The sequence below is a fragment of the Electrona antarctica genome (genome assembly GCF_951216825.1).
Source record: "Electrona antarctica genome assembly, chromosome: 7".
Lineage (NCBI taxonomy): Eukaryota > Metazoa > Chordata > Actinopteri > Myctophiformes > Myctophidae > Electrona > Electrona antarctica.
This window is the reverse complement of record NC_136812.1, coordinates 13301118-13549412: the sequence shown is the minus strand read 5'-3', so window position 1 is coordinate 13549412 and position 248295 is coordinate 13301118. Positions and strand designations below refer to the sequence as shown.

Here is a 248295-nt window from a genome sequence, read left to right as displayed (position 1 = left end):
AAATAAAGGCGAAAGCCACAAAAAAACCCTGCATTACTTAATCTACAAGTATAGACAGTAGTCTATATACAATTAGAGAATGGCGAAGAATGTTATTTTAATCAACATTTGCCTGTTATCTCTCCTATGGTACATCAATACAGCATGGAATTGTATCCAACGATAACAAAAGGTTTCTCATCATCAAATGGTGGTCCGTGGCTCAAATGCCGAATAAATAATGGCCAATCTTGATATGAAAAGGGTTGAAAACCACTTGTCTATACAGTTATACCTTATGAAACGGAGGGTCCTTGACTGTATATAAATACCAGGCAAAGAGGAAGAGCACACGCCCTACACCGCATCCTCATCTGCATCTCAATACTTCCTGTTTTCAGGACCGACTTTCGTAAAGTACCGCTGGGTGCTTATGAACACACACACACACACACACACACACCCACACACACCCACCCACACACACACACACACACACACACACACACACACACACACACACACACACACACACACACACACACACACACACACACACACACACACACACACACACACACACACTTGGGCGATTCTATGTACAGCAATGTGACGCTCCGAGAGCGCTGCGGAGGAAAGAGGGGCTTGGAGAGAGAACTGTTTAAACAAAAAGTCATTTTTAGAAGGTTCCTCCTGAGCGGGGAAACAAAGGGGGGAAGTGATGTGACGTTGCGACCGGGGAGGGAATCGGGGGGTCAATGGTGTCCCGATGGACACGCCTATGGAACAATCTCACACACACGCACACACACACACACAGACACACACGTCGGACACAGACACAAAAGCACGCACGCACACATTCACCGCATGGCTCGATGAGAGAGTTTGTGTGCGAATGAAACAAGTCATGACTTGTTTTATTCGCACACAAACTCTCTCATCGAGCCAAGGTCCAATTGCTCTGCTCTTGAAATAGCCATTTCCGTGTTGCCTGCTCTTTGTCTGGAACTTAACCCATTTAGGCCTGACGTCGAAATAAAATAAAAAAAATCTTCTAAATTCTGACAGTTTTCTGAAATACCTCATGATTCTGTATCAGTGGTGCTCAATATTTCATATCAAGGACCCCAAAAATTGTATGTAATTGGCCACCGACCCCCATCTGAAAGTATGTTGTTCCAGTGAGCAAAGATTTGAGTTAAAAACGTTCACTCTGAAATAATCTATTCAAAGCTTTGATACTTTTTCATACATTTATATATATATTATATACATTTTCACGATTTTTCAAAAATAGCAGACCTACAAGCTCATAGCGCGCCACTCGGTGGCGCGCTATGAGCTTGTAGATCTGCTATTTTTCAATAGCTAAATTATAACATAATGTTTAAATGTTTTGTTTTTGTGGCTTTCGCCTTTATTTTATAATGAAGGGACAGACAGTAGGCTGACAGGAAATGGGGAGAGAGATGGGGGGAAGACATGCAGTAAAGGCCGTCGGGATCGGGAGTCGAACCCGCGGCACACTGCCAGACTGGATTGCCAGCCAAGGTGCCTGGACCACTGAGCCATGGCCCAGACCATAACATAATGTTTAAAACACCAAAAGGGGTGCCCGCCCAAAATGGGTTAAGTACAATTTGGCTGATATTAGTGTCATAAGGATGTTTTGCATCCGTGTGTGTGTGCTTCCCTCCAACACTGGCCAGAAAAAAAACCTCATCACCGCCATATCAAAGATGTGCATCTGATTTGAATCCTCTCTTCTCGAACCACCTGTGATAAACTATGATGCAATAGGGGATGGGAGCGTTATGTAAATACATGCCCATGGTGGACTCTGAGCTTACAATGACACGGCGAACATAACATATTGTTTTCCTTCCTTTGGGTTGTTTACACGGGGCAGGATATTTTACACCAAGGAGGGAGCTCAAGAGGCTTGTTTACATGGTCTGTTTACAACACAACCAGTGTTCACTTCCTTCACATACAAACACATGCAGTACTAGTCCAGACCAACATTATCAGACAAGAATAGAACAGAACATAATAGAATAGAATAGCATGAATTGCTCATGTTATTATTGCTGTTGATGTAACGTTTGTTGCTAATGATATTACTGTTAATACTTTTCTTTCCCGTTACACATGAAAGTCTGTTCATCTTGATGATAATACTGGAAATTAATCTACGACATATCAATGTGTAAAAAACATGGACTTCCGATCATCTGAGAACTTTGTGAAGGACTGAAGCCACCTTAGTATATAGGACGTGGATGACTTGTATAACAAATAATAACAGAAATGTAACATATATATATATTGAACTGTGATGCCCGAGATAACCTGCCTATTCTTAAAAACAAAAGAATAAAAAATAAAGTATATAAAAAAAAAAAAAATAGAATAGCATGGACGAGAAGTGAAGAGACAGCTAAATATCATTCTTGCGCGGATGCATCCACATGCACACACGCGCATGCATTTTAACAATTTATTCATGTCCACATACAGGAGAGCACACAAGGACAAAATCATGGCATATGTCTTCATCATACAATAAGCACGCTGCACATCACTCAGTACTCTATACAGTATGTGGCGCATGTGGAAGTGGTTGTTATTTAATTCACTTAAAGGCTTCCTCCAGGCTATAGGCTAGGCTATAGGGTCAACGTAGTCTCTCAAGACAGACTGTTGACTCACGTCAATTTCGAGGACAAAACATGAAGGAGTGCTGTTATTACGTTATTTGCCGATGGGATTCTCAGATTGGGGTCAACGGTGCAGGCCTATCTCTAATACGGACACACACACACACACACACACACACACACACACACACACACACACACACACACACACACACACACACACACACGCACACGCACACGCACACTCTATTGGAAACAAATACATGGCCTAGAAATTCATTCAGAGTAGAGGGCCGTAGGTCAGATATGAACGCTAGATAGATATACTAGGCCTCAACATGGAGAAGACACACACACACACACACGCACACACACACGCACACGCACACGCACACACACGCGCACGCGCACGCACGCGCACACGCACACGCACACACACACACACATACATCGTACATCTGGTGTAGGTTATATCTGCTGTTAAAATATAAGAAAACTCTACATCTGAGCAAGCTGTTCCATTAATCATTCATCACTCTCCCCTGCACTGCATCTTTCTCAACCCGCCCCCCCACCCCACCCCCCCCCCCACACACCCCCCGAGGCGAGTATAGAGTGGACACGTTGTGTTGATGCGATAGGGAAGTTATGCCTGGGCTCCTTCCTGCGGTAACTCAGACCAGAAGGGAGGCCAAGATTTACACATGCGGACGAGGGCCTAGTTATTGGTAAATAAAGCCCCCTAAATCACGGCCAGGGGCCCCCGGCCTCACACGCGGGGTAACTTGGGGTAACCGGGGGTAAAACGCCGGCCGACGTCTGGCCCCCGAGGTAAATAAGGAGATTCGGTTACATGTGATTTGCACGGGGCAATAATCCTCGCTCCGTGCAAAGGATATGGATAACCGCCACCCTGCCGTGACACCAAATACACACACACACACGCACGCGCGCACGCACGCATGCACACACACACACACACACACACACACACACACACACACACACACACACACACACACACGCTGAAATGATGGAGAGCTAACGACGTTATCTCGTTGACTTGGATGAAAAGTATGTACTACTCATCCTAACTTAATATGAGGACAGCTACTCTTGTGTAATGTTAGACACAGCTTCAGTGAGATACAGAGCTGGCTTGGAGGCAAGGAGCTGGAGACAGGAAAGACAGGGGCCCGTAAATGTGATACAACGGTATACAACACATTCGGGGAAAAAATTCTCTGATTTACACTTGGACTAATGTAACCTTTTCAGGCTGCGAAATATAAGAAAACTCTGAAAGATCTGAGCGAGCTGACAAGCACTTGAAATTATAGGAGTTGAAGCATTACATTTGCCTCGGTTCCACCGCTAAATAATGTGAAATTAGCTAAATTTATAGTTTGTTGATTACGTTCGATCCAGTAATGGGCTTTGGTCATTTATTTTCTTCTTTCTATTTTTGAGGGGCTTGCTATAGCCCCTCCTCACAAGTTTAATGTTTGTCATTATTTCAATGTTTGTCATTTACGTCATATTGTCTCTTTATTGTTAATGGCGTTTAATGTTTGTGTTGGCACCGTTTGTTTTACATCACTATTACATCACCTAATCAACATGGGTGTGATTTATTAGGTATTAAAAAGGTCTTAAATGCCCTTAAATTGTCACTTTACAGTCATCTGCTGACCGCTCCAGAAGCATGTGGGGATCCGCCCACAGGTTGAGAACCACTGTTAATGTAATGTATGGGGGTGTCACATGGCCACCGACATGCACTTTGTTTCTCAGCCCATTGCCAGAGGCCTGGCTCCAACCGCACGCCCTGCACTCTGATGGGGCATGTAAACATGAAAGTTAAATATTGTCAGCCACTATATACTTACATCTGGACTCACATGAAGACTCCCCACTCGTACACGCATAGGGCAGTAGAGACCCCCGCTTGAACTCCAGGCTGAACCGATACATCTGGCCAACGTAGCCGGACCCAACACTAGTAACTCACACATAGGCCGGTCCCAACACTAGTGACTCACACATAGGCCGGACCCAACACTAGTGACTCACACATAGGCCGGTCCCAACACTAGTAACTCACACATAGGCCGGACCCAACACTAGTAACTCACACATAGGCCGGACCCAACACTAGTAACTCACACATAGGCCGGTCCCAACTCTAGTGACTCACACATAGGCCGGACCCAACACTAGTAACTCACACATAGGCCGGACCCAACACTAGTAACTCACACATAGGCCGGACCCAACACTAGTAACTCACACATAGGCCGGACCCAACACTAGTGACTCACACATAGGCCGGACCCAACACTAGTAACTCACACATAGGCCGGACCCAACACTAGTAACTCACACATGCAGGCCGGACCCAACACTAGTAACTCACACATAGGCCGGACCCAACACTAGTAACTCACACATAGGCCGGACCCAACACTAGTAACTCACACATAGGCCGGACCCAACACTAGTAACTCACACATAGGCCGGACCCAACACTAGTAACTCACACATGCAGGCCGGACCCAACACTAGTAACTCACACATAGGCCGGACCCAACTCTAGTAACTCACACATAGGCCGGACCCAACACTAGTAACTCACACATAGGCCGGACCCAACACTAGTAACTCACACATAGGCCGGACCCAACACTAGTAACTCACACATAGGCCGGACCCAACACTAGTAACTCACACATGCAGGCCGGACCCAACACTAGTAACTCACACATAGGCCGGACCCAACACTAGTAACTCACACATGCAGGCCGGACCCAACACTAGTAACTCACACATAGGCCGGACCCAACACTAGTAACTCACACATGCAGGCCGGACCCAACACTAGTAACTCACACATGCAGGCCGGACCCAACTCTAGTAACTCACACATGCAGGCCGGACCCAACTCTAGTGACTCACACATAGGCCGGTCCCAACTCTAGTAACTCACACATGCAGGCCGGACCCAACTCTAGTAACTCACACATGCAGGCCGGACCCAACACTAGTAACTCACACATAGGCCGGACCCAACACTAGTAACTCACACATAGGCCGGACCCAACACTAGTAACTCACACATAGGCCAGACCCAACTCTAGTAACTCACACATGCAGGCCGGACCCAACTCTAGTAACTCACACATAGGCCAGACCCAACTCTAGTAACTCACACATAGGCCAGACCCAACTCTAGTAACTCACACATGCAGGCCGGACCCAACTCTAGTAACTCACACATAGGATGGACCCAACTCTAGTAACTCACACATAGGCCGGACCCAACTCTAGTAACTCACACATAGGATGGACCCAACTCTAGTAACTCACACATGCAGGCCGGACCCAACTCTAGTAACTCACACATAGGCCGGACCCAACTCTAGTAACTCACACATAGGCCGGACCCAACTCTAGTAACTCACACATAGGCCGGACCCAACTCTAGTGACTGACACATAGGCCGGTCCCAACTCTAGTGACTCACACATAGGCCGGTCCCAACTCTAGTGACTCACACATAGGCCGGACCCAACACTAGTAACTCACACATAGGCGGGACCCAACTCTAGTGACTGACACATGGTCTATCATGCACTCTGAGAGGTTCAAAGCAGTGACACAGGAACATGGTATTTGGTTATTTTGTATCCACTAAAGTAGTTGCAGTGGTTCTCAAACCTTTTCATGTCAAGGACCCCCAAAATAATGTATGGTATTTGGATGCGGACCCCCATCCCTAAATATGTTGTGCCTAGGACCCCCCACCTCCAAAGGACCCCAGGGGGCCCCGGAAACCACTTTATTAACACTGCAATATTACACATCTGAAAAGCCAATAAATAATACATTGAGAAGGCCTGAGTCAGAAACCATGCAGCTACAGAGGAAGGCGGTCACCTGATAGCATTGGTAGACTGAAACGTTGACCCCACCATGACCCTCACATCGGACTACTGTATGCCTGCCAGCTCACTCACGGCTAACACCCACAACTCAGCTGGCCTGACCAGCTCGACCAGCTGAGCCATGCAGGTGCAGTCATGTTTATGTTCTCTGGATAATTATGGCAAATATTATTGCAGCCCATGGACCTGGACTGCTCTTCTGGTGTGCTTAGCTTGAAATGCCCATCGCTCATTCATGCAGACCGCGACCAGTCCTTAGTAGGGGAGAGGGAAGGAGTGGGAGAGACAGAGAGAGAGAGAGAGAGAGAGAGAGAGAGAGAGAGAGAGAGAGAGAGAGAGCGAGAGAGAGAGAGAGAGCAGAGGGTTTGCAGAGCAATCTCAGATGATTACGGACAAGGCCATTTAAACACCCTTGTTATGTTATTACAGATTAAGGCCCGAGCACTCAATGGATATTAATAGGTGCACTTTGCCTCTCGGCAGAGTTCAATTATGCAATCTAATGTGGATGATGTGATCCATTGCTCCTTCGTCGGATCATCTGCATTTTGGAGCTGGGGTTGTTCTCCCCCTGCCACCCTCCCCCCTGCTCCCCGTGGCAGCGGAGGCAAACTGAAAGCATGGCTAATTCAATGTTCTGTTGGCCTGGGCTCAAACACAAGCTCACATGCACTCCTATAGTCCTAGGGAACGTAACAGAACGTTCAGGGTTCCCTCAGATCCTCTGGAGGTCCTCTCCTCCGTGTTGATGTGTCACAGCGATAAGAGCTATAGCTTCTCATGCTTTGGCCAGTGTTGCACGACTTTTAGTGGTCGGTGCCTTTCGACACTTCCCGTGTAATCGCCGTGTCCCCATGCTCCAGAGCCTCCGTGTGGGGTTGTTTTAAGAGTTATTCCGCGGTTTCTGAATGTTTAGCTCATTCCGGGGGGAATATCCCACAGGGCTGTTTCACAAGGATGAGTCAGAACTCTGTCCTTCGATAGCTTCTGCACACAGATTGCTCATTTGTATGAGCTAATACGTGGACACATTCAGGCTCTCGTACATGGCACGGACAGGCTTACAGTACAGTATGCGCGTGCGTGCACACACACTCACACGCAAAACCCTTCTTTGAAAACCATGGGTAATTGCAAACTACTGGGAACATTTTTTGCCGGCTGCTGCATAGGATATGACATGGTAACAAAGACATGATCTGTATCCTCCTTCCCTCAAGCCTAATTATTTCTGACAAAGTCCTCTAGATGCTCCCATCACAATAATGATGTAATGGCTTATAGATACACTAGGGCTGTTGTTGTACTCAACCATGGCTGTTAGCCATGGCTGTTAGCCATATTATTAATGTGTTTGTAATGCTTACATATGTTCATAGAGAGCCTACTGGTGTCAGAACATGTGGCAATAGGTCTTGTGTAATTAGCTGGCATCTTTGAGGACTTCTTTACACATTTGTTAATTTAGTTGTGTGGGAAACGTCTGCCCACTCACAGAGCATTTCGTTGAAGCATTTGCTACACACAATGGCACAATCTCTCTCTCTCACACGCGCACACACGCACACACACACACGCGCACACACACACACACACACACACACACACACACACACACACACACACACACACACACACACACACACACACACACGCTTCGGTGCCAAAGAGTCTGAGTGAGAGTCTAATGGAGGTCTTAAGGTGATCTGGGTCCATTTAGACATGGTTCTGGCCTGCTGGGAACACTAGTGCACATGGAAGGAAGATTCTGCACTGATACATTGAGAACAGGAACAACATAAATGCATACAAATGTGCGCGCGCACACACACACACACACACACACACACACACACACACACACACACACACACACACACACACACACACACACACACACACACACACACACACACACACACACACACACACACACACACACACACACACACACACACACACACACACACACACACACACACACACACACACACGGTTAGACGGATGAAACTAATTTGAACCAATATCACACAAGATAGTTTTCAGGTGTTGCTGGTTATAACCTCCAGCGGAGACATGGTCCTCTGTTGTCTTTTCCAGCTCCAGGGAGCAGAGCTAGATTTGGGGCTGGAGCCAGATACGGACACCCCTGCCTTCCCTACCTGCTGAGAGTGGCTGAGATGCGTCTCACACGGACACGAAAACACCAGCCACTGTGTGTGGTTTGCACCACAAATGTCATCTGGTCTCGTTTGAGATTCCCAGCAATGGTACGTGCATGGGAGTTTTGGTTTGGGACATTTTTGAGTGGTGCAACCACTCAAATAGACAGCTATGATTGTCTCTGGATCCCTGCATGGCTGGCTGGCTGTGTCCGAGCAGGAACATAGCGTTTGGTTGGTTTTCACCACCAAGAGTCACTGTTGCGCAGCCTAACACACACACACACACACACACACACACACACACACACACACACACACACACACTGAATAGTGTATATATGATTTTGGGTGTGACAGTACAGTGACAGCACAGTAGACTACAGTAGAGGGACCCCCACGCGGTAACTCTGTCATTTCTCAACCATTTCGGATGCGGGGCGGTTCGCCTGAACCGGGCCGGTACCCTGGGCGCGTTCCTGTGGGTCTGGTACTTCCGGGGACCCCCCGGGGAACCCCACACGGAGTTTCACCACTCACTTCACACAGGTGTGATTTTTTTGATAATAATCATAATGGATTGTGCTCATACAGTGTTGTTGAACATGTTCAAAGAGGCCGTTTCTCTAATGAATACAGACTTTTCATCCTATGGGGTTTCAAAGGGGCCAGAAATAGAAATAGAAGTGACAAGTACGGTTGTGTGCGCAGGCTTGCACCCGGAGGATGTGACGGAGGTGTGAGCGGCATCGTGAATGAGTGAGGTGCCAGCCGCTTGACCTCGTGTGGCTTTTCATCCCTTTCCTGGAGAAGGTATTTGAAGTTTGAAACAGTCCCTCAGATCTCACATGTGGCTCGTATTTGCAGTGAAATACCTCAAAGATCTACAGGCCGCTTTGAAATCGATGTAACCATGTACCGTTGTGCCATTTCTCAGGCCATTTGCTCTGCTTTTAAACCGTCACTTGGGGGCAAGGGGTGGTATTTTGCCACGGCACGGGGGCCGGGGGGGCAGTTCTGGTGTGTGTTTTGTCCATCATGTGTGTGTCATGAGGGAATGAGATTTCACAATATCACAAGAAATTTGTTGACATTCTCACTTAAGTGGAATGTTCACTTTAAGCAGTTCTCGGGAAATAAAACAAATGTGGTTTGGACATTATTTTGTTAATGTTCTTATTCGTGAATACTAGTGAAATCTCCCACAAATCTTTGTGCCTGGTTGTCAATTACACAACAATGTGGTGTGGCATCCTGCCCTACTATTGTAAGTGGCCCTGGTTCTTGTGAGAACTTATGGAGAAAACTAGATCCTCTGGTGCTGCTGATGGACAGAATGCTTGATGGTTTCTCAATACCATTTATGGGCACCTTCTGCAGGCTGTCGAAACCAAACCAAACTGAGGCCGTAGCGTTGCAAATGGCCCGACTAGACATAATATTTGTGTGAGATTTCTTTGTATACTGTACAGACATACACAGTTTGACAAACCCATGTGCATGGTTTCAGTCATTCAAAACTATTTTGTATCATCTTTAATTCAACACCATGCTTGTGAAATTCTTATGCAACATTGTGTGCAATGTACGTTTAGACGGCTGTCATGCTCAGCCTATCTGTGTGCCTTTGTGTCGGTCCCCCAAATAAGCACCACAAGATAACATTTTCCGAATGACTAAAGACCTGTTGCCCTTAACTCAATTTTGACCTGAGATCAGATTCTAAAAATGTCTTCTAAATCCTGACAGTTTTCTGAAAAAGCTATGTTTCTGTCAGTCGTTCTTCGATTTTTCAAAAATAGCAGACCTACAATGAGCTTGTAGATCTGCTATTTTTCAATGGCTAAAGCATAACATAATGCTAACACCAAAAGGGGTTCCCACCCAAAATGCGTTAACTCAAATTGCAGTAAATGCTTTGAGAGGTTGGTGAGGGATTACACGTTGCCTGCCGTGTTGGATCCATGACAATTTGCTCTCCTCACTGCCCTTTCTCACCTGGAGGGAAGTAACTGTTGTGTGTGAATGGCAGTTTGTTGACTACAGCTCGGCATTCCACATAATAGTTCCTGCCAAGCTGGACACTAAGCTCAGTGATCTGGGCCTGGCCTGCACCCAGCCATTGGCAGCTGGATGCTGTACTTCCTGCGGGGCTGTTGCCAGGTGGTGAGACTGGGAGCACCACATCAGAATCACTGACCCTCAACACGCAGGGCCCTATAGCCCTGCAGGGCTGAGCCGGTGAGTCCCCCTCGCCTCTATTGCCTGTAGCCCTGTACACACGACCGTGTGGCTGGCTACGCACAGCTCCAACGGCATCATCAAGTATGCTGATGACACCATAAGGACTGATCCTCCCTATCCCTAAACTACTTTGACTTTTTTTTACTATTTTGCAAAAACATTTTTGAATAGCCATCAAAATAGCCAATCTACGTACATCGACACGTAGTGAGCTTGTAGATTGGCTATTTTAACTATTATATGAATCAAAACAGTAAAACAAGGCAAAGTAGTATAGGGATAACGGGTTTAGCATGGACGAAAATAGAGCCCTTTGTGTGTAATATGTTTTTTTAGATATTTTAGACATGATGCCATGGTCATGACCAAAGTCTGTCATGAAAATCATCGATATTAAAATAAAAATCACACCCGTGTGAACTGAGTGGTGTAAGGTCTTATATAGACTGATCAGCTGTGGTCTGACGTAATGTCTGACGTAATGAAATCACACCCATGTGAACTGGGTGACCGTAGCAACCATGCTCATTTTTTTAGCACAGACAGACAGACAGACAGACTAACAAAGCCAGTTGTAGGAGTGGTTTACACCACTCAAAAATATACATGCCTCATTGGTCGCTGCAGTTCGTTGGAGCGACCTGTCTGCAACAGGAGCTGGAAGTCAAGTGGAATCTTGAAGGCACACGCCTCTGATTGGCCTATCGTTCTTCCGTTTTGCTTCTGCTATATGCTTCGCAAGGAATCTCTGGAAACCTTGCCAATGCAATTATCGCCATCGCCTCCCGTTTCCTCAATGTTGCCTTCCATTGAGATACAGATGCCACAGAGCCGGAAGAGGCTACCTTTATATGTCTATGATGAAATTGAGGTCTCACTTCCTTCCTGGACTACAGGTCACACCTCCATGCAGCCTCCCCCCTCTCATTGTAGGAATCAGCAATCCAGTCAAACCCCAGTCAAACACACATAATTCATTATTGTTCTGGCCAAAGGGTTTTCTAATTGTGCTACTGTTATCCACTACAAATACTATTAACATTGAGTGACTGCAGTTTCTTCCAGCGGTGAAATGTCCCTTTAACTGGTTAACAGAAGTGTGTGTGTGTATAGTGTGCGTCACGGTACAAGTATGGGGGTTCTCAGCTTTTTTCAGATTTAAGAAGGGCGGCTCCAAGGACAACATGTAAAAGATTAAACTGCTCGCTCCTCTTGAATATCAAATAAACAATAAATGACACATAGGTACATGAAAAACAGGCTGTGGTTTCAGCATAACACTTTCCACAGCACGTTATCAAAGAGGAAAAGGGTTTCTGTGCCACTAGGATCCCTATTAAATCATTAATGTTTGTTTACTGCACGCACACGGCAAAGTTCCACTCACTCTGCACACACACACACACACACACACACACACACACACACACACACACACACACACACACACACACACACACACACACACACACACACACACACACACACACACACACACACACACACATCTCCCCTCGACCAAACCCCGATGCACGTGGGAACACTTTACTCATTAAAGTCTCAACTGGAAATAAATATCTGAAAAGAAGAGCAGGAAACACTGTTGTGAATGAAGCTCGTTCTCATCTCCATAGATTACTGCATAATGACTACAACACAATGACTGTGTTCTCTGACGCACATTGTTTGTATCAGTGTTTCCTTTGCTGTTGTAAAATATGCAATGCCTCACTGTCATGTTTCATAATCACCACATCTCCTCTGTATCTTAAGGGTGATTTGGGGGGATACCAACATTGAAACTCTTTTATTTAATACCGTACGCATGTCATATTTAACCCGTTAAAACCATGGAAAGCATCTGTCATTTTAGATTTTAGCTATATATATATATATAAGCATAAATTCTACAGAAAACTAACAGTGGTTCTCAGTAATAGCAGATAGCTTGTAATCTGTCATTTTAAATGACTTGAAAGTGATTTTGAATGTTTTAACACAAATGATCTCTTCTGGGGGTCCCTGGCAGAAATCATTTTCAGATGGGGGTGTCCGCGCACGGCCAACTGGGGTCCGTGGCACAAAATAACTACTGATTTAGAAGGCATTTGGCCCAGGTCTTGATGGGTTTTAAACCTCTTCACATATAATGTTGCAGCATTTCATATCTATACTTAGCTCCGTGCAGTACATTCATTGTGACTGTGTGAGCTGCAACTAATGCATTGGACCAGAGCTAATCTCTACCCTATGTCCCAGGCAGTCCCAAACATGTGCCTTCTGCTTTCCATCGTCCTTGTCTGGAAGCCACACAGGCCCAGCACACTTGTTGAACATACCGTTTTAAACACTGCACTTTTAGCTTTTGTACAAATACTTATACAGTACATCTCATGACTTTATTTGGTGATGGTTCAAAAACCCAGAAACCACAAATATGAGAGAAAAAAGATAAATCCATGACTACTCTGTCAGATATCCCTTTACACTTGACCGTTTGCCAGTACTCCCATTTAGCAGACAGAAAACAATACCAAATCCACTTACAGGGTTGATAGGGGGAGGCTATGAGAAAAGAGGGGTGGGGGGGGATTCTGCCCCAGGGCCTTAGTAGGGGGCGAGCTAGTGGGGAGAGGGACGGACAGATCACAGAGGTAGGGGGCGAGCTAGTGGGGAGAGGGACGGACAGATCACAGAGGTAGGGGGCGAGCTAGTGGGGAGAGGGACGGACAGATCACAGAGGTAGGGGGCGAGCTAGTGGGGAGAGGAGAGGGACGGACAGATCACAGAGCAGAGGTAGGGGGCGAGCTAGTGGGGAGAGGGACGGACAGATCACAGAGCAGAGGTAGGGGGCGAGCTAGTGGGGAGAGGGACGGACAGATCACAGAGCTAGTGGGGAGAGGGACGGACAGATCACAGAGCTAGTGGGGAGAGGGACGGACAGATCACAGAGCAGAGGTAGGGGGCGAGCTAGTGGGGAGAGGGACGGACAGATCACAGAGGTAGGGGGCGAGCTAGTGGGGAGAGGGACGGACAGATCACAGAGCAGAGGTAGGGGGCGAGCTAGTGGGGAGAGGGACGGACAGATCCAGGGCCTTAGTAAGAGGTAGGGGGCGAGCTAGTGGGGAGAGGGACGGACAGATCCAGGGCCTTAGTAAGAGGTAGGGGGCGAGCTAGTGGGGAGAGGGACGGACAGATCCAGGGCCTTAGTAAGAGGTAGGGGGCGAGCTGGTGGGGAGAGGGGGATGCTGCCCCAGGGTCTTAGTAAGAGGTAGGGGGCGAGCTAGTGGGGAGAGGGACGGACGGACAGATCACAGAGCAGAGGTAAATGTTACAGTATGAATAATGAGCTCCTTCTGCACAGGGGCCTCAAACTGGCCTAATGACAGAGAACTGTTTTAGATTAGGGTTCTCACAAACACACACGCAGGAGGTCCTATCGGTTCAGATCATCTTGTTGCCAGGAGCGAGGGGATTGAGGGGTGCTGCTCTGAGGCAGCTAGTGGACGATAGGGACAGAAAGAACAAGGCATCCCCACACAGACCTTTGCATCAGTCACCAAATCACTCTTTCTTATACAGGTTGTCAAATTTCAGTCCTTGGCTTCTCCAAGTAAGTTTCTGTTGTTCCCCAGAGTGTCTCTCTCACACACACACCATAGAATCTTTCAGTTATCCAAACCATGAAACCGCCCCAGATTCACCAGTTCATTCCCAACCATTAGCATGCTGGATGCTTTAGAGAAGTATCCCCTAGTCTCGCTCTCACACACACACACACACACACACACACACACACACACACACACACACACACACACACACACACACACACACACACACACACACACACACTCTCTCTCTCTCGGATTGCCCAATGAAAAGTAAAGTGACAGAGGCAAGGAAGCAACCAGGTGCTCAGGAGGTGTGCAGGTATAAAAAATGTAAAAAGGTGCTCCTGGGATCAATCGGGATAACACATCTATATAGAACAAAGCGGAGATCCGGGCACAATTAATGTTAAAAAAGGATGAAAACTTTATTCAACAGACATGTTTCGACCTATACAACCCTGATGAAGACCGTATAGGTCAAAACATGTTGGTTGAATAAAGTTTTCATCCTTTTTAACATTAAGTGTGCCCGGATCTCCGCTTTGTTCTATATGAAAAGTAAAGTGAGTTTACACTTTGACAGAAATAGTTAATAGTGTAAATACTAGTGGTTTTAACATGGTGCAGGTCTGCCCTCTGGTGGCAGTACACAAGGTTGTAGCACCACTTCACCTGAAAAGAATCATGCCTTAAGACCAATAAACTGAGTGTTTATTTAAAAACAAAAACAAATTACGTTTCAGGGTCATCATATCAATTGTAGACATAACAGACTTGCATACATCAGTAATCATTTTAAATAGGCCTATTATTCAAAAGAGTTTGCCTCGGAAATGGGAACTTCAAGCTCATTCCATTGAAATGGTGTGGTTTTCAGGTGCCTTTAACACAATAGCTACTAGAACAGTAAAGCAGAAGGAAGCAAAACCACCAACCAGGTACATTGTACTTGCTGAGAAATGGCCTACTAACCTTAACACACGCTTTCCCTACTGTACATGTGAAGCTACTGAACAAACATGCTTTTCATGGACATCATCATGAGGAGTGGACATTGTAAAACAATACCATATTCCAAATAGGACACAGAGAGCTTGATTAGGCAACACTACATTTGTGATTATACTAGCAAAAAGAAGGTGGTTGTGTGGATATTTTCTCATATGTTAATGGTAAATAAAGCAATTTACTTTATGCACGTCACTTATGTGGGTCACAAGATGCTCTGACAAAGTCTAGAGTAGACCAAGAACAAAATAAGCAAATGGCTTTTTAACGTTGTGTTCGACACAACATTTGGATTCTAGTGTAAAAACCAGTTGAGAACCACTGCCCTGGATGGAGAAACGGTATTGATCTTTTCACCTCACTTGTCTTACACCACTAGTGCCAGTAACACAGAATACTGACACAAATCAAACCCAAGCTGTGCCGCAGTTATAATTAATATGGCTGCAATTTCTTCCTTAATAGAGTCCAGGTGCTAAGGAGGGATTGTCCTTGTGTTATCTCAGTCTCAGTTCCCATCCACCCCACAGTTCCTGGCTCCATTGACAGGGGAGGGAAGGCAAGCAGGGTGAAAGAGGGTGAGAAAGGCACTTTTAGCCTCAATCCTCCTCCTCCTCTCATCATCGCTTCTCTAGTTTCTTGAACTTGGCTTCTGCAGAGATAGGGAGAGAAGGAGTTCACTCTTGGTGTAGGAGAGGGTAGAATAATAAAATGCACAATCATCTGTGGGTTGAGTGCGCCATCTGCTGCTGTACCTCGGAAGGACAATATGACCTGTCACCTGACACATGTGCTTAGGCTATTATTAGTCCACCAATAACAAATGCCAACAGCAAAACTCCACAGCTCCAAATGTCATAAAGGACCACTTGTCGTTCACTTGTCACTGCATTAAGATTAATTAATAAATTACAAACGGTAAGAAAATAAATTAATAGGAATGTTTGGTATATATATCAGCTCATCAGTATTGGCTAATAATGACTTAAAATGCATTATTGATAGCAGAATTCTGCACAATATATTGCACCAGAGTGATAATGCATTAATTATGTGCCAACAACAAAGATCACTCTAGCTGGCCTACAGCTTACACAGTAGAACATCCATTAATTGACTGCAGACACTTAAGTAATAAATCAGAAAAGGTAAAGCTGAACCAATCATCATTTGCATTATGGATCGGTAGAGGGCTACGGCGACTGCCGGATTGATTTTTCTTTTTAATCACATGACCATAGCCTTATTTAGACACTGAGAAAATAGCATCTGATCAATGCAGATACCATAGCAGCTACATTTGACATGCCGAGTTCTTTTGCGAGGTTGTTCGCAGTGACAGTTCAGCATGTGGTGGTGGCTCTTTAGCTTTCAAGGGCTGGTCACATTACTGCAGTACAGTAACAGCCCTAGGGATGATAACAGTTATCACACTGCTCATCCAGACCAACTATTAAGGCTGGTTATGTGATGAAATAACACACGCATGGTGGTATCGCAATGAAACCAATAACCTTGGCATCTGCCAAAATGACTAACTGATAGAAAGACCGAAAGTATCGGTTATGAGACAAAAATGTTATATTGTGCATTAAAAACGATCAGTTAAAAGTTAATGCAGCTTTACAATGCAATTCATCTCACTATATGCTGGTGTGTAGTGAGTGTACTTCTATATTTGCGTAGCCTACATGAAAATATGATTTACCCAGTTTCTTGGAATATGTGTCCAGTTTGTAGGCGGCCTGTTCCAGAGCAGACACCTGCTCCTCAATCTGATTGATTTGGTCCAGGTAGGGCTGCAGGCTGGCATCTACACACATGCATGTCAGTACAAACACAATGCGCACACACTGGTAAGCCTTTCACAATTATTACCGGTATATAATCACCTGATCGTGATTATTTTTGACTAATCTTTAGAATAGTTTCCATTCATCTGGATGGAATTAAACTATATTTCCAACATTAAGTTATTTTGTATTAACATACTATATCATACAGATTGGACAAAAGTACATAGTGTTGCTTTAACTGGTTCAAAATGGCAATCCTATTTAGAGCACAAAAATATAAAAAACATTTGTCACGGGTAGTTATTCATCAGATCATTTTGCGCTGGGACGTATACGACATCACCAGGGGCTCTTCCCCATATATGGGAATGTCAATATATGGTCATATTGTGACAGTCTCATGATAACCAGTGTGGTTGCCGCAACGCGAGTCACCCTTGCAAATGAACCAAGTTGGTACAACACATGGATCTCCATATGTGGAGCTGACTATCATCACCTGGATGAAGATCACAACCCTGGATACATGGTTTGACATACTAGATCTGCAGCCCTTTGGGGCGAGGTTGCTTCTCGCCCTCGGGCGTCTTACTGGTATATTAATTAGAATGGATCCTCCTGTGTGAATAGGATGAGATGTGTGAGAGGTGTACACTATACAGTAGGTTAGGTGTACGCTACTGAATTTTAACCTACGTCATAATGGTGGTGGACTGGTGGTATCCGAGAGCCAAATATTTTCTGAGGTGGTACTTGGTGAAAAAAGGTTGAGAACCACTGCACTAGACCCCTGGGAGACTCACTTTGGCACTCAATTTGCCGCACACTGTGCATACCCTCCCTCTATAGGGGGCCAACATCATTGGGTTCATATATGTGTCATATCATAAATGTCCATTCTTTAACTTTTTAGTGCAGATGGAGCAGATGTCACTCACATTTGTTGTTGAGGTCCTGCAAATTGCGGCTGATGTTAATGCTGATATCTTTCATCTCCATGTATTTCAGGCTGGTCAGCTTGTTCATGTTCTCCAACAGACGGTAATCCTCACAGGTGGCTGCAAAGAAAATAAGTTTTGATCGAATGTACGCAAATGACAGATGCTGGTGTAATTGTTGTTCTAGTGTAAAATAACATTGGTCATTACAACATTGGTCCTACTGTCAGTTATAATGGTCCTACTTTATGGAACGCTCTACTGCTTGAATTAAGGTCTGCTCCAACAGTGTCTTTAAAATAATAATAATACAAATATATATATATGTTTTTTATGTTCTTATCTAATTTTTTTGTTTTGTTTGCTTATTTTTAGCACAATAAAGCACATTGTGTCTACAAGATATACAGTAGCAGAACATGAATTAAGACTAAACTAGAGCAAGAGACCTGTGAGTTCTCCTTGCAGGAAGACAGACATCTTGTCAAACATATCGGTGCACAGCTCATTTATGTCTGGTTCTGCGGGCTCCACTGCCTCCTCTGCGGTCTCCACGCCTCCATCACCTAAAGCAACATAGAACATTGAGTGCTGAGGGGGTTCCTTCCAACCAAAATTTGTTATTTCATTCATTCATTGGCTAGAAGTTAGCCCAGTGTAAGGTATAAGTGTAGGTGTAAGTGTAAGGTATCAGAATGACTAGGAGACCCTGGGAGGGAATTCGGCCAAAATCAAGATTGTGCACTTGGTGACAAGTTTAGATTTTTTGGCATGGTGTTAGGTATGGGCATAAGGTTTTCAAAAACCACCGCAAACGAGTTGGGCTCGCCCCTAGTGGTCTGTTTGCAATGAATCCAATATTAGATAAATCAGTATATGGTTGAAACCCCAAATAATTGATTTTGTTATCGGTATGCTAAATAACATTAAAATAAATATGGAAATCTAACTGCAGGCAGGCATCCTCCAGTAAGGGCGCCCGGTCGGTCGGTAGTCCGACGCGGCGGTGGGTAAGTCTGACGGTCGGTAAGTCCGACGGTCGGTAGGGCCTGACGCGGCGGACCGCTGCGTCGGACTACCGACCGACCGGGTGAAATGGATTTCACCCTCCCTCATTTTCAAGATGGCTCCTAGCTTATAGGCATTTTAACATAAACATATATAGACGCCTCTTCCGGCTCTGGGGCGTGTGTTCTCGAGACTCGGGGACAACATTTTCCCGAGATTCCTTGTGAAGCATAGCAGAATCCGCGAGCGTAATGTAAGTCCCGGAAAAGATGCGTTGTGATTGGCCAGTAGTCACTTGAGTGACAGTGAGAGACATGGAGGAGTCGCATGAGTGACGTCACTTGGGCAGCGTGCCTTCAGCACTCTTCCTGCACACATCTTCCGCCCCCTCTTGTACACCCATGGCTCCAACGAACTGCAGCAGCCAATGAGGCATCTATTTTTGCGTGGTGCAAACCACTCCAACAACCAGCTTTGTTTGTATCCGTGTTTGTGTGTACCTGTACGTGGGGCCCAAAAGAATGAGCATGGTTACTATGGTCACTGACATTACGTCAGACCACAGCTGATCAGGCTATATAAGACCTTGCACCACTCAGTTCACACAGGTGTGAGTTTTTTAATATCTATGCATTGCGGTGCGGACGCAATCTTGAAAATGATGCTTTTCCAGAACTTAGATGTTCCTACTAGTCGAGGGGCCACAGGCCCAAAAGCTTGAGGAATAGAGTTTAACCTGTGATGTCAAATAAAAAGTAAGGCATGACATCACAGGTCCTCTCAAATTTTGGGTGACTGGCTCCCCGGCTATACATTTTAACATCATGTCTCAGACATCAAGACACAAGATCAGACATGAATTTATCCCCTGAGCAAGCAGGCTTTAAATTAGCTCAATGGTAAACGGCACTTGGCATTGCACAGGAAACCAGGTTCAAATACGGGGTAGAGAGACGATCATGAAATTAAAATACAGGTAAGAGCAAGCAGTGACATAATAGTGCCTGTGGCATGCACGCACGTGTAATGCCCGGAATTCGAACTCGGGTCTCCCGCATCTTAACCACTAGACCAAAGGGATATCCCTATGGATATTAGACTTTTTGAGGCCATCAGGCTGGAAGCTCTGAGCCACTCTGCCACACACACACACACACACACACACACACACACACACACACACACACACACACACACACACACACACTTATGTTAATACCAGAGGCAATATATCTTGTGTCTTTAATAGATTTATTCATAGTTTGATTGACACTGATGACAGCCATCTGTTTAATGGATGTGTGTAAGTATTCTAATAAGTCTCGAGAGAGCAACCACTAGCCTAATGTGTGTGTCTCCCTGTGAGTTTGTATCGTTTATTCCTCCACAGAATCAGTGCTATATGTTTTAACTGGGTGCTGAAAGGAACGGTTCCATATCGTATAGATATGCAAATGTCAAAATCAAAACACATCTATGATAGTATTGATCCAAGCCTTAACTTTCACTGTCACTTAAAGCCTTCACTTTCACTGAGTCTGACTGTCACTCAAAATGTCAAAGAAGGCTTCTCCGAAAGTAATGACAACATCTCTCATTGACATTACTCACAACCGTATTGGTTCTCATTCATATACACTGTACACTGTACAGTATAAGGCTAGATGATAAACTTGACCGAAGAAAGTACGTCTTCTTCGAGATGAAACAAGACAATAGACCCATGCAGTCCATGTCTGTTGTGGTTCTATTGCTAGATGCAGCTAAGGAAACATGGCTCACTCACTGTTGGTGCTGGTCTTCTTGGGTGGAGGAGGCACCACCACCCGACTCTCCACCGCACTGTCAGCTCCTTCTGCGTGGCTACCGGCGGTGCTTCCAGTAAGGTCCAGATCCGTTGGGTGTGCAGGCGGTACTCTGGAAATACTGTCCATTGCGGCGGCCTCGTCTCCCGTCGCGGCCATTTTCTTTTGCATTGTTGCCTAACACCTGTCACATGATTTTTTTCACGTGACACTTCCCTCCCCTCCCATCCCAGCTCCCACGCACCCCACCTCCTCCCTCCCTAGAGAGCCATGATGCCACACCCTGTTCTTTTGACAGGTGATTTAACTCTACATAGTTGACTACTACAAGATAAGACCGTTTAAATATAATGATTCACATTTTTGAAGAACCTTCTACTTTAAAGGTCCGCTGACATTCCTAGAATTCCTATTGCTGGTATTGTACATCACGTGGTCTGACTGAAAACAGTTTGAAACCCTTGAAACCACGCGCGACGCGCTACGGCGCTAGCAACAAGTGGCTACTAGGTCAGGCTAGCGTTTTTGACGGTACATTTAGCGTCATATTGGCTATAAATGTAATTGGAAAAAAATATTTTTTCGCTCGAATCTCTTAGTTAGAATGCAACTGAGGTTGGCGTGGGGTTTTTTAGGGGAACTGCAGCACAATCGCAAATTTCGGGCTCGAGTCCCACGTTCCCCCGGTCACCAACACCCCTGTCTGCCCGCTCTGAGACCCACAGCCCTGCAGCGTGACTACGGACTGTCTGCTGTTGCCTCTGCCCGCTCTGACAGCACTCATCGCCGCAGCGCCTGTCTAATGTACCGCTGTTCTCTTCCCTTCCTTTCGTCCCCTCTCAGCCACAGGACGAAATGTATACCCTCTGCAATACCGTCCTTAGTTACCACAACATTGTTCAAGTGAACTTGTGTGTTTGTTTATTCATTGTAAATAATAATCAATATCGCTATTATCGCCCTGGTTGTCCGAGCCGCTCCGCGGGTTTGAGGCAGTTTTGGCCCGGGGAGGCTGCGTTGCCTCTGGTCCCCGCAGTGAGACCTGATCATGCAGGCATACTGTAACACACACACACACATGGGGGCGCGGGACCTCTCTCTCTCACACACACACATACACATCGCATCTTGCAATGGAGGACGGACTCTGGCACCATTAGCGAAGCGTTATTTGAAGATGGGGACTTTAGTGGAGCAACCATCATTGCCCTACCAGTTTGAACCCCTGGCTTCTGGCTCAGCAGCTACGGAGGCAGTTGATGGAGCTGTCGGAGGTGTGAAGCCATGGCCGCTGATTATCGCATGGGTGACAAAGCTTGGTAAATAAACACAACTCTTCGCGTTCACAACGGCTACACTATACAGGCTAAAACATATCGATATAATCAACTTGGTAAATGAACGTCACCCCCACTTGATCTAGTAAGAGTATGTTCCAACGTGGGCTTTGTGAAATACTGTCCCCCAAAGAAAATGTGTGCTGTAGCCCTTACTTTTCTATGGAGAGCCAACACAAGCACAGGGGAGGCTTGTGATAACTGGCATAAGTGTTATAAGAGTTTTTATATACAAAACGTTTAGACATTTTAGTCCACTCACAGTGACTCACTCACAACATTTATACACAAAGTACACCCTGGCTTCTGTCTGGGAGATATGTGGGTTAGTGCTTTGATTCTAATTATCATTATACACCCTGAAGTGAAAGGAAATACATTTTGATTGATTGATTGAATCAATCAAAATGAAGTGAAAGGAAATAAATAAAACACAAAGGTCATGTATTGCCTTTAGACAATCAAAACCAGTTAGAAATATTACAATACAGCATTGAATGTGATATGTCACTTCATGTTGATATGACACTATCAGGAATAAAGCCAGAATTGGAGATGAGTAGCCTACCATGTTTTGTTGGAATGTAAGAATACTAGCATTATGAATTTCAGGCAAAAATACCTGCCAATTAATTGTATTACCCACCCATCTATGTTTAAATTAATTGCATTACTAAAATCTGAAGAACAAAAAGTCATCTATAAATTCGGTGCTTTTCTGAAAAATGTTCTTCCACTGTTAAAATAGTGAATCTGTGCTCCATACCATGTGATTGTGGTCGTGATAAAATGATGAGGAAATGAAAAAGGTTGCAGATCCATGCACTTGACTGCAGCAGGTCACCCCCATGACCTCAATGCTGTACTGTCAACATAATACATAAATGTTTTGAGTATAATAGACAAACTAATTTTGTATCATGATAGGAAATTGAAATGTAGTACTAGTATATGATGAATCTAAAAACATGTCTCTCCAAATACAGGTCATGCCGCTATTACAGGCACCTGGGATACAGCAAATTCGTCCGTTGGTGTTGGAGTTACCTGGGCTGCTTTGTCCTCCCATCCTGTGTTGATTCGTGTGAGACATGAAATCCCCAATGCTCATGATTCACCATAGAGGTTTTTTGGCCCCTCTTGGCTTCCAATAATAGTTTTATAAATTACTCTTCAGTATTGTTTACTTTCAATTAATTATCTAAAAGTATTCCTGTTTTTCATTCATTGGTAGAATGTTCCCACACTAGTGAAGTTTGTAAAGGAACTACAGCTAATATTTCATGTTGTTGCTGTCCACCTACCGTAATTCCTTTATTGATTGTATGTCGGTTATCTCTGCCCTACCAAGCTTATGTAGATTATATGTTGGTGTGTTGGTTATCTGCAGCCTACCAAGCTGTGGATTCTGAACATTTATTTGATTGAATATGTATTTGTTTCCCTGACACAAAAGGGGGAAATAACTAACTAAATAAACATATCAATATCAGCATTGGCTAAATTGTTATCGGTATCAGCCAAGAATTTCTTGCATCCCTAATCAAAAATCATTATTTATTCAGAATTTGACCCAGACTACCATTTGATATTTTAGCCTCTCAGAAGACCCAAGACATAGAATATTGTCGTTGTTGGATAAAATGTTGTTCACAGTTCCATGCTGTATTGATGTGTCATTGTAGGAGAGATGACAGGCAAACGTTGAACAAAATAACAATTCTACATCATACCCATTTAGGACTGAGACCAAAACCTGTTTCTATAAAAGTGGCTTTCAAACTATTTCATGTCAAATATGTATGTAATTGACCGTGGACCCCCATCTCAAAATGTTGTTTCAGGGACCTCCCAGAAATGTTCGCTGTGAATTAATATTATATTCAAAGATTGGCACTCATTTTCATGATTTTTCAAAAATGCCAGATCTACAAGCTTGTAGATCTGCTATTTTTAGTTTGTTTTATGAGCTTGTTGATCTATTCTATGCAGATCTGCTATTTTTCAATATTCTTCAAAGTATAACATAATGCACCAAACAGGGTTCCTGTCCTGAATCCTGAATTGTAATGCATGTGCAATAATTCTACTCTTGAGAGCATAAATCCATGGTTCCTTTATCGATAGGCTATATGTGAGACATGACAACAAAGGTGATATAAGTGAAAATTAAATAGTTTTGTTTGTAAGATGACTGTTAGTTTGTTCTATTGGAATAATGGCATGGTTCTGTGGCAAAATAAACAATAGCCTATGCGACAATTCTGAATCATTTACATTGTTCTGGGTTGTTCTGGTATGTGCTTACAGTCAAATATGTTCAAAATTGGAATAATGGCATGGTTCTGTTGTGAAGTTACACCACATAGTTGCAATGTGATTCACATGACGTTATACATCATTGATTGATTGACATTTTTATTCAGCTTGTAGAATGGGTAGGCCTACATTTCAAGCACAAGTGAATACAACAAGAAGATGAAACCAGAAAAGCACCAAGACTGGTTTGGTTGTAATCAGGGATGAAGTTTCATCCGAGTCACATTCAACATTAGCTCTGGTCCATAGCTGTAATGCCAGCAAAGGGCATTAGGGCTATTGACCAGAGATAATTCAACATGCACTATATATACTATACACGATTTCACGGAAATCACACGATGTGTTCATGATTTGCAGCATTTTGTTTGAAACGGAGAACTCCTGCGAACTTTGGAAGCCAATCTTAGCCAATCAGGATGGAGTCTGAAAAATCTGAAAGACCCGTTTCGTTGAATGGCTCTAGAGAGACTGTGTACCAATTTGCGTAATGTTTGGACAAAATCTGTAGGTGTACTGTCAAAACATTTGTTTTGCACAAAGCGGCCTCCTGGTGGCGCTATAACAGGCCAATGTGAAAACTTTGGGGCAGAGGTTCAGCTCTGGCATTCAGGGTGTGTGCAGAGTATGGCTGCGATCAAGCCAACGGTGCCAGAGATTAGCTGTTCACAGACGGACACACGGACGGACGGACGGACACACGGACGGACGGACGGAGTGCAAAACATACTCTCTCCCCATGCCTTCGGCCTGGTGGAGACAATAAAGGAATTACGAAGGTGGTTTCCTCGTAGACAGCAAGAACATGAAATATTATCTGTAGTAGTTGCTTTACAAACTTCACTAGTGTGGGAACATTCTACCAATGAATGAAAAACAAGAATACTTTTTGATAATTAATTGAAAGTAAACAATCATTGTGCATGTTGTGCGATGTGAAAATGAAGTGTGTGTGTGTGTGTGTGTGTGAGAGAGAGAGAGAGAGAGAGAGAGAGAGAGAGAGAGACCATATCGGTGTGTGTGTGTGTGTGTGTGTGAGTGAGAGAGGTCCCGCCCCCCCATATTGGGGTGTGTGTGTGTGTGTGTGTGTGTGTGTGTGTGTGTGTGTGTGTGTGTGTGTGTGTGTGTGTGTGTGTGTGTGTGTGTGAGTGAGAGAGAGAGAGAGAGAGAGCTCCCCCCCCCCATATCGGTGTCAGGTTACTTGTGCTCACGACACGATGAGCCCCAGTGCAAATGCCCCGGTGTGGCATGATCTGATTGCCGGGAGACTACATGCTTTCATCATAGCGATATTGACTATTACAATGAATAAACAAACACACAGTTCACAATGTTGTGGTAACTACGGCATTTGAAGAGAGAGAGAGAGAGAGAGAGTGTGTGTGTGTGAGTGTGAGAGAGAGAGAGAGAGAGAGAGTGTGTGTGTGTGTGTGTGTGTGTGTGTGTGTGTGTGTGAGTGTGAGAGAGAGAGAGAGTGTGTGTGTGTGTGTGTGTGTGTGTGTGTGTGTGTGTGTGAGAGAGAGAGAGAGAGAGAGAGAGAGAGAGAGAGAGAGAGTGTGTGTGTGTGTGTGTGCTATGAGCCTATGAGTACTGCAGCCTGCATGACGAGAAGAGGGCCGGCTCACGGGCTCAGTGCCCCGGCGGCCGGCGGTGAGAGGGGGCATCTGAGACGGGCTAGACTACATGCTGTCATGCGGAGCGGCGCGGCGATAAATCATCATAGCGATATTGATTATTACAATGAATAAGCATAAACACACAGTGCACTTGAACAATGTTGTGGTACATGAGATATTTGAATGACGGATATGCATTTTAGCCCGCTGCAGTGCTGCTCAACCTGTGAGCAAGGCTCCGACCGCAGCAGGCTGAACTTAGCCGTGGTTGAGGGCATGTCAGCGGGGGGGAGACAGAGCTAGATGGCCGGGGCATGGGACTCGAGTGCGAAATTGCGATTATGCAACAGTTACCAAAAAAATAAAACACGTCAACTCAATGTCATTGTAACTAACATTTACGAGCGAAAAAATAATTTTTTGAATGAGACTTTCACCCAGTATGAAGCTAAATGTGACACCAAAAGAGTAGCATAAGTTGCTATGCTACTTCTGCGAGCAAGCCCGCATAGAAGACGGGGAAAATGTTATTGCCTGGCTGACGTCATAATCACGTTAGCATGAAAAATAGCCGTTCTTATCTCCCGAGGGGAATGACATTCCCCCTTTAAGTAGCCTAAGGTTTGTGCATCAGCTGCATCTAGTCCCATTGCACGTAATCTGACTGTATACATTCCAAAACCAATTTATCTGGTCAAATCAAGTGGCCACGCCGCCATCCTATACATTATTATTATTATTATTATTATTATTATTATTATTATTATATACACAATATAAGGAAGTACTCATTTAAACGAAAGCAATTTCCCATTAATGGAAATACAGATCTACAAGGTAACAAGCCGTTGCCTCGCGACGCGTTGATAGCTTGTAGATCTGTTCTTTTTTGGCCAAGGGACACCGTCCGTCGCACGATGGGTGTGAGTCGTGTGACGCACTCCACACTACGCATCCACGGAAACGTCCAGACAGCGGCGGAGCGGCGCTGTTGTGGAGAATCCATCGTGTGACAGGAGAGAGGAGAGGCTAGCAGCAGCACATACACACACAGTGGACTGTAAACATGGCGGCGTGCACGGCAGCTCCAGGGCTGCGCTGTCCACCCCGTCAGTACTGAAGACTAGTGTCTGAATAAACGGAGACATTAAAGCCGGCGACATGGAGACCGAACAGCATATGACCACGCTGCTGTGCATGGGCTTCCCGGACCCGGCCGCCATACGCAAGGCTCTGCGCCTGGCAAAGAACGACATCAACGAGGCGGTTGCGCTGCTCACCAACGAAAGCCCCGGGCTCGGGTACGGCTACGAGCCGATGGAGAGCGGGCCCGCCCCGGGCGTGGGCTCGAGCGGGGACGGCAGTGGCGGTGGGGAAAGTAGCAGCAGTGGCGGCGGCGGCGGCGGTAGCGGCACCGGCGGGCGGACCGGGACTGGAGGGTTCGACCCCCCGCCCGCATACCACGACGTGGTGGATAGCGAGGTAAGCGAGAACGAGGGCCCGGCCCGGGCAGCTGATGTGTGTGTGTTGTGTAATTCCACGAGAGAGGTAGCCTCTCGTGGAATTACACAACACACACATCAGCTGCCTGATAACGGTACGAGGAGCTGGCAGGTTAACGTCGTTTAGTGTGGTCGTGGTGGGAGACATGGGAGAGGACACACACACACTGGGACTCGCCCACTTATAGCAGCCTCCATGCTACAGCCATGCATCCAGCCCTGGCTGTCAGAAAGTGGCGGCATGCTGGCTGCACCCTCCAGGCTCCAGCCAAGGGGAATGCATTTATTTGTATAATACATCACAGTTGCAAGGCAAAGCTGGATGTTTAACGCCGCGTGTTGAGTCTTTTCTTTTAACCGGGACACTGAGCTTGAAGCTTTTTTTTTAAATGCCACCTTCCTCCAGTCTCCACACACATCTAACGTAACCACCAGCTAACCGAGCTACTAGCGGACTAGCTTGCAAGTTAGCTTAATAATGCAACAACGTTAGCACGAGTAACCAGAGCCTCAAAGCAGCGCCGCAGCGGTGATAGCTCGTTTAGTGTAGCGGAGGGGAGGGGAGGGGAGGCCGTGATTTCAGCAAGGTACAGACAGTGGAGGAATGCACGATGCTGTGCCACTGTACTGATTGATAAAGGATCGATTTGCTCCGTTTGCACAATGCATTACACGGACGCACTACAAGCTAACGTTGCTATCGTGGTTAGCTTCCCCTTACAGTGTCAGCCAGGCAGCAACAGCGGTACTCTCCGGATCGCCGGGTTTCAGTGCTCTGGAACTCAGTGAAGCGGAGCAGCGATTTCGCAATTGCTGTTGTAGTGTACTAGCTAGCATCATGTGTGGCCATCTTGAGCATTTTGGTTGTCAGTTAAATGAAATCGACGGTCTTTATGATGACTCCAAAATAATCATAATCACTGATAACGTGATTGTGTTATTAACGGTGCTCAGAAAATCAGCATGGTATAACTAGACTAGTAGACTTGTAGGAGTAGATGCTTGTCGCCAGTAGTACACAGTGGGTCAGGTCAAGGTGTGGGACATGGAATCCGTGGGGACTGTGTCTTTGATGTCTGACAGTGTTTTGACACAATCCGTCCGGTGTCCATAAAACAGTCAGGGAGCCATATGACATTTGTCAATCATTGCCAGGTGTCAGTTTGAGCTGTGCACACTTCAACTGTCCTGTGTCCTGTGTGTGTGTGTGTGTGTGTGTGTGTTAAACTGGAGCATCAGAGTTTTTAGCCCTAGAATGTCTCTGTTGTTACATACATTGCAAGTATTTCACATACCAGAGCCATAGAACACTTCCATAGACTTACGGTTTCAGCGGCAGAACGGCGGCATAAATGTGGTCGGCACTCCGTGTGTACTCGCTCAATAAATAATTCCAAAGACTTGGGAGTCAGATATGGTCCTCAACTTTCATATCCATGTGAAAGTTCTGTCATAAAATGTTTGTTTAGTCAAATATCTCGACTTTTCCACCGCATCCGGGCAAAGGGGTCCGGAATGACAGCTGGACTGAATTGACCAAAACTTCCTCTGATCACCACAAACGTCATCACAAATTGACCAGGGAGGCACAGATGTTTGGGGCACACAATTGGCAGGTGCGTTGCAATAGGTGCTGGGTAATAATCACACCATCTGCCAATTGTGTGCCCCAAACCATTTCCCTGATGATGTTTGTGATGATCAAAGGAAGTTTTGATAAATGAAGTCCAGCTGTCAGCCGTTCCCCTTTGACCGGAGAGAAAGCTGTCCGGGTGCAGCTCGTGAAAAAGTGGAGATATTTGACTAAAACATTTTATGACAGAACTTTCACATGGATATGAAAGTTGAGGACCATATTTGACTTATCATGACCATGTCTTTGAAATTAGTGTGCTGACCACACTTATGCCACCATTCTGCCACTGAAACCGTAAGTCTATGGAAGTGTTCTGTGGCTCTGGTATGTGAAATACTTGCAATGTATGTAATAACAACAGAGACATTCTAGGGCTACAGAGTTTTAAAATAACTAACAGTTAATATGAGAAGGTTATGGCAACAGAAGAGGTTCAATTGATATAGTATATATGTATATACAATACATGTACTCTCTCTTCCATCTACTGTAACTATCACTTTCACTTTCTGTCCTTACCTCATATTCTCTGTCTCCTAGTGTGTTGTGATACAAGAGAGACAGACTAGGCTGTATAAATGATTACGAGTTTGTTTGCTGTTCCAATTAGAAGACTATTGCTATCTAGTATAGCATGCCAACAGCCTATGTTCACATTGTTCCTCATGTAGTTTGATCTGTTAACGTGTTGGCTTTAGTGCTGCACGATTAATCAAAAAATGATCTTAATCTAGATTCAGACACCTATGCGATCTCATTTCTAAATTTGAGCAAGGATCGTGCAGCACTAGTTGGCTGTCCAATTCATTTTAGTTACTCTTATGTTTTTGCTACAAGAGAGAGATTTTAAGAGAGGTTTAAACTTTAAAGCCTGAACTGCACCAATGATTCACCATGCAACTCCCTGCAACATGCAACCATGGTTGCAAGGAGTTGCATTGTTGCTGTTGACCTTAAAACTGTTTTGTTGCATAGTTAGTTGCATTGGTGCAGTTTGGCTTTTCTCTCCTAAATGGTAAATTGTGCATATATAATGTATACGGACCGTATATATATCCAAAGCTCTTTACAATGTGCATTACATTCATCAATTCAACTACACATTCACACACCACTGACAGCAGGAAACCATGCAAGGCACCAACCTGGTCATCAGTTGCATTTGGGGGTTCATTGTCTTGCTCAAGGGCACTTTGAACAATAACTCTGGGGAGCTGGGGATTGAACCAGGAACCTTCCCATTCCCAAGAGACCTCTCTACCAACTGAGCCACTAAGCCATTCTTTATATGTAACCTTCACAGAAACGTTACTGATCTTGGTAGTCAGTTTCAGTTAGGCTGTAAAAATAATTATGGGATTCCGATTGTACTTGACAGAGCGATTATGCTGGCAGAATTAGTATGCAGTGTGCAAGCTAACTGTTTTTGGCCCTCTAGCCTTTGTTAGCGGTGAAACGAATAATCTTGAAAGATTGACTTACCATTTTGATACCATTTTTTTGCTTTGTTACTGTTTTATCACCACTTTATGATCTACATTAATCACATAATCCAATAATACATTTTTCTTTTGAAAAAATGAAAATAATAGTTGCAGGCTTGCAGCCCTAGCCATCAGGGGTGATCCTGTTCTTGAACATATTTCTGCGTGAGGACTCACAACACCGACAACGGCCTAACAAATCTACGAATCAGTGCACCAGAAACACATTTTCTACTCCTTATCGACACATTCATCACTGAACAGAAGTCGTGTAAAATGTTTAATCTACATGTGAGAAAGGGACCTATCGCTCTCATCCTCTTCCATCAGAGTGCTGTGTTTGTGCTCAGAAGGCATGTCACAGGTCGCTGGCCCCATGTCACTCCTAAATTTAGCCTATGCAGTCTTTCCACAACACAAACACATTGCAGGCTTTTATTTTTTCTTCTGTCCCAGGAGGGTTGCGGGGTGCATAGTAACAGGCAGAGTGGGGGCTGATTTACCTCTCCACCCTGTGACAACTGTCGTCCCTCTTGTCCTCTTGAGAGGACAATGTTTTCTCCAAACAGTTGCAGATCTGAAAACATTGGGCTCTCTGCAGCTTGTCTGCATCTTTTGTTTCCGTTTGATGTGCCAAATGTTTAAATCAAAGAACTATTTACAAGGGATAAAGGCTCGGTTGTGGTTTGGGATTCAAGGACAAGGCCTTACATTAAAATTAGGGGGGGGGGGGGGGGGGGGGGGGCATTGACAAATGATTAAAGAGTTCTGATTGAAAAGGCGTCTGGGTGGCGCAGGGATCAAGTTCCTGGTCACACCCGTGGAGACTGGGGTTTGAATCCTCCACAGTGCCCCCCGGCTTGCCCGGTTTCACTAACAAAATCGTCAAGAAGCTGGTAAGGGAGGCCGATCTCTGATGCTGCACTAGTGAGTCCTGGTTGGGGTGCCTGTTCAGTAGGAAGTGGCACTGGGGAGGATTTCATGTTCCTCCGTGCGTTATGCCCAAGTTATGCTGTGGTAAAAAGAAGCGGCTGGAAACTCAATGTGTTTTGGAGGAGACACAGGTTGTCTACCGCGGTGGAACTTCTAGCCAAGGACCCCCATCTGAAAAGGTTTTGTGCCAGGGGCCGCCACAAGAGAAGATTCAGGCAAATTGTTTACCCAAATTATTCAAAAGATAAAAGAACAAATTATCAAATAAAAAATAACAGATGTAGCCTACAAGCTCGCAGTGCGGCACGAAATGACACGCTGTGAGCTTGTAGATCTGCCATTTTTAATAGCCAACATATAAATGGATTAAGTGTTTAAAAGTTCCTCGGGACCCCGGCCCCTGGAAACCCCCCATGGACAACTGGGGGTCTCTGGACCCCACTACTCTTGCTATCTCAGTAGGGTACAATACTACCGGTAAGCCCTTTAGGGTGTACATATATGTCCAGGGTTCGATGAGCCTGAGGTCAGCGTCATGATCTTCATATGGAGATGGCCATATATGGTAGCGTGATGTGTTACGAGGCGTGATGTCACAAGGTGTGACCATATAAAGGCGTGATGACACGAGGTGTGATGTCACGAGGTGTTATCATATATGGCGTGGGGTGACCGACGGACGGGAGATACAGGTTTTCATAGTAAATTCAACCTAAGGTCGCAGTAATGGCGTAAATGGGGAGAAAAACAAAAAAGATTTCCTATTGGGCAATCGCTGCCTGCAATGGAATGTCTCTTGCCAGTGTTAGATTTGACATTAGTGTTGTTCATCTATTCTACTCTCACCACCAGGTTGATCTCTGCCTCTCACTGTCCTGCACTCCCATTCATCTTTTCTCTCTTACATTTCTTTGACAAGGGAGGAGATGAAATCTGATGCCCCTCTCTCTCTTCAACTCTTCTTCCGCTTCCACACAGTCTCTCCTGCTGAAGTGCTCAGCCCATAACCATATTACAAACATATGTATTAAGATATTGCTGTTGTCGGGCAGAAACCGGTTATCTCCATAATATACTACTTTTTTTTGTAAAGTAATGCTCTTGCCCAGCTACTAGCACTAACATACTATAGCATCACACAAAAGTAGCAGATATACAAGCTTGAAACGCAGAGTTTGAATTTGAATCCTGAAAAGTAACAGTTTTGGACATTTGCGGGTTCCACCCGACAGAGACGATATCTTATCAAACGTATCGATAATATGCAGCGAAGTGACTGCAACAGGAGCTTAAAACATTTATGATTACTAGACTGGTGCCTGGCTGTAAAGCACATAGTCAGTAACAATGGGAGTTGGAGATCCATGCCCCACCTGGATATGCAATAATCGAATTTGAAGTCGGTGGGGCGAACGGTTCTCGAGTTATGTGGATTACAGACTCCTATGGAGGTCTGTATCAGGCATGCCCAAATATGAAGTGTTGTGATGTCAGAAAGGGACAGCTCCATATATGGAGCCTGGGCAGGGGGGCCCTGTCCAGAGCCCGGGCAGAGGCCTTTAGTGGCGGTTCTGGACAACCATGCGTCCGACCGACTCTACACCAGGCACTACACCGACTCTACACCAGGCACTGCCCGTGTGTCGAATTTGAAGTCAGTGGGGCGAACGGTTCTCGAGTTACGTGCATTAGCCGTACACACGTACAGATAGAGACGTGGTGCATTTATAGATGGAAGAATATATGCTAATATGTGGATATTTATTCCAAAACTAAACGCTACAATTTAACCTAACCATTATTGTCCTGACCTGGACAAATATTTATCCTTGTTAGGAGTATAGTAACTTAGTGGCACACTTAGTGGGCGGAATTATTCAGTTGTACAGTAGTTTCCTATTATACTGTCCTTTTGTAATGTAGTGGGGGGTGCTTTCTCAGGCTTTCTGACGCTCTCATCAAAGAAGTCAGTAGGCCCGCCGCCCAATGTGCCTAAATTGAATAAAGCCATTTTGTCCTCTAATGTAAGTCATCAGTTGATGTCAAAGGAAGCTTTGCCCGAGTATTGTCAATCTGCCCCGTGGGGATTTGGCTGAGAGCGTTGTACTCGTTCCACTGGGCAACATTACTTCAGAAAAGAGAGTTGGCAATCTTAATTTAACCATGAATATTCAACTCACTCATGAATATGTAAACAACGACGTGATCTAAATAATTCAATAATTCTTCTGTCCCTCCCTTCACACTGACTCGGACCCTAACAACTAGCCAGCTAGTTTGTTGTGCTGTGTTGTGGTGGAGCTTTCCATTTTCAGTGATGATTGATGAGTAGTACCTAGCCATGGAAAATGCAGAAGCTATAAAAGAAGATTTGACACTAAGCATTTCTTAGACTTATTAAGTACATGTCAGGTGCATGAAGCATTCATGGTGCAAACAGTGCAAACAGGACAATTCAAAACAGTTGTTGATCATCATTCATCATCGTGTTTTTGAGTTTTAACTATCACATTCTTCAGAAGGTGCTCTGTCACACGTGCAGCCAGCCAGACAGTTTGACAATAGCATTAAGTACAGTCACACAGAAAGGCACAGGAGAGACAAATGCTTGCCTAGACAGCGTTTGAGATTCAGGAGGAGAGACACGAAAAAGACATAAAGGGACGGAACGATCCGGTCAAGGGCAGATCAGGGAGGAGACGATGTGCCTTCTAAATGACTGCTATTACTCCTCCAGAGGGACAGGGTCAAGCGACATCCTCTGATCCGCATGATCAAATCTTAACCACCTTAAAGCCCTATTTTATACTTCATGGTATGATGGTGCTGTGTGAAAACGGACGATCTACAAGCTGACAAAGCATTGCACCGCAACAAGCTGTGAGTTTGTAGATTGGCTATTTTTTTAAACGCATGTTATGTGGGGGCTGCTTTCTTAAGCTTAGAATCTCTCATCAAAATCGCCAGTCAGTCTCTCTTCAGCATAATGCTAAATATAAATACCGTAATTTCCAGACTATAAAGCGCACCTGAATATAAGCCGCACCAGCTACATTTAGGGGAAAAAACAAATGTGTACGTATAGAAGCCGCACTGGACTATAAGCCGCAGGGGAGACGTGGACCGGCCATAGAGATAGATTTAGAAGGTCCCCTAGTGGCCGTTAGCTGTAAAAATCCATAGATTAGCCGCACCATTGTATAGGCCGCAGGGTTCAAAGCATGGGAAAAAAGTAGCAGCTTATAGTCCGGAAATTACGGTACATGTCACAGTAGTTAGTTGACCGATTATCTCCTAATTAGGTTTTCAGTATCGCAGAAAATGGAACCTGTGACCTTATGCTCATAGGATGTAATGCGCCACTAATGCCTAAACCAGCCGTTCCCTCTGAACCTTTTCTGGATCAGGGACCACTTGAAAATCTTGAAAACAATCCCAACCCGGAATGTCTTAACCAGACGAGATACACAAAGCTACTGCAGGTGCTCTTGGCAGCCAGCAAAAAGTCAATAACAAGAAGATGGCTAACCCCAATCACACCCACAATGGACGATTGGCACGGAATAGTCCTGGATATTTTCAAAATGGAAAAATTAACATACATCCTAAGAACTAGACTAGACAATTTCTACCAAATTTGGAACAACTGGATAGTACACATTGCCCCTCTGAGAGCTGACTTTGTGTGATCTCACTGGTCCTATTTGCCTGCTTTATGATCTTTGTAGAAAATGTTTAAGACACCCTTCCTCTTCTCATGGTCGAAGTTCAAAGCTGTTTTGTTTTTGTTCCCATCAGCAATATTGTAAATACTTTCGTTTCTTGGTTGTTGTTTTTTTTGTCTTTTCCTTTTTCTGCCCACTCTTTCTTCTTTTTCTCCTTCTGAAATGTACACTCTGAAGCGATATTGCCCTTTGCCCCTGTTAAGTGTTGACTTGATGCCATATGTAGTCCTGAAGAAAGCAGGGATGTTACAGAGACACTGGAGATGGAGTCACTTGGAGGGGGGAGGGAGGGGTGAAAAAAAAATCCTGGGAATTGCACTTGTGCCCTATGTATACATAGAAACGCTGTATATATTGTAATGCTTTTTACAAATAAAATAAATATTATAAAAAAGAGAAAACAATCCCAACCCATCTGACCACTTAACATGGCAGCCAAGAGCTTGTTTATTTTAATGATCGATACATGATTGTGTTTCGGCTTGGATCAGTGGAACTAGCATATGATAGTATACTTTAGTTTAAGTTCTTACTTATCAAAAACAAAAGTTTCAAGGTTTCAAAGAAAAAAACATAACATAACATTTTGGTTATATTGTTTTCGATACAGGGCACTCTTCCACAACATGTGAGTGATCCTAAAACCAAATTCCAATACCCCAAATCTGGGCCACTCGCTCTGTCATTCCAGCATGTGGTGTTACGGTGAAATTGGTGACCTGCTGAAATAGGTGACAATCATGATTGTGTAGAGTAGACAATCGCATATAAATGACAGTCCGAATCGTTGCAGTTTGTTTATTAGCAGAGTTCAATCTAGCAGTATATAGGCCACATATTTAAAGACCTCCATGTAAGTTGTGAAGTCCACACGATGGTCACATATTTCGGCAGGTCACAGATTTCACACTGCAATGCTGGAGTGACCGAGTGTGAATGAGCAAGTGGCCGAGATTTTTGGTATTGGAATTTGGCTTAAGACTTCTGAAGAAGAGTGCAGCCTAAGGTTTAGTCTGATGTTGTAGGATTCTTATAAAAATACTTTTTGCCAGGTGAAAACCTGCCTTATGATCGCTCATTTTCTTTTAGGGACCTTTTGAGGACCTAGTCATGATTTGCTGCCCCTAAGCCAATGGGAGTCTGAACCCATACTCCAGGGTTCCCCAATAGGCGGCCCGCGGGCCATTTGCGGCCCGCGGAGCGCCCCCTTGCGGCCCACGGAGGAATTTCCAAAAAAAATATATAAATAAATGGCATTAAATGGGGGTCAGTAGCCTATGCATGTCAAACTGGGCATCCTTTTCAAATGGGGTCTTGTCCTGAAAATGAATTTTCAGGGCAAGACCTCGACCTCACGCGTGCGGAATCGGCCCCCAGCCTGGTACCCTAGTCAAAATATGGCCCTTGAGGAAAATTAATTGGGGAACCCTGCCATACTCTGTTGCTGGCTGCCTCCTCCTGAAACGCTGCAATGCGGAAATCTGAACCCAGACTCCGAACGGCGCAACGCGGAGCGAGTGGCAACAGCAGCTAATGTTATGACTTATGAGCTAACTGGACCTACAGGAAAGCCATAACAAAACACAGTGATTGAACCAACAATGCATACAAGTTAAAATAATAAATAAAAAAAAAGAAAAGGGGGAAAAAAGGGGAACAGATGCACAACGGAGACAGCGCTTGTTTCACCTGGCAGTTAATGATACGTGTGTCTTATTGTTTCTCTGCTTCCCAGAGTGTTTCTGATAACAAGCTATATTCAACTGCCAATAAATAACTAAAGAATGGATCGCTGTGACAATTTACAATTTACAATTTAGGCATTTAGCAGACGCTCTTAATCCAGAGCGATTTACATTAAGCAATAACAAAAGCATGGCATACATCACATATATAAAAAGTAGTTATCATGAATCATGCGTAGACTAAGAACGTAACAGTGGAGTATCTATGTAAACTATACATACTATACTATATAATAGTAGTATATAATATATAGTATATAATGGTGTATATATAGTATATAATAGTATATAATAGTGACAAACTGCTTTCCCTCGATGAAAGTAGAGACTCCTAGAGATTATTTTGTGTTCATTAAGACTTTTCAGCAACGATTGACCAATAACCATTTATTGCAAAGCTATTGCATTTAGTATGGCAGTGTGGCTCTGCTCATTTGTTATCTCAGATTACCTGTACACCGAGACACAGCTCTGATTATATCAACAACGACCCCAGAGCATAGCATAAGATAAATATATTAAATGAACAACTTTCAATTGAATGCCATATACCACAGATAGTCAGATACATATCACAATAGAACAATCCATGAATCACATTATAATCACCCATTACAGAACTAGATATGTTATGATGGTACAACCCATAAATCACATATAATCACAGAATCACCCATTACAGAACTAAATGCCACAGGGAGGAGGCCGGGGAGGTGAAGGGAATTTGAACGCAGACATTGAACAACTACTGTGTCAGCTAGAATAGTGACTGCTTAAATGGACCACCTGTTTGGCACTGAGGACGTGAGTGAGATGGCTTGTAGTGAATGAGACTGAAGGGAGTTGATGTGGAGAGGACGCGGGTACATACTGTATACCTGGCAAGAAGACGCCTAGTCCAGGGCTCCAGGCGTCTCTTCCTGGTTTTTAAACAGCTCGTGTGCGGCTTCAACTTGCAGCGTCGGCAAAGCGCTTTCCGTTTTTGTGCAGAAGCGTCAAGTTCCAGCCGCGCACAATTTCCGTCCACCAGCCGTTTAAAAACCCGGCAGAGACGCCTGGGCTAGGCGTTTCTTGTGGCTTAAGTGTGCTTACAACCAGAGACAGACGCAGGAGCAGAATTAATTACTGTTAGAGAATGAATGAAGTGGTCTGGGGAAAATATAGTAAACCTTCTGACTTCCATGTCTCAATGAACTAACGCTGTGCTGGATTTGTGTGTGTGTGAACAATCAGCCAGTATATATAGAGTGACTAAAATGTCCTTTGCATAATATGTGTGTGTTGCAGAGGAGTAACGATGAGAATGGGAACTGCTCCGGGGGCAGCATGGAGTTCCCCACCACAAACCTGTACGAGCTGGAGAGCAGGGTCTTCACTGACCACTGGTCCATACCTTACAAGAGAGAGGAGTCCCTGGGAAAGTGTCTCATCGCGTCCACCTGCCTGGCCCGGCACGGTAAGGTTGCGTGTGTAATGGGTTGGTGTGTGCATGGCATACAGTGAGTTTGGATGTTTTGTTTGGGGGAGTTGGATGCCTTTCACCCAGTTATTTTGTGATAGCGGCATTATGCAGCTCAATCTGCTGCTGCTCTCCTACAGCCAAATTCTTCTTGTCAACCATAGGGTTTAAGTGGTTGACAAGAAGAATTTGGCTGTAGGAGAGCAGCAGCAGAGTCTCTCAGGGCTCTATACTAGGGTGTTTTCTGTTCACAAGCTCACATCGCTCTGCTGTTTTCTGCAAAAGCTGCTGGGGTTCAAGTGGTTAAGATTTTGAATAAAAGTGTGAGTCAGGTGTTTCACTTAATCCCTCTCTCTCTCACACTCTCGCTATCTCAGGTCTGGCAGATGCTGATGAGAACTGTAAGCGCTTCATGGATCGATGCATGCACGAGGCCTTCAAAAAGGTGAGAGATCACGACCATCATTCGCTTCCCTGCCCTTCTGTCAGCTTGTGTGTGGCATACCGCATGCACGGCTCTGTGGGAAGATTCTGTCTCACATGTCAGACCTCCTCCCCTCGTGTTTCCTGTTGCTCTTCACTCCTCTATATCTCATTAAAGCAGACAAATAGTCGTTTAGTACAGAGAAGGATGAGCGGTCATGTCAAACAGTTCCTAACTGATGTGGTCCGGCATGAATTTCAGTTATGAATCCAATCGATTAATGTACAAATTGCAACGATTCAAAATCGATTTACAATTTCCCAAAATCCATTAAAATAAATACCTGTGTATATACTGTATATCTTTTTGCTTGTGAAAGTTACAGAAGTTAAAATGATAATACATTTTGAATCGAATCGTGTCCGCTAAAATCGGAATCGAATCGTAAGAAGATTCACAGCCCTAATAATATATAATATTAAACTTGATGACAAGCCGCTGGTTCTCAGCAAACATCTGTCACTCATTTACAATGACAGCAAGAGAATGCATCACAGTGTCACAGCATCGCCTTGAAGTCCCTCTGGCAGATTTGTGGTCATAAATGAGTCATAAACGGGGTTGGTTTGCAGAACATGGCTTACCAATGTTCCACTAAGGGGTCATGTGATGGGCAGCCAGTAAGCGTAGCTCTAAGGGGTCATGTGATGGGCAGCCAGTAAACGTAGCTCTAAGGGGTCATGTGATGGGCAGCCAGTAAGCGTAGCTCTAAGGGGTCATGTGATGGGCAGCCAGTAAGCGTAGCTCTAAGGGGTCATGTGATGGGCAGCCAGTAAACGTAGCTCTAAGGGGTCATGTGATGGGCAGCCAGTAAGCGTAGCTCTAAGGGGTCATGTGATGGGCAGCCAGTAAGCGTAGCTCTAAGGGGTCATGTGATGGGCAGCCAGTAAGCGTAGCTCTAAGGGGTCATGTGATGGGCAGCCAGTAAGCGTAGCTCTAAGGGGTCATGTGATGGGCAGCCAGTAAGCGTAGCTCTAAGGGGTCATGTGATGGGCAGCCTGTAAGCGTAGCTCTAAGGGGTCATGTGATGGGCAGCCAGTAAGCGTAGCTCTAAGGGGGCATGTGATGGGCAGCCAGTAAGCGTAGCTCTAAGGGGTCATGTGATGGGCAGCCAGTAAGCGTAGCTCTAAGGGGTCATGTGATGGGCAGCCAGTAAGCGTAGCTCTAAGGGGTCATGTGATTGGCAGCCAGTAAGCGTAGCTCTGTATGTCCGTCCATCAGTAATGATAATGAGTGCTTATGTGCTATTCTGCTTACAGCAGAGCAGATGCCTTCACCTTGCACAAGTCAGCAATTCACATTCACGAGTTGTGTAGTTTCAAAGGAGCTAACATGTTTGGTGTGTTGCCAGCAGCATACCTGATCGCTACTGAGTTGACCAATATGCTAGCACGCTGCTTTCGTCTTATCTACTTTGTTGTTGTATTTCACTGTACTGAGAAACCGTGTTCCCAAACAGATGTATATAGTTCTGACTGCTGACATAATTTAAAGATTTTGAACATTTTGAACCTACGGTAATAATGGACAGAATTGATTATGAAAATAATTGTTAGTTCCAGCCTTGGTTCTCCTACATTAATTTTGATTAATTTACACAGATTTCTTGGTTCTTGGCAGGCTGCAGCTTGTAACTTGGAGACAAAAATCTAAATTATATTGTTAAAACATTTATTAGAAACCTGCATTGAGGCCCTTCCGCGATGACCTTTTTATTTGATAATAGTTTTTTAATTTATCGAAAAGCAATACTGCCGCAGCCGCTCGTCAGGCGACAATTTCGTTGTAGGTGTGCAAGAGGTCAAAATCTGCCAATGTGCAAGGGCTTTTAATGCGAGTCCATTGGCCCAGTCTTGCTGTATCCTCATTGATTTTCTCTCTCGTTCCTTGTCTCCTCTTCCACATCTCTGTGTGATAGCTGCTGACCAGCAGCGCTGTCCACAAATGGGGGACAGAGATCCACGAGGGCATCTACAACATGCTGATGTTGCTGGTGGAGCTGGTGGCAGAGAGGGTCAAACAGGACCCCACACCTGTCAACCTCATGGGCGTACTGACTATGGTGAGTGAGCTGTGCCTATCACTATTTTGCTTAACTTTTTGTGCAAAGGAAGCCCAAATTGATATATATTTGGCCGCGGACCCCACCATCTGAAAATGTTTTGTGCCAAGGACCCCCCCCCCCCCCAGAAAAGAACATTTGTGTTACAAACAATCTTTTCAAAAATGTTCAAAAATAGCAGATGTACATTGTACAAGCTTGTATATCTGCTATTTTTGAAGAGCCAATAGCCAAAGCTAAAATCTAAAATGACATCATGGATGCTTTCCTGGTTTTAATGGGTCAAGTTTTCGTCTGTCCCACTCCGAAAGTAGCCACACTCGAGTCACAACGCGTCGCAATGGGACACGTTTTGAGTTTGTACATGTGCTATTTTTGGCTTGCAACACCATTGTACGACAGAGTATAATCAAACTTTTGTCTCTTTTTTGCTTACTCTCACTCTCTACCCTGTCTCACTCTCTCTTAGACTCCCTCCCTTTCTTAGTCTCGCCCTCTTTCACAGTCCCTCTCATAACTCTCAGTACTTGTTTATATCCGACACAAACACATTATGAAACACGTCGTGAACACATTTTATACGTCAGAGTTTTGATACGTATCCTCTTCTTGCACCCTTGTAACTCGATGCGATGAAATGAATATGCTTTGAATGTTGTTTCATCATATATCATAGTTTAGATTTACCGTTTGGTTTATTTGTTCCTTGTGGTCGTGCTTTTCCAGGCCTTCAACCCTGACAACGAGTACCATTTTAAGAACCGGATGAAGAACTGCCAGAGGAACTGGGCCGAGGTGTTCGGAGAGGAGGCAAACATGTTCGCCGTCTCCCCCAGCAACACCTACCAGAAAGTAAGACACCCTTTGTTTAGTCTTACTTCTGAAGACGGTGGCTCTCAACCTTTTCTGGATCAGGGGCCCACTTGAAAACCTTTCAGTGGTCAGATGGGTGGGCTGCATGCATGTTTATAAGAGCATGGTTATTTTAATGATTTTAATTATGCACAGTATTTATCTGTATCACAATGAAAACTTATTTGTCAACGTTTTATAGGGGAAAAATGGCTTGCCATTTGTTTGCATATATATATATATATATATATATATATATATACTTATACTTTTGTGGAGATAAGATGTTTCTGCCTGACAGCGACGATATTTCTTTAAATAATAATAATGTTATATTATCGTCACAATCTTAGTGTTTTGCCCACATGCAATACTATCGTGGCCCACAGGTTGAGAATCACTGTTCTTAAAAAAAGAAAAGAAAACACACCTTTAGGTATGTGTGTGTGCATGTCAGGTGGCCAGTGATTAGTATCTACATGTGTTGGTGACTGGCGTGCACGCGTATATCTGTTTTGATATAGCATAGCATAGCTATATCCACCTCAGTTGAGGGGCAGTGTCGGTAGGCCAATCAGAGGCAGGCGGGGAGTTACCATGTCTATGCTCGGACGCAAAATAGATACACGCGGCGTGCACAGGGCCGGAGCTTCCTAGAAACTGGTTTGTGTACACATTTCCCTTGTCTGTGGCCTGTAGCCATGTCACAGGTCAGCCAAATGGGCTGCTCGCCTCCAGAGTTGTGTAACGGAACCGCAGGGACTGTGCAGGATGTGTGACTGACACAGCAGCTGTCAGGAAATCTAAGACCACTCCATGCGTGTGTGGGTTGGTTTATGTTTTGAGCACTGTGTCCTACAGTGTTAATGTTGACAGCAAATCTTGAATTAGTTTTAGGCACATTGTCACTGAAATGTTTTAGTACAGTTTTACTTGACTAAATTTAATATACAATTTTAGTCGACTTAATCTACAGTTGATTTTGTCTACAAAAATGTATTTTGGCAGGGTTGATGGCGCCGTAATGCCTGAATTACGCTTGGTTGCATATCGAATGTAGCCGATCTACAAACTCACAACGGGTCGTGCAGCACCCACACCCATGCGCAACCAAACATTTGTCTTGTCTTTTTATTCCATGGATCTCGTCTACAGTCGTCCCTCCCTAACATTTTAATCTAGTTTTATTTGTTGATAAAATTGTCAATATATTTAGTCTTAGTATTAATCATAGTTAGTTAGTTTTTATTTTGTTTTTGGCAGTGAAAAAAAAAGTAGTCGACAAAATTATTTTCTTGTAGTTTTAGTCAACTAAATTAACATTGTCTTGGTTTATGCAGCTGTGTGCAGTGTTAATTTAATGTAACCAAATGGACCTGTAAAGCCCAAACCGCACCAATGATTTGCTACATTACGTAACTGCTTGTTACATGCAACTACTTGCAAACATTATCCCCAATGGCAGTTGCAAGGAGTTGCAACTGGTGTGCTTTGGGCTTAAGGGTTGTACATACTTACTGAGTTAAAAGTGGATAAATGAAAACTGAGGATTCTATTATGATCATTTCATTATTATAGGACCCACCTGTCAACCTGATGGGCGTACTGACTATGGTGAGAGAGAGAGCTGTGCCTGTCGCTATTTTTGCTTTAACCTATTAAGACCTGGAGGCCGATTCTACAAATGCCAAGGACCCTGAACATGATGTATATTTGGCTGCTGCAGACCCCCCATCCGACCCCCAGAAGACATGATTTGTGTTCAACTAATTCAAAATGATTTTCGAACATTTTCCAAACACTTTCAAGATTTTTCGAAAATGTTTGAAAATAGCAGATGTACAAGCTCATCTTGTACGTCAGCAATAAATGTTGCCAAATGGTCAGGACCTGTAAGGGTTGTACATACTCCGTAAATTAACACTTAGAGTTTTATTATTATTATTTAATTATTAATAAAAAATAAATTCTGTTTGTATTGGGCCGTTTATGTGTGTGTGAGTGTGTGTGTGTGTGTGTGCATGTATGTGTGTGTGTGCGCGCATGTGTGTGCGTGTGTGCGTGCAAGGCTGCGCGCGTGCGTTCAGTCTTATAGATGTATAAATACACTGAACTCATTTGTTTTTTGCAGGAGCCCCATGGCTGGCTGGTTGACCTGGTTAATCGAGTGAGTATCACACACACAAACGCCAGAAATACGTAAATACTTCTGCAGGGATTCTCATTCTATTTCTCTCTCTGTCTCTCGCTCTCTCTCCTTTCTCTGTGAAGTTCGGGGAGATGGGAGGATTCACAGCCATCCAGAGCAAACTCAACCAGGATGAAATAGAGATTGCGGTAAGAATGTCCTCCTCTCCTCCCTCCTCCTCACAAACTGCCCATGGAACTCTTGAGACATTTGTTCTGCTGATGGAGGAATGAAGCTGAACATGAATGATAAAAAAAAAGTGACAAAAGTAGTATGATCACGTCGTAAGGCATTCCAAAAAAACCCACAAAAAGTTAACTTATGAAGATAAGTGGTTTCTGCCCGACAACAATGGTATTCTGGTCAGAGGTCATCCGACTCGCGCCTGGACCAGTGACACTGAAGGCTGGTGATTCTCATGTCAGTGTTGACTCATTGATATGCGCACACACACACACACACACACATATGCTCTCTGTCTCGCGCACTCTGTTTTTCCTTCCCTCTCCAGTCTCCAGGTGCATTCACACACGAGGTTGAGATATTTTATTCAGTCAGTTGCCAAGCCAACTTTGCGCAAGTTGAGATAAGGTTCAGTCAGTTCATGTTTTTGCATTGACTTTGTATATTATCTTCTCTGACACACACTTTTTCTCACATTCTCTCATTCTCTCTGTCACACTCGCTAACAACGACACACACACACACACACACACCACACACACACACCACACACACACACACACGCACGCACTCATCCCATCCGCCTGCTTTGCAGTGGTTGAACTGCTCTGTTGTGTGTGTGAAGTCTGAGGCTTCCTTGTGCTGAAGCTTCCTTTGGCCAGCCTGACCGGAACCGCAGTGGAGTAGCATCACACACACACACACACACACACACACACACCACACACACACACTTGCTGTCTTACACACACACACGCCACCCATTAGCATGTTAATAGAGCTGACACGGTCAATAGAGGCCGATTGTGGACTGGACTCTCCTGTTTCACTCTCCTGTGGCAAAGAGAGCTCGGCTAAGTGTGTAACCTGTCAGCTCCCTGACACGCTCTAAACATGAGACGGGGAGAGAGGGTGGGTGAGAGAGAAAGAGAAAAGATAAAGGGTTTTTTCAGCCCTCGTCTACTGGATCCCAAGGGGGTGACTCATTTGTTTTCTATAAGCAGGAAGTCAAGACCCGAGAGGGAACTGCCTGAGTGAAGCAGATAGAGGAGAAAGGGGGAGAGAGGAGAAGGACACTAGGGGAGGAAAGGAGATGAGCAGAGGAGAGAGCGAGAGACGGAGAGAGAGGAGAAGGAGACTAGGGGAGGAATTGGAAAGGAGATGAGCAGAGGAGAAAGACAGAGAGAGAGGAGAAGGACACTAGGGGAGGAAAGGAGATGAGCAGAGGAGAGAGCGAGAGACGGAGAGAGAGGAGAAGGAGACTAGGGGAGGAATTGGAAAGGAGATGAGCAGAGAAGAAAGACGGAGAGAGAGGAGAAGGAGACTAGGGGAGGAAAGGAGATGAGCAGAGGCGTTGCAGACTAGAGCGGAGTGCAGGGCAACCAAATGAGAAACACAGGAACCATTCAGCACACTCCTCTGATTTGGCACTGAATGACAAATGACAGCTGGGTTCCGCTGTTGGAAAGTCACCCACACATGTGCGTGCGTGCGTGCACACACACACACACACACACACACACACACACACACACACACACACACACACACACACACACACACACACACACACACCGTGAAAGGCTGTATTAATTTAGTTGCAACTTGACCTCTGGTATAAAGACTTATTTGGTAGGGTGACACGGTAGCATCGTTCCTCTTTCAGAGGCCTACACAAACACACCGAAAGACTTATCATTGGAAACCTTTTTTGTTGTTATTAATAAATAAAATAAATAAAGGAGGCACGGTGGCACAGTCGGTATTGCTGTCGCATCACAGATAGAAGGTCCTGCGTTCGATTCCCGCTGGGGACGCTGTGGGCGCTGGGGGCGTCTTCTCTCCTCTGCGTCATCAGTGCCCATCCCCGAGGCTGGGTTGACGAAAGGGCCTTTCTCTGTGGAGTTTGCATGTTCTCCCCGTGTCCCCTAGGGTAGGTACCCTAAAAAAACCATGCTGTAATCCTGGTCGCTAAACTACCTCCCCCTGGACAGCCGGGGCGCCTTATGGAGGGGAAAAGAACTGGTTGGAATAACGTGTTCCTTCCACGCGCTACGTCCAGCCGGGGAAACTGCCCTCCTGTCAGGTGAAAAGAAGGAGCTTGGACTCCTCATGCATAGAAGGAAGCATGAGGTCAGTCCGTTGCTCTGCCCAGGTTGGCAGAGGAAGTGTAGCTCCAAGGATTACATTAGATAATTGACACTGGGTGAAAAAATGGCTTGCAAAATCGTGGGATAAAATAAAATAAATGAACAATTTATAATAGCTGATATATAAGCTCAAAACGTGTCGCATTTTCTCTACTTTTGTGCGATACTCTTATATGATGAAGTAGGACTATGAAAGTAATGTATGAAAAATGTAAAGAAAATAAAAACACAAAAGTTGAAATATGGGGACTCGGGGTTACTGCCCGACAGTAGCGATATGCTGTTTAATTAATAAATAAACAAAGGGAAATAGCAGTTTTTATTTTATAATTATTCAGTATAATACCACTTTCAACCTGCATCCCTATTTTGGGCATATTATTACAGGCAAACATTTTCCAAACTAGCTGAGCTAAGCAGCTCACAACGTTTCACGATATGAGCTTGCGCTGCGGATCGGCTGTTTTTCAAACTAATGTTTGAAAGTATACAGCGTAATGGGGCTTTAGTGGTTCATCATACATATGAATTATTAATGGATTGTTATCTGTAACTATGTATAGTGGTTCTCAAAGTGGGGACGAGGGACTCTCAGGACAGGGTTCTAAATGGACCCTTACAGGTCTGTAACTCTGACCCTTACAGGTCTGAAACTCTGACCCTTACAGGTCTGTAACTCTGACCATTACAGGTCTGTAACTCTGACCATTACAGGTCTGTAACTCTGACCCTTACAGGTCTGTAACTCTGACCCTTACAGCTCTGTAACTCTGACCATTACAGGTCTGTAACTCTGACCCTTACAGGTCTGTAACTCTGACCCTTACAGCTCTGTAACTCTGACCATTACAGCTCTGTAACTCTGACCCTTACAGCTCTGTAACTCTGACCATTACAGCTCTGTAACTCTGACCCTTACAGGTCTGTAACTCTGACCATTACAGGTCTGTAACTCTGACTCTTACAGCTCTGTAACTCTGACCCTTAAAGGTCTGTAACTCTGACCCTTAAAGGTCTGTAACTCTGACTCTTACAGGTCTGTAACGCTGACCCTTACAGGTCTGTAGCTCTGACCATTACAGGTCTGTAGCTCTGACCATTACAGGTCTGTAACTCTGACCATTACAGGTCTGTAACTCTGACCCTTACAGGTCTGTAACTCTGACCCTTACAGGTCTGTAACTCTGACCATTACAGGTCTGTAACTCTGACCATTACATGTCTAACTCTGACCATTACAGGTCTGTAACTCTGACCATTACAGGTCTGTAACTCTGACCCTTACAGGTCTGTAACTCTGACCCTTACAGGTCTGTAACTCTGACCATTACAGGTCTGTAACTCTGAAGGGCAGTCCTTGAAATGTAAAAGTTTGAGAAGAACCACCGGGCTATAGTTGGTGTGTGACTCATGTGTTGTCTCTGTCTCTTCTTGCAGTGTGTGTCGGCCCTGGTCCAGCCGCTCGGCGTGTGTGCAGAATACCTCAACTCCAGCCTCGTGCACGTGAGCTACCCTCTGTCTCGTAGATCACTAGCTGCTTCCCAAAAGAGAAATTTGATGTCTCCCCGTGAAAATAACAAATCTACAAGCTTGTAGATCTGCTATTTTTACACGTTTTTCTTTCCAATTGATAAAATATCTTTGATTTATTTATTTTCTTTGCAAATCTTTTGAAATAATATAAAAAATGTAATGTAGGCAGAAAGAAAAAGGGATAGTAACTCACGACCCATAAAAATGGACCAGAGACCTAAACCTGCCCTATATACTCACTGTCACACAGACACACACATACAGCACACCTCTATCCAGACAGTGTATAGACCAGTGTTGGGTAACGTTACTTTCTAAAGTAACTTTGTTAGGTTACTGGATTACTTCCATTAAAATAATTCCATTACGTTACAATATTTCCTTCTGAGAAAACTGAAAAGTAACTTGTTAGATTATTTTTGCTTTATGTTATTTTGCATTACCGACCCTCGAGAAAAGAACATCCTACCAGTGTTGTGGAGCTGCTCTGCTTGTTGCTTCACCATGACTCATTTTCATTGACGTTGATCTCCTCTTTTTCCCAAAAATCCCAAAATAGTGTGAATACTTCCACAGCCTTACTAAAAGTTAGATTCTCCGCCTTTTCTCAATCTCTGTTATTTCACACACATGTTGACAATGGAATTTAAACAAGAGTGTCACACCAAAAGTGGTGACCGATTGAATCCAGTACATTATAATCATTACGCAATACGCAATAACCACAGACTGCAAAGCATAATGGGTCACTGATTTTCCGTGACACGACGGTGTTGCTTCCAGCTTTTCACACATTCATTCAGGAAACAGCCCAAATGTGTCAGATGGATTCTTTTTCCTTTGTGGCAACAGAAAAAAACAGATATAGGTCTTAAATGTAACTAGTAACGCCATTGTTTTTGGAAAAGGTAACTAGGTAACGGATAACTCTAATTGCAAACTAACTCGTTAGGTTACTCCCTTACCCAAGAAAGTATTCCCGTTAGTTAACGTTATTTATAACGGCGTTACCCCCAGTAACACTATCGTAATGACGATGTATGTGTGGGTGTTTGACTGTCTTCTCCCCAATAACACTATCATAATGACGATGTATGTGTGGGTGCTTGACTGTCTTCTCCCCAGTAACACTATGGTAATGACGATGTATGTGTGGGTGTTTGACTGTCTTCTCCCCAATAACACTATCGTAATGACGATGTCTGTGTGGGTGTTTGACTGTCTTCTCCCCAGCCCATGCTGGACCCAGTCATTCATAAGATGATCACCTATGTTCAAAACCTGGAGGAAAAGGACCTCAAAGACAAGGTAAGGTTCAGTGATTTAGTTTGTTTTACTCCAGAGTAAAAGCGGCCATGTTTTCCCGGCACCCCAGAGCTCCTATTTTGAAGGAATCCCGGGACTGATTGTGTTAATGGGTTAAAACAAAAATGACATAGGATGAAATGTCGACACAACACCATAATTCAATTTATTTTGTCACTGTGTGTAGCTTCATTGGTGTCACCTCCGCTGGTATTAACCATAATTAAACTTAATAGCTGATGTGATAAACAAAGCAAAAGCAATTTATAAATGTTCATACGATACAGTACATCACACTGAAGCTTGCTTGTTTTAACCCATTTTGGGCGGGAACCCCTTTTGGTGTTAGCATTATGTTATGCTTTAGCTATTGAAAAATCACACCCGTGTGAACTGAGTGGTGTAAGGTATTTTATAGCCTGATCAGCTGTGGTCTGACGTAATGTCTGACGTATTGAAATCACACCCGTGTGAACTGAGTGACCATAGCAACCATGCTCATTTTTTTGGTACGAACAAACACGTGGACACGTAAACTAACCAAGCCAGTTGTTGGAGTGGTTTACACCACTCAAAAATAGCAGATCTACAAGCTCATAGCGCGCCACCGAGTGGCGCGCTACGAGCTTGTAGGTCTGCTATTTTTGAAAAATCGAAGAACGACTGACATAGAAACATAGCTTTTTCAGAAAACTGTCAGGATGTAGAAGACATTTTTAGAATCTGATCTCAGGTCAGAATGGGTTAATATTTACTGTAGCCTTGAAAAGCAATCAAGGGCCCAAAACGTAACCTGATGAAGATCTAAGACCGAAACATTATTATATTCACTTTAAAATATTATTGTTTTTGCATTTGAAGACTGTGTGCAGTTTTTATTCCAACGAGGAGTTGGAGTTTTAATGAAAAATACATTGCCTCTGTCGGGTGGAAACTTCACATAACAAAACTGTTACTTTTAAGGATGCAAAAGTAGAAGACCTACAAGCTCAAAACGCAGCTTGCGAATCTGCTACTTTTGATACTTATGTGTACTTCTGTGTTACTTTACAAAAATAATAATAATAATCTGGGATTAGGAGTTTTCTGCCACACACCAACCAGTGTTGTTTTCGTCGACTAAAACTAAGACGAAAAATGTTCGTCGACTAACTTTTTTCACTGACAAAAACTAAACGGAAACCGAATGAAAACTAAGCTATGATGACTAAAACTAAGACTAAATATAGTGACAATTTCGTCAACAAATAAAAACTAGACTAAAATGTTAGGAAGGGACTAGTGGACGAGAGATACAGTACAAGTCCTTTTACACTTGGTTGCATGCTGAAAATAGCCGATCTACAAGCTCACAAAGTGTCGCGCTGCGACGCGTTGTGAGCTTGTAGATCGGCTATTTTCAGGAAGTGTAAAATCAGTCATTACGACGGCATCAAGGCCCACCAAAATACATTTTAGTCGACTAAATTAACTGTAGATTTAGTCGACTAAAATCTTATGATATTTAGTCGACTAAAACTAGACTAAACACTAAAACATTCCAGGTGACTAAAATGTGACTATAACTAAATGAAAGCTATTCAAGAGACTATGACTAAAACTAAAATCAATATTTGCTGCCAAAAACAACACTGACACCAACGATATACTGTATGCCTGAGCATGCCCACACATTATCACAATGTCCTTGGTTTGATACCGACTGAAAACCTGTTGTCCTTCCCCCCCTTCTGCCCTCAATTTACTGTCTCTCTGCTCTCCGCCTCTCTACTATCTAAAAAAGAAAGCGTAAAAACATGCATCTAATAGCATTTCTCCGTGTTGTCCTGAATGTCCTCCCCCGGCAGCGTCTGGTGAGCATCCCGGACATGCTGTCGGCCATCAAGCTGCTGTGCATGAGGTTCCAGAGGGAGCTGGTCACCGTGGTGGATGACCTGCGACTGGACACGCTGCTCCGCATGCTCAAAACGCCACACTTCTCCACCAAGATGAACTCCCTCAAAGAGGTCAGTGTTGTTTTAACACCATGCTCAAAACGCCACACTTCTAAAGATAAAAACACGATAAAAGATGGACTTAGGTTGTAAAGCTGGGTGCATAGCTGTGATTACAATTTACAATGTGATTACAATTTACAAATTAGGCATTTAGCGGACCGTCTTATCAGAGTAATTTCCAATAAGTGACAGGTAAACACATCAAATGCATAGAGACAGTATAGTGCCTCAGTAAAATAGGATCAGGTAAACCGAGAACCTAGCTTTGGTCTGAACAATATACTATCAACAAATAATATGTACATTGAAACTATTGTATGGTACTGTAGTTAATAAATTGACACTGTCTAAATTACATGTTATCTAAAGTTATCTAAATTACATTTTAACCTTGGTGTGAAGGAAAAAAAGTAAGTATGGGAGCGGATCTGCAGTTCTAACTGCAACTGTTGATTAGATGAGATACTGCCAGCTCCCGTTTCACCTGGAAATGCATCATGCTACGGTCATTAAATACTGTCAACCTTGTGTCCCCTGTTTTGGGCATGTTATAATAGTTTCAATTTGTTATTTATTTTAATTATCATAAGAATAATATAAGAATAGCAGATATACGAAGAGCTCATATCGCTTCGACATGACCGTGATGCACTGGTGAACTTGTAGATTGGCTGTTTTAGCTATTTGTTGTACGACAAAGGTTAATGGAATGGAGAGAATGTAGTTTTCTGTGGAGAGCAACAATTTATCGCCTCCTGTGTGTGTGTGGTTGTGTGTGTTTGTGTCTCTCTTAGGTAACCAAGCTTATAGAGGAGAGCACAGTGTCTAAGACGGTGAAGAACGCCATTGACACAGACAAGCTTTTGGACTGGCTGGTGGAGAACTCAGTCCTGTCAATAGCACTGGAGGGTATGGAGTCCTCGGGTCACCAAACCCCCTCTCACTTCCTCTACTGTTCACCCTTTAATTAAACCACATACAACATCTGCAGGCTCCTTTTTGCACGACATGCTTCATCATTCTCTCACTTCCTTGATTCATTTGACGATTATTTGAACTTTGTGACGACTTCGATATCTGCCAATCATGCCCGACGTGTGGAGACCCTATTTTGGACGTGAACATTTTCAAATGTTTTCTGGAATAAAAAATAAATAAATAGCCAACCTACAAGCTTAGTGCAAAGCGCTGAGATGTGACAAGTTATGTACTTGTACTGTAGATCGGCTATTGTAGAATTTTCTATTTTTGTGGAAAAAAAGGTCCTTTAGCAAACTTTAGGTTCGTAGGAGCAGGCAGCCAGTGCATGAGACGGGAACAAATAGAGATCCCTGCACACTCTACACTTGCAGCAGTAAGTATTTAATTGAGAGTAGGCTACAAAAGTTATTTTAGTACCACAATTCTTTTTTTTAATTTTTTATAATATTTATTTTATTTGGAAAAAGCAGTACAGTAACAGCAGGATACAAGTGCAGTTCCCAGGGGAAGGGTTTCACCCCTCTTCCCTCCCTCCCCCCTCCAAGTGACTCCATCTCCAGTGTCTCTGTAACATCCAGCTTTCTTCAGGACTACATATGGCATCAAGTCAACACTTAACAGGGGCAAAGGGCAATATCGCTTCAGAGTGTACATTTCAGAAAACAACCAAGAAACGAAAGTATTTACAATATTGCTGAGGGGAACAAAAACAAAACAGCTTTGGACTTCGACCATGAAAAGAGGAAGGGTGTCTTAAACATTTTCTACAAAGATCATAGGCTATTAGGACCAGTGAGATCACACAAAGTCAACTCTCAGAGGGGCAATGTGTACTATCCAGTTGTTCCAAATTTGGTAGAAATTGTCTAGTCTAGTTCTTAGGATGTATGTTAATTTTGAAAATATGAGACTATTAAGATGACCAATGTTATTTTCTATAGAGAACATACTTTTGTGACCCAGGGGGTGATCGAGTTAGGTCAGGACTTTGGTACCCTATTGATCCCTACTTCTTATTTGCCCTCTCCATTACTAAGTTATCATGAAACTAATGGAGAGAAAACCTCATTGTATTCTCTGGTGTTTTAGGTAACATTGACCAGGCCCAATACTGTGAGAGAATAAAGGGAATCATTGAGCTGCTGGGCAGTAAGCTGTCTCTGGACGAGCTCTCCAAGATCTGGAAAATACAGGTATCACTGCCTTACCCCTTTATACGTTTATGTTTGATGTGTGCATCAATGTCTGCATGGGTTAAAGTTCTCAGTCATTAACCCATTTTGACCTGAGATCAGATTCAAAAAATGTCTTCTACATCCTGACAGTTTTCTGAAAAAGCTATGTTTCTATGTCAGTCGTTCTTCGATTTTTCAAAAATAGCAGATCTACAAGCTCGTAGCGCGCCACTCGGTGGCGCGCGATGAGCTTGTAGATCTGCTATTTTTCAATAGATAAGCATAACATAATGCTAACACCAAAAGGGGTTCCCGCCCTAAATGGGTTCTGATTTCAGTCATTTGGATTCCATTCAAGGCAGAATGGCTTCTGTGCACACTGAAAATAGACGATCTACAAGCTCATAACGCGTCGTGCTGCGACATGTTGTGAGCTTGTAGACTAGCTATTTTCAGTCGTTTGCTATTTAGTATAACCGTGTCAATGGTATCTTAAATGAAAGCCTAATGGTCAGATATTTCATGAAAGCAAAGGTTAAAGCCTTGCTACTGTTGGGTAATATTAGGCACCTCTACTACGCGTCAATGCCTAATCATCCCGTCAGGTTTTATTTCTCAACAATGACCGTCAGCTGAAAACTTTGTTTTGATTAGGTGTTCCTTTGCGCTCGTTTAAGGAACGGCTAAAAGCTGTTTCAGCCAATCGGATTGCTTCCTCGAAATTACCTGTTGCATAATTTGCTTTAATCCCTGCTGTCTGTATACACTTTATTGACCTGTTTTGTGTGTGTGTGTGTGTGTGTGTGTGTGCGCGCGTGTGTGTGCGTGTGTGCATCCCTCAGGCAGGCCAGTCGTCAACGGTGATAGAGAACATCCACACGATCATCGCGGCAGCTGCTGTGAAGTTCAACTTTGATCAGCTCAGCCATCTCTTTGTGCTCATTCAGAAGGTCAGCACTACAGCCTGGCTGTCTGCTTTGGAACGAGCTTTGGAAAAATATTCTCCAAAGCTAGAAATATTATATAATAATATATGATTATTATAATGTATTTAATTATTGATCTATTAAATGAATGTGTGCTTAATTTGACCCAATTAATTATGGTAAAATATGCTATGAAAGTATGAGATATTGATACATGCTCCCCACCGCCACTATCTGAAACGAAGCATCTCATTAAGAGTCACATTTCCAGTAAGTTCCAGTAAAAGATATACATTTTCATTATGACAAAACAAAGAAAAGCCCTCACACTTTGACAAATTTATAAAAAGCACACATCAGAATTATTTTACACTGTGGTGATTTTATGATCATTAAACCGATTATGTCAATCAATTTATTGTTTATTGTAATTTATTGGATGGTTTTTTTGTGTATGTTTTCCAGAGTTGGGAGGTAGAGAGTGACCGTGTGAGGCAGAAGCTACTCAGTCTGATTGGAAGAATTGGCAGAGAGGCTCGTTCGGAAGCTACGACAGGAAAGGTCTGTGCGACAGGAAAGGTCCCGATTCCAAAAATACCCAACATGACCCGAGACCTGTGCGGGTCGGATCTGTGTTTTATCGTAATCACTCGGGGCCGGTCGGAATCGCATGTATTCCCGCGGAACTTGGGTCCATTATGTGTAATACCCGAGTAGATCCGAGAAGGCCCTATAGCGTGCTGTGACCGTGTGTGTGTGTGCCTGTGACGCGCTGCACTTGTGAAAGAGAAACGCAATGAAGTTCTGCGATGTTTTAAGGGCCTTGCAAACGTGAAGCGAGGAATGCAGGTGCCTGGATCAACACAGGTCTCCTCCAGGTCTGTTGAAGAGGCGCGCAACAACGCAAGCGTAAAAAAAAAAAGCTAAACAGAATCCAGGTCTGGTGAGTCGCGGGCGTGTGCACGTAACGAGGATGCGCGCAACACATGCACGGGACCGCACTCGCGTAAATACGCTTGCGTTGTCGCACCACGACTTCTCCGAGCAAAAACGCAGGTCTCATTTGAAAATGAACTATAGGCGTGTTTTATCGCTCCCCGTTTGCAAGGCCCTTTAGGCTGGTTTTACTTACAGGACTACACGATGCATGCGTGCCGTATTGCGTGGCGTACCTTACTGCAAGGCAAGCCAGCTGCCACTGCCTGCCGGGCTGATTTGAATTGAAAACACCGGCGTACAATCATGGATTCCTCGTTGGGTCCTCCCTCTGGAACCTCATCTCAGAAATAATCGGATCGTGGAAACCATAGGAAAACGGCTCGGGAATCGGACCAAATTTTCACGGGTCCACTCAGGCTCGGTGCCGTCATTTGAAAGAAATAGGAATCCGGGTAGGAATCTGATCAAATGTCATGGGTCTATTTCCGGTTTGGGTCCATTTTTTTGGACCCGTCTCTCTCTCTGTCTGTCTGTACCATTTACAATTAGCAATTAGCAGATGCTCCTATCCAGAACAACTTACAACATACAATTTTCTCATTTCTCGGGGCTACCCATAGTTACAGTATGTAGAATCTGTGGTTTGCAAGCATTAGTAATTAGCATTAGTAATAACTGTGTGTGCGTGTCTCTCCCTCTGTCTCTCTACATGTAGGTGCTGGAGGTGCTTTGGGAGCTGGCCCACCTCCCCACTCTGCCAACCAGTCTGGTCCAGCAGGCGTTGGAGGAGCACCTGGGCATCTTGAGCGACGCCTATGCCGTGAAAGAGACCGTCAAGCGCAGCTACATCATCAAGTGCATCGAAGACATCAAGAAGGTGAGACAGGCTGGGACGCCGATGGCCAAGTGGTTAAGTCGCGCACCACAATAATAGGCTCTGATGCCTGACAGCGGGGTTTGATTCCCGATCCCGTCAGATGGGCCGCATGCATTTTCAGAGCATGTTTATTTCAGTAATCAATAAATCCGGCTTGGATCAATTGGACTAACGTAGTATACTTTAAGTTACTATTTATCGGTATCACAATACTCAAGTTTTTTTTTTCTTCTTTTTTTTTACATTTGTTTTTTATATTTGTTATTTAAGCAATATTACACAAGAGGGGGTGGTTTAACGTCATTAATGCACGCCTGCGATGCTGTTCATTTTGCAAGTGGGCCCCTTGGGGCCCCTCATGGCTCACCAGTGGGCCCCATCCCACAGGTTGGGAGTCGCTGTTAGAGCAAACAGTTTTGATCCAAAATTAGAGTGTCCTTGTTAACGCTGCATAGGCGCTTCTGACTCTGGCGTCCGTGGAAGTCTTCATCACACGCACAGAGACTGTCTCTCTGTCAGGTTTATTATTCATGTCAAAGCTTTTATAGGACCGTCAAGGAAGGTCAATAGTTGCGTCTCATCCTCTCCTCTCCTTTCCTCTCTCCTGCTTCCTCCCGAGCATGCAAGCGAGTGACGCTGCAGAAGACAAGGTCACCTCTGCTCTCTGTTTTATTGGTCACTCCTTTCTTTCTCTCGTTTCCTTCTGCGCTGCGACCTCACTGCTCTGTTTTCAGTGTTTGTTGAGCCAGAATGTTGAATATTACACTCCTGTTCAAGCACACAGCCAGTAGCCGCATACCTCCCTTTTGCTTTCATTCTTGTTCTCTCATCGCTCTCTTTCTCAAGTGTACGTGTCTTGAAGTCTTACTGTCTCTTTGTCCCTCTCTCACTCTCTTTCTCTCTGTCTTTCACACACAAGCACATCATTCTCATCATTGACAAATACTGGGTGTGTACTGTGCACACAAACAATGTAGTGTACTAGACTAGATAAGAGGTGTGAATCTTCACTGGCCTCACAACTTGATGTGATTACTATTAGCCTGTTAATGATTTGACTCTAAAATGCATTTTGATGTCTCTCAATTTTACTGCACATCTGTACCCTTTTTTATTTATTTAGAAAGTACTTTAACATGATGTGATCACTCTCTTTCAAACATGTTCTGTTCTGTCAAAAACAAAACATGAATCCTTCTGCAGTGCATTACAACTTTACAAATGTGCTGCCTGTAATATAAAAAAGTAGGTCTTTCAAATAGCAGCTGTAAGACCAGGATACTAAACAACTATGAGTAGAAAACGAGTACACAGTAAAAACCTTAGTGTTATTTAACTCGGAGAGTAAATCAGTGAAACCAAATGGACCCGTTGAACCTTGTCGTGCAACTGTGTCGCTCACCAAAAATAGCACATCTATAAGCTCACACCGTTTGGCGAAGCGGTGTGAACTTCTACATCTGTTGAGCACTCGGAGATCTGCTGTTGTTCCTGTGAGATCGGAGTTGCACATTAAATCAGGATTTGACTGAAATGTGAGAAATGTGCCCAGATGTACATGTGAAAAGTGCAATTTTGTATGACTTGTTACTCAGTTATATCTCATGTAGTTAGTCTAGCAGGTAGCATGTTGTGCACACAGTTCAGTGAGACTTCTCCCGGAAGTAATTGCGAAATCATCAGTAAAGTTTAGTGGGCTATAATCGATTTACGTTTCATTTCATTTTATTTTCAACCATTTAGTTTTCGGAACATAGGACTAGGACCCTCTTTTCCAGTGGTGCTGAGATTACAAGTTTGGAGAAAACACAAACAATAGAGAGTATGCACATGCATCACTTTTCCACTGACACACGGCCCCTCATCTAGAGCATTGAGCAGCATGGAGCGTTGGAGTTTGGAAGTGCTTGTCGGAAATCACTCAACGGGTCGTTTGTACCACCTGTTTCACATAATGCAGGAGGCAGCAGGATGTTGCGTTGTTGAAAACGAGCGCTTCCAAACTCTTATACTTAGAAAAACAATCACCTGCCCAGAATTCGTGTCAGAAAGTAGCTCATAACATGTCTACTGTGGATTTTTCCACAGTAGACAATTACATAAATGCCCGACTGAAAATGACCTAGTCCTGACCTAGAGAAAAAAAGAAACCCTGAAGTTATTCCATAGTCTGAGTACACAATTTAGAAGTAGTATTTCCAATCCTGAGAGCATGTGTGATGGGCACTAGTTTTCCACTGCAAAAGAGAATTTACGTAAGGGGCTGAACTCCCACCTAAAACGGTATAGATAAATTAAAAACAGTGCTGATCTCTCCTAGTTACAAGGGAGGGCCTTTACCATCCCTATTATACCGTATGCTATGGTGGGTATCGTAGCGCCTGTTCTAAATCTGAGGAAGGCGTGATAATTTCGTAATGTCACTGCATCAGTGCAGAAGTGTCCACGTCCACATCATGATGCATCATGGAATGGTTACATTTCTACACCTCTATATACTGCACGCCTCTTCCCCCTCAAATGAAGTTTATGTTTCTAGACTGGGCGACTGTGGCTCAAGAGGTAGAGCAGGTCGTCCATGGGTCGGCGGTTCGAATCCCGGCTCCTCCTGTCTACATGTCGAAGTGTCGTTGGGCAAGACACTGAACCCCGAATTGCTCCCGATGTGCTGGCTGGTACCTTGCATGGCTTCCGCCGCAATCGGTGTATGAATGTGTGTGTGAATGGGTGAATGTAATGCACAATCTATGTAAAGCGCCTTGGATAAAGGCGCTATATAAATGCACCATTTACCATTTACCATTTAGACTCAGCCTCAGGAGGACAGCGACACTCAGAGTTCATTTCTCACTGGCACTTGGGGCAAGAAGAAAGCCAACACATTGGCCAAAGTAAGAAAAGCCCCCCCTTTCAAACACGCTACCGACCAATCAGCATCCATTCTCTCACTGCTTCACGTCAACCAACCAATCCTGGATGAGTGCTTGAACACACAGGGTTTTTCATTGGTCACTGGATGATTATATCACAGTTGATTTTTATTTAAAAAAAATTCACTCCAAGAGAATCTTGGGTTAATCATCTGCTTTCCTGACTTAGGGGCTTTGGGCGTTTGCTAATGATTTCACAGAGGATCTGTTAATCTTTGTTCTTTGGATGAGGGAATATCAATTAAATTGTGGAATGATTGAGGTGCTTTGATGAGAGTGTGTGGATAGGTTTTTAGAGACGGGAAATACACACACGGTGGGTGTCATGGAGGTCTGGAGTTTGGCAAATAGAGTTGACATTTGGAATTTAAAAAGCCCAAGGGCAGGAGGAGATTTTAATGCACACAATTTTCACTAAGACTAGTTTGTCAAACTCACTCCAACCATGGCCCTTATTGTGCGACTGGTTTTTAAGATAAAGACAAATTGTGGGTCTGAGATAGTCGAGAAAAATATATTATTGATATCAATTGGAGCCTGACCCATTATTTCAATATATTTTTAAGTCACTTTTTTATGATACTGGTATCGGCAAATATTCAGCCAATGTGACATGGTTTTATCCACGTTCAACTGTGTTTGCCAATGTCATTTTGAAACATTAAAAAGAAGATCAAACATTTTCAAAATTTGCAGAATCTACAAGTTCACAACACGTTAAGATCTTGGGGAGGTTAGGGGCTCCATTTTCGTCACCGCTAAACCCCTTATCCCTAAACTTCTTTGCTTTTTTTTTTTTTTACTATTTTGCAAAACCTTTTTCAATAGTTAAAATGGCCAGTCTACAAGCTCACAGCGTGTCAATGTAGATTGGCTAGTTAAACTATTCAAAAATGTTTTTCAAAATAGTAAAAAAAAAGGCAAAGAAGTTTAGGGATAAGGGGTTTAGCGGTGAGGAAAATGGAGGACTCTCCAAAATTGAGATTGCCATCGGATCCCAAAAACCTGACTAAAGTAATATTCGACGAATCCGTCTAATATAATAAACTGTCGCAGACCCCAGTGTGTCCTAGTGTGTGGTGTATGAATGGGTGGGATTGGGATTCATTCTATGCTTTATTGGCCCTCAAACCCATGTCGGCTGGAAACCTTGTATAGTACAATTATTAATTTAAAAAACGATTCAAAATAGTAAAAAATTGCCGATCTACAACCTCACAAAATCTGCTTTTTTTCGCTACTCTTTTGTGCCGACACTCATGTATGATGAATTAGGGTATTTAATGACGACAACGCATAAAAAGTAGACATTTTGACATACGAGGTTTCTTGCCCGACTGCAACGATATGTATGGGCAGGGCGTATAATACGTGCTTGTGTTTGTGTGCATGTAGGCCTCCGCTCAGCAGAGCAGCCCTCAGGCCGTCTGGGTGGTGCCTGCTCTACGTCAGCTGCATGAGATCACACGCTCCTTCATCAAGCAGACGTACCAGAAACAGGACAAGGTGACACACACACACACACACACACACACACACACACACACACACACACACACAAGCATATGGCACAGTCAGCCTGCTGTTGCCGTGGTAACTGATGGGACAATATGAAGACTTCATGTAACGATTATTGTTTCCAAAGCAATTCATTTTACGATAATATGCCTGTTTTGTTTTTACCACTTGCACCCCAACGTACATATTCTGGGCGAAACATTAGCCAAACATAGATTTGATTTTTTTTGCCGTAGAGTCTCAGTGGTCCCCAAACCTTTTTGGCCATGCACCCCCTGTTACCTCCTGACCTAGCTGACGCAGCCCAAATCTTGTTGTATTTGGCCTAATTTTTTTTATATGATTATGGCAAATAATCACAGAATGTCACTGCACTGAGAGACATGCAGCTGCTGTATACTCCCACAGCTGCACTATACATCTCCTATTGACGTTTGTGTTAAATAACACCTTCAAACCGCCATTACCCTTTTCATGTCACACACCCCCTAGAGGGCGTTTGTGCACCACAAGGGGTGCACGCGCCACAGTTTGGGAACCCCTGGCGTAGACGAAAGTGTACAGAGCCAACTTGTGTCCAGTCTATGACGGGACAATTTCACCATAAACAAAAATAAAGAGACATTTGTATTGGCCAATTTGCATTATCAAAATGGGGTGCATACTTAGTTTAGACTAGTCATTGGTTCGACATGGGTTAAGGTTAGGTTTAGGTGTGCTGCCCCGTAGGAGGTTAGGTTTAGGGTGAGGGTTTGAGATAGGTTGTAATTGTAGGACTAATGACTGGTCTAACCAATGACTAGTCTAAACCAAAAACTGTCTACATTTATTAAAATAACAATTCTGAGAGACACAACAATACAAAACTCTTAAACATTTATATATACACATGTGAAATAAACGATAATGACGATTTCCGTCCCCATCCCATCCTTTACTTTCCCCTCTCTCCTCCTCCTCATCAGAGCATCATCCAGGACCTGAAGAAGAACTTTGAGATCGTCAAGCTGATCACTGGATCTCTGGTGTGCTGCCATCGACTGGCTGTGACTGCTGCAGGGAACAACTGCCTCTCCGGCACCACCCTGGTGGACGGCAGATATAACTACCAGGAGGTCTGCATACTACTACTACTACTACTACTACTAATAATAATAATAATAATAGTAATAAAACTATTTGTTTTTTTATAATATTTATTTGGAAAAGGCAGTACAGTATAGACAGCATTTCTATGTATACAAAGGACACAAGTGCAATTCCCAGGATTATTTTTTTCACCCCTCTTCCCTCCCTCCCCCCTCATCCCCCCTCCAAGTGACTCCATCTCCAATGTCTCTGTATAATCCTTGCTTTCTTCAGATGGACTACATATGGCATCAAGTCAACACTTAACAGGGGCAAAGGGCAATATCGCTTGTGTACATTTCAGAATGAGAAAAAGGAGAGTGGGCAGAAAAAGACAAAAAACAACAACCAAGAAACGAAAGTATATACAATATTGCTGAGGGGAACAAAAACAAAACAGCTTTGGACTTCGACCATGAGAAGAGGAAGGGTGTCTTAAACATTTTCTACAAAGATCATAAAGCAGGCAATTAGGACCAGTGAGATCACACAAAGTCTGCTCTCAGAGGGGCAAATAAAACTGTATTTGTATAGCAAATATATAGCTTTCATGACATGAAATGCAGCTCAAAGTGCTTTACAGAGCAGTGGAGAAAAGAAAAGCAAAGGCATAAAACAACATTAAAATAATAGCAGTAATGCAATACAGCGAGGACATGACCTGTGTTGTCATGTCTGTCTTTATTCGTTCCATGTCTTTAAAACCACTTGAACCCTTTGAAAAGACAAAGCAAAGAGATGGTACACCGACTCCTATACATGATCCTCCAAATATATATATATATAATACAAATCATACAAAAGGATTATGCTGATTAAGCTTATTCTGGGCGGTAACATTGGGTAAGAAAATTAATTGGAGATTTTTGTTGAAGAGATTTGTTGTAGACCAGCAGTCTTCAACAGGGGATCCTGGACCACTAGAGGGTCCTACAGAGTTACTACAGGTCGACCGCCTAATCTGTGTGTGTGTGTGATAGGATATTCTTTTTTTTTTAGCCCCTCCTATGCCTGGCTTTGTGTGTGCCTGTGCATTTTAGCAATGATTTGATTGGCTGATCACCCCATAGCTACGATTTGATTGGCTGAGCAAAGTACATACAAGTGAGGGCGCTCTTATCATTGTACATCATCATTTGCTCAGACACATATGACGGAAATGAAATGTTTGTGTAGGACAAAAATATAGTTTTGCTCATCTATATATACAGTATGACGTAAATTCTCCATTCATTGTCAATGGGAATTCAATGTTTGTGTTAAGACAAAAATCACACCTGTGTGAAGTGAGGGGCGCTAATATATTAAAGTCTAACTCATGTTTATTAGGTGATGTAATGGTGATGTAAAACAAACGGTGCCAACACAAACATTAAACGCCATTAACAATAAAGAGACAATATGACTTAATGAGGCACATTATGACGTAGATTGTCCCTTCATTGTCAATGGCGTTTACAAAACAAACATTGAACTAAAGACAAACATTAAACCTGTGTATAGGAGGGGCTAGCGACCCTCAAAAATCTAAACTATAGCTGAATATTCACTCAAAAAGTGAGGGCAGAAAGTTAAGACGCGGCCTGGGCCATGGCTCAGTGGTCCAGGCACCTTGGCTGGTAATCCAGTCTGGCAGTGTGCCGCAGGTTCGACTCCCGATCCCGACGGCCTTTACTGCATGTCTTCCCCCCCATCTCTCTCCCCATTTCCTGTCAGCCTACTGTCTGTCCCTCCATAAAATATATAAAATAAAGGCGAAAGCCAAAAAAAAAAAACATTAAAAAAAAAAAAAGTTAAGACGCCAATAATGATTGGCTGGAATCTGACGATGTATGATAAGAGTACCCCTCACTTCACACAAGTGTGATTTTTACATTAACGAAGCCATAGCGTCCCTATTTTGAGGAGAACTTTAGCCAAATATAGCAGATCTACAAACTCGGCAAAGAGGTTTGGTGTAGATGGGACAAAGAGCAGACCAAGTACAGAGTGAAAGGTCCCTGCTTCATCTCTCTCAGCTAGGGGGAAAACGTTGAAGACCCCTGTAGATGGAACAAAGTGGTCAAAGTACAGTTGTAAGTTTCAACTCTAGTGCAGTTCTCTAAGACTACAGGGGGTTCAGTGCTTGAGAAGGGCCATTCAAACCAAGCATGATATCGAAGTATAAATATGTTGTCTTAAAAATCGTTCTAAATCAAACGGATAGCAGTGTCCATGCCACGACTAAAACAACTATTGGTCGTGGACGATATTGGCTGGATCACTTTCAGTGTGATTTTATCATGAACGACAGAAGCGAAGGCATTAGCCATTCAAAATCCATCAGGGCATCTGGGGTGCAATCTGTCTGATGTGGCCTAATGCCATAGACATGTGGCCTTAAGCTGTCTTGTGTTTGTCTCACACTGTGTGTTGCAGTATCTGGACCTAAGCTGTCTTGTGTTTGTCTCCCACTGTGTGTTGCAGTATCTGGACCTAAGCTGTCTTGTGTTTGTCTCACACTGTGTGTTGCAGTATCTGGACCTAAGCGGTCTTGTGTTTGTCTCCCACTGTGTGTTGCAGTATCTGGACCTAAGCTGTCTTGTGTTTGTCTCACACTGTGTGTTGCAGTATCTGGACCTAAGTGGTCTTGTGTTTGTCTCACACTGTGTGTTGCAGTATCTGGACCTAAGCGGTCTTGTGTTTGTCTCACACTGTGTGTTGCAGTATCTGGACCTAAGCGGTCTTGTGTTTGTCTCACACTGTGTGTTGCAGTATCTGGACCTAAGTGGTCTTGTGTTTGTCTCACACTGTGTGTTGCAGTATCTGGACCTAAGCGGTCTTGTGTTTGTCTCCCACTGTGTGTTGCAGTATCTGGACCTAAGCGGTCTTGTGTTTGTCTCACACTGTGTGTTGCAGTATCTGGACCTAAGCTGTCTTGTGTTTGTCTCACACTGTGTGTGTTGCAGTATCTGGACCTAAGCGGTCTTGTGTTTGTCTCCCACTGTGTGTTGCAGTATCTGGACCTAAGCTGTCTTGTGTTTGTCTCACACTGTGTGTTGCAGTATCTGGACCTAAGTGGTCTTGTGTTTGTCTCACACTGTGTGTTGCAGTATCTGGACCTAAGCGGTCTTGTGTTTGTCTCACACTGTGTGTTGCAGTATCTGGACCTAAGCGGTCTTGTGTTTGTCTCACACTGTGTGTTGCAGTATCTGGACCTAAGTGGTCTTGTGTTTGTCTCACACTGTGTGTTGCAGTATCTGGACCTAAGCGGTCTTGTGTTTGTCTCCCACTGTGTGTTGCAGTATCTGGACCTAAGCGGTCTTGTGTTTGTCTCCCACTGTGTGTTGCAGTATCTGGACCTAAGCGGTCTTGTGTTTGTCTCCCACTGTGTGTTGCAGTATCTGGACCTAAGCGGTCTTGTGTTTGTCTCCCACTGTGTGTTGCAGTATCTGGACAGCCACCTGCGCTTCCTGGCTTTCTTCTTGCAGGAGGCCAGCCTCTACCTGGTGTGGAACAGAGCCAAGGAGCTGTGGGAGTGCCTGGTGTCTGGACCCGATGTCTGTGAACTGGACCGAGAGGTGGCCAATATACCGTTATATTTATTTTGTAGTGATCAGAGTAATATACTGTAGTAAGAGAGTGATGACACGGGTGCCTATGGGCTATAGTTACAAACATTGCTCCTATGGCTGGAACTATTCCATTGAGATAGAATGAGCACTTCCGCATTCCATTGTTACAATGCGAGTCAACGGAAGTGTCATTACTCTCTTACTAGATTACTCTGGTAGTGATATGAGGCTATAGATATCGCCTGGGATTTAGGAAATGGCAATACCGTGATAGAAGTGTTGTATTTTTGTCTGGTTTTAATCACATAAGCCTTGTTTTATACTTAAAGAAATTGTCCAAAATAGCTTAGTTGTCATCTTGTAGACCGAAAAGAAAAAAGACAATTTATATTATTCTAACTATATGATATTACAGCCACAAATAAAATGTACTAATGTTGAAATACCGACTCTAAAATGTGGTAAAGTGAATTTGAATGGCTTTCTGGCGTGTGTGCAGTTGTGTTTCGAGTGGTTCACTAAAGGACAGCATGACCTGGAGAGTGACATCCAGCAGCAGCTCTTCAAGGAGAAGATCCTCAAGCTGGAGCCTTATGAGATTACCATGAACGGTGAGGAGAACATCCACTAGACTGAACACCATATTTTCAATTTCCAGTTCCTTTGCCCTCCATCAGGCCAGGCCTGCCTCCCCAGACCAGGGGGAGGCAGTATAGAGACCAGGCATGTTTTTGCCAACCCCACCTAGGGGTATGGGTGCTGATTTTTCAAAAAATAATCTATAAGCTCATAAAGTGACTTGTATATCTGCTATTTTGCTATTTGCTATTTTTTGTATTTAGCCAAATTTTAAAACATTGTTAAAGGGGCATTCCACTCATTTTCAACATTTTACCATGTCATTAACATACCTTAGAGCTGTTGTGTGGAAATAATAAAAAAGTACCCCCATGCTGTGTTTCCTAGTATGAAAAGTATGAAAACAATTATTAACATGGTGAGTGGAATGCCCCTTTAAAATGTTTAAATGATTGTAATGCTATATGAACTATTTTAGCTGTTTCTCGACTGGTGGGTCAGGGACCCAACGTTGGTTGTTGCCACAGGGTCACTCATTCCCAAAATGAACAAAGTTCTGAGGACAAAATGTGTTTTATACTCGCTGCGAGTTGTGAACGTTAAGGCTCAGTCATAGTCTGGATTTTCGGTGGTGAGGTGACCACCGGAGCTGAAATAACGTTGAGTGGTGGTGAGTAAAAACAGAGCGGTGGTTTGCTCTTCACCGCGGCTCGTGACGTCATGTTGTAGTTCAGTGGTCACCTCACCACTGAAAATCCAGACTATGAATGAGCCTTTAGACCCGCCCACTGTATGCAATGCTCGAACGGTGATTTTGTGTTTACCACAGATCTCCGCGGTTTGTTTACATGAGCCTCCAATGTGACAACATTTTATAAACGACGATTATCGTCCCATCCCATCTTTGGTACCGGAGAAAAAGTTCTCAATGACCTGCCGAAGACGGAAAAAACTTTGTTCGGATTATGCTGCAAGACTTAGCCTCCTTGCGATTGTGACAGCAGTTTAATTATTGTGGGTTATCTTTCTTTCTCTCAGGGTTCAATCTGTTCAAGACCTTCTTTGAGAATGTCAACCTGTGTGACCATCGCCTGAAACGACAAGGAACTCAGTTGGTCAGTTGGCTATTTTTTAATAAAATGGTGCCTTTATTTATTCAATGAAGTAATAATGGTATAATACTAATTTAAGGTATTATAATGTGCTGTTCCGCCGAGCTTATAATGCATTCTCACCAGAACTTATAATATTTCATGAACCTCCTTATAAGTTGTTGTTATGCATAATTATAAGTAAGGGATAATGTATGGCTGCGTGTTTTGGATAAATCACCAACAGGGTGATTTATATATAAACAATGACCACGCAGCCATGCATTATCCCGCTTATTACACGGCTACTTAATACACAAATTAATAAATTGACCCAAAAGTGACCACAAAACAAAGTATTTCCTTGCTTACGGTAATGAAAGTATTCCAAGTTGGCCCCAAACAAGGAAGTGAGTGTTGATCAATTGGAATACATTTCCGGGTAGACCATCGTCTAGTTCTCGCTTCAAATGTTTTCAAAAACATTATTGAAAGGATGTTGTTTAGTTAAATGACATTGGGCAGTATTATGCGTGTCTTAAGTACCAGGTCTTATTACTTAACTTAAGACCTGGAGGCGTGATCAATGCCATTTGGCTATTCTGAGTGGCCAAATAGCATTGACCACGCCTCCAGGTCTTAAGTTAAGTCATAAGACCTGGTACTTAAGACACGCATAATACTGCCCATTGTGTTTTAGTTTACATGGCTGTCATGTTGGGTACAGCATAAAATCCAAGCAGTGCAGCGGCTGCAGCCAGGTGCTCCGAGCCTTTGATTAGGCAGCGGCTGCAGCCAGGTGCTCCGGGCCTTTGATTAGGCAGCGGCTGCAGCCAGGTGCTCCGGGCCTTTGATTAGGCAGCGGCTGCAGCCAGGTGCTCCGGGCCTTTGATTAGGCAGCGGCTGCAGCCAGGTGCTCCGAGCCTTTGATTAGGCAGCGGCTGCAGCCAGGTGCTCCGGGCCTTTGATTAGGCAGCGGCTGCAGCCAGGTGCTCCGAGCCTTTGATTAGGCAGCGGCTGCAGCCAGGTGCTCCGGGCCTTTGATTAGGCAGCGGCTGCAGCCAGGTGCTCCGGGCCTTTGATTAGGCAGCGGCTGCAGCCAGGTGCTCCGGGCCTTTGATTAGGCAGCGGCTGCAGCCAGGTGCTCCGGGCCTTTGATTAGGCAGCGGCTGCAGCCAGGTGCTCCGAGCCTTTGATTAGGCAGCGGCTGCAGCCAGGTGCTCCGAGCCTTTGATTAGGCAGCGGCTGCAGCCAGGTGCTCCGGGCCTTTGATTAGGCTGCAGCGGTCTGTTATAGAGCGGAGCGGCCATTATCCAGAATTATTACATGGCTTGGTTGAATGCTTGATTCTGATTGGTCAATCGCTTAATTCAGCGGTGAGTTATCTCATGATAATGACCGCTCCGCTGTATAATGACCGCTGCCTAATCAAACCCTCTGAGCACCACCAGCTGCGCGGCTGCGCCCGCTTGATTTACTGCCGTTTCCAACATAACAGCCATGTAAACACACACACTACTGACACACAATGTAATTTACAGCTAAACATTGCTCTTAAAAATGTTTTTGAAAACATTTGAGCGAGAAATAGACGAAGCAGCTGGACCCGAAAATGGATTCTATTTGATCAACTCACTTCCTTGTTTTCCGACAGTGCTTCAGCCCTGCAGCTGGGCAGACGCAGCCAGCGCGAAGTTATGGAATACTTTTTTTGTTGTGTTTTGGATCAATGGATTAATTTAGTTAGTTAGCCATGTAATAAGCGGGATAATATCTGGCTAGGTGGTCATTGTCGGGAGATAATTCACCTTCAGGGAGTGTAACCACCTCGGCTTCGCCTCGGTGGTTAAACTCCCTGTCGGTGAATTATCTCCCGACAATGACCACCTAGCCAGATATTATCCCTTACATAACACACCACTGAATTCGGCGATTGACCAATCAGAATCAAGCATTCAACCAAGCCGTGTAATAAATATTCACAACACATTGTTGTGAAGCCTTATACATGCATTTATTTATTTATTATTATTATAATGCATTATAGACCCGACCTTTAACCCATTCTGGGCGGGAACCCCTTTTGGTGTTTTAACTAAGCATTATGTTATACTTTAGCTATTGAAAAATAGCAGATCTACAAGCTCATAGCGCGCCACCGAGTGGCGCGCTACGAGCTTGTAGGTCTGCTATTTTTGAAAAATCGTAAAAATGCGGCACAAATCCTTGAATATATATTCTTTCGGAAGACTTATTGTTTTTATTTCGACGTCCGGTCTAAATGGGTTAAGTAAAGTGTTTGCATACTTTGTGCCTGAGATCAGTGCTGAAACACACACAGTGCATCAAGTGAAAACATCCCATGCACTGTTGGTATTTCAGTGTGTGGAACGTCTGGACCTGGCAGGCATGGACTTCATCTGGCGCATCGCCATGGAGACCCCAGACGAAGAAATAGCCAACGAGGCCATCCTACTCATTATCACTTATAGCTACACCAACCTCAACCCCAAGATGAAGAAGGTATGTGTGCCCGTGTTTGTCTGTGCAGTGTGCACGTGTGTATGCATGAACTCATTCAATGCTACGAACATGTTTGGATATGTTTTTCTTTTTTCTTTTTTTAAGGCGCTTAGGGCTCCATGTTCCATGTCTATTTTGGTTAAATATTCTTGGCACTGAATGAATGGGCACCCATGAGTCAATGGTTTACCTATTTTCATGTGTGTGTGAGGGTGTGCCGGCGTGTGTTATTTTACACTTGCGTGTTTTAATGTGCACTTCTGCATGCATGTTTAATGTGTATCAGCTCTTGAATATGTGTGTGGGTCTGCAGTGAGCCAGTGTTAAAACTACACAAAATGTTTGTCGACTACCTTTTTTCACTGACAAAAACTAAGCTATGATGACATAAAGCTATGACTTAATATGTTGACAATTTCCTCAGGAAATAAAAACTAGACTAAAATGTTAGGGTGGGACTAGTGGAGAAGTGATTCAGTAGAACTAAGACAATATGTTCTGGATTTCATTCAGGTATAAACACACAAGCTTAACCCTTAGGCCGTGCAAAATAATACATTGGTCTCCGGTTGCCGACCGACTCTATTAAATATGCGCGACCCATTTGATTTTATTGGCATTTGGTGATCGCGGATGTTTACACCGTTGAACCGGAAATGACGACGGCCAGATTCGGTCACTTCGGTCAAAATCGGCATAATGGTGAAGTTACTGCCACCATCAGGACTGGGTGTCTAATGCTATATACTTGCCCCGTTAAAATGAGATATATTGTGTATATCACAGATTTTTCTACTGGCATTCAAATGATGAATTAAAATCATGAATAGAGCTGGCAGAAGGCACTGAAAAGCTGCTATTGCGGTGGCAGTCCAAGGTGGTAAGCTGGTGTGTTTATGCCAGAGTAATCTAGTAAGAGAGTGGTGACACGCTTTGATCTCGCCGCAAAGCAGGTGCCTATGGGCGATAGTTCCAAACATTGCTCCTATGGCTGGAACTATTCCATTGAGATAGAATGAGCACTTCCGCATTCCATTGTTACAATGAGTGTCATTACTCTCTTTTATACTACTCTGGTTTATGCTAAACTGCTAAACAATGCAATCTAAAGAACACCACCACTGACCAGAGAGGTGAATTACCCAGAGTTGCGCATCTTAGTTTGTAAATTATAACAGCCAGGTATTAAGTAATTATCTGCTTTACTGCCAGCGTTTCTATTCATCTTTCGAGATCCACTTTATTTTTTATTATTATTATTTTTAACGTGGATGTAAACAAAAGATGTCCCATGGTGAAGACGAGCCTCTCTTCTTTCCACCGGAATTCTTTTTAATCGCGACCTTCCATTTCGTTCTTTAGTTATTGGCAGTTAAAATGTGACTCAAGTGTGACTTCAAAAGACCATGACTGAAACTAAATCAAACATTGCTGTCAAATTGAACACTGCATTGAACCCATGCATATAATTTCACAAGCTATAAGGCTTTTGAACAGGCAGTGGCTACTCCTGTCCTGTATGTGACTGTGTTGACTTCATGTCCTTGCAGGATTCTGTGTCCTTGCACAAGAAGTTCATTGCTGATTGTTATAAAAGACTAGAGGTGAGTTGCTGCATACATCAGGTGACGTAGCCTGGTTTCCCAGGGGAGCTGGCTCTCATGCTGCCATTATACTTAGTTGGATAGTATATATTGTGTACTAAATGCCAACGTTGTATCATCTCTGTCGGGTGGAAACCTCATATGTCAAATTCAAAAGCATCAAAAGGTGTGTGTGTGTGTGTGTGTGTGTGTGTGTGTGTGTGTGTGTGTGTGTGTGTGTGTGTGTGTGTGTGTGTGTGTGTGTGTGTGTGTGTGTGTGTGTGTGTGTGTGTGTGTGTGTGTGTGTGTGTGTGTGTGTGTGTGTGTGTGTGTGTGTGTGTGTGTGTGTGTGTGTGTGTGTGTGTGTGTGTGTGTGTGTGTGTGTGTGTGTGTGTGTGTGTGTGTGTGTGTGTGTGTGTGTGTGTGTGTGTGTGTGTGTGTGTGTGTGTGTGTGTGTGTGTGTGTGTGTGTGTGTGTGCGCGCGCGCGCGCGCGTGCGTGCGCGCGCGCGCGCGCGCGCGCGCGTGCGTGCGTGCGCGCGCGCGTGCGCGCGCGCGCGTGCGTGCGCGCGCGCGTGCGTGCGCGCGTGCGTGCGTGCGTGCGCGCGTGCGCGCGCGCGCGCGCACAGAGCAAAGTTATACTATTACACAATACCTTAGTATATATACATAAGTTATGTATTTCTTCTCTTCTCCTCAGGCGGCCAGCTCTGCCCTAGGAGGGCCTACCTTGACTCATGCTGTTACTAGGGCGACCAAGATGCTGACAGCCACTGCCATGCCAACGGTGGCTACATCTGTCCAATCCCCCTCTAGGTACGCAGTAGGGAGCTGTTGGTGGGCAGGGATGGGCAATGCAATACATTGAAATATTGTCCTAATTGTGCCTTACTTCAGTAGTTCTCACCTTTTTCTTGAAAGTCTTGATAGCCATGATGGTCAGATGGGTGGATGTTTTGCCAATTATTTGGGGGCCCACTTACAATATTCTCACGACGACCCACCAGTGTGCCCCTGCCCCCCAGGTTGAGAACCGCTAGATTACTTTACTGTCAACAAGAAGGGGGATTACAGAGTAAAACCACAGTTGGGAACCACCAAAATGGAGTGTTTTAACCCATTTTGACCTGAGATCAGATTCTAAAAATGTCTGTTTGAAACAGACAGTTTTTTGAAAAAGCTATGTTTCTATGTCAGTCATTCTTCGATTTTTCAAAAATAGCAGACCTACAAGCTCGTAGCGCGCCACTCGGTGGCGCGCTACGAGCTTGTAGATCTGCTATTTTTCAATAGCTAAAGTATAACATAATGCTAACACCAAAAGGGATTCCCGCCCAAAATGGGTTAAGATAATCATGTACAACCGTATATCCTTTTTAAAAACCATAATACTAGAGACTATAGTTTGTGTGTTGCCTTTAGATCCACAAAGCTGGTAATCATCGAGAGACTGCTGCTATTGGCTGAGCGCTACGTCATCACAATCGAGGTATGTCCAGCTCCGGCTTCATCAAAGACTTTCTCACAGTGTATGTCTTTTCAGTTCAACAGGGAGTCTGGGACCCCTGGGGGGGAGGGGGGGGGGGGGGGTCCTCCAGAGTTACTACTGGGGAGCCGTCAAATCTTTGTATGATGAGAACTTTCTTTTTTCCCCCTAAACATTAACCACTCGAACCTAGCATCCCCATACTGTGGGGAATATTATATGAAAATAGCACATCTACAAGCTCACAATGCGTTGTGAGCTTGTAGATCTGCTATTTTTGGCTGAAAATTTGAATGTACAGAGCCAAATGTCATGTTTGGTAAGGATTGAGGGTTTGAGGTGAGTTAAAAGCTTAAACGTGTCTAACTTTTTTTGTAGGATCTTTACTCTGTTCCTCGCACCATTCTACCTCATGGGGCCTCGTACAACGGTCACCCCGTTGCTCTGCACGTCACCTATGAGTCAACCAAAGACACCTTCACCCTGGAGGTACCTTAGGAGCTTCTACCATTGACGTTGCTTGTCATATCTGCTTTGTTCAACTTTTGTTTATGTAGCCTAAAAGCCAAAAAGTGGTGGAATCTCTCGAGGAGCAAGGCACTTTGCAAAGGTGACAGAGCAGTCCGCATGTTCACTATTTATTCAGCACGAAGTACATTTTACAACATTGCTTCTAGGTCTAATCTAGAAAGCGCGAGAGCAGGCGGCGGAAGCAAGCTGCTTCTTTGAGTTTCAGGCGGCTCTCTTTCCCTATCAAGGCAGACAGAATCTATTCTTACCTACAGTAACAATCACAAGGTGTTTCAATCATATGAGCATCCTGCATCAGAATTCATGTTGCTGTCTTCCAGTAGCTGGTCAGTGTGACCCTGCCAGATATCATATGTGTCATCATGTTGCATTACTCTTAATTTAGCACTTCAAGCTAGGGATGTCAACGGGTAACCGGATAGCTGGTTAGCCGACCGTTAAGAAATATCCGATATCAGTGTTTCAATCATGAGCATCCTGCATCCATCATCAGAATTCATGTTGCTGTCTTCTCTTATCGTTATTCGAATCACAGACCTTTAGTGACCAGTACAAACAAGAGTCCAGTAGCTGGTCAGTGTGACCCTGCCAGATATCATATGTGTCGTCATGTTGCATTACTCTTAATTTAGCACTTCAAGCTAGGGATGTCAACGGGTAACCGGATAGCTGGTTAGCCGACCGTTAAGAAATATCCGATATCAGCTTTACGATTAATTTTCATAATAATAAATGCGTGTTCTGATCTTAAATCCCTTTATTTTAGATAGTTTGTAGTACAACATAAACATTACAGAGACTGTAGTTGTCACTGTACAATACTTTAAAACAGTTGTCATGTTGCACACATGCGTAAAATTGCTGTTATTTGCGCCGCCAAGCTTGTCACACTCCAGGCTGCATGAACAGTGCTCGGGCGCTGTTTTCTGCCCCTTCAATGTCCCAAAGTTCTCTGTTGTACTTCAATGGCTAGTTGGCTACAACGGTAGCTTTGCGGTAGTCAAAACTAAAAGCGATTGACAGCGAGACGAGATTAACACAACATGTCGACCGTATCAATGCAGAGACCTACTTGGCATTATTAAATCCATTATTGGCCTGGAGGGAGAACGCTTACAGCCGCCGCCATGATTTTGTGAATGTAACCGTGTGTGTGTGTCGCACGCTATCCAGGCACACAGTAATGAGACTATAGGAAGTATCCGATGGAAGATTTCTGAGCACCTCAGCTGTCCAGTGGACAATGTTCAGATCTTCGCCAATGACAGTGTGGTAGGTATTTTAATTATGCATTATAATGTGTTCATTTGTATATATTTATAGGCACGTCATTCATGTCTCTCTCACACACACACACACACACACACACACACACACACACACACACACACACACACACACACACACCCTCTTGTCTTTTCCTGTTGTTCATTGTCATTACATGGATTAAAGTTCTCAGTTGCCACAAATGATTTCAGTCATTTGGATTCCGCAGAAGCCAGAATTGTCTTCTGATGGAAGCATGTCACACACCCAAAATAGCCGATCTACAAGCTCAGTGAGCTTAGGTCGGCTATTTTTGGTTATTCGTTATGAGTATTTGAAGTGAATAGAATAAAGAGTGTTTTGAATTGGTTAAACTAGCAATAAAAGACATGTTCAGAAGCATCTTCCTTAAAACCCTCTGGTTTTAAGATATTTCATAAAAGCAAAGGTTAAACCCTCCATCTGCTTTTCTTCAACTGGTTGGCTCACTTGGCTGTATGTAGAACGACAAGAACAATTTTACATTGTTCAGGAAACTAGTGTGGGGCTACTTTCATGCTGTTTCACAAATCGCAGACTCAGACTTGGCCTGACAAATGTTATATTTTATCTTCTCACTGATGTCAGTATTTTGTATTCCATAGAAGCCAGCATATCTTCTATGAAAGCATGTTGTGAAAATAGTGTCTGTGATGCATTGAGAGCGTGTAGATCGGCTACTTTTGGTATTTTTTAATAGATTAGACTAGAGCATTTGAAGAGGTCAAACTAGCAGCGTTTAGAAGCATTTTTCATAAAACTTTTATGAACGTGGATATTTCATAAAAAGCAAAGAATATTCACCTAGTCGGCAGTGTGAAGAACAACTGGAATATTAGTATTTCATCATCATTTTACAATTCATGTTATTTGTTTATGAAACAGCGGTAGTGTGGGGGGGGGGATGGGGCTTTCACTCTGTCTCACAAATCGCATGATAGGACTTGGCCATGCATACAAATTATTTCCAGTCGGGAGATTGTGTTTAGCTTTAATCTGTGTTTATTCCATGCTGTCATGGTGGATGTGTAGCTGACAATGAATCGAGACCAGAAGCTGCTCTCTCAGCTGGGCTTCAGTGACGAGCAGAGCCTGACGGTGAAGAGCTCCGGCACAGGGACCCCCTCCGGCAGCTCAGAATCATCAGCCTCCGCCTCCAGCAGCTCTAGCTCCGCTGTCTTCAACTCCGCCTACGCACTGGAACAGGTTAACCCAAACGTACTGTCTACTATATTTAGACCTTCTTAGTGCAGTGGTTCTCAAACTTTCTTTTTTACATTTCAAGGACCTGACAGTGTGCAAATGTAACCAAAGGGACCATTCTGGGTGCATTTGGTTCCATTTGTACACTGTCAGAGTTATAGACTTATACGGGTCAATTTAGATCCCCCTCAAGGTATCCAGAGAATTTAGTTAAATTCGTACACTGTCAGTTACAGGTATACGGGTCGTTTTATATACCTTGAGAATGTGGTTATTACACACAGTTACACACTTTAAGGGTCAATTTAGAACCCAATCAAGGAATCCTGAGAGTCGCTGGACCCCACTTTGCGAACCAGTGGTTTACTATTTATTTTGGTACAGTGCTTCTCGCAAATATTTTCATGTCAAGGAGTAAGGACCCCCCAAATTGATTTGCATTTGGCTGTCGTACAGTACAATCGTACAATATTGTTATTTAGGTATACATGGAATGACAGCCTTTTATAACAATTCTGATTAACTTGCTTTGCCCACTCCCTTACATTTTCCATTTTTTAAACCCATACACAAAAGAACAACAGACATCAGAAAGTAATACAATAAAAAGTGCAAAAAGAACATGGTACAATATAATTTTTTTTTAAATGAATAAAATAAATACATATTAAAAACATGTAAAAAAAAAAAATAAGCACACATAGAAAGAAGAAAGTATAGAAGGAAGGGTAGAAAGAGGGGAGAGAGAGAGAAGAGGGGGGGGGGGGATCACTCAATGAGTAGGGATTAGTTGGCGATTAAAGAATAACAACAAAGGATCCCATTTCTCTTGGAATGTAGTGAGATTACCTCTGGTAGAATATCTGATTTTCTCCAATTTCAAAAAGGACATTACTTCTCTCAGCCATTGGGTACTAGAGGGTGGTCTAGTAGATTTCCACTGGAGAAGTAGATGGCGTCTTACTAACATTATTTACTTTTTAACATTTACTACTATAAGTAATTGTACATTGTGATCTTGTAGATCGGCTATTTTCACTATGAATACAGGTGTGCCGTGAGATTTCTTTTGACTTGGCCATTGGTGTACCTTGGGCACACAAAAAGTTTGAAAGCGACTGATCTGAAAGAGCTGATCATGTGCTGCTTGGCCCCCTGCTGACCTTGTGTTCTGTATACAGGAGAAGTCCCTGCCCGGTGTGGTGATGGCCTTGGTGTGCAATGTATTTGAAATGCTTTACCAGCTGGCCAACCTCGATGAACAAAGGTGAGACAGAATAAAACGGAACGTTTGTAAAAAATGAGTTCGAATATTTTCTGATATGCTGTATCTTAACACTTTGACTGCGTAATGAATTAATCTTAATCCACCCTTGGCTGCAGGTGTTTTTCCACTAACCTTTGAACATTGAGCCAATGTTGTACGTCGTTAATAAATTACTCGCATGACCTAGTGTCGGAAAATAATCCATGATCGATCGGTGAAAAACAGAGGCGGTCGTATCATCGCACAGGAATCCATTGGAGGGACTTTCCGCTGGCCCCCTACAGCCACGGGGAGAGTTGTTTTTTTCCGGTCACGTGATCCAAACGTGTGACGTGACAAAGAAGCCGCAAAAAACGTATGATGTCTCATAAGTTATCAAAAGCACCCTCCAGGCTCAATAAAACAAAACTCAGGAAAGTCGTGTTTAGCAAGGAAAGACCCAATCAATTATCTCTGGAAACTCGGGTTTAGCAGTCTTAGGTGTTAGTTCATTAGGCATTCTACACAAATTGATGCCAAAAGCACACCCCCACATACAGTACAATATGTGACTTAAAATTAAAAAATTGGTATATTTTAGTTTGGTTGGGCGAGATTTATCACAACTTTCCCCATGGTATCCGTTTCGCCAATTATTTCTAGCCTGGGATACAGTCTGATTGCTACGTTCTGTGTTATTCTTTTATTTTTTTCTCACTTTGCTTCACAGTCTGGCAAGCCTCCTATCTCTCCACGCACGTTTGTGTGTGTTGTCACTGCTGTTAAATCCTACTGAATTCACCTGCCAGTGAGGAGCCCCTACCAGGAGGACTCCCCGCTAACAGCCCCAGCCTTTAGGATTACATGCAGTGACTAATACTAACCCCCCCTCCCCCCCTCTGAGGCGGTGGGAAATATTTGTATGATAATATACTTTAATACAAATATATACTAATGTGTTCATTCATGCCCTCCAGGATTACTCTGCGTGTGCGGAAGCTGCTGCTGTTGATTCCTACAGATCCTGAGGTGCAGGATGCTCTGGACAACTTTGTCCCCAAAGAGTCCAGCGTGTGGAGCCACCAGGTACATCTGTCTGTATTGGCTCTGTGATTTGATTGATTGAATACTTTATTAAGTCAGAAAGGGAAACGGCACGTGGTACAGTCAGGCATTAATGCTACTAGTCCTTGTCCAGGGGTTGTACTTGTACATCAGGCTGCCTCACACTACAGAAACGGGAGATAGGCTCCTGCCCATTTTTTGTATTATGTATAAAAAGGACAAAAAGAACGGCGGTAGTGAATGTCATCTCCGTTCGGTGTGAAATTACATTTAAGGTGTTTGCACACCGGCCGTGTTTTTCGGAAAACCGATGGAGAAACGCTTAAAAATCCGAATTCGCGCTCGGTGTGTGGGGACCTTTACCTTCCCTTCCCTTGTCGTTTCCCAACAGATTTTTCAGGCCAATTTAGAAAGAAACCACCATCTTTAATGGATGGTGTCAGGAGAAGTAGAATTTTCGTTAGATTTGAGTGGTACCAGATCATAATATGTGTCTCTCTTCCTGTAGAAGACGTTGTTCACCCTGGGTCAGGGCTCGGGCTCTCGCTCTCCATCTATGTCCTCCAAGCAGCAGCACCAGCCCAGCGCCGCCTCCATCCTGGAGTCCCTGTTCAGGTCCTCAGCCCCGGGCATGTCTACCTTCAGAGTGCTTTACAACCTGGAGGTACACACACACACACACACACATGCACGCTTCTCCAGTATTCACACTTCTCAATTATTTATGTACTGTACTATTTGAGTTAATTATTCCACTCCTATCCTCTTCAACCCCCACTTCTGTCTGTTTTTCATCACTCTCTCCCACCTCTCCCTGTGTGTGTGTGTGTGTGTGTGTGTGTGTGTGTGTGTGTGTGTGTGTGTGTCTGTCTCTCTCTCTCTCTCTCTCTCTCTCTCTCTCTCTCTCAGGTATTGAGCTCCAAGCTGATGCCCACAACCGACGATGAGATGGCCAAAACCAGTGTCAAGTCTTTCTGTGAGAACTTCCTAAAAGCAGGAGGCCTGAGGTAAATGGCACTGGGAAAGGGGTGACATGCATGAGAGCAGCGCTAGCTCTGCTGTCTGTCTTTATGGTGTCCTTAATCTTCTCTGTTCTCTGCAGTCTGGTGGTGAATGTCATGCAGAGAGATTCCATCCCCTCAGAAGTGGACTATGAGACCAGACAAGGAGTCTACTCCATCTGTCTTCAACTGGCCAGGTAAGAAGATTTCTAATCCATTATTTTGGTGATTTTTGAACATGTGCATTTTCTGTTACAAAACATTTATTCCTTTAATAATTCCTTTTCTAAGTAGACTCTATAGACATTTGCTGGATAGCTATTAATAATAATAATAAAACTTTATTTGTATAGCACCTTTCATGACATGAAATGCAGCTCAAAGTGCTTTACACAAAAAAAGAAAAGAAAGGCAGGGCATAAACAATACAGTGAGGACATGAATAACATTTTTTAAAAAGACAAATAAATCAATTAAAAGCAAGGGTGTAGAAGTGGGTCTTGAGCTGAGCTTTAAAAATGTCTACTTTTAGTTACTATTAGTTACTTTATTTATCCCATAGGGACATTCAGGTATCACATAGCTCATAAGGTTAGTAAAAAAACACACAGTACTACAAAAGGGCACAGGTTAAAACAACTAAAAGAAAGCATTAAACAGGTGTCAAAGGGAATAATTCTTTGTTATTGAACATAGACCCATCTGTAACTGAGACTAGTAGTCCATTTCATGAGCCTAGCGTCTGGTCGTGGTGAATTGCTGTTGGGACAAAAGTTTTCTTAAACCGTTCATTCGTGCAGAGGAAGGAAATGATTCTCTTCTGTAGACGCTGACTACTCTAATGTCCCGCAGTTCTATTTCATGGTGTCAACACAGGGCACACTGAGCACCGTCTATAACACGTGCTTTGTCCGCTGGCGTGTCACAGGTTCCTCCTGGTCGGCCAGAGCATGCCGGCCATGTTGGATGACGACACCACCAGGGACGGCGAGGCGTTGTCCTCGCGTCCGTTCCGCAACGCCGGGCGCGCCGGTCGGCAGCTGTCCCTCTGCGGGACGCCGGAGAAGTCGTCCTACAGACAGATGTCCCTGTCGGAACGCACCTCCATTAGGGTGGAGGAGATCATCCCCGCTGCTCGCGTTGCTATCCAGGTACTGGTTATGAAGCACATGGAACTTGAACACACAGGGACGTTTTTGAAGCAGATGGTTTGTGTGCAGCACTGATTTGGTTGAGATGTCAAGGGTTTGAGGGTCTTTCTATCATGCCACACACACACACACACACACACACACACACACACACACACACACACACACACCCACCATTACTATCCATCTGCTTCAACAGTGAACCATTGTCTGTGCTAGTTAACTTGTACAAAGTAGAAGAATTCCACTGTTGTCCGTCAATTAATTCCCTGCTTTGTCATACTAGTGTCACACAAAAGCAGCAGATCTGCTTGTAGATCTGCTACTTTGAATTTGAATTATTTGAATTCTGAAAAGTTTGAGGTTTCCACCTGACAGAGACGATATGAGGTTCAGTCTCTCTCTCTCTCTCTCTCTCTCTCTCTCTCTCTCTCTCTCTCTCTCTCCCCCCCCCCCCTAGACTATGGAGGTGGGTGACTTCACCTCCACTGTGGCCTGTTTCATGCGTTTGACCTGGGCCGCTGCCGCGGGGAGACTGGATCTGGTGGGAAGCCCTCAGCCAATCAGAGAGAGCCACAGCTCACTTCAGCCCCAGGCTCCGGTTCGCACCCGAGTCAGCAGCACTGGTGAGAGTATACACACATTTACTGCTTTTGTGCTGGCTGCAATTATTAATGCTAATGCTTGGTGCATTTTTAGGCACATACATTCCTAGTGGCGTTGCAGTGGATTCCACTGCTGCGACAAGGGGTCATCAATAAGTCCATACACGGACAAATGTGTCTGTGGCAAAGACTTGGTCTTGTCCGTGCACATTTTTTGATTTTCCGTTTTACACACCATTATGATGTTCTTATTTTGATCATAGAACCGATTACTTAATGTCAAGTCTCCAGGTTTTCTTCAGAATATGTAAGACACTCGTACTCTTGAGAAACCTTATGTTCAGCTTTAAAAGCAGACTTGATGGGTCACATAATAAGGTGATTAAGGTGTTAGATACCGCTCTTTTATGTGGAAACATTGGTACGAGTGCCTTTAGAGTTTTATGAACTTTTAACAGTTTTGTATGTTTTTAATTGTTGTATGTCTTCTATTGGCTACGGCTGTGTAAATGCATACATTTTCAACTATTTAAAAGAATAGTAGAAATAACGGATCTGCAAGCTCACAATATGTTGCAATGCGACATGTTGACGTCTGCTATTTCCACTACAGTTTAAAAAAGATTTGGCCATAGTACATTATTTTGATTATTGGTATCAGTCACTGTCAGTCATTTCGTTGTAATTATTTGTCATATCTTTAGAAAGCCTAAAAGCCAGAAATGTCATAATGTTCAATGGAAAAACACAATTAAATCATTCATCGCAATTATTTGTATGACAATATGGTCATTAAAATGTCATGATCATGACAACCCTAACAACAGCATCAATATTAACAGCCAGTGTTACAGTTCTATGCGTCTCTGTCATCCAACAACAGGAAGCAACTGCAGCTCCAGCAGTGACGGCGAGGCCACGCCCACAGCATTGCATGCTGGGATATGTGTCCGGCAGCAGAGCGTCTCCATCAAAGACGCCATCATCGCCCGCGAGGCTCTGTCGCTGCTGGTCACGTGCCTGCAGCTCCGCTGTCAACAACTCTGTAAGCAACTAAGTGCATTTACTCAAGTTACTGTATTCAAGTAGTAAGAGTACAAGTTTTTTTTTTACCAGTTACAACTGGTCAATGTTCTCTCTGCGGTGCTTTCACGCCCACTTGCTGTAGTTGAGACCCATGTTTCTCATTGGCGTCCAGTATTTACTCTCACAATAAAAGTATGGTAAAAAACAAAATCCCACCTGTGTGAACTGGGCGGTGAGCCCAGTTCACACAGGTGGGATTTTGTTTTTTACTAGAGTACTTCATTTTCCAATAGTTTTACTGCTACTCCACTACATCTCAAAGGGAATAGATTTGGAGTTGAAGTGTTGGACCCCTGGGAGTCCACTAAGTCTCAGGATCAGACAGAATAGTAACAGTGCGTTCTCTCTGCTCTTCTGTCCACTAAGTCTCAGGATCAGACAGAATAGTAACAGTGCGTTCTCTCTGCTCCTCTGTCCACTAAGTCTCAGGATCAGACAGAATAGTAACAGTGCGTTCTCTCTGCTCTTCTGTCCACTAAGTCTCAGGATCAGACAGAATAGTAACAGTGCGTTCTCTCTGCTCTTCTGTCCAGCTTCCTTTTACAACCTTCCCTCTGTCCGGGACTTCATCATCGATATTCTGCTGGGATCGCCTAGCGGAGAGGTCAGTGTTGAACATAAACATAATATAAAAACCAGCAGCATATCATGGCTGTCGGGCGGAAACCTCATCACAAAAGTTACATCACAAAGTAGAAAATAGCTACAAGCTCACAACATCTTGCATCGCACAGCGTTGTGAGCCTGTAACCGGCAATCCGGCATTCTTTTCAGTCATTTTGGACTTACAAGGTTCCCACCCGTCCCGACACCAGCAATATATCTTTTTGGTTTAGATTGTACTTTTGCATGGTTGCATCCCGGCTCAGGCGTGTTCCCAACACATTAATGATTTCACCTTTAAGTTGATGTATACACACAATGTGAGAGATGAGTATAATAAGTGAGGAGAACAATGAGGGGATTTATTTTTCTGTTAAGTAAGTGGTCAGATGGGTGGGCCACATACTGTACAGTACATCTTCAAAGCATGTTTATTTGAATGATAAATCAATTGATTGTGTTCAGGCTTAGTTCAATGGAATTAACATACTTCAAGTTCCCATTTATTTTCTTTACTCATAAAATGAGTAGGTCTGCTATTTTTGAAAAATCGAAGAACGACTGATATAGAAACATAGCTTTTTCAGAAAACTGTCAGGATGTAGAAGACGTTTTTAGAATCTGATCTCAGGTCAGAATGGGTTCAGTCATTGAACACTGTGTGTTGTTGCGTTCAGATCCGCCGCGTGGCCTGCGACCAGCTGTATACCCTGAGTCAGTCGGACACGTCGGGTTTCCCCGACCTCCAGAAACCCAACCTCTTCCTGCTGTCGGTCATCCTCACGGCTCAGCTGCCGCTCTGGAGCCCGACGTCCGTCATGAGAGGAGTCAACCAGAGGTACTGTTGGAACCAAACACGTACTAGCCTGGAACTCACCTATGCTTTCTATGGCATAGGCAGCTCCCGGCAGGATCCGCCGGCAGAAACTGTGCGCAGCTGCTGGACATGAGACTAATTAATTAGAGCGACAGAGAGAGGTGTGTGTGTGTGTGTGTGTGTGTGTGTGTGTGTGTGTGTGTGTGTGTGTGTGTGTGTGTGTGTGTGTGTGTGTGTGTGTGTGTGTGTGTGTGTGTGTGTGTGTGTGTGTGTGTGTGTGTGTGTGTGTGTGTGTGTGTGTGTGTGTGTGTGTGTGTGTGTGTGTGTGTGTGTGTGTGTGTGTGTGTGTGTCAATTTAAAAAAGGTGCAGACGATCAGAAATCATGAAGTGGACTCGGACCCAGACTTTTCTTTTCTCCCTGGAAATAAAAACATCTGGGTTTCCGAGGTTAAACGCGTACAGAAGAAACACATGTCTGTTTGCTTTGACGAAACCCATCTGCTGACGCCGGTTGTGTTCTCTCCACAGGTTGCTGTCTCAGTGCACAGAGTATTTCGATCTTAGGTGCCAGCTCCTAGACGACCTAACAAGTATGTTTGGACACCTCCTCCAGTCACCTTTGTCACTGAATCAATTGCCCAGACTACTGCTGGCTTTATTATTGTTATTGGTATCACCATGGTGGAATAGTTGTCTGGCTATGCAAGCTTGTCTAATAATAATGACAATCTCTGGATGCTGTAGAGTCTGGAACTACACCTCCTGAAATCCGAGTTCCTAGCCTTCAAATCCACTTTATATTTTACTCATGATCAGAGCTTCTGTGCTCCAGACTGTATGACGAATGCATTTGAAAATTGTGGGAGGCAACTGTCTGGCCAAGTGAGACTATTATACAGGATAGTAGAGTTATTTTCACTATTGAAACTCCCGTAGTAGTCATTCCAAAAATAAACAAATGAGTGGGGCGATTTTACTCATGGATATGAAGCATCAACTGACTCACTGTGAAAAAGTACTCATTTATCAAAGAGTATATAAGACGTTATCAAGTGTATCATAAATTACATAGTCACATACCTGATATACCAGTTATTCTATGACGCAATGTAAGATTTCCCTATGGGATTTTCAATCAAAAACTTCTGTGACCCATGGATAGCAGGAGTGCTGTCAGGAGTACTAGATACTCTATTAAAGACTACTTGTTCTGTGAATCCCCAGGATTAGAAATGAAAACCACTGTCCCTAGGTAGTCTTGTTTTAAAATAATTGCATTTTCACTTTTCCTCCATTAGAGGTCAGCAGAGGTAACACGTTTCAGACGCAGGTTGGAGTCTGTTATTTCCAATGGAAGACTGAACGTGAACACTGTAGCTTCTGAACCATTGTTTAGCCCCATGGTCACCAGACTAAATATTGGGGCCGGTCGTCACAAGCCACACAATCTTCCAAAAATGTTCATACTGAAATGGCTTTTGTCAGATAAACAAATCGGGTGAAAGGTTATTTTGTCATCGACCTTTCTCTATAGACCTAACACCAGTAAACATAGGACTTCAACGAGATCTACCGGCGCCCACTTAGGAGACCATTATTATTATTTTTTGTAATGTTTTTTTGTGGCTTTCGCCTTATTTTATATTTTTTTATGGAGGGACAGACAGTAGGCTGACATGAAATGGGGGGAAAGACATGCAGTAAAGGCTGTCGGGATCGGGAGTCGAACCCGCGGCACACTGCCAGACTGGATTACCAGCCAAGGTGCCTGGACCATTGAGCCATGGCCCAGACCAGGAGACCATTATTTTGTAGGATTTGTGTATCTTGGTGTATACATGTTCATAAATGAACCCAACTGTCTACCTTCTTCTCCCCAGCTTCAGAGATGGAGGTGATGAATGTGAGCTCGGCCACCATGCTGGAGGACGAGATCTCCTGGCTGGACAACTTTGAGCCCAGCTGGACCTCTGAGATGGAGACCACTGAGGCCGACAACATCCTGCAGGCAGGACACCTCCGGCTCATCAAGACTCTGCTGTCGCTCTGTGGCAACGAGAAGGGACACCTGGGTGAGTGTTGTGAGCCACTCTCTCTCTGTTTTCCCAAGGGCTTTGCCTCGGCTGGGCCTGGTTTAGAGGCTAGTTTTTAAGTGGTGCAACCACTTCCTTAAGTGACTATGTGTGTGGGTGGGTGTGTGGGTGGCTGGGTGTGTCTGAGCACGAAAACAGCATGGTTGTTTTTCACCACCTGTGCGCAACCTAACACACACACAAACACATGCACATATTAACTGTATATATGGTGATTTCGGGTGTGCCAGTACAGTACAGTACAGTACAGTGACGGTACAGTACAGTAGAGGGACCCCCACACGGTAACTGTCATTTCTCAACCGTTTCGGACGCGGGGTGGCTCGCCGGAATCGGGCCGGCACCCTGGGTGCGTTCCTGTGGGTCTGGAACTATTCATACAAACCTGTATTGAGTTGAAGAATGTCGGAGGTCCACACCTTCGTGTCTGCGATTTTAATTTAATTTTATAATAGATACAACATTGAATGTGAAGGGGAGTAAGTGCACTTTCACCCATTTTAACTACGAAAGCTTGTGTTCTGTAGAAACAATAGAGAACTGGAGCACAGCAACACATCGACTTTATTGGGTGCAAGCTTTGCACCACCTAATTCTAAGAAGATCTGTGAACTCCAGTTATACATAATTTATCTCGCATTGTAAAACGGTGTTGCACAACCAAAATAGTCAATCTACTCACAATCGATCTATACTTGTAGATTGGCTATTTTCGGCGTGGTTGAGTCTGTAGTGATATGATAGGTTGAAATTTGAAGTGTGTAATGTGAAGTGTGACCTTGTGTATTTATTTGTCCAGGTGCATCTCTAATTCAGCAGCTGTTGGACGACTTCCTGTTTCGAGCCTCGCGCATCATCCTCAACAATCAAAACGCTACGCTCTCCCCGGCTCCCAATTATGACTTCCACCCCAAGTAGGACATAATATAATTACTTTATTTATGTTAGTCATTTTTATCTCTTGCCTTTGAGCTCATTATAAAACAGTTTATACCGATGTTTCTATAGTGTGTATTTAAAGTTTTTGATTTGCTTTACAGCAGTGTTTCACAATCTGTGGATCGTAAACATGCTGACATGGACAAAATAATAACTTTAACAGAGTAACAAATTGTTCATTAAATAAACTTGTGCGGTGCCCTTTTGGGATGTGTCTGTCCAGAATGGGGACGAATGCTTGGCCGCCAGAAGTGCTTGCACCATTCTTGTCAACAACCGCAATATTGCGATCTTGAGAACAGTTCATCTGATCAACTGTTAATACACCCGGCAAATGTCAGATTGATCAGATGAACAGTCAATCTGACATTGATGAATGATGATCGGTTCTTGAGATATTCAAAGGAGGGAGGGGCAGGCAGACAGACAGATTCCTAGAAATTATAATTTTGATAAATCCTCACTTGATGGTCAATAATATGCACTTGACGTGCATGAAGGCAGTTGTGAACTCCTGCTTCACAGTACTGAGAGTTTTTGGGCAGCATTCCAAGTAAAATGTGTGTGTGTGTGTCTCTCTCTATCTCTCTCTCTGTCTCTGTCTCTCTCTCTCTGTCTCTTTATCTCTCTCTTTATCTCTATCCAGGTGCAGCACGGCCAGCAGCAGGCTGGCAGCCTACGAGGTTCTGGTGATGTTGGCTGATAGCTCTCTGTCCAACCTGCAGATCATCAACAGGGAGCTGATCAACATGCACCACCAGTGTGACCCGTCACTGAGCAAGGAGTTTGACGTAAACATTCTAAGATTATTTATTTATCCTTTTAATATGGAGTTTGACAGAAACTACTACTGCACTTTATGCTGGTCCAAAATGCTGCAGCATGTCTCTTAACTGGATCCCGCAAGCGTGACCTGCATATTACCCAGATTCTGGCTACTCTTCACTTGTTGGCTTCAGAATTTATTTTAGATTTTATTGTTTCTTTTTTAAATCATTGAATGCGAGCGCTATGGACATGACATCCAAACAAGTGCCTCTCCGCTCATAAAACATTTCTGTACAAACGGCCCCTAAATGAGTATTGTTAAAAAAAAAGGACAGATTTACTGTGATTTCATCACCAGTAACATTGTGGGGTCCTTTGGATCCATGATGTCTTGATGTGGGCCTAACTGTCAGTCTCTCACTCATCTCCAGTACCTTCCCCCAGTGGGCCTAACTGTCAGTCTCTCTCTCATCTCCAGTACCTTCCCCCAGTGGTCCTAACTGTCAGTCTCTCACTCATCTCCAGTACCTTCCCCCAGTGGGCCTAACTGTCAGTCTCTCACTCATCTCCAGTACCTTCCCCCAGTGGGCCTAACTGTCAGTCTCTCTCTCATCTCCAGTACCTTCCCCCAGTGGGCCTAACTGTCAGTCTCTCACTCATCTCCAGTACCTTCCCCCAGTGGGCCTAACTGTCAGTCTCTCACTCATCTCCAGTACCTTCCCCCAGTGGGCCTAACTGTCAGTCTCTCACTCATCTCCAGTACCTTCCCCCAGTGGATAGGGGCCTAACTGTCAGTCTCTCTCTCATCTCCAGTACCTTCCCCCAGTGGGCCTAACTTTCAGTCTCTCACTCATCTCCAGTACCTTCCCCCAGTGGTCTAACTGTCAGTCTCTCTCTCATCTCCAGTACCTTCCCCCAGTGGGCCTAACTGTCAGTCTCTCTCTCATCTCCAGTACCTTCCCCCAGTGGATAGGGGCCTAACTGTCAGTCTCTCTCTCATCTCCAGTACCTTCCCCCAGTGGATAGCCGGTCGGTCTCGGGGTTCGTTGGCTTGAAGAATGGTGGAGCCACGTGTTACATGAATGCTGTCTTTCAGCAGCTTTACATGCAGCCTGGCCTGCCTGAGGTACGGTACACGCACGCACACACACACACGCACACGCACGCACGCACGCACACACAATGCAGATAATGTGTTCGTTTTGACATGAAAAGAACATTCAGCGATTTTCAGTCAGACATCACGGTGACCCGGCAAAAGATTGATGTTTGGAAGTATTTAGATCAAATTAGCGACGGTAACAGAATACACAACAACATAAAGAGTACTTGGGTACCCTTTATATAATAATAATTAATATATAATAATAATACGGTAATAATATACTGTACTTGGAATATGGAAATGACTTAAAATGCCCATCCCTACTTTGTATGAAACCCACAGGCGTTCCTGTCCATCGAGGACGACACAGAGCAGCCGGAGGAGAGCGTGTTCTGCCAGGTGCAGTCTCTGTTCGGTCATCTGATGGAGAGCAAACTGCAGTACTACGTGCCTGAGAACTTCTGGAAGGTGCCGTAACTGTCTGTGTGTCTGTGACTGTGTGTCTGTGTCTGTGCGTGTGTGCCATATAATTATGAAATCCTAGTATGAGAGCCCCGTCTTAGCTCTCGAGGAGTTGATCCCGTAGATGGACCTGGTTGACGCGCTGGTCCAATGCCATACTGTTTGTACTGAGTGTCAGCCCCATTTTGTGATAATAAACACACAGGCAGCTCCTGTTGCTTTTGACACATTTATTTTCCAAGCAGTGAGTACGGCATCAGTATCTGCGATTACATAAAACAACCCATAATTAGAGACAGATAAATAAACAAATTTACAAAACATTTCGCTCCACAGTGTTTGAACAACAGTGACGTACCTGCGGTCAAAAACCATTGCCCTTCCGGGTCAATCCTCCCTACAGATGCCAGTGAACCTGACGTTTATAAGAATAACAGCGCCACCCCATGGTCACAAATTAGTTTGACTTATTATACTCATTTGGCCCTTACACCTAGGTTGATGTCTTAATGAACAAACCTAGTTCATTAATTTACAGAACTTCTGCTAAACATTATAAAAACAAACAAACATACGTAATATATTTATAGATTAGATTTTAGGGTTTTTTTGGCCACTGGAAGTGCTTGTTTTGTTTCAGGGTGTAATATGGTGTTGTGTGTTGCAGATCTTCAAGATGTGGAACAAGGAGTTGTATGTAAGAGAACAGCAGGATGCTTATGAGTTCTTCACCAGCCTGGTAGACCAGCTAGATGAACACCTAAAGGTAATCTCTCTCTCTTTGCCTTTTCGGCTTCGTGATGAAAAACTACTGACATATTTAATAATTGTTTCTTAGAAAAGAAAGTAAAATAGCGGAATAGCCGCGTCACGGTGCGTTGTAAGCTTGTAGATCTGCTATTTTTGGGAAAGATTTTTCAACATGGAAACATTTACAGGTTATTGTGACAGGTCTACACACACTCAACACACACTCAACACACACACACACACTCACACACACACACACACACACTCAACACACACAGACACACACTCACACACACTCAACACACACAGACACACACTCAACACACACACACACACACATTCTCTCTCTGTCACGCTCATACGGTCCACTAACTACTCATTCCACCAGATAAGTACGTAGATCCTTTCATCAGTTAATGATGTGCTTATTAAAATGACTTCTTCCCCCTGCAGAAAATTGGCCGGGAGCAAATCTTCAAAAACACGTTCCAGGGAATATTTTCTGACCAGAAGATTTGCAAAGACTGTCCTCACCGGTGAGCCCCAAAATGAGTGCTAAACATGGATCACTTCTTTGGGACAAGGCTGCCATTTCAACCGTGGATCTTGTGTCCTTGTACTACAGGTATGAGCGCGAGGAAACCTTCATGGCCTTAAACCTGGGTGTGACTTCCTGCCAGAGTCTAGAGATCTCCTTGGACCAGTTTGTCAGAGGGGAGGTGCTGGAGGGCAGCAATGCCTATTACTGTGAGAAATGCAAAGAGAAGGTCAGTGTCTGCAATGCAGAGACCCTTATTAATCCAAAAGGACACATTAACCCTCTCAATCTATAGTTCTCAAACTTTTTCGTGCCCAAACCCCAAAATGTATTTGGCCACGGACCAAAACGGAATTTTTAGCCAGGGAAGCCCAGAAGTTAAAATAAAAGTGAAATTATTCAACACTTTAAAGATTTTTCAAATACAATATTTTATTTTATTTCACTATTTCATTATTCGTTAACTTTTAGTGTATGTATGTGCAAAGTAATAGCTTGATAATGATTATGTTTGTGTGTGTGTGTGTGTGTGTGTGTGTGTGTGTGTGTGTGTGTGTGTGTGTGTGCGTGTGCGTGTGCGTGCGTGCGTGCGCGTGCAGAGGACCACTGTGAAGAGGACGTGCATTAAGTCGCTGCCCGCTGTTCTTTGCATCCACCTCATGCGCTTTGGCTTCGACTGGGAGAGCGGGCGCTCCATCAAATATGATGAACAGATCAGGGTAGGACACGCTCACGCACGTTTACAATCCCCACTGTTCATTTATCCAGAGTTACTGAAAGCATACAAATGTAACCAAATGGACCCGTAAGGGTCCAGTATACGTTCAGTTAAAAATGGATGAATAAACGATGAGATGATGATGAGATGTGGTATACTTTATTAACCCATTTTGACCTGGGATCAGATTCTAAAAATGTCTTCTACATCCTGACAGTTTTCTGAAAAAGCTATTTCTATGTCAGTAGTTCTTCGATTTTTCAAAAATAGCAGACCTACAAGCTCATAGCGCGCCACTCGGTGGCGCGCTATGAGCTTGTAGATCTGCTATTTTTCAATAGCTAAAGCATAACATAATGCTAACACCAAAAGGGGTTCCCGCCCAACATGGGTTAATCCCCGAAATGAAATTGAGGCATTACAGCAGCATAATGTGGTAAAATAAAAAATCCATCGACAAGAATAAATAATCCATCGACAAGGCAAACAAAAACACATCACACACATGGCTATAATCACACAAGAACAGGGCCAACACAGAACCATATGCACTAAGGGTTAAGAGTTCTCGCATTATGCAGTCTGATTATGCTGTCTCTCTCAAGAGACAACAGATTCTGAGCTGCGCTACAGAATCTGTCAGCAGGGCCATTCAGAATGTGTATACATTGTTGATAGTGGGAATGAAAACACAGGCGCACCACAGGAAGTGGAGGTCTGAGGGTGGGCCAAACAAGCCCCCAGTAAGGATATCCAACGTTGAAGATGCCACTACCTACTGGCGAAATGTGGAAACCACTTAATGGAAGTGGACGGACGTTCATGACGTCACGTGAAAAGCCCGGACGTCAAAATTGAGGTCCGGGGCTAGGCTAGGCTAAACTTCTGCTCGCTCGAGCCATTGAGTTATAATTATACTTCCGGGTGCTTCAAAACGCCACTGAGCAACTTCCACTGAAATGAATAGCGGGGGGGGGCTAACGCTCCAGTTCGGTCTCTATCCTTTATATACTCTATGGCAGTGTTTCCCAACCTGTGTGCCGCGGCACTTTACTGTGCCGTTTGATGTGTCCAGGTGTGCCGCCTGATTTGACCGAAAATAACACTAACCCTTCAGGCTTCCTATTGTTGCGTCGCAACACACGTCACACGTCTAACCATTAGACGTGCGATAACGACGGAACAATAGACTCTAACGACCCTCGGCCATTGAAATGTTAATGAAAAGAGATGCATCCAGAAGACGCTACATTTCGCGCATATGCACGTAAACAGCAGACACATACAGTCCTACATGTCCCGGCCCAAACACTGAGGAGGTAAAGTAAACGTGACGTTGTTGTGATTAAACATAATGTGCCACGAAAAATAGCTGTCCAACTGTCCAAGTGTCCATACATGATCGCCTCGTTCGGACAACACAATATATCTCCCTCCCTCCACAGAAGCGCAGTGATGCCTGATTTATTCTTCGTCGTACACGTGTTCCATGCTGAAAATGGCTGATTTACAAGCTCACAACGCGTTGCGTCCGCAACGCGATGTGAGCTTGTCGATCAGCTATTTTCAGCACGTGGAAATATGCAGACTGTGAGAACTGAGACCCTTCACAATAAAAGCATACAGCTTTCACAAGTTGGCCCATAATAAAGACAAGGAAAAGGATTAAAGGTGTAGTGAAATGAAAAATACGTTTTTCACACTTTTAGACCATATCCGTGGTCATCATATGGGCATACCTAACAATGGATGCCAAAAAAATGGGAAAATTCTCATTTTTGTGTGTTTTTATATCAAAAGAATATTTTGTATTACTTCCTGAAAACGAAAACGTGCTGCGTGATGACGTGTCGAGGCCAACATCGATAAAAGCCAATAAAAATGAAGCTCACCAGTTTAATTCCCCATATCTCCGCATCCGTCCAGCACAGGCTGCACAGCTGCTACTAATTACAGAAATCTTCCGTTTTTATTCCCATTCAAGATAACATCCAGAGAGTGTATTACACGGTTTCAACTTAATCATCACGCTAAAAATGTACCTGAAAACATTATAGGGTAGAAATAAGCCACATTAAGAGTAAACTGGTAAAGGTTGCCGACTATCTGATTTGTAAACAAACATCCACACGCTGTCTTGCGTAGCATAGCTACCCGTCCCTAGCTACCGTCCATCCCCTGAAGGGATGCGATGCTCTGATTGGTTCAGAAACTTCATAGCGGTGTTTCAACTTGAGACCGTCTGAAACTTCACAATAAAATGTCCACCATTTCCGTTTCACTACGCCTTTAAGAATTAGGTGGCATTTCACATTGCATATGAGCTATTTTTTCTCCAAAATGTATTTTTTTTAAAGGAATTCGTTTTTTTATTCAATAAAGTCTGAGGTTCTATATGGCTATGGGCTGTGGTACTGTGGTAATAATAATAATAATTCAAAAAAGAAAGAACGAAAAAGAACTAAAATAGTTCATTTTTTGGAACCATGAACTTTAGTTAAAAATATTGAATGATGAATATATGAATATATGAATATATATATATATATATATTATATACACATAGATACACATATGTATGTATATGTATATAGATAGGCCTATACACCGTATATCTAGGTGTGCCCTGATATTTTTAGGCTATGAAAAGTGTGCCCTGGGACAAAAAAGGTTGGGAAACACTGCTCTATGGGGCCAAATGGACAACATCCTGTTCTACAAATTCAGAGGAAACAAACAGCAGATGGCGCTGTTTTTCCTTTTTTTGCCGATTGGTTCCCAGATTGGATGACAGTTGGCATAAATTCTGTACTGCTCCGAACACTGGATTTTAACAATATATCTAATCCTAATCTGTTTTGTTGGAGTCAAATGAGCAGTTGAGACGAAAAACCACCTAAGTCCATAATTTTCCGGAAAAGGCCTCTTAGCTATAATTTATACATTATGGATAATTATTATGGACTTAAAAATGGTTCTTCGTCTCGTTAAATATACAACAAAGACATTCTTTCCGTTGCTTGTTTTTGCGTGCAGTTCCCCTGGGTGTTGAACATGGAGCCCTACACCGTGTCTGGCATGGCCCGCCAGGACTGCAGCGGAGAGGCAGGCGAGGGCCGCTGCGACGGCGCCGGGGGAGGCTCCCCGAGGAAGAAGGTCACCATATCTGAGAACTACGAGCTGGTGGGAGTTGTAGTTCACAGCGGGCAGGCCCACGCCGGACATTACTACTCCTTCATAAAGGACAGACGGTAAGTCACTGGGTTTTTACAGCATGGCTCTTGCCTTCTATGAGAGAGTTTGTCTGTGTGCCTGTCCGGAGATAATCTAAATAAAAACACACACACTTCGGCGCCCCAACTTTGTACACTGCCAGTAGGCCACAGAAGTACCTTTTGCGTTGCGTTATGAGTTTGTAGATCTGCTATTTTTTTATGCTTTTGTGTGACGCTGTAGTATGATCAAGTAGGACGTTAATCTGCATAATATGCAGATGGGCTCTGTTGTCATGGTTCCACTCCCCACAGGCTTACCGACTTACCTTCAGAGCTATAGTATATATGCATGCACACACACACACACACACACACACACACACACACACACACACACGGTCACTCAGCATAAACAGACCTGGGGGTATGCACTAGTTCCACCTATTATGGAAGTTGCATTGTTAACTTGCATGTCGTTCAACATACCCTCTCATTGCCATCTCTCCCGACAAAAGGAGCAGAAAATAATCCTAATTATTAATATCCTTAGGAAACCGACCTTCAAATCGATGCCGTATTCATTCAGTTAGGATTAATCCCCTGTGTTGCTACAATGTTCTAGTTTCATTTCCCAGCAGTCATTCCAACTCTTGATTGTAAGGAACAATTAACTGGTAATTGATAATGTTAGCAGTCCGAACGTTTCGGGGCCTTCGACGACCTCCTTGGCTCATCATGAATGCAGCATTAGACTCCGTGTGGGCTCCTGGTTTCAGCCTCTAAGCATCTCCAGATGACTTATCTGGCTGTGGAAAACAAAAACACTATGAACTGGAATGTGGGAAGACCACAAAATCAAATTCTTATAGTCCCTAATATGTTGTCTCCCTGCTCGTTGGGTTTCAGTTTGTTTCGGGTTTCAGTTTCTCATTCTAAAAAAGAAAATCTAAATGATTCAACATTTTTCAAACATTTTCAATATTTTCAAAAGAATATAGAAATTGTAAAAACAAAACTTTTTTTTACCTGGTAGAATTACTGTTTCATGAGCAGTAAGTCGGTTGGTGACTGTTCTTATGGTGGGCACCTTTGGAAGGATGAATAAAAACAAATTTCTAGCTTATGACCTGACCCTGTTTACGTCCATTTTTTTAAGCCTTCCCCAGTCTAAACATTAATAAAACAAAAATATGCACTCACACAAATATTCTCATTGGGTGATTTGGAGCACATGGATCACAATGACGTCACAAGTCGACCTTTGTCACATTTCATCCCATGCCTCCTCCTGCAGTCTTTCCCATCGCTCACTGCTGGAAGCTATTTAATAAGTATAATCTCTTAAAATAAATACTCCTGTGCTCCAGAAAGATTTGCGGTGCTGTGAGGACTGACCTTGATAGAGGCTCTTCCTCAGGCTCCAGGCTGTATAATGAGAGCAAACCCTGAGCTAGTCAAACTAGAAATGATGATTAGTTTCCGTCTGTTGGTATTTGAGGGGCACCCTGCCAACGTCTGGCTTTCAGACATGGCATCATGTCTTATTGTCCTATTCATGCTCCCCCAAAAATCAGCAAGCCCCCCCAAAAAACAGGCCCCCACTTGTGACGTCAGATGACAGGCAAGTCTATGGACTTTAAATGTTTAGGGTTAGTGACTGTTGTGAGTGGCGAACCAGTGACGCCCCAATGTGGCCCCAAAGATCTCCACCCCTGAGCGTCTCAGTAACGAGGACATATGTTATGCTTGTGTGACATAAAACGCATGACTTTCACCTGTTTGTGTTACTGTACTACTGTTTTAAATGATGTGTTCTGACCCCACATGTATTATACTCATGAAACAGTGTTTTTTGCAAGGCAGCCGATGGGTTAAATCTATGCATTCATTACATTATTGCAGTCGCTGTATATTGTGTTTCTCCTATAGCAGCAGAGTTGAATAATGAACTGTAGTAACCCAGAAACGAACTGAAGAGACCCTTTACGCGTTCACGCTGTTGACCTTGGCTAGAAATTAACTGAAGGAACCCTTTACGCGTTCACGCTGGACAGATGCGTGTCCATGGACGTGTTTGCTCGTGCCCCTTACTATGAGCACGCCTGGACAGGGTCATAGCTCTAAAAATTACGCTATGTGAACCGAGGTGTTAAAAGTATGAATGTGCCTTTGTTCAGGCAGAAGACTTTTGCTTGCGCACCTCTAAGCTTTATCTCCCACTCAACCAGATAACCAGAATAGGGAGTTGTGCTTGTTAATATTTTTGCAGGCTGACTGAGTCCTCTGCCTCCTATCTTTTTACTATTTTGTAAATTAATTTGATTTGACTTGAATAAACCTATTTTTTATAATTCAGTGTAATCTATGATGGCCTCCCGTGTTATTGATTAGCCAATAATACAGTATGTCCGTTGTCTGTGTTTTCCCTGTCACTCCGTGGGCTAAGTTTAGTTTGATTTAACAACTTCATTTTTAGTGACAGCCTTCCGGTGTTTATCTTTCCCCGAGCGGGGAGGAAGACGGCAAGGTATGGGGATCCGGGCGCGCCCCGATCCGCAAGTACAGGAATGGTTATTTTTGATGATGATAGCGGCACACCACCTCTCTCAATCCTTCCACGGACGGAGAAAGGGAGGACAGGCTGGAGAGACTCGCATAGAGTGCCAGTCCAAAGAGGTCAAAGTGGCTATATTTCAACGTCTCAGTGGAGCCGGTTGAAGTACATTGGCCACGCATGTATACTGTATTCTAACATTTAACCCCTTGCGTCCCGATATTCTATACGGGTTTATGCAGGCGGAACAATGTGATAATTGTATGCTATGACCTGACCAGTCTGAGGCGCGAGAGTTTGCGCAGTGCACATACAAGTGGAAAAGCAGCTATAAATCTCTGCCTCATAAAAACCATAGATTAAAAGTTGCGAGTGTGTTTATATATCTTCCCCTGTATCCCTCAATCCCCGACGCCTCATACGAAGTGAGCTCGGGACGAGTGGATATGTGGGAGGCATAGGGAGTCTCCCGTGCCGGCCTTGATGCCCGCGCCGGGACTTTACGCACACTGCATAAACTTGTGATTGTGAACACGATACAGATAGGATAGTTTTAAGGTTATAATTAGGGTCGCTCCTGATAGCCTCATACAAGCAGGCTATCAGCGGCGGGTAACGGAGTGTGTGTACTTTACACAGTGTGTTAGTCTTGTGTCGCACAAATGGTGTGTCTCCGGGCTACAGAATGAGTCAAAGGTGTTATAGCATTATATTATAAGTTATTAATGGCATATTTAATGAAACATAATATTGTGCGCACGTCACACAACAGCTCTGTAGGGGAGCTATACAGTACTAAGATGTACAGGTATGGACGGAAGCCACTTGTAATGGGTTTATCTTTTGAAGAGGTGTTTTGAACACCTTAGCTACTAGTGATTTGTAGCACAGCTATATTGAGACGAAGAGAAGACTATGAAAGTCCTGGCATACTGGGCTACTATACTGCTTAGCAAACAGGAGTAGACCGGTGTTCAGGCGGAGAGGGTGATGAGAGCCAGCTCTCTTTTACAGTGACTTATTTATTTATTTTTTACACAAGAGTTTCCTTCATATTGTTTCTCCTTACACAAACCCTTCTCCTCTTTTAGTCCCTTATTCCATCTCTTCTCCCCCTCTCTCTTCCAGGGGCAGTGCTCGGGGACGTTGGTACAAGTTCAATGACAACGTGGTGGAGGAGTTCGACATGAACGACGAGACTCTGGAATACGAATGCTTCGGAGGGGAGTACCGGCCCAAAGTCTATGACCAGTGTAAGTCACATATGTTGACGCTTATCCGCTAATCAAGGCAGCCAGCATTAAAAGAGAGGGATCTGAGGAATTCCTTCTCTTACACAAAGTGTTGTGTGTTTGTGTTCAAACCGTTTATAGCCAACCCGTACCCAGACGTGCGGCGGAGGTACTGGAATGCCTACATGTTGTTCTACCAGAGGATCAGTGACCAGAACTCTCCTGTCCTTCCCAAAAAGAGCCGAGTCAGCGTCATGAGACAGGAAGCCGAGGACCTCACACTGTGAGTCAGCAACACACACAATGCTGATGCTAATTCTGCGTGCAAAATGTTTGTTTAAAAAAAAACCTACTTGTTTAGTCTAAAGTTTACGTTCTCCCCGTCATCTCCGTGTCCCCTCAGGTCAGCTCCCTCCTCTCCCGATGTCTCTCCCCAGTCCTCCCCTCGCCCCCCCAGAGCCAATAATGACCGGCTCACTCTCCTTACCCGTCTGGTGCGTAAGGGAGAGAAGAAGGGCCTGTTTGTAGAGAAGATGCCTGCCAGCATCTACCAGGTACACTCACTGGCATCAAGCGGATCCATTCATTCATGCATTCATTCATCCATCAATTCATTCACTCATTCATTCACTCATTCATTTATTTATTCATTCATTCAGCCATCCACTCATCCATCCATTCATTAATCCATCCATTCATTCATTAATCCATCCATCCATTCATTAATCCATCCATTCATTCACTCATTCACTTTTACATTTTATTGTTTTTATTCCAGTGCATTTGAATGCCTCTTACGTTTGTATTGCTTATTGTCTTTCATGTTTGTCTTACTTGTTCGCAAGCAATCAACTCAAATCCGGTCTGTTTACAAAAGTAATATAATAATTGGCACACACAATCAAACAAGCACCCGTGTCCACCTACTGTATCCTGTGCTCTCATTGGCTGTAGCACGTCTCTGCTGTCGGTGCTGGACACAACTAGGGGGGGTGCAACGGTTCAGTTAGCCCATGGTTCGGTTTGAACCTCGCTTTTTGGATAATCGGGGCTAAACTCTTGTACTGTCCACCAGGCATTAGCTTGATCTGATCTGATTTTAATGTACAAATAGTCAGCATGTACGCCAAGTGATTGAAGTCTGTCCCCCTGTTCTGTGTGTGTGTGTGTGTGTGTGTGTGTGTGTGTGTGTGTGTGTGTGTGTGTGTGTGTGTGTGTGTGTGTGTGTGTGTGTGTGTGTGTGTGTGTGTGTGTGTGTGTGTGTGTGTGTGTGTGTGTGTGTGTGTGTGTGTGTGTGTGTGTGTGTGTGTGTGTAGATGGTGAGGGATGAGAACCTCAAGTTTATGAGGAACAGAGACGTCTACAACAGCGACTACTTCAGCTTCACGCTTTCCCTGGCCTCCGTCAATGCAGTAGGTGTTTGATCAGAATGTGTGTGTGGTCACACACACAGACATCTCAAATATTGTGTGCATGTGTTTCAGCCAAAGTTGAAGCATCGTGTGTGTGTGTGTGTTTGTTTCAGACAAAGTTGAAGCACCCAACCTATCAAGCCATGGCCAAAGAGAGTCTTCAGCTGGCTGTCCATTTCCTCTTCCATACGTACCTGCACACCAAAAAGAAGCTCCGGTATGCATGCACGCGCACACACTGTCAGTCATGATGGTCTGTCAGCCAATGCTTTTTCAATTCCTCTCCTATCTTTGCATCTCATCCTCTCACTCTGTTTACCTAACCACCCCCCCCCACCATCTCTCTCTCTGTTTCTCTCTCTCTCTCTCTCTCTCTCAGGGTTGACACCGAGGAGTGGATGGCTACAGTAGAGGTGCTGCTAACAAAGAGCAGTGAGGCGTGTCAGTGGATGACACAGTACCTGGTTGGACCAGAGGGAAGAGAGATGACCAAGTTAGTACCGCTGGCACCACCACTGTTGGCTAGGGGTGTAACGATACATTGTAACAGCGATATGATACGCATCACGATACATGGTTGACCATATGATACATGGATGCTATTGGTTCATTCAAATGATTTAAAATCGATACAGTAACTATTTAGCAAAGAATTTTAATCTGTGTGAAATGTGTGTATTTTAAGGGAAACAATTATTATTATGGATATAAATAAGTAAACAGCGACTCTCTGGCAAATACATGGACATTGTATTTGAACACATTGACTGACATATTGATTGTTATTACGTCTGTATTTCTTACCTACACCCCTGTATGCGGCGCGTGGCAACGTGGCATGAACCATTACAGCACCGTGGCCTCTAGTTTGATGTTGATGTTCATCCGCAGAGCATTTGATGGTTTCAGAAGTTTCACTGAAACCATCAGCACCAGCATGCGTGTAGCGACAGATAGACTGTCAGTCAGTACCCAGCAGGCCAGCACCAGCATGCGTGTAGCGACAGATAGACTGTCAGTCAGTACCCAGCAGGCCAGCACCAGCATGCGTGTAGCGACAGATAGACTGTCAGTCAGTACCCAGCAGGCCAGCACCAGCATGCGTGTAGCGACAGATAGACTGTCAGTCAGTACCCAGCAGGCCAGCACCAGCATGCGTGTAGCGACAGATAGACTGTCAGTCAGTACCCAGCAGGCCAGCACCAGCATGCGTGTAGCGACAGATAGACTGTCAGTCAGTACCCAGCAGGCCAGCACCAGCATGCGTGTAGCGACAGATAGACTGTCAGTCAGTACCCAGCAGGCCAGCACCAGCATGCGTGTAGCGACAGATAGACTGTCAGTCAGTACCCAGCAGGCCAGCACCAGCATGCGTGTAGCGACAGATAGACTGTCAGTCAGTACCCAGCAGGCCAGCACCACAATGCGTGTAGCGACAGATAGACTGTCAGTCAGTATCCAGCAGGCCAGCACCACAATGCGTGTAGCGACAGATAGACTGTCAGTCAGTACCCAGCAGGCCAGCACCAGCATGCGTGTAGCGACAGATAGACTGTCAGTCAGTACCCAGCAGGCCAGCACCAGCATGCGTGTAGCGACAGATAGACTGTCAGTCAGTACCCAGCAGGCCAGCACCAGCATGCGTGTAGCGACAGATAGACTGTCAGTCAGTACCCAGCAGGCCAGCACCAGCATGCGTGTAGCGACAGATAGACTGTCAGTCAGTACCCAGCAGGCCAGCACCAGCATGCGTGTAGCGACAGATAGACTGTCAGTCAGTACCCAGCAGGCCAGCACCAGCATGCGTGTAGCGACAGATAGACTGTCAGTCAGTACCCAGCAGGCCAGCACCAGCATGCGTGTAGCGACAGATAGACTGTCAGTCAGTACCCAGCAGGCCAGCACCAGCATGCGTGTAGCGACAGATAGACTGTCAGTCAGTACCCAGCAGGCCAGCACCAGCATGCGTGTAGCGACAGATAGACTGTCAGTCAGTACCCAGCAGGCCAGCACCAGCATGCGTGTAGCGACAGATAGACTGTCAGTCAGTACCCAGCAGGCCAGCACCAGCATGCGTGTAGCGACAGATAGACTGTCAGTCAGTACCCAGCAGGCCAGCACCAGCATGCGTGTAGCGACAGATAGACTAGCTGTCAGTCAGTACCCAGCAGGCCAGCACCAGCATGTGTGTAGCGACAGATAGACTGTCAGTCAGTACCCAGCAGGTCAGCACCAGCATGTGTGTAGCGACAGATAGACTGTCAGTCAGTACCCAGCAGGCCAGCACCAGCATGCGTGTAGCGACAGATAGACTGTCAGTCAGTACCCAGCAGGCCAGCACCAGCATGCGTGTAGCGACAGATAGACTGTCAGTCAGTACCCAGCAGGCCAGCACCAGCATGCGTGTAGCGACAGATAGACTGTCAGTCAGTACCCAGCAGGCCAGCACCAGCATGCGTGTAGCGACAGATAGACTGTCAGTCAGTACCCAGCAGGCCAGCACCAGCATGCGTGTAGCGACAGATAGACTGTCAGTCAGTACCCAGCAGGCCAGCACCAGCATGCGTGTAGCGACAGATAGACTGTCAGTCAGTACCCAGCAGGCCAGCACCAGCATGCGTGTAGCGACAGATAGACTGTCAGTCAGTACCCAGCAGGCCAGCACCAGCATGCGTGTAGCGACAGATAGACTGTCAGTCAGTACCCAGCAGGCCAGCACCAGCATGCGTGTAGCGACAGATAGACTGTCAGTCAGTACCCAGCAGGCCAGCACCAGCATGCGTGTAGCGACAGATAGACTGTCAGTCAGTACCCAGCAGGCCAGCACCAGCATGCGTGTAGCGACAGATAGACTGTCAGTCAGTACCCAGCAGGCCAGCACCAGCATGCGTGTAGCGACAGATAGACTGTCAGTCAGTACCCAGCAGGCCAGCACCAGCATGCGTGTAGCGACAGATAGACTGTCAGTCAGTACACAGCAGGCCAGCACCAGCATGCGTGTAGCGACAGATAGACTGTCAGTCAGTACCCAGCAGGCCAGCACCACCATGCGTGTAGCGACAGATAGACTGTCAGTCAGTACCCAGCAGGCCAGCACCACCATGCGTGTAGCGACAGATAGACTGTCAGTCAGTACCCAGCAGGCCAGCACCAGCATGCGTGTAGCCATGCACACGTTAACACTGAGAGGGATTGATGGCACCTCTGTGGGCCGGCCACGGCTGACCGACTCCATGCTCATTGGCTGAAAGAGTAGGCTTGGCTCTGGAATGTAAACATGGCCCTGGCTGTGCCAGACAGTGTATTTTACCGCAAATTCCCCAAATTGTTTACCCCGAATGTGCGTGTGGTCGCGCGCGTCTAATATGCCGACTTTCCACTAATTACTTTTTAAAAGTCTTGGGTTTCATTGTTGTAGGTTGCGGCGTGGGTTGATTGCACTGCTCTAAGATGCAACAGTATGCTTCTGCCACTCACGCACACCACACAATCTTTTAGTTTTGGGGTGGGGGTAGGTGTAGAAGTGGTCTCGCACCGTTCTGGTTTTCAGGTACAATCCAGCAAGCACAACAACTGTGTTCTGGGGAAATAACGACGTATGTGTAAAGCCCAGTCAGTCCACAGTCCACAGCAATGATATGCAACGCAACGAGTTGTAACTTGCAACCACTTGCAATAGAATCCCCAGACTGTGTTGACCTGCATGCCAAGATAAAAGATAGTTTTCTGTTTTTATACAGAACTCCTGTCACTTATACAATGCTACAGAAACTCTGCCATCCAAAGATGACTAATGTCTACAGCAGTTATTCTTAAACATTTTTATTTCAAGGACCCCCAGTTTAATATTAATTAGGCCACAGGCCCCAATTTGATACCATGCTTATGGTTAATGCTTTGACCCCACTCTATACTGTCATTTAACTCTGAGAGTGTATAAATGGACCCATATGGATCCATTTGTACATTCTCGTAGACCCGTAAGTGTCCATTTACTTGTGTGTACAACAAATACATGAATTAGTCTTATATATGGCTTGTCCTTACCCATATGTCAGTTGCATGGACGCATCTCTTCAACGAACAGCAGCGGCCAATGAGCTGTTCAACAAACACTAGCGAACTCTAGGGAGTTTAATGCCTTGCGCTGTGTTTGTGTTCCTCCTCTGCTCCCAGGGTGTGCCTGTTGGAGTGCAGTGTTAGGGAGGTGAGGATCGTAGTGGCATCCATCCTCCAGAAGACACTGGAGAGTGCACTTCAATTCGGAGACCCCGGATTGGACAGCCTGACAGACGCCCTGCTCTCCTTATTGGACAAAGACGTGCCCGAGAACGTCAAAAACTGCTCACAGTACTTCAGCCTCTTTAGCAACTTTGCCCAGAGGGTAATTCCTGCATCCATGTCTTGTGTGCAATACATTATTGGCTTTTTTCTATAAAAAAAAAATTAAATTGTATTAATACATTTTATTATTAATTTCTGGTATGTATATATTGCCCCTATTGTTTGTAAGATGTTGGAATGATTTCTCTTTCAGGGTTTCAGTTCTTGTCAGCTGTTGTTGAAACACTCTGCTTATCGTCGGATGCTCATCTTCCTGCTGGGACCTAACAGACAGAACAACCAGGTAAGACTGACAGCTAATGGGAGGAGCTTGTGTAACGGACTTCTTTTAGTAGTCAATGAAACGAACAGGAACCTCAGGAGACAGTTTATTCTGTAGGAACAGACAAATCAGACACTATTTGTTGTTGGAACTGGACCACTGCATATCCTCAAACTGTCTCAGCAGAGCACAGAATCATTTTAGCCTGACCAACAGTAGCATCTGTCTAATAATGTTTTAGCCTGACCAATAACATTAACCTCCGTCTAATACATGTTTTATTTTTATTATATACATAGTCTTAAATCCAAATAAAATAATGAAATCAGAATACCATAGCAGCATACTGGGCTCAACATTGAGTTTGCAATTACAGAAGAATTACCAGCAAAACATTAAATTAAAACAAGTTATAGTTGGTACATTATATATAGCACATACCTGTAGGAACAGACAAATAAGACACTATTTGTTGTTGGAACTGGACCTCTGCATATCCTCAGACTGTCTGTGTGCAACACAACACAAAAAGTAAACTCACTTTATTTTCGCGCAAAAAGACTGCATGACGTCATCACTAGTCCCAACGTGATAAAACAAAAGCTGTTTACAAAAAGATTCATTGCACTCAGATTGATATTATCATAATGACCCAACGTCATAACATTAGGTACTGTATGCTTCAACTTACTGCTGAAATGAACAATATTTCATAGCAAAATCATAAAATAACATCAGTGTTTTCAGAGAACCCTCTCACCTCAGCAGAGCACTGAATCCACTGAGGCAGCTACGGCAACACCACTAGGACATACAGAGCGGCAGCTACGGGAACACCTCTAGGACATACAGTGCGATATGTAGTGAACCAAAGTGCTATATATCTTAGTTTGAACCAGCAAAAATATGGCTGGTACAGTGGTACTGCTCAATACTAGTGGGAAAATTAACAACTCAATTCAACTAATTACTCACTTTGTGATGCTTTTTGCTTTTGAAATAGTTCAACTATTATATTCTATCCTATCCTCATTCGATAAAATGGGTACCCTGACCTGAAAATATATTTTCTATTAAATAAAGACCTGGAGAGACATGTGGACTTCTGTTACTGAACAAACACTCACATAGAAATGAGTACTATTTAATCACTTACCCTACCTTTAATCACTTACCCTACCTTTAAGGTGTATAAACTCTTTTGCCATAGCCAGTTGAGAGACCAGAAATGGACACTTTTAACAGCGATCACTTTTTGACGATTAATAATCAATACAAAGCAGAGAGTGACACAAATGGAGGAAGAATGATACATTGTACTATATGTTATTATGGTTTTATATCTAAACTTTATATTTTACCATTACTTAAAGTACCAGTAAGACGCTGAAACTACAGGTCTGGCAATGCCCATATGGACCCTTTTTTTTTCTTTTTTCTTTTTTTTTGCCGTGTAGGACGTAACATGTGTGCTAATTAGTAAGGCCAGGCGGGGCAGTCCACACCATCTCTAGAGGGTGTGATAAGCTCTACATCTGACCTCAAACTCAAACCTTTAGATCTCCATATATGGAGCTGACCTCACCTGTTCTGGCATTCCACATGTTGATCCTTCCCCACCCGTCCTTCAAACTCTAGACGGGCCCGCCCCGAAGTTTTCTGTGCAGCCGCGCCCGGTAGCCGGCGAAAACTAGAGTTCTCAACAGGCCCGGAAATTAAGGCCCGGCCCTACCTGGGCCCTCATCAAACCCTGTACACTCAAGACACGCTCCATATATGGCCAGACCTCATCAAACACTGCCCCCGCTGCCACCCTTAGATCTCCATATATGGAGCTGACCTGTTCTGACATTCCATATGTTGATCTGACCTCATCAAACCCTGTACACTCAAGACACGCTCCATATATGGCCAGTACAGAATTCATTCCATATGTTGATCTGACCCCTGATTGATTTGATGATCTGATGCCAAAGCGCCAGCACTCGCCCAGCAGTCTGCCGTCACCCAGGCACCCATATTGCCTCATCAATTACTGATCCATCCAGAATTCCAAAACACAGACATTCAACATTGAACGTAACGGAGGAAGGTGCGATTATGTGGTTGAGGCACAGTCCAGTCAGCTACATCACAAATGTTCTTAGCAGTGTGTGGGGGACGTCGTGGACTTGTGTTAATTGAACACTTTTGTCTATGGATTTATTGCAGAACCGGCGCTGGAGTCCAGCCCAGGCCCGAGAGTTCCTGCACCTGCACAGCACTCTGGCCCTCATCACCCTGAACTCTGACCTCAAGATGCAGCAGACACAGAGTGAGACACACACTCTCTCTCTTCTGGATAGATTCTCTTGAGACATGCCAACACATGAATCTTTGTTTCATTTTCCAATGAATTCTGCTCCACAGCTGCAGGAGCTGCGTTTAAGCCCAGTGTGGGCAGTGTGCCATCCTCATGCACTCTTCTACCACTCCACACGGATGTGCAGGCCTCTCTCTTCACTGCAGAGGGACAGCCTTACCTGCTCGAGGTGGGACACACACACACACACACATCTCATCAAGGGGTTCTTAGGAATTTTCGGTCATAGTAAAGTAAAATGTGTAGTAAAAGGCAATGTTACTGTTTATGGTAATTTATCATTTATTTGATACATTTGGTTGAATTGAATGAAAATGAATAGTACAATAGAACAGTAAATCTAAGTTGGGTCTAGAGGTCGAGGCATACTTTGGTTAGACATAGCATGTGGATTAAGGTTGGTGACGGGTGCATTAAAACGACCGGATTAAGGTAGGTGAGGGGTGCGTTAAGGGTTGGGAGAGGGTTAAGGTTAGGTGTGCTGCCCCATGGGAGGTGAGGGTTTGAGATAGGTTGTAGGACTAATGACTGGTCTAACCAATGACTAGTCTAAACTAAGTACTGCACCCGGTCGTCCTACCCTACTCTGACCTGCGTGTGTACTGTCTGTGCAGGTGCTGTGTTCCATGCGTGAGCTGTCAGGTCCTCTGTCCCTGCTGATAGAGATGGTGACGTACTGCTCCTTCTGCAACGAGCCCTTCTCCCTGGGTTTCCTGCACTTACTCAAGGTAAGAACTGAAAATGCCTTTCCTGCATGGCTCTAGTTTGTCCAACCATGTCGGACAGCCCAGTCTTTAGTTCTACTTAACGGCTAAACTCAAAGGTGCGGCGAGATTATCTCTGTCGCAAAGTGTTGGGATCATACATTGATCTTATCATCGGGCTCATTGGCTCTTGTCTCTCGGATCGGTGCTTTAACAAAGGGCCACAGCCATGAGCGTTGCATGCCATGTACATCGTGGGCACTGTGACGTCTTACCCACCTGTTACACTCAGTTCTACGTATACTGTTAAAATGCCCCCAGAACAAAGCAGACAAATTATTTTATGCATCTTTCTTTTGTTTCATCTCTTTGAACTGTAGTCCCAGCTAGAGACGGCTCCCCCTCATGAACTAAAGAACGTATTTCTAATGCTTCAGGAGCTGCTGGTGAGTACCTTTAACCTTTAACCCCAATAGTTCTAATGCTTCAGGAGCTGCTGGTGAGTACCTTTAACCCCAATAGTTCTGCTGGTGAGTACCTTTAACCCCAATAGTTCTGCTGGTGAGTACCTTTAACCCCAATAGTTCTGCTGGTGAGTATCTTTAACCCCAATAGTTCTGCTGGTGAGTACCTTTAACCCCAATAGTTCTGCTGGTGAGTACCTTTAACCCCAATAGTTCTGCTGGTGAGTACCTTTAACCCCAATAGTTCTCAACTGCTTTGGCACTGGAGACTCCAATTCCAGGAAGTCGGTAACCAATGTATTAAACAACAACATATTCGGGTGGCCATAGCTGAGTGTTTAGTGAGCCTACCTGGGGCGCCAGAGCCCCTGGTTGTCCCAGGTACGATGCCAGGCCAGTCCAGCAATGTGTCAATGTGTGTCCCTGAGCAAGACTCTTAACACCTAATTGCTACCCGAGTGCCGTAAATTGGCTGCTCACTGCTCCTAGTTGTTATAGGATGGATAAATGCAGAGGACGAATGTGCACATATATACATACAGTGACAAAAAACACCCCCAAGGATTACATTGCAGCTACAAAGCTATTCATTTTCTAATAGAAGTCAGCGACATGAAGGTACAAAGCGACGTCCAACATTTATATTACTTTACATTTTATTTGCTCGCTTGTCAGACGCGCGCTTGATGATGTCAATGAGTTGATCACCAGATGCACTCCATCACTTTGTAGCTTTGTATCCTTTTATCAGATGTGAAGGCAGCATTGTGTAATTGAGTTAATTTACTTTTGTATTTTCCTTTCAGGTCATTGAAGACCCTCTTCAAACTCAAAGATTGAAGTATGCCTTTGAGTCAGAGAAAGGCCTGTTAGGTAGGATGCTTTGTTCTTCAGTATCTGTGTACCAGTAAAGGAGAGCAGGCAACGCATCATGTCTGATGAGATTAATATCAAATATCTAAATATTGAATCAAGCTACTTGAAAACTTTCTGTGGGTTCAATTTTACTGCAGTCAGAGTAGACTTGAAAGAACAAATGTATTGACTGTCTGCTCTTCTTCTTCTACAGCTTTAATGCACCAGAGCAACAATGTGGACAGCAGTCGCTGCTACCAGTGTGTCAAGTTCCTAGTCACACTGGCCCAGAAGTGAGTCTTTATATTATACAACAAAGATATGCACAGATGTGTTTCGGTGTCGAGCCTTCTTGAAGGCTTCTAGAAGGCTGGCAATTCTTTGTTTTATACATTGAGTGTTGTTGAGCCATGCACAAGCCATTTGAATGAGGTTGTGCTCATCTTGCTTCTACTTTGAAGCTTACTTTATAGACCATCACCTCTTTTTACTAAAGTAAAAATACTTACTAATACTTATTACTTAAAAGATTCTCCATCTCACGACAAAGAGAACTGATCTTCAAGCCGTTGTTAGCTTAACCCATTTTGGGTGGGAACCCCTTTTGGTGTTAGCATCATGTTGTGCTTTAGCTATTGAAAAATAGCAGATCTACAAGCTCATGAGGTTGTAGGTCTGCTATTTTTTTTAAATCGAAGAACGACTGACATAGAAACATAGCTTTTTCAGAAAACTGTCAGGATGTAGAAGACATTTTTGAAAAATCGAAGAACGACTGACATAGAAACATAGCTTTTTCAGAAAACTGTCAGGATGTAGAAGACATTTTTGAAAAATCGAAGAACGACTGACATAGAAACATAGCTTTTTCAGAAAACTGTCAGGATGTAGAAGACATTTTTAGAATCTGATCTCAGGTCAAAATGGGTTAAGCTTGATGATCAGTTGTCTTTGGTAAGCGTCTTCATCATGCAATGGATTATAAATCACACTTCAAGGTTGCATACTAATAGGAATAGAACTCCTTTTTGCACAAAGGCCTTCACTGTTTTGACAGATGTAATGAATGTTAAAGCAAACTGTATATTCTGTATTGTTTTGCCCCGCCAGGTGTGTCCCAGCTAAAGACTACTTTAAGGATCTGTCGGGTCATTGGAGCTGGGCAGTGCAGTGGTTACAGAAAAAGGCGAGTCTTAGGAAACGTGACGCAATGTTAACGCATCGTCTTTCAAAAGGTCTGTCATACTCTTGTAACATATTTTCTGTGTAGTGACACTTCCTCTTCCTCTCAGATGTCAGAACATTACTGGACTCCACAGAGCAACGTCTCCAATGAGACGTCTACCAATAAAACCTTCCAGCGCACTATCTCAGCACAGGTATGCACGCGCACACACACGTTTTTCCTGTTTAGAGGATTTTTTGGGGGCGTCCCCTCCAAGACATATTTCAGTCGCCCCCAAAGGAAAAGTACCAGCACCAACATTATAAGAATTGTGACTAAAATGTAGCCTATCCAAGAAAGATGAGCTGCTGTTCAGTCACTAGGATTGTAGCCAGTCTCCTGACCTTCTGAATGGTTTATGACACCCTAATCCCCTGCCCCCTGTTGTTATAGCAATTCATTCTTCCCCACACACATGTTTCTGTGTCCACTTCTCACTGCTGTTGCATCCTACTGACTCACCTCCCAGTGAGGAGCCCTCCCAGGGAGGACGTAGAGCCTCCGTCCTACTCCCGCCAAACACTCCCTGCTGACAGGTGGCCCCAACATGCAGTGACAATTATCACCCTCCCTGCCCGGCTTCCCTCCTTCAAACACGGGCAAATTGTGTTTGTATAGATGCACAACAAAGCTGGATGCACTGTGGTGGATTTCAACCCCCAGCATACTAGACATTTTATTGATCAAATGGTCAGAAATGGCAGGAACATGCATCATTTCTGTCAAATTACGTATCAGCAATCCAGGAAAACCCCTGCATAAGTACCACAAAAAAAACACACGACATTCTGAGGGTCTCTAAGTGTGTGTGTGTCTGTGTGTGTGTGTGTGTGTGTGTGTGTGTGTGTGTGTGTGTGTGTGTAGGATACCCTGGCCTACGCCACAGCGTTGCTGAATGAGAAGGAACAGTCTGGCAGCAGTAATGGCTCCGACGGTAGCCCCGCCAATGACAACGCAGACCGCAGCCTCCGACAGGTAAAGAGCAGTCATCATATTGTTGCTGTCGGGCAGAATCCCTGTCTCCATATTTTAACTTTGTTTTTGTAAATGAATGCCCCACGTGATCATACTAGAGCGTCATACAAATGCATAAAAAAAATCGCAGATCTACAAGCTTGAAACATTGCGCAAAGCGTCACGTTTTGAGTTTGTGGATCTGCTATTTTTTTATTTATTTTTAATCCTGAAAAGTTACGGTTTTGGACATGTGAGGTTTTCACCCGACAGACGATATTACAGTACAGGTTCATTCTACAAAATGTAAGCCCTCTGTTCTTTCTGCTCAATGTTCACTTCATGTGCATTGAGTGGTCTGACTCATCATGCTGGCATTTACAGAAGCAGTACATGTAAAACGGGTTCACGGAAATGATAAGTGGTGAAATAGTAGTAATTATATCCCCGTTCTCACTGCAGAATGTACTGTAGTGCACACTGTTCTTTTAGACACTAAAAGCCTCTTTCTTTGTTCATTATTCATGGTTACTGGTGGGTCATATTACTCATGGTTCTCTCTCTCGCTCTCTCTCTCTCTCGCTCTCGCTCTCTCTCTCTATCTCTCTATCTCTCTCTCTCTGTGGAACAAGCTCACCATTTCAGACTCCCAATTTTCCGCGGTAATCTGAAATTCAACCACATCAGACTCCACCTATTGCTTTTGTGTGGCGTGTAGTATGATCAAGTTGGACATTCATTTAATAATTCAAATTGTGAAATAATCGGTTCCTGCCCGACAGCGACGTTATTGTAAGTCACTCTGGTTAAGAGCGTCTGCTGAATGCCTAAATGGTCATTGAAATTTCTGTAATCGTATTTTGTAATTTCCCCCAGGGTTCAGAATCTCCGATGATGCTGGGTGACTCGAAGAGCGATTTAGAAGATGTGGACCCCTAGTTTTCCTCCAACCTGGCAACCAAATCCCTCCAATGGAGAGGCGGCGCAGCTCCCCGGCAGCCAGTACGAAAAAAAGAAAAAGAAAAAAAAAAAAAGACTGCACTTCACCACCTCTGATTGGTCAGGACATTTTTATGACTTCTAGGACAAGCAGCCAATCAAAAACACTTAATAATGGAGGCGGATCATTATTAACGGATGCAGGAAAGGCTGACGATGGTGTGTGTGTGCGGGAAAGTGGAAGAAGCTTCCATACCTGATGGATGAGCTACGTTTATCCTTTTATTCATTCATTCACTCTGAATGAGCAGAAGATTCTGACGACGAGGGGTTGTGTTTTAACAAAAGTTTGTCTGTTTTTCCTCATTACTTGCCAATGTAACTACCGCAGACATCTTCATATTGTAAAGACTTGTTCCATATGTGTAATATGAAAAATGTTAGATAATATTTTAAAGCCTTCTGTGCTCTCCTCCACAGCCACCTAAATAGCAAAAAGAAAAGAAAAAAAACACACACACAATGGGTGGCGTTATCTGCTCTTAGAGGAATTTTGCATACAGCAGTGTGTGTGTGTACGTGCACGGTCGGGAACACCTACAGTACACACACACACACACGGACACAGACACACACACACACATAGACACAAACAGGCTTCGCTGGGGTTTTTTAAGTATGCACTTTATAGTCCAACCCAGTCATGTGATGTACAGCAGCACTGGTCAGTTCCTCTGGGGACTGGGGAAGTCCCGCCTCCTCCTCACATACATGTATGTCTCCCCTTCCTTTTTTTGTTTGTTGGATCAAACAATGTTTTCAGTGCCACGTAATGCAGTCAGCCACACCTCGGACTGTGACTGTATCCATTTCCCTGTTCGACTACAGTGTGTTACACATCGGAGTGCTGTCCCTACACATGGTAGACACAGGGGCCCAAAACCTGGGGGCCCCCCGAACAGATCCGGAAAGAGCTGTGCGGGTGCCGGCACTCTTCCCCTGCACCCCACACTCAAGTTCCAGCAAGATGAGCAGCTGATTTTCTGGATTTTATGCTCTGTTTGGTTGGGTTTTGTTTTTTTTGGGGCGGGGGGGGTATGTTATTTGTGGTCTCGGAAAAGTCTTTGGAAAAGCTAGTTTCTTGGGGTTTAAGAATTCATGCCTTATGCAAGAAAAGCTGCTCTGTGCGTGTGCGGATGCAATGTGCTCGTGCAGAGCCAAACTGGTGAGGGCATTCTGTGCCAACCGGAGGGGAACTCAGGAGCTTGTTTTATATTTTGTTGGTGCCAACCCAATGCGCGCGCACACACACACACACACACACACACACACACACACACACACACACACAAACTCTATGCTACTGTATAACCTCTGTAGATGTAGATCACATGCAAGCAAATGCATGTACACACTAACTCGCGCATAAAGAACCAGTCCTCTCTTCACTCTGTGCATTATTAGGTTTTGATTTGCCAACTGAGTTTCTTCCTTTTTGTTTTTGTTTGTTTTATTGCTTTGCCTTTTGCTTTTGTCTGCCTTTGGGGAAATAAACACACACAGGGGCGTGACCCGACCCATTAGCCCGAGTTCCACCTGACAATTGACACCAAATCATCATCATCCCACGCCAACTATCGGGAGACCTTAAGTGCCTTAACCTCCCGATTGTCCCTCACATCAAAGTCACTCTGGAGTCCGGTCTGTCACCCATCGTACGTACCGTGTCACTAGGACAACGGCCTCTCACAGGAGAGGTTAAGGTGTAGCTGCCCTAGCCTGACTACAGCACTGAGCCCATCTTCTCACCTGGCCATTCACCAACCCTGCAGAACAGCCTGCATTATAGGGCTCTCTGTCATCCTTTTCTCATCTCCTGCTAGTCCCAAAATAAATAATAGATGACTTTCCCCCTGTGTGTTGCGTGCCAAGGACTGTAGGAATGTACTTGTTGGTATTTACCTGGATTCTGTGTGTATGGGAAAGGGGGCGGTGGGTGTGTGCAGTAGTCGTTGTCCCCCCCCCCCCCCCCAATCTAAACAGAGCTTAGCTGGACAGGACAGGGTTGTTGTTTTTTGATGGTGGTTAAAATGCTGCTTCTCTTCATGTAGCTTAGACTTAAAGCAGACACATTGTAGTGTATATTTACTGAATCATGCTAACCTGGCCGATTGGGGAAAAGCCACGCGGCCGACACTCAGAAGTTCCCGCAGACAATCGCCTTGTTTAGCCCATTTTGGGCGGGAACCCTTTTTGGTGTTTTAAGCATTTTGTTATGCTTTAGCTATTGAAAAACAGCAGATCTACAAGCTCATAGCGCAGCACCGAGTGCCGCGCTATGAACTTGTAGGTCTGCTATTTTTTTTAAATCGTGAAAATGTGCCTCAAATCTTTTGAGCACCACTGATACAGAAACATAAGGACATTTTTTAAATTTCGACGATCAGGCCTAAATGGGTTAGTGTTCGCCCCGAATGTCAACATTGCTTTAGCATTCTGAGCTGCTAAGGTTCTTCAATCTTCTGCGTGGCACCGATCGATCACGACGCAGACAAAGCCAGATCAGCATATTCAGCTCTCAGCTTTAACAGTTTAATGTTTACAATGTTGGGACCTACTTGGCAAATATTTCTATTTTTTGGGGGGCTGGAGATAGACATGAAGTCCATTTGCTTATAGGGCTCCTGTTGCGTCCTGCGTGTCTTCAGCGCTGCCGCTTCCTTCGAGCGTGAGGAAAGTTGAGCCCGATTTATACTTCTATCGTATGACGGCGTCCATTGCCGAGACATTATTCCACCATCTTGCGCTGGGCTTGGGATCATTTTAGTGATTCCGGTTCATTAACGGTTCTCTCTTAACGGTCCGATTCCTTAACGGTTCCCTTACATACACATGGACCCTTACAGGTCTGTAACTCTGAAACCAATTTGTTTCCACTAGTACACTGTCGGAGTTATGGTGGTCCTTGAAATTAAAAGGTTTGAGAACCACCCGTATTGTAATTGTATAGCAGACCCCAAGTCCACAAATGGTTACGATGTCGGATCCGGGATCCCCCGGTTCCAGATCCCAACCCTAACTTACAATAAAAGTATATAAAAGGTGTCTTCAGAAGACACCCCCAGCCCCATCTCCCACTCTTATCTCACTAAAGTTCTGAATGTGACCCTGGCTGCTCTCCCTGGCATTCGCATGCGTGACAGCGAAGCGGCGGAGGAGTGTGTATCGTGACGGTGTTGTGCTGGTGGTGGAGGAGGGTAAACCAACCTCCGATGTGTTGTTTGCTGTGTGAACTCTCTCATTCGTGCTCATTTTCTCACATAATCTTCCTGCGCCTCCTTCTCTGTGGCTAGTCATGTGCTCTCAAATGGGACTCTGTATGTGTGCGTGTGTGTCTGTGCGTGTGCCGCTTGAGAGAAGGTGGTGGAGGGGGTCCCTACTAGCTAGTAACTACCTACGGTGGGGCCAGGACCAGAGAAACCTGTGAGATTGGGCATGGTTGGCCCAGAGCCTCTCCCATGTTTGCCCCTCCACAGCACCTGTAGTCCTTTTTAAAAGACTTGCAATCAAATCTTTTCTTTTTATCAGTGGGGATGCAGGGAGGGAGCTAAGGGTATAATTGCATGGGTGGGGGTGGGAGGGCTCCGTATATGGGTTTTTACTCTGTCACTCAACTTTGGAAAAATCACATCTGAAAGTCAAACCCTGCCTACGGCAGGATTCTGTAATGCATGTTAAAAAACCCTGTTTTAATTTGTACATCAGAGTTTGATTATGGGGAAATTTGATATAAAATAAACTGGAATGCACAGCCTTTTGTAAACATGGAGTTTCTTTCTAATATATAGTCCGGTATTTCAGTATTTAACTGGCCACAGTGCAGTACCTGTTATCAGAGTACAGTACTTGCTAGCTGATGTAACTTTCCTATTCTAGCCTGGATTTGAACCAGGCTAGAATAGCCTGGTTCCTGTGCAAAGGTTTCCTGTGCAAATCCTGACATTTTTCCCATTGAGCTAATAGACTGGAGGGTATGCGCATGACATCATCATACCCGGAAGTTATGGAATGCCTACTGAGTGGCAAAAAACTACTTTCTGGCCTTGACATCCCATACATACAAACAGAAAAGTGCTATCTGATTGCAATTTGCAATAAATGTTCAATTCACTTTGCCACTCACTTTATGCATGCGCATACCCTTTTTATAGAGCCTGCCTGCTTGCTCAGGGGATGAATTGAATCTTGACAATCGGGTCAAAATTCGTGTCAGATCCTGTGTATGTGAGACATGACCTTTGACGCAATCTAAATGTCTCAATAGAAGAGCAGGTACAACATACAACCACATATCCATGTTGTAGCTGTCGGGCAGAAACCTTGTATCTCCAAATGTCTGCTTTTTATGTTTTGTTTTGTTTTAGTCATTTAATGCAGTACTTCATCATACAGAAAGCACTTGAAAGCTTTGGTGTGACGCTGTAGTGTGATCAAGTCGGGGCGTTCATTTACAAAAAGTTTGAATATGCAGCTAAGGGGTTTCTGCCTGACCGCAACGATATGTGTGCCTCAGTGTCAAAAGCCTTGTATGCAGTGTTTTTGGCAGAAAGTTTTAGTTTTAGTCATCGTCACTTGAATAATTTTCATTTTGTTCTAGTCACATTTTAGTCACCTGGAATGTTTGTCTAGTTTTAGTCGACTAAATATCATAAGATTTTAGTCTACTAAATCTGCCGTTGATATAGTCGACTAAAATGTATTTTGGCAGGCTTTAATGCCGTCGTAATGACTGTTCATACACTTGCTGAAAATAGCATATCTACAAGCTCACAAGGCGGCACAGCGTGACTCATTGTGAGCTTGTAGATCGGCTATTTTCAGCATGCAACCTTACTTAACTGTAAAATTACATACTGGATCTCTTTTCCTCTAGTTTTTTTCATTTTGTTGATGAAATTGTCAGTATATTTAGTCTTAGTTTTAGTCATCATAGCTTAGGTTTTTATTTAGTTTTCGTCGGTGGAAAAAGGTAGTCGACGAACATTTATTGTCTTAGTTTTAGTCGATGAAATCAACAGTGCGTGTGTGTCTGTGTGTGTGTGTGTGTGTGTGTGTGTGTGTGCGACTGCGAGTAGCACTAATGTCTGATGCTGCGGCTGCTTAGTCATCAGAGCAGCTGGTGTGTATCCGGTCTGTTTCTCTGCATCACTTACTGTGTCTGCCTTTGCTTGGATGTCCTTGAGTATTCATGGCTCACTGAAACTGCTCGTTCTTTTTTTCAATTTTTTTTTTTTAATATATATAGTTTTTTATTGGGGACAGACAAGCAGTACATCTGACAGGAAAATCTTTGCACATAGTCACCCATTTTTTTTCTTTTTAAAATCATCACAAACATCAACAAACAATGTACACCCCCCCCCCAACGAAACAAGGACAAACAGGACTATTTAATTCATTTTTATCGAACAAACAAAAATGTAGGAGCGCACACCAGTAGTGGGGAGGTTCTGACCGCAGTATATAAAACTTTGACTAAGAAAGGAAAGAGGCCGCACAGCTCGTAGTCACGATGCCATAAACTTAATTTTTGCACCCACCTTCCAACGTTTCGGCAAACAGGTTACCCTCTTCAGGGTATCAGTAAAGGCACCTGAAGAAGGCAACCTGTTTGCCGAAACGTTGGAAAAATAAAGTTTATGGCATCGTGACTACGAGCTGTGTGGCCTCTTTCCTTTCTTAGTCAAAATTATTATCCCACGATTTTGCAACCCAGTTTTTTCACCCAGTGCCAATTATCTAATGTAATCCTCGGCGCTACACTTCCTCTGCCAACCTGGGGGGGCAGCGGACTGACCTCGTGCCTCCTTCTATGCATGAGGAGTCCAAGCTGCTTCTTTTCTTGCTCATTCTTAACCACATGAACCCAGCGTCCCTATTCTGGGGATGAACATTTGGTGAAAACATCAGATATACAAGCTCACAACCTGTCCGTGCACCTTGTTCATATGAAGAACAAACTATGTAGGGCAGTGGTTTTCAATCCTTTTCGTATCAGGGTCCATTATTTATTCTGCATTTGAGCCACAGACCATTTGATGAGATTTAGCCTTGCAGACCCAAAACTAGAGAATGTGCCCACATGTCCATGCTAGATAACAGGCAAACGATCAAAATAACAATTCTTCTACATTCTCAAATTGTGTAGACGTAAATTAACTTAAGTAATGCAGATGTTTAACAATAATTAAAAGAGTGTAAAATAAAACCAAATTAACCTATAAGTGTCCACTCCATTTGGTTTCATTTTACACTTGAGTTAAAGATCTATAAGGGTCCATTTGGTTACCAACTCTCCATTTAGCTGGGCCACCTGGAACCCCCTCAAGGACCACTGGTGGTCCCCGGACCACTGGTTGAGAACCACTGATGTAGGGCATAGGCCTTGATGAGTGGGCCCAGGATGTCGGAACCTTGGCGACACAGCGCTACAATCTGTTAACGTCCAACCGGAAGGACCACAAGACACCTCAGCCTGGGACAGGATATACAATATAGAGCGATCATATCATTGACACACTTTTTGATATCTATGTCGTACACATCATGATCAATTCCTGGGTGATATATTCCGTGAAATGGGATACAATCAGATCGGGTGGCGGTTCAAGATCAAGTAAAATAAATAAATAAACATGATATTAAACAGATTGTGAGAAACTGATAGCTGTAGTCTCTGAGGAAGGTATCAGACATGATTCCACAGAGTTACTTAATATCGGGTGGAAATGTCCAAAACTTAACTTTTCAGGATTCAAAAATAGCAATAGTAGCAGATCTACAAGCTCAAATCGTGTCTCTTTCGAGCTTGTGGATCTACTACTGCTTGTATGTGAAGCTGTAGTAAAAGAAAGTTAGAATATGGAGCTAAGAGGTTTCTGCCCGACAGCAACGATATGGAAACCTTAGACTCGGAAGCACACTTTCCTGCTGACAACATAGACCTGCTGGTTGTCCGTTGAGTGCTCCGACAGGCAGCGTATTCCAGATGCAGAGAGTGGCAGCACACTGTATGGCCGGGCCAAAATTAGATTTGAGATCCATAACTGGTTCCAGCTGAAATCCCATATGAAGGAAGCCATGATTAATCCATTAAACCCTGTAAAGCATCTGTCATTTCATTTAACATTTTAGCCATATTTTATGCTTTGCTATTTAAAAATAGCAGATTTACAAGCTCATAGCGCAGGGCTAAACTTGGCCTCCATCTGCTCTGCTTCTTCATTAACGTGTTGATAACTGACTGACTGAAGAGTTAACCAGAGCTCCCAAATCCAAACCCATTGGGTAGGCTCTATTGCAGTGGTTCTCAGAGAGCTCCAGGGCTCCTTGGGGGGATTTCCAAGTGGTCCCTAGAAAAAGTAATTAACATAGCATCACAATCCTTTAAACAACATTATTCATTTATATGTTGGCAATTAAAAAACAATCTTTGATTTTTTTTTTACTCAAATATTTGAGTATTGAATATTTGATATCTGAGTCATTGGCACGAAAAAGTTTGAGAACTACTGCTCTATTGAACATTAAATCAAGTTGGTCACAAAAAAAACATTAAATCAATATCACCATTACTACTGCCTCGATTACTTTTACTCAAGGAGTCCCTGGCCGGGTCGCATACAAAGGCTGGGTGTTCAAATGAACTAATTATGTCAAAGGACATCAGTCTTACTGCCATTACTTTTTCACCTTTTTTCTTTTAAGTCGTATAGTTCACCACGTTGTGATGGGACACATTGAGCATAATGTAGATCGTCTGTTTTGTACGGTTTCAATATATTTTCAGTTAATTGCCCAGCCATAGTACCCTGGATTTTTTATGTTGTCTCGTCTGCTGTCATGCAACACTTACCTGTTGTAATGTTGAGGACTGAAGTCAGCAGAGTGGAGCCACCACAGCCTACGGAGAGACAGACGTCACAGACGGGTGATGAACCTAGGAGGTGGAAACTAGCCTCGCGTCACCAGGCTTTCCACCTCGGAGGAAAGCCAAGGAAATACAGGATGTTCTCTACCTGTGGACCTCAAAGGATGCTGTCACTGCTGCAGGCAAGGCATCTACAGTACGTCCATTCAGCCAGGTAGGAATGCATGATGAAGACAAAGATATTGCCATATTTCTACATACCTGTTGTGTTGACCTGGAGAAAAACAAAGACTAATCTATTGCACTCACACATACTGACCAATTACTAAATTCTAATAATACTACAAAACAAAGAATACTGGGACAGAATTAAGTGACTGATGGATGAAAATACATTGACACTGATGGCTGGAATGTCTCTGTCAGGTGGAAACCTCATATGTCCAAAAGCTGTTCCTTTTCAGAATACAAATTCCAAAATAGCAAAAGTAGCAGAGCTACAAGCTCGAAGTGTGCCACGTTTCGGGATTGTGGATCTGCTACTTTTTATACTTGTGTGATGCTGTAGTATGATCAAGTAAAGCATTCATTTACAACAACAAAAATCACACCCATGTGAAGTGAGGGGTGCTCTTATTATTGTTAATGGGAATTCAATCTTTGTGTAGGATGGACACACACACCCGCCATGTGTGTGTGCTGTGAGTGACTGTCACACTGCCTGGCCTAAGGGAGAGGGAGGCATAAATTATGATAAACTGGTATCAGTATAGGATGTCTATTATGAGAGAATAGGCTAGCCATATAAGCTGAAATCTACTCTTACGGAGTGTGAGAAAGGTATACACACTGAGTTCCACTGAAAATATTTAGGGGTCATGTTTATATCCCTATTAATTAATTTTTCTACTTTTGTTTCATGTCTGTGTGTGCACGTGCATGTGTTTGCACACGCAAAAATTTCTATCTGACCATTGTTTTTGTAAAATTACCAATACCAAAATGTAAAAATACGCTGTTACAAGTAAATGTCTGGTGTTCAAAATTGACTTGAGTAAAGGTTGTGCAGAATGTCCCATTTCAAGTTTTCTAAATGTATAAAAATTGCAAATCTTGAGTACATGTACTCACTACTGATGAATCTGGAATTCATAATTCTATAAGTAATGTGTGCTACTGTGCTCATCTTGACTTTCATTTGGAGGTGTCTGTAGGGTGTGTGTGACTGTCTTCCACTCCAGGCTCCCACACCCGGTCCCATGTGGTGAGGGCCTGGCCATTTGCTATGTGCGTTCCTGTGGCTATTTGTATGACAAAGGAGTTTGTTGACATGAAGGAACAGACTGATTGATCAAAGGACTTGTCACTAAAATGTCTGACACCCTACACTCATGTAAACTGCTTAAAAGGTTGACCAAGATGGGACTCTTTGTCAGTCGGGCGTCAGCCCATGTGTGGAGCACGTCAGGCCACTCTGGCTGGCGTGAGCATTTAACCTGTATGCATTGCTGCGCTGTGTACTTGTGAAATAAACAACATCATCTCGGATCTGCTTCTGCTGTCTGCCGTGTGTCACAACTTTTCTCCGGGGCTCTCATGGTTCAGATACATCAGATGGTGTCCGAAATCCGTTGTCATTGGACATTTTTTATGTGCCAGACAAACAGAACCGGCGGCTTTTTTATTCAGTCTAATTCGGGGTGGGGAGTTTTTGTGAGCAACGACGGGGACGTGTGATCCAGCGTTCAGTGCGTCTACATGGAGATGGAGGCCTTCGCCGGCTACAGGCTGCCTCACGACCCTGCCCTGCGAGAGGATGGACAGGAGCGGTCGCATCGACGGCGGGGAGACGGTGAGCGGTGTGCGGCTGCGGTTGGCGGGGACCATCGTCTTTGCATCAGCGCGCTGGCGGTGGACGACGAGGTGATGGGACGCAGCGCAGCACGGCGGCGGGGACCCCATGGTTCCCCGGGGGAGGGGCGACCACTCGACGCATGGCGTGGCGGTGGTTTTCACTTTCCTTGGCCGACTGACCAACACAAGCTGAGGGCCTTGCAGTCGTCATACGCGGCGTCTGTGATGGAGTTACGCAACGGCCTTTTTCTTCCCAACTCTGATGAGTTCTGAGTTGGGAGGGGGGAGATGAGATGATGATGAGGACAGCGAAAACAGTGTGAACTTTTTCACAACTTGATCCGTGGCCTGGCGAACATTGAGGTAACGGAATGCAGCATACAGAAGATTTTCCTTTGTCCATATATCAGAGGCGAAGATGAACTTCCCTTCTCTCTGATTACAAATCGTGTGTCGCGTTTGTTTTCAACATGAATTAATAGGCATTATGTTGGTGTATGTTTTTGTCGTATAATTAGATAAGTTGAGTCATGAGTAGCCTACTTATGAAACAATTAGGTAATTTCCTCGAGACGTGTAGAGAATATTAGTTAAATATTGCTTAAACTCTGGCCTGTTAATGTATTTTTATCTTTTCTTATTACTGTTTAGCTGGTTAACAAGGGTCCAGCGTCATTTATTATGTACTACCCTAGTAGAGCAGAGTTTTATTCAAAGCATTATAACGTATATGTTATTGCATGTCCAAAAGGCTTTTGACACCGTGAACCACTCCATACTGGTTAACAAGCTAAAAGCAATTGGTTTCGATAGCACATCAGTGAGCTGGATGCAATCCTACCTGGAGGGGAGAGAACAGATGGTGGAAGTGAACGGAACACTGTCCCCCCCCCTCCCAGTGAGCTGTGGCGTTCCACAAGGAAGCATACTAGGGCCTCTACTGTTCCTAATATATGTAAACGACATGACTTCAGCCTGTGACTGCAACTTGTTCCTGTTCGCAGATGACTCAGCACTGCTGGTCTCGGACAGGGACAAACTGCAGGTTGAAAATGCCCTCAGCTCTGAACTCGGTAGAATCTGCACCTGGCTCGCTGATAACAAACTATCTTTACACCTGGGAAAAACTGAATCCATTCTCTTTGGCTCTATTAGTAATCTCAGCAAGGCAAATGGCTTCTTGGTTAGAGTGGGTGACAATGTTATCACACGTAAAGATGAAATTACCTACCTAGGTTCCATCCTGGAGGCTAATCTTTCCGGTGATAAAATGGCCACCAACGTAATCAAAAAAGTCAACCATAGAACAAGATTCCTCTACAGGATCTCCTCACTGGTCAACAAAAACACCTTGAAGACCTTAACAGGAGCCCTTGTACAGGGTTTCTTTGACTATGCATGCACCTCCTGGTACCACAGCACCTCAAAGGCCCTTAAAACCAGGCTCCAGACTTCCCAAAACAAACTGGTCAGGCTCCTACTTGATCTAGCCCCCCGAACCCACCTCACCCCTGCCCACTTCGACAGGCTGGAATGGCTTAGGGTCGACGACAGAGTACAGCATCTTGCAATGGGTCTGGTCCACAAGATTCGATACACCACCAAGATACCCATGTACCTGTCTAGATACTTCCTTAATGTTAACGAAGTCCACACCCACAACACCAGAGGGAGTGCAACGAACCATGTACAACCCAGATTCGGCACAAACAAGGGACTAAATTCTTTTCGCTCCTATGCCACCAAAATGTGGAACGCCCTACCAACTGTCATTAAGACATGCGAATCCCTTGACTCCTTCAAAACCGCTCTCAAAGGGCACCTACGGATGGCTGCAATTCGAAACTGGCCCCCGTAAAATCTGAATCCCCCCCCCCCCGCCCCCCCCCCTTTTTTCCCCTCACTGTATATATTTCTTTTCCCTTTTTACCTCCTTTTTGATGAATTCTTTTTTGATGAATTCCTGTTCTGTCTATAGAAGTGTCTATTTGTACGTCTCTAAATGTTTTGATGATTTGAACATGGTGGACCCTGTTGGAAACAAGTGTAATGCTTAATTGGGTCGTCCACTCACAGTTAACAGCCTTTGTATTGAGTTTGTGCTTGAAATGTACTGTAATTCTGCAAACTGTTAATAAATTCTTCAATCAATCAATCAATCAAATTTCCTGAAAGCGGCAACGTCTGTTAAATGTCAGTTATTATTTGTACTAATCATTTGACCATTATTCTTTGTTTGGGATTAGGTATTTGTCAGAAAAATGATTTGAATTACAGACAGCTGAGTTATCGAGGTGTAAAGGGGATTTTTACTGTGGTTTTTAAGCTAAAATGTAGTTTTTTATATGTTGTTTCCGTGGGTGTGAATCACAAAGAGGTGGTCAGGTCTCACGATGGTCCGTCCATGACCTAAGGGGTCATGAAGTGAATGTTGTAAGTGTTTATTTTTTTATGTTTTGGCCTAAGATTAAAGTAACACAGGGAGAGTCCTAAAAGCACATCGAGGATGAAATGTAATGTAATGTAATCATTTATGACAAGCTGTAATCTTGAATGTCTGTAAACCATTTTGGGGAAGGTCCTACTGTAATGCTGCTGTTTCTGATGTCTTGAATGTACCGTCCAGCTGAGGATCAAGGGGGGTGGTAAGAATTATGATTCCATATTTTAGTATGACAGTCTTTTGGACGGTCATAAGGGGGGTTATGATGAATCTGGAATTCATAATTCTATAAGTAATGTGTGCTACTGTGCTCATCTTGACTTTCATTTGGAGGTGTCTGTAGGGTGTGTGTGACTGTCTTCCACTCCAGGCTCCCACACCCGGTCCCATGTGGTGAGGGCCTGGCCATTTGCTATGTGCGTTCCTGTGGCTATTTGTATGACAAAGGAGTTTGTTGACATGAAGGAACAGACTGATTGATCAAAGGACTTGTCACTAAAATGTCTGTTGACACCCTACACTCATGTAAACTGCTTAAAAGGTTGACCAAGATGGGACTCTTTGTCAGTCGGGCGTCAGCCCATGTGTGGAGCACGTCAGGCCACTCTGGCTGGCGTGAGCATTTAACCTGTATGCATTGCTGCGCTGTGTACTTGTGAAATAAACAACATCATCTCGGATCTGCTTCTGCTGTCTGCCGTGTGTCACAACTTTTCTCCGGGGCTCTCATGGTTCAGATACATCACTACTTAGATACTTTCCACCTCAGCTTGACAGACAGGCTGCCTACTGAGTCTTATATTTCTCTGTGTCAGCATGATGAGTGGTGGCTGTGAGGTGACAGTATTTAACCTCTGCAGGTTGATTTCGTCAACTAAAACTATGACGAAAAATGTTCGTCAACTACCTTTTTCCACTGACAAACTAAATAAATACTAAGCTATGATGAACGAACATATGGCGAAGAGATCCAGTAGGACTGAAAGACAAGTCATTTTAAGTTTGGTGTTGGTTGGTTCGGGTGTCGAAAATAGCCAAACTACAAGCTATTGCCCGGGGGGGCCCGACTGAAATTGTAAAGTATTGCAATCCAATTCAAGTGAGATTTATGTTTAGTTATTGTATATTTAGTATTATGGTTAAAACATTGAGAGCTTTTTCTCTGCTGTCAGTGATGCTGTGTTGTGGGGTAGCTGTGGAAAGCCCTAAAGCCTGCCATGCACAGCCACTAGAGTGTTCGTCTGTCTGTCTGTCTCTCTTTCTCTCTCTCTCTTTTGCGGTGAAACTGGCAACTGCATTAGTGCACTGTAGTGGCTTTACTCTTTCTTTATTGCTGATCTCTCTTTTTTATAGAGCACATTGTGAAATATTTTGCTGTAAAACTGCATTAGCGCACTACTGGCTACTAGTGGCTGCATTCATTCAGCGACTAGTCTGCCTGTCTGCCTGCTTGCCTCTCTCTTTTGGGGGGGCTGGGTACCCCAAAATTACAGTGAAATTATTACAAATACCCCAACTTTTTTAAACGTACCACGCAGCCCAGCGGGGCCCCTAAATGTTGTCTAGCCCGGGGGCCCTTGGGAGGGTAAATCCGGCCCTGTGCCTATGAAACAGTGTTCAAGCTTACCGTGTTGCACCTGAGGAACTCAGCAGAGGGTTCGGGTTGAGTCCCACTGCAGACGGCAGATTAGATCCCAAATCATCTGGTTGTCCTCTTCTAGGCCTACAGTCCTGCAGCATGCCCACGGCCAGATCATCTGGTTGTCCTCTTCTAGGCCTACAGTCCTGCAGCATGCCCACGGCCAGAGGCAACATCATCTGGTTGTCCTCTTCTAGGCCTACAGTCCTGCAGCATGCCCACGGCCAGAGGCAACAGAGAGCGTCCAACTCACAAGCTCTAAGAGGCAACACATTCTTGAAACCAGTCTCGAAAAAGTTCAGGTCAATTTAACTGGTTGACTCCAGAATTTTCCAAATTAACTTATGGCTCTAATTATACTGATAACATCTACAGGGGTTTTGGTCTCCATCAGTCATCCGCTATGTCTCTCCATCGGTCTAGCGGATCCAATAGAAACTAGGCTATCTCCTGATTTAGTTTAGAAGAAGAAATAAATTCAAGGCGGGACAGATTATGAATTTTGATTGATTGATTGATTATATTATATTTCCATTGTGGTCCTGGATCGACCAAGTCCTATGTATTCAATTCATCAACATAGCATAAAAAATGTAACACAATGATACATCATCAACAAATTCAATTTTAACACTATATTATGTACACAAAAAAATATGGCAGTGAGTGAATGACACCTCCTTCCAAGGTATTGTGGGGCTTGCGGCACGTGCCATTATAGTGAAGTCATATTTCACAGTTGTGGTGGGTGGTCTAATAATTCATACACAGCTTTAAATTGCTGTATGTCACTGTTTACATTCCCTCACAGCCACAGGTCAGTTTGATCATGTAACATGTTTAAACTTGCCATGTGGACTTCATGAGCTTCTGTGGTAGCCTACAGTAAGCAGGCCTGTCCTGTCAATACCGAACAGTACATTAGAGAGTATCTCTTTTGCACATTTATTAGGTTTTATCAGTTGGTTTTGGGATGTGCTCAAGCACGCCGTTACGCACGCATATAGTGGTCCATTCACTTGTGAAACGCACCACATGCACATCTTTCTGCTTCGCTGGTTCTCTGTATCTTTCTGCCATGGTGCCCCACTGTACTGTTTACTCAAGACTTTCTCCCATTGCTCTGTAGACATAGAGCATGTTAGAAGTGCATAGAATTTAAAGCAGCACTAGATGTAACTTTTTTAATAAATACATTTGAATTTTGTCCAATGGTTGGGGTGGTTGTAGTTTGTCTCCCTGCTCTTCTATTGAGATGTTTAGATTGTTTAGATTGTGTCAAAGGTCATGTCTCACCTACCTAGACACAGGATCTGACACGATGTTTTACATGATGGTCAATGTATACTATCCCCTGAGCAGGCAGGCAGGCCATATTAGCTCTAGATTTCATCACTTTCACAGGAAACCAGGTTCAAATCCTGGGTAGAAGAGGAAAGTTACATATGGTAGTGCAGCTTTAAGTACCCTGGCCTGGACTAAAGATTAGCAAAGAGTGCCATCTCCTTCCAAAAGCATATATAACTACAGTATATTTGAAGTTATCATCTCATATTGACAAGCTGTGACAGAAGAATGCAGTCAGAGGGGAAAAGCAATTTATTCTACTGAATTCATTTTTGAGCGGTGCTAACCGCTCACAATAAAGGGCTTTGTGTGTAGGTCTGTCTGACTATCTGTCTGTCTGTCTGTTTGGAGCACAGAATGGTTTGTAGCATGACCTATTGACCCCTGCAGATCATTGGGGTCATTCACAGTGAGCGGTCGGCTAATTGGAGCTGCATTGGGGTCAGACGCACGCACGCACGCACACACACACACACACACACACACTGCACCGCTCAGTACACACGTTGGTGTGATTTTAGTAGTATAAACAGGAAAATTGTATATAATATAAACTAAACAAGGGTCCTTGGATTCAAACTCGGGACAATTCAGGTGGTCGGAACAACTGGTTGAGCTAGTATCAAGGCATCTCGAGCTTAAATATTTCATCAAATTGCTGTAAAAATGTAGTAAACAGTTGCTGTCCTGATCTTAAAGTTGTTCTTTGGTGTCTGGGATTGGAGCCTGCCCAGAGATCAGACCAGATGTAGAGCTGGGATTGGAGCCTGCCCAGAGATCAGACCAGATGTAGAGCTGGGATTGGAGCCTGCCCAGAGATCAGACCAGATGTAGAGCTGGGATTGGAGCCTGCCCAGAGATCAGACCAGATGTAGAGCTGGACAGCTGTGACTGTAGTCTTTCACTGCCTCGGGGAGGAGACTGTTGATTACCTTTTCTCCATGGATACCATGCATGGTCCCTACATGACTGGAGGAAGGAAGAAAGACATTAAGAAAGAAAATGATTGATATTATTATGCAAATTAATAATATATAGCAACTACGAAGTGAAGAGCTGTGGACAAACGGATAAGGAAAGGTAATGGGTGGGTGAGAGGCTTATGCTTAAAATTCAAATATGAGTAAGGTTTATGTGACATTGAAGTTTATTTGTTAGCCAAGAAACCACACTTTGTTAGAAACTGGTATCTTTTCACTATTAAAAAGTGACATGTAAGTAAGGGATGTACCAAATAATTGGAAGCTTTATTCATAACATTGATTTATGGATATTGTACTTTCTTTTTCTTTTTTTCATTTTGTCTAAATCAATGGGGTTTCAATACATTATGTTATTCTGCAGATAAAGATTGAAAAGACAAAATAATTTAATCACTTTATTCAAATTGAGATTTATTTGTATATGATTACATAAATATCAAACATCCATCATTAGAAAACTTTTTTACAAAACGACATTTGTTACATAGCCCTGTAAGGATATAAGACAAATCATTGTGGAATGAGTGGGAAGCAGTGAGGAAAAGGGACCTGCAGAATGTGCATTGCATGGTGGAGTGGCTCTGCACCGATGTGTTCGTCATGGATTGTGATGTTGTGCACAGTAAAACCTCAAGGATCTTACACTTTTATTACTCTACACAGTATACTCTACTGTATACCCAAGGATTGAGCAGTGGGGAATGAACCTGGACTGTTGCTCTGAACAACTACGGCTACAATGTCAACCTTTACTTTCACCAGCTTTAAGTTTTCCCAGATGGTTTGGGGTTGGGGGATGCAAACGTGCACCGGTGTGGCGAGATGTTTGATCAGCCTCTGGGTAGAGAGACGCTGTTGGCGCGGCTCCACACCATCATTAATGTCTCGTAACATGTACCGTTTAATGCCATTAGTGTGCGTATTGGTGCCATCATCTTCCATCCAACCACACTGGCCCACTGCCTCTGTCTCCATGCTAATGTCCTGAGATACGCTTGCCAAAACCACAGGGAATCATTAGGACCAAGCCTTCAGCGCCACATGGGCTATTAGTGCTGTGTGTGTGTGTGTGTGTGTTTATTTCCTGGTACCTTTGTTGCTTTGCGTCTGCTGAATAATGCAAGTGGTCCTCTGACCACTTTTGGTGGATTTCAGGGTTCAGTGTGACCTGCGCGCACACACATACATGACACACACAAACCAACACGCATTACATTACATCGCTCCATAATCGTAGAGAACCAAATACAATGTCTTCCCTTCTCTTTTTGACAGCTCTCTCTCACTCTCACACACACACACACACACACACACACACACACACACACACACACGTTAGTAATAGTATTACTATATTTGTCAACATCAACATCCTTAGGATGAATACTTTTCGAAATGCAATGTTTACTATTTATTTGCCCGGGTTAGGATTTTTAACCCTAAAGCCTGGGTTATGCTTGCTCGTTTGCTGGTGATGCACATTGGAAATAGCGGATTTACAAGCCCACAAGTAGATCTGATATTTTCGAGGCATAGCTCTAACGCTAACTCCTAAACTTAACCTCTAAATGCCTCATCAACCTGAATCCTTTATTAATTGTAAGCCTAACACTATAAACCTTTTCTAACCATACGAAGAAAAATAAACATGTTGTTTTGTCTCTATTGTGGACCAGGAAAATGGTCCTCAATCTGTATAGTCCATTACTCAAATTATACAACTTGTGTGGGAAGAGAAATGTCCTTTTGCACACCTAAAGTGATGGGCAGGTACGTCGGAATAATGAACTTGAATAATGGAACAAATAGGGAACAGGGAGAGGGACACTGTCTTCACTTACAAAAACAATTTATTTAACTATACTTGTGGGGACATTTTATCCCTCACAAGTATAGTAATACGAGTATGCTCTTTCTTTCTCTCTCTCTCGCACGCACGCACGCACGCACACGCACACACACACACACACACACACACACACACACACACACACACTCATTCATCTTTACTACCTTCGGATAGCACTGACAGAGGCTCCAGGTTGTCCCGACAGCCACCATGACGACACCCAGCGCACAGAGAGTGACATAAACCTGCGGTCGCTCCTCGGTCATTATGAACAGGCCGACGGCCACCACACACAGCCCTGCCACTATCAGTCCATAGCGATACGGCTTCCCCTCCACCATCGCTTACACCAAAATCCACCAAAGTATCGGAGCAGCAGAAACTGACTTCATACAGAGCTCCCTGTGTGTCAAGCTTCACTGGTGTATATTGTGGCGTTCTGCAGGGCCTTTGTGTCGTTCTGTGCTGGGGTTTGAAGGTCAGGGAGGAGAAAGGCAGGTTAGGGTTCCACTCTGGTGGCTTTTTACAGCCTCCAGACTGCTTGGGCTGGCAGAGGGAAGGAGGCAAGGAGGGGGTCTAGAATTGCAGGTGTGTGTGTGTGTGTGTGTGTGTGTGTGTGTGTGTGTGTGTGTGTGTGTGTGTGTGTGTGTGTGTGTGTGTGTGTGTGTGTGTGTGTGTGTGTGTGTGTGTGTGTGTGTGTGTGTGTGTGTGTGTGTGTGTGTGTGTGTGCTCTTACAGGATAGGTCACCTTGTCCCTGGTGCAAGGAAACCCACAACTCTGCCCCACCCCTTCCCCCCACGGCCCCCTCCCTCTCTCTCCTGAACCATTTGGGTTCTGTAATGTAGCATTTTTACCACAGTGAATGGTTTACACACAGTGCTCATTTAAAAGACGCAGGTTTTTGGGATAAGTAAACATCTCTCTTCGACTGGCTTCAGGTGTGTGTGTGTGTGTGTGTGTGTGTGTGTGTGTGTGTGTGTGTGTGTGTGTGTGTGTGTGTGTGTGTGTGTGTGTGTGTGTGTGTGTGTGTGTGTGTGTGTGTGTGTGTGTGTGTGTGTGTGTGTGTGTGGAGGGGGGGGGGATTGGTTCTCAAACAAACTATCCATCAGCGCCACCCGTGGAGTGCTGGAAGGCCATTCATTAACAGGAGTTTATAGAAACATCATAACATTACTAACACAGGCGACATTCCTCCCAAACACTGCTGTTGACATTCTGGCTCTTTACAAGGCACTTTGCTCAGGAATAAGCTGTCACTGTCAGTAAATCTGCTTTAAGGTAATTACTGGATAGAATGCAGACGTGGACGGACAAAAACATCGTACTCGTCGAGTCGTCGGAATGTTAAAAAAACGTGTAGTTTTAAAGACGGGTGCCGCTGTGGAGATACAGTAGTAGGTCACACATATAAACAGGTTCCAGTGGGGCGTCCAAAGTCCTGTTTGAGCATCTTTTATCCCAACCTTTTGAGTTCTACAGTCACCACGACATGCAGCATGCCAATCTGTCCACAATACTGACTTGACTCTGTGGCGTGGCGGTGTAAGTTACAACAACGCCCAATCTTGAGGAAGGGAACGGATTGAGCCCTTGGTGAGTAGGGTGAAACAGGCGTGGCGAGAGAAGCCGGCTGTCCTCTCCCGCTTCCCCGCAAGCACTCACAACATCGTAGATGCCAAGCTCCTTGCTGGGCCTCGGTACAAAACAGTCCTCTGCAGAGCCCCCCGGCGCCCCACCTCCACTCCCCTCAGTGATCGTTTAGTTTCGGGGTGGCTGCATTAAGGCACAGAGTAGTTACACAGCTACGTTGGCTGTCAGTAAGGTAGGCCGTCCGGCCTCAGGGCTCCATCCACTCAGAGCCACTCAGAAAGGCACTGACATGTCGGTCTAAAGAGGTCCCGCTGTGTCTTCGTGCTAAGCCTCCCCGCCGGGGGGTGAGAGGTCAGAGCCGCGGAGGGGCCGCCTGTTCGTCCGCTTTCATGACCGTGTCGTAGGATGGGGGAGGCTCCATGTCCCACGGGGGCGGGGTGGAGGGGAGAGAGGGCTCCGGCGGCGTGACCGGCCTCCTGGTGACAGAGTCCTCCGACATCTCCCTGCGAATGCGGTCCAGCCTCCTGAAGAGAGAGGGAGAGAGAAATGAATGGATGGATGGATGGATGCTGGGGGAGTGTTTGGTATGGAGTTGGCTTCATGCTTTTGTTGCAGAACTGGCACAGAATAGAATGACAGAAGCTTGATTTATTTCGACCATAGGTCGCAGATTACTATGAAAACCTCCAGAACCTGTCCGTCGATCTGTCCGCCACGCCTTCATATATGGCGCTTTGACCCCCATAGCGCCAAAGCGCCAGTGCTCGCCCAGCAGTCTGCCGTCACCCAGGTGGATGCATGCACGTGACCTCGCCCTCAGGGCGTCTTACTGGTACTAAAGCCTGATCACTTAGTTGCGTGCCGGTGTTGTACTCATAAAATAGCAGATCACTGTTCACGTGACGTGATGTTGTTCACCTGTACACTGTCACCTCCTCCTCTTCAAAAGGAGCAGACACCTCTAATTCTGCACACTGAGGAAGGCTGGATTGTAAATCTGCATTTTTCTTTGGCACGGAACACTGTCAGATTAAAGTAAATTAGGCATAAAGGACTTGAACTTGGATCACGGACTTCTTGACATCCAATCTAATTGTGTATTCGCTTAAAAGCACCGTCCAAGATGTTTTTGGAAACCACTGATGACCGACTGTGACCCTTGCCTGGAGTTATTCTGTCAGGTCGACGTCTGGTGGCAGAAAAAGCTTTGCTGATGGAAACTGTGTTCCTGGCTTGGTTCTAAGCACGGTGCTGGACACTGAGCAGAGCACGTCCTGTTTAACTTCACACAGGATCCTAGATTACCTCAGACCAGGCAGGGGGAGTCTGTCTGTCAGCCACATTGTGCGTGCGTGCGTGCGTGCGTGCGTGCGTGCGTGCGTGCGTGCGTGCGTGTTCCATTTTGGAGGTGACCTACTTCTCTAATCAGAACATCTATTGTTCTCTAGTCCTATGTGTCACATGGTCAATGTTTTTGGTTCCTAATCTTTACCTGCACTCTACCTACTGTATCCCCCGCCAAGCAATCCTCAGTCCTTCCTTCTTGTTGCCTATTTTGTTAGAGGCTAGTAGTTAAACTACGCAGATGTACACTGAGACGTTTATATTGTTTTGCTGTCGGGCAGAATCCTCTTATCACCATGTTTTAACTTATTGTGTTCTTTCGTAAATGAAAGCCCTATACTTTGTCATACTACGGAACGGTGTCACACAATTGTAAATCGGCTAATTTTGCCGATTTAGTAACAGTTTTGGACTTATTCCACCCAAAAGCAACGATATGCCAATGTATTTTATTTTTATTAATTTCACCACAAATGCTAAGTATGTTATTTAGGTAGCATGGGTTGTTTGGACAGATGCTAGCTTTGATGTTTACCTCATGGTATCCTAGTTACTTTCTAGCACTTGGTTGTCTTCTTGGCACTGTGTTTGACTAGGGTTCATACCACTTACTCCGATCATGCACTTTGTAAGCCGTGCTGGATCACAGCGTCTGCTCAATGCCTAAATTGTAATTTGTAGTTGTTTAATCCATCTCAGATCCATTTTAGCCTAATCCTCTCCCACTCGTCTTGGCTGGACCACAACAGCTCAGCCGGCCCTACAACATGCAAATTACTGATTCAGCCGGTCCGTCACTGAGTGATGAAGATATATACACCATTAGTCAGCTGGTTGGCCCAACAACAAACTATTCAATCGCTGAGCAATCACTCCTATGGGATATAGAATTTACACGCTTGGTTGAACCATTTATCAACCAAGCGATCGCAGAGCATTCATATCTCCAGGTTATGGGAGTAATCTATCCTAATGTACACAAACATTATGTCCACTACAGTATGGAAATGTACACTGTACACACACACACACACACACACACACACACACACACACACACAGAAGCACCTAGGCCTACTACATTGACGATGGTAGTTACAACGGAGCAGTTTAACGTCATGCCCAGGACAATAAGGATCTGGAATCTGGAATAGAATGTGTTTGATTTGCTTGCAGCCTTGACCTGTCACCCTCCTCCCCCTGTCTGCAATCAATCTATGCATTATTGATTTCTTTGGAAACTGCACTAGAGGATAAGCCCCAATTGAGATGCAGCATCTCGAGGGGTTCCTCAAAGCACACAACAACATCCAACAGCAAAGAACAAAAAACGCATCAACATGGAACATAGTAACATACATTTAAAGGCTTTTCCACCATCTCAAACCACCACTACATCAGTATAATAGTATCCTTAAAAAATATTTAAATTGAAATTAAATTTATAAAATAGAATCATCAACAAATAAAAATAACTAAATCAATATAATCAGAATCATGAACAACTAACTAGATGTAAGGTGAACCAGCAAAGAAGTATTGTAAACATTAACTGCATTGTCAACTACTGGTAGTATAGTGAAGAGCTGTTTCTGATACTAGGGCAAAATGAGAGCGAAATCAGACCCAACTCAGATGAGGTCCCATGTTAGAACTCATGTTTGATCAAAGCTAGGCACCCTTGAGCATCAGATATAGAATTATTATCAAGAATTTAAGAACATTTTTGACAAATTGTTTGTTCACTCCGTTATAAACAGGCTAACAAAGTTCAAAATAGTACATCACTTTACTTTACTTTAAGACCGTGAGAAGGCAACCATTAAGCTATAGCACAGTATTCCAATAACCAAAAGATCCCAGATGGCATCTAGTATCATATCACAATATCGATATTGTATTCATATGACACCCAGCTTTACAAATATGCAATACAAGCATGCATGTATACAGTGCATGTACTGTACGCATGTGTGTGTGTGCGTGTGCGTGTGTGTGTATACCTTTGTATGGCGAGGGCCTGGTGTGGGCTGAAGCGTGTGCCAGTGCGTGGGTGCAGTAGGAAGTGCCCGGGCACAGCCACCTGCAGAGTCTTGATGGCCATGCAGAGCCCCGTGATGATGAGTATGATGCCCAGCAGGGCCGCGCACAGTCCGAGCCCAAGGAGCACTATGGAGTGGTGAGGCACGCACAGCGACATGACCACCCCGCCCACCATCAGCACCAGACCCAGGCACAGCAGGATGCTCTGGGGGACGGGCATCTTTTTTGGGACAGCTGCCCGGCTGCTGCTGCGGCTAGTAGTAGGCTATAAGCAACAGTCCTGTACCAGGTAGCCAGGCAGCACGGCCGATAGGATACTATCTAACCTCCACCGTCATGCCTGAAACAGAGAGATGTGCAGATGGTGCAGACAACAACCAGTGCACTGTTTAGTGTGTGAGCAATAGTGGTGCAACTACCAGATGCAGAGAGTCAGACTGACCTCAGACTGAGAGAGAGGCACACACACGCACATACTGCGCATGCACGCACACACACACACACACACACACACACACACACACACACACACATACAAATAGAAATAGACACAGACAGAGAGGAGAGACAGAAGGGCGAGTGAGCACAGTATACCCAGATCAATGCGGTTGCTGTGCAGTCAGAAAAAGAACACGTTGACTTTCACAATATGATGTGTGTGAGTGTTGTTCTCTAACCTTTTAAGAAAAGAGCTGCCTCGCAGCAGAGTCGCAGTCCACAGGAGCCAGCCGTTCAGCAGATGCGGTTCACAGCTGACTGCATGAATATGGGATTACCATGCAGCTAAAGTGTTCTTCTGTAGCCTACTTCATCTGAGCACTGTCTTTTTGGCAAATCTAGTGAGCAAATATAAGACTTCCGGTGGACGATCTCTTCAAAATAAGAGTACCCTCTAGAGTATTGAAAAAAAGTTTAATTTGCACATTAAAACTATAAATTAAGCATTTAAACGATGCTATAGGACACACATTATGTTTCTGTGTAAAAATAAGTAATAAGTAATGTTTCTGTGTAAAGATAAGTAATTAAAAAGTTATCTAAATGGATAAATGCTATTCACTGGAGAGCATGGACTTTATAAAGTGGACGCTGGACAGAAATCCCTGCTATGTTTCGACTAGTGTGACATACGCACGCGTCCGGGGAGACCTCCTCTACAACACCACACTGTCCGCTAAGCAGCAGAGGTGTAAAACAAAAATTGGCACCAGGTCACAGGTCAAAAAACATAAAAAAACTTCCCATTTCCAGACTACAGTGGACTAAAGTGGACGCTGGACAGAAATCCCTGCTATGTTTCGACTAGTGTGACATACGCACGCGTCCGGGGAGACCTCCTCTACAACACCACACTGTCCGCTAAGCAGCAGAGGTGTAAAACAAAAATTGGCACCAGGTCACAGGTCAAAAAACATAAAAAAACTTCCCATTTCCAGACTACAGTGGACTAAAGTGGACGCTGGACAGAAATCCCTGCTATGTTTCGACTAGTGTGACATACGCACGCGTCCGGGGAGACCTCCTCTACAACACCACACTGTCCGCTAAGCAGCAGAGGTGTAAAACAAAAATTGGCACCAGGTCACAGGTCAAAAAACATAAAAAAACTTCCCATTTCCAGACTACAGTGGACTAAAGTGGACGCTGGACAGAAATCCCTGCTATGTTTCGACTAGTGTGACATACGCACGCGTCCGGGGAGACCTCCTCTACAACACCACACTGTCCGCTAAGCAGCAGAGGTGTAAAACAAAAATTGGCACCAGGTCACAGGTCAAAAAACATAAAAAAACTTCCCATTTCCAGACTACAGTGGACTAAAGTGGACGCTGGACAGAAATCCCTGCTATGTTTCGACTAGTGTGACATACGCACGCGTCCGGGGAGACCTCCTCTACAACACCACACTGTCCGCTAAGCAGCAGAGGTGTAAAACAAAAATTGGCACCAGGTCACAGGTAAAAAAACATAAAAAAACTTCCCATTTCCTGACTACAGTGGACTAAAGTGGACACTGGACAAAAATCCCTGCTATGTTTCGACTAGTGTGACATACGCACGCGTCCGGGGAGACCTCCTCTACAACACCACACTGTCCGCTAAGCAGCAGAGGTGTAAAACAAAAATTGGCACCAGGTCAGATGTAAAAAAACTTAAAAAAACTTCCCATTTCCAGACTACAGTGGACTAAAGTGGACACTGGACAAAAATCCCTGCTATGTTTCGACTAGTGTGACATATGCACGCGTCCGGGGAGACCTCCTCTACAACACCACACTGTCCGCTAAGCAGCAGAGGTGTAAAACAAAAATTGGCACCAGGTCACAGGTCAAAAAACATAAAAAAACTTCCCATTTCCTGACTACAGTGGACTAAAGTGGACACTGGACAAAAATCCCTGCTATGTTTCGACTAGTGTGACATACGCACGCGTCCGGGGAGACCTCCTCTACAACACCACACTGTCCGCTAAGCAGCAGAGGTGTAAAACAAAAATTGGCACCAGGTCAGATGTAAAAAAACTTAAAAAAACTTCCCATTTCCAGACTACAGTGGACTAAAGTGGACACTGGACAAAAATCCCTGCTATGTTTCGACTAGTGTGACATATGCACGCGTCCGGGGAGACCTCCTCTACAACACCACACTGTCCGCTAAGCAGCAGAGGTGTAAAACAAAAATTGGCACCAGGTCACAGGTCAAAAAACATAAAAAAACTTCCCATTTCCTGACTACAGTGGACTAAAGTGGACACTGGACAAAAATCCCTGCTATGTTTCGACTAGTGTGACATACGCACGCGTCCGGGGAGACCTCCTCTACAACACCACACTGTCCGCTAAGCAGCAGAGGTGTAAAACAAAAATTGGCACCAGGTCAGATGTAAAAAAACTTAAAAAAACTTCCCATTTCCAGACTACAGTGGACTAAAGTGGACACTGGACAAAAATCCCTGCTATGTTTCGACTAGTGTGACATATGCACGCGTCCGGGGAGACCTCCTCTACAACACCACACTGTCCGCTAAGCAGCAGAGGTGTAAAACAAAAATGTAACAACAGACATTGTAATTACTGGTGTTGGAACACTAATGTCTGCATGAATGGTAATGGTAGTACTTAACTACTGTGAAGTACTATGTAGATCGACCATTAACAGTCATAGTGAAACATTGATAGCTCTAAATTAGGGCTTTTAGGGTTTGACAAGTTGTTAACGGCATGCATGCACACTTGAGTACAGCCATTACTCAACCATCCCAACCCCCCAACCCAACCATCTTTCTTCTGGCTGTCCACCACTGGCTGGGCGGTGCCCAGGTAATGAGGTGACAACGATCAATCGTTGTCACCTCATTACCTGGGCACCTCATTACCTGGGCACCGTCACCTGTTCACCGTCCACCGTCACCCTCCGCTAAGCAGCAGAGGTGTAAAACAAAAATTGGCATGCCATACAGCAAGGTGAAAGGTCAAAAAGTGGACTAAAATACAATAGAATATAAAAGAATACAGACAAGGCTTTGAAAGTTACAAAAAAATACCTTTTAATTAATCATTGCTAATATAACAGTGTACACTTTCAATGGAAAGAAAAAGGCATACAGTTTGCTTACGGTGTTTCTCATTCACTGTTACACAGAAGAAGAAAAATTCCCTCTGCAAAAAAAGTTTCCAAATCCCTACAATATTTGTTTTTAAACGTAATTTGTCTTAAGGTGGACTGAGAATCTACTTTAATAGTTTAGTAGTAACTTTTGATCAATTTACTGTATGTGTGTGCATCTGTGTTAATACAGCAAACATTATTCAAACACATGCAAAACATGCAAAAACTACAAACGTCAATCAGTGCAAACGTCACTCAAAAATTCAAAATGATACTATAAGTGCAAACGTACCTATAAGTGCATACATTACTCAAATGTATAAAAAGGTAAGACGTTCAATGTACCAAGTGCAAACGTTACTCAAAAGTATAGGTACAACATGCAATGTACTTCAATGCAAACGTCACTCAAATGTATAATATGGTACAACATGCAATGTACCTATAAGTGCACACATCACTCAAATGTATAAAAAGGTACAACATGCAGTAAGTACCTATAGTGCAAAACATCACTGCAAACATAAAGTGCAAACATTGTACACACACACACACACACACACACACACACAAATTGATCAAAAGTTAGATGTACGTATATAAAGCAAACCCAGCTCTTTAGGAGGTCTCCCCGGACGCGTGCATATGTCACACTAGTCGAAACATAGCAGGGATTTTTGTCCAGTGTCCACTTTAGTCCACTGTAGTCTGGAAATGGGAAGTTTTTTTAAGTTTTTTTACATCTGACCTGGTGCCAATTTTTGTTTTACACCTCTGCTGCTTAGCGGACAGTGTGGTGTTGTAGAGGAGGTCTCCCCGGACGCGTGCGTATGTCACACTAGTCGAAACATAGCAGGGATTTCTGTCCAGCGTCCACTTTAGTCCACTGTAGTCTGGAAATGGGAAGTTTTTTTATGTTTTTTGACCTGTGACCTGGTGCCAATTTTTGTTTTACACCTCTGCTGCTTAGCGGACAGTGTGGTGTTGTAGAGGAGGTCTCCCCGGACGCGTGCATATGTCACACTAGTCGAAACATAGCAGGGATTTTTGTCCAGCGTCCACTTTAGTCCACTGTAGTCTGGAAATGGGAAGTTTTTTTATGTTTTTTGACCTGTGACCTGGTGCCAATTTTTGTTTTACACCTCTGCTGCTTAGCGGACAGTGTGGTGTTGTAGAGGAGGTCTCCCCGGACGCGTGCGTATGTCACACTAGTCGAAACATAGCAGGGATTTCTGTCCAGCGTCCACTTTAGTCCACTGTAGTCTGGAAATGGGAAGTTTTTTTATGTTTTTTGACCTGTGACCTGGTGCCAATTTTTGTTTTACACCTCTGCTGCTTAGCGGACAGTGTGGTGTTGTAGAGGAGGTCTCCCCGGACGCGTGCGTATGTCACACTAGTCGAAACATAGCAGGGATTTCTGTCCAGCGTCCACTTTAGTCCACTGTAGTCTGGAAATGGGAAGTTTTTTTATGTTTTTTGACCTGTGACCTGGTGCCAATTTTTGTTTTACACCTCTGCTGCTTAGCGGACAGTGTGGTGTTGTAGAGGAGGTCTCCCCGGACGCGTGCGTATGTCACACTAGTCGAAACATAGCAGGGATTTTTGTCCAGCGTCCACTTTAGTCCACTGTAGTCTGGAAATGGGACGTTTTTTAAAGTTTTTTGACCTGTGACCTGGTGCCAATTTTTGTTTTACACCTCTGCTGCTTAGCGGACAGTGTGGTGTTGTAGAGGAGGTCTCCCCGGACGCGTGCGTATGTCACACTAGTCGAAACATAGCAGGGATTTCTGTCCAGCGTCCACTTTAGTCCACTGTAGTCTGGAAATGGGAAGTTTTTTTATGTTTTTTGACCTGTGACCTGGTGCCAATTTTTGTTTTACACCTCTGCTGCTTAGCGGACAGTGTGGTGTTGTAGAGGAGGTCTCCCCGGACGCGTGCGTATGTCACACTAGTCGAAACATAGCAGGGATTTCTGTCCAGCGTCCACTTTAGTCCACTGTAGTCTGGAAATGGGAAGTTTTTTTATGTTTTTTGACCTGTGACCTGGTGCCAATTTTTGTTTTACACCTCTGCTGCTTAGCGGACAGTGTGGTGTTGTAGAGGAGGTCTCCCCGGACGCGTGCGTATGTCACACTAGTCGAAACATAGCAGGGATTTCTGTCCAGCGTCCACTTTAGTCCACTGTAGTCCACTGTAGTCTGGAAATGGGAAGTTTTTTTATGTTTTTTGACCTGTGACCTGGTGCCAATTTTTGTTTTACACCTCTGCTGCTTAGCGGACAGTGTGGTGTTGTAGAGGAGGTCTCCCCGGACGCGTGCGTATGTCACACTAGTCGAAACATAGCAGGGATTTCTGTCCAGCGTCCACTTTAGTCCACTGTAGTCTGGAAATGGGAAGTTTTTTTATGTTTTTTGACCTGTGACCTGGTGCCAATTTTTGTTTTACACCTCTGCTGCTTAGCGGACAGTGTGGTGTTGTAGAGGAGGTCTCCCCGGACGCGTGCGTATGTCACACTAGTCGAAACATAGCAGGGATTTCTGTCCAGCGTCCACTTTAGTCCACTGTAGTCTGGAAATGGGAAGTTTTTTATGTTTTTTGACCTGTGACCTGGTGCCAATTTTTGTTTTACACCTCTGCTGCTTAGCGGACAGTGTGGTGTTGTAGAGGAGGTCTCCCCGGACGCGTGCGTATGTCACACTAGTCGAAACATAGCAGGGATTTCTGTCCAGCGTCCACTTTAGTCCACTGTAGTCTGGAAATGGGAAGTTTTTTTATGTTTTTTGACCTGTGACCTGGTGCCAATTTTTGTTTTACACCTCTGCTGCTTAGCGGACAGTGTGGTGTTGTAGAGGAGGTCTCCCCGGACGCGTGCATATGTCACACTAGTCGAAACATAGCAGGGATTTTTGTCCAGCGTCCACTTTAGTCCACTGTAGTCTGGAAATGGGAAGTTTTTTTATGTTTTTTGACCTGTGACCTGGTGCCAATTTTTGTTTTACACCTCTGCTGCTTAGCGGACAGTGTGGTGTTGTAGAGGAGGTCTCCCCGGACGCGTGCGTATGTCACACTAGTCGAAACATAGCAGGGATTTCTGTCCAGCGTCCACTTTAGTCCACTGTAGTCTGGAAATGGGAAGTTTTTTTATGTTTTTTGACCTGTGACCTGGTGCCAATTTTTGTTTTACACCTCTGCTGCTTAGCGGACAGTGTGGTGTTGTAGAGGAGGTCTCCCCGGACGCGTGCGTATGTCACACTAGTCGAAACATAGCAGGGATTTCTGTCCAGCGTCCACTTTAGTCCACTGTAGTCTGGAAATGGGAAGTTTTTTATGTTTTTTGACCTGTGACCTGGTGCCAATTTTTGTTTTACACCTCTGCTGCTTAGCGGACAGTGTGGTGTTGTAGAGGAGGTCTCCCCGGACGCGTGCGTATGTCACACTAGTCGAAACATAGCAGGGATTTTTGTCCAGCGTCCACTTTAGTCCACTGTAGTCTGGAAATGGGACGTTTTTTAAAGTTTTTTGACCTGTGACCTGGTGCCAATTTTTGTTTTACACCTCTGCTGCTTAGCGGACAGTGTGGTGTTGTAGAGGAGGTCTCCCCGGACGCGTGCGTATGTCACACTAGTCGAAACATAGCAGGGATTTCTGTCCAGCGTCCACTTTAGTCCACTGTAGTCTGGAAATGGGAAGTTTTTTTATGTTTTTTGACCTGTGACCTGGTGCCAATTTTTGTTTTACACCTCTGCTGCTTAGCGGACAGTGTGGTGTTGTAGAGGAGGTCTCCCCGGACGCGTGCGTATGTCACACTAGTCGAAACATAGCAGGGATTTCTGTCCAGCGTCCACTTTAGTCCACTGTAGTCTGGAAATGGGAAGTTTTTTTATGTTTTTTGACCTGTGACCTGGTGCCAATTTTTGTTTTACACCTCTGCTGCTTAGCGGACAGTGTGGTGTTGTAGAGGAGGTCTCCCCGGACGCGTGCGTATGTCACACTAGTCGAAACATAGCAGGGATTTCTGTCCAGCGTCCACTTTAGTCCACTGTAGTCTGGAAATGGGAAGTTTTTTTATGTTTTTTGACCTGTGACCTGGTGCCAATTTTTGTTTTACACCTCTGCTGCTTAGCGGACAGTGTGGTGTTGTAGAGGAGGTCTCCCCGGACGCGTGCGTATGTCACACTAGTCGAAACATAGCAGGGATTTCTGTCCAGCGTCCACTTTAGTCCACTGTAGTCTGGAAATGGGAAGTTTTTTTATGTTTTTTGACCTGTGACCTGGTGCCAATTTTTGTTTTACACCTCTGCTGCTTAGCGGACAGTGTGGTGTTGTAGAGGAGGTCTCCCCGGACGCGTGCGTATGTCACACTAGTCGAAACATAGCAGGGATTTCTGTCCAGCGTCCACTTTAGTCCACTGTAGTCTGGAAATGGGAAGTTTTTTATGTTTTTTGACCTGTGACCTGGTGCCAATTTTTGTTTTACACCTCTGCTGCTTAGCGGACAGTGTGGTGTTGTAGAGGAGGTCTCCCCGGACGCGTGCGTATGTCACACTAGTCGAAACATAGCAGGGATTTCTGTCCAGCGTCCACTTTAGTCCACTGTAGTCTGGAAATGGGAAGTTTTTTTATGTTTTTTGACCTGTGACCTGGTGCCAATTTTTGTTTTACACCTCTGCTGCTTAGCGGACAGTGTGGTGTTGTAGAGGAGGTCTCCCCGGACGCGTGCGTATGTCACACTAGTCGAAACATAGCAGGGATTTCTGTCCAGCGTCCACTTTAGTCCACTGTAGTCTGGAAATGGGAAGTTTTTTTATGTTTTTTGACCTGTGACCTGGTGCCAATTTTTGTTTTACACCTCTGCTGCTTAGCGGACAGTGTGGTGTTGTAGAGGAGGTCTCCCCGGACGCGTGCGTATGTCACACTAGTCGAAACATAGCAGGGATTTCTGTCCAGCGTCCACTTTAGTCCACTGTAGTCTGGAAATGGGAAGTTTTTTTATGTTTTTTGACCTGTGACCTGGTGCCAATTTTTGTTTTACACCTCTGCTGCTTAGCGGACAGTGTGGTGTTGTAGAGGAGGTCTCCCCGGACGCGTGCGTATGTCACACTAGTCGAAACATAGCAGGGATTTCTGTCCAGCGTCCACTTTAGTCCACTGTAGTCTGGAAATGGGAAGTTTTTTTATGTTTTTTGACCTGTGACCTGGTGCCAATTTTTGTTTTACACCTCTGCTGCTTAGCGGACAGTGTGGTGTTGTAGAGGAGGTCTCCCCGGACGCGTGCGTATGTCACACTAGTCGAAACATAGCAGGGATTTCTGTCCAGCGTTCACTTTAGTCCACTGTAGTCTGGAAATGGGAAGTTTTTTTATGTTTTTTGACCTGTGACCTGGTGCCAATTTTTGTTTTACACCTCTGCTGCTTAGCGGACAGTGTGGTGTTGTAGAGGAGGTCTCCCCGGACGCGTGCATATGTCACACTAGTCGAAACATAGCAGGGATTTTGTCCAGCATCCACTTTATTAAGTCCATGCACTCCAGTGAATGGACTTGGGCACTCCAGTGCATGGACTTGGGCATTTATCCATTTAGATAACTTTTTTACGTTTTTTAATTACTTATTTTTACACAGAAACATAATGTGTGTCTTCACAATAACTGTAATGTAATAACAATACTAATAATGTAATGTAATAATTATTTAATTAACCACGCTTTTATTCTGAAAGCAACCGGATGTCTTAAATTTGCTAGCTCTCTGGCAGGAAGTTCTAGATTTGCCAAAAAGACGGAGCCCTTCATCTGGTCCAACTCCCACCACTTCCTCATAGACTCACTCCCATCTGGCGTCTCCGGCGCATCGCGGGGGAATGCCTTTTCTCCACGCCGACCCGTATCACACTCACAAGCCTTTTAAAGAAGCCTATCAAAGTAGACCGCGCCCGTAGGAGTTGGTCTCCTGTCCTGCCGCAGCCGCTTGCTTTTCTGTCTGTAACGTTAGATGCATATCCGGTTGTAAATGTGTTATTGTGGCGCTGAAACTCGGTTGAATAGAAGTTGATGTGTGGTGTGGACTACAGGGCGCTCGGTAGTTCCAATCCTCACACAGCTGCAGCTCCAGTAGAATCCCTGTCTGTGTGTAGACCCTATTTTTTATTTATTTTTTTACAGTCTATGGTGTAGACTCAGAGACTCCGAGTAGCCTACTATAGGAAGGAAGACGACTTCTAGTTCTTGTTTTGAGGACCGGTTTTGGTGACGAGAGAGAGAGAGAGCTGGGCGGTGCGCCCGGTTCCGCCGCGACCACATCTGAATAATCTCAACCTCGCTCTCTGTCTCTGACTGTCTCTCTCTCTGTGTTTTTGGTCCTGGTGTTTTGTACACATGCAGAGAGAGAGGAGTAGCCTATACGGAGAAATTGAGCCTGAAATATAAATTGATAAAAGACCGCAAAACGAAAACAGACATTTTCTTCTTGCATGCGTGGCTGCAGAGTCACACACGATGGAATTTGCGGTTAAATCCTACCGGATTTTAGGTGACAACTAATTCATATAGGCTACATTTGCTCATAATAAAGGCTACATTTGCTCATAATAATCGCAGCAGCGCGACACGTGCGTCTCGTCTACTCGACTGCCACACAAACGATATCGTCGTGACCTATTTGTATAAGCTTGTAGACGTAGTAGTTTATTATTAACTTCACTTGATATCGATTTTAATTGTACCATGGACCATGATACATTTAAAATGCACCATGCTTTAGCTTTACTAAGCGTTATGTGTACATAAATTGAACATGGTGGACCCTGATGTAAACAAGTGTAATGCTTAATTGGGTCGTCCACTCACAGTTAACAGCCTTTGTATTGAGTTTGTGCTCGAAATGTACTGTAATTCTGCAAACTGTTAATAAATATTTCAATCAATCAATCAAAAAACATGTTTACAGGGGGATAGCCTACCACGGTACCACCCGTTTGCGCGGTGTTTTCATTGGCAGTGCCACTGTGCCAGTGGGGGGTTGCGGTTGCTGCTCCTGAAAAATGGATTGATTGGAATATGCCGTTTTTTATTTTTCTTCTTTTCCCTCCAGTCAGCAACGCATCACTGTTCCATGTAAAGCAATCAGCATATTATGGAATGATTGCTTAGTTCACACCACTCAACCAATGTTTGGCGAGCCCCCTCAATGACTTTCAGCCTGCCTGGGCCAAAGGTCAAGGGGGTGCCTTTCGGTCCTTTTTTATATATTCTTTTTATTATTATTTTTTGCCTACATCTGTGGCGATTAGTTCAAACAAAAATGTTTGTTATTATTATATTTTGTTCCCCTCCGTAATTCCATTCCACTCCAGAGACCACATTCCATTTCCATTTTAATTTCCATTCCAAGTTTTAGGAATGTTATTATGAAGGCTTCATGATTGACATACTGCAGCATGCAGCCCAATAAGCCAGAAGCTCTTGTTATGTTGACTGAAGAGAACCCCATGCAACGTCAATTTATATGCCTTTAAACATTGTTTATTAAACAAAGTAACAGTTACTTAAAACATAAGTAGCACAACTCTCTTCCCTTAGGCTAAAGAATTACAGCTATGGCAAAATTAAAACATTCTATTCACATGCATATTATTCTGAGACATAAAAAGCCACAGATGACAACCTGTTGGTAGTTTGTCTAGAGTTCCTGTGATCCGATAAAGCAGTGTTCTTTTAAAACCACAGTGGATCAAAGCCCACAGCAAAGAGAGGAGATATTGGTGTTCAATTGGAGAAGGGACAGGTTTGAATTTTTTGCAGTCAAAATAATTAAGATGTGCCACATCTTTTCATCAAACTGTATGCCTATAATGTCACTGTAAAAACCTTGAGCTACTGGTCCATTTGTACACTCTCAGAGTCAAGCTAACTCTCAGGACTTTGCTGTGTGGTTGACTTGGACAATACAATAGCAGGTAAGTAAAGTTGGCCATCACATAATGTCCCTTTATTTCTGACTGTCACGGAATAGTGTGTATGTTCATCTAGTACTGTATGGAAAACATGCAAAGAACTGTTTGATTATAATCAGAGAGGGTCATGCTGTGATCGTGTGGATTTGATAAATGTTTCAACTCTTGCTTGGTATTAGGCCACATGGCTCAGGAACCCTTAGTTCCCAAGGCTACACTGGTATTTTCAGCATATAGTCCAAGGCTAAATGGTGGTTGTTTATTTGGCTGGACCGTCGTCCGCCAGCATAAGGTATTAGGGTGCACTGCATACAGTCCCTGCATGTCTCAAGCATTCATCCTTCAGTCTACAGAAAGTGAGATGGAGGCCGCCAATCCACACAACATCACACCTCAAAGCTTATCTCTCTTGAGCGACCAAACAGAGGCTCCGATGCGAGGTGCGAGTCTGAGTAAGCTCGCCGCATGTTGGTGGAGCTGCAGGTGATCTTGATGGCCTCTTCGTAGGGAGGAGGAGGTCCCGTCCAGGGAGGGGGAGGAGGGTGATGGGCAGGTGGAGGTGCAGTGAACACCCCGTGGTCCATGGGAGGGTAGTCGAACTCCTCCACGTGGAAGGCACACGGCGCGCGCTGTGCCCTGGACACACATGGGAAGCACATTCAAATATAGTGAGTCTGACAGAATAGTATAGACATGATTAAATGAGGCCAGAAACTGTTTTATGTTGCTGTTTTTTATGTTTATTTGATTTGACACTTTATGTGCTGCTGTCTTGGCCATGACTTTGAATCTCAAAGTGTGTGTGTGTGTGTGTGTGTGTGTGTGTGTGTGTGTGTGTGTGTGTGTGTGTGTGTGTGTGTGTGTGTGTGTGTGTGTGTGTGTGTGTGTGTGTGTGTGTGTGTGTGTGTGTGTGTGTGTGTGTGTGTGTGTGTGTGTAACTTGGGTGTCTATAGTTGCAGATATCAGACACTAGATGGCGCACGCACCTCTTTGTCAGACGTGATGCAAGTCTGCTTTGCTAAAACCTCAGAATGATGGAGAGCAGTTGACCCCTAGCTGCCCTACAGTAGGTTAGGGTTTCTAGCTTAGTTGAGGATGAAACAATTAATGCTGCGACTTATATTGGAAATAATACCAGTGCCAAGGTGCACCTGCCTGGTTGTCTTCGCAGGAGAAAGTTGCTTTTAGTGTGACCTAAAAAGGGATCAAGGGAACTTTATCCAAAACCAAAAGATATATTATAATGTCAGGCCTATTTTCTCTCCGTTTCCTCGTTTTCCTCGTAGGCCTATGTCTGGCTTTATAGCAAACAATGCTCAAAAGTCTTCTGTCTATATGGCTGATGGGTCACGGCCCGGTGCACTCACTGTGACTGCACTCACTGCAACATTGCCATGATTCAACCCTTACCCAAAACGCACATAAAATACCGTCGTCAGCACAGTAGCCGCTAGCACTATAGACCTATCTAACACTTTTAATAAGGCACAGCATCAGAAGCAAACAGACGCGTTTGCTCAGCGTTTCTGAGACACGTGGGTGGGTGTGAAGTTAATTTGAAGTCTTTTAGAATAGCCATATGCACATATAAGGCCTATTGTGCAGTGACAGCCTGCATGCCAAAATGTGTGAACTTCCTTAAAGTTCCGTTGATAGACTTTTTAACGGGACGGGTTAATCAGTCAAAATTCTAGCTAATCATGGATGATCTGTAGGTGTAGATCATATGCCTAAATGCCTATATTGTTAATTGTTTGTTGAGTCTTTAGAATAGAATAGATCATAGCTTCTGCCTTCTGCATGGCTTCCAAAATTGTGCTGCTGCCTGACCTTATATAGGCTAATTATTGCATTGTATTTTTATTTATTTGTTGTTTTATTTAATTGTTTTTATTTGTAGGCTAAGTATACGTTTTATTTTGTTTTAGTGTGTAGGCCTGTGTGTGTGTGTGTGTGTGTGTGTGTGTGTGTGTGTGTGTGTGTGTGTGTGTGTGTGTGTGTGTGTGAGTGTGAGTGTGAGTGTGATGGGGTGTGGGGGGTCCAGGCCTATATGCGCCCAACTAGCCTATAGGCTATATTTGCATAATCAATAGGATTTCCTATACTTGTGAACGTTGCACGTCCACTATAGGTTAATTTTGATGTCAATCTTCTCACAAAGCCCTGCATGCAACAAAGTCTGCTATACAAATGTAAAATGAAGTGCTTTCTTATTGAGAGAGGAAGATGGCAAGACAGACTGGCAGGAACATCATCATATTAATTAATTTATCCAGTAAATCAAATCAAGTTCATCTGTGCAGGTCAATAGGAATTCGAAATGAATAGGCTATATATAAAAATGCTAATTTGGGGCTGCTGGGCCAAGTGGAAATCAGTTGAATTCTTATAGGCCTACAACATCAAGTGTTCTATTGTCAGGGAAAAAAGGTGTTTTGTGGGTTTGAAAATGTTCTCCTATAATAACATGCCCAATACACCGCCAGGTATAGTGTTTAGGCGGCGGCAGGTCTACACAGAGTTGAAAGTTCATTAGTACAACGTCAACATGATGAGTGAGTGACCCACCTTGGCAGAAACCCCGACTGGGACTCCGACAGATGGACCGCGAGATGGTTGCTCCCAAAGTTGGGGTAGTCGTCGTTGAACGAGTAGTGCGGACAGTCTCCGCCGTAGTCTCCCTGTGTGTAGATGGCGGGGCTCTTGCTGTTCATGGCCCAGAACAGCCCCAGGATGAGCATGACGGCCCCCAGCACCACGCAGCACAGCGAGAAGGCCTGCAGCCGGCTCTGGTACGAGGCCAGGAAGGCTGTGGAGCCGCCCGTCACGATCAGGAACACCCCTATGAAGATGGCCCCGTGGTGCAGGGAAGGCATCGCGCACAGAAGGACAATGAAGACTGGCCGCGTTTAATGTCCGTTACGCATCACTTCCATTCCATGGCACGGCGCGCGCTCTCCACGGACATGCGGGCGAGGATTATCCAGGAAAGAATAAGCCATGCACCTGCATTTCTCTATTTATGGCTGTAAAACTCGTGTCTTGCTTGAGCTGTGTTTTTCTCCCATCATTGCTTTCTTCCAATGGTAAAAGGTCAAGCTGATCACGAAGTCCATATGCGTATTCCTTAATGTCCAGATGTTTGACTGAAGTTTCTCCACCCTGGAAATGTATGAACTTTCTTTTTCCCTTTGTCTTTATAATTACAAAAACCCATCGGGGAAGAGTTTGAAGCGCATCCAGCCTGTTGTGTGTTGACCGTGTGTTTTGCATCAGGGCAGATGGACGAGAGCACGACACGGCCCGGACGGCCCATTAGGGAATCTTTACTGGCGCCCCACCCTCTTTCATGGCTAATGTGTCTAAGGGTACCACTTTATTCTAGTCAATGCGTGCGTGCACGCGCGCATGTGTAAGTGATCGAGTGAGTGAGTCTTGAAAGAGGGGGGTGGAGACAGAAAGCATCACTCTCCTCAGCCTCCTGTTATAATGGGATGGGATCATCATGGGACGCAAGACGTCCGGCACTGTCGGTGTGAAATCATGACATAATGACATTCAGTATCACTTTACTTTAGGCAATGCATACTGAGCAATATCAGTATCACTCACAGTCACTAAACAATGAATTACAGGCCTAGTTGTCTAGAGTCTGGCGAGATGTTATACAGTATTCATTCAAAGCATGTACAATAGGCTATGCGCTGCTATGGTATTAATTGGTTTAAAATTGTTTGTTTGTTTGTTTGTTTGAAAACGCATTCTCTCTCCTATCTCTATATCATCCAAAAGTGTCAAACTTCTATTCTATTAACTCAAATGGTGTGATTAAAGTTTCCCAATTTACGACTTAGGTCTACTTACTGATAGGTGCATTAAATACATTGGTTGTATTGTATTGCATCCATGTTAGTACCACTGCCAGGCAACCAGCTGTTAACTGCTGGAAAAAATGAAGACCAGTGAATGGTGTGACGGCCATCGTGCTTTCCCATTGGTCTCTGCTTGGGGACGCTAGCGCTCGGGCCATCCTCCATTCACCTCACCCACCAATCAGCACACAGCAGGGGAGGTACAATCCAACCACATAGCCAGGCTGGCCTATCGGCGCTAAGGAGCAAAGTGTCCGGTTTTGGTGCCGTATCGTCAATCGACTCTTGCATGCATTGCAAGCATGCTACCTACCGCTGTCTAACAACAAATAGATAGCGTGTAGAAGACAAAGTGCGACCCGCTTAAGAAATACGTTTACGGTTTGCGTAAATTGACAGCACTGCTACTGCGAGGAAGGACTGACTGATATCTGAGCCGGTCCGTCAGAAGCAATGGATCCATTATTGTATTTAGGTGCCTTGGCCGTCATGTTCTTATTGTGGATAAAAGTCAAAGGTCTGGATTATGTGATCGTCCACCAGAGGTGGATCTTTGTGTGTTTGTTCCTGCTTCCCCTGTCCGTGGTGTTTGATGTGTATTATTATCTGCGCGCATGGTTGATATTCAAGATGTGCTCTGCACCCAAGAAGCACGATCAGCGGGTCCGCGACATCCAAAGACAGGTGAGTGAAAGACTTTTAGCTATACTTAAAAGTTTGTGTGTGTGTGTGTGTGTGTGTGTGTGTGTGTGTGTGTGTGTGTGTGTGTGTGTGTGTGTGTGCGCGCGTGCTGGCTTTGCCCATTTATTTCAAGTATTCATGCTATGTGGACTGAAATGATGACTGCACAATAAATCACTAGCAACTGTTCAAACTCAACTGTGCTGGAAACAAGTTCTTGAGCTTAGCCCAGATACCCTGGGTAAATATAGATTTCATCATCTGGAAACATGCTATTGGCCTAACAATGAAATGTATTAAATAGTATATGTAATTTAGCCCAACTCTTCTACATAAGCCTTCATAAGGTCACCTTTTTAGCATCTTGCCCTGTTCTCTGTCTCTGTTGTACGGTCGTCTTATGACATCACATGGTGACATCATAGCTTATCACCACGTGGAGCTCAGCCCATATCATGTGTGCCATTTATGTGTGATATGTTGACATACCCAGAGCCCAGGGATAGAGACATTTGGAATTTTGTGTAGACCTGTCATACTTTATCAAACACAAACTTTGAAAGGAATACAAGAATGCTCGTATTCCTGAACGTAACCAACCTCAGTAAAACATTATTCCTAATCTTAACCTAAACTATGCCTAACACTGAAGACCTTAAACCAGAAACCTAACCTAACCTCAGTAAAACAAATACAACAATACAAGATCCGCTGGAGGCGAGCGGTATGCAAAAACAATGGGGTGAGTGTGTTTGTAAGGTGTTGGTGAATCTTAACACCCAGGGATATCTTTACATTGATACATGCTGAAAGTCATTTCCTGGGTTTCAGGTGCGCGAGTGGAAAAAGGAAGGCGGCAAGAACCGCATGTGTACCGGCCGACCTGGCTGGCTGACGGTGTCTCTCCGGGTGGGAAAGTACAAGAAGACCAGTAAGAACATAATGATCAACATGATGGACATTCTGGACGTGGACACAGACAGACAGGTAGGAAGTGGTGCCACCTAGCTCTGGTCCATAGCTCTAATGCCGTTGCATTTAGAGCTATGTTGCTGTCGACTTATGGGGCTCGCATGAATGCAGACCAGCCTCTCGTCTGTAGCGTAATACAAAGGCGGCTTGTGTTATTACTTAGAAAGCCTACTTTCTGCGGTGGATGCACTCTGAGCCCCCACCACAATTTTTTTTTGTCCAGAAAGGTTTTTTTTTTCCCACCGGGGAAAAAAGTTTAGTTACTCCACTGCGCCCTCTACTGATAATGCCAAGAGAAAACCTCATAGACAAGGTTTTTCCTCCGGTGAAAAAAAAACTGACACGCACACACACACACACACACACACACAAACTTTTAAGTATAGCAAAAAGTCTTTCACTCACCTGTCGTTGGATGTCGCGGACCCGCTGGTCGTGCTTCTTGGGTGCAGAGCACATCTTGAATATCAACCATGCGCGCAGATAATCAGGGGGATTCAGACCCCGGAAGTCGACAGTAACATAGCTCTAAATGCAACGGCATTAGAGCTATGGAGTATGGACCAGAGCTAGGTGGCACCATGGTTTATATATCTTCTGCAAGACAAGAGACTGTACAGTATCATATGTTGGGTAAACACGTCTCTGAACCCACCCTAAACAGTGGATTTCCACAGCCTTGTGGAACCTTTGCTCTACTTTCTCTATAATAGACCATACTCCACCGCACCACCAAAGTCCAATTAATTTGCAAATGATAATGTCATCTAGAATAGATAGAACACTGATGAGTCCATCTGCACCTTATGCTGTCATAAACATCATGGAAACCTTATTTACTATTACTGGACCTACTTTGGTGGCAGCTAATCGGGTTCCGAATGAATAACGAATTAATTAAGAATAAAGAATAGTACCTCTCATTTACCAAAACAGCACATGTTATTTGTTATTTGGTTTGCATGCACACTATACGTAGTTAGAAGGCCTCATACTACCGTAATATCAAAGACTGTTTGCAGCTACCCACGTGGACCAAAGAGCTTTCTGAGAGTCCCATGCTTCACTTGCCAGGCAAAAAATAAAGCTTTAAAGTGAAAGTGTGCTAAGCATGGTGCTTGAAGAAAGGCCATGGTGTCACCAAAATCAGTTGGGTTCATCCCTTGGGGAATGAGCATGCATTTACTCAACAAAGTTTCATTGCAATCTGCCCTATCGGTTTTCAGGTTATCTTGTGTGCAAGTGGAAATGTTGGCCTAATGGTAGCACTAGTGTAGACTAGACGAGTCACCAAAAGAGTCATCATCAATCTGGGGAGCATGAACCTGGTAAACTGCATGGCAAATTCCATGGCAATCTAGTCTGTCGTGTTTGAAATGTCTTGTATGAGAGGATAATGTGAGTAATTGAAACCTTGTGACCCAGTGGTGGCAATACAGGAAAGGCCTTGTATCGAGTTCACCAAAGTCAATAGAGTCTACACTACAGGCCCAGGGATCATAAAAATGCACAACCAACCAATTCCATGGCAATCTAGGAGTGGTTTGCCCAGGACCCAAACTAGTGAGAATACATCTACAAGCTCACTTTCAAGCTTGTGGATCTGCTATTTTCACTACTTCTTAAACATTCTTTAAATTAATTTATGGAAATCATTGAATTGTCTTTCATTTTATTCATGACATGCTTTTTTAAATGTTGGAATTTTGTGGTTTAAACTTTGTGGTTTAAACTTATTCTAATCTTTAGAAATCATGATCATGATAAATGTGTCTGTGGCTCTTTGACCTGATGGTAGATGTTTTTCACCAGCGATAGATCTCTGTTGGCAGGTGGTACGAGTTGAGCCCCTGGCCAACATGGGACAGGTGACCGCTCTCCTCACTTCCATTGGCTGGACACTGCCAGTGCTGCCTGAACTGGATGACCTCACCGTGGGTATGTTTTTAACCCATTAAAACCAGGAAAGCATCTGTGTCGTTTTAGATTTTAGCTGTTACAGATCTAATCCTTGGACTCCTAGTTGTTCTTTCCCCATGGGTCTTCAACAAGTGGTCCATGGCCCCTAGTGGGTCCTACAGGGGGGTTGCCACATATTTGTGTGATTTTTACATTAATCTCATCCTATTTTCGGGGAAGAGGTTCAGATCAAGAACATAAAGGTCTAGTTTACTAATTATCGAGGGTTTAAGTGTTTCAATGTCTGAAAACACACATTAACATGAATACAACATATTAATAGAAAAGATAATGTGTAAACAAACATTCATTTACACAACACTGATGATGATAGTACTGTAAAACATGTCTATCTATAAAATCCATGAAAAGGTTTAATCTGCAACACGATTTTATACAGTATGTATGTAGTTGGTGACCCCGCTTCATCTCTGTCTCAGCTAAGGGGTCCTCGTCCTGAGAGGACCCCTTGAAGAGCCACACATTGGGAGCTGTTTCCCTATTACGACACCGTGCCCAGAATAGGGATGCTAGGGGTTCAAGTGGTCAATCAATGTATCCTGTGTGGAGCTTCGTGGACATCTCTAATTGGGTTAGAGGATTGATGTTGCAGCTCCACAGACAAAACCGGGAGGAAATGGGCCTGCAGAGCCGTACGCACTCCTGGATCAGATTGCATAATGGGTTTCCTGATGCCATAAACTGGACATCAACAGCCTAATGTTTTCCCATCAGGGCGCTGTGCATTCATTCATCTCTTACACACAGACACGCGTGCGCACGCACGCACGCACACGCACACACACACACACACACACACACAAACACACACACACACGTGTGCATACGCAGAGTGCACATGTACACAGACACACACAGGCAACTCTTTGAAAGAGTTGGAAAATGTTACCTTCTGCTTGTGTGTGCTTAATGTTGCAAATTCTCTCTCTATCATTATCTCTCTCCATCCCTCCCTCTCCCCCCCCCCCTCTATCACTCTCCCTCTCTCTATCATCCTCTCTCCTCTCTCCCAGGTGGCTTGGTGATGGGTACAGGCATTGAGTCATCGTCTCATATATACGGGCTGTTTCAGCACATCTGTGTTGCATTTGAGCTGGTGCTGGCTGATGGCAGCCTGGTTCGCTGCACAGAGGTGAGCCATGAGCTCTATGAAAAATATATTGTAATATAAACATTACTGGATTTATATGACACCAGTACTAGCCAAAGCAACGTCAACGATCAGAATTACGGTATATATATTTCTTACGGCGTGGCTCGGCAGGAATGCTAGCCATCTACAACAGGGGTTCTCAACCCATGGGTTGTCCCCCCAAATTGTATTTTATTTTATTTCTATTTCTTTTATAACATTTAGTAAATGTTATGCATATTGTTTTCCTCTCCTGTCAAAGACAGCATTGTCTTTGTGCCTTTTCTGGTTCTATCCTCAAGTAACAGTTTTTCTATTGACCTGTACTTTCGTTTGAAATGTACCCATTCTGCATACTATGAAATACATTTTTCAGTCTATCAATCAATCAGCAAAGATGTCTCAACAATGAAGAATGAATGTAGAAGATCACATCTAGTGTCCAATCCGGTGCAGAGGTGCTTCAAATAACTTTATTGATGCACCCTGGTGTCCTTAGTGACACCAGGGTCGGATTTCACAATGGAGGCCACCAACCACTGCGGATGTGCTAGTTATATTGTATCAACATACTCTACCATACAGATGTGCTAGTTATATTGTATCAACATACTCTACCATACAGATGTGCTAGTTATATTGTATCAACATACTCTACCATACAGATGTGCTAGTTATATTGTATCAACATACTCTACCATACAGATGTGCTAGTTATATTGTATCAACATACTCTACCATACAGATGTGCTAGTTATATTGTATCAACATACTCTACCATACAGATGTACTAGTTATATTGTATCAACATACTCTACCATACAGATGTGCTAGTTATATTGTATCAACATACTCTACCATACAGATGTACTAGTTATATTGTACAAGTAAGACGCGCGAACGCGGGAAGCGAACGCAGCTCGTAAATTGCAAAAACAACAATTAGAATAAATTACGTAATTTTTTAAGGTTTTTTTTAAGTTACGTTTTTTTTTTAAGTTACGTTTTTTTAAAGTTTTTCCTTTTAAAGTTTTTCCTTTTAAAGTTTTTTTTTTTTTAAGTTAAGTTTTTTTTAAGTTAAGTTTTTTTTAAGTTAAGTTTTGTGTGTGTGCGTGCGTGCGTGCGTGTGTGCGCATGTGTGTGTGTGTGTGTTTTTGTGTGTGATACAGCTGCGCCCTCTGGTGGTGGGCGGGTGGTGTTACAGCGTGACACACAGACACACAGACACACAGACAGGATCTGCTGGGTCTCATAGTAAATGCTCACTGCGTTCGCAATTAACATACTCTACCATACAGATGTGCTAGTTATATTGTATCAACATACTCTACCATACAGATGTGCTAGTTATATTGTATCAACATACTATACCATACAGATGTGCTAGTTATAGTGTATCAACATACTCTACCATACAGATGTGCTAGTTATATTGTATCAACATACTCTACCATACAGATGTGCTAGTTATATTGTATCAACATACTATACCATACAGATGTGCTAGTTATATTGTATCAACATACTCTACCATACAGATGTGCTAGTTATATTGTATCAACATACTCTACAATACAGATGTGCTAGTTATATTGTATCAACATACTATACCATACAGATGTGCTAGTTATATTGTATCAACATACTATACCATACAGATGTACTAGTAATATTGTATTAACATACTCTACAATACAGATGTACTAGTTATATTGTATCAACATACTCTACCATACAGATGTGCTAGTTATATTGTATCAACATACTCTACCATACAGATGTACTAGTTATATTGTATCAACATACTCTACCATACAGATGTACTAGCTATATTGTATATTAGCGTGCTCTACCATACAACTGCTTACTACATATCAAAGTATAATTCGTTCTCCTTGTATTCTCTGTGATTCTCTCCCAGGAGGAGAATTCGGACTTGTTCCACGCCGTCCCGTGGTCCTGTGGGACTCTGGGCTTCCTGGTTGCGGCAGAGATTAAGATCGTGCCGGCCAAGCCGTGGGTGAAGCTCCACTATGAGCCTATCAGGGGGCTAGACAACATCTGCCGGCGCTTCAGCGAGGCGTCGCAGAACAAGGAGAACACGTTTGTGGAGGGTCTCCAGTACAGCCTGGACAGCGCCGTGGTCATGACGGGAACCATGACCGACCACGCGGAGCCTGACAAGGTAAGAAGAGGCTTGTGTGTCAGGGCTTGTTGATGGTTAGGGCTGCGTTATGGACGTTATATTGATTTAGTAATATGAGAGGATGTTGGATATCATAATGTCATGACATGGCATTAGTGTCTTTCCCTGGCTTTAAACACAGCATTACATTAAAAGGTAATGTACTGTAATTTGATGAACTTGCTTGGCTGTTTTTTCTTCTATTATTTGCCTTTACCCTCTTAGTTATTATATAGGCATTAAGTAAGCCTTACCGGGCCATGTGGCCCATACATAGCCAGGGAATTGAAACCGGACCTCTCAATATCAGGCCGGACACTCTAGCCACATTACTGATGATTATTGATCAAAAATCCAATTTTAGATTATAAATGCATTTAAAACCACACTGACCTGAGACCTGCTGTAGAGCTGTCCTCTTCTTCACTGTGTTCTGTCTGTCTGTCTTCTGGTTTCTCTGTGGAACATGCATGGAATTAAACTGCAACAAGATATCGCTGCTGTCGGCTGGAAATGTCCAAAACTGTTACCTTTCAGAATTCTAATTCAAAAGTATCAAAAATAGCCAATCTACGAGCTCAAAACACTTCCCATTTTGAGCTTGTAGATCTGTTATTTTTTTTACTTTTGTGTGACACTGTAGTAAGACGACGAAGTAGGGCATTAAAAAAAACTAGATACGTTTCTGCCTGAAAGCAACTATATTCAACTTTACACATGGCTTTCTCTGGGGCAATTTAGAACCCTCAAGGTCCTTGCAGACTTGAAGCGTATTTTGAAAAAACGCCAGAAAATATCTGACGTTTTACTTTTTTATTCTTCTAAAATAAATGAATGAGTGAACGTGTGTTCTGCTGAATGGTTTTTACACAGTATTTATGTGATTCTGAGCTGTAATCAGGGCTCCTTTGTAAAAAATAGATCCTAATCCCAGTGGGATCTCCCACTATATATATATAGATATGCATGTAAACATATTCGGTTACATATTGATCCATTGATCTATACACACAGGATTTATCTTTGCGTGCGTGCGTGTGCGCTTGTCTCTCAATCAGATCAACAGAATTGGCCTCCACTTTAAGCCGTGGTTCTTCAAGCATGTGGAGAGTTACCTGAAGAAGGACCTCAGTGCAGTGGAGTACATCCCCCTCAGACAGTACTACCACAGACACACACGCAGCATCTTCTGGGAGCTGCAGGTAGGCCTGTCAACATCATGACATTTTTACAAGATGGTTAGTTGTTACACAAATTGCGATTAATGATTTAATTGTGTTTTTTACTTAGACATAATGGATAAAAATGTTATATATGTTTGCCTTTTAGGCTTGGTAAACAAAGATTGCACAGGGCAGACAAATAACTGAGATATACTGTATAAAGAAATGACAGATTTATTTAATACTTTTACACTTCCAAATAATGGTATTAAAATAGCCGCTCGTCGTATTGTGCATCATGGCACGTTGTGAGTTTGTAGATCTGCTGTTTCTGGAAGCTGTTTGTTATAATTTGCCCTTCGCCAAGTCTATCCCCAACCCGTCCTTGTCCAATAGGCACGTTAGCAACGGTTAAGAGAGGAGAGATGGCAATCTTTCCTTCTCACCCATTGTTAAATGACGGAATTTCTCCATATAAATAATAATTTCAGTTAGAGCTTCAAAATGTCTTCTAAATCTAGTCAACCAGGCCTGCAGTAGGCTATGCACTGGACAAATGTGCATGACATTATTTCAATAAACTAGAAATTCAAGGAAATGTTGGAGGGAGAAACGTTATCTAACTCAATGAACTTACGACCTTTCGACAGGAGTTTTCATGTAATGCACGGTAAGTGGATATGGTGATTAGTATCATTGCCATCACCTGGGTGGCTCAGTCGTGTAACTTTCCAGACGTTAAGCTGTGTATGTGTTCGACAACAACACTACACAGCCATGCAAAATAACACTGACAGCTATGAGGTGACGAAAGCTTGCCATCCTTAGCAACGTCTGCTAAACTAGTTGGATTGGCATTGGCTTTTGAGGTGGAGTTTAGCGAAGGGCTAATTGTGATTATTTCAAACACACACACACACACACACACATACACACACGTAATGCAGAAGAGGTTTCCATGTGCATTAGAACGATTATGATGAAAAAAACCTTTTATCTGCCTGTTAGTCATCATCTTCCCATTCCTCTTCCCTGCACATTTATCTGCATTACACACACACACGCACACACAGACACACACACACACACACACACACACACACACACACACACACACACACACACACACACACACACACACACACACACACACACAGTACCATTAGCCATTAGTACGCTGAATGTGTTTTGCTTTCCATAACCATAAACTCTGTGTGATGAATTATGCACACTATTGATTGGACACTACATCCTCTTGCTTTTGTTTCTTTGATTTTTTTGTTGTTGTTTCTTCATTTTCTCCCAAATGTAGTCTTTGCCAGTTTCCCCCCATGTATACAATACATACAGCAATACAGCGTGCCAAGTTTGAAATCGATCGGTTGTACGGTTCTTGAGACAAGCAGACACATACACAGAGATTCTGCTAATTTATAGACTAATCAGCAATACACACTGCAAGTCTGAAGTGAATTGGAAGCACAGATAAACAGATAAATTGAGTGGCCATTTCAGAAATGGAAGGTTCATGGTTCACGCAGTGCCATTACCCGCGGCACCACAGGTTATAATAATTACCCATTGAACGCCAAACCCATGCCACCGCGGGTTATAAGCTTTATATTAAAATCGACCATCACAAGCCAACATGTATCTAGTGCTGCCCAGGTTGCTAGGCAACGCCTTCTGTCCCTCCCGACACAAGACGGAATGCGTGCACATCCAATAGGAATCCACTTACTGTGATTTCTTCTCTGCCTGTTATCTCTCAAAAATACATCTTTAAGGCATAGTATGTACCTTTACCAATCCTTTCCCTGTATAGTATACCATCAGCCACTGGAGTAATTTGGTGGCTGATCGGGATGACCAGCCTAGGTGCCCAGACTAATACTACTACTAATAATAATATATATATGTATATTATATTATATTATGCATGCTGTTGATCAAACAGTACACATGTAATTTAGGTTAACTAGGGTATGTCTAAATGGGTTTAATGTCTCTAGGACATCATTCCGTTTGGCAACAACCCCGTGTTCCGGTGGGTGTTTGGCTGGTTGGTTCCCCCGAAGATCGCCCTGCTGAAGCTGACCCAGGGAGAGACCATCAGACGGCTGTATGAGCAGCATCACGTGGTTCAGGACATGCTGGTCCCCATGAAGCACATGGAGGCTGCTATTACACGCTTCCACCAGGACATCAATGTAAGATACACACGCACGCGTGCGCGCGCACACACACACACACACACACACACACACACACACACACACACACACACACACACACACACACACACACACACACACACACACACACACACACACACACACACACACACGCACGCACTCCAGAGAAGAAGGGAAGATATAACCTCATTGTCAGCTCTGTATCAGTGGCCGGCAAACTGTGTTCTTCTGGATCGGACTAGTGAAGAAACACAGGGAAGGTTGCCGTATATATTAGATTAGTCGATGGGTGGCTCTTCCAAGACAGCGCTCTCATTAGAAGGCGGGTGTAAGTGCCATCCAACCGTTTCTCTAGTTTCTTAGTTTGAAAGTGTCCATGTCTCGGAGCCAGAGTAGAATCGGCTCAACGGTCGTCCTAAATATTTTTACTTTTAACATCTTACTAAGCTGGGATGACCAGATCTTATGCATGTCATTGCAGGCTGACCAGGCCATACCCTTCCTAGTTTGAAAGTCCTTTTGGGAAGAAGATATATATGAAGCCAAATACTTGTAGTCATCAACCTGTTTCAGAGGAGTGTTGTTAAGTGTTTTTATAATGTGGTTATTGTTGGATTTGCACACACACACACACACACACACACACTAGGATCATTGTGGTTTTTATCTTATTCTATAATTACATTTTTTATTTTAGGCATTTTTTATCAAATCAAAAGTTGAAATATGAAGATACAAGGTTTCGGCCTGACAGCGACAAAGTTATTCCTACATTTTTCATTTGACATTAATAATAGTTACATTTAAAAAAGAAAATGCAATGATAAAATAAAATGTAATGTTTCATTAATAGTTACATTATAGAGAGTATGCGTGTGACATCATCATCAAACCAGGAAGTTATGCAGGAACGCCTACTGAGTGGATAAAAACTACTTTCTAGCCTTGACAACCCATGCATCCAAACAGAAAAGTAGATTAGATTGCATTTAACAACATTAAACAATGTTAAACTCACTTTGCATGTTCCTTTGCCACTCGATTTGCCACTCGATGTGCCATTCACTTTAAGCATGCGCATACCCGCTATTAATCCTGTCCTTATCTGTGTTCCTGTCCTGTTTCCAGGTCTACCCTCTGTGGTTGTGTCCCTTCATGCTGTTCCCAGGCAGGGGCATGGTTCAGCCCAAAGGCCAGGAGGAGGAGCTGTATGTGGACATTGGAGCGTACGGAGAGCCAAGAGTCAAGCACTTTGAGGCCAAGGCTTCCACACGTCAGCTGGAGAAGTTTGTCAGAGATGTACACGGGTAATAAAGCCCCGCCTCCATGCTCACAATTCAATCAGTGGCTCAACGACTCACTGCACTGACGAAACAACTGGGGTCCGGGTGGTCCTTGAGGGGGTCCCCATCAAAAAATTATAATAATTATTTGAACCACAATTGCCTATATGCATCAGCCTTTTGAATAGCCGCTCTACAAGCTCACAACACGTCACATTGTCATGTGTTGTGAGCTTGTAGATTTTCAAATAGTGAAACATTACAACAACACATTTCTTGTATGGGGTCCTGTGGGACAAAATGTTTTGAGGGACCTTGACATGAACATTTTTACCCTAGACCACTGGTCTGGGATATGCATGCTGCTCAGGTTTCATGTCTCTCCCGTTACTCCCCTCTCTATACACGATTCTGATCTGTCAGTACAGCAGAAATGCCTTAAATAGCCTCTGTTTTAACCCATTTTGACTGAGATCAGATTCTAAAAATGTCTTCTACATCCTGACATTTTTCTGAAAAAGCTATGTTTCTATGTCAGTCGTTCTTCGATTTTTCTAAAATAGCAGACCTACAAGCTCGTAGCGCGCCACTCGGTGGCGCGCTATGAGCTTGTAGATCTGCTATTTTTCAATAGCTAAAGCATAACATAATGCTTTGATTGATTGATTGAAGAATTTATTAACAGTTTGCAGAATTACAGTACATTTCAAGCACAAACTCAATACAAAGGCTGTTAACTGTGAGTGGACGACCCAATTAAGCATTACACTTGTTTCCAATAGGGTCCACCATGTTCAAATCATCAAAACATTTAGAGACGTACAAATAGACACTTCTATAGACAGAACGGGAATTCATCATAAAGGAGGTAAAAAGGGAAAAGAAACATATACAGTGAGGGAAAAAAAGGGGTGGGCGGTGGGGGGGATTCACGTTCAGCTCCGTTAATTTGTTTGTTTTCCTTGGAGGAGCTGCGTTGGGTCCCCAAGTCGGCTCCGTGGCCGTACCTTGAGTTGGCTGTGTGGCCGTGACCGTCTCTTGTGTTGTCCTTGCGTTCGTGTTTGAGGGATTCCGATTTTACAGGGGCCAGTTTCGAATTGCAGCCGTCCGTAGGTGCCCTTTGAGAGCGGTTTTGAAGGTTGCTAACACCAAAAGGGGTTCCCGCCCAAAATGGGTTAAGAAGTAATAATGACTATTTGATTTTGTATTGTCCTGATTATTCTCCTGTTGCTGTGCTTCCCCCCCGCAGGTACCAGATGCTGTATGCAGATGTGTACATGGACCGAGAGGAGTTCTGGGAGATGTTCGACGGACAGCTGTATCACCGGCTGAGGGAGGAGCTGGGCTGCAAGGACGCCTTCCCCGAGGTTTACGATAAAATCTGCAAATCAGCACGACATTGACCGTTGGACTGCTCCCCCCGGCCGATACACCCACCAGTCTTAAACCACTTCAACCCCAGCATCCGCATAATCTGGGGGAAAACATTTGCTAGCTATTTTCAGCGACGATATTTAGTGTAGAGCGAAAAACACAAGAGGTACTAGTGTAGAGCCCTGATGGACTCCGGTCTAGTCTACCAAGTGTGGTTCTCAACCTTTTCAGGCCACAACCTCCCAAAATAATCATATTTGAACTGGGGACCCTCCAAAATAATCATATTTGAACTGGGGACCCTCCAAAATAATCATATTTGAACTGGGGACCCTCCAAAATAATCATATTTGAACTGGGGACCCCCCAAAAGAATCATATTTGAACTTGGACTTTTTGCCTCTTTCTTATATTGGCCAATGTTTAACTTATGTTGATTACTTTGAGAACCAATGCTCTAGAATTTAGCACCTCCATATACCTCCTTCCAATGTCCGAACTTGTCTTCAGAAAAAAGGGAGGTGATATAACTACAAATTGACGTCATTCCAAACTTCTGATGGGTGGTCTCAGAACTTTTATCTCGGAACTTGTGCACGACGTCCAAGATGTCCTGACTCTCTGAACTATAGTTCGGGAAAGCCTGTCCGAACCCCGACACCCAAAGGAGCATGTATTGGCCTTTAACCCATTTTGACCTGAGATCAGATTCAAAAAATGTCTTCTACATCCTGACAGTTTTCTGAAAAAGCTATGTTTCTATGTCAGTCGTTCTTCGATTTTTCAAAAATAGGAGACCTACAAGCTCGTAGATCCTATGAGCTTGTAGATCTGCTATTTTTCAATAGCTAAAGCATAACATAATGCTAACACCAAAAGGGGTTCCCGCCCAAAATTGGTTAGTAAACTGGACCTGAGTTGTCTCTGTACTTGGAACGATTTTGTCTACACCAAATCTCTTTGCCATAAATAGCCGTTCTACAAGCTTGCACCGCGTTTAAACTCGACGCGTTTGTGAGCCCAGAATATGGATGGTGGGGGTCAAGTGGTTAAACATGACTTCAGCCCCTGTTGTTTCTCTGCCAGAGATGGACTGAGGCACTGTGTGCCTGTGAAGTACTCCACTTATGTTGATACTGTGTTTGTGTATGTTTTCTAAAAGCAACAACAAAAAAAGGTTTGTGGTGAAACTATTTCTATAGCGTTGCAGTCTGTCCTCTTTGTGGCAATAAAAAGGCTCCCATAAGATCATTGCTAAAAACACCTACAAAAGTGCTTAGGTAATTTTTTTTATACATTTTTAAATAAAATACCGTTTTTACCCAAGGCAGTGCTTCATAGACTGCAATTAAACTGTGCACATACAGCAAATACTTGATGTTATTTTTTGATAATAAGATTGTCTGCCCTGAACTACAATATTATCTGTCAGGTGGAAACCTCATATGTCCAAAACTGTTACCTTTGAAATGAAATGAAATGATTACTATATTTACCCAGGGTATCTGGGCTAAGCTCAATAACTTGTTTCCAGCCAGGCCCTGCTCATAGAACACATTTCATCGTAGTGGTTCAAGGCCTTGTTCAAGGGCACTTCAGCGGTGGTAATTTTAACGTGTCGGACCGCTGATTCGAACTGGCAACCTTCCGGTATCAAGACCGCTCCACAATCCGTTCGGCCACCGCTGCCACTTTAAGGATTCAACTTTAAGGATTCAAATTCAAAAGTAGCAGATCTACAAGCTCCCACTGCTACTTTTCATGTTGTTTTTTGTGACGCTGGCTGTAGCATGATCAAGTAGAGTAGACCGTTAATTTACGAGTAAACACAAAAAGTTTGAATAAGGATAAATGAGCTTTCTGCCCGACAACAGCGATATCCTGTCAGTGTGAATGGCTGTGAGAAGTACAGTACATACTCAAACCAATCCTTCAGCACAGCTCAGAAACAGCAACTTTGACTCACCAGCCCAACACAATGTCCTCTGCATTCGCTGTTTTAACTTTGGTGTCTGATTTGAGAACGTGTGAATGTATTATTTTTTTCTTTTCTTTACTGGCTACTATTAATGTCAAGATATTCGTGTTTACCATTTCTGAAACTTTTGAATGCCCCTTTTATTAACCACCGGTTCCCAAGTGCCATTTGTCTTTGACAGTGACAGCATTTTCTATTTAATGCCGTACAAATATTTCAGCATCAGCATCTTTGTAGAGAACCTCTGTTTGAACATTGTGGACGGCAAACACAAGTCACAAACCGCCTTCAGAACTGTCTTTGTTGACACAGATGTAATTGTATATATGCAATAAATATCCTCTTTGCATTTTGTATTGAATGTGGATGTTTTAATTGTGTTGACATAACAGTCATGTCCTTTTGCACTGTGTGTCTGCTGTGTGTCTGCTGTGTGTCTGCTGTGTGTCTGCTGTGTGTCTGCTGTGTGTGTCTGCACTGTGTGTGTGCTGTGTGTCTGCTGTGTGTCCGAGACGATTTCACCAGGAAATCCCTTCAACGAGACACCAGGAAACTCCGCCTGTCCACTGGAACATTCACCGCCCGCAGCCTCTCCCTGAAACAAACACACACACACACACACACACACACCACACACACACACACACACACACACACAGTCAGAGCTAGTGCTGTGTTGACCTGGAATGTACAGTAAGCGTAATAAAGGCATAGTATGTACCTTAATTTGCTTTGTGTTTACATTAAACAATAATGATAATATTGTTTACCAATCCTTTCTCTGTATATACCATCTGTGGTAAGTGGTATATACACACCCCTCTCTCTGTATTTTTGGTGTTTTCACAGTTTGTCTTGGTAGATGGGGACGTTTTTGGGCTACCAAAACAAACAGTGAAAACACCAAAACACAGCAAGAGGGCACATGTACTATAACTAGTGTTTCTCTTACTGCATGTGTCTGTCTCGGTGTGGGAGAGACTGACATCTGTGTGTTTGGGATTTGAAGGGCGACGTGGGACCGATGAGACTCCGCTCGTCCTTTTGGTCCATGTTATAGCGACCAGGGCCGATGATGTTCTGGGGGAAGGATAGCCATTATTATAATACAACTTATGATAATAGCATTCCTCATCTAAAAAGGAGCAACTGATATTCTGAAAGATCTCCTGTTTAGTTCAACAGTAAACGTAGCAAGGCTCAACGATCCATTTCTTTTTAGGTTCACCAGGTGAACTTCACCTATTATTTAATGTCTCACCTGCTCTATAGCTGTTTCTTATAATGCAGATAATGTTATTTAATAAAAGCAAGGTTGAAAGGGGGACATCAGGTTTTAACCACTGGAACCCCAGCATCCCTAATGCGAGGGGGAACGTTCGCCAAAAATAGCTAGATCTATACAAGCTTGTAGATCAGCCATTTTGGGGGAGGGGGGAGATTTGGTGTAGAGTGAAAAAAGTTTAAGGTTCACTTACATAGTTCCTATTCTGCTGCTTCTCTTGCTGTTTAGTCTGTCGGGGGGCGGAGGAGAGGAAAGGTGGAGCGTTGTGACTTCCAGGACGGGCTGGGACCTTCACCTCATGGGCTCCTGGTGCAGGTGAAGTCTGACCCCCAAAAAAGGAATAGAGAGCTGATAGTATGCATGCATATAAAGTATTGTGTAGTGTGTACAATATTATCTGTTGATGTGATATGATACCAGGTTTCTTTTTTCTTTTTTTTACAATTTAGGCATTTACCAGACACACAAATAAAAATGCAATGCACCTAAATAAAATACTTAACATATTTAATCCTTTAAATGTACTACTTTGTTGTTTTGTATGTCAGTGTGATGCCTGTAACTGACAGCTGGGCGAGGGCACTGGGCCAGGGTCGCGTGGAAGATCCTCTCAGTGGGTGTGGATGGATATTGATCTAATGAGCTGAACACCCCGTGCTTTCTCTTCTCCCTTTGCTTCAGCTCGTCTCCGAAGCTGACCACCTTGTACTGTCCAGGAATCGGACCCATGCGCTTCTGCAGGGACATGCAGTATGCAACACAGAACGCACGCACGCACGCACGCACACGCACACGCACACGCACACACACACACACAATCAAATGCACAGAATGTAGCTTAGTTGCCCTGAAACAGTGAAAATATAACAGCTTAAGCACTTAAACCCTATATATAGGGTTTACATAATAGTAGGTGTGCTCCTTTTCCCCTGACTATACCAAATCTCTCTCAAAAACAGCTGATCTACAAGCTCACAATGCGGCATGTTGCGAAGCGTTGTGAGCTTGTAGATTATTAGGTTAGGTTATTGCCATGAGCATTTGCGCCTGTCGTAGACATGCGCAGAGCAAGTTCAGTCAGGGAACCTCAGTACCGCCTCAGCATCACGCTCCCATTCACATGATTCACTCAGCCAATCACACACTCACTCCATCTTCATACCGGCTACTTTAACCGGAGGTTTGCATTCCTCCTTCTGCTTGCTTGCTCGCTGCTGCTACCGTATACCTGCGCGCTGCAGTATACAACTTGCTTGCTGCTACTGTATCAGCGTGCCGCTGTATACAAACCTTCTGCGCACCCACCTCCACCCCAGCTACCACCTGTCGTTTTGGATCTACTGTTTAGGTACGGGGGATTCAGAGTCCCTATGGTCGGGACTGATGCGCTTGATCTAAGTACCTAAAAAGCAGATCCAATACATCGCCAAACCATAATGAATATACTGTATTGCTCATCTATATTCAATAAATATATATTACATCCTTCTTGAGTTGTCTGACTGAACCAGAATAAGGATGCCTAGGGTTCATGTGGTTAATTCAAACATATCGAGTGTGCAATTGTGCCTGCATCTCTCTTCCGGTATGTGTGTGTGACATTCCATTTGATTTACCGGCGTAGCACTGTGGCCGGACGTGAGCGGCTTGTCTCTCTGGCCTGTGAAGAGGTCATAGGGTCCTCTTTTACTGACAGTCCTGTTCAGCAGGATGTCAACGCTACTCTTCAGGTTGTAGGAACAGGGGCTCGGACCGCTGTCCTGCACGCACGCACGCACGCACGCACGCACGCACGCACAGACACACACAACACAGCACAATACATAGTCTCTGCTTCAGCTCGGTGCACCACATGCATCGTTTTTATGATTTGCTTTTTTATGAATGACCTACTTGGCCATACGGTGTCACACAAAGGTAGCGAAAATATCCGATCTACAAGCTCAAAACACATCGCAAATGCAATTTTTGAATTTGAATCCTTAAAGGTAACAGTTTATAGGTTTCCACTCGAAAGTGACGATATGTACATGTGCAGAAACCTAGTATAAGGTTTCTGCCTGACAGCAAAGATTCATAGCATAGTATAGCCTACTGTAATATTTCAATGCTACAGCAATACTTGAGTGTTTTCAGAGAAGCGTTTGACTGGACCACAGAGGTCCATTTGAAAGCATCCTGCTGACTCAGCCCTCCTCTCTTCCAGAGCAGCCCAGGGCACCCCTCCTCTGCCATAGCTGCCAGGGCCTGGCGTACAGCTCTACACACACACACGCACATGCACGCACGCACGCACGCACACACGCGCACACACGCACACACGCACACACAGACACACAGACACACACGCACACACACGCACAGTCGCGCACACACACACACACACACACACACACAGACAGACAGACAGACACGTGCATGCACACACACACACACACACACACACACACACAAACATGCACGCACGCACGCACGCACGCACGCACACACACACACACACACACACACACACACACACACAGACAGACAGACAGACAGACAGACAGACAGACAGACAGACAGGACAAAGGTTAACCACTTAAGCACTATTTCTCGTTGTACAACAGTGTATTTCAAAAATCTAGACACTCACAATACTGTGATTTTTTTCCCACTACATTTTCTTTAAAGACTTTTGAAAAATCATGATTTTTATAATTTATAATATAATTCAGTTTCACCTAATAATGACATGCCCACCAAAAAGGTAAAGTTACCGTGTGAAAGTAACATTGGGCTTCAGCTGTCTTTGGTTTGTGAGAGCTGGCACCGATTCACTGATGTAAATATACTGTAGTTGTCCCATGCTGAGCCAGTGTGTGGAAGTGATGATGACTCACCTTCGCCACCTTGAACCGTCTCTCCAGACTGTCACACACGCCTCGCGCGCTGCCCGGCTTGTTGGTCAGCTCCTGCATAAGGTCTCTGCTCTCATAGGTGCCAGGGCCCACTTTGGTTTTCTACACAAAAAGAAAGCAACGCTTAGCCTACATTTATTTGTCAGGAAGACCACATTTGGTCTAAGGCCTATAAGCCGGGTCTTCAAAATGGGGTTGGGGTTCCTGGGCCTAGGGGGTCTTAAGATTTACTACAGGGGCGGTAAAATGTTTGTGTGATAGCTGATAGGACCTTTATTTGAACCCTAGCATCCCTACATCCCAAGCTCATATAATGCCTCGCACTGCACATTAATGAATCCAGCACAACGCTACACAATGACAGTGCTGTCGATACAAGTCTATGAGGGATGCACATGCAGATTAGACACCAACGGACCGACATGTGGAAACAACGGTCGGACATGCGGTCGGACATGTGCTGCTCTCGTGCTTGCGGTTAGGGTATAGGTTAGGGTTTGAGGTAGGTTGTCGGTCTAATGACAGTCGGACCAATAGTATGTCCGTCTATTAAGCTATCTATAATGAAAAAGTATGAAAAGGTCAAGGTTTAATCTGCAACTAAATTTGATACAATATCTAGTGGCAATCCCTGCTTCATCTCTTTCTCTCAGATAAGGGGGTCCATGGCCTGAAAAACTCATGCATGGTGAAAGCAGCCAATAGGAAACAAACTGATTATTCACATTTGACTCTTGACACTTCTTCACTTCTCTTTAAGTTTGTCCTACCCACCAGGAACTGTTTGTGTACCCAGGCCTCTCTATAGAAGAGGTGGGGTCTCTGTGCTTCCCTGGAGGCCTCCAGAGCTCTGTGCCAGCCGGGTCCTTTGGCTCTCTCTGCCACAGATTGTGCACTGAAATCACTTCTTCTGTCAACGTCGTATGTTCCCGGGCCAAGGCGCCTCTCCTGAGGGTTTCATAGAATCAAAGAAAGAAAGTATATTAAAATAAGAATTATATATAATAAGAATTATAATAAATGCTGTTATGATTAGGATCTTACCAGTAAATACATGTATTGATTCACTCTCATCTGCGTGAAGCACTGATGCACTTGATGACCATGGTGTCAAAGTGTATCAGTACAGTATATGCAGATAAGAGTGAATCAACAAAATGCCACAGACGAATAACAGTCTAAGTCCACACTATTGATCCATAATGTATAGATGATAGATAAGGGTTCAGGACAACGAGGCCTTTTCGTGGAGGGGTCAGAATGAAATTTGGACTTAGACTGTTTTTCGTCTGTGGTACTCATTAATGTCAATCAGATAAATGTCAGTCCCATAGCAATGTAATGATAACATTACAACATCATGTAATGACATCAACAGTGATAACTACCCTGAAAGTTGTGGATGACTTAACACCAGTGCAGCTTTAATTTAGACATAGAGACAGACAGACAGACATCATCCCCAAATGCCAAATTATGACCCTGTCCTACAGCTAAAACCCACATGTTTTATATTCAAACATAGGCTACACCTACACCATTGTTTGTTCCAGTCCGAAGTAGGTCAAACCAGAATGTCATCCTACCCTCCATTTAGGCCTAGAAATAGTAGCAGTGGTTCCTAAACCTAAGCTCAAGACCTACAAGCAGGGCCGGTTCTAGGGGGGGGGCAGGGTCCCCCCTTACAATTCTGTCTGCCCACCTGAGTGGGGCTGGCTAAATCCGGCCCTGCCTACAAGAAAAATGTGACGTTTGCCCGGGACCCAAATAAGTGAAAATAGCGGGTCCCGACCCACTGTTTGGGAAACAATGACCTACAGTTCAGTCTACGTCCCTCTGAAGCTCCTTACCACTTCACACTCATGCCACCACACAAAACACTGAAATGCCTACCATGTCACTGGTCATCCTCTTGCAGTAGGGGATCTGGGTGTATCCTCCCACTTTCTTGTTGGCAGGATGGACCCCGGACACATCAAACCTGCTTCAAACAGAGCAATGTTCAAAACTGGTCCCAAAGCCCAACTATATATGCTAATTTAGATAAACCTGCCCATATATATTTTATATATCCTGTCTAGAGTCTAAGTCTAGAGTAGACCATCTCAAAGTGGGGTCGGGGAACCCACAGGGGTCTTGGGGGGAACCAGGGGGCACCAGAAAAAGTATAGTTAAGACAGCATCACAATCATTTTAACCACTATGCAAAAATGGCAGATCTACTAGATCACAGTACATCTGCTATTTTTTTTTTATTTTTTTTTATGAATCTCAAACTGAATAATTTGCCTTTTTAAATACAAAATTCCAGAAGGGGATCCACGGTCAAATACATATCAATTTGGGGGTCCTTGACATGAAAGTGTTTGAGAACCACTAGTCTAGACTATAGACAATATGTTTGGTGACTTACAGAAGTTACAGTAGAGCTGTATAGACATCATGATGCGTGATGCCTATTGTATAAGCTGAGAAGTTCAGATATCTAATAGACTACATACAAGTCGTAGTGAAAAAGAAATGGCAGGGCCTGTCTCACCTTGCGGATTGTCTTCCGAATGGAGAGCCTTTGAATTTTTTCTCAGCCATTGTTTCACATTTCTTCCCTTTCCTGAGAAACAAATGAAAATCTTCTGTTGTTGCCAGAGACGTGACTATGGCAACACAAGCGTTACAATACAAATCATAATATATTAATGATGTCCAACCTAGCTGAACCTAGCACACCATGTAGCCTGAATGCAGCTAAACCTGTTTTCCCTGTGCCATAAACTACTACTAGGCTATGCCTAGTACTACTACTACTAATACTACTACTACTACTATTACTAAATGACGCCAGGCTATCCAGGGTTTAATGAGGTCAGTGTCGTGATCTTCAAATATTGAGATCTGATGATAGTCAGCGCTCCACATACAGTATATGGAGATCCATGTGTTGTACCAACTTGGTTCATTTGCAAGTGTGACTTGCAAATGAACAGATCGACATTGTTGTGATATTTATAAGAGGTGTTTGCAGCTAAGACTATTGTGGGCCCCTGCATGGGGCCACAATCTGGTTTAAACAAACCAGATGCTCTGGGGGAAAAAACTAAAAAAGGAAAAGAGCACAAAAGGTAGGCTATAGCCTATTGAAGATCTGGAGGAGTTTTATTCTATGGTTTCATTGGTTTGTCAGCAAATGCCCGTGCTTAATGCCTGTATGCAGTTTAGGGTTAGGCATAGTTTTACTGGGGTTAAGTTTAGTCCAAGATTAGTGGTTCCTCCCATCATGAACCCCAAATCACTTTCCCTCTTGAGTATTTAATTCAAAACGTTTTCTCTCTCAATCTATATACTATATCCCACGCGATGGGTACATGTGTGCATCCTTGTTTTGGCTTTCCATTATCAAAGTGAGGATGAGAGTAAATACGTGGAGGATCATCCTAGTTGCCTGGGTATTTGGCGCCACCTGTTGTCCGATTTCGCCCACACACACACACATAAGAAGAAGCCTGGAGCTGGAGGAGTATTTATTTTCTCCCCACGCCGTCCTGTGTCCAGATAGACCGTCAGCAGAGTGGCGTAGCCTACTGAGCAGCTCTTCATGGGACAGAGACAGCACCTGCCCGGGGACCGCCTGTCCTCCACAGGTATGCTTGTTGTTGTATCATCTTTATAATTATACTTTTATGCGCGTTTGAGCCATATGAAAGCCAGTGCTCACCAGGTGAGTAGCCCGTACGGGTTTATTTTTTCTTCACACATGCTTGCTCACACATCCTCCTTATTTGAGCCTATTATATTGCCGCTGCTGCTGCTGGTTTTGTGGTGGACTGGTGGTTTGTTTTTGGTGAAATTATTCGTAGTTTTGTACTTTTTAGACCACAATACATTTGAATTAAACTAGCGAACTGATTGGTAAACGGTTCTCTATCACATAATTCTGTATTGCTTGGCAATGACACCTGTTTGAGTAGGTAATGCAGTGTATTACAGGTACCTAACTGTATGAGGCTACGATGTATCTTATAAGTTTTGCTCTCATTTGTCTTAATATATTTCTTGTCCCCCTGCAGAGTTCACCTGGAGCCATAGTTTATGAGGCTACCATGAAAAGTCTGAAGGCAAAATTCAAAAAGACTGAGGTAAGAAACCCACCACACTGTGTGTGGAATCGGATGTACAACTATATATTCTTTTTATTATTATTATTATTATTATTCAATAAGCCATACAAGACTCGCGTTACAGACTTGACATGATATTAACCAGTACAAGACAGACAGTATTCAAGTCAGTGGCAGGTGGTCATTGGTCAGGAAGTTGTGCGTGTGTGTGTGTGTGTGTGTGTGTGTGTGTGTGTGTGTGTGCGCGAGCGGGCCGGGGGTCTCTGGGATTTGGTGTCTGAGAGCAGCAGCAGGAGAGTAAGACCTCCAGGCTCGCCAGACCTGTGGGTTGTAACCAGAACTCTCAGGTAGCCTTTAATTATTCACGTGCACAGTGCACACACATACACACACACACACACACACACACACACACACACACACACACACACACACACACACACACACACACACACACACACACACACACACACACACACACACACATACACAGGCATGCACACGCATGCACACGCACGCACGCACGCACGCACACACACACACACACACACACACACACACACACACACACACACACACACACACACACACACACACACACACACACACACACACACACACACACACACCTGCATCCCTAGTGCCCTGCTGTTGTTGCTGTCCCAGGGGGAAGACTTTATAAGAATGAATGGTGTTTAGACTCCTCACAGAGGAAGAGCTGCTGAGGCAGTGTGGTGGAGAGGAGACACTCTGCCCCCTGCTGTTATGTCTTTCCTCTTGTAGAGGGACTGATCTGACTGCTCCCCTCAGCTGAAGATGACAGAGATGTTTACTCACTGTCTCTAGTCACTACTGTATTTGTTTTAATTAGAGATGGAGAGACAGACAGACAGACAGACAGACAGACAGACAGACAGACAGGTATATTAGGTAGACAGGTAGATTAGGTGGGTGGGTGAGTGGATATGTATTAATAGATAATACAGTATAGATACAAGCATATGCATGCTGCAGTTTTGTACTCATTTAGGTCTCTTCATGTATGCCTGTGCATGCTTTTTAAGAAGTCATAACCGTCCCATACCATGCAGGGCTTTACAAACAAAACAACTTCTGTATGGTTTGGTAACGGTTCCAGGGTGCCACAGTGTCCCCTCTGCCCTGCCCTGTCACTGTGTATGCTATGTTAGCAGAGCAGAGCCAGCTCGCTTTCTCCTCTTTATTTGCTGACTACTTTAGATCCTGCACAGGGCCCGGTCTCTGCTTCAGCTGCAGAGTCCCGACTCCACAACACTGCCAAGAGAGAGAAGGAGGGGTGTGTGGGGGGCTGGTACCGTACTGTACAGTATACAGTACAGCTATCCTGTGACCCAAACGCGTGGAGACAGCAGGACTGGATTAAGAGAGCCTAATCTAGAGACAGCGAAGAGAGAGAGAGAGAGAGAGAGAGAGAGAGAGAGAAGACAGTATTGGGTTAGAAAAAGGAGGACACAGGGAGGAGGTGGCGGAGCGTGAGTGTGTGACAGTAGACTTATGCCTCTGCTAGGAGAAGCAGCAACGAGCACAGGGAAGAGGGATGTTTTTTTAATGTTTGGGCTGCAGGAGCACTGCGTATGCTATGGATGGAGAGGGACGGTGTTGTGAGGACAGGCTAGTGTGTGTTTGTGCGTCTGTGCGTGCGTGCGTGTGTGCGTGCATGTGTCTGCGTGCGGGATGTGTGTGCATGTGAGTGCGGTCGTCAGTATTGAATGTCATGGTGGATGTTTACATGGTCATTTAGGTAGTCAAGTAAGTGTGATGCTGTTTGGACTATGAGGTGACGTAGACTTCCTAAAATGTAGCGTCGGTTCGGTTGTCCTTGTTGTCCTTGTTGTTTCCTTCCATATATTGTTCCATATATAGTGACCACACAGCGGATCTGTGTGGTCACTCTGACCTCTGAGGATGAGGATGTACAGTGTGATTAGGGATTATGGGTAATAGAGTTCTAGAACTGGTGGGATGTGTGTGTGTGTTTATTTGTTAATTAAATAGGCAGTTGTTGTGACACAGTGGAGGGTCAATACAGTGTGTGTGGTGGTGGTATAGGGATAATGGTGTGTGTGTTTATTATTTGTACACTGTGTCTGTGTACTGTACTGTCAAAACATGTCGGCATGTGTACCTCAGTATACACAGAGATGAGTGTGTATACTGGATGTTTTTGTACAAGTTAGAGCAAACAAGTTCTATTTCCGCCTATACATTATGTAAGTATAGTCAATCAGGTGCTACTGCACACACAGTAATGTGTGTATTCCGTAACGCACTTGTATAAGTGTGTCCGTGTATATATAGTTGGTACACACAGAGGTGTGTGTTAAGCCTTTTATTAGGATGGACCCTAAACAGCCAGCGTTGAATAGCCTGGTGAATAGTATCTGTGCCTGCTTCAGCCTGCTGCCTCTACCAGTAGGTATCTGCCACCCTGGCCAGCATGATGTATGCCAATAAATATGTATTAGATATGTTATGCAGCTATCTTTCAGTTTGGGCTAGGGGCGCCAGGATGAAAGGGGTTAATACAGTTTCTGTGTGCATGTGCATGCATATGTGAGTGCGAGCGTGCACATGTGTGGTTGTGTATTGTATTCATGCATGCATGCGTTTACGTTGGTATGTGCGTGTTTCTGTTGGGCAGATAGACAGACAAGGACATTTAACATATATCATTGCATTTGTCTTTAATGTCAGAATGTCTGTCATCTCAACCTAACAGTAAAAAAATACATGATTTATTTCCATCTTCTTCATTTATCCTCTTTGTTTGAACCGTTAGAATTTTGTGGTGTTAACTCTAACTGAATTCTGTTGTGTCTTTTCTGCTCTTATTACTGAAACGTGGACAGCCACTGTGACTCGTTTCATATCGTCTCTTTCGGGTGGAAAACCTCATATGTCCAAAACTGCTGCTTTTCAGGATTCAAATTCAAAAACATCAAAAGTAGCACATGGACACGCTCAAAACGAGTCGCTTCGTGCCACATTTCAAGCTTGTAGAACTGCTACTTTTGATGCTTTTGTGTGACGCTGTAGTATGATCAATTTGGGCACCATTCATTTACGGGGGAAAAAAAGTTAGAATATGGAGATAAGAGGTTTCCACCCGACAGAAACGATATGATATAAAATTACATACGTCATCCTCGTCCTTCGATCGATCGATGGCTGCATGGCAGAAAAGGAAAAAAAAGGAAAGCCACTCATTGTTGTGTATGTTATGAGATACGGGGGGTATGGTATCACTGGACAGTAGGGAGGATAGGGTTGTGAACTTGTACGTGACCTATCCCCCCCCCCCCCCCCCCCCCCCCCAGAGTCAGGACTGGAGTAAGAGTGATGAGAGGCTCTTGCAGGCCGTGGAGCAGAATGAGCCTGACAAGGTCACAGCTCTCATGGTGAAGAAGGGCCTGTGCCCCACCAAACTGGACGCTGAGGGCAAGTCAGCGTGAGTTCATCCCTTCACTGCTGTCTCTGTGGAGTTCTCTCTCCCTAATTGAACATTTATCTTCTGTTGACAAAAGAGCCGTGTAGAGATTTACTATAGGAAGCCTTTGAACATAAAACATATCCCTTACGTCCACTGTTGTCCTACCCATTTTGTGATTTTTTTTTTACCTTATACATTCGTATTATTGTGAATTAACATCGTTAATTACAGGGATTACAGGGAACAGACTTTAGACTTTACAACTTTTGAAAGTTTAGCATTTAATAAAATGATGGAAGGTGAAAACGTGAAGTAAAATGACAGTGGAAATGATACAACAATTTGTTATAAGGACAGCTGATTAAAGGTGTGTCTTCTGCTGGACCTTTCTGCCGGTAGGTTCCACCTGTGTGTTTCCCGGGGTCGGCTGGACTGCCTGGAGACCATCATCTCTCATGGAGGAGACATCACCGTCAATGATGGTGCCGGTATGGAAGTTCATAGGTCCATTAGTACTCGGGGGGACATTCTATAACCACTTAAGCCCTATGTACTTCTTCGTATGGTTCCCCCCTTCATACATGTTCGTAGGAATTCACGCGTGAATTCATTCATTTTATTTAATAAATAAAACCGACTTACGGGGCAAGAGTTAATTGGTCCCTGGGAAGGGAGAATAAATATAGTTAGCATCTATTCAAAAATAAACAATATGTATAAAATAGTAATTTTCAGTCTATCACACATTATCACACATCAATCATATCATTAAAATTAACCCATTTTGGGCGGGAACCCCTTTTGGTGTTAGCATGATGTTATGCTTTAGCTATTGAAAAATAGCAGATCTACAAGCTCATAGCGCGCAAAAATCGAAGAACCACTGACATAGAAACATAGCTTTTTCAGAAAACTGTCAGGATGTAGAAGACATTTTTAGAATCTGATCTCAGGTCAAAATGGGTTAAAATGCTACAGTTATGCATTTCCCCCCTCAACCCCCCCCCCCCCCCCCCCCCCCACCAGCAAATCCAACCCTGTTGAAGGTCATCAGAACGCTCATTCTGCTGTCTCATTAACCAAGTTTGTTATATACTTTACATCTAATGTATTGTATATCTTTGCACTAATATTGACTGTCTTCCTGTTCCTCTTTGTCTTGTTCAATCTGGTCTGGGTTGGCTGTATACTGACTCCAGGCTTCAGCGCCCTTCATCTAGCAGCCAAAAACAGCCAGCCTGAGTGCTTGAAGAGGTTACTACAGGTAAAACAGAATGAAACGGAGAAACAGAGCCTTGGACGAGTTCCAAAATATCATCTAAAAACTAGGGTTGGGATCCGGGAACCGAAGGAACCGGAATCAGTTCTATCACATTTGGAACTGTTTCCCGGAACCGGTTTATCACACTGTCAGAGCTGGTATGTGGACTTCACTGCCTGCTATGCTAGACAATTACAATACCAGTGGTTCTCAAACTTTTAATAAGGACCACCATGACTCTGAGAATGTACTGCACAAATTAAACCAAATGTGACCAAATTTGACTGAGAGACTGCCATTGGATTTTTTTTAATTTTCGTTTTTTCATGTCGTATGAAAGCAGGGAATCATAGCTTCAAATTGACATTGGTTGTTCAGTTTGACCCACCAGTTTTGGAGATATGGCTTATAGAGTAATGTCTTGCAGAAAACAGCGAGTTGAGAAAACAGGTTTGAAAGGTTCACTTCTGTGGTCTCTAACATTACACCTAGCTACATGTTTAAGCATTTATTTCATATTTACATGTCGATTTCAGCTCTGACACTTATTTCAGACATGCTCTAGTATGTGAAGAGTCTGCCTGTGCTATTAACTCATTTTTGGAAAAAAAAAGAAAACAAAGTTTTTCCCCTCTGGTGAAAAGCTGGAATTTGGCAGTCTCTCAGTCAAATCTGGTCACATCATTTGGTTCCATTTGTATACTCTCAGAGTCACAGTCCTGTAAGTGTCCCTTTGGAACCCCCTAGGGGAGTCGTTAAATGGAAGGAACCGGACCGTTAAAGAGAGGAGGAAGAAGGAAGTGGAATCATTGAAAATCGTTAAAAATGTATTCAGGGCTGTCATGCATATTACTGTATATTCTCTTTGTTTACTTTACTGCTGCTTCAACTGCCACCCTATTCCCTCCACAACAGGAGCGATTGCCTGTAGACAACCTAGACGGTATTGGCAGAACAGCGCTGCATCATGCAGGTAACTACATCTAACTCTACACAGCAGACACTATAGAGAGAGTTCCCCAAATTGACCTTCATCAAGTCATGGACCCTCATTTCAAATGATTACTATGAGGACTCTGACATTAAACAATAAGTAAACAACAAATAAGAAAGCCATTATTGAGCAATAGTTAAATTAAACGACTCACATCGATGCTCTACAGAGTCTACAGAGACAGAATGAGCTCCATGGTGGCCTCCCTGTTACATTGCACTTACACTTGCAACAGATACTTGCCACGCTTAAAACCACTGTGTTGTAATAGAGTGCTGCTGAAAAGAGAGGGGGTATCCTCGTACAACACTATCACTATGGTAAATGTTCTGTTACTGACACACATACAGTACAGTACATCTACAGTTTCAACCTCCATCCTGTTTGTTCGTTGTGTGTCCTGCAGCGGTTAGTGGCTGCTTGTCCTCCACTGAGACTCTGTGGGATTTCAAAGCGGATCTGGATTTCCAGGATAAGGTAAGCACAGGGAATTCATTGAACTAACATCATAAATTCATAATGCTCTCTGGGTCAGTCTTTCCCAAACATAGACCCACGACCAAACCCTTTCTATGGGTCACGCACGACTCAGTAAATATCAAGGTATTGTAAAATACAACATTTTAAAATACATTTTCAATATAAACATTTACATTGGGCTTAAGTGGTTAATTCATAACTATTTTTTGTAATTTTGGAGACACAGAATTTGTCTTTTGGTTCTCGTGGTGAAAACGTTTGGGAACCCTTGGGTTCCATATAAATGGGTTACATTTATATGATCTTCTCTCGGGTCTCTGCTAAAAACAATCCATCAATCATCTACAGCTCATTCAGAATGCAGTTGCTAAGAGATGACATTAGCTGAATACAATAATTCTCATTGCTGCACACTGCACAGGCTTCCAAGTGAGTAATAGAATTGATTTTGGCCGTCATCTTTAAATCTCTATGGTTTACGGCCAAAATACTGCTCTGAGTTGCTTTGACACTATGAAGCCTTTAGAAGTGCCAGGTCGTCCAGGACTGGTCTACTAACTGCCCCTAGAGTACAGAACATGACGAGGCATCATTTAGTTAGTTTGACACACATAACTGAAACTTATCCACCGGAGGCTTTGAGGCTTATACTTTTAAATCCAGGATAAAAAACGTCTTCTATGTCCTCCATTGCCTTCTTATTAGAATAACATTTCACCTCAGATCTGTTTCTTTATTATCCTTTAATATTTTCCCCGCAATTACTTCCAATGAAAACTTCTGCGTAGCGATAGTTCATTATAGGCACGGAAGGCAGGAAGCTTACGTGGCTCACTCTCCGCGGACCCCCATTCATTCTCTAAATAGTTAATTCATACATGCTCCCTCGAGTCAGTCTGACTCTCTACGTTTTTAAACAGCCTCTATTCACTGCTCATTCTACGTGCTTCGGTCGTACAGCTGTCTGTGTCAAATTTCCTCCACCTCCCCGGCCTCCCCCCTGTTGTATTTAGTTCCATATTTTTACTAGGATGATTATGTGCATTGTACTATGATACGTGGTAGTTTAATTATGTAATTGAAGGTTCAATGTTATGTTCATGTAATAGGCTAACTGTATGTTATGCTCTGCTCTGGGGAGTTTGTGATCTCAGATTATGTCATGCTTGCGCAGGTAATCTGTAATATCACATGAGAGCCACACCGCCAAACTGAATGCAATATCATTACATTAAATGGTTAATCCTGAGCTGAAGTGTCAGGATTAACCAAAACAGCAAAAGTAGCAGATCTACAAGCTCAAAACGCGTCGTTTCACACTTGTGGTTTGGTACTTTTGTGTGACACTGTAGTATGATCAAGTAGGGCATTGATTTATGAGAAAACACAGTTAGAATATGCGGATAACAGTGAAATGTTCTCTTTCAGTATCTCAGTGAGCTTTATGACATGTGGTGTGTGTGTGTGTGTGTGTGTGTGTGTGTGTGTGTGTGTGTGTGTGTGTGTGTGTGTGCGTGTGCGTGTGTGCGTGTGTGCGTGTGCGTGTGTGCGTGTGTGCGTGTGTGTGTGTGTGTGTGCGTGTTCTTCAGGAAGGGGCCACCCCTCTGATCCTAGCCGCTCAGATGAGCAGAGTGGAGCTGTGTGACTTTCTGTTGAGTCGAGGGGCCAACGCCAACATACAGGACAGCCAGGGGAGGTAACAGCCCTCTCTCATAACAGCACTGCTGTACTTGTACTATTTTCAACAACAAAAGGTTCCATGATATAATTTAAATTGTATCGTGCAGAAAAAATATTATGTATAGCTTGAGGAACCAAATAGAATAGAAGTGTGCCACTTCTCCATTGAACTTCAATGGACGCAGCCACCATTTTCAATTACTTTGAATGGTGATCTTCTTCTTGATATGAGCATTCATTTCATTTTCATGGGTGTGAAACGGAAAGAAATTAACACCTGTCCACCGCCAATGGCTTGTCGGTTTCCTTTCCTCTTTGGCCGGTAAAATCACAGAGACTAACTAGCCTTTCTGGTGTGTACAAAAAAAATCGAGCCAACTCCCTGAATTCTTTGTATGATCTACAAGCTCATAGCGTGCCACCGAGTGGCGCGCTACGAGCTTGTAGGTCTGCTATTTTTGAAAAATCGAAGAACGACTGACATAGAAACATAGCTTTTTCAGAAAACTGTCAGGATGTAGAAGACATTTTTAGAATCTGATCTCAGGTCAAAATGGGTTAAGTTTAAAGCAGTGTGGCCGCTTGCACTTATTTATCACCATACCTCACTGTGTTGTACTTTAGCTTGTTAATGTTCACTGTTCACCACCCGGCCCAGGTCCGCCCTGATGCTGTTAATGTTCACTGTTCACCACCCGGCCCAGGTCCGCCCTGATGCTGGCCTGTGAGAGTGTTAATGTTCACTGTTCACCACCCGGCCCAGGTCCGCCCTGATGCTGGCCTGTGAGATGTTAATGTTCACTGTTCACCACCCGGCCCAGGTCCGCCCTGATGCTGGCCTGTGAGATGTTAATGTTCCCTGTTCACCACCCGGCCCAGGTCCGCCCTGATGCTGGCCTGTGAGATGTTAATGTTCACTGTTCACCACCCGGCCCAGGTCCGCCCTGATGCTGGCCTGTGAGATGTTAATGTTCACCGTTCACCACCCGGCCCAGGTCCGCCCTGATGCTGGCCTGTGAGATGTTAATGTTCCCTGTTCACCACCCGGCCCAGGTCCGCCCTGATGCTGGCCTGTGATTTAATGTTCCCTGTTCACCACCCGGCCCAGGTCCGCCCTGATGCTGGCCTGTGATTTAATGTTCCCTGTTCACGCCCCGGCCCAGGTCCGCCCTGATGCTGGCCTGTGTTAATGTTCACTGTTCACCACCCGGCCCAGGTCTGCCCTGATGCTGGCCTGTGTTAATGTTCCCTGTTCACCACCCGGCCCAGGTCCGCCCTGATGCTGGCCTGTGAGATGTTAATGTTCCCTGTTCACCACCCGGCCCAGGTCCGCCCTGATGCTGGCCTGTGAGATGTTAATGTTCCCTGTTCACCACCCGGCCCAGGTCCGCCCTGATGCTGGCCTGTGAGAGTGACAGTGCTGAGACAGCGGAGGCTCTAGTGAGGGGCGGGGCCAATTCACAGCTGATCGACGCCCTCGGACACAACGCCACCCACTATGGCGCGGCCACAGGCAACCAGCGGCTCACCTACCTGCTGCAGAACGGCACTCTTCCAGCTCCAGGTACGTGTTCATTCCCTCGCCTCTGTGGCCGTCCACTCACAGTTTACCATAACTCAACACACACTCACTGACACACTTATGGAGCTTTTTACCCGAAGTCCTCAAGCTGCTTTTTGTGAAACTCTCAAACTTTTCTCGGGGCGGCGGTGGCTCAGGGGTAGAGTGGCTGGATGGGAACCGCAAGGTTGCCAGCTCGAACCCGGGCTCCCCCAGAGTTAGTGTCGAAGTGTCCTTGAGCAAGACACTGAACCCCTAATTGCTCCTGATGTGCAAGTTGGTACCTTGCATGGTTTCCTCCGGCATCGGTGTATGAATGTGTGTGTGAATGGGTGAATGTAATGCACAATCTATGTAAAGCGCCTTGGATAAAGGAGCTATATAAATGCACCATTTACCATTTTCTTGTTGAAGCTGCTCAGGACTGGTTCTAGCTATGTGTCTCCGCTCACCAAAGAAATGACTGTAGAGCGAGGAAGTAGATCAAGGGAACAACTGGGGATGATGATAGTGGAGTTGGAAACAAAAGAGAGAAACGACTTGTTCCTCTTACCTTGAAACAAAACCTTGGTTGAGTTACGAAGGAGGGATGTGTGACGGTTGGTTTAGAAAGGAAGATGAGAGGAAGAGAAGTATAATTTGTTTGACAGTGTACAGATAGCTCTCACGTGTCATTTTTATACCGCCACCGGTGAGTGTGTGAGTGAGTGTGTGGTTGAAGGCATTACAGTTTTTGGGTTGTCCCTCCATTTGTTCCCTCTACCCGTCCGTCCGTCCGTCCGTCCATCCGTCCGTCCGTCCGTCCGTACGTGCGTGCGTGCGTGCGTGCGTGCGTGCTTGCGTGCGTGTGCGTGCGTGCGAGCGTTTGTCACTGTATTTGTGTGTTCTGAACCAGTGTATTGTCTTCTGTCTCCCTCCATGCACACACAGCCCCTGAGATCACAGTGGAGGAGGTAACAAAGCAAGCACACACACCACTGAATGTTACACAACATATCAACCACAGCATGCACCAGCAACACACATGGGCTGCAAGTTAACTATCCATTATTTTATCAGCGATTATTCTTGATTACTTTTTCAATGAATCAAATAATCGTGACATTTATTTATATTTTTGTAAATGTCTTTTCTTTTTTATATATCAATGAATCAGTGAGAACATTTTCAAATTTACATTTTATAAACATCTAAATCCATTAAACTTCAGCATTACTTCGGCGGTGTTGCGCGAAAATACCGTAGCCAAAATAGTAGATGTATATTAAGATCTTATAGATCTGCTATTTTGTCATTTTTCCCCCCTCAAAGTCGATGATTTTTAGTAAAAATCGACGATGAATTAAATTGATTAGTTAAGTGTACACTGTTAACTACACTGTTACACCCCTACCACTGAACACATTTAGCAGTATGAGCTGATGGTTCTTTCAGGCTTGCTGTTATGTTTTGCTTGTGCTCCATCACTGACCCATGCTGCACTCTGAGCTTGACCCCCACTCTGTCTGTGACCCCTCCCTCACCGCTCGCCAGCTGCCCCCCCCTGCTCCCCCGCAAGTGCAAGGGGGCTCGACCCCCCGCAAGAGGAAAGCACCCCTGCCCCCTCGCTCCCCTGTCCAGGTACCGTAAGAGGTTGTGTGTGTTGTTGAACAACACGGAACATGAGTACTACTCACGCCTCTTTGTCTGTATGTCCTTTGTGTTGACAGCATGCAGCTTTTAGGCTTAACATTTTCACGTCATATTATTGATAACTCTTGCCAGCCAACACATTTTATACTGTAGCATAAAGACCCCCCTCTATTACACTGTATACCGGTATATATATTATAGCATTTTACTGCAGTTTAATGTTTTCCTATGCCAACCTGTAGACAATGATTCCTGAGACTATACTGTAGAACATTTTTGTCAAATAAGTGCATTTTGAGCATTAAACATTTTAAGACTGCCTTAAATGAAATTTTTGTATAGGGCGGTGGTGGCTCAGGGGTAGAATGGCTGGATGGTAACCGCAAGGTTGCCTTGCCGAACACCGGCTCCCCCAGAGTTAGTGTCGAAGTGTCCTTGAGCAAGACACTGAACCCCTAATTGCTCCCGATGTGCTGGCTAGTGCCTTGCATGGTTTCTGCCGCCATCGGTGTATGAATGTGTGTGTGAATGGGTGAATTGATGCACAATCTATGTAAAGCGCCTTGGATAAAGGCGCTATATAAATGCACCATTTACCATTTACCAATGTCATGTTCCTTGAGGGTGTTCCAAGTGGACCCTTACAGGTCCGGTCTGTAAAAAAGTTGGAGAACCACTGCCCCCATGCAAATAACAAAAACAAGAAGTAGAATTAGCTGGAGGGGGTGCTTTTCATTAATAATGGACATATTGAAGGCTTCATGTGATTCTGTTCTTCCACCACCGGTCCGTGATCCAGGGTTTACAACCTTCTCCAGGGCCCTGCACTGCTGCTTCCCCAGCCCCGTCCCCCGAGCCCCCCGACCCTAGTCCCCCTCCTCCTCCGTCCCCAGAACCACCGTACCCTGCCCAGGTAAGCCGTGTGAGTGTCTGCACGTGCACGTGGTTCTTTGTTTGTGACGCTTTATGTCCTATTCGTTTGTGCTTGCCTTGTCTAGGCCTGTCCCCAACTAAGAATTTATATAGTCAAATCTGATTGGACAAATGTGACCAGATTTGACTGAGAGACCATCGCGCAAATTCCAGCGTTTCACCAGAGGAGAAAAACCTTTTTTTCCCCCCCAAAATGAGTTCATAGCACTCTTCACATACTAGAGCATGTCTGAAATAAGTGTCAGAGCTGAAATCGACATGTAAATATGAAATAAATGCTTAAACATGTAGCTAGGTGTAATATTACAGACCACAGAAGTGAACCTTTCAAGTGTGTTTTCTCAACTCGCTGTTTTCTGCAAGACATTACTCTATAAGCCATATCTCCAAATTTAGTCACAAATGTTGCCTAAAGTCGACTGGCAGTCCAATCAAGCAAGTCAATTGGCAGATTGTCAGTCGAATCAAACTCCCTGATTGATTTGTTGAATCATCGACTCTTTTCTTACTATGAAGAGTGTCGAATTGCGACACATTAAGAGCTTGTAGATGCTATTTTAGAAATAAATTGAAAGTATAAATTCTGGGTTCCCAGAACTCAGGTTATGCCATCTCCATCTCTTCTGTTTCTGTTACAGCAGAAAAGAGCCAATAATTGCTATGGCCCATGAAACGTAGCCATGTACTGTATGTCACACTTTTGTATAGAAAGTGTGTGTGTGTGTGTGTGTGTGTGTGTGTGTGTGTGTGTGTGTGTGTGTGTGTGTGTGTGTGTGTGTGTGTGTGTGTGTGTGTGTGTGTGTGTGTGTGTGTGTGTGTGTGTGTGTGTGTGTGTGTGTGTGTGTGTGTGTGTGTGCACGCGTGTATTTGAGTTGGAGGACGAGGAGGTGTTTGAGGAGATTCGAAAGCTGCGTCTGGAGAAGGGCCACCTGCTTCAGAAGATCAAAGGTCTGGAGCAGCAGCAGAGCGCCACCTCTGCCCTGGAGGTACATGACAACAAATCACAAGTTAAATGGAAGATAGATTTCATGTGCAACCAAATAATGTGCTTCACACACAAAATACAGTTTCAGTTAGATTAAAAAGTACATTTATTTCAGTTAACTACAATTTGTTTTTCTTTTCACTGCTAGTTTGAGTTATTTTATTTAGTTATTTTGACTTTGTGTGTGTGTGTGTGTGTGTGTGTGTGTGTGTGTGTGTGTGTGTGTGTGTGTGTGTGTGTGTGTGTGTGTGTGTGTGTGTGTGTGTGTGTGTGTGTGTGTGTGTGTGTGTGTGTGTGTGTACGCACGCGCGCACGTCCAGGTGTCCCAGCTGAAGCAGAGTCTGGAGCATGCGGAGGCAGAGAAGGAACGACTGCAAGCAGAACTAGAGAGCCTGCGGTCAGAAGGTCACGGGGTGGGAGCCAGTGACATGGAGGACATGGATGAGATGCTAGAATTCCCAGGTGTGTGTGTGTGTGTGTGTGCGCGTGTGTGTGTGTGTGTGTGTGTGTGTGTGTGTGTGTGTGTGTGTGTGTGTGTGTGTGTGTGTGTGTGTGTGTGTGTGTGTGTGTGTGTGTGTGTGTGTGTGTGTGTGTGTGTGTGAGAGAGAGAAAGTTTCATGAATACTGTGCAGTGGATATGCTGCACGCAATTGGAAGCTATTCTATTAGGTTGTTAATTCTATTAATACTCCCCTCCAGAGAAGCTGCTCTCTAGGCATTCGAAGGCCTCTCCTGCCCAGGATCAGGCCACCTCAAATGGGGACACAGACTCAGCGGAGCTACGCAGACAAATAGAAGAGCTTACTTCACAGAACTCTGAGTTAGCTCTCAAAGTGCAGGTGAGGTTGCAGACGATACAAGGGCACCAATTGCACACATATTGCAAAAACACAAGCACACAAGCACAAATCCTTCCCTTTAACGGAAGTGAATTGGTAGGGAATGGATCATTTAATCAGCTGATGTGAAAAGTCTTCAAGGCTAGCTGAGCGGTGCCTGACTGGATCATTAATCATGCCCACTTTAGTCGTGGAGGGAAACAGCAGTGCTACGTGCTACTGAAGCAGTAGCATCCAAACAAGCATAAATGGAAGACTTGCAGCTGCATGTGTATTTGCAGACATGCAGCAGCCATTCTTTCACTAACTGGGTCAAGGTTTCTGGAGGTACGTAGATTATTATAATTTTCTCCACGCTGTTAAATAAATGTTGCTGGTGTGGTTTATCATTTACAGCTGGAGTGGTGTAGTTAGTATAAACCAGGGGTTCCCAAACTTTTTGGACCAGGTACCCCTTTTGGGGTAGACATTTTTCCAGGTAGCCCCTCATCTGAAGCGGCCGCAGAAACCTTTCAAGTGTCCTGAGTCTTTTTGTTGTTTCTGCAGCATGCGTCCTGCTGTTACTGTTTGGGGTCACGGCAGGTTGACTGATGTTGTAGTTTTAGTAATCATGTCAGCTATTGGCCCAAAGCAAACATGGGAGAAACACAATGAACAACACAAAAAATACGTTTATTGCGCAACTTAATTGTAATGTTAAAAAAAGTTTAAAAGTTTTTCTGGGAATTATTTCGGGTACCCCCTGGCTATGCGTCGCGTACCCCTAGGGGTCTGCGGACCTCACTTTGGGAACCGCTGGTATAAACCACAAGACCAGAAGAACAGCTGTAGAGACAGGGAAGAAATCATGCTTAAATCTCAACCTCAACTAGTCGCTTGAAGAGTAAAAGCCAACCCTAAACACAAGAAGAGCCTAAGAAGCCAAGATGGGCCTAACTAACAGAACAGATCACACAGCAATAGAAAAGGAGAAAAATACCCTGTGGAAATGTGGATGTGGGGGTGGGAGAAAGACACCACATTCAGGGGGTTGTGGAGGCGTTCATCCAGGGAATACCTGGCTGTCAGGCTCTGGCACTGGACTGGGGTGCATTGGGATCTCCCCACTTTTCAGTCTGGTTACCCCTGTTGTGTGCACAAAGCTGCTCTGGCAACTCACTGATCTGAATGCTGTCTCTCTGCTGCTCCGTCCCGGATTGTTTGAATGGCCCTGTCACACTGAACGTGTTTGATAGGTGTAGAATCTACACGTATGGCATGTGTATCTACACTGTAGATACACATGTTACTGATGTGCTCATTGTACTGTGTGGTGTGTTACTGTGTAGATGCTGGAGATGTTTGAGAGTGACGACACAGACATGCAGAGCTCCAGTCCAGACGTTGTCCCTACTGAGAGGTACGAGACCTTGAGGAAGGAGTATGAATCCCTGCAGGAGCGCTACGCCCAATCCCAGGCCTCAGACGGGGCCTCCAGCGTGGCAGAAGACGGGTTAGTTTGGTTGTTTGTTTGTTTGTTTCGTTCATTCATTCATTCATTCATTCAGTCAGTCAGTCAGTCAGTCAGTCAGTCAGTCAGTCAGTCAGTCAGTCAGTCAGTCAGTCGGTGTGTAGTTCAGATCATCAAACATCCTCAGAATTCATAAATGTTTCTACTCGTGGACTTCATTTTGCCTTTCAGGAGTTCTGTAAATTACCTGAAAATATTGGTTTATAGTGAAAATATATATTCATTATTCAGATGTGTAATAGTTAGTTTTCATTTTATATAGGAATAGAAAACACGGATTCATTGTCTATTGTTGACCGTTTTTTCTTTTGGATGAAATCTGGATTTCCTCCAACAATCTAGATTGTTCTACACTGTAGAACAATCTGTTCTACATCTGGAGAGTTGTTGGTACCTACAGTAACTACATCTCAATGCCTTCCAGATATGGAATATTGGAACCTTCAGCAGTGCTCCTTTAATTAGCCTTTCTGGGGTTTTAGACTTCCTGGATGATGAGCATATGAGTATAATAATAGACATGATGATTTGTCTCCATATTGGGTTCCAATCATATAGCTTTATTTTGTTTTTAATATATATATTTTTCAAATATCTTAATTAGTTCAAGAAATTTTGAAAGGCAAATCAGAGCAGTCAGACATTCCCCTTGGCCTACCTCCTTGAAATTAAACAGTTCACAACGTGTCGATGTAGATCGGCTATTTTTGAGTGGTGTAAACCACTCCTACAACTGGCTTTGTTAGTCTGTCTGTGCATGAAAAATGAGCATGGTTGCTACGGTCACCCAGTTCACCCGGGTGTGATTTCATTACGTCAGACATTACGTCAGATCAGAGCTGATCAGGCTATATAAGACATTACACCACTCAGTTCACACGGGTGTGATTTTTATAAAATAAATAGTTAGAAATGCCTAAGAAGTTTAGGCATAAGGGGACTGGGTCCAAATAATGTCTTTAAAGGACCACTTCATATAATAGCTCCTCACTAATAATCATGCTAAAATTGCACAATTCTTTTCTACTCAGTCTGTGTCTCATAGGAGGGCTGTGGGCAGTTCAGAAACCTGTCCACCAGTGACATCATCGTCAGGCAGAATATTTACAGGATTTCTTTACAAAAAAGATTTTCATTATCTCGAGAATGATGGCTTCCATTTTCGCATTGCAACTTTTCAGGACTAGAAAGCCTGCAGGTTTCTATTAGCTTGAATTCCCTATCGATGATGTCACTGGTGGACAGGTTTCTGAACTGCCCACAGCCCTCCTATGAGACACAGACTGAGTAGAAAATAATTGTGCATAGGGCACGGTGGCACAGTCGGTAGTGCTGTCGCCTCACAGCTAGAAGGTCCTGGGTTCGATTCCCGCTGTGGGCGCTGGGGGCGTGTTCCCTCCTCCGCGTCATCAGTGCCCATACCTGAGGTGGGGTTGGCGAAAGGGCCCTTCTGTGTGGAGTTTCTCCCCGTGTCCCCTAGGGTAGGTACCCTCACAAAAACATGCAGTAATCCTGGTCTCTAAAACTACCTCCCCCTGGCCAGCCGGGGCGCCTGATGGAGGGGAAAGGAACTGGTCGGAATAACGTGTTACTTCCACACGCTACGTCTGACCAGGGAAATTCCCCCCTGTCAGGTGAAAAGAAGCAGCTTGGACTCCTCATGCATAGAAGGAGGCATGAGGTCAGTCGGCTGCCCCACCAGGTTGGCAGAGGAAGTGTAGCGCCCAGGATTACATTAGATAATTGGCACTGGGTGAAAAAACTGGGTTGCAAAATCGTGGGATAAAAGATATTTTAAAAAAAAGAAAAGAATTGTGCAATTTTAGCATGATTATTAGTGAGGACCTATTATATGAAGATAGGTTGAAAAGTGGTGAAGTGGTCCTTTAAGCCACATACAGTATCTACAGAAGGAGGGACTGAACATTTCCATCCTAGCAATATTCTGCGTCTTGCTATAAGTGTGACAAACCCTACAAGGGAGGGCTCTAGATGAACAGCAAAAAACATGTCCAAGACTGTAGTAGACCAAAGATGCACCAAAACATGACTGTTATTAGCTGCGGTGAGAGGGCACATCTTTGTTTTTAAATGTAATAACATCTCTAAGAATGCTAAATATTTATTTGATACACATTAACAACAGCCGGCTGACAGCTTCATCGGCAGCTGTGGGTGCTTCACTCTCAGAGAGTGTAAATTATGTCCCAGATCTGTGTTGAAAAGATCAAATAGCATATGAGAGGATGATAGTCCGCATGCAACATGATTTATCTTGATCCATTTTTAGCCCTGCTAAAAGGAAGGCAATATCAGTCAGTCGACCTCCTAGGCATCTGTCCATCCGTCCACCACTTTGGTCCCAAACGAGATACAGTATTGGTGTAAGACATTAATTCAATATCCATCAGAGATAAGAGAGGTTTTCTTCACTTCTGAATGTCTCCCAAATGTGCTGCTTCGCAGGAGCGACACAAAGTCTCAAGGGGGAGGCGTGGAGGGAGAGGCTCTGAAGGTGAAGTTGCGCAGCTTAGAGGAGCAGCTGGCCTCCTCCCAGTCTGAGCTGGAGGAACTGAAGGAGCACATGCGCCTGGGGGTCCTCTCCGTGGAGCTATCCGGGGAGGAGGAGGAGGAGGAGGAGGGGGACAGGGCACGGCAGCAGCTGAGGGCCAGGGTGAGGGAGTTGGAGGTGGAGCTAGCCAAGAGGCAGGGAGCGGAGGCGGGTGACAGTGACACAGTCAAACAGCTGACAGCCAAAGTGGAGGAACTCCAAGCCGCCCTGCAGGCTGAGAAGGAGACATCCAAGCAGCAAGGACAGAAGACTGACATCGGAGGAGGAGGAGACGACGAGGGAGAGACAGTGAAGCGCCTCAGGGAGAAGGTGGCCGAGTTGGAGGGAGCTCTGGCGGAGAGCCGGACGCATGGGAGGACGGATGGAGGAGGAGGAGGAGGAGCAGTGGAAGGAGATCTGGTGCGGCGGCTCCAGGGCCGCTTGGGGGAGCTGGAGGCGGAGCTGAGGAGGTGCGTGCCGCGCTCGGAGCTGGAGGAGGTGCAGGTCACCCTGGGGTTGCAGTGCGAGCAGCTGGCGAGGGAGAGGGCGGAAACGTCGCTCAGGCTCAACCAGGCCCTGCTGGAGCTGGAGAGGCTCAGGCCTCCGCTGCACGACGAGGAGGAGGAGGATGAGGAAGAGCGCTCCGATGGTTCGGAGCGCTCCATCACGTCAGGTTAGTCTGTCCGTCTCACCTTTGTGCTTCATCATTCATACGACGCTGCGCGGCTGTTCAGAATGTACAGTCGTTCTAACTTGTTAGATAACGTTGCTGTCGGGCAGAAACCTCTCATCTCCATATTTACACTTTTTGTAAATTTGTTTTTTTGACACCCTACTTGATCGTATAGCATCACACAAAAGTATCAAAAAAGCTGGTAGTGCTGTCGCCTCACAGCTAGAAGGTCCTGGGTTTGATTCCGGCTTGGGACACTGTGTTCTCTCCCCCGCTCATAGGTTGGGTTGGCAAAAGGGCCTTTCTGTGTGGAGTTTGCATGTTCTCCCTTCGTGTCCCCTAGGGTAGGTAGTTAGGTACCCTCACTAAAAACATGCAGCAATTCTGGTCCGAGGCGCCTGATGGAAGGGAAAGGAACTGGTTGGAATAACGTGTTCCTTCCACTCGTTACGTCCAACAACCAGGGTTCTTGAACCGGCTAAGGAATAACTGTGTGGTTGAAATGCGTAACGCTTTGGTGCCTGAAATATCACTAATAAATTTTTATGAGAGGTTCTGAGTGTGTGTGTGTGTGTGTGTGTGTGTGTGTGTGTGTGTGTGTGTGTGTGTGTGTGTGTGTGTGTGTGTGTGTGTGTGTGTGTGTTAGTGTGTGTTAGTGTGTGTGTGTGTGTGTGTGTGTGTGTGTGTGTGTGTGTGTGTGTGTGTGTGTGTGTGTGTGTGTGTGTGTGTGCGCTAGTGCGCTAGTGCGAGTGCGTGCGTGCGTGTCCAGAGCTTAACTTCGAAAACGAATGTGAGTTTGTAGAACTGCTACAGTCCCTTTTCAAAATGGGACATTCTGTATAATGAGTACTTTCTACTTTTCTTGGTACCTCATGTAGGCTACATTTTGATAGCCTGTCTTGGCCATACTAATGGCACACTGCGTAATCCGCCAAGGGAAATATCTTTTCTTCTTTTTTGCACCGGCAGATTCGTGTCTGGCCACTGTAAGGCTAACATTTTGATACCAATTGTATTCTTACTCAAGTCAATTTTGAATTCCGGACTTTTACTTTAGTATTTCTACATTGCAGTATTCATACTTCGTACTTTTTCCACCACTGGCGGTATATAAGCGACGGCATTTCTCTCTGCTCCAATCAGAGCGCGGCTCCAGCCGCACCGTGACGTCCATGAGGGAGGAGCTGGAGGTGGCGCGGCAGGAAGCGTCCCAGGCGCTGGACTGCCTGTGCGCCGAGCGGGAGGGCCGCGCGCAGGACGCCATGGAGCTGAGCCACGCTGTGCCACTGTCCAAACACAAGGAGGCGCTGTCGGCCGTCTCGGAGCAGCTGGCGCAGGCGCTGCAGGAGCTCCAGGAGGAGAGGAGCTCGTCGCGGGGCCCGGCGCAGGAGCAGCTCCACACCCTGCAGGACTCTGTGTCCAGGGGCCTGACGCAGGAGCAGCTCCACACCATGCAGGCCTCTGTGTCCAAGGAGGAGCACCACAGAGTCACGGTCAGCCTGAATTCATTCATTAAGTTCCACTCATGTAGCACAGGGATTCTCAATGTTACCCCCCAAAATAATCATATTTGAACTGGGAACCCCCAAAATAATCATATTTGAACTAATATGATACTAAATATTGTTTAGAAGAAAAAGCAGTTCTACAAGCTCACAATGCCTCACAGCTATTTTCACAATTTCTGCCTCTTTCTTCTTTTTTTGCCAATGTTGACCAGTTTTTATAGTAGGCTACAGAGCCCCTGACTGGCCATGGTAAAACAAAATGTATCTCGTCCGGACAAGATAACATCTTGTCCGCACAAGATAATATATTATATTATTATTTGGAGACCAAGCTGTCTATCAGACCTGGATGACAGCTTGGAGACCAAACTGTCTATCAGACCTGGATGACAGCTTGGAGACCAAGCTGTCTATCAGACCTGGATGACAGCTTGGAGACCAAGCTGTCATCCAGGTCTGATAGACAGCTTGGAGACCAAGCTGTCTATCAGACCTGGATGACAGCTTGGAGACCAAGCTGTCTATCAGACCTGGATGATAGCTTGGAGACCAAGCTGTCTATCAGACCTGGATGACAGCTTGGAGACCAAGCTGTCTATCAGACCTGGATGACAGCTTGGAGACCAAACTGTCTATCAGACCTGGATGACAGCTTGGAGACCAAACTGTCTATCAGTCCTGGATGACAGCTTGGAGACCAAACTGTCTATCAGACCTGGATGACAGCTTGGAGACCAACCTGTCTATCCGACCTGGATGACAGCTTGGAGACCAAACTGTCTAGCTACCTAACTGTGAGCTTCAGGCAGTACTACTCGTCGACCAGTAGGTGTCTGACCTGACATCAGGGTCTAAATGTTTCAATGGAAGAGCAGGGAGACCCCTTACAACCACTGCACATGTACTAGTTACAGTATATTGTAATAATAACATACTAAGTATTCATTAAAATACGTTTTTTTTTTACAAAAACGTATTTAATATCTCGCCCGGACGAGATAATATCTTGTCCAGACGAGATCATTTATTTTTCTTACCATGGCCACTCAGGGTTTCCGTAGTACGCCTATAGTTTGTTGATTATTTTTATTGCAGTAATGCTAATGGCCTTTTTCTTTTCTTTCTTTTTGAGATATTAACCCTAGAACACTAAACATCTTTTTTGTCACACCATCACTAAACTCTCATCAATATATATTGTAAGTACAGCAAGTACAGCAATACATGGCAACATCTTTAATATTTCATCATGACTTTTCACAAAAAAGAAAAACTAAAAACATTGATATTATGGGGGGCCTATCAATCATAATCGGTGAACAATTTGGGTATCATTTTGGTCCACCCAGTCCTAGGACATGTGAGAATTGTCCAGTGGGAAAAAACCCCATTGTGGGTGTATGGAATTCTTCTCTATCAGTCTATCACTAAACACGGGTGAAATTCACCCGAATACCTGCCTGTAGAAAAAAATCACACCCGTGTGAACTGAGTGGTGCAACTCCCCCCCCCCCCCCCCCCCTCTCTCTCTCATTAGCAGGCAACAGTGCAGCACTATCTCTCTCTCTCTGTTTCTGGCACAACAGCGCCACTTTTGGTACTCATTGGTACTGGTGCTCATAGTCACATAGGTAGGTGAACACATTGCTGTTCCTTGGAGTGGTTGCACCACTCAAAAACATGAATTTGGGCAGGGAAACAAACCTACCTTCTCTGATGTCACTGAGCATCATGAAAGTACTGAAATACTGTTTAGTGTTAGTGTAGCACACTAACCAGTGAGTTTTGATTGATTGATTGAAAGATTTATTAACAGATTGGAGAATTACAGCACAACTCAATACAAAACTGTTAACAGTGGACGACACCATAAATCATTACACTTGTTTACAATAGGGTCCACCATGTTCAAGTCATCATAGCATTTAGAGACGTACAAATATACATGTCTATATAGCCAAAAACAGGAAATCCTCATAGAGGAGGTAAAAAGGGGAAAAAAACATATACAGTGAGGGGAAAAAGGGGTGGGTGGGGGATTCAGATTTTATGGGGGCCAGTTTCGAATTGCAGCCGTCCGTAGGTGCCCTTTGAGAGCACATTTGAAGGGGTCAAGGGATTCGCTTGACCCCTGTCTTAATGACTGTTGGTAGGGCGTTCCACATTTTGGTGGCATAGCAGCGAAATAATTTAGTCCCTTGTTTGTGGCGAATGTGGGTTGCACATGGTTTGTGAGTCATCCTTGGGTTTGTCCCTATCTGTCAGGAGGAGCTGCAGCGCTCCCTGGAGGCCAGTGAGAGCAGAGCGGTGGCGGCGCAGGACGCTCTGAGTGATAAGGAGATGGAGCTGAGGGAGCTGAAGTCCCACAAGGCGGCCGAGCAGGGCCTGATCTCCAAGGAGGACCACGAGACACAGAGGCTGTCGCTGCAGGCCGACATCAACGCCTTCAGCGCCCGCTACAACGACCTGACGCGCAAACACGAGAAGACGTGCACCGAGGTGGGTGCACTGTGGCCAGGAGGAGTGCAGATGGTGGTTGTGGACGCTGTAATGTAGAAATACTCTGTTACAAGTAAATGTCCGGAATTCAACATTCCAGATCCTGCCCATCTGCTGATTGCTGGATGTCAATCACCAGAGCTTCCAGTGATTGGTTGGGGCTACCTACAGTATTTAACCACTTAAACCTCAGCATCCACGGAAAGCTTTCGCAGAAAAAAGCCAATCTACAAGCGTTGCGTTGCATTGTCAGCTTGTAGATTTCAGCAAAGATATTTAATTTAGAGCAAACGGCACTAGTGCCCTGAGGGACTCCGGTTGAAGGGATTAACAGCGCATACATACCTGTGGTCCCCACAGCAGCAACACTTGTTGTAATGCTGCCCCATATGTTTTGTTTGTATCACTTGCCATGTGTATTGGCCTTTCACATACATATATAAAGCATATAACCCCAAAATCCAGCAGATTTTGAGCACCAGATCAATCCCTCCCTGGTGCTCACTGACTCAGGTCAGCCTTACCTCTGGCTGACCTTGTGGTCAGAGGCTCCTGGATACTGGTCAGAGTATCATACGTTTGCCGAGAACCACAAGCCTCATCACGCTGCAGGGTTGGGGGGGCCTGGGCATTGTGGCCCCATTGTCCCGGTCCGTAATCCATCCGTGTGTGTGTATGTGTGTGTGTGTGTGTGTGTGTGTGTGTGTGTGTGTGTGTGTGTGTGTGTGTGTGTGTGTGTGTGTGTGTGTGTGTGTGTGTGTGTGTGTGTGTGTGTGTGTGTGTGTGTGTGTGTGTGTGTGTGTGTGTGTGTGTGTGTGTGTGTGTGTGTGTGTGTGTGCGTGCCTGTTTCTGTGGGTATTTCATTTTCTATTATCCCTGCCCATCGTTATGGCTCTCAAAGAGGGCCACGGTTCACTGAGGCCCTCTTTACCTCTCTCTCCATTATTCATGTGTGTATTACTTTCTCTAATTCTTCTCTTCTATAGACGTCCTCTCTATGTCTGCTCACTGAGGCGTTTCAAATGCTGCATGTGTCCCTTGTCAACAGGTTCCTATCAATAAATGCTCTGATCCCTGTGTGATGGAATTGTGTGATGACGTCACAATCAAGCTCTCTTTGTCCTCAATGCTCGCATTTATTTCTTAAAGGGATAGTTCAGATTTTTTGAACTTAAGTTGTATGAAATACTTGACATTAATATAGTGGTTGCAACTGTATTAATTGATTGCCCGAGTCCCATGGTGGGAGTTCTGCTCTGGTTTTGGTGAAATATCAAGTAGTTCCGGTCATTTTGTGGGGGGCACTGGGGGCCACGCAGTAAAAGTAAATTAATCCACAAAACTAACGTAATTTGTATTGTTGACCTATTTCTAAAATATTAGTGCAACTTTCGTTATTTTTTTACCCCTCTATCACACAGAACTATGTTTTTTGTGTCCATATCACTACGCCCAAAAAATAGTTCCATGTGATAGAGGGGTCAAAGTTGAACGAAAGTCGCGCTAATATTTTAGAAATAGGTCAACAATACAAATTACGTTCGTTTTGTGGATTAATTTACTTTTACTGCGTGGCCCCAGTGCCCCTCACAAAATGACCGGAACTACTTAATATTGACCAAAACCAGAGCAGAACTCCCACCATGGGACTCGGGCAATCAATTAATACAGTTGCAACCACTATATTAATGGCAAGTATTTCATACAACTTAAGTTCAAAAAATCTGAACTATCCCTTTAAGCAAGTTGCGTTGTTTTCGGAATTTACAAAAATATTTTTCAAAGATTTTTGGGAGGGAAAATAGTCGACCTACAAAGCTCACAACATGTTGTGCGTTTTGAGCTTGTAGATCTGCTAGTCGTAAAAGATTTATGAACAAATTGACATGCCAAAAATAGGGACGACAGAGTGAAAATGGTGTTGGCAGCACTGGCTTCGGCACACCTCCATGCTTGAGAATGCTCACTCTTGACAAATCTTTCCACATTTGTACCCTGTGGTTTATACCTGTGGTCCCCACAGCAGCAACACTTGTTGTAATGCTGCCTCTGGCATACTTGCCACGCTCATAAACTTTCCACATTTGTACCCTGTGGTTTTTCTATATCATCACAGTCTCTGTCGGGTGGAATTGGAAACCTACGTTTCAGGATTCAAATTAACAAAGTAACAAAAGTAGCAAATTGACAAGTGCGATGCAGCATCCCTATTCTGGGGGGAACGTTCGTCAACATGTTGTGAGCTTGTAGATCTGCTATTTTTGGCAAATAAATTTGTGTAGAGTGAAATGAGAGCGTACCTCTTCTATACAAGTCTGTTTGATCAAGTACAGACGGTTTAAGTGGTACTGAATTTGCAGCTCAACTAAAGCCTAGTAGTGTATGACGGAGGACAAAATTAAGAGCGTTGTGAGCGGTGAACGATAATAGCGCTAATCGTCCCACATCCCTACACTCCAGGTGTTCCAGGTGCAGAGGGAAGCTCTGTTCAACAAGAGCGAGCGGCAGGTGGCTGAGGCCCAGACGGCCGCCGTGCAGCAGCAGCTGGCCGACCTGCAGGCCCAGTCCAGCCACGTCCAGGAGCTCCACAACGACATCCAGGACTCCAAGGGGCTCGTCAAGGAGAAGGCCCTCAAGGTGAGGGAAGGGAGCAGTGGTGGACTCAAAGTACATTCAAACCCAGCCGAGCAGTGGTTCCCAAACTGAGGGAACAGTTTGGGGTCCCCAAATGATTTTTGCATTTATTTATTGGAGCAAACAAAGAGGTAGGAGCGCACACCAATAGTGGGGAGGTGCTGACCACTGGAGATAAACTTGAAAAAAGGAAGGAGAGATCACACAGCTCGTAGTCATGATGCAAAAAAACGTTTTTATTTTAAAGATAACCAATGTTTTGGCAACAAAATGTTTATGAACTTATGAAGTATTTGTATTTAGTTATTGACCTTTATTTAATCAGGGGAGAACATTGAGGGCATGCACTCTTTTGCAAGGACGCCCTGAGAACAACATGATCACATGTGAAGTCCACATGCCAGCTCTGACAGATAAAACTGCTTCCATGAACTGTCCCAAATTTGATGGAACCGGTTCCGGTTCCTCAGTGTTGGAGCCGGTTCCTTTGATTCCTCCGGTTCCGGATCCCAATTAACCCTAATCATGAACTAATCAGAAATGCCAAAAACCTTTGTTTCAAACCCTCCAGCAGTTAGTTGCTATGCATTTGCATGTCCATTTGCTCCAGTTCTGATGACGACACGCGGTTTACAGATCTTCTGCCCCCTAAGGACAATGTGAGACTTCTTCTAATCATTCCTGGGACCAAGCTAAAGACAAAGGGTGACCGGGCATTTGCAGTTGTTGCTCCTACACTATGGAACGCCCTACCCTTTTCCTTTAAAAAACAGTCAGTCGACATTTTTAAGAGCAGGTTAAAACATTTTTGTTTCGTAAAACATTTTCCCCATGTTTTGTTTTAATCCAGTTGTACTGTATTTTTTGCATTATTACACTATTTTGATTGTTTATTTATATTGGGTCCATTGTAAAGCACTTTGTAACATTGTTTCGAAAGGTGTTTTATAAATAACATTTACTCACTTACTTACTTTCCTCTGTCTCCCTGCAGATAACAGAGCTTTCTAAGGAGATCTTTCGCCTGAAGGAGGCTCTGGGGGCTCTGTCTCCTCCTCTAGGCATCTCCTCTTCCACCACGTCCTCCTCCTCTCCCATGCATGTCAATAACCCTGGCCCTCAGATGGCCCTGCAGAACAGGGTGGCTGTACTGACACAGCAGCTCCAGGTGAGGGCAGCACTGAGTCCCAGTTCTCAGTCGACACAACTGATTGTCTCCACCAGGCCGAAGGCATGGGGAGAGAGTATGTTTTGCACTCCGTCCGTCCGTCCGTGTGTCCGTGTGTCCGTCCGTCCGTCCGTGTGTCCGTCCGTGTGTCCGTCCGTCCGTCTGTGAACAGCTAATCTCTGGCACCATTGGCTTGATCGCAGCCATACTCTGCACACACACTCCCTGAATGCCAGAGCTGAACCTCTGCCCCAAAGGTTTCACATTGGCCTGTTATAGCGCCACCAGGAGGCCGCTTTGTGAAAAACAAATGTTTTGACAGTACACCTACAGATTTTGTCCAAACATTACGCAAATTGGTACACAGTCTCTCTAGAGCCATTCAACGAAAGGGGTCTTTCAGATTTTTTCAGTCTCTTTTTAAGTGGTGCAACCACGTCAAGGATCAGCAATGTCCGTCCATCCCTATGTATGTATATTTAGGGTCCGTCCATCCCTATGTATGTATATTTAGGGTACCAACAGGTGCAAAAGTTTTTGTCCAACCACGAGACGGCAACCAATGGGTGCAAAGAGGGGCAGAACCATGGGCGGGACTTGACAAAGGGTGAATTGGCAAAAACATGTCATGTTATTTTCTTTCTTTCAAAAATGAAGGTTTCCGATACTTTTAATTCCATTGATCCAACATGAAAAGCAATCGAACGACTCATTAAAATGTACATACTACTTATACTTATACTACTTATTGTTGTCTGGTGTCCTAGCAAGATGTGAGCATGTGGATACATGGTAATCCAAAGCACTTTACATAGATTGTGCATTAATATTCACCAATGCACACACAGATGTCATACACTGATGGCGGAGCAAACCATGCAAGGCACAAGCTGCACATTGGAAGCAATTAGAGGTTCTGAGCACCGGCGTAGGGTCCACTGGGCCACCCGGGCCGTTGGCAGCCCTTCACCCCTGTGCATGCAGTAGCGAACCACAGCAAGCTGGCTTTGTTTTAAATGGTCCCCATTAGAAATTCGTCAGGAGTTGCCCCCCCACCCTCCCCACCCCACCCCCCTGCGCGCGCTCATGATTCTAATTTGCCCAGTCAATAACTTAATCCACGCTACGCTTAACGGCGGCGGCGGCTCAGGGGTAGAGTGGCTGGATGGCAACCAGTTCGAACCCGGGCTCCCCCAGAGTTAGTGTCGAAGTGTCCTTGAGCAAGACACTGAACCCCTAATTGCTCCCGATGTGCTGGTTGGTGCCTTGCATGGTTTCCGCTGCCATCAGTGTATGAATGTGTGAATGGGTGAATGTAATGCACAATCTCTGTAAAGCGCCTTGGATAAAGGCGCTATATAAATACACCATTTACCATTTACGCGCCTGGTTCCGGGTTTAGCGACACTAACTCTGGATGAAACATATATACTGTATTATATATTGTTCACAATCGGGTGAGCAAGTCATAGACCATGATGTAGGCGGAGTATGCGGAAGTGCCGTTGAGTCCTGTGGTGTGCCTGTGCCTCTGACGTCATTCACTTTACCCCTCAGCTTTTGCAGCTTCCATTTTTCAAATCCGTCATTACTCACTCAAATCCGTCATTACTCACAAATATTGTAACCACGACAGCATAACATACATAAAGCCACATTGAAATGCTTATTTTCCATGCACCATACAGTTTGCATTGCAACATCAGTAACTACAATTCCCATCATGTGTTAGACAACATCAGTAACTACTGGTCCCATCATGTATTTGACAATATCGTCAAAGTTGTACGATTTGGCACACAATCGTTTGATTAGTTGAACTACAGGTCCCATCATGCATCAGTAACTACAGGTCCCATCATGCATCAGTAACTACAGGTCCCATCATGCATCAGTAACTACAGGTCCCATCATGCATCAGTAACTACAGGTCCCATCATGTGTTTGACAGGAATGGGAACGGAAACACAAGCAGGTGGTGACGGTATACCGCTCTCATCTACTGTCAGCTGTGCAGGTCAGTCCAAGAAATTACTGATGTGACCTATGTGACATTCTGTCTGTCTGTCTGTCTGTCTGTCTGTCTGTCTGTCTGTCTGCCCACACATAGATATTTAGATATCATATAGCATGTCATACTGTAACAGCATTGGAGAGGTAAATTGTTGTCAGGAAATGATTGCTGAGGATATAAATACCTGTAAGAATATGTTTGTGTGTCTGCATATGAACACACACATGTATACTGTATGTGCGTGAGTGCGTGCGTGTGTCAATCAATCAAAAAAGTACATGTATGTACTGTATGCATTACCATGCACACAGTACATACATGTACTTTTTTGATTGATTGATTGAAATATTTATTAACAGTTTGCAGAATTACAGTACATTTCAAGTACAAACTCAATACAAAGACTGTTAACTGTGAGTGGATGACCCAATTAAGCATTACACTTGTTTACAAGAGGGTCCACCATGTTCAATTCATCAAAACATTTAGAGACGTACAGATAGACACTACTATATAGTCAAAGAACAGAACAGGAATTCATCATAAAGGAGGTAAAAAGGGAAAAGAAACATATACAGTGAGGGGAAAAAGGGGGGGGGGGGCAGTTTCGAATGGCAGCCGTCCGTAGGTGCCCTTTGAGAGCGGTTTTGAAGGAGTCTAGGGATTCACATGTCTTAATGACTGTTGGTAGGGCGTTCCACATTTTGGTGGCATAGGAGCGAAAATAATTTAGTCCCTTGTTTGTGCCGAATCTGGGTTGTACATGGTTTGTTGCGCTCCCTCTGGTGTTGTGGGTGTGGACTTGTGTGAGTAATGTGCATGTGTTCTCCTGCAGGGTCGTATGGATGAGGAGGTGCAGGGCTTGCTGCTTCAGATCCTGCAGATGACTCATAAGTAGTAGAAGGGTCATTGACACCCCCCTACACACACACACGCACACGCACACACACACACACACACACACACACACACACACACACACACACACACACTGTACCATGCTTCCTACCCCAGTGGTTCCCAAACATTTTAGTTAAAGACCCAAAAGAGAAATTTGATGTGTCCCTGGGACTCAAACTAGTAAAAATAGCTGATGTATAAGCTCACAATGTTCTGTGATGTGACGCGTTGTGAGCCTGTTGATCTGCTATTTTTACTACTTCTCAAAAACTAAAAACTAAATATACAATGTTCACATTTAATTTATTTATTTTGTCATCTTTTGAAATAATAAAAATGTAGATGCCTGAAGAAGGTCCATGTGACCCAAACGTTGCTAAACAAAAGTGTTCCTATAGATGCCTTAACAGACGACGTCACACTGATAAACAACAGCATGCGCGCACATACCGGCAGCACAAGAACCCTGCCTCTCATAAGATGCAATGGAAAAGTTCTAACTGCACTCACGTGTAAAAAATGCACCATCAAACTTTCAGATGCTGTTTTTCTCCCAGTGTGGAGGAAGAATGATTAGGATTTGTATTGTGATCTCTTGCCCTTGAATATATAATCCTTGGTTTCTGTTGTGTTTGAACAATAATAGCAATTCAAAGCAGTTGTCCTCAAAACCACACCTCCAGTCGCTGTCATAAGAACGGGAGGTGCGCTCATGATAGAGCCTGTTTGTGCATGGCAAGCGCACCTGCAGCCCATCAAGTATAATTTATGCTTCGTCCCGCCATGGTGGCACGCAGACCTCTACGCTCACAACAGTCTCATCCGAGATGCGATGTGAGCTTGTATATCAGCTGTTCTCTGCGTGCAACACTGCTGCGCTTTGAAGTATAAATGTCTCCTAGGGTGCACCTCACTACTAGCCAACACACAAGAGGAGGTTGAATGAATTGAAACCAGCGCTCCCCAAAACAACAGGTTTGGAGATCTGTTGGGAATTGATTACATGAAACAGTCACCCGTGCGCACAGTCCCAATGTTTGTTTTTCCCAATTTTGTTTTATTATCCGAAATAAATCTAAATGACATAGGAAATGAAAATAGGGGATATTTACTTGTGAGTTGTGAGCCATAACAATGGGTCTGGAATGATTTGGAAACCACTGACTTTCCTGCCCTGCCTCTTGTCCCTTCTTCTGAACCAATATTATCTACATGTATATGCAAACACTGACACAACTGAACACAAGCAATGTGTGTGTTCACAAGTAGCTGCATGAATACAGAACACTATACAGCCTACCAACTGGACTGAAGCAATACGACTAAGCAATGGACTAATGGAGTGCCTTCAGGGCTGAGCGATAGAGTATGATGATGTATGGTGGTGGTAGCTGGTTGGCATTTAGAAGAGTGAATCAGGTGTATTAATTGTGTGATGAGCCTATTGTTTTTGTATGATATTCTTATAATAAAGCTGAAAAAAAACATACTGCCTTTTGTACCCTCGTGCAGTGTCCCCTCTGAAAGGATCACTCTGGCCTCTCCTCTGGAAGTGCAAAACATGACATATGGTGGAATATTTACTTAATACACAAGGGGGCCATGTTTTTTTATATAAATGTTTTCATTTATTTTATTTTATTTTTGTATTGTACACTTATCAGTCACCACAACCAAGGACCGGTGTTTTCATTGAATCTATCATGATTAAAATGGAGTTTGAAGTTACAATGGGTTTGTATTGGAAGGGTTGTCTGGGGGTGGGGGGTGGGGGGGCTCACAAAGGTTTGTTATAAATGACCCCAAACATGTTAGAAAGTGAAATATCCCTTTATGTGCAGCCTCTCCCTTGCGCCATAACATCTTTTTTATCAGGTGATCCGCCCCCAGGTTGGCATGGTTTTGAGGTTTAGGCATACAGTAGTTTATGTCAGTGGTTCCCAAACTTTTTCATGTCAAGGACCCCCACATTGACACTAATCAGCCCGCGGACCCCCATTTGAAGAGATATGCCAGGAACCCACATAAGAGAAGATTTTTACAGCTCTAGCAGTGATTCTCAACCCGTTTAATTTCAAGGACATGCATTAGGCTACGGACGCCCCATTTCTATCTCTGGGACCTCAATTTATATTGTAAAATCAATGTCAATTTAACTCTGAGAGTGTACAAATGGAACCAAATGGACCCTAACGGGTCCATTTGGTTCCATTTGTACACTCTCAGAGTTACAGTCCCATAAGGGTCCATTTGGTTCCAAACTATCATTTAGCTGGGTACCCCCCGGAACTCCCTCAAGGACCCCTGGGGGTCCCCGGACCCCACTTTGGGAACCACTGGTTCATGTGAATGTAGTAGGGTTAGGGATAGGCATATAACCACACCCAACTGGGCAAAACACCAACGAAAGAGGCTGTCCCATTTCCTTGCAGTTCTCCTCAGTTGTTTTAGCCTGATGGTGAATTGGCTGCAGCAGGTGTTCCACTCACAAAGCAGGTGAGAGCCTCACCTAAAGAGAGTGGTGTACCACACCCATTATCTTTCACTATGGATCTGGATGCCAAGAGGAAGAGACTGAGGACATGTCACTGTGGCTGGGAGAAGGTGACGACATACAAGGGGCTGCAATTCCACAAAATAAGGTGGTGTCAGGTGAGAAAGGCCAACATCAACACTGCACTGCGTCCGGTCAGACAAGAGGGACAGAAAGCTGATTGAACCACTGCTTTAATAGCCTGGTAAACCCCTCCCCCTTGAAAACAATTCCAAAAGTTTACCAGGCTATACTGCTTTTAAGGCAGTGGTTCCCAAACTGGGGGTCCCCAGATGGTTGTTGGCTTACAACATTATGTTCTCACTCAACAGTACCCAACAATCTGCACATTTCTAAAATTACAATTTAATGACTTGAGACCTTTTTCATATCAAATTGTCAAATATTAAATAAAGATTAAGGCAAATATTGTGAAAATAGCAACAAGCTCACAACACGTTGCAACTAAGGTGTTAATTAGCTTGTAGTTCGGCTATTTTCACAATATTTATCTGTGCAACCGAATCAAACAAAATTATTTTGGAGGGTCCCCAGTTCAAACATTATTTTGAGGGGTCACGGCCTGAAAAGTGTGGGAACCCTTGCTTTAAGGCATGTGAAACACAAGCGTCCGTCCTCCCCACCCCAGTACAACCACAGCGCCTGTCCTGTACACAGCCCTGCTGCCCCTGACTAATCCATGGAGCAGTGCCATGTAGGCCAGGTGTAGCGCCCAGGGGTCTATACGCCCACATGTCCACCAGAGCTAAATATTCCAAATACTGGTCCAAATACTTCTAATAAAAAGTAATGGACCAGGTTGATCTAGCTCCATATATGGAGCCCGCAGAGACATCTAGTGCTGACATATTAGTGACGCCTAATTGTCCAAATTGGTGTTACTAATATTGATTCCCCCAAAACAAGGGGAAAAGTGGTCAGTTCAATAAAGGACATGCCTTTTAGTTTTCAAATAAGGGACAGTTCCTTATTTCAAGGGACAATCCTTGCTGCGTTCACACGGGCAGATGCAAAGACATGCTGCGTTCACATGGAAAGATGCAAAGATACAGTCTACCATTCATTGTCAATGGAAGCCAGCGACATGAAGATGCATCCAACGTTTGTAGCTGCTGCAAAAGCTATAAACCTGTGATCTTTGCATCTGCCATGTGTGAACGCAGCAATACAGTCTACCCTTCACTTTTAATGATAGCCAGCAACATGAAGAGAAACATCCGACGTTTGGAGCTGCTGCAAAAGCTACAAAGCTAGACAAAAGTTGAGCTGCTTCCAACTTCAGCTACAAGCCTACCCTGCAAAGCTACAAATACCCTGTGTAGCTTTGCATCTTTGTATCTTTTACATGTCAGTGTGAACGCAGCATCTGTCTGGACTATGGGTCTTTAGCTAGTAGGGTTCAGATGAGAAGAGGTGAAATTCAGATATAGCATCGATATAGCACTGACGAAGGTCTTAGGACCGAAACGTTTGCTTTTTAATTGCACTTTGAGCACAGAGCACTTTATGAGCATGATAAAATAAAATGAAAAATGTTTCCCTAAGTCTCAGTCTATAGAAGTTTTTATTTCATTTTGTTATACAGTGAGAGAGTCGTGTTCTGTCAGGTTTTCCTCTATGTTTTTGAGACCACCGCTCCTGTAGTTAAGTTTGAAAAAAAGGACGAAGAAAGTCGCAACAGTTTTCTCAGTGCTTCATAAAAGGACACAGACATAATATCTGGGTGGGGCATGCATTTCCAACATGCATCGTTCCAAGAAGGCCAGTGTAAGTAAGTAAGTACATTTTATTTATATAGCACCTTTCACAGAGAGGACTCACAAAGTGCTTTACATACAATAAAAATACAGAACAAAGTAAACAAGCAAACAATGCAGATAAAACGCAATGCAAATGTGTTGTACAATTCAGCTCAAACAAGAAACAATAAGATCATCATAAATACAACGGCACCGCTGTAGAGGCTCCAGTCCAATGGGCACCTGCAAGTTTAGCCTAACTATACATTTTTGAGTGGCGCTAACACTCTGAGGCTTTGATGGTCTGTGTAAACACAAACATTGAAGACAAAAGTGTGTAAACGGTAAACATTGAAGACAAAAGTGTGTAAACAGTAAACACTGAAGACAAAAGTGAGGATGCAATTTGTGATTGGCCAGAATGAGATGATGTATGATGATAAGAGTGCCCCTCACTTCACACAGTGTGATTTCCTATATACAGTTTTTGTCCCCACACGTCTCAATATTTGCCATTGACAATGAAAGGAGAAATTAGGTCAAATGTGTGGACGAGCAAAACATCATCTCAGTTGTTCATGAGATGATGTTTAAGAATTATGAATAAGAGCTCCCCTCACTTCACACGGGTGTTTTTTTAATTCATGAAGACTGCTGTTTTTAACATTATTTTAAATAATGTTAACTAATTTGATTTTATTCCTTTAATTCTCCTGGCAGAATGAGGCCAACTCACAGGCAGACACAAACACAGCCAGTCCTTCTCCCTCCCCTGAGAACCCTGAAAGCACGACTGCACGACAGCTACGGATTCAAATGGAAGTTTCAAATGAGTTAGTTGTCAACATACAGTCGAGCTAGATGTAAGTAGTGAAAGAACCTTAACCCTCTCCCAACCCTTAACGCACCCCTCACCAACCTTAATCCGGTCGTTTTAACGCACCCCTCACCAACCTTAATCCGGTCGTTTTAACGCACCCCTCACCAACCTTAATCCGGTCGTTTTAACGCACCCCTCACCAACCTTAATCCGGTCGTTTTAACGCACCCCTCACCAACCTTAATCCGGTCGTTTTAACGCACCCCTCACCAACCTTAATCCGGTCGTTTTAACGCACCCCTCACCAACCTTAATCCGGTCGTCTTAACGCACCCCTCACCAACCTTAATCCGGTCGTTTTAACGCACCCCTCACCAACCTTAATCCGGTCGTCTTAACGCACCCCTCACCAACCTTAATCCGGTTGTTTTAACGCACCCCGGCCTCACCAACCTTATGTCTAACCAATGACTAGTCTAAACTAAGTATGCACTCCGAAAGTAATGTACAGTTGGAGGCCATCGATATTGTCCTTTTCTTTTTGCTGAGGTTTGCGTGATCTGCGCAAAACCCCTTTTGGTGTTTTAAACATTGTTATAATTTAGCTATTGAAAAATAGCAGATCTACAAGCTCATAGCGCGCCACTCGGTGGCGCGCTATGAGCTTGTAGGTCTGCTATTTTTGAAAAATCGTGAAAATATTTATTTCAGAAAACTGGAGGATTTAGAAGGATTTTTTTTAAATTTTGAGGTCAGGCCTAAATGGGTCAAATGATAAGGGACAATATCGATGGCCTCCAACTGTATGCACAATTGCTAAAAGATGGCATACAGTTACAGTATCTCATTAGTAGTACAGTATATCTTCCTTTAGATGGATGTTCTTATCTTTGACAGATTTTGATGACTTGTGACATGACTTATGACCAACCTAAAACATTTTTTTTAATTACATAATGCTGTTGTATTTGTTTTTGTATGCTGATGCTATTTGAAGTGGGTGCAATAAACAAAATGTCATTGTTACATGTCAGCTTACAGTATGTTTCCAGCAGTTAATCACCTTCTGAATGTTACGTTCTCCTTTTGCAAAATGAAGATCATATACTGTATAATCATATCTTAATGTGGGACCAAAGTGGAGGAAGGACGGACTGATATCACTATCCTTAGAGGCTAAACATGCATGTTGTATGAGCACATCTTCTAATTCTGTTATTGATCCTTTCTCTTCTCTTTTCTCTTCTCTGTGACTATCAACTGCTGATGAAGCTGTGAGCTGTGTTCCTACCTGGATGTGAATGGAAAAACATTGTTTTAGCACACAGAATCTACATCTTAGAGATGATGTTACTTAACACACAAATAAAGATGTAAAACGCACAATGGGGACAAATAAACTTCTAATATGCTCATGTCTTGTGTGTGCGTGCGTGCGTGTGTGCGTCCAGCTATAGTCTTGCATACTAACAGAAGTGGAATAACATTATCGGTGCACTGAAAAGCTCTAAACTGGTATGGTATTGATTCGTTGATCTTGGTTGAATATTGAATAATCTACCAGAAGTGATTCTGGCCAAGGTAGATGAGATCAGAATTGGCACTCACTTAAAAGGGCTTTTCAGTTCTGTCCAAGAAAATCTGTTCACAAGCTGTTGCACTCTGACACCCCTTCATATCATTTGTACTTGACATGGGAAATTAATGTGACTGCAGTAAAACTAAACATCTCATTTTCACACTGACGCACCACCATTCCGACTACGTGGCTTCCGTGTGAGGTTAGGGTTAGGGACAGCAGGCTAAGGAATGCCGGTGTGTACCCAGTGTGGGGCGCTCTTATCATCATACATCATCATGCATCATCATACATCACATTTTGTGCTCAGCCAATCAAATCATTTGTGGTACAAACGCAAAGCTTGGAAACATGGTGGCTCCGATGTGGACTTCACATGACCAGCCTGCGATGTCTGTCAGCTATGACGTCAGTCTGTGAAATATCTATGACATACTATGACGTATTACTCCCAATCAGAGCCCCATTGACTTGTATTATAAAATCAAAGTTAATACATTTTTCAAGAGGTACAACGATTATTGGACACTGATTGTAAATGAGTGACCAAGGTCTTGCACATGAATCAGATTTGAAGAGATATTTGAACATGGAAGATCTTGCAAGAGGGCAACCATGGGGAAAGCTGGTGAAAGTGGATTCCCCCGAAACACAAGTGTTGCTCGTCAAGAGGGAATGCCTGATTGGTCGGAGTAAAAGATGTGATCTATCTTTTCCCGCTAACCACATGGTCTCAGGATATCACTGCAAGATTATACAAGATGAGCGGGCAGGTAGGTATGGGCAGGTATGGCTGGAAGACATGAGCACCCACGGCACCGTCATCAACATGTCCACGGTGGTGAAGAAGCAGACCCACATGCTGCAAAATGGAGATGTCATCTACTTTGTGTACAGGAAAAATATGCCAGAACTAGATATCGCCTATGTTTACCATTCCATTGAAGCGGAAGATGCCGATTCACAAGATATTGGTAGTGTTGGACCAAATTCAGCTGATGTTTTGATTGAGCAGAAGTCATGTCACAGACAATCTGTTCCATCACCAAACCTCTGTGTGGGGCCAGCAGTGCTGCCAGGAACCCCAAGGCAACCGACTCGGGAGGTATCCCAGCCCTGTAGCTCCTCCACCCATCAGCACATGAGTTGCCCTGCGGCAGCTGGCCCTGTTTTACACACTAACTCCTTTTCCCCAGGCCAAGCTAAAAAACGTGTCCCTACTAAAGAGAAATGCACCCAGGAGCCAGAGGGGAAGAAAAGGAAAACAAAATACGACAATTGTGATTTGAGCCTTCCAAACCCGTCTAGATCTGAAGCTGCAGGTCAACCCAGGGGAGGCCCTCAGGACCCGCTGGGTAAGGCTCCTCCTGTGGGAGGCACCAAAACAGACAAGATGGAGGAATCTCTAACATGTATCATCTGTCAGGACCTGCTATACGACTGTGTCAGCCTGCAGCCCTGCATGCATACCTTCTGTGCAGCCTGTTACTCGGGCTGGATGGAGCGCTCGGCTCTGTGCCCCACCTGCCGCTGCCCAGTGGAGAGGATCAACAGGAACCACATCCTCAACAACCTGGTGGAGGCCTACCTCATCCAGCACCCCGAGAAGTGTCGGAGCGAGGAGGACAAGAAGAGCATGGACGGCAGGAACAAGATAACGCGGGACATGCTGCAGCCGAAGGTGGAGCGCCCCCCCTCCGATGCAGAAGATATCTCTGAAGAGAGCTCCGACGACCTCTTTGAAGACCTCTTTGAAGACCTCTTTGAAGACCTTCTTGAGCTCCCAGACGTCGACGCCGACAGTTGCTGGGGGGAGGAGGATATCTCTGGGCTCTCTGACGATGACACTAGTGACGACAGCTCCAACTCTCCGTCTGAGCTCTCTGACAGCGACGGTAACGCCTCAGACACCAGTCAGCCATTTGTGACAACATGCAGACAGTGTCTTGGCTACAGGAAGGAGGGCAGTCGGCCCACACCTGCAACACAAGACCCCGAGGCTGGAGAAGAGCCCTCAACGTCTTCCATGGTCCCTGCAGTAACGGGTCCTTCGGGGTACAGGTGTCCTGCTCAGGGAGGCCACATCATGTGCACCTGCTGCCTCCAGCCAATGCCAGACCGGCATGGTGAACGCAGCAGCCAGCCGGAGGTCCCTGCTCAGCAGTGTATGCTGTGCCAGCGGCCGTTCTGTCATATTTACTGGGGCTGCCAGAGGTCTGGCTGCCGAGGTTGCCTGGCGCATTTTAACAAGCTCAATCTAACGGACAAATGCCTAGATGGTGTTCTGAACAGCAATAAACACGAGTCTGAGATCCTACGGAACTACCTGTCTTCCAGAGGCATGTCTTGGAAGGACATGCTTCAGGAAGCCCTGCAGGGCTTACAACAAGGAAGCTTCTATCTGTCTGATTATCGCATTAATGCAGACGTCATTGTCTGCTTCTCCTGTGGCCTGCGATGCTTCAAGGAGCTGGCCTACAAATACAGACAGAACATCCCTGCATCAGACTTGCCGGCGTCTGTAACGTCTCGTCCTGACTGTTACTGGGGGAGGAACTGTCGTACGCAGTTGAAGAAGCATCATGCCATGAAATTCAACCATATATGTGAGCAGACTCGCTTCAAGAGATGAAGAGATAATCATTAGAAGAGATATTTCATCCAGTCAGAAGGCACTTGACAGCAAGATATTTTTTTATGAATGTAATTCCAAATTTTATTATTTTTTTTATTTTATTTTATTATTTTTTTGGACCTATCAAAAACACATCCTTGCTTCTGGTGACTGATATTAACAATGAATGATCTCTGAGACTCCATTTTTCGATGAAGTTTTTCTTTGATGTCTAACACCTGTTGAAGGGGAACAGATATCGTTCACAAATCATTTTAATTAATAAAGCTAAATTAATATTTATATTTTCATTACTGTATTACTCTAATAAAAATCACACTTGTGTGAAGTGTGGGGCGCCCACTGTATTTATATCGGCCGCATGCGGCATGATGTCTTATGTAATTTAGTGCCCTAAACAAACTTTAAAGTCCATAGACTTGTCTCGCTCTAAAGTACTCTAAACAGACATTGTAATATCCTCAAAGTCCATAGACTATGTGGCAAATGATTTACGTGCTATCCCATAGACTTGGCTGCCATATGATCTAATCTTAAAAAGTCATGCATTGGTATAGGAATATTCAAAATAAAGTATATCTATTCTGTTTTCATCAAGACTCGATCCTGTCTTTTAATTATAGGTTACATAGCCTAATCCAGTTTAACCACACCTAATGATGTCAAATGGCAAAAACAGCCAATCTACAAGCTCACAACACGTCACTCTGTCACACATTGTGAGCTTCATGTAGATCGGAAAATTAAATATTTTTCTGAACTAACTCGCAGGTTACGTATCATTTGTGATGCAATGAAAGTTAGGTTAGGTTGAAAGTTAAAGACATTTGGCGTCAGGATTTGGGACCATGAATTTGAAATGGATAACTGGGGAACTGTATACAGCACATATATTTGATGAATGAAAAAAAGAAAATTGTGAAAATGGCCGATCTACAGCAGCTTATAGATTGTTGAAATAGGGCTTTAGGGTGCAGTCAAGCTCTGGAGACAAATGTTCCACACATCACAGTGCAGTGGCGTGCACAGATAGACACTAGGGGGTGCTAGAGCACCCCCTGCCCTTTTGGCAATGTGCCCTTTTTTTAAAAAAAAAGAAAAAAAAACTTTTTTTTCCAAAAATAGCAGACCTACAAGCTCGTAGCGCGCCACTCGGTGGCGCGCTATGAGCTTGTAGATCTGCTATTTTTCAATAGCTAAAGCATAACATAATGCTAACACCAAAAGGGGTTCCCGCCCAAAATAGATTAAGGCAACCGGCCGGTTCCACGCGCTGCACAAGGTGCCCTTTTTTAACTTGAGCACCTGCCCCTCTAAATGTCTGTGCACGCCACTGTCACAGTGTGCATTCATTGTACATATTTTATTTGTTTATTTACTATTATGTCAAAGAACCAAAACCAAATAACTGTACTCTTGGTAAATCTAGCAGGTAACTAATACAAATCTTGAATTGTGAATAAAACAAAAAGTTTGGAAACTTATACTTTGGTCGATTATTTCTCTGCTTAAATAATACCAATTGGTATTGTATATTTTATATATTTTTATTGTTGATTAGTCACCTTTACAACGAGGTATAACTTGTAGTGTATAATCGTGGAATGCGCAACACAGCTAAATAGTAGGGCAGGGGGAGGCTAACAGAACACCCGAGTGACATTTTTGTAACCTGTTTTTGCCAGGTGCTTGAAAAGCATCCTGGCCTACATTCACTACTACCTCTAGTAGCGACCGTAGTAGACACTTTTTCATGATTGGCTGCCTCATCTCTAGGCTGCATTAAGCTTTAATGGGAGACTTACCCATAAAACCCATAGTCTGAACGGCATAAAACCCATACTCTGAACACCGTGAACAAGAAGCCGTGAGCTGAGGCAGAGGCTGCGGCACACACACTGATTATAGATGTTCATAAACGACAGATCTGCACCTGGCAGTTATGACTTGTCATTCTTGTTTTAGGACCATTATGGTGTCCAGTTAAGATTTATTCTTGTTGCCCTTGTCCCATCAACAGTGTCAATCAAAATAGAATGAGGCCAAACGATCAGAATTATTATCTCACATGATAAAAAAAAAATCACACCCGTGTGAACTGAGTGGTGCAAGGTCTTATATAGTCTGATCAGCTATGTCAGTGACGTCACACACTAACCATAGCAACCATGCTCACCTGTGCACGGACACGTACACAGGTACACGGACACGTACACAGGTACACAAACATACAGACAAAGCTGGTTGTTGGAGTGGTTTACTTTGCACCACTCAAAAATATATACATTTACACACATTATTTTTCTCATGCAGTTTCAAATGAAACCTACCTAGGGGTACAGTAGCATACACAGCAAGTACAGATTTTATAGTTACGCTACTTTTGTAAACTGCAGTGTGGAAGAGGAATCCCACCGATTATTTAGACAATGCTTTACATTATTAAAATTGTGTGCTCCATGAATGGAACAATTATATGCAAGATAGAATGATGATTTATGCTTGCTACTTAGAGAAAGTTTATGATGTTCTTTCAACATAACCATTGTTGTGGTGTCTGGGGAGGTCTAGCTGTGTGACACTGTGACTAGAACCACTCATAGTTTTAAGTAATACATAAAAACAAGAAAGAAAAATGAATTCAGTTTGCAAACATGAACATGATTCACACTGACCATCCATTTGCTTATAGTTGCTGGCATAGAGAGGAGTGTACAGAGGCTATAGTGGGGATGACTCAGTCCTTTTTTTAAATGTTTTTTTGTGGCTTTCGCCTTATTTTACATGTTTTATGGAGGGACAGACAGTAGGCTGACAGGAAATGGGGAGAGAGATGGGGGGAAGACATGCAGTAAAGGCCGTCGAGATCGGGAGTCAAACTCACGGCACACTGCCAGACTGGATTACCAGCCAAGGTGCCTGGACCGCTGAGCCACGGCCCAGGTCGTTTTATCTAAAGACTGAATAATTGATAAGATTCCTATCATCAAAGAACTCACTTTTGCATCATGGCTTTCATGAATGGTAAATATTTTAGCAATTAAACTAAAAAGAAAGGAGAGACAGTAAAAAGATTTCCATTGTTTATCAAATAAAAATGTGTACATTGTACTTATTATCATATACAGGATATACCCCCACTTTCAGTTTGTAGTGGAGGTGAGACTTCAGCTGAAGATTTGTGTTTCTGCTGAAATCATGACACGGACGGAACAGGTGACACCAGCGTCTTCAGAATGGTCACAGTTGTGATCATCTCTGGATACATGGGAACACTCCCCAAGTGAGGCCTCTTCACCACTACACTTGAGATTGTCCATGAGGATTGTTCCTGTGCCTGGGCCAAAGGTGAGGCCACCTTTCCAGGCTTTTGTAGCCTCTCCACAGCCAACTTTGCGACACACAACCCGGGCATCTGGGAGGTCCCAAGCATCATCGCACACCGTTCCCCATTCGTTCTCATAGAAGATCTCCACCCGACCCTCACAAGGATGCGGGCCACCCACTAGTCTCACTGGTCCTGTCAAATACCATATAGAAATAACAGATATTTACGTTCACCTATGGTGCAACTCGATTAATACTGTACTGTGTCTTAGTTTCTATTTTTAGTTCTTAATTCGATGAAAACATTCTTTTGAAAACCTCGGGCTTAACAGCAGTAGCCTCGGTTCTTTGGATAATATAGACTAGGCTCTATATCTTGCGCCACCCCTTACCCCTTATCCCTAAACTTATTTGCCATTTTTTACTATTTTAAAACATTTTAAAATAGTACAAATAGCCGATCTACAAGCTAACAACGTGTCGATGTAGATTGGCTAGTTGAACTATTTTTAAATGTTTTAAAATAGTAAAAAATGGCAAATAAGTTTAGAGATAAGGGGTAAGGGGTGGCGCAAGATGGAGCCCTAACTCTTCCAACGGACCACGTAAAATCTGTCAGTGGAAATATATCTGATTAACTTTACTATTAGTTGTATGAGTCCCACACAGATCATGATCTAGAAATAATTATATAGTTATAGTACAAGTATGCTGGTGACATGGGCTTAGTTGGACCTTTATTGAAGGGACCAGAATTGACAGTTTATCATTCAAGATTCAGGGCCTATGTTATGGCAATCTGTGGGACACATGCTCAGGAAGACATAATAATGAGGCAACACAAGGATTCATAGTTTGGAAGTATTAGGATTTTACTCGAGTAAGGAGTCAGGAACTTACATGACCAATTCAATGCAACGGAAGACCCCAGTCTGACTCAAAAAGCTAACGCAGGGTCACAGACTTTATAGTTTCACTCCCACAAGAGACAACCCCCAACAAGCCCTAAGGAATTTGGGACAGTAACAAAGTAACCAAAACAGCACCACAGGGGTGTCACAGATAAGATAACATCAGAGTGCAATAAAGGGGTATTATTATATGTTTGCAGTCTAAATTTCTATGACACCTACCATCAATGAAGATGGGAATACTCTCTGTTGCCCCGCCCCCAATGTCATGTGTATGCAGCCCTTGGAAGGCTAGAGGAAAAGCAGAGGGAGATCATCATAATTAACCTCAGGCGCGCGTGCACACACACACACACACACACACACACACACACACACACACACACACACACACACACACACACACACACACACACACACACACACACACACACACACACACACACACACACACACACACACACACACACACACTTTTCCATTATAAATGGAAAAGAGCCTGAAATTCAAAATTATAAGACATTATAGGTTCAATCAACAGCACAGTTGTGTCCATGATAAATAATGGCTAAAATATATGAAATACAGATTTTGTTTGTTTGACAGAAAAATAAAAAGGGTTCATTCATTATATGGACTACAATTTTCACTGAAACTTCTATGGTTTTCCTCAAATAAAAGTAGATAAGAGACTACACTGAGTTTGGAAAAACGGTTATATTGAACATAATTTGTACCACTAACTATTATGCTACTTGACAAAATAATTGTAATAATTTGCATGAAATAAACAATCTAAAGTTTATTGTACTCCACACCTAATCCCAAAGCCAGTGAGTGGTGTTAGTTTGGTCTGTTAGTAAATATCTTAAAGTAGCTTTTAACCGGAGAACCCTACAAATTATACACTATTGTGTTTGTGTATAATAATTACACTATTTTACACTATTGTATATAATTGTGTATAATTTGTGTCATGTGCTGTATCTTTACCAGCACTGACATCTAACAGTTTAGTTCTTTTGCACTTGAATCACTTGATCAAATTCTGATAAAACATACAGTAGACTAGAGTAGCTCACAATGGCAGAGCAAAGTACGCTCATGTAATTGGTCATGTTAAAAGTAAAAACTTTATTAAACAAAATATATATAATGAAACATTGGAAAAACTGGGCAGCAATATAGTTATCCTGTATCACTTAAAGGCTATATAAATAATATATGCAAATACGATTGTAACTGAGCAGGCCATCCTAGTAACAAAAGAAAGGTTTATAATTGTTCAGTTTTAGCTGTTAGTGTCTTTTCTTACCTTTAAGCTGCAGGACGAGCATGAGAGATATCCCACACAGCTGCTTGGGGAGGGCCATTTTTGTATCTCCATTTCACCTGATCAGCACCGTTAAATAGCTTTGTCCTCAACTCCTCCCATACAGTGGCACCTGACATCAAACTGTTTTAACATGTCACTGGTTTCCTCATTCCTCTCTGATCCGGCCTGTAAAATTATCAGTGATTGATTGACAGTTTGCAAAACAAAATGCACAGAAAAGTACAGTTAAATACAAGGCTTAAGAGGATTTAAAAACCCAATTGGTGTAAAGTATGCACAAAGTAAAGTAAAATAAGAAAATGTACTCAAGTTCAAGTACTGTAATATGTGCAAGTTTTACTTTACTGATGTAAAGTATTTCCAAATTTTAGTACTTTTACTACACACACACTACTACACACACACACACACACACACACACACACACACACACACACACACACACACACACACACACACACACACACACACACACACACACACACACACACACACACACACCCTTCCCTTCCTTCAGGTAAGTAAAATAAAACCCTTTAACGTAACAGGTAAGTAAAACATTACAGATAAATAAAAGGTGAGTATACATTTCTTTTGTTTGTTTGTTTTCTTTTGTTTTCAACCAGTAAACATGAAACCATAACTTATATAATACCCAACCGGGTTACACAACGATGGCGCTCCTCAGTCTACGCCCCACCCTGGATTGGATTGAAGTGCGTGTGTGCGTTTGTGTGTATGTGCACAACGCACACTTTAGAAAGGGTATGTGCATGCATGAAGTGAGTGGCAAAGTGAGTTTAACGTCGTTTAACATTGTTTAATGCAATCAGATATGACTTTTGCTTTTGGATGTATGGGCTGTCAAGGCCAGGAAGTCGTTTTTTTTGCCACTCAGTAGGCAAAATATATAATGTTGAATTAAGTTGACTTGATTGATTGACATAAAAAAATGACCTGTCAGCTCAAACCCACAAAGCAATACTTTGTTTTCAAGAGTGTTGCACACAAACGTCATTAGCATTACTAAGTTATATAGACGGCACCCGGGTGAGCAGTATGGGTTGGCGCCCCAGCCTGTGTCCTCCGTGAGGAGGAAGCCCAACAAACCTCGGTGAGGCCTTTAGGAGGGCCATTCCTCACCACTCCTAAATGGAGTGCCTGGTGCTTGGAGTCTGATGCAACGCACAGGTCCTGGGCCTCGTGAGAGCAGGAGTGGACCTGTTGAGACATAGGAGGGGCCCGGACAGGAGTCAACCCACAGAGCCTAGTCCTTCCACGCGCCAGAATTTGGTTCTCCCAGTCCCGGCAGAGTAGATCCGGAGCAACGGATTGTGTGGCCTTGCTGATGGACTGATCGATGGTAGCTACTGGGACGTAAATCGGGATTTGATCAACCGCGGCTGGGTCGCCTGAGTGAGGGGTTTTAAGGTCTGCAAATGATGAATTACTTAATTTTAGAAATGTTTCTTAGTTGAAAGAAACAGGATTGTACAACTTTGGTTACTTCAGGACAAACATCACACCCAGGTTGCAGGCCAAGGTCCTGACATTATTTGATGTGGAATGGGATGGGCCAAATAGAAGGATTTAATGTCATTAAGTTGAGAATTAAGGGACATCCAATATTTGATTTCTGAGAAACGGGTGAGGATTCGGGTCATGCTACTTGTGTCACCATGCTTAAGTGGGATGCGTGTGCCGTCTGTATAACAATGGAAATTGGTGTTGTGTTTGCGTTTTGTGACCTACATAGGAAGCATGTAAATTGAGAACAGTAATGGAACCAGAATTGAGCCCTGGGGGACACTAGACAGGACAGGGGACCTGAGAAGATGATGCATCCCCAATGACCATTGTCCTAAAAGAGACAATAAATAAATCATAAATGAGATAAATTGAGTAGATACAAATTTAAATCTAAAACGGAGGGGTCCAGACACAGTGACGGCTTCTTCAGGAGCGGCTGAACCAAATGGAAAGTGGTCCGAGGAGGACAGAGAGTGATATAGTTAAAATATTGGGACCTATATTGTAACTTAAGTAAAACATACTTAAAACCTCTGGTTGGGATAATGTGGAGGATTTAATCTGAGAGATTATTATTATTATTTTGGGTCCAGTGTAGGTTCCAACTCACCTTCCCTCAAAATATTTGTATGTGATTTATTGTTTTAAAACAAGAAAACAATCCATTATTTCCTTTCCCCTTAGAAAACAAAAAACGAGAAAACAAACCCTTTACTCCATTTCAACTTTTTTGAAGTACAGGTTTTAAAGGATTAAAATTACCTGGCTCTGTGATTGCCAACCTAAGTGGCCAATCAGTGAGCCTGTAAGCGTTTATGTCCAGCCTACCACTTGTCCTAGGCCTACCACCAGTGTTCTACTTCCTGTCAGTATTTAAGCAGGAAAACGTTTAATTGAACACATGGCTGGTTCTTCATGTGCTGTTGTAAACAAACACAGAGAGATCTTTTGCAATCCGCTTGGTAAGACTAAAACATAATCTTCCAATTCAAATCATCCACATTCTTAAAGATGGAGTGCCACATTTTTTGTATTTTTCCAGTTGTTCATGTGTCTATGAGGTGACAGTACTTCATTAGACACCCTGGAGTCATTTGTATGTGCAATGATGTATTCCCTTTGTATTTAGGGTTTCTTCCTGGAGGCTGAACCCTTGACAGTCAAACGTGCCAATGAAAAAAAATGTAATATAGTGACATCACATTATCAGCTCTTCCCCTAACCCCTCCCCCTTTATCATACAACTACAGCTGTGGGTGCGGCTTAAGTTCAGGTGGATCACCACCACCCATCACCACCCACCAGGCAAACCAGGCATACTAAGGCCTGACTCACACCTTCGCAACAGATTGATGTATAGCTGATGCATGAGACTTATTGACTGATGCAAGCTCACAATGCATTTCCAATGGGAGTCACATGGTTTGACACAACATTTGTGTTGTATGAGGGGGTGGGGGGCAGTCGAAACACAGCCGAAAGCCGTACAACACAAATGTTGTGTCAAACCATGTGACTCCCATTGGAAATGCATTGTGAGCTTGCATCAGTCAATACGTCTCATGCATCAGCTATACAATCAATCTTTTATTAGAGTTTTATCCTATAGTCCTATAGTCCTATAGTTTTATTCGTTTTATTAGAGTTTTATCCTATTAGAGTTTTATTAGAGTTTTATTAGAGTTTTATCCTAGAGTTCTATTAGAGTTTTATTAGAGTTTTATCCTATAGTTTTATAAGAGTTTTATTAGAGTTTTATCCTATAGTTGTATTAGAGTTTTATCTTAGAGTTTTATTATAGTTTTATTAGAGTTTTATTAGAGTTTTGTTAGAGTTTTATTAGAGTTTTATCCTAGAGTTTTATCCTAGAGTTTTATTAGAGTTTTATCCTAGAGTTTTATTAGAGTTTTATTAGAGTTTTATTAGAGTTAGTTTTATTAGGTCATTTATACTGGTCAAGGTCATTTATACTGGTGAAGGTCATTCACTAGTCTTATGAAGGTCATCTATACTGGTAAAGGTAATTTATACTGGTCAAGGTAATTTATATGGGTCAAGGTCATTTATACTGGTCAAGGTCATTTGAACCATGAACTATAACATGTTTTTTCATGATTTTTTAAAATCCTCCAAAATCATGAAAAACGACAGACTATAGTATGTCTTCCGTTTATCATCATTTTTGAGGATTTGAAAAGAAGACGAAAATCACTCGAGACAATGGACTATAGCCCATGGTCTCGGAGTGATTTTCGTCTTTTTCTCAAATCCTCGTTTTTCAATCACTCCGAGACCATGGGCTATAGCCCATCTCAGACGGCATACTATAGCACGCCGTTTTTCATAATTTTTGAGGATTTGAAAAGAAGACGAAAATCACTCGAGACAATGGACTATAGCCCATGGTCTCGGAGTGATTTTCGTCTTTTTCTCAAATCCTCGTTTTTCAATCACTCCGAGACCATGGGCTATAGCCCATCTCGGACAGCATAATATAGCACGCCGTTTATCCACATTTTTGAGGATTTGAAAAAAAGACGAAAATCACTCGAGAATAAAACTAATAAATCTATGAAGATTTGAAAAAAAGACTCACTCTGAGACCATGGACTATAGCCCATGGTCTCGGAGTGATTTATTTTTTCAAATCCTCGTTTTTCATCATTTTAGGTTCATCTTACGGTGGACATGTTTGCCTGAAAACATTCCCTCGCTCAAAATCAAGAATTGCATAAGGGATCCGATTCGACCCCCCCCCCCCCTGCAACATATATAGCACAAATAGCACAAATTTGGCATGCTACTATAGTCCTACATACTTACACCTAGAAACCCCATTCAAACCTATTTAGGTTCATGTAGAAGGGAGTTCCAGCCGCGCCTCTAGCCTATAAGTGCATTGAGACTATAAATATACAGACTATAAATACACAGGTGTAGGAAGGATAGTACAAAAATAGAACAACATATTTGGTTTGACACTTTACTTAAATATGAACTTGATAATTGTCTCTTAAACCAAATATGTTGTTTAGTTCTATTTTTGTACTATCCTTCCTACACCTGTATTTATAGTCTGTATATTTGCCTGCCCCCTGCACCATGTGTGTACTTAAGCCTTACTGTGTTGCCCCCTCGGGCTATGACCTGACGAAGATGTAATAGACACATCGACACGTTGTCACTTTTTACCTGCACCCTGTTTTAATAAAATAAGGGCCTAAATCGTCTGAGCTGCGCCAGTGCCTTCTTGTTCGCTATTTAGGTTCATCTTACGGTGGACATGTTTGCCTGAAAAGGAATCTTTGAAATGTTTCATAGCTTTAGAAATATAGTGCTTTCAAATTTGAGAAGTTTATAATGGGGCTCAATGGCAGCTCTATGGCACGTCAAAAAGTCACTTTCACCTAGAAACTCCATTCACACTTCTTATAATTCAGCTTAGTGTGGGCACACATGCTGGAACTTTTTACTTACTTACTGTTTTGTAGTTTCTGAGTTATTTAACTTAAACGCCCAATGCATTCTCAATGGCAATAGCACAAACTTTGGCATGCTACTAGTCCTACATACTTACACCTAGAAATCCCATTCAAACCTGTTTAGGTTCATCTTACGGTGGACATGTTTGCCTGAAAAGGAATCTTTGAAATGTTTCATAGTTTTAGAAATATAGCCTTTTTTTTAAATCCTCAAAAATGATGAAAAACGGCATGCTATAGTATGCCGTTCGAGACCATGGGCTATAGTCCATGGTCTCGGGGTGATTTTCGCCTTTTTTTCAAATCCTCAAAAATGATGAAAAACTGCATTACTATAGTATGCCGTTCGAGACCATGGGCTATAGTCCATGGTCTCGGGGTGATTTTCGCCTTTTTTTCAAATCCTCAAAAATGATGAAAAACGGCATGCTATAGTATGCCGTCCGAGACCATGGGCTATAGTCCATGGTCTCGGAGTGATTTTCGCCTTTTTTTTAAATCCTCAAAAATGATGAAAAGCGGCATGCTATAGTATGCCGTTCGAGACAATGGGCTATAGTCCATGGTCTCGGAGTGATTTTCGCCTTTTTTCAAATCCTCAAAAATGATGAAAAACGGCATGCTATAGTATGCCGAGACCATGGGCTATAGTCCATGGTCTCGGAGTGATTTTCGCCTTTTTTTCAAATCCTCAAAAATTATGAAAAATGGCATGCTATAGTATGCCGTTCGAGACCATGGGCTATAGTCCATGGCCTTTTTTTCAAATCCTCAAAAATTATGAAAAATGGCATGCTATAGTATGCCGTTCGAGACCATGGGCTATAGTCCATGGTCTCTGAGTGATTTTAACCTTTTTTCAAATCCTCAAAAATGATGAAAAACGACATGCTATAGTATGCCGTCCGAGACCATGGGCTGAACTTGAACCCACAACCTGTGGCTCACATAGACAGCAGCTTATCACAGAGTGCCACCATGCTCTCTGAAGATCTTCTCAGTTTATCATCTCTTTCCAGGGTTCTTCTGGATGTTATTCTCCAAAACATGCTGCAGAGTGAAAGTAGGAGGAACTCAGCTGGATTTGAACTCACAACCTCTGGCTCACATGGATGTCGTCTTAACAAGGGTGCCACTGAGCCCTCTGTGATTAAGTTGTTCCTCTTGGTGTCACTTTTCAAATGGGGAATGGGATCATGTACCGAGCATTTTAATGGTGTTTGCTGTGCATCAAAGGTGTCTTTTAGTGCTTTTAAGTGTTATCATGGATTTGAATCACATAAAACAGAGGATAAACCATGACAGAACACCGACAGCCTGGTAGCTCAATGTGGTAAGTGGCTGTCCACATGATCCAGACGTTGTGGGTTCAAATCCCATTCTGGTCTTTACTCTGAAACTTTACTTTGAAGAAAGAAGAAGATGAAAGCGTATGGAAATCTCACTCAGTCAGGCTAAGGTAGTGATGGTGCAGTTGGTATAGAAAAGGACCTTGAAGTCAAAAAATCACTTTCACCTATAGAAACTCCATTCACACTTTTTATAATTCAGCTTAGTGTGGGCACACATGCTGGAACTTTTTACTTTTAAATGTTTTCTAGTTTCTGAGTTATTTAGCTTAAACGCCCAATGCATTCTCATTGGCAATAGCACAAACTTTGGCATGCTACTAGTGCTACATACTTACACCTAGAAACCCCATTCAAACCTATTTAGGTTCATCTTACAGTGGATATGTTTGCCTGAAAAGGAATCTTTGAAATGTTTCATAATTTTAGAAATATAGTGCTTTCAAATTTGAGAAATTTACAATGGGGCTCAATGGCAGATATTGGCACGTCAAAAAAGCACTTTCACCTAGAAACTCCATTCACACTTTGTATAATTCAGCTTACTGTGCAGACACATGCTGGAACTTTTTACTTTGAAATGTTTTGTAGTTTCTGAGTTATTTAACTTAAACGTCCAATGCATTCTCAATGGCAATAGCACAAACTTTGGCATGCTACTAGTCCTACATACTTACACCTAGAAAGCCCATTCAAACCTATTTAGGTTCATCTTACGGTGGACATGTTTGCCTGAAAAGGAATCTTTGAAATGTTTCATAGCTTTAGAAATATAGTGCTTTCAAATTTGAGAAGTTTATAATGGGGCTCAATGGCAGCTCTATGGCACGTCAAAAAGTCACTTTCACCTAGAAACTCCATTCACACTTCTTATAATTCAGCTTAGTGTGGGCACACATGCTGGAACTTTTTACTTTGAAATGTTTTGTAGTTTCTGAGTTATTTAACTTAAACGCCCAATGCATTCTCAATGGCAATAGCACAAACTTTGGCATGCTACTAGTCCTACATACTTACACCTAGAAATCCCATTCAAACCTATTTAGGTTCATCTTACGGTGGACATGTTTGCCTGAAAAGGAATCTTTGAAATGTTTCATAGTTTTAGAAATATAGCCTTTTTTTTAAATCCTCAAAAAATATGAAAAACGGCATGCTATAGTATGCCGTTCGAGACCATGGGCTATAGTCCATGGTCTCGGGGTGATTTTCGCCTTTTTTTCAAATCCTCAAAAATGATGAAAAACTGCATTACTATAGTATGCCGTTCGAGACCTTGGGCTATAGTCCATGGTCTCGGAGTGATTTTAGCCTTTTTTTTCAAATCCTCAAAAATTATGAAAAACGGCATGCTATAGTATGCCGTCCGAGACCATGGGCTATAGTCCATGGTCTCGGAGTGATTTTAGCCTTTTTTTCAAATCCTCAAAAATGATGAAAAACGGCATGCTATATATAGTCCATGGTCTCGGAGTGATTTTCGCCTTTTTTTCAAATCCTCAAAAATGATGAAAAACGGCATGTGTCAGAAAGCCTGTCAGTGCCGCCTAGTGGCCTGACCTGGTATTGGCTGGTAATTTTCCACAGGCAGTCAAATTAGGCAGTTTGGACAGTTTAGCGTTTGGCATCAGCATGGTCAGTCAGTCCGACCTGTTGAGAGCTGCGTATTTGTTTTCTCCTGTGTAATGTGCGTTCTTTAATCAAAGTAAGTACTATGTTTGGGTCATAAGTGTTACTTTAGTAGTTGAATAATACCTGTGACTTTGTATTTTATGTTTTGTGGGTTTGTTTGGTTAAATTGATAGCACATGGTTGTATGTTAATATGTCTGTTAGCTTCTCTACTGCGTGTAGTGCGTTGTATGCCGTTTGTGTTGCTCTGTGTTACAGTGTTTGTCAACATTTGGACCTTTTTGGCCTTGATATGTCGTATACAATATGGAGTGTTTTATTTCCTTGCATACTATGCAGATAATCTGTATTTCTAGCGTCTGCATAATGCTGTGGATATTTCAGTTAATATTCAAGTTCATGTTACTGATACTATTCTTTATTTCTGTTTATTGTTTATTCCAGACCACACACACACATTATCACATCGTTGTACATTATATTGAGTACAATAAATCTGCTGAAGAAATCCTCCAGAACCAGATTCTTTGATCGGAGTCCAGTCCATGTTGTCCGCCTCAATCAGCATTTAATTAAGTAACCGGAGGTGTCCCCCTCAGTTACATTTGGTCCTTCGAGCCGGATTGAGTGCAATCAACAATATGGACGAAGCAGTTTCAGGACCACCTGAGCCACAGGGTAGGCCCAGCAGAACACACCGTTTGCCTTCTCATCTGGACGAATATGAAGTTGATCATCGACATTCCCAGGGTCCTCCTCCAACCGCTTCTCAACGCCACCTGAGCCAAACCGGAAGCCATTCGAGGAGAACATCCAGTCGGAGTGGAGCCAGCTCCAGCTTCAGGTCCCATTCTAGTAGGCACACTTTACTCTCTGTTGGCATGTATCCTGCGCGGGCTCTATCTGACGTTCAAACTGCTATTCTGGAGGAGGGGATAAGGCAGATGGAGGTTGATGTCCTCCGCCAGCAGCTAGATGAAGATTCACAAGCTGACCTGGAGTATCAACGGCTAGATGCACGAGCTAAGGAAGCTCAAAGGTACCAAGAGGAGGCTCAGGCGGAGGCCCAACGCCATCAGGAGGAGGCCATCCAGGCCAGAGAATATCTCACAAACCAACTGGATAGGAGCCGCCGCCTGAAGGAAGCAGAGAAGGAACTGGAGGTGGCCAGACTTGTCACATCTCTTCTTACTGCTGACCCCAACGCCACAGTACCAGGCCCTTCTTCAGCACCCGGCATTCATTGCCCCAGCATTCAATAGCCCCTAATCCAATGATGTCTGCTGCAGCTTCCTCTTCCCAACATCCTGTACTTCCATCACCAGCGCTGGTAGCCGCCTCCACCCAGACTACTAACGCTGTTCCACAACCTGTGTCCCAGAGCCGTGTCCTGCCCACTGTTGCAGCTCATCGGCTGCCATCATGGTTTACTGCCCCTCTTCCAGACTCCCAGCTCCTGCAGCATCCCCTACTTGGGCCTCAGGGTTCTGTTGCGTCCCCAGCTGCACCTCAGCCGCCAGCACTACAAGCTGTACGCTCTCAGCAGCCAGACTCCCAAGCCGCACGTCTTCCAGCTGTCCATGGGCCACAGCCTTCTGGCTCAGCACAGATAGCATCACGTGCCATGCCACCTGCATTGCCACCACCTGTATCTGGTCCAGTGCAACAGTATCCACCGTCAACTGTAGTCAAGTCTGAGGCTGTACCTGATGCAGCAACACAGACTACAGCACAAACACCAATCGTACAACAGCCACGTTCTAGTTATACGGCACCCGTCTCTGGGTCTACTCAAACTTTGTCATTCAACAATGCAGAATCAGTTGCCACATTCCCAGCTCCTTATGCTCATCAGGTACGTCCGGCCCTTACCGCTTCCTATCCTGGTTACCAACCACAACTCGGGGCTTCCTATCCTGGTTACCAACCACCACTCGGAGCTTCCTACCCTGGTTACCAACCATCCCCTGGAGCTTCCTACCCTGGTTATCAACCACCACCCGGAGCTGAGCTGCTAATTGCCTCTGCATATGGCATCCCAAGACCTACCTTGCCAGTGTTCCAAAGTGGCTGTGAGAGCGACTTTGCTCTATTGAAGATGGCACTGGACAGTTTGGTGAGCTGCCATAGCCATCTCAGTGAGCAGTATAAATATCAAGTGCTGCTCGACCACCTGAAACTCCCTAGTGCTCTACAGCTAGCCAAGGCGTACATGCACGAACCACAGCCATACACCGCAGCACTGCAGGCCCTTCAGGAGAAGTATGGTCAGTCAAGACAACTTGTCCAGTCCGAATTGGGTGCCATCCTCAACACCCCAGCCCTGAAGATGGGTGATGCTACCGCCTTTGACACTTTTGCTCTCTCTGTTCAGTCCCTAGTGGGGATGTTAAAGACACTTGAAGGGCAAGGTGGCTACGAGCTCCATTGTGGTTCACACGTGGACCGTTTACTCAGCAAGATGCCTCCAGCATATCGTGACGGCTTTGTGGAGTATTGCCTGAATCACCACATTCTACAGTCGGGTACCCACAAGACCTACACTCTTTCCGACCTAGCTACCTGGTTGCAGGTCAAGTCACAAGCCAAACGCATCTCCAGTCGTGCCGCAGCTCTTTATGAGAACGACAATCCCAAGCCAGTCAGGAAAGACCAATGGCCCATTCCGCCAAAGCAAAGGCCAACCCCAGTTCTCCTTACAGTGGAAGAGAAGGCTACTACACCTAAACCTACTCCCTACTGTCCTTACTGTGACAACCAAGATCATTACCTCAACGCCTGTGAGCAATTCAAGAAGTTTGACACCAGTCAGATTGTCAAGTGGATTACAGAGGGCAATAGGTGTTGGAAATGTGGTCGAGGACATGCTGTTGACACATGCAGACTGAAGCGCCCATGTCATATCTGCAAAGAGCTACACCTTACAGTCCTGCATGACTCTATCCAGGAAACCTCCAGCTCGTCCTTAATGGTCAGCCTTCCACCAACCAAAGTCTACCGGGACAGGCCTAACCACTCTCAGAGTGTCATGCTGAAAGTGGTGAAGGTGCTCCTCCACAACGGTGACCACACCATGGAAGCCCATGCTGTCCTCGATGACGGATCACAGAGGAGTATTGTTCTTCCTCAGGTTGTACAGAGACTCAATCTCACTCCCCGCCCAGAGACTCTCCCATTGCGAACCGTCCACCAGAGTGTCAAGCTACTCAATGGTGCCTCAGTCTCGTTCGAGATATCCCCGCTGCTCAAGCCTACTGAGAGGTACCGAATCTCCAATGCTTTCACCGCTAATGGGTTAAGCTTTGCTGAGCACACCTATCCAGTTTCTGATCTACAGAAGCAGTACCAGCATTTGAAAGGGCTCCCGTTACCCCCGGTGGATCATGCACTGCCGTTACTGCTGATTGGGTCTGACCTACCTCACCTGCTGACTCCCATCCAACCTGTATGCCAAGGACCACAAGAGGGACCTGTTGCCATCCACACACGACTTGGCTGGTCACTCCAAGGTCCGATGGGTCCCATCCAAAGCTCACATGGGGATCAACAATGTCTCCACATCACAACTGCTTCACTCCCCAGTCATCCGGTACACCCTTGGCCAGTTGACACCCTGACCTCTACAGTAGCAATCAGATCTGAGCAGGACCAGCAAGCCTACGTTCTGCCACAGATAGAGACTGTTACACCCCTCCCCTTGCTAACTGCAGCCGTTACTCTCCAAGATATGCAGGAAGCTATACTACCCAATCTGGCAGAAGATCCCCAGCAGACTGTAGTTATTGGAGCAGTGTCTGAAGTTCTTACTTCCCAGGTTCCTAACCCCAGCCTCTTCCACACCTGGAAGGAGCTTCTCCAGGATACTGCGAGGTCCCTTCACGGGGCGGCTGCCTCCAAAGTGGACCTGCCTGATTACGTTGCGACACCGAAGCTGCTGTTACAACCAGCCCAGATGGACTCATTCCCACATGAGGCCGAAGCCCTCAGGGGCAAATGTCCCATTTCCCTATCTAGCCAGCTAGGCTCCCTTACGCCAAACCTAATATTCCCCAACAATCTGGGCATGGCATGCCGAGACTCATCACTACCTCAACTGACAGAGAGACACAGCCAGGCGCTGGAAGAAAGCTTCTGGTGTGCCTTCATCCGTCAGTACCTACCAGGGCTGAGCTTCACAGACTATCGAAAGAAGAGGATTCCCCTGACAGCCTTTCTTAGTGATTACAAATGACATTGATAGACATTTGGGGGCGGCTGTGTCAGAAAGCCTGTCAGTGCCGCCTAGTGGCCTGACCTGGTATTGGCTGGTAATTTTCCACAGGCAGTCAAATTAGGCAGTTTGGACAGTTTAGCGTTTGGCATCAGCATGGTCAGTCAGTCCGACCTGTTGAGAGCTGCGTATTTGTTTTCTCCTGTGTAATGTGCGTTCTTTAATCAAAGTAAGTACTATGTTTGGGTCATAAGTGTTACTTTAGTAGTTGAATAATACCTGTGACTTTGTATTTTATGTTTTGTGGGTTTGTTTGGTTAAATTGATAGCACATGGTTGTATGTTAATATGTCTGTTAGCTTCTCTACTGCGTGTAGTGCGTTGTATGCCGTTTGTGTTGCTCTGTGTTACAGTGTTTGTCAACATTTGGACCTTTTTGGCCTTGATATGTCGTATACAATATGGAGTGTTTTATTTCCTTGCATACTATGCAGATAATCTGTATTTCTAGCGTCTGCATAATGCTGTGGATATTTCAGTTAATATTCAAGTTCATGTTACTGATACTATTCTTTATTTCTGTTTATTGTTTATTCCAGACCACACACACACATTATCACATCGTTGTACATTATATTGAGTACAATAAATCTGCTGAAGAAATCCTCCAGAACCAGATTCTTTGATCGGAGTCCAGTCCATGTTGTCCGCCTCAATCAGCATTTAATTAAGTAACCGGAGGTGTCCCCCTCAGTTACAGCATGCTATAGTATGCCGTTCGAGACAATGGGCTGTAGTCCATGGTCTCGGAGTGATTTTCGCCTTTTTTTCAAATCCTCAAAAATTATGAAAAACGGCATGCTATAGTATGCCGTTCGAGACAATGGGCTATAGTCCATGGTCTCGGAGTGATTTTCGCCTTTTTTCAAATCCTCAAAAATGATGAAAAACGGCATGCTATAGTATGCCGAGACCATGGGCTATAGTCCATGGTCTCGGAGTGATTTTCGCCTTTTTTTCAAATCCTCAAAAATTATGAAAAACGGCATGCTATAGTATGCCGTTCGAGACAATGGGCTGTAGTCCATGGTCTCGGAGTGATTTTCGCCTTTTTTTCAAATCCTCAAAAATTATGAAAAACGGCATGCTATAGTATGCCGTTCGAGACAATGGGCTGTAGTCATGGTCTCGGAGTGATTTTAACCTTTTTTCAAATCCTCAAAAATGATGAAAAACGGCATGCTATAGTATGCCGTTCGAGACAATGGGCTATAGTCCATGGTCTCGGAGTGATTTTCGCCTTTTTTCAAATCCTCAAAAATGATGAAAAACGGCATGCTATAGTATGCCGAGACCATGGGCTATAGTCCATGGTCTCGGAGTGATTTTCGCCTTTTTTTCAAATCCTCAAAAATTATGAAAAACGGCATGCTATAGTATGCCGTTCGAGACAATGGGCTGTAGTCCATGGTCTCGGAGTGATTTTCGCCTTTTTTTCAAATCCTCAAAAATTATGAAAAACGGCATGCTATAGTATGCCGTTCGAGACAATGGGCTGTAGTCATGGTCTCGGAGTGATTTTAACCTTTTTTCAAATCCTCAAAAATGATGAAAAACGACATGCTATAGTATGCCGTCCGAGACCATGGGCTGAACTTGAACCCACAACCTGTGGCTCACATAGACAGCAGCTTATCACAGAGTGCCACCATGCTCTCTGAAGATCTTCTCAGTTTATCATCTCTTTCCAGGGTTCTTCTGGATGTTATTCTCCAAAACATGCTGCAGAGTGAAAGTAGGAGGAACTCAGCTGGATTTGAACTCACAACCTCTGGCTCACATGGATGTCGTCTTAACAAGGGTGCCACTGAGCCCTCTGTGATTAAGTTGTTCCTCTTGGTGTCACTTTTCAAATGGGGAATGGGATCATGTACCGAGCATTTTAATGGTGTTTGCTGTGCATCAAAGGTGTCTTTTAATGCTTTTAAGTGTTATCATGGATTTTAATCACATAAAACAGAGGATAAACCATGACAGAACACCGACAGCCTGGTAGCTCAATGTGGTAAGTGGCTGTCCACATGATCCAGACGTTGTGGGTTCAAATCCCATTCTGGTCTTTACTCTGAAACTTTACTTTGAAGAAAGAAGAAGATGAAAGCGTATGGAAATCTCACTCAGTCAGGCTAAGGTAGTGATGGTGCAGTTGGTATAGAAAAGGACCTTGAAGTCAAAAAATCACTTTCACCTATAGAAACTCCATTCACACTTTTTATAATTCAGCTTAGTGTGGGCACACATGCTGGAACTTTTTACTTTGAAATGTTTTCTAGTTTCTGAGTTATTTAGCTTAAACGCCCAATGCATTCTCATTGGCAATAGCACAAACTTTGGCATGCTACTAGTGCTACATACTTACACCTAGAAACCCCATTCAAACCTATTTAGGTTCATCTTACAGTGGATATGTTTGCCTGAAAAGGAATCTTTGAAATGTTTCATAGTTTTAGAAATATAGTGCTTTCAAATTTGAGAAATTTACAATGGGGCTCAATGGCAGATATTGGCACGTCAAAAAAGCACTTTCACCTAAAAACTCCATTCACACTTTGTATAATTCAGCTTACTGTGCAGACACATGCTGGAACTTTTTACTTTGAAATGTTTTGTAGTTTCTGAGTTATTTAACTTAAACATCCAATGCATTCTCAATGGCAATAGCACAAACTTTGGCATGCTACTAGTCCTACATACTTACACCTAGAAAGCCCATTCAAACCTATTTAGGTTCATCTTACGGTGGACATGTTTGCCTGAAAAGGAATCTTTGAAATGTTTCATAGCTTTAGAAATATAGTGCTTTCAAATTTGAGAAGTTTATAATGGGGCTCAATGGCAGCTCTATGGCACGTCAAAAAGTCACTTTCACCTAGAAACTCCATTCACACTTCTTATAATTCAGCTTAGTGTGGGCACACATGCTGGAACTTTTTACTTTGAAATGTTTTGTAGTTTCTGAGTTATTTAACTTAAACGCCCAATGCATTCTCAATGGCAATAGCACAAACTTTGGCATGCTACTAGTCCTACATACTTACACCTAGAAATCCCATTCAAACCTATTTAGGTTCATCTTACGGTGGACATGTTTGCCTGAAAAGGAATCTTTGAAATGTTTCATAGTTTTAGAAATATAGCCTTTTTTTTAAATCCTCAAAAAATATGAAAAACGGCATGCTATAGTATGCCGTTCGAGACCATGGGCTATAGTCCATGGTCTCGGGGTGATTTTCGCCTTTTTTTCAAATCCTCAAAAATGATGAAAAACTGCATTACTATAGTATGCCGTTCGAGACCTTGGGCTATAGTCCATGGTCTCGGTGTGATTTTAGCCTTTTTTTTCAAATCCTCAAAAATTATGAAAAACGGCATGCTATAGTATGCCGTCCGAGACCATGGGCTATAGTCCATGGTCCATTGAGGATTTTTTTTCAAATCCTCAAAAATTATGAAAAACGGCATGCTATAGTATGCCGTTCGAGACAATGGGCTGTAGTCCATGGTCTCGGAGTGATTTTCGCCTTTTTTTCAAATCCTCAAAAATTATGAAAAACGGCATGCTATAGTATGCCGTTCGAGACAATGGGCTGTAGTCCATGGTCTCGGAGTGATTTTAACCTTTTTTCAAATCCTCAAAAATGATGAAAAACGACATGCTATAGTATGCCGTCCGAGACCATGGGCTGAACTTGAACCCACAACCTGTGGCTCACATAGACAGCAGCTTATCACAGAGTGCCACCATGCTCTCTGAAGATCTTCTCAGTTTATCATCTCTTTCCAGGGTTCTTCTGGATGTTATTCTCCAAAACATGCTGCAGAGTGAAAGTAGGAGGAACTCAGCTGGATTTGAACTCACAACCTCTGGCTCACATGGATGTCGTCTTAACAAGGGTGCCACTGAGCCCTCTGTGATTAAGTTGTTCCTCTTGGTGTCACTTTTCAAATGGGGAATGGGATCATGTACCGAGCATTTTAATGGTGTTTGCTGTGCATCAAAGGTGTCTTTTAGTGCTTTTAAGTGTTATCATGGATTTTAATCACATAAAACAGAGGATAAACCATGACAGAACACCGACAGCCTGGTAGCTCAATGTGGTAAGTGGCTGTCCACATGATCCAGACGTTGTGGGTTCAAATCCCATTCTGGTCTTTACTCTGAAACTTTACTTTGAAGAAAGAAGAAGATGAAAGCGTATGGAAATCTCACTCAGTCAGGCTAAGGTAGTGATGGTGCAGTTGGTATAGAAAAGGACCTTGAAGTCAAAAAATCACTTTCACCTATAGAAACTCCATTCACACTTTTTATAATTCAGCTTAGTGTGGGCACACATGCTGGAACTTTTTACTTTGAAATGTTTTCTAGTTTCTGAGTTATTTAGCTTAAACGCCCAATGCATTCTCATTGGCAATAGCACAAACTTTGGCATGCTACTAGTGCTACATACTTACACCTAGAAACCCCATTCAAACCTATTTAGGTTCATCTTACAGTGGATATGTTTGCCTGAAAAGGAATCTTTGAAATGTTTCATAGTTTTAGAAATATAGTGCTTTCAAATTTGAGAAATTTACAATGGGGCTCAATGGCAGATATTGGCACGTCAAAAAAGCACTTTCACCTAAAAACTCCATTCACACTTTGTATAATTCAGCTTACTGTGCAGACACATGCTGGAACTTTTTACTTTGAAATGTTTTGTAGTTTCTGAGTTATTTAACTTAAACATCCAATGCATTCTCAATGGCAATAGCACAAACTTTGGCATGCTACTAGTCCTACATACTTACACGTAGAAAGCCCATTCAAACCTATTTAGGTTCATCTTACGGTGGACATGTTTGCCTGAAAAGGAATCTTTGAAATGTTTCATAGCTTTAGAAATATAGTGCTTTCAAATTTGAGAAGTTTATCATGGGGCTCAATGGCAGCTCTATGGCACGTCAAAAAGTCACTTTCACCTAGAAACTCCATTCACACTTCTTATAATTCAGCTTAGTGTGGGCACACATGCTGGAACTTTTTACTTTGAAATGTTTTGTAGTTTCTGAGTTATTTAACTTAAACGCCCAATGCATTCTCAATGGCAATAACACAAACTTTGGCATGCTCCTAGTCCTACATACTTACACCTAGAAAGCCCATTCAAACCTATTTAGGTTCATCTTACGGTGGACATGTTTGCCTGAAAAGGAATCTTTGAAATGTTTCATAGCTTTAGAAATATAGTGCTTTCAAATTTGAGAAGTTTATAATGGGGCTCAATGGCAGCTCTATGGCACGTCAAAAAGTCACTTTCACCTAGAAACTCCATTCACACTTCTTATAATTCAGCTTAGTGTGGGCACACATGCTGGAACTTTTTACTTTGAAATGTTTTGTAGTTTCTGAGTTATTTAACTTAAACGCCCAATGCATTCTCAATGGCAATAGCACAAACTTTGGCATGCTACTAGTGCTACATACTTACACCTAGAAACCCCATTCAAACCTATTTAGGTTCATCTTACAGTGGATATGTTTGCCTGAAAAGGAATCTTTGAAATGTTTCATAGTTTTAGAAATATAGTGCTTTCAAATTTGAGAAATTTACAATGGGGCTCAATGGCAGATTTTGGCACGTCAAAAAAGCACTTTCACCTAGAAACTCCATTCACACTTTGTATAATTCAGCTTACTGTGCAGACACATGCTGGAACTTTTTACTTTGAAATGTTTTGTAGTTTCTGAGTTATTTAACTTAAACGTCCAATGCATTCTCAATGGCAATAGCACAAACTTTGGCATGCTACTAGTCCTACATACTTACACTTAGAAAGCCCATTCAAACCTATTTAGGTTCATCTTACGGTGGACATGTTTGCCTGAAAAGGAATCTTTGAAATGTTTCATAGCTTTAGAAATATAGTGCTTTCAAATTTGAGAAGTTTATCATGGGGCTCAATGGCAGCTCTATGGCACGTCAAAAAGTCCCTTTCACCTAGAAACTCCATTCACACTTCTTATAATTCAGCTTAGTGTGGGCACACATGCTGGAACTTTTTACTTTGAAATGTTTTGTAGTTTCTGAGTTATTTAACTTAAACGCCCAATGCATTCTCAATGGCAATAACACAAACTTTGGCATGCTACTAGTCCTACATACTTACACCTAGAAAGCCCATTCAAACCTATTTAGGTTCATCTTACGGTGGACATGTTTGCCTGAAAAGGAATCTTTGAAATGTTTCATAGCTTTAGAAATATAGTGCTTTCAAATTTGAGAAGTTTATAATGGGGCTCAATGGCAGCTCTATGGCACGTCAAAAAGTCACTTTCACCTAGAAACTCCATTCACACTTCTTATAATTCAGCTTAGTGTGGGCACACATGCTGGAACTTTTTACTTTGAAATGTTTTGTAGTTTCTGAGTTATTTAACTTAAACGCCCAATGCATTCTCAATGGCAATAGCACAAACTTTGGCATGCTACTAGTCCTACATACTTACACCTAGAAATCCCATTCAAACCTATTTAGGTTCATCTTACGGTGGACATGTTTGCCTGAAAAGGAATCTTTGAAATGTTTCATAGTTTTAGAAATATAGCCTTTTTTTTAAATCCTCAAAAAATATGAAAAACGGCATGCTATAGTATGCCGTTCGAGACCATGGGCTATAGTCCATGGTCTCGGGGTGATTTTCGCCTTTTTTTCAAATCCTCAAAAATGATGAAAAACTGCATTACTATAGTATGCCGTTCGAGACCTTGGGCTATAGTCCATGGTCTCGGAGTGATTTTAGCCTTTTTTTTCAAATCCTCAAAAATTATGAAAAACGGCATGCTATAGTATGCCGTCCGAGACCATTGGCTATAGTCCATGGTCTCGGAGTGATTTTAGCCTTTTTTTCAAATCCTCAAAAATGATGAAAAACGGCATGCTATATATAGTCCATGGTCTCGGAGTGATTTTCGCCTTTTTTTCAAATCCTCAAAAATGATGAAAAACGGCATGCTATAGTATGCCGTTCGAGACAATGGGCTGTAGTCCATGGTCTCGGAGTGATTTTCGCCTTTTTTTCAAATCCTCAAAAATTATGAAAAACGGCATGCTATATATAGTCCATGGTCTCGGAGTGATTTTCGCCTTTTTTTAAATCCTCAAAAATGATGAAAAACGGCATGCTATAGTATGCCGTTCGAGACAATGGGCTATAGTCCATGGTCTCGGAGTGATTTTCGCCTTTTTTCAAATCCTCAAAAATGATGAAAAACGGCATGCTATAGTATGCCGAGACCATGGGCTATAGTCCATGGTCTCGGAGTGATTTTCGCCTTTTTTTCAAATCCTCAAAAATTATGAAAAACGGCATGCTATAGTATGCCGTTCGAGACAATGGGCTGTAGTCCATGGTCTCGGAGTGATTTTCGCCTTTTTTTCAAATCCTCAAAAATTATGAAAAACGGCATGCTATAGTATGCCGTTCGAGACAATGGGCTGTAGTCCATGGTCTCGGAGTGATTTTAACCTTTTTTCAAATCCTCAAAAATGATGAAAAACGACATGCTATAGTATGCCGTCCGAGACCATGGGCTGAACTTGAACCCACAACCTGTGGCTCACATAGACAGCAGCTTATCACAGAGTGCCACCATGCTCTCTGAAGATCTTCTCAGTTTATCATCTCTTTCCAGGGTTCTTCTGGATGTTATTCTCCAAAACATGCTGCAGAGTGAAAGTAGGAGGAACTCAGCTGGATTTGAACTCACAACCTCTGGCTCACATGGATGTCGTCTTAACAAGGGTGCCACTGAGCCCTCTGTGATTAAGTTGTTCCTCTTGGTGTCACTTTTCAAATGGGGAATGGGATCATGTACCGAGCATTTTAATGGTGTTTGCTGTGCATCAAAGGTGTCTTTTAGTGCTTTTAAGTGTTATCATGGATTTTAATCACATAAAACAGAGGATAAACCATGACAGAACACCGACAGCCTGGTAGCTCAATGTGGTAAGTGGCTGTCCACATGATCCAGACGTTGTGGGTTCAAATCCCATTCTGGTCTTTACTCTGAAACTTTACTTTGAAGAAAGAAGAAGATGAAAGCGTATGGAAATCTCACTCAGTCAGGCTAAGGTAGTGATGGTGCAGTTGGTATAGAAAAGGACCTTGAAGTCAAAAAATCACTTTCACCTATAGAAACTCCATTCACACTTTTTATAATTCAGCTTAGTGTGGGCACACATGCTGGAACTTTTTACTTTGAAATGTTTTCTAGTTTCTGAGTTATTTAGCTTAAACGCCCAATGCATTCTCATTGGCAATAGCACAAACTTTGGCATGCTACTAGTGCTACATACTTACACCTAGAAACCCCATTCAAACCTATTTAGGTTCATCTTACAGTGGATATGTTTGCCTGAAAAGGAATCTTTGAAATGTTTCATAGTTTTAGAAATATAGTGCTTTCAAATTTGAGAAATTTACAATGGGGCTCAATGGCAGATATTGGCACGTCAAAAAAGCACTTTCACCTAAAAACTCCATTCACACTTTGTATAATTCAGCTTACTGTGCAGACACATGCTGGAACTTTTTACTTTGAAATGTTTTGTAGTTTCTGAGTTATTTAACTTAAACATCCAATGCATTCTCAATGGCAATAGCACAAACTTTGGCATGCTACTAGTCCTACATACTTACACCTAGAAAGCCCATTCAAACCTATTTAGGTTCATCTTACGGTGGACATGTTTGCCTGAAAAGGAATCTTTGAAATGTTTCATAGCTTTAGAAATATAGTGCTTTCAAATTTGAGAAGTTTATCATGGGGCTCAATGGCAGCTCTATGGCACGTCAAAAAGTCACTTTCACCTAGAAACTCCATTCACACTTCTTATAATTCAGCTTAGTGTGGGCACACATGCTGGAACTTTTTACTTTGAAATGTTTTGTAGTTTCTGAGTTATTTAACTTAAACGCCCAATGCATTCTCAATGGCAATAACACAAACTTTGGCATGCTCCTAGTCCTACATACTTACACCTAGAAAGCCCATTCAAACCTATTTAGGTTCATCTTACGGTGGACATGTTTGCCTGAAAAGGAATCTTTGAAATGTTTCATAGCTTTAGAAATATAGTGCTTTCAAATTTGAGAAGTTTATAATGGGGCTCAATGGCAGCTCTATGGCACGTCAAAAAGTCACTTTCACCTAGAAACTCCATTCACACTTCTTATAATTCAGCTTAGTGTGGGCACACATGCTGGAACTTTTTACTTTGAAATGTTTTGTAGTTTCTGAGTTATTTAACTTAAACGCCCAATGCATTCTCAATGGCAATAGCACAAACTTTGGCATGCTACTAGTGCTACATACTTACACCTAGAAACCCCATTCAAACCTATTTAGGTTCATCTTACAGTGGATATGTTTGCCTGAAAAGGAATCTTTGAAATGTTTCATAGTTTTAGAAATATAGTGCTTTCAAATTTGAGAAATTTACAATGGGGCTCAATGGCAGATATTGGCACGTCAAAAAAGCACTTTCACCTAGAAACTCCATTCACACTTTGTATAATTCAGCTTACTGTGCAGACACATGCTGGAACTTTTTACTTTGAAATGTTTTGTAGTTTCTGAGTTATTTAACTTAAACGTCCAATGCATTCTCAATGGCAATAGCACAAACTTTGGCATGCTACTAGTCCTACATACTTACACTTAGAAAGCCCATTCAAACCTATTCAGGTTCATCTTACGGTGGACATGTTTGCCTGAAAAGGAATCTTTGAAATGTTTCATAGCTTTAGAAATATAGTGCTTTCAAATTTGAGAAGTTTATCATGGGGCTCAATGGCAGCTCTATGGCACGTCAAAAAGTCACTTTCACCTAGAAACTCCATTCACACTTCTTATAATTCAGCTTAGTGTGGGCACACATGCTGGAACTTTTTACTTTTAAATGTTTTGTAGTTTCTGAGTTATTTAACTTAAACGCCCAATGCATTCTCAATGGCAATAACACAAACTTTGGCATGCTACTAGTCCTACATACTTACACCTAGAAAGCCCATTCAAACCTATTTAGGTTCATCTTACGGTGGACATGTTTGCCTGAAAAGGAATCTTTGAAATGTTTCATAGCTTTAGAAATATAGTGCTTTCAAATTTGAGAAGTTTATAATGGGGCTCAATGGCAGCTCTATGGCACGTCAAAAAGTCACTTTCACCTAGAAACTCCATTCACACTTCTTATAATTCAGCATAGTGTGGGCACACATGCTGGAACTTTTTACTTTGAAATGTTTTGTAGTTTCTGAGTTATTTAACTTTAACGCCCAATGCATTCTCAATGGCAATAGCACAAACTTTGGCATGCTACTAGTCCTACATACTTACACCTAGAAATCCCATTCAAACCTATTTAGGTTCATCTTACGGTGGACATGTTTGCCTGAAAAGGAATCTTTGAAATGTTTCATAGTTTTAGAAATATAGCCTTTTTTTTAAATCCTCAAAAAATATGAAAAACGGCATGCTATAGTATGCCGTTCGAGACCATGGGCTATAGTCCATGGTCTCGGGGTGATTTTCACATTTTTTTCAAATCCTCAAAAATGATGAAAAACTGCATTACTATAGTATGCCGTTCGAGACCTTGGGCTATAGTCCATGGTCTCGGAGTGATTTTAGTTATTTAACTTAAAAACGGCATGCTATAGTATGCCGTCCGAGACCATGGGCTATAGTCCATGGTCTCGGAGTGATTTTAGCCTTTTTTTCAAATCCTCAAAAATGATGAAAAACGGCATGCTATATATAGTCCATGGTCTCGGAGTGATTTTTCGCCTTTTTTTTAAATCCTCAAAAATGATGAAAAACGGCATGCTATAGTATGCCGTTCGAGACAATGGGCTATAGTCCATGGTCTCGGAGTGATTTTCGCCTTTTTTTCAAATCCTCAAAAATCATGAAAAACGGCATGCTATAGTATGCCGTTCGAGACAATGGGCTGTAGTCCATGGTCTCGGAGTGATTTTCGCCTTTTTTTCAAATCCTCAAAAATTATGAAAAACGGCATGCTATAGTATGCCGTTCGAGACAATGGGCTGTAGTCCATGGTCTCGGAGTGATTTTAACCTTTTTTCAAATCCTCAAAAATGATGAAAAACGACATGCTATAGTATGCCGTCCGAGACCATGGGCTGAACTTGAACCCACAACCTGTGGCTCACATAGACAGCAGCTTATCACAGAGTGCCACCATGCTCTCTGAAGATCTTCTCAGTTTATCATCTCTTTCCAGGGTTCTTCTGGATGTTATTCTCCAAAACATGCTGCAGAGTGAAAGTAGGAGGAACTCAGCTGGATTTGAACTCACAACCTCTGGCTCACATGGATGTCGTCTTAACAAGGGTGCCACTGAGCCCTCTGTGATTAAGTTGTTCCTCTTGGTGTCACTTTTCAAATGGGGAATGGGATCATGTACCGAGCATTTTAATGGTGTTTGCTGTGCATCAAAGGTGTCTTTTAGTGCTTTTAAGTGTTATCATGGATTTTAATCACATAAAACAGAGGATAAACCATGACAGAACACCGACAGCCTGGTAGCTCAATGTGGTAAGTGGCTGTCCACATGATCCAGACGTTGTGGGTTCAAATTCCATTCTGGTCTTTACTCTGAAACTTTACTTTGAAGAAAGAAGAAGATGAAAGCGTATGGAAATCTCACTCAGTCAGGCTAAGGTAGTGATGGTGCAGTTGGTATAGAAAAGGACCTTGAAGTCAAAAAATCACTTTCACCTATAGAAACTCCATTCACACTTTTTATAATTCAGCTTAGTGTGGGCACACATGCTGGAACTTTTTACTTTGAAATGTTTTCTAGTTTCTGAGTTATTTAGCTTAAACGCCCAATGCATTCTCATTGGCAATAGCACAAACTTTGGCATGCTACTAGTGCTACATACTTACACCTAGAAACCCCATTCAAACCTATTTAGGTTCATCTTACAGTGGATATGTTTGCCTGAAAAGGAATCTTTGAAATGTTTCATAGCTTTAGAAATATAGTGCTTTCAAATTTGAGAAGTTTATAATGGGGCTCAATGGCAGCTCTATGGAACGTCAAAAAGTCACTTTCACCTAGAAACTCCATTCACACTTCTTATAATTCAGCTTAGTGTGGGCACACATGCTGGAACTTTTTACTTTGAAATGTTTTGTAGTTTCTGAGTTATTTAACTTAAACGCCCAATGTATTCTCAATGGCAATAACACAAACTTTGGCATGCTCCTAGTCCTACATACTTACACCTAGAAACCCCATTCAAACCTATTTAGGTTCATCTTACGGTGGACATGTTTGCCTGAAAAGGAATCTTTGAAATGTTTCATAGTTTTAGAAATATAGTGCTTTCAAATTTGAGATATTTATAATGGGGCTCAATGGCAGATAATGGCACGTCAAAAAGTCACTTTCACCTAGAAACTCCATTCATACTTTTTATAATTCAGCTTAGTGTGGGCACACATGCTGGAACTTTTCACTTTGAAATGTTTTGTAGTTTCTGAGTTATTTAACTTAAACGCCCAATGCATTCTCAATGGCAATAGCACAAACTTTGGCATGCTACTAGTCCTACATACTTACACCTAGAAAGCCCATTCAAACCTATTTAGGTTCATCTTACGGTGGACATGTTTGCCTGAAAAGGAATCTTTGAAATGTTTCATAGCTTTAGAAATATAGTGCTTTCAAATTTGAGAAGTTTATAATGGGGCTCAATGGCAGCTCTATGGCACGTCAAAAAGTCACTTTCACCTAGAAACTCCATTCACACTTCTTATAATTCAGCTTAGTGTGGGCACACATGCTGGAACTTTTTACTTTGAAATGTTTTCTAGTTTCTGAGTTATTTAGCTTAAACGCCCAATGCATTCTCATTGGCAATAGCACAAACTTTGGCATGCTACGAGTGCTACATACTTACACCTAGAAACCCCATTCAAAACTATTTAGGTTCATCTTACAGTGGATATGTTTGCCTGAAAAGGAATCTTTGAAATGTTTCATAGTTTTAGAAATATAGTGCTTTCAAATTTGAGAAATGTACAATGGGGCTCAATGGCAGCTCTATGGCACGTCAAAAAGTCACTTTCACCTAGAAACTCCATTCACACTTCTTATAATTCAGCTTAGTGTGGGCACACATGCTGGAACTTTTTACTTTGAAATGTTTTGTAGTTTCTGAGTTATTTAACTTAAACGTCCAATGCATTCTCAATGGCAATAGCACAAACTTTGGCATGCTACTAGTCCTACATACTTACACCTAGAAATCCCATTCAAACCTATTTAGGTTCATCTTACGGTGGACATGTTTGCCTGAAAAGGAATCTTTGAAATGTTTCATAGTTTTAGAAATATAGCCTTTTTTTCAAATCCTCAAAAAATATGAAAAACGGCATGCTATAGTATGCCGTTCGAGACCATGGGCTATAGTCCATGGTCTCGGGGTGATTTTCGCCTTTTTTTCAAATCCTCAAAAATGATGAAAAACTGCATTACTATAGTATGCCGTTCGAGACCTTGGGCTATAGTCCATGGTCTCGGAGTGATTTTAGCCTTTTTTTTTCAAATCCTCAAAAATTATGAAAAACGGCATGCTATAGTATGCCGTCCGAGACCATGGGCTATAGTCCATGGTCTCGGAGTGATTTTAGCCTTTTTTTTCAAATCCTCAAAAATGATGAAAAACGGCATGCTATATATAGTCCATGGTCTCGGAGTGATTTTCGCCTTTTTTTTAAATCCTCAAAAATGATGAAAAACGGCATGCTATAGTATGCCGTTCGAGACAATGGGCTATAGTCCATGGTCTCGGAGTGATTTTCGCCTTTTTTCAAATCCTCAAAAATGATGAAAAACGGCATGCTATAGTATGCCGAGACCATGGGCTATAGTCCGTGGTCTCGGAGTGATTTTCACCTTTTTTTCTAATCCTCAAAAATGATGAAAAATGGCATGCTATAGTATGCCGTTCGAGACCATGGGCTATAGTCCATGGTCTCTGAGTGATTTTAACCTTTTTTCAAATCCTCAAAAATGATGAAAAACGACATGCTTGTATGCCGTTCGAGACCATGGGCTGTAGTCCATGGTCTCGGAGTGATTTTCGCCTTTTTTTCAAATCCTCAAAAATTATGAAAAACGACATGCTATAGTATGCCGTTCGAGACCATGGGCTATAGTCCATGGTCTCGGAGTGATTTTAGCCTTTTTTTTCAAATCCTCAAAAATGATGAAAAACGGCATGCTATATATAGTCCATGGTCTCGGAGTGATTTTCGCCTTTTTTTTAATCCTCAAAAATGATGAAAAACGGCATGCTATAGTATGCCGTTCGAGACAATGGGCTATAGTCCATGGTCTCGGAGTGATTTTCGCCTTTTTTCAAATCCTCAAAAATGATGAAAAACGGCATGCTATAGTATGCCGAGACCATGGGCTATAGTCCATGGTCTCGGAGTGATTTTCGCCTTTTTTTCAAATCCTCAAAAATGATGAAAAATGGCATGCTATAGTATGCCGTTCGAGACCATGGGCTATAGTCCATGGTCTCTGAGTGAATTTAACCTTTTTTCAAATCCTCAAAAATTATGAAAAACGGCATGCTATAGTATGCCGTTCGAGACAATGGGTTGTAGTCCATGGTCTCGGAGTGATTTTAACCTTTTTTCAAATCCTCAAAAATGATGAAAAACGACATGCTATAGTATGCCGTCCGAGACCATGGGCTGAACTTGAACCCACAACCTGTGGCTCACATAGACAGCAGCTTATCTGAAGATCTTCTCAGTTTATCATCTCTTTCCAGGGTTCTTCTGGATGTTATTCTCCAAAACATGCTGCAGAGTGAAAGTAGGAGGAACTCAGCTGGATTTGAACTCACAACCTCTGGCTCACATGGATGTCGTCTTAACAAGGGTGCCACTGAGCCCTCTGTGATTAAGTTGTTCCTCTTGGTGTCACTTTTCAAATGGGGAATGGGATCATGTACCGAGCATTTTAATGGTGTTTGCTGTGCATCAAAGGTGTCTTTTAGTGCTTTTAAGTGTTATCATGGATTTTAATCACATAAAACAGAGGATAAACCATGACAGAACACCGGCAGCCTGGTAGCTCAATGTGGTAAGTGGCTGTCCACATGATCCAGACGTTGTGGGTTCAAATCCCATTCTGGTCTTTACTCTGAAACTTTACTTTGAAGAAAGAAGAAGATGAAAGCGTATGGAAATCTCACTCAGTCAGGCTAAGGTAGTGATGGTGCAGTTGGTATAGAAAAGGACCTTGAAGGCAAAAAATCACTTTCACCTATAGAAACTCCATTCACACTTTTTATAATTCAGCTTATTGTGGGCACACATGCTGGAACTTTTGACTTTGAAATGTTTTGTAGTTTCTGAGTTATTTAACTTAAACGCCCAATGCATTCTCATTGGCAATAGCACAAACTTTGGCATGCTACTAGTCCTACATACTTACACCTAGAAAGCCCATTCAAACCTATTTAGGTTCATCTTACGGTGGACATGTTTGCCTGAAAAGGAATCTTTGAAATGTTTCATAGCTTTAGAAATATAGTGCTTTCAAATTTGAGAAGTTTATAATGGGGCTCAATGGCAGCTCTATGGTACGTCAAAAAGTCACTTTCACCTAGAAACTCCATTCACACTTCTTATAATTCAGCTTAGTGTGGGCACACATGCTGGAACTTTTGACTTTGAAATGTTTTGTAGTTTCTGAGTTATTTAACTTAAACGCCCAATGTATTCTCAATGGCAATAACACAAACTTTGGCATGCTCCTAGTCCTACATACTTACACCTAGAAACCCCATTCAAACCTATTTAGGTTCATCTTACGGTGGACATGTTTGCCTGAAAAGGAATCTTTGAAATGTTTCATAGTTTTAGAAATATAGTGCTTTCAAATTTGAGATATTTATAATGGGGCTCAATGGCAGATAATGGCACGTCAAAAAGTCACTTTCACCTAGAAACTCCATTCATACTTTTTATAATTCAGCTTAGTGTGGGCACACATGCTGGAACTTTTTACTTTGAAATGTTTTGTAGTTTCTGAGTTATTTAACTTAAACGCCCAATGCATTCTCAATGGCAATAGCACAAACTTTGGCATGCTACTAGTCCTACATACTTACACCTAGAAAGCCCATTCAAACCTATTTAGGTTCATCTTACGGTGGACATGTTTGCCTGAAAAGGAATCTTTGAAATGTTTCATAGCTTTAGAAATATAGTGCTTTCAAATTTGAGAAGTTTATAATGGGGCTCAATGGCAGCTCTATGGCACGTCAAAAAGTCACTTTCACCTAGAAACTCCATTCACACTTCTTATAATTCAGCTTAGTGTGGGCACACATGCTGGAACTTTTTACTTTGAAATGTTTTGTAGTTTCTGAGTTATTTAACTTAAACGCCCAATGTATTCTCAATGGCAATAACACAAACTTTGGCATGCTCCTAGTCCTACATACTTACACCTAGAAACCCCATTCAAACCTATTTAGGTTCATCTTACGGTGGACATGTTTGCCTGAAAAGGAATCTTTGAAATGTTTCATAGTTTTAGAAATATAGCCTTTTTTTAAAATCCTCAAAAATGATGAAAAACGGCATGCTATAGTATGCCGTTCGAGACCATGGGCTATAGTCCATGGTCTCGGGGTGATTTTCGGCTTTTTTTCAAATCCTCAAAAATGATGAAAAACTGCATTACTATAGTATGCCGTTCGAGACCTTGGGCTATAGACCATGGTCTCGGAGTGATTTTAGCCTTATTTTTCAAATCCTCAAAAATTATGAAAAACGGCATGCTATAGTATGCCGTCCGAGACCATGGGCTAGAGTCCATGGTCTCGGAGTGATTTTCGCCTTTTTTTTAAATCCTCAAAAAATATGAAAAACGGCATGCTATAGTATGCCGTTCGAGACCATGGGCTATAGTCCATGGTCTCGGGGTGATTTTTGCCTTTTATTCAAATCCTCAAAAATGATGAAAAACTGCATTACTATAGTATGCCGTTCGAGACCTTGGGCTATAGTCCATGGTCTCGGAGTGATTTTAGCCTTTTTTTTCAAATCCTCAAAAATGATGAAAAACGGCATGCTATATATAGTCCATGGTCTCGGAGTGATTTTCGCCTTTTTTTTAAATCCTCAAAAATGATGAAAAACGGCATGCTATAGTATGCCGTCCGAGACCATGGGCTATAGTCCATGGTCTCGGAATGATTTTAGCCTTTTTTTCAAATCCTCAAAAATGATTAAAAACGGCATGCGGCATCCATGGTCTCGGAGTGATTTTCGTCTTTTTTTTAAATCCTCAAAAATGATGAAAAACGGCATGCTATAGTATGCCGTTCGAGACCATGGGCTATAGTCCATGGTCTCGGGGTGATTTTCGGCTTTTTTTCAAATCCTCAAAAATGATGAAAAACTGCATTACTATAGTATGCCGTTCGAGACCTTGGGCTATAGACCATGGTCTCGGAGTGATTTTAGCCTTATTTTTCAAATCCTCAAAAATTATGAAAAACGGCATGCTATAGTATGCCGTCCGAGACCATGGGCTAGAGTCCATGGTCTCGGAGTGATTTTCGCCTTTTTTTTAAATCCTCAAAAAATATGAAAAACGGCATGCTATAGTATGCCGTTCGAGACCATGGGCTATAGTCCATGGTCTCGGGGTGATTTTTGCCTTTTATTCAAATCCTCAAAAATGATGAAAAACTGCATTACTATAGTATGCCGTTCGAGACCTTGGGCTATAGTCCATGGTCTCGGAGTGATTTTAGCCTTTTTTTTCAAATCCTCAAAAATGATGAAAAACGACATGCTATAGTATGCCGTCCGAGACCATGGGCTGAACTTGAACCCACAACCTGTGGCTCACATAGACAGCAGCTTATCACAGAGTGCCGCCATGCTCTCTGAAGATCTTCTCAGTTTACCATCTCTTTCCAGGGTTCTTCTGGATGTTATTCTCCAAAACATGCTGCAGAGTGAAAGTAGGAGAAACTAAGCTGGATTTGAACTCACAACCTCTGGCTCACATGGATGTCGTCTTAACAAGGGTGCCACTGAGCCCTCTGTGTTTAAGTTGTTCCTCTTGGTGTCACTTTTCAAATGGGGCCTTGGGATCATGTACCGAGCATTTTAATGGTGTTTGCTGTGCATCAAAGGTGTCTTTTAGTGCTTTAAGTGTTATCATGGATTTTAATCACATATTACAGAGGATAAACCATGACAGAACACCGACAGCCTGGTAGCTCAATGTGGTAAGTGGCTGTCCACATGATCCAGACGTTGTGGGTTCAAATCCCATTCTGGTCTTTACTCTGAAACTTTACTTTGAAGAAAGAAGAAGATGAAAGCGCATGGAAATCTCACTCAGTCAGGCTAAGGTAGTGATGGTGCAGTTGGTATAGAAAAGGACCTTGAAGTCAAAAAATCACTTTCACCTATAGAAACCCCATTCACACTTTTTATAATTCAGCTTAGTGTGGGCACACATGCTGGACCTTTTTACTTTGAAATGTTTTCTAGTTTCTGAGTTATTTAACTTAAACGCCCAATGCATTCTCAATGGCAATAGCACAAACTTTGG

The 248295-nt window shown here is 43.7% G+C and overlaps 8 protein-coding genes and 1 long non-coding RNA gene across 17 annotated transcripts; 5 read left to right on the top strand and 4 right to left on the bottom strand.

Moving 5' to 3' along the window:
- Nucleotides 1-15300: 15300 nt before the first annotated feature.
- bloc1s2 (biogenesis of lysosomal organelles complex-1, subunit 2) lies at nt 15301-21360 on the bottom strand. Its single transcript, XM_079506218.1, has 5 exons — nt 21143-21360; nt 18798-18914; nt 18349-18468; nt 17323-17427; nt 15301-16266 (listed from the first exon to the last, which is right to left on the bottom strand). Exons 1-5 carry the CDS (start codon nt 21330-21332, stop codon nt 16235-16237), a joined length of 564 nt encoding a protein of 187 aa, XP_079362344.1. The 5' UTR covers nt 21333-21360; the 3' UTR covers nt 15301-16234.
- A 5719-nt stretch (nt 21361-27079) lies between these two features.
- On the top strand, nt 27080-113044 carry usp24 (ubiquitin specific peptidase 24). Of its 9 annotated transcripts, none has more exons than XM_079506203.1 (68): nt 27080-27915; nt 38746-38914; nt 39295-39362; nt 41320-41463; nt 42190-42315; nt 43894-43929; nt 44447-44482; nt 44587-44652; nt 48274-48339; nt 49603-49677; nt 51522-51680; nt 52466-52580; nt 53742-53845; nt 54670-54777; nt 55219-55314; nt 56408-56569; nt 59377-59460; nt 60895-61005; nt 61983-62132; nt 65574-65705; nt 66199-66310; nt 67317-67393; nt 69752-69892; nt 71443-71496; nt 72174-72289; nt 72896-72962; nt 73338-73448; nt 74664-74762; nt 75828-76001; nt 77180-77265; nt 78222-78330; nt 78818-78973; nt 79219-79316; nt 79412-79507; nt 80239-80461; nt 80922-81087; nt 81950-82111; nt 82686-82756; nt 83433-83593; nt 84102-84163; nt 85454-85645; nt 86466-86580; nt 87252-87396; nt 88380-88499; nt 88821-88946; nt 89608-89706; nt 90144-90226; nt 90316-90457; nt 90828-90947; nt 93983-94197; nt 97844-97968; nt 98089-98230; nt 98351-98501; nt 99264-99359; nt 99473-99576; nt 99739-99852; nt 103536-103743; nt 103897-103986; nt 106177-106279; nt 106375-106496; nt 106942-107055; nt 107412-107477; nt 108302-108368; nt 108565-108643; nt 109461-109536; nt 109643-109729; nt 110440-110550; nt 111406-113044. In XM_079506203.1, the coding sequence occupies exons 1-68, from the start codon at nt 27595-27597 to the stop codon at nt 111466-111468; spliced, it is 7944 nt and encodes a 2647-aa protein (XP_079362329.1). In that variant the 5' UTR covers nt 27080-27594; the 3' UTR covers nt 111469-113044. The 9 variants fall into 9 exon arrangements, with proteins under 9 accessions (XP_079362329.1, XP_079362328.1, XP_079362327.1 ...); XM_079506202.1 differs by having other exon boundaries at nt 75828-76013; XM_079506201.1 differs by having other exon boundaries at nt 72878-72962.
- Nucleotides 113045-130348: 17304 nt separating this feature from the next.
- Nucleotides 130349-135308, bottom strand: LOC306926784 (uncharacterized protein). The gene is made up of 3 exons (XM_079506219.1): nt 135169-135308; nt 134452-134831; nt 130349-131628 (listed from the first exon to the last, which is right to left on the bottom strand). The coding sequence occupies exons 2-3, from the start codon at nt 134709-134711 to the stop codon at nt 131457-131459; spliced, it is 432 nt and encodes a 143-aa protein (XP_079362345.1). The 5' UTR covers nt 134712-134831; nt 135169-135308; the 3' UTR covers nt 130349-131456.
- An 11129-nt stretch (nt 135309-146437) lies between these two features.
- On the bottom strand, nt 146438-148927 carry LOC306926124 (uncharacterized protein; the record flags this gene model as incomplete). Its single annotated transcript, XM_079505384.1, has 2 exons — nt 146438-146687; nt 148620-148927. The coding sequence occupies 2 exons, from the start codon at nt 148925-148927 to the stop codon at nt 146438-146440; spliced, it is 558 nt and encodes a 185-aa protein (XP_079361510.1).
- A 1256-nt stretch (nt 148928-150183) lies between these two features.
- dhcr24 (24-dehydrocholesterol reductase) lies at nt 150184-165220 on the top strand. The gene is made up of 9 exons (XM_079506215.1): nt 150184-150607; nt 151436-151591; nt 153409-153514; nt 154570-154688; nt 156610-156873; nt 157932-158075; nt 160049-160246; nt 161360-161538; nt 162764-165220. The coding sequence occupies exons 1-9, from the start codon at nt 150377-150379 to the stop codon at nt 162915-162917; spliced, it is 1551 nt and encodes a 516-aa protein (XP_079362341.1). The 5' UTR covers nt 150184-150376; the 3' UTR covers nt 162918-165220.
- Nucleotides 165221-165814: 594 nt separating this feature from the next.
- On the bottom strand, nt 165815-171713 carry LOC306926123 (ciliary microtubule-associated protein 2-like; the record flags this gene model as incomplete). The annotated part of the gene is made up of 9 exons (XM_079505383.1): nt 171588-171713; nt 170942-171029; nt 169823-169996; nt 169031-169150; nt 168274-168411; nt 167768-167911; nt 166719-166886; nt 166345-166473; nt 165815-165946 (listed from the first exon to the last, which is right to left on the bottom strand). The coding sequence occupies exons 1-9, from the start codon at nt 171635-171637 to the stop codon at nt 165815-165817; spliced, it is 1143 nt and encodes a 380-aa protein (XP_079361509.1). The 5' UTR covers nt 171638-171713.
- A 1402-nt stretch (nt 171714-173115) lies between these two features.
- Nucleotides 173116-202479, top strand: ankrd24 (ankyrin repeat domain 24). Its single transcript, XM_079505382.1, has 22 exons — nt 173116-173181; nt 176520-176650; nt 177032-177120; nt 177832-177896; nt 178809-178866; nt 179294-179364; nt 180957-181063; nt 182433-182611; nt 183539-183561; nt 184142-184228; nt 185040-185153; nt 186046-186159; nt 186479-186620; nt 186858-186997; nt 188326-188489; nt 190974-191731; nt 192875-193224; nt 195517-195738; nt 198199-198375; nt 199367-199540; nt 201492-201557; nt 202390-202479. The coding sequence occupies exons 1-22, from the start codon at nt 173146-173148 to the stop codon at nt 202450-202452; spliced, it is 3330 nt and encodes a 1109-aa protein (XP_079361508.1). The 5' UTR covers nt 173116-173145; the 3' UTR covers nt 202453-202479.
- A 2399-nt stretch (nt 202480-204878) lies between these two features.
- Nucleotides 204879-208982, top strand: LOC306926785. The gene is made up of 3 exons (XR_013790433.1): nt 204879-205106; nt 207468-207610; nt 208840-208982. It is a non-coding gene; the product is annotated as an uncharacterized lncRNA (long non-coding RNA).
- Nucleotides 208983-209948: 966 nt separating this feature from the next.
- LOC306926121 (E3 ubiquitin-protein ligase CHFR-like) lies at nt 209949-211778 on the top strand (the record flags this gene model as incomplete). Its single annotated transcript, XM_079505381.1, has 1 exon — nt 209949-211778. The coding sequence occupies one exon, from the start codon at nt 209949-209951 to the stop codon at nt 211776-211778; it is 1830 nt and encodes a 609-aa protein (XP_079361507.1).
- Between the last annotated feature and the right edge of the window lie 36517 nt (nt 211779-248295).

Coding starts and splice junctions, on each gene's coding strand:
- bloc1s2 (XM_079506218.1), bottom strand. CDS start 21,332: ATGCAAAAGAAAATGGCCGCGACGGGAGACGAGGCCGCCGCAATGGAC. Junction 18,915..21,142: donor CAAGAAGACCAGCACCAACA/GTGAGTGAGCCA, acceptor ATGTTGCTTTAG/GTGATGGAGGCGTGGAGACC. Junction 18,469..18,797: donor CCTGCAAGGAGAACTCACAG/GTCTCTTGCTCT, acceptor TTTTCTTTGCAG/CCACCTGTGAGGATTACCGT.
- usp24 (XM_079506200.1), top strand. CDS start 27,595: ATGGAGACCGAACAGCATATGACCACGCTGCTGTGCATGGGCTTCCCG. Junction 83,594..84,101: donor ATGAGAGGAGTCAACCAGAG/GTACTGTTGGAA, acceptor TTCTCTCCACAG/GTTGCTGTCTCAGTGCACAG. Junction 90,227..90,315: donor TGCAAAGACTGTCCTCACCG/GTGAGCCCCAAA, acceptor CTTGTACTACAG/GTATGAGCGCGAGGAAACCT.
- LOC306926784 (XM_079506219.1), bottom strand. CDS start 134,711: ATGCCCGTCCCCCAGAGCATCCTGCTGTGCCTGGGTCTGGTGCTGATG. Junction 131,629..134,451: donor CAGGCCCTCGCCATACAAAG/GTATACACACAC, acceptor CTCTCTCTTCAG/GAGGCTGGACCGCATTCGCA.
- dhcr24 (XM_079506215.1), top strand. CDS start 150,377: ATGGATCCATTATTGTATTTAGGTGCCTTGGCCGTCATGTTCTTATTG. Junction 151,592..153,408: donor ACGTGGACACAGACAGACAG/GTAGGAAGTGGT, acceptor CTCTGTTGGCAG/GTGGTACGAGTTGAGCCCCT. Junction 156,874..157,931: donor ACCACGCGGAGCCTGACAAG/GTAAGAAGAGGC, acceptor TCTCTCAATCAG/ATCAACAGAATTGGCCTCCA.
- ankrd24 (XM_079505382.1), top strand. CDS start 173,146: ATGAAAAGTCTGAAGGCAAAATTCAAAAAGACTGAG. Junction 186,160..186,478: donor GCGCCACCTCTGCCCTGGAG/GTACATGACAAC, acceptor GCGCACGTCCAG/GTGTCCCAGCTGAAGCAGAG. Junction 198,376..199,366: donor TCAAGGAGAAGGCCCTCAAG/GTGAGGGAAGGG, acceptor GTCTCCCTGCAG/ATAACAGAGCTTTCTAAGGA.